A 283,107-nucleotide genomic window follows, 5' to 3' on the forward strand; every position below is an offset into this window, starting at 1 on the left:
CGATGTTGGCCATAGAAGCTGGTCTTGCACTCCTGACCTCAGGTGATCCGGCCGCCTCGGCCTCCCGACGTGCTGGGATCACAGGCGTGAGCCGCCGCAGCCGGCCTCGGCTTTCATCTTAAACATTATTTCAGTGTCATTTTCAAACTCTATCTTTGATAATACAATTTTTTTAAGGCTGTCAAGCTTAAAGTATATTTTTTAAAAGCCGACCTAGCACATAAAGCCTGCCGGTCTGTACTGCTGATGGACCCCCATCAGTAGACTCGGGGTGCGGACGGGAAGCGTCAGTTTCAACGCAGCACTTCACGGTGGGAAGTGACATCGGAAAGGGGTGCTGCTGGAGGCAGGCGGGGACCCGGGGTGGGCGCCCAGAGGAAGCCGCCGCGCAGGGAAGGGGGCGGTGGGACGCCGAGAGCAGAGGGCGAGCAGAGGGACGCGGGACCCGGCGCGGCGCGGGCGGAACCGCGGGAAGCGCGTGGGAAAGGCCGCGTTTTCCAACGAGGCGGCCGCTGGGAGGCGCGAGCCCGGCCGGGGGCGCCGCGCGCGCTGCTGGGGAGGCGCTGCCTGCAGGCTGCAGCCCGGAGGAGGCGGCCCCGCAAACGCCGGTTCCCTCCTCGCGCCCCTCGCGGCCCCCGGCCCCGCGGCGGGGGGAAGGGGCGGGATTCCCAGCCCAGAGGCGCGCGTGGCCGGCCGCCTTCCCTCCGTGGCTCGGGGGTGGCCCGAGGCGGGACGGGGGCGGGCGCGGGGTGCCTCGCTCGCGCCGCCCGGAGCCCGCGATGGGCGCAGCCCGCCCCTGCCTTGGCCGCCGCCTCCGCCCCCGGGTCTCCGGCGCCGCCCGACCCCCACGCCGAGGCCTCCTCTCCAGCCCGTCGCCGCCGCGGCCTCCTCCCGAGCATCTTCCAGCCCCGGAGCCCTGAGGATCCGTTCTGGGATGTAGCAGAGCAAGCGGGCATTATGCCACGGCCAGTCAGCCTCGGTCGCTGCGGCTGCCACACGACGTGGGTAAGTAAACGCTTCTGGGATCAGCGTGGACCGTGCGGTAATCCAAAGAGGTTTAAATACTCATTCACCGTAAAATCGTACAGATGTATTACCTTGAAACGTGATTTTCTGCAGTCATACAGCCAGAGACAGCTGAGTGCTCTAGCAAAGGGGCCAAAGGATGGAGGCAGGTCCTCCAGGGCCGAAAGAGCGAAAACGTGAGACACCACGTGGCCCCCACACTGCCCCAGGCTGGGCCTGGCTGACAGCTGGTCGGCTGGACCCACCTGGTAGCCCTCCTGTCCTGTTGTGGTCAGGGCAGGAGTGGGGCCCCTGGGGCCTCCTGCAAAGGAGTGGGCTCAGCAGGCGGGAAGAACAGCCTCAGGGGGGTTGGGGACTGACCAAGCCTGGGGGCTATGACCTGTAAGTGGGGCCCATTGTAGAAGCTGGTGATGACTTTCTTATTTTCTCCTGCCATGGTCTGATACTCTGCAGCGTAGAGATGCCATATTTAGCCATGGCCCTGCTGTCGGCATCAAGAATATGTTTAGTTTTTTGCTATTATAATGACTTTTCAACCCAAATGCCCAGCAGTGATAGACTGGATAAAGAAAATGGAATACATATACAGCAGCTATAAAAAGGAATGACATCAAGTCAGGTGGCCTGCAATCCCCGCACTTTGGGAGGGCAAGGTGGGAGGATCACTTGAGGCCAGGAGTTTGAGACCAGCCTGGCCAACATGGTGAAACCCCATCTCTGCTAAAAATATTATACAAAAATTAGCCTGGCATGGTGATGCACACCCATAATCCCAGCTACTCGGGAGGCTCAGGCATGAGAATCATTTGAACCTCAGAGGTGGAGGTTGCAGTGAGCCAAGATTGCACCAGTACACTCCAGCCTGGGCAACAGAGCAAGATCCTGTCTCCAAAAAAAATAAAGGAATGAGATCATGGCCTTTGCAGGGACATGGCTGGAGCTGGAAGCCATTATCCTCACCAAACTAACACAGGAACAGAAAACCAAACACCTCATGCTCTCACTTAAGTGCGAGCTGAACTGTGAGAACTCGTGGACACAGGGAGGGGAACAAGACACCCTGGGGCCTGTCAAGGGTTGAAGTGAGGGAATGGAGAGCATCAGGAAAAACAGCTAAGGGATGCTGGGTTTAACACCTAGGTGATGGTTGATAGGTGCAGCAAACCACCATGGAACACGTTTACCTATGTAACAAACGTGTATGTCCTGCACATGTAACCCAGAACTTAAAATCAAAATCAAAATTAAAAAAAAATTATTTTCACCAGGTATTCAATATTGTACTTTTGGTGTATTTTTACTAATAACTTTAAATTTTTGACATTCCTTAAAAATGTGTTGCACGAAATCCTTACTTTGTCCTATAGTTTTGCTTCCTACACTCGCCCTTTCCTAGGTTTTCACTGAAATTTTTTTGTGGTTGTTATGAAAACCGGTTAACGTAACAAAAAATAGAAGGAACAGTAGAATGAGTGGTGGCGTACCTGCTTCAGGACTTGAGGTTACACAAATGGCAACCTGTGCTTGAGATCATTCGTTTATTAAAAAAAAAAAAAGGTATGCATCAGGCCTTTCTTTTTTCTTTCTTTTTTTTTTTTTATTGCATTTTAGGTTTTGGACATCAGGCTTTTCTAAAAGTCACATGCAGCCCCCCGAACATGTTTTTTGTTTGTTTGAGATGGAGTCTCGCTCTGTCGCCAGACTGGAGCTCAGTGGCACAATCTTGGCTCACTGCAACCACCGCCTCCCAGATTCAAGAGATTCTCTTACCTCAGCTTCCCGAGTAGCTGGGACTACAAGTGTGTGCCACTACGCCTGGCTAATTTTTTGTAAAATTTTAGTAGAGACAGGTTTTCACCATGTTGGCCAGGATGGTCTCAATTTCCTGACCTCATGATCCGCCTGCCTCAGCCTCCCGAAGTGCTAGGATTACAGGTGTGAACCATGGCGCCTGGCCCTAAACATGTTTTTATGTTTTTTTTACCTCATACCAATGGGATAATTAATAGCATTGCTTTGCTTTTGAGTTGAACACTGTATTGAACATGCCGTTCTGTGCTTGCTCTTTTGGAGATGTGTCCTTGTTCATCTTTATCAGTTTTGTTGGTATTGTTTGAGACAGAGCCTCACTCTGTCGCCCAGGCTGGAGTGCAGTGGTGAGATGTTGGCTCACTACAGCCTCCGTTTCCTGGGTTCAAGTGATTCTCCTGCCTCAGCCTCCTGAGTAGCTGGGATGACAGGCATGCACCACCACACCCAGCTAATTTTTGTGTATTTAGTAGAGACAGGGTTTCAGCATGTTGATCAGGCCAGTCTCTAACTGCCGACCTCAAGTGATCTGCCAATCTCAGCCTCCCAATGTGCTGGGATTATAGGCATGAGGCATCTAGCCCAGCCAGTTTTTATCTTTAAAGCCAACGCAGATGACGTTGATGTTAAGCCCCGGAGGCTGACGGAATACAGGGCACCAGGAGGAAGTCAGGGCATTACTCCCGTTGAGTAAGGCCACTCATCTTGCCCTTCCAGTCTAGAATTCCCAAGTAGAAAATCGGCTTTCGCTCCGTTTTCAGTGAGTTCGTGGTAGTTAGTATGGTATAGGAAGTGACACAGACTGTCTGGATAGTGTGCCTGTTTTGGAAGGTCATTTTTATTTTGAACTTAAAAATCAGATGTTTTGGAAGAACCGGTACCCTCCTTTGAGCTACTGTCTGATTTAAAAGACTGCAGCGTGTGTCTTCCCAAAGTGGATGCATTTAGGTTTATTGACGTTGGGTTTGCTCATGGCATTTCAATATTTGGTAACAAGTGAGGAATGTCAGTTCAGTTTGCAGTGACCTCAAAATAGAGACCTGGTAGAGTTTTCTTTTACGTTGTGCTTTTCCAAAATCTACAAATGGACAGAAACCAATTGATCTTATTTCATCATAGACTTACAAAACTCATTTCGGTGGCTAAATGGGATTTGGGGTCTTTGTTTTTTTGTTGTTGTTTTTGTGAGACAGGATGTTGCTGCGTTGCCCGGGCTGGTCTGAACTGCTGCCCCAGCCTCCCAGTGTCGAGATTGTAAGCGTGAGCCACCGTAACCAGCTTTAGTGAGATGTAATGTTCCTTTTCTGCTTTCTTGAACTTTGCTCAGTCAGTACAAGCATTCTGTTCAAACTGATTAATTGAACCCAGGAACTGAATACGTTTAGGTGAAACTTGCTACTTGAGACTCGGGACGGGGTGGATTTGAATGATGCTGTATCTCATGATGTCTGCCCTCTTGCTATCCACATTCAGGGATGGAAACGATTTGGAGAGCAAGGAACGCTTCTAGAAGTTCAGCCCAGCTCTCTGCTGTAGAATGTTCTTGTATGAGCAATCAAGCAGTCAGTAAAGCAGCCCTTCCCATTGTTGAACTGCTCTCGTTCCTAGAAAGTTCTTGTTTCTATTGACTTGAAATTGGCTTCCCTGGTTTAATTTTTCCTGCTGTTCTGAATTCTTTCACGTGTCACACAGAATATGCCTGTTCACGTAGGTCATAATCTTAGTTCTCAAGGGCCTTGCACTTAGCCTTCTGCAAGCTGATGATCCCTCAGGGTTTGTCTCCTTCTGTCACCAGGCCCCCTCTTCTGAGCACCAGCCTCTGGCTCGTCCATGGGGTCTGGCCAGCACCACAGGCTCTGGGCCGGCATCGGCTGCCCCCGGGCTCTTAGCTCCTGGGAGTTGCTCTTCCATCCTTTGCCTCCCTGGGCACCCACTTTGCACCTGGTCTCAGTCCCGGCTCGGACAGCCTGACCAGCTCTGCTGGGCCTCCTCTCCCGGCAGGATGGCCAGACGTCATGCCCTCCCACTGTGCTCCAGGCCCCACCCTGCCTCTCTGGACACTGACTGGATCTGTAGTGTAATGCGAACAGGTCACATGAGAGTTTCCTTTGTATACCTTCTTATCTTCTGTAGACTATTGTTATTTAGTACATATGTGCATTTACATATGCTTAAAATGATTGGAAAATTTTGCCTTGTCTATGTTTGCAAGCGATGAAAACTAAAGGTGGTTGGTATTATATTGATTTATTTAATCTTGAACTCAACATTTTCAAAGCTGTATTTTTTGGGTAATGCTTGAAAATCATACAATACCTACCCATATAGTTTTTTTTTGTTGTTGTTTTTGTTTGTTTTTGATGGCGTCTGACTCTGTTACCCAGGCCGGAGTGCAGTGGTACAATCTCTACTCACTGTAACCTCTGCCTCCTGGGTTCAAGCAATTTTCAGCCTCTGCCTCTCAGGTAGCTGGGGTTACAGGCGCCTGCCACTATGCCCGGATAATTTTTGTAATTTTAGTAGAGACGGGGTTTTGCCATGTTGGCTACCCTGATAACCTTGAACAGCTGACCTCAAGTGATTCACCCGCCTCAGCCTCCGAAAGTGCTGGATTACAGGCATGAGCCACCAAACCTGGCCCGTTTTCTTTCTTTCTTTTTTTTTTTGTGACTTATTTGTTATTCTTTTTTGTTTAGTTTAACATAACGTTTCAGAATAATATGCCAAGTAATAGAGGAACATTTGTTAGGTTGGGCTAGGAATGGGGCCTGGGGTAAGGCTGACTGTAATTCTGAGAAGAGGTTCCAGTTTAACACCATTCCTTTCCTTTAAGAATTTTATCTTATTTTAATACAGAGCAAAAGCCACATAGCTTCTTACAGGAGTAAGTGAGTCCTTTGAGGACGTAGGTAACTGAGCTGTAAAAATGGAGCTCACACAGCCGAGGGACTGCAGTGGATGTTTTTTTTTCTCATCCTTCTGAAATAACTTTTTACTATTTAAAAATCATTTTTAAAGTTATGAAATATTTTGAAATATAGTAAATTGTTTTCACCTTTTCTTCTTTTACTCCTTGTCTTCAGTCTGCGTACTTTTTTTTGACGAAAGCCCACCTCTTTAGTAAGTGTGAAAGGAAGCGCGTGAGAACCTGGTGGTGTGATCCCCACTCGGGAGCCCCGTGTCCCTTCTGAGAAAGATGCCTCTTGTCGTAGAGGGGACACACAGTGGCTCTGCTCAGCTGCACCTGGGCACCGGTTTAGACGAAGGCCTGCAATCCGCAGAGGCGGACCCTGGGTGAGGAGGTGCTTCTGCAGCCTTCAGAAAATGCAGACAAATGGATTCACTTATTGGACTGCCTCGACAGAACAGTGACTTGCTCTGTGGATTCACAGAAGGTTATTTGAGGTCAATGACTGGAATGTGATTTTAGGAAATATCCTTTCCTTGAAATTCGTTAGTTTTATACTGTAATGTAGTTTGTTTGCTTTAAAATAAAGTTTGTGCTTTCAAGGAAGATTTTAGGATGTAATGGCCAAAAGTAGAAAAACAAAAACAATCATCTTCAATGGAATATGGCTGCTACATGAGTTTAGTCTTTCATTTTTATTATTCTAAAGTTAGGTGTGTCAGGTCACCCACAAGACTTTATACACTAGACGTTTAACACTGACTTAAACTATACTGTTAGAGCTTGAATAGATTTAAAAATATTCTTTGGGTCAAACCTGCCTATCCCAATCACCTGTGAACAATTTTTACAAATAATAGTGACTTTGGTCACACACGTGGAGGTGCAGATCTAGCTGACGTACTGTTATTTTTTGATTAGGAACGCCTCCTTGTGTTGTCTGTGCCATGCCTTTGTGTGTGCCGTGCACACAAGTGTGAGGGTGTGTTTGCACTCCTGTGTATCTGCCCCCGTGCATGAGGTGAGTGTTTGTCTGTGTACACACATCCCTTAGAGGCGTGGATCTGTGGACTTACTGTTCAGTCATTGCACGTGTGTCTATGTGTGTGTGTTTCGTGCAAGTGTGACGTGCCTGTGACTACATACATGACAGGCTCATTATTCGCAGCTTCTCATACTGCAATTGTCTTTGTTTGGTACCAAGGTGGACGCTGTGCCCGGGTTTTTTCTTGGTGTGAGCCAGGATCAAAGGGCTGTGGTGTTTTAGAGTTTGTGAGCTGAGGGCCCTTGGAAGGCAGGAACTGCACATGGGATTTAGTCTGTAAGGTTCCTGGTCCTTCTCTAGGGGCAGTCAACAACAACCAATGATCTATGCTTCACTCGCAGCCTCTGTGGGCCATGCTTGGCTCTCAGACGGCTGGACCCAGGACATATGCACTGCTGGTCCACCACACCCAGTATCAGCTTAGGAAGCCTCTTGTGAATGCAGCCATGGATGTTTGCTTTCAGGGAATGAGAGCAAAGGTTTGGGGAATTTTTCTGTTCTTACCTATTTTGGCAGATAGGCAGTGTGAGAGGTGGTTTGTGGATTGTGTTCTCCTTGACTTGTATATTCATCCATTTTCATACTGCTGTAAAGAACTGCCCGAGTCTGGGTAATTTATAAAGGAAAGAGATTTAATTGACTCACAGTTCATCATGACTGGGGAGGCCTCAGGAAACTTACAATCATGGCAGAAGGCGAAGGGGAAGCAAGGCACCCTCTTCACGAGGCTGCAGCAAGGAGAGGTGCCCAGAAAAGGAGGAAGAGCCCCTTATAAAACCATCAGATCTTGTGAGAACTCACTCCTTGTCATGAGAACAGCATGGGAAAAACTTCCCCCTATGATCCAATTACCTCCACCTGGTCTCTGCCTTGACACCTGTGGATCATGGGGATTATTTTCAAGATGAAATTTGGGTAGGGACAAAAGCCTAACCATATCATTCCATCCCTGCCCCTCCCAAATCTCATGTCCCTTTCATATTTTCAAAACCAATCATGCCTTCACAATAGTCCCCCAAAGTCTTAATTCATTCCAGCATTAACTCAAAGGTCCAAGTCCAAAGTCTCATCTGAGACAAGACAATCCACCTCTGCCTGTGTACCTACAAAATCAAAAGCAAGTTAGTTACTTCCTAGAATCAACTAACTTGATCGATTAGTTGGGGAAATACACGCATTCCAAATGGGAGAAATTGGCCAAAACCCAGGGGCTATAGGCCCCATGCAACTCCAAAATCCAGTGGGGACTTCAAATCTTAAAGCTCCAAAATGATGTCATTTGACTCCATGTCTCACATTCAGGTCACGCTGATAGAAGAGGTGGGCTCCCATGGCCTTGGTATGCTCCACCTCTGTGGCTTTGCAGGGTACAACCTCTCTCCTGACTGCTTTCACAGGCTGGTGTTGAGTGTCTGTGGCTTTTCCAGGGGCATGGTGCAAGCAGTCAGTGGCTCTACCATTTGGGGATTTGTAGGACTGTGGCCCTCTTCTCACAGCTCCAATATACAGTGCCCCAGCGGGGACTCTGTGTGGGGGCTCTGACCCCACGGTTCCCTTCTGCACTGCCCTAGCAGAGGTTCTGCATGAGGGCTCTACCCCTGCAGCAAACTACTGCCTGGACATCCAGGCCTTTCCATACATCCTCTGAAGTCCGGGTGGAGGTTTCCAAACCTCAGTTTTTGACTTCAGTGCACCCACAGGCCCAACACCATGTGGAAGCCACCGAGGCTTGGGGTTTTCACCCTCCGAAGCAATGGCCTGAGGCTTGAGCTATATACTTTTGGCCTCTTTTAACCACAGCTGGGATGCAGCACACCAAGTCCCAAGACTGCACAAAGCAGTAAGGCCCTGGACCCATCCTATAAAACCATTTTTTCCTCCTAGGCCTCAGGGCTTGTGATGGGAGTGGCTGCCTTGAAGACCTCTGGCATGCCTGGAGACATTTTCCCCATCATCTTGGTGATTAACATGTTGCTTCTCGTTATTTATGCAAATTTCTGCTGCCACCTTGAATTTCTCCTCAGCAAATGGGTTTTTCTTTTCTGTCCCATCATCAGGCTGCAAATTTTCTAAACCTTTATGCCTGCATTCCTTTTAAACATAAGTCCCAATTCCAAATCATCTCTTCGTGAATGCATAAAACTTAATGCTTTTAAGAGCATCCAAGTTACATCTTGAATGCTTTGCTGCTTAGAAATTTCTTCCACCTGATACTCTAAATCATTTCTCTCAAGTTCGAAGTTCCACAGATCTCTAGAGCAGGTGCAAAATGTCACCAGTCTTTTTGTTAAAGCACAGCAAGAATCACCTTCACTCCAGTTCCCAACAAGTTTCTCACCTCTATCTGAGACCATCTCATCCTGGACTTCATTGTCCATATCACTATCAGCATTTTGTTCAAAGTCTTTCAACAAGTCTCCAGGAAGTTCCAAGTTTCCCTCATTTTCCTGTCTTCTTCTGAGACCTCCAGACAGTTTGAGCCTCTGCCTGTTACCCAGTTCTAAAGTTGCTTCCACATTTTTGGATATCTTTATAGCCATACCCCACTCTCTTCAGTACCAATTTACTGTATCAGTCCATTTTCATACTGCTATAAAAAACTTTCCTGAGCCTGTGTAATTTATAAAGGAAAGAGGTTTAACTGACTCACAGTTCCGCATGGCTGGGAAGGCCTCAGGAAACTTACAATCCTGGTGAAAGCAAAGGAGAAGCAAGGCACTTTCTTCACAAGGTGGTGTGAAGGAGAAATGCCGAGCAAAGAGGGAAGAGCCCCTTTAGAAAACATCAGATCTTGTGAGAACTCACTCGCTATCACAAGGACGGCATGGGGAAACCATCCCCATGATCCCGTAACCTCCACCTGGTCTCTCCCTGATACATGGGGATTGCGGGAACTATGAAGATTATAATTCAAGATGAGATTTGGGTGGGGACATGAAGCATAACCATATCACCTAGTGTTCAGATGAAAAGCATGGAGAAGAGGGAAATTGGGGTCAGGAAGCTCCAGGCTTGATTTTCTTCCACATTTAAAACAAACCCAAGTGAGAGGTGGTGCAGCTGTCCAAGGCCCTGGCGGATCTGTTGTGTCTCACACAAGTTTTCTGTTTTCTCTGTGTCTTTAGAAGTGTGCCTCTTACCAACACTGCCTCAAGGCTCCTTGCATCCTCAGGCCCAGGCCTCAGCCTGACACATCATAGGTGCTCAGCACCTAAGGATTCCAAGCGGGAGTACAGCTCCTCGGGGTCCATGTCCCAAGCCCTCTTGTTTCCTGCTGGTGGTGATTCAAAGTGCTGTTGACAATTGGGCCAAGCTCAGTGCTTGTTACTGTGGGTCTTGTGCTGTGTCTGAAATAGCCCTTTTTTATTGCATTTTAGGTTTTGGGGTACATGTGAAGAACATGCAAGATTGTTGCATAGGTACACACATGGCAGTGTGGTTTTCTGTCTTCTGTCCCCTTGCCTGTATCTGTCATTTCTCCCCATGCTATCTCTTCCCACCTCCCCACCCCCCCATCCCTCCCCCATTTCCCCCCAATGGACCCCAGTGTGTAGTGCTCCCCTCCCTGTGTCCATGTGTTCTCATTGTTCAACACCCACCTATGAGTGAAAATATATGGTGTTTGATTTTCTGCTCTTGTGTCAGTTTGCTGAGAATGATGGTTTCCAGGTTCATCCATGTCCCTACAAAGGACGTGAACTCATCGTTTTTGATGGCTGCATAATATTCCATGGTGTATATGTACCACATTTTCCCTGTCCAGTCTATCATCGTTGGGCATTTGGGTTGGTTCCAGGTCTTTGCTATTGTAAACAGTGCTGCAATGAGCATTCGTGTGCACGTGTCCTTGTAGTAGAATGATTTATAATCCTTTGGATATATACCCAGTAATGGGATTGCTGGGTCAAATGGGATTTCTATTTCTAGGTCCTTGAGGAATTGCCACACTGTCTTCCACAATGGTTGAGCTAATTTACACTCCCACCAACAGTGTAAAAGTGTTCCTATTTCTCCGCATCCTCTCCAGCATCTGTTGTTTCCAGATTTTTTAATGATCGCCATTCTAACTGGTGTGAGATGGTATCTCAATGTGGTTTTGATTTGCATGAAATAGCCCTTTAAGGGCGTCATCTATGCGCTCGTTCACTTCTGTTGGCTGACATGGCCCCTGAGCTCCCTTCCTGACCTTAGACCCTGTGAGGCCAGATGCAGTGCTGAGTGTGGAGGCTTCCAGGCCCTGCCTCCATCCCAGCTTCAGGCTGGCTTCTCATCCTGCTTCAGTTTCTCCATGTGGCTTTCCATCCCCTAGCAGATTTCTTCGCTTTTGCAGGTTAGTGTGGGAATGATGACTAGCACATGCCAGCACACATTGGGACAGGTTTATTAAATTATTATTATTATTATTTTTTTCAGTTGAACGGGTGACTCTGTCTCCCAGGTTGGTGACTCTGTCACCAGTTGAAATGGCGCCTGGATTTGTGTGATTTCTTGTGCGTAGCCCCACTGCGCTGGCTGAAACAGCCGCTAGAGACTCGGCGCGCTTTTTTGCCAGGGAATCTCCTGGCCTGGCTCCCTGTTTCCCGTTTTTTTTTTTTTTTTTTTTTTGAGACGGAGTTTCGCTCTTGTTACCCAGGCTGGAGTGCAATGGCGCGATCTCGGCTCACCGCAACCTCCGCCTCCTGGGTTCAGGCAATTCTCCTGCCTCAGCCTCCTGAGTAGCTGGGATTACAGGCACGCACCACCATGCCCAGCTATTTTTTTTGTTTCCCGTTTTTATCAGTTGAATGGGCGATTCTGTCTCCCAGGCATTCCCGTCGCCTGTTGAAAAGACACCAGATCTGTGTGATTTCCCGTGTGGCGACCCACCGCGCCAGCTGAAAGAGCCTCACGGACATTCGTGGTGCTTTTTTGCCCGGGAATCTCCTGGCCTGGCTCTCTTTTTCAGTCCCCTTTTTATCAGTTGAATGGGCAACTCTGTCTCCCAGGAGCTCCAATCGGCAGCTAAAACGGTGCCCCAACCCGTGTACTTTGTGCAGAGACCTGCCCTGTGGGCCAAAACAGCCGCGCTGGCGACCCGTGGGATTCCTCTGCCTGGGACTCTCCTGGTCTGTGGGCCATAAAAATCCATCTGGGAATGAGGCGTCCACTCACCCTCTGTGCTTTCGCTGGGAGCTGCAATCCTGAGCTGCTCCTAATCGGCCATCTTGGATCGGTTCTCTATGAAATTATTTTTTAAGGGAGCACAGAATCGCAAATCACTCATCTTGTAAGATGTGTTGAAGTGTATAACCTAATTGCTGAACAACGGAAAGCAATTACCTTTTATTTAAAAGGTATTCAAAAACTCACTAGTTAGCTAAGAACCTAATGGTGGTATCAACGTACTTTAAATAGAATAATCTTCTTGCTTGGCAAAAGTAAAGGAAGCTGTTTCGTCCAGACTTGGTTCCTTTTATGCCTGCCAGGACTTCTGGTTTCATGGAAACCACAGGCCAGGAGCAGCTGTGAGCAGGGAGACTGAGTTACAGAGAATGCCCACCAAGTCGGAGACAGAGACCCTCGGGAGGTGCACGAGAGCAGAACCACTAACCACAAGTTCACTGAGAAATCTGGAAAGTTACCATCCCAGCCCCAATCCATCAAATTGAACATCATAAACTTTAAGTTTTCTTCACTGTAAAATAGCAATTTGTAATGATTTTTGAGAAGTGGGACCCATGGTGGTGTCGATGTCTGAGCCAGGTGAGGGTGAGACCCCTGGCGCCACGCGCTGGCCCCCAGGATCCCTGGGAAACGCGTTCTGTTCACAGCTGTGTGATTCTTTTCTCTCTGTGTTGGTGAAGCAGCCAGACCCGGTCCGTTTGGAATGCCTGGGATGGTGCCGCCGCACGTTCCTCCTCAGATGCTCAACATTCCGCAGAGCTCTCTGCAAGCCAAGCCCGTGGTAAGGCGTTCCCTGCGTCGGGTGGGGTGGCGGGCCTCAGACACGGTGCGTGCATTAGATTTTGACAAATGCTAAAATAAGTCCCTAACCTCTTGAATTGATATGTGAAATAGATGCCAGTGTTTGTTGACATAAAATGAGTCAGGAAACGTCAGCCTGGGCCCGAGTCGGGTCCCGCCTGCCACGTGCGCATGTGACCTGTGCCCTTCCCTTCAGGCCCCACAGGTGCCCAGCCCAGGGGGTGCCCCGGGCCAGGGTCCATACCCGTACAGCCTCTCTGAGCCAGCAGCTCTCACCTTGGACACGAGCGGGAAGAATCTGACGGAGCAGAACAGCTACAGCAACATTCCTCACGAAGGGAAACACACGCCCTTGTATGAGCGGTCCTCGCCCATCAACCCGGCCCAGAGCGGCAGCCCCAACCACGTGGATTCCGCCTACTTCCCTGGCTCTTCTACATCGTCATCTTCCGACAACGACGAGAGCAGCGGAGGGACGACAAAGTGAGTGGTGGCAGGTGGCTGGGTCCCTCCTGGCGGGTAGCGACCCGGGGAAGCTGCCTTGTGGCCTGCCGGCCCCGCAGGTGTTTCGCTCAAGGATGTAGTTTGCCGCAGGTAGGTGATGGTCAAGCTGTTGTCAGACGGGGGCTCCTTGGACAGAGAAGAAAGAGGAAGAGTAGGTGTGTTCTTTGACGTTTCCACGATTTAAAATCTGCGCCATCCCAGCCCCATGGCCTGGAGCTGCAGGAAACTTTTCTGGGGAGGAGTTTGACAAGAACTGGTTTGTGTGATGACCAAGACATGGGGGCGTTTGTCCCGTGTGGTGCCACTCACACACACCACAGCAATCCCCTGCCGCCCCCCAAAAGCATTAATCTCCTGGCTCCTGGGTCAAGGGAACTCCCAATTTCCTCTCCTTCTCCTAAACTCTGCAGCTCACAGGACGCTTTTGAAATAACACTGTTTGCCCAAGCAAAACCGTGGAAAGCTGCCTAGACCCAGGCTGGAACTGTTTCCTTAGAGGAGTATTCCAAACACTGTGTGTCCCTGAGTAAATGTCCCTGAGTAGTCACAAATACGTAGTTGGTTAAAATCTGATCAAAGAGGCTGAGTGTGGTGGCTCATGCCTGTAATCCCAGCACTCTGGGAGGCAGAGGCGGGCAGATCACTTGAGGTCAAGAGTTCAAGACCAGCTTGGCCAACATGGTGAAACCCTGTTTCTACTGAAAACATAAAAACTAGCCAGACGTGGTGGCACGTGCCTGTAGTCCCAGCTCCTCTGTAGGCTGAGGCAGGAGAATCACTTGAACCCAGGAGGCAGAGGCTGCAGTGAGCCAAGATCATGCCACTGCACTCAGGCCTGGGTGACATAGCGAACTTCCATCTCCAAAATAAAAAATAAAAATCTGATCAAGAAAATTTTAAATTTGTGCTCCTCCCCTCCCTTTAAACTGTCTTATATTTTAAAAAAAAGAAAGAAAGAGAAAGTGTCTTTCCTTTAAGTCAGTGTCTCCTTTTCCTTAGTGTGAACTCTGCTCACATGGTGGCTAACCAGGCTGGCTGATGTTACATCTGCTCTGATGTAAGAAGTCTAAGAGATGTAGCTGTCAGTTTCTGTGTCAGTTCTTACCTGGTGTGTCACCTGAAGCAGGTGATCTTTCCTCTCTGTCCCCCGTCCATCTGTAAAATGGGAATGGATGTCTGTTGACCCAGGGCAGAGGTTACCGAAGGGCTCACTGCCACCCAAGGATGCACTCCCTGTTTATGGCAGAGACATATAACATTAATAAATGTTTATTCACTGTGTATGCAGAGAAGTATAAAATTAATAAATGTTTATTTGCTGTATGTGCAATGCTAAGACTCTAAAATGAAGTAAAGAGTTGCAATTGAATATTCAAAGTTTTACATTGATTTCTAGCAAGATAGTATATTGAGTACCCATTGAATAAGACTCTGGGTTGGGGCCCCCAAATTTGCATTTCAAATAAGCATCTCAGTCAGTCTTTAGCACACTGCAGTTTGAGAACTGCTAGACGGTCTTGGCAGCCCTCACACACTGGAATTCTAAGACATGTGCATTTTGTTGTAAAATGTGACTCGTGTCAGCAAGATCGAAGTGTCTGTACGGTACCGTTTTCATGTTAGTAAGAAATGTTCTTTCTGAACTCTGAAACACATTAAGAAATAAGACAAAAAGCACAAGACGTCAGCCTTATGAGTCCAGCAGTTCAGTGCTAGTGATGGAGATGTGGAAACCAGGTCGAGGTGCTGACCTGGGGACGTGGGTGGTGACCGTGACACGTCTCATTTGAGGTGCTTGTTCCTCCGGCAGGGAGGGATTGAGAAGAATGCGAGTTGCCCATCTAATTTGGCAAGTGGTCTGTATTAGTCTCTTCTCATCCTGCTAATAAAGACATACCCGAGACTGGGTAACGTATAAGGAAGGAGGTTTAATTGACTGAGTGTGTTCCACGTGGCTGGAAAGCCCTCACAATCATGGTGCAAGGCAAAGGAGGAGCAAAGTCATGTCTTGCATGGCAGCAGGCCAGACAGCATGTGCAGGGGAACCATCAGATCTTGTGAGACTTACTCACTATCACAAGAACAGCACAGGAAAGACATTCAGTGACCTCCCACCAGATCCCTACCATGACACGTGGGAATTATGGGAGCTACAATTCAAGATGAGATTTGTGTGGGGACATAGCCAAACCATATCGTTGTCTTTGTTAGGATGAGCTGAACTCGGAGCAAGTAGGACTGCCTGAGCATGTCCTGTCTTTTCTGTGTATGAATCTCCTACCTGTCTCTAAAGGTTCTGGTCAGGTTTTCGGAGCTCTGGGCATCTGGCCTCCCTCTGACCTCTTGCAGTATCGTCTTCATCCTCGATACAGCGTCTTTACTGTTTTCTGGAGGTGCGTCTTGTTTCTGCCACTGGAATTTGACCTGCTCAGGGTCTTGTATTTTGCTGGCCTTGTGGTATGAAGTGTCATGAAGAATGCAGGGTACAGCCTATCTTCAAAAGATTGGATTCAAGCTGTGTGACTTAGCAGAAACTTCATTTCCTTGAATCTGCTTCCACTTTTATTATAATATATGTGCAGTGCATCTATAAAATGGGAACGAATGGCTTTCAGCCCAGGGTAGAGGTTACTGAAGGGCTCACTGCCACCCAGCGATGCATACCCTGTTTATGGCATGGTAGACTTGAGATGAACGAAGGCAGAGGAGACAAGGGTGCTTGTTTCTGAAAGCTTTGGGGTCAGAAACTAGCATTCGATTTGGGGTCAAACGCTTGATCACAGGAATCCTTTGCTTCTGCAGGCGCAGGAGTGTGACTTGGATTTATGTGTCCACACGCGCCAAGTAGGAACAGTGTTCATGATTTCCTGCAAGGGCTCTAGAGGGTTGAATGCATTGTATGTAGTGGAGCAGAAGCCCAAGAGTAGAAACCTCGGCAGGAACCAGTGTGGGTGCAAGGAACCCTACACTGTAATTGATAGATTGCTGGAGGCTCAACGTGGACAAATCGGAGAGTTGAAGACTTCAGGGGGCCTGGTCATGGGGGTTGCACATGCTTCTGTGCATTTTACCTGCTAGATCTGTACCAAGTTCTCACGGTAAATATTGGAGAAAAATCCCTTGTACCTCCAGCATGGGGAAGGAAAAGATAATTATTTTTAAATGTGACAGAATGCTTTTTTTTTGTTTTTTTTTTGAGACGGAGTCTTGCTCTATTACCCAGGCTGGAGTGTAGTGACGCGATCTTGGCTCATGGCAGCCTCCACCTCGTGGGTTCAAACAGTTCTCCTGCCTCAGCCTCCTGAGTAGCTGGGATTACAGGCACGCGCCACCATTCTGCCAGAACACTCTGTTCTTAACAAGGCCTCCCCTCAGGAGAAACTACCTAACCAGAGCCTAATTGATCTGGAGGAAAGGAAACACCCGACTCCAGCTGCCCGGAGCCATCCTGCCCCGGCTAAGCAGGGCCGGGGAATGAGAATCACATGTGAAGATCACAGCCCAGAGACTCATAAGACTGAGAACTAATAATTGGACTATAGAACCTGTGCCCACCGCCCCAGCCCCGAAAAAGAGAAAAAGCAAACTCACGTAAAGTGCTTAACTGAAACAAGAGGAAGAAAAACAAGAGTGGAAGACATGAGGAAAGAATGGAACGTGGTAACAGATACAGTAAGTCGCTCTTAATCCAAATATATGAATGATTAAACATCGGTGGTGTAGATATGCAAATTAAAAGAAAGAGGCGGCCGGGCACGGTGGCTCACGCCTGTAATCCCAGCACTTTGGGAGGCCGAGGCGGGCAGATCATGAGGTCAGGATATTGAGACCATCCTGGCCAACATGGTGAAACCCCGTTTCTACTAAAATACAAAAAAATGAGTTGGGCGTGGTGGTGGCGCGCACCTGTAGTCCCCGCGACTCAGGAGGCTGAGGCAGAGGAATCGCTTGAGTCTGGGAGACGGAGGTTGCGGTGAGCCGAGATCGTGCCACTGCACTCCAGCCTGGCAAAAGAGGCTATTTGTGCCTACAAGAAATGCAGCTTACATATGAAGACGCATTCTTTTTTTCTGTTAACAAATGGTAACAACTACTGTGATATGTGAGTTGCCGAGGTTTATGGTGGGGTGAACACAGGAACTTTATTTGAGCCACTGCGTGAATGGAGGAGATGTGGTGAATGGTTCCGGGTAGATGGTGTAAGTCACAGAATGTTCTAGTAGCTGGGGAAACACGCCATGGCCACTGAACATTATGCGTTTGCTTTCTCTGTTGTGCAATTGTGAAGTTCCTATTGTTGGCCGACTTTTAAATAGAATATTTCTAAATAAATAGCGAGACAAGCTATTCTAATTTTTATAGTCTTTTCCAAGTGTCAAGGCTTTTTAAAAATATAGTTGAAGGCACGGTAATTTTTCAAGGAAATGTTTTTGTAGATCTCCCAAATGGGCAGTGTGTTATAATAGAAATGTTTAAATTATGTATTTAGAACAGATTTTTTTAGTCAAGAGATTTTCTTTCAGGGATAAGCTTTTTTTCTGTGCCTCTTTCCCTCAACACCTTCTTTGTCCTTATTTCTTAATGGTTGGTGTGTTTTCCCGGCTTCGTTTGTTTTTGCTGTCATAAAGCCTCATCACTATTTGTGCAGTGGTTCTTTTAGTTGCTATGTGATTAGAATGCAGTAGTATTTTTATTTGAGCATTTTCATACCTTAGGTTGAGATTTTCTCAGTTTCTAGTACATTATCCTTTGCATTGATTGTTGTGATTATTCTCTTTGAAGTGACAGCAGAACTTTGAACACCTGTTTGTTACACTGCGTGTCTGAATTCCAGGAAGACTGCAGGAGCAGGTGAGAAGGCCTTTTCAGTTTGTCTGGTCATGTTGGTAAATACTGTCTTATATTAGTAAATCACATAGCTACTAAATTCCTTAAGATTACATCATCTGCGCCGGGCACAGTGGCTCAAGCCTGTAATCCCAGCACTTTGGGAGGCCGAGGCGGGCGGATCACGAGGTCAAGAGATTGAGACCATCTTGGCCAACATGGTGAAACCCCGTCTCTACTAAAAATACAAAAATTAGCTGGGCTTGGTGGTGAGCGCCTGTAGTCCCAGCTACTCGGGAGGCTGAGGCAGGAGAATTGCTTGAACCTGGGAGGCGAAGGTTGCAGTGAGCCGAGATCATGCCAATGCACTCCAGCCTGGCGCCTGGTGACAGAGCGAGACTCTGTCTCAAAAAAAAAAAAAAAAAAAAAAAAAGATTACATCATCTGAAGGAATGGTGTAGTGTCTAACTAGCTGTGCCTCCAAGAATAGCTGATGCACAGGTTGGCAGCATCAGAAAAAGTGGCTTTTGCTGAAAGTTATATTTTCCTACAACGTACTTTTTTTATGGTCTTTGGAATTATGAATAAAATGTGATGCTGATGGTCTCTGTGGAGTCTTGGAAGAGTACAGTTTGCCACAGTATCACTTAGTAATTGTGGGCATTCATTAAAAAGAGCCTGAGCCAATAGCAAAAAGAATGCTAATGTGCCCTTGTAAATGGGTTAGTAAGCATTTCTTTTACTGCATATGATACTGGGAGAGAATGGTATTTTTTCCACACCCATAGGTGTTAGTTATACGTATAAGCTATGTTTCATGAATGTTTATATGTTATATGTAACTATTTTAAACTAGTTTGTGACATTACCTAGCATAGAAAGTAGTTAAATAGTATAATTCTAACTCTAAAATTTGAAAGTGCAACACAAGATATTTTATATTTTCTATGAAATATGCCTTTCACAATTCACTGACCTTTAAGAAAAAGTAGTTGGCGAACAACTAACTCATGGTATCAGAATAATAAAAGTTTTCTTTTAATTCCAAAATAGCAAAATGTATTCAAGTAATAGCATAAAATTTGAAATCATGATTACTGGTAAGACAATGTCTGAGAATATGGTATTTCTGGATTTTCAGTTATTCTTTACATTGTATTTGATTCTTTTTTTTCCTTGGTGAACTAATTTCAGAACTGGAATAAACTGAATGCTGCTATTTATATTAGCTGCTGTAAAGTTTTGTTGTAGAATGTATCTATCTTATACATTATATTAGCAAAATGGATGATGAAGAAGACTGAAATTTCACTATCCTGGTGCTGAAATTAGACAGTGAAGGTAAAATAGTGGAAATTTGGGTTTTTTTTTTTTTCAGACAGAGTCTCACTCACCGAGGCTGGAATGCAGTGGTACAATCTCAGTTCACTGCAACCTCTGCCTCCAGGTTCAAGCAATTCTCCTGCCTCAGCCTCCCAAGTAGTTGGGATTACAGGCACCCACCACCACACCCAGCTACGTGTGTCTGTGTGTGTGTGTGTGTGTGTGTGTGTGTGTGTGTGTGTGTGTTTAGTAGAGACAGGGTTTCACCATGTTGGCCAGGCTGGTTTTGAACTCCTGACCTCAAGTGGTCTGCCCGCCTTGGCCTCCCAAAGTGCTGCGTTTACAGGCACAAGCCATGGTGCCTGGCCCCCGGAATATTTAATTGTTGTAGTTTGTAGTTGACCGTCATACAGTTTGTAAAATGACAGAGCTTGTCATCAGCGTCTAGCAAGTGATCTAACAAGGATGGGTGAATAAAAAGGTACCTGAGCTTCACCATCTGTGTTGTTTCCTTGTTTGGTGGGTGATGCTTACTCACATCAATACATTTAAATCGATGATTTAAAAGAATAGGTTTTAGGTTTTTGAACTAATTTAAGTATGCCAAAAATCTGTGATTAGCCATTTGAGAACCTGTTGGAAGCAGATGCTCAGTGCTGCAAAGAAAAATCAGCACTGAGACAAAGGATCTTTCAGCAGCACCGTTTTTACTTCCTGAACTGCAGGGAGCTTACGCTTGCTAGCCATCTTGCCACAAGAGTGAAATGAACATAGGAGAGCAGACATATTTATTCCTTAGCATCTGGGGTCATCCTTACTGCTGTGTCTGATCTCTGCTGGCTGGAGCCAAATCTCACAATTTAAACTAAAACTCGATTGGCTAATAACTTAAAACTTTTTTAAACAGGTAAAAGCAATGGGGATCTGGGACATGCCTGTGAACACATCCAGCACAGATATTCTGGTTAAAGTACAAGGACCTAAAATGTACTGCATGCCTGTAAGCACGGCATGTTTAACAGCTACATATGATAGGGCTTCACGAAGAGTTATTAGCACACTTATTTTTTAACAAGAAAGGAAACTTTAAACAGGAACTTTTTTACTTTCCACAGAACCTTCTGCAAGTAAGATGTTTCTAGGCCAGGTGTGGTGGCTCACATCTGTAGCAACATTTTGGGAGGCCAAGGTAGGCAGATTGCTTGAGGCAAGGCGTTTGAGACCAGCCTGGGCATCACAGCGAGGACCTTTGTCTACAGCAAGTGAAGTAAGCCCAGAGTGATGCTGTGAGCTTGTCGTCAGCTGTTCAGGAGGCTGAAGTGGGAGGATAGATTGAGCCAGGGAGGCTGAGGCTTCAGGAAGCTGTCATCTTACGAACTATACTCCAGCCTGGGCAACGGAGGGAAACCCCATCTCTGTTTAAAACAAACAAACAAAACAAAACAAAAAAACTCTAATGTCATTTAATGTCTTTGTGTTGGTTTGACTTAAGAAGATTGAACATTCCTTCATATTCCTTTCCTTAAAGACTCCCTACAAGGCTAACGAATGATTTGACCAGATCATTGAATCAGTGTTATGATAAAAAGAACCCTTTACTAAATTCTTGATAACGTTCTGAAGTTTTCCAAAAGTATAATCTAAATAGATCTTTATTTTTCAGACTATTTAAATATTTTTGAGATTTAGTTTTTAGTAACATCTAGCATCCTAGGAAAATATAAACACTGTATGACAGCTCATATGCTTTTTCTTTGTAGTTTTCATTCAAATTTCGGGGGACTTTATTTCTCCCCTTCAATTTTAATTTTAATAGCAGCCATAAACACTTTGCTTCAGAATTATGGTAAATCATGACACAAAGAGGTCTCAAGAACATTTTTTTCATTTTACTGCAACTAGCTTGTGACCACATCTACAATATCTTGTTATTGCTTGGCATAGCATATATCCTTTATAATAATACTTTTTGTAATAACTTGTTTAACTGCCAGGAACGCATACCTACTCAACCGTATTTTAAGTTGTTAGTTCATAAATTAGACATACCCTTGACATGATTTGTAACATCTGAAACACACATTATTAATTTAAAGCTTTTGATGTGCCACATAGTTTAATATTAACTTACTGAATGTAAAATGGACAAAGTTTCCTTTTGGAGTATGTTGAAATGTTATCAAGATTATAGTCATTGGTTGTAATTGTATGGTTATACATAGTTATAGTTATATTTATACATAGTTATATGTATACATATACATAGTTACATGGTTACAAATATTTGTTTCTTGAAAATTTAAAATCTTAAGGTTTAGAAACGTAACACTTCTTGGAAAATTGTTCTGCCTCCATGTGAACAAAAGAAGATCCAGTGAAATCCAATGTGTTACTCACAGGACAGAGACAAATTTTGGAAGCTTGTCTCTTGACTCTTAAGAGACTTGTCTTCCTCTTAGAGGTGGGACCATGACTGGGAGTGATATAGGGAGGATAAGAACTGTCGCTAGAATCGCTGTGAATATTGTCTATGTAGAGTGCCCTCCACTTCAGAATAGGTTGGGAATGGGAAGTACATTGATGTGCTAGAAAGGCTTTAACCAAAGGCCTGTGCTTGTCAAGCCTGAGGTGTGCACGTGGCTGAGTGTGGTGAACGTATTCCAGCCGCCTGGCTCCCAGCTCTGGGTCATGAAGGACCCCTGGGCGTTTCCCTGTGTCATGCCTGTGTCTGCCGTGTTAGTAGGAGCTCCTGCTTCTCCCTGTTAACATATTCCAGTTAGGATTGTCAAGAACAATGTCACGGAAAGATGGCTTAGCTGAGTTCAATCTCTTCCTGAACGGTGCCATGTGGAAATATATGTAAACTCATGAGCAGGGTGGACGGTGTGAGTTCAATCTTCATCTAAATGCACCCCTGGAAAGTCAGACACTTCACTATTATGCTAATTTATCAACCGTGGAAATATCACATTTTGGGTCCTGATGATTCTTCATCTTTGAGGGCAGTAGACACCACCTGGGTTTGAGAAGGTCCTGGCAGAAGCAATGATATGTGGAGTCAACACAATGTCAAGCCTGCCTGGGCAGAGTTCAGGTGCCTCCAATTTACTGAGGAACAGAAAGAGGCTGCAGTTGCCAGCCCATTCTAGTGCCAAGCTCATGGGATGCCGGGTACACGTGGATTCCAGACAAGCAACCCATGTGTTGCACTCAGAGTCAAGGCGTGGTTGTGGTGAAGTCAGACACTGAGTCTCCAGGTACGCTGTGAGGACAGGAGGTTGCTCTCCCAGGAAAGGAGCTGCTAGGAACACAGTGGGGGAGGAGGCGGTGCACAGTGCACGTCAGCCTTCAGCCGCCCTCCGCCAACCCCCTCCCCCGCACCCTCAAGGGTCTTATTCAGATGCTGCTGGGCGGGGCCCAGATGTCTGTATTCTTTGCAGGTTCCTCTCAGGATTCAGATGGAGAGCAAAGCTCGGGAACCTTCCAAGGGGCATCGCTTGAGACTTGGGAAGGGGGTGCACATTCCCCGGGTCCAGCCCACCAGCCCTTGGCCTCTCACAGCTCCTGACCCTGTGGTCCGCGGGGTGACCAGCCTATCCTTTCACGCCCGGGCTCTGTCCTTCTGCATTTGCTGTCTGTGGCTGAGCTGCGGGGTACAGCTCACAAGGGCTCCTGTCCTGCCAGCTTCCTTGGGGTCCAGTCCCCGGGGAATCCTAGAAGGAGACCAAAGGCAGGGGCAGGCTAGGGCCAGGCACTGAGCCTCCCGGCTCCTCCCCGTGAAGCCGCCTCAGTTGGCTCTGTCTCAGGCAGCAGGGGTGACTCACAGCTCTGTTCCTCAGGGCTCCTCCAGCCTAGCCCTCCTGTGGTGGCCCCAGGTTCGGAGCTGGTCATGACTGGACGGGGGATGGCTCCAGATCCCTGCCTGCATGCGTTTCCTACTGCTGCACTAAGGTCTCACCCCCAACCTGGCAGCCTCAGGCAGCCAGGAGGATTTGTTAACCTCCTGTGCTGGAAGACAAAACCGAAAATCAGTCTTGCTGGGCGAAAGTCAAGGTCTGGGCAGGGTGGGCTCCTGCTGGGGGCTCCTCCTGCCGCCTCTGACTTCCCAGGCTGCCCAAGGCCCTGGGCTGCTCCCCTCTCCACTCCTGGCCTCTACTCAGCATCTGCTCTCCCAGCTCTGCTGCTGCCGCCGTCACACCTCCTTCTCGGACCCCTCCCTCCTGCGTGGAGGGACCCTGCGATGATGGTGCACCTGCCTGGCTCATCGCGGCCTCTCCCCACCTGAAGAGCCTGTGCCAAGTCCCATCGGCGAGGGTACTGGTGCCATGTGAAGGTGACATGCACAGGACCAGGCTTTCAGATGTGGACCCCTTGAGGGGACATTACTCTGTCTACCAACACTGCCTCACGCATTGCACTTCCAGACACCTGTACTTTTGGAAACAGTCCCTTGTGTATGCACCTTCCTCAGAGTCACCCAGTTCCAGCATTGTCTGCTTCCCTGACAGGGTCTGTTGCCCTTGGCTCTTATTTCAAAGCAGTTCAGGAAGAGAAATCCACGTAGCATGACTGTCCATGCAGCCGCAGGCTCCCCCAGCTAAGCCTGAGCTCCCTCAGGGGTCGTGTCCTCGCTCTTGCTCCTCGCCCTGCCCGTGATCCGGCTGCTCCAGCATCCCCTGCCCGTCCCTCCCTCCAGCCACACACGCTCTTCCCCCTCCCCAGCCTCCACTCACTCATTCAACAGAATCGGGCCGCGTGCCCTCCCTCACAGGAACAGGAGGAAACAGGAAGTGAAACAGACAGGACTTCTGCACCCAGGTGGCCGACAGCCATGGAGAGAGTGGGGTGGGGGGACAGAAGGGAACACACACGAGGTACCCTGTGGCCTCTGCGGTGCATCGTTACACTCTTGAGAAGTGAGGCAGGAGGGCCACAGGGAAGGGCCACATTCAGATGGGAGCACAGGGGCAGCAGGCTGACCCGGCCTCGAGTTGGGGAGGCTGCCCGAGGAAGTGAAACTGGAGCAGGGACTGGGCACCTAGTGGTCATTTGTGAGGCCCTAGGAGGACAGAGCTGGGCCCCAAGGGGCTCAAGGACCCCACTTAGTGGTGGGGCTCAGAATGAGGGGAGCAGGGGCTAGGAAAAGCCTGGAGGGGGCAGAGCCCGGCAAGGAGGCCGGACGGGAGCATCCATTGTTCGACTCTGAAGAGATTATGCAGGCTGCAGCAGGGAGACCGGACGGAAGGGAGTTCTGGGACATTTCAGCTAAAACATCTACTCGGCTCTTGGCAGCCCACGTTTGGGAAATGAGAGAACAAGAATGCGTCTGAGTCCTAAATGAGAACGAACCGGATGACTGGTCATGCCAGCCTCGGAAACTAACATCTGGGAAGACCCCATGAAGCTTGGGAATGACGTTGTCTTACAACGTGGAGCATTTCAAGATGACTTTGAGAGTTTCCATGGAGATGGGGAGAGGCAGGTGGATTTACGTGTCTGGAAGCTCATACAACTTTGAGCTGGTGATCAAATTCGGAAGGCTTGGGCTCAAAAAGATCAACTGTTAGGAACTGCAGTTGCTCCGAAGCCCTCCTGCCCTGGCCCACACAGCCGCACCAGGAGGCAGAACCAGCTGGCTGCAACTCCGACCCCTGCAGCCCAGGACCCTGGTGCCTGCTGTCCACCGTAGTGAGAAATGAACGATTCTTTACAGAGTTGCATGGGACAGCGTTGCCTCCCCACCAGCCTGGACTAGGGCAGCCCAGCGTCCTCTCAGGGTGAGGAACTCTTCTCCACACCTTTATAGGACTGCAGGAACCACCACCAGCACAGCGATGCCCGTGGCACGCTCGTCTTCTGCACCCCTCTCAAGGGCAAGTCTAACGAAGGCCAGTTCACAGACCGCAACCATGAAGTGGACCGAGTGGCCACCACTGCTGACTCCCTTACCCACCTGGAAGGCAGGCGTCCTGGCTGAGGCTTAATTGCATTGTCTAATGAATGAAGACAGGATTCCGGGTGGTTTGTTTTTTGTTTTTGCTTTTTTCAGAGACAGGGTCTCACTGTGTCACCCAGGCTGGCATGCAGTGATGTGATCATGGCTCACTGCAGCCTTGACCTCCCGGCGTCAAACGGTCCTCCTGCCTCAGCCTCCCAAAAAGCTGGGATTAGAGGCACGGGTCACCACGCCTAGCCTTACCAGCCCTTTAGTAATAAGCACTTTTCAGAGAATTGAAGCTGGTCAGCCTGGAGATGAAGCGCAGATATCACCCTGGACACCGGAAGTCTGGTTGGATGCCGGGGTCAGCTAAGAACAAAATAATACTAGAGAGCAAAGGCTGTGGCTTTGCTGCCTTGACCCTGCGGGAGGAGCCTGGGCTGGCCCCAGGTGATGCTGCCCTTGCTGTACTAGGAGGGGCCTAGCAGGGTCCTTTCTAATCCAGAAATGCCGTGAGCAGAGCTAATAAGCACCCACAGGAAGCTTCCTCTGCCCAGAGGAGAGTCTGCCTCCGTCAGCACAGTGCACTGCACACCAGCTGCACTCAGTGACTGTTCTGGAAGTTGCAAGGCTATCAGAAAATTTTACGTCCCGGCTTTCAGGAAGTCAAGCATAACAAATAGCATGCACCCATGAGAACTCCCCGAGGGCTGAGGTCCCTGGGGCTCTGGTGAGCGGTCCACGCAGACTGTGATAGGACCCAGAGGAGGGGAAAGCCCAGGACGGGGAGGGTCAAGGATGAATCCCGGCCCAGCTGGCACTTTGGGAGGCTGAGGCAGGCAGATCACGAGGTCAGGAGTTCATGGTGAAACCCCGTCTCTACTAAAAAGACAAAAATTAGCTGGGTGTGGTGGCATGCATCTGTAATCCCAGCTACTCGGGAGGCTGAGGCAGGAGAATCGCTTGAACCCAGGAAGCAGATGGTGCAGTGAGCTGAGATCCCGCCACTGCATTCCAGCCTGGTGACTATGGTAGCATTACCACGGTCCACAGAAACCAGTCGCATGAGCGATCAACAGAAGAGAACACAAAATAAGACAGAGGGAAGCCATGTTCCTAGGGCTGTACTGTCCCTGTTCCCGGCTGAGGCTGGGAAGAGGCCCACCCTGCTGATCACACGGAGAAGAGTCAGGGCTCCGAGGCCACCTGCACATACCGGGATGGCATCCCTGATGCTCCCGGTGGGCAGCAATCAGTGTCACCATGCCCTGAAGACTCACGTCTGAGACCGGCAGGCAGCACCGCTCCATCAGCCAGCTGGCTGGATTCACATCTCAGGGAGGGCATTGTGTCATGGATGTAAATGACATAGCACAGCAGTATCTCTGGTGTCTGGTGAAGAAATCCAGGTGCTGTTAATGGAGGAAATGCTAAACTGCAGTTAGACATTAATGAAAAGAAAGATCCAATGTTTTTTTCATTGTGATGCATGGGACCCCAAATTCTCCCTCGACCTCTGGACCCAGCATAGGGCCCTGTGCCTGCTGGCCAGGCTAGGGTGTGGGGAACTCACCACGGCACGTTTCCTTGGTGAGGCCATGCCAACATTCCTCGTTCTTCACACTTTGGACCCCTCCCACGAGTGGGGGAATGCAGCCCTCCGAGGAGCTGATGGTCTTGGACCTGCCACCACACAGCCAGAGGTCTCTGGCTCCAGGCCACTGGTGCCTTCCCTGCTGGTATAGGTGAATTCTGGAAGGAGGGTACCAGGGGCGTGGGGGTGGTGGGTGACTTCAAGCCTCCAAAGACCAGAGGGAAGGCCTGCCTCATGGAGCTCTATAAGCAAAGGCCAGGAGGCACCCAGGACCCCAAGTCCATGCCAGCTGGCATCAGGGGGAATTGGGAGATCAGCCTCCCAGGGACTGCCACCTCCAGGGCCCTGCAGAGAACAGGGCTGCCCTGAGTGTGCCGGCATCCTGGGAATGTCCGCCCACCCCCATCACATCCTCGTCACCCGGCTGGCCAAGCATCACCAGAGAGGAAAGAGTTTGAAAAACCAGAGTCCTTTCTGCCCCAAAATATTTTTTATTTTTGCATTACATTTGTGTTTCCAATTGTGAATAAAAAACGCTTAGAAAGTGGTTACAAAACAGCGTGAACTGGACAGGAGGAGCAGCTGGCCCTGAGGGTCCGTCACTTCTCCACTCAGACGGCGTGAGCTGGGCCTGGCGTCCGGGCGGGGTCAGTCGGGCTTCTCACTCTCAGGATCTGGAAAACAAAACCGTAGAGCTCACTGTGGGCGCAGCGTGGTGCTGGCCACTTGCTGAGACCAGGCCCCGATGCCCTCTCAGGAGCTGCCGACAGCAAGGCCGGGCCAGCTCTGCCGTGACCCATGCCCTGTGTAGACGGTCTTATCCTCGGCACAGCCCTGGCGGCCTCTGTCACTTGGGCCACTCTCCTCTGTGTGACCAGTCAGGACACTAAATGGCTGCCAGAAACCCAGACAGGTGCTCAGTCCCTGCACCATCTCCAGCGTCCCCCACCCAGCACCCAAAACAGGAGGCTCTGGGATGAGCACCCCTCCTCCCTCCATGCAGAAACTCGAAGCCTGGTGCTGCAGCTCTGTGGGGAAGTGGCCTCAGAGCCAAGGCAGTCCCCCCACAGTGGACTGGGCAGGAGAGACTTGCTCACAGTGAGGCCTGCAATGCGTGTGCAGGAGGGACCGAAGTCAGCTCGAGGCTGTCTGCAGGGGGAGGGCGGGGGGCTGGCTGCCACCACGCTCTGAGCCCCACAGGGTGAGTTCCCACCCTGGATGGCCACCTTCCCTAAAGTCCCTGTGCCTACCAGGAAAGCCACTGCCCCTTGCATAATCCACAGGCAAGCCCAGCCCCGAGTCTTCCTCAGCAAGCTCAAGCCGGTCTGAGGAGCCCCCACCTCCCCTGAGCTCGGCCCACCTGGGGCAAAGAGGGTGGCCTCAGGGGCTGCAGCAAGTAAGGCAAACCGGGCCTCCTGGAGACAGGGGCTGCAGGTGTGTCTAGCTGACCAGGAGGCTGGCTCCCTCCATCGTGGGCACAGCTCGAGGCACTATTAAGCGTAACCAGGTGCAGAGTGGTGGGAAGCCCGGCCAGCTAACCTGACCAGCAGATTTGACCGCTCAGGGCCCAGACCACAGCCAGCAGGGGCAGTGTTGGGGGCCAGGCAGCCCTGCCAGATCCCCTGCTCTCGGACCCCTGCTGGGGCCAGCCCAGCCCAGCACCTGACAGCACCCGCAGCCCCTCAGCACCCTCCTCCGGAGGTGTGGATGCACCTGAGTCCAGAACTGGCCGCCAACTCCTGTGCTCCCTAGGAGGCTGGCTGGTTTGGATTTCACATGGACAGAGGGTAAGAAAAATGTTGTTTCACACTGTTTTCGAGCAAAAGTGTTTATTTTTCTCCTTCAGATATACAATCTCTTAGGGATTCCGTGCCACTGACCACCGTGTACAAGGAAGGGATTCACAGGCAAGGGGGACAGATGAGGGCAGCCCCGATTTCACTCAAGGAACAGGGCAAGGGGGCCGGTACAGAGAACAGAAATCTCTTACGACAGCATGGTGCCCTGGCAGAAGATTCTGCATAATCACCTAGAAAATCCAATTCTAACTGAATTGATGGAGTCATAGATTTGAACCAAAATAATTTACCCAGTTCTAGTAAGTACAGAAACTATACAATTCACAGCTGGGCAGTCCCGAGCAGTCTGCTTTCCAGTGGGAGGTCGAGGGGGCTGGGGCTTTCCCCTCCCACCAAGGGCTGTGTTGTGCCCGCTGGGGATAAGTCCCACTGAAATCTCCAGGAGAAGAATGACCCTGCCCTCCTGAGGGCAGCCTTAGGAGTGGATGGGAGAGCGGTCTGTGTGCCGGGGTGAGCAGAGCCACAGGCCTCCATGAAATCATGGAGAAGGGAGGGGAGTGGGCAGAAGAGAGGGCAGCCCCTCCAGCTAAAGGAGCCATGCTTGTCTCCACAGGGCGGGCGGGCAGCAGGAGTCTGTATGCCCAGCACACACCTTCTCCTCACCCACAGCAGCCCACTGGCGCCGAGGGCACGTCTGCTCCCCTAACGTGGTCTGGAGGATCATGGCCCAGCACAGAGGGTGACATTCCCCACTGAGGGAGCAGCCCCGTAGTGCGCCCTGCCCCGTGTCCCGCCGTCTCTCAGCCCCTGGCTAAGCCCAGGGGACCCACCCTCTCCTGAGGACAAAGCAGGGCTCACCTAGCACTGGAAGCTCTTCTATACTTAAGGAAGCTAATTCAGTGTTTTAAAAAGGCATTTACAACAGAAAACCAAAGTTTGAACTTCAGCTTCAGATCTGTAAACCATTCACATCTCTGCAACTTAAAACAGTAAATAAAGATGATCAATGCACAAGCCAATTGCAAATGAAACCTTTTCCAATGAAGTTTTTTAAACATCTCTTTTCATCAGGGAACGGAAAAGCTGGCATTCAAGGCACTGTACTTCTGCAGGGTGGTGACAAGGTTCTAACCATCAACTCAAGTATAGGGAGTGAGTGTGGAGGCGGCGTGTGGACCACAGGAACCTAGGAGCAAACGGGGTCGGAAGCCGCAAAGGAAGCAGTCTTGCTGCCCACCTGCCGTCCCCCTCGCGGCTGGGTGCTGTGCCCACAGCAGGAGGTGGGGGGGACTTGGAGGCCAAACCACACCTGGTTTCTCCGGGCGGTTCCGAGGGCGCCATCTGGCAAGGGACAGGGCAGAATGCTACGTGATCCGCAGCCTGGGGCCAGGCATGCTGACCACAGGTGGCCGCAAGAAGACGGGCAGCACGGGCACCTGGGGGGGGCTCCAGCTGCCCTGTGCCCCCAGCTGGCCCACCTGGCCTGCCCAGGGCCCCCAGGACGCTGGAGCTGGGGGCAGGCCTCCGTACTGACCCAGAGGCAGCGCACAGGGTGGGGCTGGGAGGCTGGAGAGGGCAGTACCTGGTGTGGGCACGGGCAGGGCCGAGGCAGCTCCGGGAATGACCGTGGTAGACAGAGGGCCGGGCGCTGAGGGCAGACGTGGCATCCCCACTCCTGCTTGAGGTGCGGTCATCTACGAAACACAGAGACGAGAAGAGGAAGGTACACGTGGCTGCAATCAGCTGGCCTCCCCTAGAGGGCGCCACGGTTTCTCCATCCTCAGGAGACAGCAGTCCTAGAACCTGCTGTGACGGGCACGCTCTCAGGGCCGACACCGGAACGATGCGGGGTCAGGAAGCATCACCCTCCCCTGTTTGCTTCCCCGAGCTTCGGCCTGACAGCCTCCAGGCCACACACCTGTGTGTTCACCAGCCAAAACGGGCCTTGGAGGAGGACTGGTGGGGCCTGGTCCCTGAGGGCACATGAGTGCCCCCACACGCCTGGCAGGAGCAGAGCCCCAGGGCCTGGGCAAAGCAAGTGTGCAGGCAGTGGCAATGCAGCCCTTCCACTCCCCCAGCCCAGGGAGAAGCCACACGTGGGGTGTGGCCCCGGGAAGGCAAGGCTGCCGGCCACGGGGAGTCACTCCTCTCCACTCCAGGGAGGGCCCCACTGGGCGCTCTCCGCGGGTGCAAGGGGAGCACTCCGCGACTTCCACGCCCCTTCCTGGAAGTCAGGGGCTGGAGGAGCCTCCTCAACTGGAAGGGCCTCTACAGAACTGACAGCTAAGCCCCGGCCCACGGCAAAATGCCCAACACCTCTCCAAGGTGCCTCCGCCCTTCCAGTCGACACTGCGGTGATCTCCAGGAGGGCAGAAAAAGGGGTCAACCACACAGACTGGACAGAGAGAAGGAGAACTGGCCTCGTGCAGATGACAAGACTGTGTGTGCCGGAAACCCACAAGAACGGACAAACCGACGTCTAGAACCCGGCAAATCTAGCGCAGTCGCCGGATATGAGGTGTGGATGTCAACCACGTTTTTATATTCTAGCAACGGGAAGCTGAAAATGAAACTTAAAGAATATCATTTGTAACAGCATTCCAAAACGTCAGCTACCCAGGGATAAATTTAATGAAAACATCTTTACACTGCAGAGAAACAAAAAAGATGCTAGTAAATGGAGACACCATGTTCACATAACACTCAGCCTGTTCAAATGTCAACTCTCACCAGCTAATCAACAGAATGAATACAGCCCCAGCCGAAATCCCAGTGGGCTGGCTTGCAGAAAGCAACAGGCTGTTCCTAAAACATACGCAAATATTAATGACCTGAAAAAAATCAAGAAATTCCTGAAGAAGATCAACACTGAAAGTCTTACCTAACCAAGATTAAACTTACTAGAAAACTTCAGTCATTAAGAGAGCGGCGTTGGCACAATGATAAGGAAATTACTCAAGGACACAGGAGAGCAAATGCAGAAATGGACCTACACACTCGATGAATGTCCGTTCAATTCAATGCAGTTCAACATGGAGAGGAAGGGCTGGAACAATTGGATATACAAGGGAAAAAACAGATTGACCTCTACACCAAAATATACACAAGAGTTCATTTGAGATGGCTTGTGGGACTGAAAGCAATAGCTAAAGCTCCAAAGCTTTTAGAAAAAACAAAATTATAAATTTTGCCATTTTATGTTCAACATTAAGAAAGTGGAAACAGCCGGGCGCGGTGGCTCACGCCTGTAATCTCAGCACTTTGGGAGGTCGAGGCGGGTGGATCACGAGGTCGAGAGATCGAGACCATCCTGGTCAACATGGTGAAACCCCGTCTCTACTAAAAATACAAAAAATTAGCTGGGCATGGTGGCGCGTGCCTGTAATCCCAGCTACTCAGGAGGCTGAGGCAGGAAAATTGCCTGAACCCAGGAGGCGGAGGTTGTGGTGAGCCGAGATGGCGCCATTGCACTCCAGCCTGGGTAACAAGATCGAAACTCCGTCTCAAAAAAAAAAAAAAAAGAAAAAAAACTGGAAACACGAGGCACAGACGGGGAGACTATATCCATTATCTATATTAACATACCTCTCTATATACAAAGGGTCTTCAAAAAGTTCATCAAAAATACATGTCATGAAAAACTATGCACGACCTTCAAAAAAAAAATCTCTGTGCCAAAATAAACTTGTACTAACTTCTTATAACATGTCTGAAGAGGATGTAGTCTGAGGCACTAAGGAGAAGACATTGGTGGGAAAAGAGCCTGTTTCACAATAACGTGCGTTCTGCCCAGCAAAAACCAACATCAAATGTATGGTGAAGCTTGGGTGGAAGAGTGGGGGGATCGCCGACGCTTTTTGGAAAGTTTACCAGGTCCATGCCCCAAAGAAAACAGCAGTTCACAAATGGCTGACTTGTGTTAAGAAGGGATGAGACCATGCTGAAGATGGAACACAGCGGCAGGCCGTCCGCATCACTTGGTGAGGAAAATGCTCCTCTGGTCTGAGCCCCAGGGGGACCGGGGGGTGACAGCGGAAACGGCCAACACCAGGAACATCTTAGTAGGTTCAGCTTACGCAATCCAGACTGAAAAATTAAAGTCAAACAGACTTCCCACTCAATGGGTGCCCAAACCGTTGTACCCAGATCCACCGCAGAGAACAGCAGAGCTGTCAGCGGAAACGTACGCACGTGGGATGGAGATCCAACACGCCCTCTGAAAAACTGTGACGACATGAAACACGGCTTTCCCAGTATGATCCCGAAGACAACGGTGCCGTCAAGGCAATGGTGCCGGGAGCTGGAAGTGGTCCCGTCAGAACAAAAGCGGGCCGGTCAACAGTAAAGAGTGTGGCAATAGCTTTCGGGACACTTAAGGCATTGTGCTTGCCGACTTTCTGGAGGGGTAACAAGGAATGGTAACATCTGCTTAGTGTGAGAGTATTTAGGGAATGTCAGCCAATGCTTCAGCAGAAACCCCCTGGCAAAGCTTCCCCACGGAGTCCATCTCCATCACAGCAATGCTCCTGCTCCTTCCTCTCATCAACTCACGGCGATGTCACAAGAGTTCCGATGGGGAATCCCCAGGCATCTACCCTACAATCCTGATTTGGCTATTTCTGACTTCTTTTTACTTCCTAATTTTAAAACGTCTGTAAAGGGCACCCGTTTTTTGTCGATTAATAATGTAAAAAAGGCTGCACGGCCATGGTTGAATTCCCGGGCCCATTAGGTCTCTAGGGAGGAACTAAATGGCGGCATTATTGCTTATGAAAGTGTCTTGAACTTCACGGAGCTTGTGTTAAGAAAAAAGTTTACATATTTATTTATTTATTTTTCCAGACAGGGCCTTGCTCTGTCACCCAGGCTGCAGTGCAGTGGCACTATCCTGGCTCAATGCAGCCTTGACCTCCTGGGCTAAAGCAATCTTCCTACCTCAGCCTCTTTAGTAGCTAGAACTACAGGTATGTACCACCATGTCCAGCTATTTTTTTTTTTTTTTTTTTTTTTTTTTTGAGATGGAGTTTGGCTCGTCACCCAGGCTGAGTGCAATGGCGCAGTCTTGGCTCACTGCAACCTCCACCTCCTGTCTTCAAGCGATTCTTCTGCCTCAGCCTCCCATGTAGCTGGGACTACAAGAGCCCACCACCATGGTGGGCTAAGTTTTTTTTTTTTTTTTTTTTTTTTGTATTTTTAGTAAAGACAGGGTTTCACCATGTTGGCCAGGCTGGTCTCGAACTCCTGACCACAGGTGATCACCTGCCTTGGCCTCCCAAAGTGCTGGGATTAGAGGTATGAGCCACTGCACCCGGCAACCCAGTTAATTTTTGTATTTTTTGTAGAGATGGGGTTTTGTCATATTGCTCAGGCTGGTCTTAAACTCCTGAACTCAAGCAATTCACCCGCCTCAGCCTCCCTAAGTGTTGGGATTACAGGTGTGAGCTACCATGGCCAATCATATATTTCTTATTTTTATCTTTTAATTCCATTTTTCCATGACCTTTTTGAAGCCCCCTTGTATAGGACAGATATAATACTAGCAGATATATGATAAACTACCACAAATCAATAATAGACAGAGAAATCAACTTTTCAGTGGTCACTCTCCTTGTAAAAGATGGCAGATAAGAATATGAAAAGGTGCTCTAAGGCAAATTAAACAATAATGAGAAACCTCCTACTAGGCCTCAAATTCTTTTTGCAAATAAACTTTTAGCTACAATGTCCTACACACAAATACTTAAAAGTCACAAGAAAAGACAAGGCAGTATAAAGAAAAAGGAGGCCTAGAGCAAACAAAAACCAAAAAATATTATATGAAGGAGATACAAGACAGAGAATTTTGGTGGAGAATTAGAAACTATCTTTTTTCTTTTAAAGATATAGCAGACTTGGTGAAAAAACAAAGAATTCAACTGAAAAATACAATAACCCAAATTAAAAACTGAATGGCTAGGTTTAACAGCAGTTTAGACACACACAAAAATTTAGTGACTTAAAATCTAAAGAAAATAAAACAGGAAGGTATGATTCATTCAAAGGAAAATACTTAACTGACAAAAACATCCCCAAGGAGGCCTCGACACTGGACTTCGTAAACAAAGGTTTTAAATCAACTGTCTTAAACGTGCTCAGAGAACTAAAGGAAGCCAAGGACAAAGAAATACAGGAAGTCAGGAAAATAACATGTGCACACAATGAGGATATCAGCAGATAGAAATTACGAAAGGGACCAAGTGGAAATAGAAGAGCCGAAAACAATAATAACTGACATTTACTAATTCACCAGACGGGTTCACCGGCGGACCTGAGCAGGCCGAATAAAGAATCAGCAAGCTTGAGACGCTTACGATGGAAATGATCATGGGAGGAGCAGAGTAAACGGTGGCAGAGGGGACAAAGCCAGAGGGGTCTGTGGTCCGCCATGAAGTGGGTGAGTAACACATTACGGGTGTCACAACGGCCCAGAGATGAACGCTAACATTTAGCTGCAGTGACTCTCCACAAGGGGACCAAGCCCATTCAAGGGGGGAACACAGTTTTCAACAGCTTCTGCTGGAGTGCAGTGGTGCGATCATAGTTCACTGCAGCCTCGAACTCCCGGGCTCCAGCGATGCTCCCACCTCAGCTTCCCAGGTAGCTGGGACTACAGGCATGTGCAATCGCGTCTGGCTAATTTTTAAAAAGTTCTGATACATACTGCAACGTGGATGCACCTTGAAAACATTATAGCAAGTGAAGTAAGCCGGTCGCCAAAGGGCAAATACCGTGTGATTCCATTTATATGAGGTACTTAGAGTAGTCGAAGTCATAGAGACAGAAAGACGGACAGAGGCTGAGAGCCTGGGAAACCTGAGGTACCAGAAATGGGGCTAGGGAAGTGGTGCTGAATGGAGACAGAGTTGCCTTGGGGAAGATGAAAAGGTTCGGTGGATGGATGGTGGTGATGGTTGCACAATGCTCTGAATGTACTCCATGCCACTGAACTGTATGCTTGAAAATGGGTAAAATGGTAAATTCTGTGAGATAGATATATATATATATATAGCTATGACAAAAATAATAGTTTTTTTTTTTTTAAAACTCTTAATACTTAAAAAAAATCCAGAACATCTGAACGACAGTTATCTCTGCTAATCCTAAACACCGATGTACCTGGCACCCGGGCAGCAGAGATGAGCCTGCCCAGGCTCCGGGTGCAGCCTCACAGAACCGTGGGGCCGTGTTCACGATTCCTGACTTTGTCCTAAAATAATGGGATTCCACTGAGAATAAATTTGAGGACTCCGATTGACGGCGGTGTACCTGTCAGGAGGACCCCGCAGTCATTCAGAACAGAAGTAACCGTGGCAGAGCTTGGGCGTGTGGATGTGGAGGGAAGGAAACAGATTCAGCTCCAGCATCCATACAACAGCAGCAAAGACTGACACCCGGGTCAAGAGCCAGTCCTGGCACTTTCCACAGCCCAAAAGCACTCAGTCTCCGCTCCTGCCACAGTACAGCCACACACAACACGCTGACAGAAGGTCATCCGAAAACGAATAACCACACTTACTGCGAACGGCAACACAAATGACAAAAGATTCTGAAACAAAGGTTAAGGAAAATGCTGCACGTGATTCTGGGATGCAGCTAAAACCGTCAGTGGGTGCTTTATATCCTTGAATGCCTACATTATAACAGAAAGGCTAGAAATCAATGAACATATTGTAAGAAACTTTCTAGAACAACAAAATTCATCCAAAGATAGGCCAAAAAAAAAAATTAATGAAACATACAATCAAGACTATCAAGCACCAAATGTGTTCTTTGACTAGGGTAATGAAATGTTCACCCCTAAGGAGACTGCATAAAGGAGAGAAAGAGAGAAGGAGAGGGAGAGAGGAGGCGGAAGTCACCAACACCAGGAATGAAGTCAGGACATCCCTGTAAATCCTGCAAATGAAAAATAAAAGCTATTATGGATAATTTTATGGCTATTAATTTAAAATTTTAGATACATTCAGAGATACCAATTTCCAGAAAGGCAGAATTTAACAAAACGAAACGGAAAATCCAAGTGGTATTAGAAGTATAGAAGAAACTGAATCCATGGTAGCAACTGTACCCTCAAGGAATGAACAGATGTGTGATCAATACAGCAACAATGTCAATTAGAATGCATGTAGTAGGTACATGGATGTTCACAGCAGAATTTTCAACTCTTCTGTGTGTTTGAAAGTTTTCAAGGTAAAAGATCATAGAGGAAAGTGTCCCACGCTAAAAAATACAGAAACAAAACTCCAGTCCAGATGGCTTCACGAATGACCTTTACTAAATATTTGAGACAGAAATAACACCAATCTTCCACAAAGCTCTCCAGAAAGCTGAAAAACAGCAGATGCTCCTCCAATTTGCACGGACATCAGAACAAGTGAGGTGTCAAAACCGAGGGGAGCAGGCCCTCACTTCCGCCCCACGTTGGCTCAGGTGTGTGTGAGCTACAGCCCGACGCTGGTGTCATTCAGGGGTGACACACCTGCCCTGGTCTCCAGCCTGGGCATAAACAGAACTCAGGCAGAGGTGGGTCTGTCTGCTGAGATCGGGCTACCAACTCTGAGTGTGGGGCCCAGGCTGCCCGGGCCTTTCCACCTGCCAGCTGTGGAGCTGTGGGTGCGTCGCTCACCTCCCAATCTGTAAAGTGGACAAGCCTAGTTCTTGGGGCTGCGGGGAGAACGAACTCGGATCATGAAAGTGAAGAGCTTAACTGGACACCCCTCGGCCACACAGGGAACTAGCAAATGCCGGAGGCACAGCTACCCCACCCCAGGAGCACCCGCCCCTCCCGCCCCGCACTCACAGCCCGCGCCTCGCCAGGGGCAGCCCGGCCTGCCTGGGCCTCCATGTCCTGCAGCTTCTGGGTCTGCTTCAGCTGGTTGAGCGTGGGCTTCAGCTGCGCGGCCCCCACCGTCTTGCTCGTCCACTCGTCCACCAGCTTGTGCAGGTCGTCCGTGAAGGTGCCCCTCTTGTTGTTGCTGTTGTTCACCTGCGCCTGGACGCGCAGGGCGGGCTGGGGGCCCGGCTCAGGGCCTGGGGCCAGGCTGCTGGTGGAGGACCCTGGGGAGTCACACACAGGCCAGGATTGGTGACGCCACACATGCGCCCAGGCCCCCAGCGGGCTGGCCGCACTCGTTCTTACGTGACAGCTGAGACAATGGTCTCACTTGGGCCAGGCAGCACCTTGCTTCAAGAGGCGGTCGGATTAAGGGGCCTGGCTGCCCAGGGTCAGACACGGTGGGACTTTTCCACGGGCTGTGCCAGGTGGCCATCACCCACCTCAGAAGCCAGGCCAGGGAACAGGACCCTGTGGCAGCTGCAGCCTCTGCTCAGCGTCCACTCTGTGCCCACCACTGCCCGTCCCCAGACTCACGTGTGAGAGAGCTCAGGAAACTCCTAGCACAGCCAGACACACTGGGCTTCAGCGTCACGGTGCCTGGAGTGAGGTTCCTCGGGCTCTCTCTGACCTGTGCGTCCATAGCCGTAACATGAGGACACAGGGGCAGCGGGAGTACCGTGTGCACGGTGCTCAGCACACGTGACTGGCTGGCCTGCAGGCGGCCCCCTGGCCCACGGGAAAATGCCTGCCAGGGCTGCCTGACTGCATTCCCATGAATTTTAATGGTCTGATTGTTTGGAATTCCAGATGTAGAAATTGTCCTGACCAGAACATTCGAGGAAGGTATTCATAAAGGGTCCCCATGCCTGGGGCTGCCTGTCGCGGCCCCGCCAGCTCCTGCCGTGGGCTGCGGCCAACGCTGTGCTGCAGGAGGGAGCTGGGAGCCGCCCTGCTGACCATTAGCACACCAGAGCACTCGGCTGGTTCATTCAAAGGGGTTCTTAACAGACCAAAATGAGACTTTAAAAGTTTTAAATCATACCCTTTCCACCCAATACGTGTAATTTCTGGTTGGCAATTTTGAATAAGCCAATTTAGAAATTTTCTGCATAGGAAAACAACCTAATGACCATCTCTTCAAACAAGCTGTCCCAAAATGTAGTGGACTTTAGTGGCTAGCAATGAAAAAGCACAGACACAGACAAGTAAAAATTAGTGATGAGGTTTGACACACATGGAGCTATTCCTACATGAAAAGTTCAGCCAGAAAAGAAAAAAAAAAATTTTTTTAAGAGAGAGAGAGAGATGAGAGAGAGAGAGGTGAGTGGCCCAGGTAGACTAATACCCACTCAGTCCTGGCATCTCTCCTCGTGGGGAGGCACTCATCTTTAGGACTTCAAGGAAATACTCATTCCTACGGTTTTGGAAAAGGAGCCAATTAATGATTGGTAATTTGCGGGTGTTCCGGGGAAGGATAAGCCCGTTAGATGTGAACTGGCGAGACCGCACAAACTCTGGGCGCCACGGAGACACACGGGGGAGCCGAGGGCAGCGATCCCACCAGGCAGAAGCGAAGCGGCGCCCAGCGGAGGGGCACGGAGCAGGCACAGGGCAGGCCCACGCCCGCCCGGCCGCGGGAACCCTGATGTGCGCTAGCCACGAGAAAGCCCATGCGATGAGAGAGGACAAAGGGGGAAAAAAACCCGGATAATTACTACTGCTGTGTTCTTTGCCTAGGCAGAGACGCTTCAGGGCAGACCCTGCAAGGGAAAAAGAAACGACACAAGACCACAGGGTTAGGCAGAACAGCACACACCGGGACACGCTACCACACTAAGCAAAAGTCGTCAGTGTGCAGGGAGGGGCAGACACAGGCAGCAGTTCAGAGAGAGGGCCGACCCGGCCGGGGGAAACGGGGCAGCCCCCGGCGTGAGGGCGCAGGCTCCCATGAGCTTCGCCGAGGGGGCGGAGGTGCCAGGGCCAGGCCCTCAAGCTTCAGGGAGAAGTATTTGTCTCTAGAAGCATATTCTAAGAAAAGTAAAAGAGAAGGAAAAAAAAAAAAAAAAGAAAAAAGAAAAGCACACCGCTTTCAGACATCAGGCTTCTGGGCGCCCCACGGGTGGAGGCAGGACACCCTGCTGAGAGTCGGCCACAGGAGCTCAGGAATGGAGCCGGGCACGGCCGGGCCTGGCCACCCAAGCCCAGCAGAGGTTTTCCAAGTGCAAAAAGATACATTGTTTTGCAGGTTGGAGGCCAAGTCTGGATCTCAGATGCTGCCTCTGATGAGGTCAGCGCAGGTGTTGAGTAGGGGACCCGAGAGTGTCTATCTAGGGGCTGACTCCAGTGTCGGGGGACACTGTGGCACATGAACAGTATCCACAAGGGACAGGGCAAGGCCTCAGCCTGGAACATTTCTGGTCTCCTTGTAATTGGGACTGCCACTAAACTGATTGGTCCCAACTGCCCAGAGACCATCTGGTTTACACTGAATGCAATGTCCTGGCAGGTCAGTGCCCAGCCTGGTGTGGACGGGGTCCCCAGGGCAGGGTGGGCTGGGAGGTGCAGCCATCCCCGCTTATCCTATGGGCAGGCAGAGCTGGGACAGGCAAGCACAGGCTCAGACTTCCCCAAGGTCACTCGGCAAAGCCACACTGGCTCTGTCTACACTCCAGCCCACGGCCTCTTGCCTAGGAGCACGCTCTCTCCCCAGCAGAACTACACTCCTCAGCGCTATTCCCAGCAGACCTACAAAAGGAGCGACTCTGATCTTCCTAGGAGTCAGGAAATCCAGCAACGTCCACCTTCCTTCTCTACAGGTGCTCATGCCTCCTGCCTCGGGGGACAGTGGACAATTTGTCACTCAGCTCCTTGGCCCAAGCTTGGCCTGAGCTGTGTGTCCTGGACTTGGAAACCTACTTCAACTGAGTATTTTCAGTGCCTTCTGTCTGTTCCTGAGCTAGTGTGGGGAAAGGTGAGGTGGCATTCTGCTGCAGACCTTACTGTTCAAATACAAAGGAGGGAGCCCGGGGGAGCGATCCAGACAGCTGGGCTCTGGGTGAGCACCTCTGAAAGGCTGTTCCCTGCCTGCTGTGTTCTGAGATGAAACCCTGCCAGGAACACAGAGCTGATATCCTGTGGATGGCTTACTGAAGTTTGCAGGGGAGATTTGGCTGGTTTTCTGTAGTGCAGAGGGGCCCCTGAAATCTGTGATGCGGCCTAGGCTGGGATCCAACCTGAGGGGGCACTGGGTGTGCACCAATTTCCCTGGCAGGCTTTGTGGGGGGCTGCAGCCATGGTCCCGTGCAGACAGCCCTAAGCCAGGTGCTTCAAAAAGCTGCTCTGTGCCTGTCTGGCAGTTCTTGGAGTGGCTGGAACTCTACATTCAGGGCTAATTCCTGGCTGTTGCCAAGCTGGGAAGAACACCAAACAGGCCGGCTGCTGGCTGGGAACCACCAGAGGGAGCCCGGACCTATGATCAAAGCTGAGACTGACTCACCGTCCTGGGAACCCAGGGTCAGGAGTGCCAGGAGGACACGGCACCCACTCAGAGCCAGGGAGCAACCCTGGCCCACAGAGGCCTCCACACCCTTCCTCAGCTTGGGCCCCAAAGACCAGTGGGCAGATGGCTCCAGACCTCTGGCAAAACAGTGGGCGCCAGCCTTTCAAGGCCATGCTGTCCGACGCCTCTTACTGCAGACAACTAAGCTGGGGCAGAGACTTCCCCACGGTCTGGACAGCCCTGCCCATCCTTGGGTGGCTCCTCAGTCTACCTCTCCACACAGCCTCAGCCTGGCCTGGGCCCTGCCCCTCACTTGCCCAACATGCAGACGGCACCCGAGGACAGCCCCCACCTGGCCCCCTGCCGCTCGCTCTGTGCCAGGACAAACACCCCCACCTCCTGTCCATAACGCAGCAACAGGAGAGCAAAGGCAACTTTCAGGAGGCAGCCTACTGACACCAGGCCCACCTCAGTCTCCCTGTGGGGCTTCCGTCCCCAGCCAGGCCCGGGAAGAGGTGGCAGTGAGGTCCTGGGTGCTGCGGCGGGGCTTGGCGGCCTCATCCCAGTGGCTGGGAGATCCGCTGTTCTTCAGAATGTAAAAGTGGCAGCACACAGGACTACAGGAGGGCTGGCTCTTGGACTTGGCATCCCCTGCTTTTGTGCAGTCAACATCGGCTGAACCCCCAAGGAACAAGCAGAGGCTCCCTCCCCACTCCAGCCCTGACTCGCTCTGGCACAGAAACAGCTCTTGGGTCAACGGCCCTGTCCTTTGGGTGGCCCGAGCACCCACCCCCTCCAGACCATCAGCCTCTGGCCAAGACACCTCAACATGAAGGATTCAATCCAAGGGTGTGTGCCTGGGCAGAGGATCTAAAAAGTGGGTCAGCCCCTGAGCAATCCCTCACACTCGCCTTCACCTCACAGAGTTCAATACTGCCCAGGTGCCCACAGACAGCCAGGGTGGCCCACCTCCCCTTATAGGTGGCCTGGCAGCTTGCCTCAGCCCCCTTCGACCTCCTGCGCTCTGAGGTGGGCCAGCCTACCCCACAGTCAGCACTGGTTCCCTTTTCTGGCACAGAAGAAAAATGGGCATCCAGGGCAAGACCCCTTTTAGGGTGTCTACGTATCGAACAACCACGTTCTTGGGCCAAAAACTGTCCAGGAAGCAAGCACTGGGAAGCAGGATCTGCCTGACTCTGCCCAGGGAGACCTGGGGCTGTTTTCATGTTGCCCTGAGCTGCACGGCCCCACCCTGCACCAGGCCTGTCACACACGGGCACGCCCCACAGGCAGCCCACGGTGGCGTGCAGCACTGACAACCTTGGCTGCAGAGGTCAGGGCCTGGTGAACGCAGTGCCGGGTGGGAGTCTTCTTCTCTGGGTGCCCTCTGCCCCGAGGCCTCCTGAACACCTGCTGCAAAGGGCCTCGCTGAGCACGCACCCTATCCCCACCGGAAGGGATGAAAGCATTCCACGGTGAGAGGAGGCCTAGGACGGTCCCTGAGCCAAACGTGCTACAGCCAACAGGCAACGTAAAGCAAACCCAAAGCCAGACCCCGTGGCTCCAGTGTGCAGAAAAGCCCACTAGGGTGCCAGCACCTGCCCAGTCAGGTGGAAGGATCCAGAAGGACCCCAGTTGCTGAGTGGCAGAACCAACAGAACCAACCAGAGGTGTCATCTCAGCATCTGCACCTGACCCTCCTCCTGGCTCCAAGGCCACCATCCCTTAGAATGCAGTGGGCCGGGCGCAGTGGCTCATGCCTATAATCACAGTACTTTGGGAGGCCGACGTTGGTGGACTGCTTGAGCCCTGGAGTTCTAGACCAGCCTAGGCAACATGGCGATACCCTGTCTCTACTAAAAATACAAAAAAAGTAGCTGGGTGTGGTGGCGCATGCCTGTGGTCCCAGCTACTTGGGAGGCTGAGGTGGGAGGATTGCTGGAGCCAAGGAGAGTGGAGGTGGCAGTGAGCTGAGATCTTACCACTGTACTCCAGTCTGGGTAACAGAGCTAGACCTTGTCTCAAAAAAAAGAGAGAGAGAGAGAGAGGAGACTGCTCTAAGGCACTGGGTCATGCCCACAGCATCTGCTGACCACAATGGGGAGGGGTCTGCGGGCTGGGTGAGAGGTCTGCACCATAGGGTCCAGTTCACAGGGATTCCAAGTGGGGGCCTTGCACTCCCTAGGGCTCTGTCCACCTGCGGCTTCCAGCCTTCACTGCTTTATTCCCTGTCCTGCACCTGGAGTCAGCTCGGGCCTCTGGAGGTGCCTACTGCACTGTGCTGCCCTGCTCTACCCCTTGGCACAGTTACCTGGGCAACCCCAGCCCACCCTCTGGTCTGGCCTCAACCTACCATGCCTGGAGTCATTTCATCTTCTCTGACCTCCACAGAGGCCTAGATCCTTCTATACTTCAAAATCTAACGTACTTTGTTTTCCTGGAACTGTCTCTTCCAGGAAGTGGGGGTGCCTCATACCAGGGCAGTGAGCTAAAAGCTCTCCCTAGGCTCTAGGGAGTGAAGCCTGGGCTGTGCCGGCTGCCCCTCCCTAGCCACACCTTGGCATCTACCCTGCTCCTCCTCTACTTGAAGCGTGACGCCCGACCCCGTGGCATCTTTCATGCACCCACCTCAGCGTCTTCCTAGCCCATGTGCTCACGCTAACCCTGCCTGCATCCCTCCCTCCTGGCCTCCAGGCCCAGTGCAATCCCATGGCCTCCGCCCAAGCCCTCAGCCTTTCAGCACTCACAGGGCTGTGCCCACCCCCGGAGTCTTTGCCCTGGAGGTGATCGGTCTCCTCACAGACCCCACAGCTCCCCCTTCCCTTTTGAGCTATCCTGTGAGTTTAGCCGGGACCGGCAGAGGCGCATGCAGGTGGATGGCTCAACAAGAAGTCCAGCCTCCACAACCTGGGGGCACAGAGACAGGAGGGCGCAGTCCCAGCCACATCCCAGTAGAGTGGCAGAGACTTCAGCCGCCCCAAGCTGATGCAGACCGGGCTTGAGAGGCGCCCAGGGCAGAGGCCCACTGAGCTCTCCCTGGCCAGCAACTCCAGAGTTGGGGGGGACACTGGAGGTGACTTTATGGCCCAAAAGACTAAGACCAAGAGGGAGGCTAAGCTGTGAAAACAAGCAATACCACAAAACACAGCACAGAGGCGGAAGTGGGACCTGGACAGGCACCACACCTGACACCACTGCCCTGCACCAAGTCTCCCAGGTGCCTTCACCCCAGTGCCAGCCCCAGCAGGAGCTGCATACACAGGACCCAGAAGAGGGGCACCAAGTGAGGCACGAGAGCAGCAGAGGCCGAGACCTGGCTGCAGGGAAGGGACCACAGCCGGATGCCACAAGAAAACCCAGAGACGCAGGGCTGTGTGTGTGTGTGTGTGTGTGTGTGTGTGTGTGTGTGTGTGCCCACCCCCCAGACTCAACTCAGCAACTCACCAGACACCAGGCCACCCGGACCCCCAGACCAACAGCCCAGACGACACAGTGGCCGAAACAGGGCAGCCTGTTAAACAGACGAACGGGAAGCCCTGGGAAGGCCCTGGCATTTCTACATGGCCCTTGTGTCCTCGACCTGCCTGCCCAGAGAACAATGACCCACGTGGACCTCTGATGGAGTGGGTGGATGGCAGTGGACTCCTCCCACAAGCATGGCCTCTGGCTCCCAACAAACACAATGTATCTTTATTGTACAAGCAAAAAGTCACGTGCCCCAAACCAGCATAACCAATCCAGTTGTTAAAAAGCTTAATTTTCCTATTAAAAAGATGAAAGCCTAAAAGCGTTACAGCTTTTGATTCATTGGCCGATTGTCCTGAGAGTTAAAAAACAAACTGCGTGCTTTGGGATGGCCCCAGGCAGGAGACGGAGTTCCTGGGCCCTAAATGTGTTCCAGAGATCTGAGCGATACTGGGACTGAGTTTTGGCTTAGTAGCGATTGGAGGAACTGCATCATTGACTTCGTCCCTGTGGTCACAGGAAAATACAGCAAGTAAAGTGCTCCCGCTGGCCGGAGAAGGAGCCGGCCAGGCAGGATGCATGCTCCAAAGAAGAGCTGCCCGGGAGGCTGTCACTCTCCTATTTTGGGTTGGAGACAGCAGTGGGTGAAGAGCAATGACAGAGGGGTCCAGACCTGCCCTTCCAGTGGGGAGGGGCTGGGGAGGCCCAAGCTGGAGCGGGTTCTCTCAGCATTCCCACATGCAGGGCAAGGGGCGGTGGGTACGCGAGGTACTGGGTGCTGGGATTTGGCCCTGGTACAGAAGCCACGCCCTCCAGTGACCTTTAGAACCATGTAGGCTCGCTATGTGTGTGTCTTCACAATCCAGACACGCGTGACACACACCGTGCGTGTCTGGAGGAGGTTGGGGTTGTCTTTTTGTTGTCGCTGGAACTGGGGACAGCAGACATGTATATTCGCCACAATTGCAACAGAAAAAAAACCACATCCAACATAAAAAAAAAAAATTAAATAAATGAGGTGACGAAAAAAATGCAAAGGGACCCTGTCCTTTCGGACGGAGGTGCCCGGGGTGGAAGGCAGGTCAGCCGCTGCACATGCTTTCTGTGCCCAGGCACCAGCCGTGAGCATGCACACGCGATGTCTGGGGCCAGGGGATAGGCGCGGGCGGCCGCCGCTCCAGGGGACCGGCTCATGGGGTTCCACTTTGGTATTAAATAGGTGACTTCGATGGGGTCGGGGAGGCATCCTATGAAATGTATGAAAGGTAATGAAGACAGGGAGGGGGTGGAGGGAGAAAACCAAGGGCCAGGAGGTGATAAAATACAAAAGAACAAATACAGACAGATGGACACAGATACGGGTCCACTGAGGAATCGAGCACGAGGTTTGCTACTAGACTTATAGGTCACTCTCTCAGACGTTGGGTGGTAAACCGTCCAGCCTGCAAATGAATATAAAGGGAAGAAAACAAAGAGACACTCATCAAGTACAGGTTGCTGCGATTCCTCCTCCACACCAACAGCCACACCAGCCTCGTCACTTAACATCCACGGCTCCATCTAGCCCAGCCCGGAGCACCAAAGCCACTGACCATGTAATGGGAAGGAGGCAGCGGGAGGAGCAGAAGAGAAGCGGCCCGGAGAAGGGCGGGCAGGGTGGGGGGGGGCGGGGCGGGGCGGCTTCATGGTCACCATGATTTCTCTGGACAGAGATGGTGAGGACAGGAGAGCACCTTATTGAGCAGCTGCTGCTGTCCACGCAGCGTTGACGAGAGAATTTCCTCCTCAAGGCCAAACTCCCAGCTCGAAAGCTGTGCCCTCGTCCCCCCAGCCGTCCCTCTGGACTTTGGAAGGACCCGGTGTTTAGCACCATCTGGCTCTGCTGTGGGGGTGGGGGTGGGGCAGCCAGTGCCTGGGAACTGGCGCTGGAGCACACAGCCGATGCCAGGTCCCCTGCCCTCCCCAGTCCTAGCCACTTCCCCGAGGTCTGCTCTAGCAAAGCATCGCCTCCCCCTGAGCTGCTTCCAGCAAGACTTGGTGGTGGTTGGGGCAATTCCATTATTTTCATCCAAAGACTATGTCTCTCTCTTTTTTTTTTTCTCCTTTATAAAAGAAGCCTCTCAGCAGCCTTTGCCGCAGCTCGCAACCCCCTACACCATACAGGCGTGCTCCTGCGGACGCCACCGAGGCCCTACGTGGCTAGCACATGCTCGGAGACAGGCAAGCTGGAAATCACCTTGGCCACGCACTCCGCCTCCATCATTGGCTAAGCCGGAGCAGATGTCCGAAGACAGGGAGGCCCGGACGGAGCAGGGCTGCTGGGTCTGCACTGCCTTCCCGCTCAGGCCCGTGCTGTCTGCAGCGAGCCCCGCACTGGCTTGGGCAGGGTCCTTAGCGGGAGGGCCTCTGCTGGAGTCAGCCAAGTGACCTGGGCGGGGGAAGAAGAGGCGACAGGCACGATGAGGCGCCGCCAGGTCGGGGCCGTGTGGGTCGAGTCTGTTCTGCCCGCTCGTTGCTGGGTGACCTTGGGAAAGCTTGCGTCTCCTGCAGACCACAGGCACATGGCCACATCTCCCACGTAGGGGTGTTGGGGAAGATCAGAGAAAGTGCCCAGTCTCTACCAGCCCCCACTGCTGTGGCTGGACTTACGCTGTGCAAATATAGCGACAGAAGACACACCCAGGCTGTCAGTGGCCTGTGCACTGCCCATCTGTTTCTTTTAGCTCTGGGAACTGGCTCTGAACTCATCTAACGGGTATAATTTATGGATGTGTGCCCCAAAGGTTGTGGGCTTATGGTGAGCTTACAGCGGCTTGCCTGGCACGCTTGGGGACTTGGGCTCACAGGGGCTCCAGCCCAGAATGCCAAGGCTCTCAGCCAGCAAGCAGGCTGCAGTGCTGCTCAGAAGGCCTCAGGAAGCCCCAAAATGCAGGGATGTGGGCTAGTGGCTGCCTGGAGCAAGGCCCGTGCCACTCAATGACTAGGTGTCACCTTTAACAAAACTGGGGACATCACCACCATCCTCCCTTCTCCCCCAGCCCCCAAAGGCAGCTGTGCGGCTGGCACACACTGGAGAAATGGGTCAAAGAAAGCAGCCACCATCCATCCACACAGTGCCCTGCAGGTGAGGGAGGGCAGCCTGAGCTTCCCTGGCACAGCTGGAGCCTAGAGACTCAGGCCCAGTTCTGCACAGTTACTCACGGGCCTTCTCTCTGCATGAGGACAGAGGACCCGGGCTGCCTTCATGCCGCAATGCCTCCTCTGCTCCAGGGAAAGCAGGTTCAGTAAGGACACAACCCCACCTGGTCTTCCAGGTCCGAGGGCGTCACACCTGCACGGAGCCTGCCTCCCAGGCTCACTCAGGGGTCCCCAGGCCCCCTCCCGTCCCAGCCCTGCACCCGGAGGCCGACCTGTGCTGGAGGCCACGACCTTGAGCTGCCGCACCAGGGGGTTCAGCAGCTTGCCCGCCTTCAACTTGCTCTTGCTGGCTTTTCTCCGGCGGCCAGTGGGAGGCGCCGTGTGGAAGAAGCCCACGTTGGGGGGCAGCGGCTTGCCCAGGCGGCGGTACAGAGCCTCGATCTCCTGCTTCTGCTGGCTCTGCAGTTCTGAGATCTCCTTCAGGTGCCTGCAGGAGGGGACAGGAGGGAGGGAGTGCCGGTGGGCTTCCTCGGTGACTCCACCACCACCAGGCCCTCCAGGAGGGAGGCGGTGTGGGAGGACAAGGGGTGCAGGGTGGGTGCCCTGCTGGTGCCTTGGCCTGGGCCACTCGAAGGGCCACACAGAGGCTGTAAGATGGTGCGGTGTTCCTATCTAAACTGGAAGGTGCCAAGGTGGGGGCCTCTGGCATCGATGCGCCCAATGGCACAGGCCAGGCTAAGGAGCCTCAAATATCCAGACTCAAAACGCATCCATTGATGCTTGCAATGAAAGGCCCAAACATGAACACAGGTGAGGGGAAATCAGCAGGTGCCAGGTACCAAAGACACCGCCGTTTATCAGGCAAATGTGTGTCATTTCCTCCACACACACAGAGTGGAAGGCAGCTGGGACCGACACAGCACTGCACGAGGAAGTCAGCGAGAAGCTCACCGCTGCCCAGGGCCATGCCATACCAACATGGGGCCACTGCAGTGGGTCCCACGTCATCCTGCAGGTGAAATGCAGGATCGCTGGCCGTGGGCAAGGGCAGAGTCTAGGACTGCCAAGGGGAGGAGGCGGAGGGGAAGATGCGGAGGGGAGAAAGGTGAGAGGGGGATGCAGAGGGGTGGAGGGGGAGGGGACGGTGCAGAGAGGAGGAGGCCAAAGGGAGGGGCCAAGGGGAGGAGGCGGAGGGGAGAAAGCGGAGGGGAGGGCGGAGAGGGGAGGGCGGAGAGGGGAGGGCGGAGAGGGAGGAGCCGTGGCTCTCTGCTGGGCCTCCCGCTGCATCACCGTCCTCTGAGCTTCTGCAAGGCTGATGTCCAGCCCAGGTGCCCTAGCTGGAGGCCTGTAACCCCTCGACTTCACCCCAAGTACCCCCTTCCTCCTTTGATGGTAAGCAAAACAAGGTGAGAAATGAGGAAGCAAATTCTGATTTTACTCTTGAATCTTCAACACCTGCCAAATAGGCCTTTTTTTTTTTTTTTTTTTTTATGACTTTCTCTAGCTACTAAAAAATAAATAGAACTCTGTTTGGAAGCCATGGCAGGCAGATCATGAGGTCAGGAGTTTGAAATCAGCCCGACCAACATGGTGAAACTCTGTCTCTACTAAAAATAAAAAGGTTAGCCAGGCGTGGTGGTAGGCACCTATAATCCCAGCTACCCAGGAGGCTGAGGTGGGAGAAGCACTTGAACCTGGGAGGTGGAGGTTGCAGTGAGCCAAGAATGCGCCACCCAGGGCTGGGTGACAGAGGGAGACTCTGTCTCTAAATAAAGAAATAACTGAGTGGCTTTCTCCCTACAAACGCCAGGGAGACACAGCACCGGATGATCTTCCGGAAGGGAGTACTATTTCCAGAGAGCACTGATGGCCCCAGGATTGGGGAGCGGCTGTGGGCAGGGAAGCATCGTACCCAGGACCTCGGGCTGGAGCTCTGCTCCGAGGACAAACCTACATGGCCCATCTCCTGCAGTCCCTGACTGCAATGTGGCTCCCACACTGGGGGTGGCCTGGCCCACTCCGAGCTGCCCCCTGGCTGCTTGCCACAGAGCTGGGAGGCCTGGCACGTCTGAAAGTGCAGGCTGGGCCCAGCACAGGGCTCCTGGAGCCCTGGGAAACTCCAGCGCTCATGGCGGAAATACTGCAGTGAGGCACAGGCACCTCGGTATTCAGGGGGTTCAAATGAAAGCAAGGCTGGGGACCCGCTGGCTACTGCCGATCAGACGTCAAGTCACCTCAATTCTCAGTTGAGGCTGAAAATCTTCCCCATCCTCTTAAATGGTCTCCCCTTCCCCCTGGACTCCATGGCCCTCCCAGGGTCCACCTTCCCTTTGTTAGGCTCCCTGAACTCTTTCCTTTGAGGTGCTCCTGGTCTTCTCCCTGCCCTTTCCCTAGGCCCTACCTGCCCCTGGCTCCCGACCACTTCTGCCATTTCAAGTCTCCGCCCTCTGCCCCCGGCTCCTGGCCCGTCACCCAGGACACAGGCTCTCAGAGCCTACGCAGCTCCTCTCCCGTGTTCTTACATCCACACCTGCCTGCCTCCTGCAAGTCTCCCTTTGTAGCAGCCGCAGCTGGGCTGTGGTCTGGCCACATCTCAGCTCCCCTTTGTGCCTGCTGACCACTGGCTCCCCGAGTGACATTCCTGCCGAGCAAACGTGCCCAGGATCTGCTGCCCTCTATCCCAAAAGGTTCTAGGTCATGCCCACCTTGGCCTTATCCACTCTCTGGCCTCCACCAAGGATCTGTCAGGCCATGTGATTCCACCCATCCCTGCCTTCCTGCCTCTCCCAGCAGCTCCAGTTCCCTCTCCTCAGTTCTGCACAAACACGCAGACACTATATCCTCCCTCAATGCATGGCAATGACCGCCCCACCAGTCTGGGCAGACACTCTCTTACCCTCTGCGTACGTGGTGCGCAGAGAGGACTGATAGGAGAGAAGGGAGATGCGCGCGGCTCTTCCCGCACAAGCCTGTGATTTCCAACAGGCCCCGACTTACAAAGTGCCTTCAGGCATGAAGGACATCTCAGTAACCCCACAGCCGCAGCAGGACATAGTAAGTATTTGCTGGATGAGGGAAAGCGGCAAGGAGAAAGAGGAAGATGGGATGGGGGAGGCAGAGACAAAGAAAGGAGAGACAGAAGAGAGGGGCAGAGACAGAGAGACCGGGCTGGGGAGTGAGACAGGGAGAGAAGAAGTGAAAGGGGAGGGGGGAGAGAGAGGAGGAGAGAGGAAGGAAGATGAGAGGCAGACATTGTGAGGAAGATGTGGCTCTGTGATGCCCTGAGACACACCCCCAAGGGCAGCAGGAGGAGGCACGCCCCCGAGAGAAGCCAGAAGCCAGGAAGACAGCAGGGTGGTTTTTGGCCCAGCCTGGAGGACTGAGTGGGAGACTCTCTACTCAAAGCCACAGGGAGGCTGGGCCTGGAGGCTCATAGCTGAAATCCCAGCCCTTTGGGAAACTGAGGCAGGTGGATCATTTGAGGTCCGGAATTTGAGACCAGGCTGGCCAACATGGCGAAACCCCGTCTCGACTGAAAATACAAAAATTAGCCCGGCTAATTAGGTGGCAAGCGCCTGTAGTCTCAGCTACTCCGGAGGCTGAGGCAGGAGAATCGCTAGAACCTGGGAGGCCGAGACGGCAGTGAGCCGAGATCGCGCCACTGCACTCCAGCCCGGGCGGCAGAGCTCGACTCTCCTCTCTCACTCTCTTTAAAAAAAAAAAAAGCCTTCATCATTGCCCTGTCGCCCTGCTTAGCAGCTCCAAGCAGGCGCTGCTTGGCCAGGACTTCAGCCCCGGCACCAGGCTTCCCTCCCAACAGGGAAGAGGTGCCGCAGCCCGGGCGGGGGGTGCTTCCCGCCCTCGGGACCTACTTCTCCCGCAGACTCTGCAGCTCCTTCTTTATGTCAGCGTCCTCCAGCTCTGAGTCGTTGTCACTGCTGATGTAGGATGACTGCGAGTGGAAGGAGGTCACGCTGATGGTGGGGACCTTCACGCCCGCCCTGCTGGGCATCTCGGGGCCGATCGAGCCGGCCCGAGAAGGCCTCTGCAGGAAGGCCGTGGCCTTCTTCACGAAGTCACCGGCCACGCTGCCACTCCCGGGCAGGGACGCCTGCTTCTGCACCGGGGGCCTTGCCCGAGGGCACTCGTCCCCAGAGTCGCTGGACACGGGCTCGCCCACGCCGACCTCGATGGAGGAGGCTGTCTGTGCCCGCCGCACCGCCAGCTTCACGTCGGGGCTGGAGGGGGCCTCGTCGAGGTAGACGTCGGGTGGGGCGGAGTACCTCAGGCTATGAGGGGAGGCCAGGGTCCACTCGTCCTGCGTGCTGACCACCGAGAAACGGCCCACAGTCTTGGCTGGGGAGCTGCCATCCTGCTGCTCCGGATGTTTCCGAGGGGACCCCGCAGCCCCAGCGCCAAGCATCTGGGGGTGGCTGGCCTGGCCACCCAGTGTGGAAATGCTCATGGCACTCTGTGGGGGCTCTGCTGAACTTTCTCCAGTGACTCCACCGTCCCTGTCTGTGGGCTCCACGAGTACAGGTCTCACAAAAGCAGGTACATCCTTGGGAAACAAGCAGAGATGAAGAGGTTTCAAGTGAACGTCAGCACAGAGTAAACCCTGCCAACCAGCCAGGGGGTCGTCAAGTTGCCCTTACCTGGGGGGCACTGGGCACCACACGGGAGTCTGAGACCAACTGCCCTCCATCTCTGTCGTAGCCCAGCATGCTCCTGGGAGACGACTCTGCTGTGGGAACGTTGGAAAGGTTACTGGGGCTGAAGGAGAAGGAAGGGGCAGAGATGGCTCACCGCTGACCCAAGGCAGCCCAACATGATCCCGCGGGAGCGAAGCCAGCCAGGCAGGACAATGGGAGTGGGCACTGGGAGGAGCCAGCTGTGTGCTCAGAGCAGTTTTGGAAACTGAAAACACATCATGATGTCTCGGCCCCATGGCATTCCATGACAGATGCCCAACAAACCTGGGCATGGGAAGAGGCATCAGCCCTGGGCACCCTTGTGCAGCCAGGCCCTCTGTGCCCCTGTGCACCTGAATATTTGCCATCTCACCCCACTGTCTGATATGAGAGGGTCTCACCACGCAGATCATTGGGGCCAGATTCCAGCCCGGCTCCCACGGTGTCTCGAAAACTTTCGCCCACTGCACCTGCGGCTGCTTCGGTGCCCTCTGTCTACGGAGCTAGTTCGCATCAGCTTTCCCAGGGTGGCCATGAAGAGCCAACCAGAGAAGTCAAGCAAGTTGACGTAGGGGCCTCACCTGAGCCGAGACCCTCACGTGGCAAAAGAAAGTCGTGGGCAGGCTGGGGCATGAGCCTCACCTATATGCCACGGGGACGGTGGCAGGGGTGGACGGAGCCTCTGGGGAGGCTGGGGCTGCCGGCACACGTACACATCTCCTTTGCACACCCCATGTGGAAACTCACAAGGGAACAATACCGAATCAGATTCCCAAGGAGATGCAGTCCAGTCCCAGTCACGTGTCCCCAACCTGTGGCAACATTTGACTCTCCTCCTCACATCCCATGCCCACCTCCAGGGATAGGAGGCTCACTGTCAAATGCACTCTCTCTACTTCTAAATGGCTCTGACTGCCAGGAATGGTCATTTTTGCCAAACTAGAATTTGTCCCCTTGGAGCGTTCCCCATGAGTTCCGCACTCTGGAAAGAGTAACTATCATTTGCAAGTTACTGAAGCTCAGTTTGCTTATCTGCCAAAGGCGTCTATGGGACACATCTCACGGCACGAGGTCAGAATCCACGGGGCGCCACAGGCAGCCCAGCATGGCCAGGACTGGCACTCCAACACCACCTCTCGCTTCCCCCTTTTACAAAGACACGCTACTGCTCCGTCCCTCATCTTCCTCGGGCTAAACATCAGCATTTCTTTGCATGGACAGCTTTCGACCCCAACGCCAGATGCCCCAACCCCTCTTAAAGTCTGGTGCAGGCGTCCCCAGACTTTTTACATAGGGGGCCAGTTCACTGTCCCTCAGACCGTTGGAGGGCCACCACATACTGTGCTCCTCTCACTGACCACCAATGAAAGAGGTGCCCCTTCCTGAAGTGCGGCGGGGGGCCGGATAAATGGCCTCAGGGGGCCGCAGTTTGGGGACGCCTGGTCTGGTGTCTAGAAATAAACGTGGCCTGGGACTCCGAGTTCCCGCCTGTGGCTGATGTGCGCTGAGGTTTCTGTTAGGAGGCTCAGGGGAATTCTGATTCATTGTGCCCATCCCCCAAGAAACCCTGAGCTGAGAAGGAAACTCAGAGCTCACAAGATCAATTTAGCTCCCTTAGAAGGGAGAGTGAGACATGCAGATAATGAAATGAGAAGCAAAGGAAAGGTGTTTCCACAGAGACGCGGTGGCGGCCAGGAGCCACACGGGCTTCAGGGCTGCCCTGGCCTCTGGCACCCCCAGTAGTCACAGCGTCCCCCCACCACACTGCCCTGCTTTAGCTGAAGTAAGCCTGGATTTCCGTGGGCATCTTGTAACCTTGCTGAAGAAGAGCGGGTGCTAGGATGGGCAGAACGTGTGCAGACCCACAGCCCCTGGAGAGTCCGGGAGCTGCGACATAGTCCCTGCAACATCCCAGCACCCCCGCCCTGGGGCCTTATCCGTCTCCAGAGAGGACTTCCTCTCCCTGGAGTGTGAGCATGTGGTTCCTTCTAGAACTCAGTAGGCTTAATTAAGTCAGGAGTGTCCAATCTTTTGGCTTCCCTGGGCCACACTGGAAGGCGAAGAATTGTTTTGGGCCACACATAAAATCACTAATGATAACTGATGAGTTTCAAAAGAAATCAGAAAAAGAAAAAGAAAAATCTCCTAAGCAGCTTACCAATTTGTGTCGGGCCCATTCAAAGCCGTCCTGGGCCACATGCAGCTCATGGGCCACACATTGGACAAGCTTGAATTAAGTCATGACGGGCTCCTGCTGTGTCTGGGCTCTACCCTAAAGGACCCTTACAGATAAAAGAGTCTTTAAGAAATGCTTTTATCACTTAAAAGATAAAAGATGAGGGTGCAGATGCAGAAAGTTCTGGGGCAAGAAAGCCGGGAAGCCCTTGCGAACGGAGGGTCAAGCAGCGAGCTGTTACCTGTCATCGCTGAGGACCTGCCCTGCTCCATCACGGCTCCTCGAGTAGGGGCCAGTTCTGACTTTTCCACCTGGAGAAAGAAACACAAAACGAGAAGAGCCATGAGACTCTCGCGTCAACATCTCAGCAGTTTTATCTGCAAATCCACTCCCCTCGTCTCAAGCTGCCCCTGGGCTGCCCCAGCCCCTCTGTGTGCACGGATGGGGCTGTGTCACCTGACGCTGCACAAGCACGACCCCAAACAGGGGCCACTTGTTGCAAAACGTGCATGGATGAGTCAGACACACGTGGGTGGGTCACCAAGAGAGGGACGGGCCCTGAGTGCGGGCGGCTTTGCATAGCTGGGATGCCTGCCACTCCCGAGTCCGGGCCCGGGCCCCGGCCCCTGACCCAGGGCAGTGTTTCTGGGACGAGGCAGCTACTCACCAAGGGCTGGGGTGGCTGGGCACGCCCTGCGACCGCCTCGTTAGGCGCTGAGGGCAGGTCCCCCCCGCACACCTCCGAGCGGGGCTGGTCCCCTCTCAGGGGCTCCAGGGTGAAGTCTCTGTCGCCCACCTCCACAGGGGTCCCAGCTGAGGCTGAGGAGGTGGGTACGTGCTCCTGGTAGAGCAGAGTCCGCAGCTTCTCATCCAGGCTCTTGATGGTGCTGTCCACAAAGCCCACCCTGGGGGGCGGCCCTTCCCCATCTGACTCCAGGGCCGAGGGCGGTTGTGGCGGGACGGTGGGCCCCAGGGGTGGGCTTGGGAGCTGGGTGGTGGCCAGACTGATGGCCCCCACTGCGGCAGGAAGCAGGGGAGCAGGTTGACCCAAGGAGGGCTGTGGGGTCCCACTGTGGGGGCTGGGCTCAGGTGCAGGAGCTGGCAGGGGCTCCCCTGGGGCACTGGTCTCCCTGGTTGAGGTGGCCTCTGGAGCTGGAGCACAAAGTCCGAGGCTCACCACGAGGGGCTGCACAGCAAGTGGGGCCTCGTGAGTCTCCGCTAGTGGCTGGGAGGTCTCGAGCTCACTGGTGGGCCCCTGAGGGGTCCCTGCACCCCCTGCCTGGATGGCAGTTCCTGACGCTGGCTCTGGCATGGTGCTGGTGGCTGGAGCTGCTCCATCTTGGGGTAGAGCAGTAACAGGAGGGGAGGAGGGGGCCAAAGGGGCTGGGCCCCCCCCAGGAGGGTTGCTGGGGCCCGCCTGGCTCAGCAGCTGTTGACTGGCTAGAAAGCCAGGTTGTTCCTTCGAGGACAGCTGGTCTTTATAGGGTGCTGGATCTAGAAGAAATGGGGAAAATGCCTTTGCACCAGGCTACACTGGTCCTATCTACCTGCCTCTTCCCTGATAGAAAGATGCCTTACACGGCCCGGCCATGGCCCCAGTGTGCCGGTTTTCTCCCTTTCCTGACATACCACGGTCCTGCCTGCCTGCAGCTCAGCCCAGCCCTGGCTGCTGCTTCCTGTAACACCTCCCACAGGTCTCTGAGCCACCAGCTTCACACGTCTACATTCCCCATGTCCCCTGCAGCTGAACAGCACCATCCTTCCTTCTGTGTCTTCTGTAGCAGGTACCATCAGCTGTGGCTGTTACCTGTCTGCCTACGCCCTCACCCTTACAGACAGCTCCAAAAAGATACGGCTGTTGTCTATTTTGCACTGGACAAGTTTTCCAGTGAAATTTAAAAATTAAAGAGTTTAAGTAGTGAGCTGTACACATTTCCATGCCCAGGAGTGAGCAGAAGCCTGGAACCTTCAGACCTCCCCATCTTTGGTAGGGTCAGAAGCACAGCCAGGGCTGGACAGTGACCCTGTGGGAGGAATCCGGAACCCCAGTGGCATGACCAAGTCTCACAGTGCCTTTTGCAGGAGCTCATGGAGCCTCCACCGGGCTCACAGGGACCGTGGGCATCTGAGAGGTGACAGGACAGTGTTTCTCAAACTTACTTGGCCTTGAGTTTTCTTTACTTGAAAATGCAACCCAGCCGCCCCCGCCCCCCCCCCACCCCCGACCAGCCCTTTTTTCTTTTTGGAGATAGGGTCTGGCTCTGACACCCACGCTGGAGTGCAGTGGTACATCTCCGCTCACTGCGACCTCTGCCTTCCAGGCTTCAGCCATCCTCTCACCATAGCCTCCCTCGTAGCTGGGACCACAGCTGGATAATTTTTGTATTTGTTGTATGAGATTGGGTTTCACCATGTTGCCCAAGCTGGTCTCGAACTCCAAGGCTCAAGCAATCTGCTGCCCTCGGTCTCCCAAAGTGTTGGGATTACAGGCGTGAGCCACCACGCCCGGCCCCCTTTGTCTTTTTTAAAAACACAAAGAAAATGCACACAAAAAAACTGTTTAAAAAGTAAAAGGTGAGAATGGGGAGGTGACTAGGACCCTCATGCCCTCCCCTCTGACCCCAGACTCCCTTGGCCCCCATCCTCTGTCCGGCCTGACAAAGGTAAACTGATTTGACAAGAATTTTCTCCTCTGCTCTTCTTTACGACCTTACCGTCTGCCTCTCTGAACACCGTGGTTCAGATTTGCATGTTCTCTCAGTGGAATGGTACTCTATTCCGTGGTGCCTGGCCTCTCTCACCCGTGTTTGTGACATGGGTCCTTGTTGTGTTTACACAACTGCACCACGATGTACGCATCCATTCTGCTGGTGCTTGCCGGGCGGTGGCCGGGTGGGACCACAGCTAACACTGAGCCACGGTGTGTGCAGGCCCCATCCCACCAGGCACAGGCCAGCGGGGAGCTGCTGGTCACTGTATCCTTCTGTAGGGGCGCTAAGCTCCTTTCCCAAGCAGGAGCCAATGCCCCCACCATCAGCAGTCTCTGAGCACCCCAGGACAGTGTGATGGCGTCTCGCTGTGGTCTGTTATTGTTTTTAATGGTGGAAAAAACATTTAAGATGAAATCTGCTGTCTTAACACATTTTTAAAAGCACGGTTCTCTATTGTTTATTACAGGCACCACGATGTGGGGCAAAGCTCTAGAGCAGGCGTCCCCAAACTTTTTACACAGGGGGCCAGTTCACTGTCCCTCAGACCGTTGGAGGGCCGCCACATACTGTGCTCCTCTCACTGACCACCAATGAAAGAGGTGCCCCTTCCTGAAGTGTGGCGGGGGGCCGGATAAATGGCCTCAGGGGGCCGCATGCGGCCCGCGGGCTGTAGTTTGGGGCCGCCTGATCTAGAGCTTACTCAGCTTATACAACTGAAACTTTGTGCCCACTCAACGGTAACTCCGTTCCCTCTCCCTCCAGCCGCTGGCAACCTCCATTCTGCCCTCTGCTTCTATGACTTTGACTGTTTTAGATACCTAGTTGTCAGAGGAATGAATCGTCGTCTTTCTGTGCCTGGCTCATTTCTTAGAGTATTACGTCCTGCAGGGTCATCCATGTTGCCGCAAAGGTAGAGTCTCCTTGTTTCTGAGGTTAAACAGTTCCCCATTATGCATATATATCACTTATCCATTCACCTTTCAACAGACACTCAGGTTGTTTCCGTATCTTGGCTATGATGAGCAATGCTGCAATGAACACAGGCGAGCAGATGCTTCTTCCAAACCTCCTTTTCAATTCTTTTGAATATATACTCAGCAGTGGGATTGCCGGATCATATGGTCGTTCTTTTTTAATGTTTTGAGGAACCTCCACAATGCTTTCCATAATGGCTGTACTAATTTACATTTGCACCAGGCTGCACAAGGGTCTCCTCTCCCCACACCCTGACCCTGGTCAACACTTGCTGTCTTGTTTTTGAGAATGGCCATCTCAACAGGTGTGGTTTTGATTTCCATTTCCCTGATAAAACCTAATTCAATCGAGTACCTTCTGTGTTCACTGGCCATCTGGGTATCTTCTTTTAGGACACACCTGTTCGAGTCTTTTGCCTGCTTTTCTACAGTGGTCATTCTTTTCTTTTTAATTTGTGGTTCTTCATGGATGCTGGGTAGAGAATTGTTTGGGGGTTATCTGTACTGCAGACATCTCTCGCTGTGTGACTTGCCTATGTGCTCAATTAGTGGTGTCTTTTGATGAACAATCGTTCTTGATTTTAATACAGTCAAATTTAACCCATCTTGAGCCAGTCTTTCCATTTGCATATTTTGTTGAACTTTAACATGTCTGTTCTAGACGGGGGCCATAATGCTGCCTCTTACTACTTCTAGGTGCTTTATTGTTTTCCCTTTTACATTGAGATTCCCAAGCCACTTGCAACTGAGTTTTGTGTATGGTATGAGGTTACAGTCAAGGATCATCTCCCTGTATGGACAGCCTACTGTCCCAACTCCTTTTGTTGAGAAGACCATCCTGTCTCCACTGTTCGGCAATCAGAACTTTCTTGTCAACCACACGTCCAAAGATGTGGGCCTGCTTCTGAGCTGTCTTGACTCCATTGCTCAACTTCTCTGTCCTTGTTCTAGGACCAGATTGTCTCTGTGACTCCACGTTTATATGAGTCACAACATCCAGGAGAATGATATCCTTCCCCTAGAGCCTGCCTTGGTTTTTACTGGTCTTTGCATTTCTATAAAGAGTATATAATCAGCTTGTTGATGATCATTTAGAAATTGCTACAAACTATGGATCTATTTGGGAATTTATAATATTGAATCTTCCAGTCCATGAATATGGTATGTATCTTCCTACTCATTTCTTTTTAAAATTTCTCAATGTTTTATAGTTTTTGATATACAGATCTTACATATTTTTTGTTAGATTCACACAGTTTGGAATTTTTGTGTTAATATAAATTAATTTTTTCAATATTCCTTATTTTCTGACTGTTGCTGGTATACAGAAAGATAACTGCAGTCTGTATCTACTTACTTCACTAACTTACGAATTCTAATTTACCTGTAAATTTAAATCTCTATGTATATAATCATGTTATCAGCAAATAGTGACAGTTATATTTCTTCCTTTCCAATCCTTATCACTTTTCAAAACAGTAACTATTTCAATACTATTAGACATTGAGGTAAAACCACAAAATTATACTGCTACCAAAAGGCCACAATAATTTCTACTTCAAAATAGAAAAAGGCTTAGCAAATGTATTCCTTGGAAATAACTGCAATTTAGCCCAATAATTTTATAGGTAGAGCTTCCGAGTCAAAGAAGAGTTATCTTGCTTTGTCTACATTTTTAATAAGAAATAGTAATGTTAAAAGAAATACTACTTTTTATGTAACATTATATGAAATTACATTGATTAGAGCAATTATTCACCTTTGAGCCAAGTGGAATGCATTATGTATTTATTTCCATTTACAAAATGGCTAATATTGGTGTAGATAATAGAAAAACACCAACCTCAAGTTGGTATCAACTCAAATAAGCAAATATTTTCTTTGGAAGACATGGGAGTCAGGGCCAGATGTATGAAACCTTTTGAAAAGGGTCTCTATTTTCTGCATGCACTGGAACCTGAAAGACTAGACACACTGAGCTAGTCCAGCCATCTTGCCACCACGAAGGGTACACATGAGGCGGCTTCTAATGACCGATTCGACTTTTTAATGTTTATAGTGCTTTTCAGATTTTCTATTTCTTCTTCAGTAAGTTGGGTTAAGTTGTAGTTCTCTAAGACATTATCCAAAGAAATTTTCAAATTCTTTTTTGTCTTAACATTTGTAGGATTGTAGCAGTGTTTCCCTCTTTTCGTCCCTAACACTGGTGACTTGTCTTCTCTCTCTCTCTCCTTTAGTCAGTCTCATCACAGGGGGCTTACTGATGCTGTGAGCCACTTCAAAGAACCATTGCTAAGCTCTGTTGATATTCTATCGTGTATTTGTTTACTATTCATTCATTTATGTTCTTACCTATTTTACTTTCTTCTTTCTTTGAGCTCCATTTTCTCTTTTGCTAACCTTTTTGCAAATACTTAAATACTTTGTATTACTATCAGACTTTTCTCCTAATATATTCGTTTAAAGGCTACTAAGTTTCTGCTCAATACGGTGTTAGCTGCCTCTCACAGATTTTGACATGTAATATTTTCATTAGCATAATGTTCACGTCCTTCAGAATGTTTTATTAGTTTGCACTATAATTCCGTCTTTACCTCATGAGGTATTTATAAATGCATTGCTGAGCTGTCAAATGTGGGTATTTTCTAGTTGTCTTCTTGTTATCGAGTTCTGGTTTACTTCCAACTTTAAACAAAAGCATGCATCAAGTGATTTTGATTCTTTGAAACTTGTTGGTATGTGTGTTTTGGGTCTGCATAAGATTAAATTTAAAAATACTCTTGTGTGCACGAAAAAACGGTGCATTCTTCAGCTGCTGAGTACTTATCCTTACTGTACTTTAGTTTCTTTAGAGCCACCTGTCAATCTTGCTGATTCTCTCCCTGGCACTGTACAAACCATGCTCCGATGTCTTAATGTTAACTAACGTATTTTTCAGTTGTACAACTTTCATTTAGCTCTTATCTAATGTCCTATATGTGTAAGATGCTAATTCTGTGGTTGAAATTTTCTCTATCCCTGATTGTCTCCCTATTCCAAAAGTTAACATCTCCCATGATGATTGTAAATTGCTCCATTTGTTTTAGTTGTGTTAATTTTTACTTTATGTACTTTGAGGCTTTATTACTACATGTATGCAAACATTAAATTACTGTATCTTCCTGGCCAGCTGAATCTTTCACCATTACGTTTTTGCCTCAAAATCAATATTGATATAGACATTAGCTTTCTCTAGGTTAGTGTTTGTGCGCTTTTTCCATTTTGTTCTGTTTGTTCTGGTTTTTTTTCCACTTTTGACAATCTTTGAGACTTAGTCCATTTGCATTTAACTACTGATCTACTTGTGTTAAAACTAGCTTCTTACTAAAGATTACTATGTGTTCTTCATGTCCAGTGTTGGTGTTTCTTTCCTTCTTTGTCATATTTAAAAAAACTCCTTCCCCATCTGCCCCTCCACAAGTATGGAGTTTCTCTGCTATTCTACGAGTCTCACAGGGGTTTCTCCATAGACTACCATTCACATTCTTAATTTGTCTCTGCCCAGGCAACATGGAATCCTGGAGCCCTTTAAGTGCATTTCCTACCCCCGATAAATATGCCCCATTTTCATGCATTTTAACATGCCAAACATTTTAAACCTCAAGATATTATTTCTTCGTCCAGTCAGAATTCACTCAGATCTACCCATCTATTTATAACTCCATCCGTGTTTGCTCCTACCTACATTCTGTCCTTTCATCTGGGGTCATTGTTCTGTCTAAAAATATTCCCTTTAGGATTTCTTTAATTGAGATGTGAAGGTGATGACTACTTTTCTCTTAATTTCATCTTCATTGAAGTCAGATCCTTTCACCAGGATCTGAGGCTGGGCTTATCTTCTTCAGCACTGCGAAGACGGCACTATTCCTTGTCCACTGGCATAGTTCGTCTGTACTGAGACAAGGGCTTCCAAATTTTTAAAGTTCCTGTTTTTTCTTCAGCATCCTTTAAATTTCCCACATGCCTTTGGTTTTCAGCATTTCACGACATATGCAAGTGCGGATTTCTTTTTTAACTTTCGGAGTTTGGAAGTTTCTTGAATTAGCGGCTCAGTGCCTTCGAATTCTCTGCATTCTCTTCAAACTTGTTTTTGCCACATTCTGTTGCGTTCTGGGACTCCCATTACATAATGTGTTTGACCATCTCACTGTAACCTCTGTATTTCTTAGCACCTCTCTTCTATTTTCTACTGTTTTCATTATCCTTATTTTACTTTGGTTTCTTTAGAGCTACTTATTAAGTTTGCTGATCCTCTCTCTGGCAGTGTACAAAGCATCCTCTGACGTCTTAACTTTAACTAATGTATTTTTCAGTTCTACAACTTTCATTTAGCTCTTTTTCTGGCATAGTTTCTCATGTTTTGACAAAAATTTCAACCTCGTCATTTGTTTCTTTTAACATAGTAGGCAAACGTAGTTCTCAGTCTGATAACTCCGCCACTGGGAACCTCTGCTGGCATGCGCTGTTACTGCTGTTTGGACCTAAATAGCTTCATTTAGTTGTAATTGTTGCAACTAGTTGCACATATCTAAGTTTTGACACAGGTACATAAGTAAAATCATCACAATCAATGATGACTATGTCATCAGCCCTCCTGGATGTTTCCTTGTGAGCCTTGTGTCTGTTCTTCCCTCTGCTTTCCTGCCACACCTTTCCCCCCATCTACTGATCTGCTTTCAGCCCCACAGACAAGTGCATTTTCTGGAACTTTATGTATGTGCAGTCACATAGCAAGCATTCTTCCTTGTGTCTTTTCATTCAGCCTAATTATTCCGAGAATCACCCACGCTGCAATGAGTATCAACGATTCATTCCTTTTCATTGCAGAGTAGTAGTACAGTGTAGGCATAAACCACAAAGCGTTTCACAAAGGCACGTGGAAAAATTCAAAGAAAGTTAGAGAAAAAACAGTTCATTAGAGCTCTGGAAGCTTCTGCCACAGTACAGACAACACATGCCAGTAGACAAGGAATAGTGCTGGCCTCACAGCACTCAAAATAAGCCGCAGCCTCAAATCCTGGGGAGAGGATCTGACTTCAGTGAAGAAAAAATTAACACATAAGCATTCATCAGCTGCACACTTCAACTGAAGGAATGTGAAGGACGGACACCTGAAACGTTTCCAGGTCTCGGCTATTATCAATAACACTGCTTTGAACATTCCTTTGTCAAGTCTTTGCCTAGGCATCTGTTTTAACTGATTTTGATTAAATACACAGAAGTAAAATGGCTGGATCACAAGGTATCTGCACATGCACTTTTTAAAGAAATTACCAAACTGTTTTCCAAAGTGGTCGTACCATTTCATAGAGTGCATAAGAGTTCCAGTTCCTCCATGGCCTCGTCAACACATGATCTGTTAAAGTTTAAGTTATTTTAAAGGTTATGTGGTGTCTCATTGTGGTATTAATTTGCATTTCTCAACTGAATAACCATCTTTTCACATACTCCTTTGGCATCCACATATCTTTGGTGAAACATCTGTACCAATATTCTCATTAGATAGTTTATTTTCTTACTACTGTCTAGTTCCTGATATTATCTGGATACAAGACCTGTATCACATATGCACTTGGAAAATATTGTCTGCTAGCGTCTGGCCTGTATTTTCATTCCTTTTGTGTCTGTCAAAGAGTAGACAGTTTAAATTTTAACGAATTCAGTTTACCAATTTTTGGTAAACTGATCGTGCTTTGATGTTATATCTCAGAAATCTCTGCTGACCCAAGGTTACACAAATTTTCTCCTAGATTTTCTACTATAAGTTTCATAGTTTCCAGTGTTACATTTAGGTCTACATTCTATGTTGAGTGGATTCTTGTATACAGTATGCAGTATGAATAAAAACTTTTTTTTTTTTTGGTATAAGGATGATCAACTGTTTCAAGACTGAAAAAGATTGTCCTCTCTTCCCCGAAAGTCATTTAAATGTTTATCAAAAACCAAGCATCAGCCAGGCATAGTGGCTCACACCTGTAATGTCAGCACTTTGGGAGGCCAAAGCAGGTGGATCATTTCAGGTCAGGAGTTCAAGACCATCCTGCCCAACATGGTGAGACCCTGTCTCTACTAAAAATACAAAAATTAGCCAGGTATAATGGCGTACACCTGTAATCCCAGCTACTTGGGAGGCTGAGAGAAGGAGAATTGCTTGAACCCGGCAAGCAGGAAGTTGCAGTGAATTGAGATCACGCCACTGCACTCAGCCTGGGTGACAGAAAAAGACTTTGTCTCAAAAAAAAAGAAAGAAAGAAAGAAAAAAAAAAAACCACCACATCTCTAGGTTGTGTGGGTTAACTTCCAGACTATTTTATTTTGTTGACCTATTTGTCTGTCTTTATATCAATACCACACTGTCTTGATTACCACAGCTGTACAATAATTATTGAAATCTGGTATTGTTAGTTCTCTGATTTAATTCTGTTTCCAAATTTCCGTATCTTTTGCATTTTCATGTGAAATTCAGAGCTGGCTTCTCAATTTCTAAAAAGACTACTGGTCTTCTGACTGCAGCTCATTGGCTCTGTAGGTCAATTTCGGGAGAATTAGCACTGTAACAATACTGTGTCTTCTGACCCATGAACAGAGCACTGGTCTGGATCCTCCTTGATTTCCGTGAGCACTGTTCTGCAGTCTTCATTCTACAGATGCTGCACATGTGCTGTCAGGTTGAACCGTCAATAATCCATATAAAAATAATTTTTTTAGCATTTCAATCTTCGATTGTCGTTAGCACACAGAAACACAATAGCTTTTCGTATGTTGATCATGTATCTTACCACTCAGCTCACTGACTGTAGTCGTGTTGGAGATTCCGTTTGCTTTTCGACACAAATATGTTTTCTGTAAATAAAGATGTTTTAGTTCTTTCTTTTCAATCTGGATGAGTTTTATGCCCTTTTCTTATGAACTGCCCAGAAGCTCCAGTAAAATGATGAACAGAGGTGGAAAAACAGACATCGTCGCCTCGTTCCCAGTCTCCGAGGGATGCTTTTCGGTAGTTCACCATTAAGTATGAATTTGCCTGTAGGATTTTGCATAATCCCTTCATCAGGCTGAGGAAGTTCCTTTCGAATACATGTCTTCTGAGGATGTTTACGACTGTTGGGTTTTGTCAAGCAGTTTTTCTGCATTTATTGAGACAACCATATGAATTGTTTTTTCTTTGTTTTCCAGTTGATCAATATGGTGAATTACACTTCTACAGCTTTTTGAACTACAGTTACTGTCTTAATGTGCTTGTCTACTAATCCTATTGTCTGTATCAGTTGTGGGCTGGTTTAGAATGCAAGGTTTCTCTTATGCTGTCCTGTCTCATAATTTAGATTGGATGCCAGATAACATAAAATTTACCATATTGGGTGATGGATGAATTTGTGTTACTATAAACATCCTTGAAGTGTGTTGTGGGATGCAGTTAAGTTACTTTGAAACAATTTAGTCTTCTCAGATCCTGCTCTTAAGATCTGACAGGTGAGATAAGAGGAACACTTAGTCTAGGGCTAATTATTCTCCAGGACTGAGGCAAGCCCCTTTTTTGTATTGTACCCAAAGCCCCTGGAATTGTAAGGCTTTTCAGCTGGCTGGCAGGAACAGACATTCCCAAGCCTGTGTGAGTTCCTGGTACCACTCCCTCCCTCTCATCCTTCGTGTTGGGTCATTCCCTGGCCTCGGTGAGTTTCCTCACACACAGTGCTCTGCTAAATCATCCAGGGGAATCACCTGCTATCTTCACACTTTCCTCTCCGCAGCTCTCTCCTCTCCAGAACTCCACCTTGGAAATTCTTGACATTCGGGTGTCCCCACACTCTCAGCTTGGTCTCCTCACCCCATGGTCTCTCAAGCTCTGCCTGGGCTCTTCCTTCCCTGCTCTGGAATGAGTCTTTTTCAAGGCAGTGGGCTGAAATAACTGTTGTGACTTTTTTTTTTTTTTTTTTTTTCAGTCTTGCAGGGTCCTTCACTGACTGATGTTCAAAGCCTTGAAAAAAACATTATTTTATAAATTTTGAATGCTTTTGAAGTGCTTCCTGAAGGAAAACAAATCTAGAGCCTATTATTCCATCTTGGCCTAAAGCAGAAGTATGAGGGTCCTTTTTATTGTTGGTGGTTTCTGCTGCTTTTCTTTTATGCTCTCTCACTTCTGTCTCATTATCTGCCTGGTTATCTTTTTCAACATATGAAAATTAAGAGAACTTTAAAACTTACCATAGAGTAAAATGAACTTTTCCTTTAGGGGTACAGTTCTATGAGTTTTGGCACACACGTATCCATTTAGTTATCACCACAATCAGGATACAAAACAATTTCATCACCCCAAAACATCTCCTTGCATGTTCCCGATATAGGAACACTCTCCTAACCTCTGGCAAGCACTGACCCTGTTCTGTATCGTTACGGTTTAGCTTTTTAAGAATGCCACTATAAACGGAATTATACGGTATGAAGCCTGTCAAGATTGGCTTCTTTCACTCAGTTTAAGGCCTCTGAGGTTCACCCATGTTGATCCATTTACCAATGATGTATTTCTTTTTCAAAGCACCATAGTTTTCATCTATTCACGCACTGCAGGAAAACAGGGTTGTTTCCAGGTTTGGCAATTAGGTAATTATGAGTAAACCGATAATGGTTGATTCACAGGTGTTTAAGTGAACATAAGCTTTCATTTCTCTAGGGTAAAAACTGAGTAAAACTGCTATGACATATAGTAAGTATGTCTTTTATAATAAACAGCTGGCTGGGTGCAGTGGCTCATGCCTGCAATCCCAGCACTTTGGGAAGCCAAGGCAGGCAAATCACAAGGTCCAGAGATCAACACTATCCTGGCCAACGTGTGAAACCCTGTCTCTACTAAAATACAAAAAAAAAAAAAAAAAAAAATTAGCCAGGCGTGGTGGTGAGCGCCTATAGTCCTAGCTACGTGGGATGCTGAGGCAGGGGAATCGCTGGAACCTGGGAGGTGGAGGTTGCAGTGAGCCGGGATGGTGCCACTGCACTCCAGCCTGGCAACAGAGAGACTCCATCTCAAAATAATAATAATAATAGTAATAAAATAAAAATTAAAGTGCCTGTTTCCCAGAATGGCTGTACCATTTTACATCCCCACCAGGAATGTATGCATTCCAGCTGTTCCACAGGCACACCCAGATTTGGTGCGGTCTATCATTTTAACAGGTATGCAGTGATGCCTCCCTGTGGCTGCTTTAATTTGCATTTCCACAATAGTCAACGATATTGAACACCTCCTCATGTACTTAATTGCCATCCTTATACCGTTTTTAGTGAAGTGTCTGGTCGAGTGAGCTGCTCATTTATTATGCTCATTTTACTGTGGAGTTTTCAGAATTCTTTATATATTCCTAGCACAGACACTATGTTGGATGTGATATGCCATTATTTGCTACCAGTCTGTAGCGTATCTTTTCATTCTCTTAACAGCAGTTTACACAGAGCAAAAAATTTTAATTTTGACACTGCCTGATTTATCCTTTTTTCTGTCTTTTTTTATTTTTATTTTTTATTTTGAGACAGAATCTTAGGCCTGTTGCCTAGGCTGGAGTGCAATGGCACAATCTTGGCTCACCACAACCTCCACCTCCTGGGTTCAAGTGATTCTCCTGCCTCAGCCTCCCAAGTACCTTGGATTATGGGTATGTTCCACCACACCTGGCTAATTTTGTATTTTTAGTAGAGATGGGGTTTCTCCATGTTGGTCAGGCTGGTCTTGAACTCCCAACCTTAGGTGATCCACCCGCCTTGCCTCCCAAAGTGCTGGGATTATAGGAGTGAGCCAGCTCACCGGGCCCATTTTCTCTTTTGTGTGTCATACTTCTGGTACCAGGTCTAAGAACTCCTGCCTGGCCCAGATCAAAAAAGATCTTCTCCAGTGTTTCCTTGAAAAGTTACACAGTTTTGCATTTTACATTTGATCCACTTTGAATTAAGTTTTGCGTAAAATGTGAGGCTTAGGGTAAAGGTGCATTTTTTTCTGCATAAGGATGACCGACTGTTCCAACATTTATTGAAAAGATTATCTCTTCTTGCATTGCTTTTGCATCTTTCTCAAAAAAATCAAATGGCCATATTTGTGTGGGTCTATTTCTGGGCTCTCTATTCTGTTCCACTGATCTGTGTACTAATCCCTTTGTCAATATCATACTGTCTAGATTACCGTAAATTTATAGTAAACTTAATATTCAGTAATGTGATCCCTCTAACTTGAGTCTCCATTTTCTGTTTTTTTGGTTTTTTTTTTTCTTTTCTTTTCTTTTTAAACGGAGTCTTGCTCTGTTGCCAGGTTAGAATGCAGTGGCACGATCTCAGCTCATTGGAGCCTCCACCTCCTGGGTTCAAGTGACTCTCTTGCCTCAGCCTCCCAAGTAGCTGGGACTACAGGCACACACCACCACACCCAGCTAATTTTTGTATTTGAGTAGAGACGTGGTTTCACCATGTTGGCCAGGATGGTCTCAATCTCTTGACCTTGTGATCCACCCGCCTCAGCCTCCCAAAGTGCTGGGATTACAGGTGTAAGCCACCGCGCCCAGCTTGATTCTCCATTTTCCAAACAATTTTAGCCATTTCTATTTCCTTTGTACTTCCGTATAAATTTTAGAATGTCCATATCTACAAAAAGTGATCTGCTTTAATTTCTGTTACTGCAATACATCTATAGATCCATTTGGGGAGAACTGACGTTCTTACTATGTTGAGTCTTCCAATCCATGAACACAGTATGTTTATTTAGTTTGGTAACCTTTGATTCATCAGTACTTTCTAATTTTCAGCATACAAATTTGCATGTTTTGTTGAATTTGTATTTATATATATCCTTTTGAGGGGAGCTACTATAAATGGTATTGCTTTCAAATTTTGGGTTTTCAATTGTTCACTGCCAGTATACAGAAATACTGGGGTATTTTTGTACGATGGCCATGTATCTAAATGGTCTTGCTAAACTCATTTATTGGTTCTAGGAGTTATTGCTGTAGAATCCATCTCATCATCTACATATGAAATCATGTCATCTGCAAATAAGATAGTTTATTTCTTCTTTTTTAATCCATATGCCTTTCATTTATTTCTTGCTTGTCTTTAAGTCTGGCTAAGACAGTTCAATGTTGAATAAGATGGGGAAAAACATATTCTTGCCTTGTTTATCTTAGGGAGAACACATTTGGTTTAAATATGCTATAAACAATGGGCTTTTATGGTGTGTGTGTGTGTGTGTGTGTGTGTGTGTGTGTGTGTGTATGTGTTAAGTTAATCAGGTTGAGGAAATACCCTTATTTTCTTAGTTTGCTGAGAACTATTATCTTTTGAGAGAGAGAGAGAGAGAGAGAGAGAGAGAGAGAGAGAGAGAGAGAGAGAGACAAGGATCTTGCTATGTTGCCCAGGCTGGAACGTAGTGGCCACTCACAGGCACAACCATAGCACACTGCAGCCTTGAACTCCTGGTTTCAAGTGATCCTCTTGCCTCAGCCTCCCAAGTAGCTAGAAATATAGGTGTGGGCAATTGTGCCTGGCTGGTTTGCCAAGGATTTTTGTCATGAACAGAAGTTGTATTTGGTCAAATGATTCTGCTGTATCAACTGTTATGATCATGTATTTCCTTCTTCTTTAGACAATTAACATGGTAGACTGATTCTTCAATATTGCTCTCCCAGCATACACCCACTTTCTCATGGCACGCTGTCCTTCTAATATATTGCTGAATGTGACTTGCTAATATTTTGAGAACATTTTCCATCTATGTTCATGAAACTTACTGGTCTATCATTCTCTTTTTTTGGTACTGTCTTTGGCTGGCCCTAAAATCAGGGCAGTGTTGGCCTTGTAAAATGATTTGGGAAGTGTTCTTTGCTCTTCTATTTTCTGGAAGAGATTTTATGGAAGAGGTATTGGTGGTGTATTTCTTTTAAGTGTCTAGCAGAGTCCACCAGTGAAACTATCTTGGCCCGGAGAATTCTTTTTGGGGAGATTTTTAACTACAAATTCATTATTAAAAGAATGAATTTAAAAATAGGTTTAGGGCTATGCAGATTATTCTATTGACTTTTAGTAGTTTGTGGCTTTTAAGGAATTAGTCTCTTTCACCTAAATTGTTCAATTTCTGTCTGTAGGCTTGTTCAGACTACTGCAGTATTATCCTTTATCTACAGTAATATACTTCTTTAATTCCTGTTATTGATATTTTACGTGTTTTCTTTAGTATTGGTATTTTGTTTTTTCCTTACAGTCTTGCTAGAGGTTTATCATTTTGTCAACTTTTTTAAAACTAAGTTCATTATTTCATTGGTTTTTGTCTATTACTTTTGTTTTAGATATCACAGCTTTCTGCTCTTGTCTTTTATTTTCTTCATCATGCTTGCTTCAGACTTAATTTGCTCTAGGTTTTCCTTGTTTCTCAAGGTAGAAGGCTGAGTTACTGACTTGACACCTCTTTTTTCATCTAAGCATTTTAGTGCTATGAATTTCCCTCTAAGTACTGCCTTAACTACATCCCACAAATTTATTATATTTTCGTTCTTATTCACTTCAAATTGTTTTCTAATTTGTCTTCCAATTTTTTCTCTTACCTGTAAATTATTTAGAAGTGTTATTTAATTTTAAATTATACTGTATCAGAGAACATACTTGACATAAATTCAATACTTTTAAATTTGTTTTTTTTGTTTTATAACTCAGAATATATTAATTGTTCTATATGTTCTTGAAAAAATACATTCTGTTTTTTTTTTTTTTTTTTTTTTGAGACGGAGTTTCGCTCTTGTTACCCAGGCTGGAGTGCAATGGCACGATCTCGGCTCACCACAACCTCCGCCTCCTGGGTTCAGGCAATTCTCCTGCCTCAGCCTCCTGAGTAGCTGGGATTACAGGCATGCACCACCACGCCCAGCTAACTTTTTTTTGTATTTTTAGTAGAGACGGGGTTTCACCATGTTGACCAGGATGGTCTCGATCTCTCGACCTCGTGATCCACCCACCTCGGCCTCCCAAAGTGCTGGGATTACAGGCTTGAGCCACCGCGCCCGGCCATACATTCTGTTTTTGAGGGGAGTGTTCTGTCAATGTCAGATAGGTCAAGTTGGTTGATAGTGTTTTCAGATCTTCTATATTCTTGCTAATTTTCTGCCTACTAGTTCTATTTATTATTGAGACTGTGGGAGTCTCCAACTATAGTTGTGGATTTGTCTGTTTCTGTTTTCAGTTCCATTAGTTTTGAAGATCTGTTTTTAGGTGTATACACATTTAGGGCTGTTAGGTCCTTTGATGAATTTACCCTTTATAAATACGTAATGTCAGCTGGGGCGGGGGGGCGGTGGCTCATGCCTGCAATCCCAGAACTTTGTGAGGCTGAGGCGGGTGGATCATGAGGTCAAGAGATCAAGATCATCCTGGCCAACATGGTGAAACCCCATCTCTATGAAAATTACAAAATTAGCTGGGTATGGTGGCACGTGCCTGTAGGCCCAGCTACTTGGAAGGCTGAGGCTGGAGAATCACCTGAACCTGGATGGGGGAGGTTGCAGTGAGCCAAGATCATGCCACTATACTACAGCCTGGCAACAGAGTGAGACTCTGTCTCAAAAAAAATAAATAAAATAAATATGTAATGTCTCTTTTTAACCCTGGTAATTCCTTTGCTCTGAAGTCTGTTTTGTCAGAAATTAAAACAGGCAATCCAGCATTCTTTTGATTTGTGTTTACATGGTCTATATTTACCATTCTTTTTCTTTTGACCTTTCAGTATCAGTATTCTTGTATTTGAAGTTACTAATAGCATATACTTAAGTTGTTAGGTTTTTAAATTTAATCCATTCTCATAATCACTTTTTTTAATAGATGTGTTAAGACTGTTACCTCGAGGTTATCAGTATGTTTAGATTAAGGTCTACCATTTTGTTGTTACTTTTCTGTCTATTTTTTTCTCTCAGTTTTTTAATTAAAAAATATTTTACTTCTCTTCTTGTTTCCTCTTCTGGGTTATGTGAATTTTTTAGTTCACCTAATCTATTATGATTTTGCCTATACATATCTTTTTGTACAATTCTTTCAGTTGTTGCTCTAGGAATTCCAAAATGTATACTTAACATTTCACAGTCTACTTAAAATTAGTAGTTTACCTTCCATTTGCCACACTGGTGGAATGGAAGGTGGCCAGGTGTGGTGGCTCATGCCTGTAATCTCAGCACTTTGGGAAGCCAAGGTGGGTGAATCACCTGAAATCAGGAGTTCGAGACTAGCCTGGCCAACATGGTAAAACCCTGTCTCTTCTAAAAATATATAAATTAGCTGGGCATGACAGCGGGTGGCTGTAATCCCAGCTACTGGGGAGGCTGAGACAGGAGAATTGCCTGAACATGGGAGGTGGAGGTTGCAGTGAACCAAGACTGCACCAATACACTCCATCCTGGGCAACAAAGAACATAACTCCATTTCAAAAACAAAAAAGAATAGTAGTTTACCACTTGAATTGGAATGTAGTAATGTATAGGTAAGCTGCCATATCATAGTTATGTTATATATCACGAAAGCCCTATCAGACATTGTTATAATCTTTTTTTTTTTTTTTTTTTTTTTTACTTCAATTGTCAGAAACGTTTTCAAGAACTCGAGGAGAAAAACAGTCTGTTATGTTTTCCATTTCTGTTGCTCTTCCTTCAGCCTGGATGTTCCAAGTTATCTTCTAGTTTCATTTCATTTCCGTCTAAAGATCTATTGCAATTCTAATTTTACAGTAGGTATGCAGCCCATGAATTCCCTTAGTTTTCTTTATTTGAAAATGGCCTTACTTCAGCTTCATTCTTGAAGGGTATTTCCCCTGGAAACAGAATTCTGGGTGGACAGTTCTTTCTTTCAACACTTTAAAAATGCCCTGATGCTTCTTTCTGGACATCACACTTTCTGGTGAGAAACTATAGTCATTCACATTTCTGTTCCAATCTAGGTAATGCATAATTTTGTCTGGCTGTCTTTACTTTTCAGCAGATTGATTTGCATTTAACCTATTTGGTGTTTGCTTAGCTTCTAGCATCTGTAGACTTATGTCTTTCACCAAACTTGGGAAATTTTTAGCAGTATTTCTTCAAATGTGTTTTCAGCACTGCACTTTCTCTTTTCCTTTTGAGATTCCAATGACACACAAGTTAGCACTTTAGTTACTGTCCCACAGTTCTTCGAAGCTCTGTTTATTTTTTTTTTATATCTTTTCCCTGTTTTCCAGTTGGACAATTTCAGGTATTTTAACTTTCAATGTTAACAATTTTATTTGTTTCTTTTTTGCAGATACTTTCTACTTTATGATTTGTTTCAAGAATGTTTGTCATTGCTTTTTGAGTTGTATTTGTAACAGCTGCTTTAAGGTTTTTGTCAAGACCATCAAAAAATCTACATCGCCTTGTCACTGGCACCATGGCTATCTTTTTCCATGCAAGTTAACATTTTCATGGCTTTTCATTTGCCAAATTATTTCCAATTCTATTCTGAACATTTTCAATGACATTAGGAAATCCTGAGACTTGTTTAAGTCCTATGACGAATACTGGTTATTTTTGCTTCAGTAGGCAGTCAACCTGGTTAGGTTCAGACTGCAAGTTGCAACCTGCCTTCTACGGGCTGTGGTTACATGTCAGTTCTGTTTTCAATGCCTTCATAGTACTAATCTCATCTGAAACAGGTGTACTGGAACCTGGGTGAGGTCTACCCATTAGCTCAGTTGCCAAAGTTTCTTATATGCTATTAGGATCAGACGTATGACTGCACAGATTGGGGGTGAGCCCAGGAGTCCATAAACAACTTTTTAAGGTTACTCTCCCAAACTCCTTTTCTGTGCTCTCTGTCATACTTTCTGGTTCCCTAGGACTCACCTTTCCAAACCTCTGGACAGAAACCACCCAATTCTGTAGCTGTGCCATGAAAGACCAGGTGGCAAGATGACAGAAGAAAAAAAAAGTAACAGGTTTTGGTTCTGTGCTTCTAGAGCCCTGGCACCCTCAACATAAAGAACGGTTCTCTGCTCCATTTTGGCTCTTGCATGCTACCTGCTGTTCCTGTTACCCGCAGAACTGTGTGGGTGCTGGTCCAAGAGAAAGCGGGTGAGCAGTGGGGAGGGGTTCTCTCTCTTCTTTGAGCTTTACGAGTTGCTTCTCCTGGTCTGGGCGCTGGAACTACAGGATTTCTCCTAGAGGCTTCCCTGCCTGCACCAAAGCATTTGCTTCTGGTCGTTGGGGTATGCTTTGTTCAGACCAAGAAATACCAGAGGAAAATACTCAACTCACCACCAGCTCAGCGGCATTTTGAATTCTGGAGTGTTTCCCCAATCTTCCCACTGCTAAAGTTTTCCCAAATGCTCAGACAGCTGTGTCACACATCTGTCCAGGACTCACAGTGCATTTCAGTGGAAAGAAAATGAGTGCATGTGCTTCTTCTGCCTTACCCAGAAACCAACTCTTTGTTCATTTTTATTATGTGCCAGATACCATACTCACAAAACTGTCCATCCAAGTCATGAGAGGTCCCAGAATAATATTCCCTCCTGCAGAAAGGACTTTCATGCCTGAGTCCACGCACTCCGAGACTGCCCTAATAAGGGGCTGAGATGCTCTGAGGTGGGCTCCTCTCTCTGCAGGCCTGTCTCCTTCCAGCTGGGCCTTCCTCCTCCAGCACAGCACTTTGGCGGGGACACCCTCAGGGTCCTCGACTCTATAAGCTCTTTTTCTCTAGCCTAGTGAGGCTGCTGACACCACATGGCCTCCCAGCCACCCCTGCAGGAACGGGAGATGCTCCCCAGGGAAAAGGAGCCAGAAGTAGGCTCACATCCTATGTCTCCACCCCCCCCCCCGCACCCCAGCCTAGTAATTCTCCACCATGATCAGATTTCAGATGCCTTCACATAGATGACTTTTATCAGTTTTGGGTCATTATCAGTGGAGGGTTAATCCAAATTAACGGTTCTGTCACCAATTCTTCCTTTTTTTTAACAGAAAAAGAAACTAACTCTAAAAAGTTTCCTGAGGTCACTCAGTGCACAAAGAGGGTTTAACTCCGTTCTACTGTCCCCTGAACTTATGCCAGTGTCCCCTGCACCCTATATCGAAGGAAAACTTAGCTCTTAGAAAGGTTTTTCTTATAATTGGGTGTGTGTGTAATAAAATCCAGAAGTAATACATGAACATATTCTTACTTAAAAATTGAATCTTGTAGGCAAGCCTGCTTCTCTCTGATTTCTCAGCCCAGGCTGGGCCCAAGCCCTTTACCTGAGATCACCTTGTTTCAGCTGGTGGCTTCATTTGGATTTATTAGGATGACCTGTCCCCCATGGGAACAAATCTCCAAAAGATAATGGAAGTCATTGGAAGCACATGATACAAAATTTCAAAAGATTTGCACATATTTTTCATGAATGTGCCATGAGGTTATGTCAAGTTATATAATCAGTAACTTTTCCCTGCCAGCTGATAGGGGATTAAACCTTAAATTTGTTCAAGTGACAATTTTTAGCCTCCCAAAAGACCATCAAGATTTAACTGACAGCCCAAAGCACAGGCCTGTTGGCATTTGTACGGGCAGGTACAGGTGCAGATCGATGCACAGGGATCAACGCCTGTGTGAACACTTTAAAATCAGAGTCTCAGGGCCAAGAGGGACTTTCCCACCCCACCCAACAAAGCAAGTAGAACCAACAGGGGCGTGTCTGCTGCAGGTGTGCGGCGCAGAGGAAAGGGATGGGAGCAAGGAGTCGCCAGGTTAACACTGCGGAGGAAGGTAGCAGAGCTCTTCAGCACACACCTGTGCGGCCACATGAGCCACCTGCTTGGTGGGGTGACAGGGCAGACTCAAGCCTGGAAGCTGCTTTGACTGAGCTGATTCAGTGGAAAACAGGGATAAGAACACAGCCCCTCAGGATGCCCTGTACTGTGGGTGACAGGGCAGGGTGAGCCCCTGTATGGCCCTGGGCACCAGGCACATACCAGCGGGGTCATGCACAGACGGAGGCCTGTGAGTGAACCAAGGAAGGGCCTGGGTGGGCACCGGCTGCTCATACCTTGGCTGGCTTCTGGCGGCAGGGAACTTAGAGGGAGTGGGGGCGACGATTCAGGGGCCTCGGGCGTGGGGTGCTCAGCCACCGGACAGATGATGAACCACCTCTTCCCAGTGTGCAGGACTGAAGGGCAGAACAGAAACAGCACGCTGAGTGACTGGGTGTTTCTCCAGGCCGATGTGACCCCCACCACCTGCACCAGACTTGGCACCAAAGGTCTAGGGAACTCCTTTAGCCTATGGGATTTTCTCCAGGAAGGGTGTGGGCAGAGAACACTATTCCCAGTCATAATCCCTATCACTTCCCTCCGTGAAGCAGGTGGTTCCTCAGGCCCCTTGGTAAAGAGGACTTAGTGACGGGTTTCTGCCTGCTCTTCCCTCATACCAGAGGACAAGGGGTGCACAGTCAACCTGGGGTGCCTTACTGGCACCCGGAAGCTCCCAAGAGGGTCCCTGGCGTAGGCTTGGCTTCTGGGATGCCCAAGGCACCATCCATGAAGGCCATGATGCTATTTGCAGGTGACAGCTCCTGGGACGGGACAGCTGTCCCCAGATGGGAGCCCCCTGGTCACCACATGCTTCCATAATCCCCCCATGTGATAGCCAAACCCCTGAGAATATGCTGAGCAGGGGCTTTTATCAAACGTCCGCTGAAAAGCAGGGAAGGAAGTTACAGACTCACCGTTCTGCTGATACACGGGGGCGTTGGCTTGGGATCGCCGGCTCTCCTGAATGAGGTGGAGGGTCAGAAACGAGTCCACTGAGCTGCCGCGCCCACCGCCCAGCTGCCACACTCTTGCCACCTCCCAACCAGGATTTCACAACCTCACCTCCCCGGTGCCCAGGCCGCAGGTGCTGAGGTGTGGCAGGCTGGTCCCTGGGTCAGAGCCACGGTCGGCATCTGTGTCCTCGCTAAGCATGTCCTCCGCCTTGTCCATGACATCTTTCATCTGCTCAATGAACGTCTCCCGCTCGGCCTGCAGGATGAAATCGTGCTCCACCTGCAAAGAGATGCGCTACTGATGAGGACCAGCTGCAGGGCCAAGACTGCCCTGGGTCTTCATCTGGATTGACGGATGTCTACCCTATACCAGGACCCAGGGGAAGACATGGGGAAGGGGTGTGGTCCCCAGACAGGGGATGGACAGCTCAGCAAGTGACATGGATGGCCCCAGGATGGGAGGAGAGCAGCTTCATCTTAAGAAGCAACTCCCCGCTCCAAGCCAGGGACCTGAGCCGTCATTGTCCTGCCCCAGCTGGAGTTGGTTACAGACCCTGAGGCTGGTGCAGCCATCTGCAGAGCAGGTGAGTACACAGGACGGAGGGGGCCAAGGATGGGGACTGGGAAGAGGGGAGGGGGTCCACCTGGGCACAGGTGCCCAAACAGTCATGACAGATAAGGAGGGTGGGATTGAAGGCAAAAGCTCCAGCCAGCAGGAGGTTGTTGGGGGGACAGAAAGCATCAGCGGGATGGGAAGGCTATAGCAGGAGGGCCCCATGTCACCTCTCGGTCTCTGCACCTCCAGCTCTCCCAGCCTCAGCCTTTGACCTTCAACTATGGCCCCGGCACACATGCAAGCATGGCCTGATGTCCAATGAGCAGCTCCTGTCATGGCTGAGGGGAGGTCCCACGCCACAGCCTGGAAATCATGAAGCCTCCAGACCAGGGGCTCAGGACACATCCACAGTCCCCAACTTTTACTGTGGACACGTGGCCCCAGGCTCACACCCGGCTCTGCCTACATCCTTGGCCACTCAGGCAGAGAGACTGCTGTGCATCTCATCAAACCATACCAATGAAAGAGGTCAGCTGGGGTCCAGACCCTGCCCCTTTCCTGCCATGGCACCTCCTCCCACCTACACACCTCTACAGTCACCAAGATGCTCTAGGCCTGGCCTGGAGCATCCATGGTCCCAGACCTCTTCTGGGATGGGCCCATCTGCCCTATTTAACCAGCTGGCTGCAAAGCAGGGCTCCTCTGCACCCCACACTCTCCTGGCATCTCAGACGCCATCCCCAGGAGTACCACCTGCATACACCCCTAGACAAAGTGCTGGCTTGTGCTGTGTTCTGTGATTGAGTTAATTTAGTGTGGCGTGTGACTGTGATGTTGTCTTATGAGGAACAGTACATTGTGGCCAAAGGTGAAGCATCCTGCCAGCTGTGACAGGAGTGCTCCATGCGAGAATTTAAACAGTGTTCCAATTCTGTGAAGCTTTCACTAAACGAAGTTGAACTGGAACCCCTTTGCAACTCGAAAATGTTTTCCTATTATGTTTCTTTTTAAGTATGTGGAGAATAAAATTAATTTGAAAACAAAACAAAAATCTAAAAATACAGGGTCCAGGTATAACCTGACTTTAGACTCCATGCCAATTAAATGAAACCTCTGCAGTTCCACCGAAGGGGCTGGCAAGGTCGTTATGGTTAGAATGACGAACCTGAGGCCTGAAGACCTCTAACCACTGACGGGACATTCAGGGACACCTGGTGCCTCACGCGCCCAGGAAGAAAGTCCACAGGTCAGGCAGGAGCTTGTCTGAACAGCACCTGTCTCTCTGGCCACACCCCCACCCTTCAACTCAGGCCCCTGGAGCCACTCTGTTCCCGGGACAGGAACAGGTTGTGACGGGGGGGGACTGCTGGGCTGTTTTTATGGACCGAATTTGTGTATCTGTAGCATGCTTACTACAGACAGGTATGCTAGGTGACTTGGTTTACTAAGATGACAGAAAAAGCAGTAAAATAAGAGGAGCATCTGAGTGCTGAGTGTAAAAACCAAGTCTGAGAAGATGCTACTTTTACAAAGCACACAGCTAAAGAATAGCCACATCACTTACTGTGCAGGATTTCCATGTGTGCTGCTCACAAAGACTCACACACAGAGACACACAAGAAGAGTGAAACCAGGGGACCGGTGGACAAGACACAGGCTGATGTGGCTGATGCTGTGTGTGTGGCTTCCTGCTCCGGCAGGCAGGTGCTGGAGGAGTCAGCTGCACAGACAGCATCAGCCTGTGGCTGAGTGATAATTTCACAGGCATTCACTTTATTATTCTTCTTTGTCATGCTTGAAACATGTGTGTATAAAGTAACACAAGACACAGGTTAAAGCCACAGTAAGATAAGAGATGTTCTCCAGTTTCAGCAACCCAGCGAGGAGCTGGCATTCCTGCTGTGCCGAGGAACCAGCTGCTGGCTGCTGACAAAGACTTCCCTGACCAAAGTGCAGCTGGCGCCTCTGACCCACCGACTAGGCCTGTCCTGTCTTCAGCCTAAGCCAGTTGTAGTGAGAATTCCCAGCCTTCCTATCTGACCATATTCCTCATCTCCCGCCTTTGAGGTTGAACAAAGCCTCTCACCTGCCCCCAGCAAGGATCCTGTTACCGGGGTTCCTCCAGAATCCCCGACTTTGATGTCTCCTCTTAGCTATTTTCCAGCCACCCATCCCCACACTGCTCCTTGGCTATGATTCCCCTGTGGTCTCTGCGGCGTGCAGTTAAACTCATTCTCTCTCCCCTATTGCCGCAGTCCTGAGTAACGTCTTTCCGACCACTGCAACAAGTGTCAGAAGAATATCTCTAATGCTGCAGGGGACTATGCCCTGGGCCTGGGCTCTGGGAGGGCTTTGTCCAAGGTGTCTCTGCAAAGCAGATACTAAGGCAGGAACTCGCTCCCTAGGAGCAGAAAGCCAGGGGCTTCCCCTGCGAAGCCCACATGGGGGTTTCATGAAGCCAGGGCAGGGGCCTCAGACTTCCAGGGTGATGCAGCCCAATGGGGTAGCCACAAGGTAGATACATGGGGCAATCTCTGTTTTTAACTTGAATGGAGTATTCTATTCCCTACTCATGCTGGCCCACTCCAGGCACTTGGTGGCCATCTGGAGTGAGAGCTACAACACTGTCCAGTGTGCTGCCAGCCCCTTTAGGACTTGGCTTCCTAAACCTCACTAATGCAGGAATAATGGTCTGGAGAGAATATTCTCCTGGAAGGCAGTCACAGATGGACCAGGAAATTTGAGGAACACACATGCATCCCTTCCATGTGTTCCTTCGTGTGTACTTTCAGCTGGAGAGCTTCTGAGGGCCCAAAAAAGATCCCCACTCCCAGCCTGGGTCAGGTGCCAGGGACCACAGGTGTGGGGCTGTGAAGGCCTACAAGGTGCTTATGGACTCAGGTTGGTCTGCACAGGCAGGGAGGGGTGCTCCAAAGGGAGGTGCAGGCAGAGTTGCATGGGGGCATGGGACGTGGGTCAGGGCTTGGAGCCCGCATCCTAGCTGGGGAGGCTGGAGGAGGCTCTAAGCAAGGACCACAGGACATTAGACTCCGGGATGCCCTCCCCATGCCTTACTCAAAGAACCTACCCACAAGCCTTCCTTTTATTTGGAGGAAAGGCTCAGGTGCTCCAGAATCCCTCAGGGAGCAGCATCTTAGAAAGTTAAGGACACATCCTTCAAGCTGTTCTTCCAAACCCAAGGGGTTTCCGCCCGTTGTGGGGAAGAGCCCGTGGAGTAAATGGTCGGTACTGCCCCTGAAAAGCCCCTGGGCCGGCTGACACCTCAACACAAGGTCAGGCTCAACATGTGACCTGTGGCGCTCTGCTTGGGCTCATACGCCCCCAAGGAACACTGGGAGCCAAGCTACCCAGACCCAACCTCACCATGTACGTCGCGATCTCGTCAGGCGCGTCCCCATCCAAGTCGAACTTGAAGGTCACCATCTTGTGGTTGTGCGTCTCCAGCTGGCACTCCACCATCTTGTCCCCAGTGTTGCACACCTGGAAAGGGTACAGTCAGCCCCCGCTGTGCGCACACACCACGTGCCATGTGCACCAGCCACGCCCCCCCACGTGCCCCGCCCACTTACGTTCAGGATGGTGAGCCGGGGCCGGCTGGCCCTCTCCTGCCGCGAGCGTGCGCGCGTGGACCTACGGTGGTGCTTCCGGGCTGCCCTGCCCTCCAGCCTGCCCCCTCCAAAGGCGCCTTCACAGCTGTCACTCAGCTCTTTTCCAGAAGTGACATCAGAACCTCCGTAGCTGGGCAAAAACCAAGAACGTTAATGGCACCAAAGGACAACCAGCAGGTCAGCTATGGTGGGGAAAGTCGGCTTCTATGGCACAGTCTGGAGTCTCCAGGGCCCCAATTTGTGACTTACGGAAGCAGTCCCTGTCCTGTGTGAATACCCCAAGCCTACTTCTGGGCCCACACTCTGCTCCCTGCTGCACTCAAGTGGCACAGGCAGAGGGAAGCACAGGCCTCCTAGCTGCTGGCTGCATGACCCTGGTCCTCTCAGTCTCCTGACCTGTGAATCGGCCCCTGTGCCTCAATTTCCCCATCTGTGCCATGGCAACAGAAACACGTCAGCCACTGTTGTGAAGCCAATCCATTTGCAGTCTTCAAAGTGCTGAACACAGGCAGTGCCCCGTACCACAGGAGAGTGGAACAAATGGTCACGGTTCACATAAGGACATGGTTCATTTCCTGAAATACCTGTGCCTGTAGCCCAGGAGACCAGAAGACCCAGGATCTGGTCTGGATTCAGCCCTGTACACAGAGGGCCACCCTCCCAGCCCCCTCTGAGCCTCTGGGCACTTCGGATTCCACCCATAGCCTCTCCCTTCAGGAACATTCTCAGTACTGCAAACCAGAGCAGGGACCCAGAGCCCAGCCAGGGGCCTCAGACTACCAAACTCCAACAACAGCTGGCAAGACCCAGCGAGGAGGCCCCTGAGGCTCCATCAGGTAAGGTTTGAAAAAGCCCTAAAGGCACCAGGACAAACTGTACTGGGTTCCATGGGAAGCAGCAGCAAGAGCCAGGCTGAGTGGCTGTACGGGCCTGCGCCCCCCGCACCGGTACTTCGAGGTTGAGGCTGGGCCACAGTACCTCTCACAGCTCTGCGGGAGGCCGGGCGGCTTGTCCTGTGAGGCCTGCTCCTGAAATAAAAACGCAGAGAAAAGAGAACGGGTCACGCCGGCTCCCGCCTCCCTGTGGGCACCGCCGCACAGTCTGCGCTCCCTCCCCACCTCCTCGGCCCAGCCTGCTCCCCTGCCTTCTCCTGCTCTCTTCTGCAGCCAGGTGGGTACGACCCAGGGGGCACCACAATGGGGGCAGGCTTGGAGGTTTTTTATCTTGTTGAAACACTTGGAGCCAAGTGGATTCATAAAAGCTGGGAGCCACTTCCTTTCCGAAAATGTAACCCACTTTGAACATCCCTCAAAGAGGACACACTGGTTCTAGGAAAGCTTTTCACAGTCTCTTGCATCCTGTCCCAGGGAAAGCATCCTCTAAACTATGTCTATAAAAATCACACCCTCTGTCTTGATGTAGCTTACAGAAAGTGTGAAATCTAGGGAGAGATGAGAACAGGCCCTGGATGGCTGTGCCAGAGCCAAGCAACCCTGACCTCTAGGGCTAAGACCCCAGGTCACTGTGCAGACTCCTGGTGGCTGCAACTACCCAGTCCTGGGACAGGTTGCAGGGAGGAGTACATACCTCTTGGGCCGGTTCCACCGTCAGCTGGACAGCTGGGCAGGGGCTGGCGATCCCGGGCCCACCAGGCAGTGGCGGGTTTGCTGGTGGCAGAAGTGTGGCAGTCTGGGTGGGCACACTCTGCGCAGAGGCGGACACCGTGGCCAGGGAGCTGGGGAACTGAGGCAGGAGCTCAGGGGCAGCAGGCAGCAGCACTTCCGGCAGAGGCGGAGAGAGGACCGCAGCCGGTGGCACAGGCACAGTGGGGACCTGAGCAGCGACGTCTACAGCATATGGAGCTGGGTGGCCAAGCAGAATCTGGGGGCACAGGGGACAAGGTGCAAGTCAGGCTTGACGCTGCCTTCACTGTGGGCGCGTGCCCAGGTGTGTCTGTGAACACCCCGGCAGAGAGTGGAACACCCCTGTCCAGTCCACACCCTCCCCAAGGGGAGCCCTGTCTCAGAGCACATTTCGCGGATGGAGTGAGCAGAAACAAACAGGAATGGGCATTCTCACACCGCTTTCTGTGTAGGAGTCTATTTGTGTAGAAAGGCCAGGAACAGGGCTCCGTCTATGAACCTGCCAAGCTCAGCTGAAGAGTCAGAGGGCAAGACGCAGCATCGGAGCCAGGCCCCCACCACCCCTTGGGGCCTAGGGCAACCTGCCCCATCTGGCCCCTGGTCAGAGCACGTACAGGGCACCTCCCACCAACACCTGCCACCTTCCAGAGGGCGACTGTGGCTCAGGCTTGGCTTCCCCACTGTTCTCTCTCTAAAAGCTCGTTGGGAGTAAAAGGTAAAACAAGTGGGGAAGGAGGGACCATGGACTGGAAAGTACCAGTACCATCTCCCTTCTGTCCCCAGTTTGGAGTTGAGAAGGCTGAAAATTTAGAGGAACTTCTCACCTCTAGGGCTGGAAGGAGCAGCCACATTCACTGAGCCTGCTGGCCCTGAGACCCTTTGTTGGCAGCCAGTGGTGGGGTCAGAGATACCCCAGCCTGGCAGGTGGCCACTTCCCTCCTGGACAGACAGATACCGCAGCTGCTGCCTTCAGGGGCCCCCCGGGGTGGCCGGCCCAGCTCATCAACAGACTTCTGGACCCTTCCCTGGACGAACAGCAAGGACAGCCACTGAGTCTGGCAGTGACCCCTCTCTAGCTACTACCTGTGGCCAGAAAGGCTCTTCAGGTAGGAAGGCCCAGACAGCAAGGTCTCCCTCCTGCTCCCCAGTGTGGGCCTTGGCTTTCTGAGAAACAGACCTGACTGCGAACCAGCAGGCTCTGAGCTGCCACTAAACCTGCCGCTGGGCAACACCACTTGCTCAGGTGGGCCCCAGAACAGATGCGATTCTTCCCACTCACTGTCTCATCAGATGCCACCCTGCTATCCATCCCGTTCCATCGCTTCCTTCTTTACGCACAAAACCCTCTGGAGACATGACAGCAAGAAGTGATGGCCAGGAGGAACGGCGCGTAGTGGGGCATCTTACTCCAGACTGGATTCAACACTAATGGAGCTGGGGGCACCTGGCACAGGGATGCTCCACCCCAGGCCCCTTCACATTAAGCTATGCCAGCCGCTTTCCTGCGGAGGCTGAGGCTCAAAAGGCCTGGTTGTGCCAAACTTACAGGGTTGATGGGGCTCAGAGCTGGGGTGAGGCCAGGTGGGTGGAGGCCAGGGGAGGAGGCCCAGGTGGGAAGATACCAAGAAGGATGGGACCCAGGTGGAGAGGCCTAGGTGCGAAAGGGCCCAGGTGGGAAGGCTCCCACACCAGCCTGTCTCCCCTCACTCAAGTTTGAACAGAATAGTCTGTAAGCCCCAAAACATGAGTGGACTGTAGGGCTGTGGATCCCTGTGGGAAGGCTTCCCATCAGTAGGGTGCATATCCTGTGTTCCAGAGCGCCCATTCACAGCCAGCCAGCATGCTGCCAAGGGGTCTCCACAAGACCTGACACCAGGACACGGTCCTGGGTCCCACCATGATCACCCTTGCAGCCAGCAGCGCCACCTGCCCCCAGCCCCCGCCTCACTATTGGCCTGGCTTCCTCACCCTCCCTAAGATGAGGCTGTCACCCTGCTTCATCCTAACAAAGTGCTCTTTGGCAGATGGAGTGAGCAGGAAGGTCTTTCTGCCCCGCAGCGGGGAACGGGGCAGCAAGGCTTGGCAAGATCACGGCTGGAGAGAAATACTGAGGTGGTGGCACAGGGGGCACGGTCGCAGTCTGTCCTTTAAAGGCCAGACCTCAGACAGATGCCCTGTGCCCCAATGCAGGCCACACCAAGGCTGCCAGATCAGCCCTGGATGAGGGAAGGTGCAAAGATGCCACAGAGCTGTGGGAAGGGAAGGACATGAAACCTGTCAGCCATGGACTCGCTCGTCTCCTAACCCATCCGAAAAACAGTCACAGATAGCCCGCGCTGGCGCCAGCCCCTGCCTCCCTCAGCCTCACACACAACTCTTCCTGAGACAGGCGGCCCCGGGCACAGCTGCCTCCTTGCCTGGCGCCCAGCTGCTGGGGTGCTCAATCAAGGTACTGAGGGATAGCACGGGCCCAGCAGGAGGACAGAGCAGCCAAAAGTCCTTTACCACTCTGGGTCCTGAGGGCCCCCCACATGCTGGGACGGTGAGCTGCTGCCCTGCAGGTGATTACCTGGCTCCCTGGTGCAGCAGCCGGAGCAGCCTGTTCAGGAAGGTGGGGCTGGAGGGGCTCAGGGCGCACAGGCAATGCTGGCTGCGGGGGCAGCACGGGTTGCGGGGGCAGCACAGGTTGTGGGGGCAGTATGGGTTGTGGGGGTAGCGTGGGTTGTGGGGGCAGTGCCGGCTGTGGAGGGGTGGCCCGAATATTCTGCACCGTGTGGTGGGGGGAAGGAGGGACGTCAGTGGGTGCCATCTGCGGGAAGGCCGCTGGGTACACAGGTTGGGCCGGGAGCTGGGCCACAGCAGGATGAATGGACAGGGCAGCCACGCCCGGTGGGGCCACGGCCAGCAGGGGGATGGCGGCCGGTGCATTTGGCACGATGGTCCGGCAGGGCATGGCCAGGGGCGCCCCAGGGGGATGGGGCAGCTTCACAGCCTGCAGAGGCAGGGCTGGGGATGCAGGGGGGAGCGGGGCAGCAAGGCTCGGCAAGATCACGGCTGGAGAGAAATACTGAGGTGGTGCCACAGGGGGCACGGTCGCGGTCGGCAGGTCTGGGAGGGCCGGAGGGAGGCCATCGATTCCCGCCAGGGGCGTGATGGGGGGCACGACAGGAATCGGGGGCATCTGAAAGAGACACAGGAGTGCGTCAGTGTGAGCCCCAACCAAGGGTCCCTGCCCACAGCGCTTGCATGCAAGGACAGCCACAGTCATTGGGGACAAGGGGACACAGGATGAGGAGAGCACGGCCCTCTTCCTCTGAGACACCTTTGTGTAGCTGCTGTTGAAGGGAACCCAGACATAAATCCAACATAAGCAGAAATCCCAATCAGGTAAAGCTCTTCAAACAGAAAAGGAAAGTTGGCAGGCTGGAAACGACCTGCTAGATCACCCCGGCCCAGCGCAGGGAGGCCTCCCTGCGTCCACACTCATGACAGCCATGCTGGGGCTCCGGGGGGTTGGACAGCTCACATACTGTGAGCAGCAGGGGCAGTGACCACGAGTCACAGAGAAGTGACTTCAGAGCCCCGGAGCATTTTCATTCGGAAGGGCTGGGACTGTCAGAGCCACCAGACTGGCCCTGAGCATCTGCAATCACCTTAGCCTGATACCGCAACATGTACAAATTCAAGTTGAAACCTAACTTCTTAGAGGGTTCTCAGTGAAAGAAAATCTTTTTGCCACCTTGGCTGGCTCAAGTGACACCCCTATCTTGTCCAGCCTTCCCACAGCCGGAACTCCAAAATCTTGTCTGCATCTTCTCAGCAATGCATGTGCCTTCCAGGGGCAGCTGACGCCAGGCTGCGTGGATTCAGCACTTCCGTCTTTGACAGCCTTCCGGTCCATGCTGGTGTGTGTGCCCTGGCCCACACCTCCATGCAATCAAGAGGCAGTAAAAATGCACATGGACTTCTGTCTGAACAAGCAAGATGACGATTGCACTAGACCTTGAAGCCACCTAACATCCTATGGCGACATCTGGGTTTGAGCGGTAGGTGAGACAACATCTAGGTGGGGCTCATGAATCGCAGGAAGACTTGCTTGTCCCATCTTCAGAGTGAAGCACACTTCCAGTCTTACCACTGATCAGTCCATCGGGGTCACTAAAGGCCTCTGTAATACCTAGAATCCTCCATGCCATTTACCTGGGCAATGGTACCCTGGCCCCAGCTACATTCTGCACCAGTTGCATGTGGTTGGGTCTGATAGTCCCCAGAGAGTCAGCAATGCCACCGGCTGGCTCTGGAACTCCAAGAGCCACATGCCGCATGACCCCAGGGAGCTCCACAGAAGAACGCTCCTCCATGACAAACCCACCCGTTTTCTGTGCCAGCCCAGCAACCACCTTGAGACTATTTTCCATGACCTTGAACTAAAAAACTTTTTCCTTCCTGGATGAGCCTGGGCACATGGGTACACAGACAGCAGATAGGCACATTGGTGGTAGGGTTCCAGCTGATGGGGTGCTGGCCTGCCCACCCTCCCTGAAGGACCCCATCTGCCACTCATAGCCCAGAAGGTGTCATGGTCTGGAAGGACCAAGAGTGGCCTGCCAGATTGGGAGAAAAGGTGAGGCTGGAAGGCAGGAGACAGCAGCCCAGCCAGCCACCAAGAGAGGCTGACACTCATGGGTCCAGCGTTGTGAGCAGGGGAAAAAGCACAAGTGGCCTGTTGTGTGGGTCCCTGGAACATTCCTGGTGCATATGACTGTGCACAAAGCCCACGCTGCCCACCCCGGACTCCCTAGCCCAGCCCCAGCTCCCTGGCCAGCCCCACCCCGGGTCACAGGTCACGTGCACAGACAAGCCCCTGTGGGTGTCCTGGTGCACCAGCTAGGGTCTGGCAAACTTGCGCCACCATTGACGGCAGCTGTCAACCTAGAAGTACCTGTGGAGGGACTTGAGCAAGCGGCTGCAGGGGTGCCTGCGGCATCTGGAGGGGCTTCAGCTGAGCGGGGGACCCCACCTGGGAGGCTGGAGCCAGGTACTGCGGCAGAAGAGGGGGCACCGGCTGGAGGGGGCCCACGGGCTGTGGGGCCAGGACCTGTGGCAGGGGTGCCGGCTGGGCCACCAGCGGAGGAGGCTGGAGGGAGAGAAAGCAGCTCCCCTTAGACCACCAATCTGCCCAGACGAGTGCACCCCACTGGTTAGACATGACAGGGTATCAACCCTCACTCTCACATGTACACGCAAATGCTCACATTCACACATGCCTGCACATACACTTGCACAGTCACATGTATACACATTCAGACACAGAGACCACCAAACTGCAGCCAGCTTGGAGCCGTGGGCACAGCAAATCTTACAGAGACATTGTGAATAAGCAGAGCCCTCCATGTGCAGGGTTGCAATGCTATGCACGCATGGAAATGTGCACGCAAACACACACACACACACACCCCACACACACGCTCACGTGAGCCACCCCCATCCCTCAGCCACACCAAAGACCTGGGGGAACCACAGAGGACGTGAGTGAAAGGGCCTGTGGGAGGCGCTCACAGACCTGGGCCCAGGGGACAGCAGAGCTTACTGTCTCCCTGGAGGGAGTGGCCACAGGAGGCGCCATACTCACCTGCTGGCCGGGGGGCACTGGCTGGCTTGGGCCCGTGGGCACGGGGGTGCTAGGCGGCGGCAGCACGGGAGCAAAGCTCATGGCAGAATCTGGGAAGTGCTGCTGGAGGGGCGGAGGGCAGGCGGGGGGCGGGACGGAGCCCACCGGCAGGCCAGGCTGCAGAGAGCAACAGGGCCACACTCAGCAGCGGCTCTAAGCCACCAGGCCCACGCTCCTGGGCAGGGGCGAAGTAGCCTCATGTCATCCCTGTGCCTGGCCCCCACCAGCATCCCTCTTCCCACGAACATGACAGCTGAAGCAGTGAGGGGGCCCCGGGCATCATTCACAACAGTGAAGGGCCAGCAATAGCACAGCTCCCAGCCCAGGGGCGCCAGGCACATCGGCCCTCGACAGAACATTGAACAACCACAAAAAAGGCCAGCACAGAGGCTTCACAGAACCATGGAGAAAGGCTCCTGAGGACATTAAAATGGGGAAGCTCGGAGGGGCGCGGTGGCTCAAGCCTGTAATCCCAGCACTTTGGGAGGCCGAAGTGGGCGGATCACGAGGCCAAGACATCGAGACCATCCTGGCCAACGTGGTGAAACCCCGTCTCTACTAAAAATACAAAAATTAGCTGAGCGTGGTGGCGTGCGCCTGTAGTCCCAGCTACTCGGGAGGCTGAGGCAGGAGAACTGCTAGAACCCGGGAGGCGGAGGTTGCGGTGAGCCGAGATCGCGCCATTGCACTCCAGCCTGGTGCCTGGCGACAGAGTGAGACTCTGTCTAAAAAAAAATGGGGAAGCTCACGGTCCATATGACTGACTGTGTAAGATGAAAATATATACATAACTCACAGACGATATGGAGAGAAACGGACCCGGGAACAGCAGCATGTGAGCACTCCAGCAGCAGAATGAACACAGACCACAAAGGAATGGGAAATCTAAGCTCTCAGAATGGGAAATTTGTCACCATTAAGGAATTGCTGCAAATTTGTTAATTTTGTTGGTGTAATAATGGGATTGGGCTTTGTGTTCTGAGTCCATATTGTGCAGAGCCAGGGGCTGAATCATTTACAGAGGCATTGTCTCGCTGTCTGGGATTTACTTCAAAACAACAGGAATGTGAGGAGCAGGCGGGCCTACAGAGAATCACGGTTCTTCCGCCCTGCCATGAACGTTCTCTCCCGTGGGATGCTCTGGATCATGTGAGTAACAGCATGCCCAGAACTGCCCTCCTCACTTGTCTTTTGCTGTGCGTACTTTATGAAAGGCAGCATGGGGTGAGTGGTTACAGCAAGTATATCCAAAATTGAGCCGGGCTTCTGGATTCACCTGAAGCCAGGGAGTGGAAGAATGGGCCTGACTGGGCCGCACCATATCTGTCTACCAGCTTTGGGCACTGTGCATAGCCCAGGAGCTCGGGCAGGGCCCAGCGACCTGGGAACAAGTGGCCTTGTGCTCCCGACAACCTCCAGGGCAGCCTGGCAACCCCATGGTGGCTGTTTCTCCTTGTCTGTTTCTCCTCCTTCACTGGGTGCCGTGGACACATCACCGTGGCAACCCTCCCAGGAAAGGCATGGAGGGGTGGGGAGAGCCCTCAGCATACCTGGGGACCCCTTCCATGCCTCATCCTTTCTGAGTAAGGTGTCTTTGCATCACTAGGTAGGAAGATGAGAGTTGAGCCCCTGGTCCAAGGTGACTGTACCTGCGATGTCCCTCAGGTCTCCTGGCTTCCATGCTGATGCTGAGATCAGCAGCATCACTGAGGCCACAGGAGAGGGAGCCCAGGCCCCGTGGGAGTCCAGGCCAGGAGTGCCTCGTGTGGCATCACACGGCATGGGAAGCCCTAACCTAGGCTGAGGAGGGATAAGAGCCAGGCAGAACATTCCAGTCCAGCTCCAGTTCAGCCCATCCTCAAAGCCAAGAGCCACCACTCCGGAGCAGCTAGTAGCCTTTTCTTTTCTTTTTAAAAATTTGTTGTAGAGACATGGACTTGCTTTTTTGCCCAGGCTTGCCTGGAACTCCTGGCTCAAGTGATCTTCCTGCCTCGGCCTCCCAAAATGCTGGGGTTACAGGCATGAGCCACCACATCCAGCTTGCCTTTTCATTTTTTTTTTAGATAAGGTCTCACTTTGTCCCCAGGCGCCAGGCTAGAGTGCAGTGGCATGATCTCAGTTCACTGCAACCTCCGCCTCCCAGGTTCAAGCAATTCTCCTGCCTCAGCCTCCCGAGTAGCAGGGACTACGGGTGCACACCACCATGCCCAGCTAACTTTTGTATTTTTAGTAGAGATGGGGTTTCACCATGTTGGCCAGGATGATCTCAATCTCTTGACCTCGGCCTCCCAAAGTGCTGGGATTACAGGTGTGAGCCACCGCGCCCGGCCCAGCCTTGCCTTTTCTTAAATGAGACCTTTCTGCTGTTTAAAATTCTACTTCACTTCATTTTATGAAATGAAGAAAACTGCAAATGAAAAATTGCAAATGAGTTCTGGGGCTACAGTCAGCAAAGGCACACTTGGCAAACAGCTTCAACTGCTTTTCCAAAGGGCCTTTCTGGACCCTTCCAACTGAGCAGGCCTGGGAAGGACGATCCCACATGCAAGGATACAGCAAGGCAGCCAGCAGGACAGAGGAGGCCAGAACAGCCCATGTGCCATGTTCAGCCGGCATCAAGAAGACGGGCCACAGCACTGAGTGTACAAGTGACAACCAGCAGAGTCAAAGCACTAGGCAAGAGCTGTCCGCTAGGGGAGGAGCTTGGCCCGGAGTACACAGTGGCTGCACCTGTGGTATCCCTGCTTAGGCTTCCCAGCTCACACAGAAGGTGAGATGGCCCATCCCATAAACCACCCTCTGAGACTGCGTGCAGTGGCTCACACCTGTAATCCCAGCATTTTGAGAGGCTGAGGAGGGAAGATCACCTGAGGTCAGGAGTTTGAGACCAGCCTGGCCAACATGGTGAAACCTCGTCCCTACTAAAAATACGGAAATTAGTCGGGCGTGGTGGTACGCACCTGTAATCCTAGTTACTCGGGAGGCCAAGGCAGGAGAATCGCTTGAACCCGGGAGGCGGAGGTTACAGTGAGCCGAGGTCACACCACTGCACTCCAGCCTGGGTGACAGAGCGAGACTCTGTCTCATATAAATAAACAAACCACCCTTCGAGGGTACTAGTCTACTACCTGGGCTCATGGGTACCCTCTCTGTGGCTGGGCACTTGGGACTGTGAAGAACAATCGTTTCGATTTCTGAAGTGTTTTTTATAAATAAAAAAAAAAAATGCCAAAAGTGACCCCCCTCATCTTAGTCTTTCCCGTGGGAATCATGCCACAGGTGTCGCCACGGCCGGTGGCTCCATCACTCCTTCCCCTCATCCCCACCCGATGTGCACAGCTCTGACTTTAACAGCTACACGGTGTCTGGGAGAGAAGTGCCAGGAGCCCCTCAGAAGGCTGGGCAGTGAGATCCAATCTCAGGTTTCCTTCGTACAGATGATGCTTTTCTGTGATCGCTGCAATGGTCTGAGATAATGTCCCAGGCCCAGGGCACCGTCAGTGGGTATGACTGTGGCCATGGCTTGTCCCCATGATCACTGTGACTGCCCCCCAGGGGTGACCACTCAGCTCTATCACAGTCTTCCAAACTCTGGGTGTCCCAGGGTCTGTTTTCCAGTAAGGTGTCTTTCCCATCTAGTAGGTGTTTACGGGACCATTGAGGCTACCCAGCCAGCAGTTCCACAGTTGGCAGGAAAGACAGGGCTTTCCTCTGGGCCTGAGTTTTGAATGTCTCCCAGGGGAAGTGCGGCTGGAAGCTGACCACAGGCCACTTTTAATGCTGACCACAGTGCAGCACAACCTGGACAGCCCATCACAGACTTGAGAGCTCTCAGACCAGGTAGTGGGGATGGGGAACTGGGTGCGCGCGGCCCTCCGACTCACCGCAGCCATAGGCTGCTGGAAGGCCCCCAGTGAGGGCAGGCTCTGCGGCAGGACGGGCCCCTCGCTCACAGGGGGGCTGCACACACACGGGGCGGGGGGCGGCGCTGCGTCGGCAAGGGAGCCGAGCACCACGCTCTGCTGGCTGCTCTGCGAGTCCGAGTACACGGTGGAGCCCTGGCCGCTGTCGAAGGTGCTGTCCGCTGGGGAGGAGAAGAGCAGGACTTAGAGTGGACATCTCCAAATGCCACATGAACAAACACTGGCTCATCTGCATATTTCCTTCTGCAAAATAAAGGCTTGATTGTTTCTCCAGATCACATAAATGACCCTTGCATATCGTTTAAACAATCAACTGCTACAGAACCGCACTGGGGAGGCTGTCACTGTGCCCCCCCCCACCCCAACACGGCCCATGTCTAGCCAGCATGATGGCAGGGTGGGTACATCTTGCCGGTCCTCCCACAAGGCAGGTACCCACAACCAGCCTGCCATGGCATGGGTAGCAAGCACACATTCCAGCTCTTAAAGGCACAAGGAACTCAGGAGGCCAAAGGAATGTCTGAGTTAAGAAAAAGCTGATGTCTTCACTGTGGAGATAAATAATCCACAGTGTTTTATAAGAGGGGAGGGTGTCTCAGGACTCTGACCACCTGCACAGACTACGGCAAAGGGCCCAAACTGGGGAGACTGAGGTCAAGGGACCAGGTCTAACTTGGTTGGAAAATGGGGCCAAGGTGCCCCGAACACCCACAGGGAAGTCTCGAGAGGGGCATGCACCCACCATTCCCCCGTGTAGTGGATGCAGTGGCAGGGGTTAGCACCAAGCGCCCATGGCCTGAGCTCCCCAGAGGCCACACATGGCTCAGGCTGGCCTGGCCCTGATCAAACCCAAACAGACCCACCTGCCCATGGGGGCACAGACGGGACCCCAGAGCCCACAGGCTTCTCGAACTACGGTGTGCCTGGGAACATCTTCGCCTGTGGGGCCAAGCCAGCAGAGGGGAAAACGAAAAGCTATCTGAAATGGTACTTTGGGTTTACTGCTTCCAGATTCCAAAAGCTACAGAAACTTCAGAATTTACCACTTACAAACACCAAGCTATTTTTCATAGGGGCTGCATTTTAGAATATTGTGTCCATTTATAATTTAAACAAAGGGGAAATCTTGTTGGCTTGGCATTAAATTAACTTTTCCCAGGAATGGACAGAACCTATGGTAACCTAAGAAGACATAAGAAATGCTGAGGTTTAATTGTGCAAAACCAATTAGACACCAGCTCTGATTTTTAATGAGCCAAGTGGTCATTTCCACTTAAAGATGAGAGGGGAGAGGACGGGGAGGAAGGGGGACATGTGTATGGACCTGACGAGTTTCAAATAGAGCAATTCTAACCATATGTGTAGCATTTTACTTTTTTTGTGGGGGTTGGGGGGGGAAGAGGGTCTCACTGTCATCTGGACTGGAGTCTAGTGGTGTGATCACGGCTCACTACAGCCTTGACCTCTCACATAGCTAGGACTACAGGCATACACCACCACACCTGGATAATTTTTTTGTCTTTTGTAGAGATGGAGTTCCACCATGTTGCCCAGACTGGTTTCAAACCCCTGGGCTCAAGTGACCCACCCACCTTTGACTCCCAAAAGGAGCCACCATGCCTGGCCCACATTTTACATATTTAAAGTGATTATGTGCTGGGCACGGTGGCTCATGACTGTAATCCCAGCACTTTGGGAGGCTGAGGCAGGTGGATCACGAAGTCAGGGGTTTGAGACTAGCCTGGCCAACACAGTGAAACCCCATCATTACTAAAAATACAAAAAAAATTGGCCAAGCGTGGTGGCATGCACCTGTAGTCCCAGCTACTTGGGAGGCTGAGGCAGGAGAATCGCTTGAACCTGGGAGGTGGAGGTTGCAGTGAGCTGAGATTGTGCCAGTGTACTCCAGTCTGGGTGACAGAGTGAGACTCCATCTCAAAGAAAAATTTAAAAATTAAAAAAAAATTAAAAATAATGTGAATATGGGCGGGGCATGGTGGCTCATGCCTGCAATCCCATCACTTTGGGAGGCTGAGGCGGGCAGATTACTTGAAGTCAGGAGTTTGTGACCAGCCAGGTCAACAGAGCGAAACCCCATTTCTACTAAAAACATAAAAATTAGATGGGCTTGGTGGCGCATGCCTGTAATCCCAGCTGGTAGGGAGGCTGATGCAGGAGAATCGCTTGAACCCGGGAGGCAGAGGTTGCAGTGAGCTGAGATTGCGCCACTGCATTCCAACCTGGGCAACAGAGCAAGACTCTGTCACACACACACACACACACACACACACACAAATGGTGAATGTGTTCATTACCTACACAATTAAACAGTTTGGAAGACATTTTTGAACCTATTGGCAAATGTGCTACTACAGTCATCAGCTGCTTAAATGGAGTCACCAAGAAACCCTTCGCTTGGTCAGGACCCTTGGTTGGCAGTTCAAGAAAACACAAGGGAAAACTGTGAAAACTGACCTACTGCTGCATCTTCCAACACACTAACGTGTGTCTGTTTGCCTATCTTGTTACGTAGACCAGGTTCTTCTTGGATTATGGGGTTCCCGCTCTTACTCGGCACCTCCCAGAGCAAGGTGCAGAAGGCTGTATGGGGTACTATCCATTCTGAGAGGGGGTGCAAGGATGTACACACACGCACATGTGTGAATGGGAGTGTGCATGTACATATTCACGTACGAGTGCCTACATGTGTGCCTGTGTGTGCATGTGCGTGTGTTCACATTTGTGTGGGGTGTTCACATGTGTGTACACACACGTCATGTGCATGCAGGGTGGGTATTTGTATACCCACATGTGGGGCATGCAGGTCTGTGTGCCCGTGTGTACACATACGTGTGTGTCCACATGTGTGTGCATGTGTGGGTGTGCCTACGTATTTGTGTGTGTTCTATGTATGCCTATGTATGTTCACGTGTGTGGTAGGCTATATGTGTCCACTATTTCTAGACGAACAGTTAAGAGATTGGTAGCGTCTGTTGCCTGTAGGGAGGACAATGAAGTGATTTGCTACCTCCTGGCCTTTTTGAATTTTATACCATGTGGCTATGTTACCTACTTTATAAAGAAACTGCAATCAACGAATAAAAGTGTTTTTGAGAAGTGTGGCCATGGCCTCTGCACAAAGCACACAGAATCCTTCTCAGCCGGCCTGGAAGTGGACCTGTCTGCAGAGAGAACCCACACTTGAATTGCAGGCATCAGATGGTCAATGGCTCCATCTGATTTTCCCATAGTGGATCAAACCTGAATTCTACTATCTGATCACAAGCTAAACATATTTCTAGATCCCCAAACTGTCTCCTCAAAGTTGAAAAAAAGGAGATTTTTTTAACTCCCATCCTAGAAATTGTTTAACCAGCAATTAACAATTTAAAAGTACGTAGTGCTGTGTCAGATGTGGAGAATTTTTTCTTACAAAAAGTCTGTGCTCTTTAATTTTTTAGATGTGTCAGAAAATGGGGCAATAATGTACCAGTTTTATTCTCCAAAGCAAAATACATAAATAGGCAAACCATCTCAACATGATGACCGCTAGTTCGAATTTAAATAACCTACTTTGAAGAAGTGGCCATTTCAATGATAAATGAAGGATGTGCATATTAAATAAATTAAACAGACTATTTCAGTCTTCGTACATGAATGATCTGAAATATTGGCCCGGACAGGTCCCTTGGCTCTGTCATTCTATCTCATGCTTATTCACAGAATGAACAAAGCCATGTTCCTCTGTCCTCAGCTCACTGCTGAATTCTTAAGATGTTGAGGGCACAGGCAGGAACTTTTCTGCCTATATGTGCGGAAGATGCTAGATTCTCCCTAAATGGTCTTAGATAAAGCTTGATCCAAAGTGATTCCTGCCAATTCATCAGTAACACCTTGCTGAAAATGTACAAAAGGTCTGAAAGGTTCTGCCTTCGGAGGGAGATATGACTGGGGATGGGAGATCCCCACGGCAACTCAGAAGCCAAGCCAGCAAACAGCATGCTCTGTCCCCAGGACAGATGCCCCACCTCACCTGGACTTCACATTCCCCCCAAGGGGCCAGAACTGTCATTCTCAGACCGGGTAAGGAACCTGCCCCAAGTCCACAGATCCATAGCAGAGTGTGGGATGGAACTGGCTCCATCAGAGCCCGCTGGCACAGGGCTCATTTGTCCCCATCTGTCCTGAGAACATGGACTTTAGTGAGCCTTAATCCCCTTCTGGTTACAGATCACTGGGAAATGCTGAGAAAGCCCCAGTCCCGTCCCTGAAATAAGGCTCACCCATACCTAGAGTCCACACCCTGTCTGGTGGGCTTTGGGCACAGGCCCCAGGCTGGTCACAGAATCGGGCCCTGCATATCACAGTGCTTAGGTCTGCTGGCCCCACCACCTTGGAAGTTGCTCTCTTGTGAAGTTCATGACATGCCCTGGCACCAAGGGTGCTGGCAGAAGGCAAGCCTGTCATGGGACACAGGCACCCGGCCAGGACTGCCGGGAACCACCTACATCTAAAAGCAATCACCCGCGCTACGTGAGGACAGCTCAGAGCTGCACCACGTCTCCTCCAAGGGGATGCTATGCTGACCCTCTTCCTCACAAAGCACTCCAATAAAGGAGAGGACTTCGTTTTTCTTTGCCCTGGTTTTTGCAGGGTAGGTGGGAGGGGCGTCCATGGCCACCCTACCCCTGAGCACTCACAGGCCAGGGAGGTGGCGCTGGTCGGCAACGTGGGTGGAAGGAGGTGCTGGTCGGCCTCCGGCTCCTCAGGCTCTGGTGGCCCAGGCTGCCCGGTCTGTGCATGGTAGGTCACCTGGACCTGCAGGGGCACCGGTGGACCCCTAGCCTTGTCTGGGCTGCCGACATCCTGCTGCTCCTTGGGCTGCAGCGCAGGCCAGATCCTCTCCCGCCGCCACTGGATCAAAGCCACGCGGTCACGGATGGACTTGGCCACGATCTTGATGTCACTCTCGTGGAAGAATCCAGACTCAATCTGCAAAGGCAGTCATGTGTCAGCATCGCTGGGATCAGACCATGGTGGCTTTCACCCCTTATCTAAAGTACTTTCCCATCACTGGCTCATCCACTCGGGCCACGTTCATCATCCCACTGTAAAATCATGGAGCCCACTCAGAGATGGCACAGCAGGGGTCTGCCAGGCAAGGCAAAGGAAGACCACCACCACGAAGACCTGACCTGCCTCCCACAGAGTCCACAGCAAGAGCAAAACAGAGCAACCCCATGGACAGATCCTGGGGCTCCCTGAGCTCCTGGCACCCCCAAGGCTGGCAGCAGACGGGAAGGGGCTCCTGATTGTCTCCGTGCTCGGAAGTGGGGACAAGGAACTGTGGGGAACATTTTCCTTGGCATTCTCGGAAACATCTGTGAGTCTGGGGCTGACCAAAGATGGGGAACCGGGCCACACCTGAGTTATAAATGGAAGAAGGACGTGCATTTTGTAATTAGGGGCCAGTTAGGTATGCACTCATGCCTGGCAAATTCTAAAACTGATTTACCAAGCAGAGCCTTTGAGAGCATTTGTAAAAGAGCCCCAAGGTCTCCAAAAACATCATGAGCTCGCTGAGAATATTCATGGAATAACCAGCTTCCTTCTTCTGATGAAAGAGATCCCTTTTGAAGGGCTGCTCGTGCTAGGCTGCAGTTGTAGTGACCACAAATACATGAAAACACAGGGGAAGGATGATTCCAAATCCACCTGCACTTCCCCTCCCTGAGCACCTCAGTCCTAACGGCGCTAAGTCAGGCTGGACCAGCCAGGCTTCCACAGTAGGGCGAGGTGCCCATGAAGGAGGGCGTTCTGGCTTCGAGCAGGGACGGGCGCAGAAGGACTCGTAGCTGTGGGGGAGGGGATGTGGTGACAGCACCACTGGAGACTGGCGACCCCACAAAAGTGACCAAACAAGAAAATATATTAGGAAGAGTGGATGCCGGGCTCCTCAGATGTGGAGAGGCAGACATTTCCAACAGGAACCTTTTCACTGGGTGGGAATTGGAGCTGTTGGTATGAAGCGCACAGCAGGCATGAATAAACCCAGATGCAGACTGCACAGGCAGGCTCGCGACACCTGCGTGGTGTAAACACACAGACACGTGTGTACTCGTGAACTGCGTTCACCAGGAGGGCCTGGGAGCAACGACACTCACAGCAAGGCACACGTGGAGCTCGGCCAGGACAGGAACACAGCACGACTCTAAGAAGTGCAGCTCAAGGCTGGGCAGGAGGACAGGATCAGCTCGACAGTGAGGACGTGCTTAGAGTGACAGGGACGTGCAAAACGGCACGGGAGCCGGTGCTGAGGGCCTCTCGCTGGCAAATCTGGGGCATTTTGAGCATCAAAATAAACAGTGACACAATGATGGTTTGAAGGACATGTCCACAGACTCTGACATGCATTTTGCATATGGGGGTGGCAGGAGGGATGAAGTGTCACTGCTGGTGTCAGGCGGGGTGGGGGGCGGGCAGCAGGTAGGTGTGGCCTCTCCACCTCCATCTCTCCCTCCGTTTCTCCTCTATGGCTCCCCCACCCTGTCTCTTTCCCTCCCGCTCTTGTGGATCATCTGCTCTAGGGAAGCCATGTGACAAATGGCCCTATGCAGAGGCCCTTCTGGCAGGGAACTGAGTTCTGAGGCAGGGTCTGAGACTGTAGTCCTGGCCAACACCCGACCCCACCTCACTGGGGCCCCTGAGCCGAGTTACCTGATCCCTGACCTCCAAGGCTGGGGCCAGGGCGTTTTGAGTGACTCACTAGGCAGCAATGGGACAACTCATCTGTGGAGTAGGACCCATTAAGTAGAACAGAAAACCGTGAGCCACAGAAAGGTACAGAAATAAGCGGAAAGCTTGGTGAAAAACAGGATATTTACAGTGTCCGAGCATTCTCCAAGAGACGTGTGCAGTTGCGAAAGGTGGGAGGAGCTCCACATGGAGAAGCCACGGGCGCCCTGCACCAAGCTCAGAGCCAGCATCTGCCTAACTGGCGGGTAAAGCCGTGCACCCCTGGGGGACAATGCAAATCAGCCCCTTCCAAGAGATTCCCGTGGAGACGCAAGACCTGGCTGTGACCCACCCACAGAGGGATGCCTGAGCCCGTCCCTAAGGAGAGGACGTGGAAGTCAGGCATGGAAAGGGCCCAGAGGACTCGTGATGGTGTCACTGGGACAACTGGGGACCTGAGCAGCCCGAGGCTAGGAGGATAGGCCCAAGGATTGACGGTTCTTCTGGATGAAGACAGTGCCCTAGTTTCAGGAAGCAGACATGAAAGTATTCAGGGCTTCAGGGGAATCAGGTCAGCCGCTTAGTCTCAAATGGTTCATGGAAAATAAATGGTTCTTTGTAGTGTCCTTGCAATTTTTCAGTGAGCTTGTGATTACTGAAAAATCTTTGTTTCAAAAGATACTTCTCTCTTCCACAGAATGACATTCCTTAACAAAAGCAGCCCCAGTCAGTCTCCCCTGACTCAGGAGAGACTTGAGTGGGGCGGGAGGGGTTGGTGAGGTGGAACAGAGGCTGACGGCTCAGTCAGTGGGACCTTCCCACACTCAGGGTCTCCTGCTGGCCCCAAACCAGCCCCAAGGCCACTCGGCAGCAGGGCAGCCCAGCTGGGAAGGGGGAAAAACCACCTGCCAGATCCTCTTCTGGCCTGAGAGTCCAGAGTGGACTTCTTCCAGAGAGCTTTGGAGAATGGACTCCAACCCTAGGGGGGCCTCACAGGGAGGGCGAGGCAGGTGTCCTTGTCACTGGCACCTGGGGGCAGGTATGTGCACCCGGCCAGACCTGCTTGGCCTGGGCCTCTGCTCCTGGTGAGCATGTGGGTGAGGCCATACCTAAGGCCCCAGGTGGCCTCAGGGTCACACCCAGGGTACAGCCCCACCCTTGGCCACGTCAGCCCAGATATGTGACCAGAGGCTGCCGAGGCCATGTCCCTCGACTGCTGTTTCTATTTCCTGCTGGCGCCGCAGCCTGCAGCCCATTTTTCTTTGAGACTCCGTCTTCACTATCACCCCCAGCCTTCCTCTGTAAGGTGTTTCTTCTACTGTTTTCCCCAAACAGGAAAACATTTAGCCATGGTGAGTGCCACACAGGTACATCCCATTATCAGGAAAGTATGAAGATGGAGGGAAGGGCTGGTCAGGAATTCCCTTGGGAGTCGACTCCCAGAGTCCCTTCCAGATCGAAGCTGGCTCCGGCCCCACAGAGCTGCTATTCCCTCTGCCTCTCCCTGGGGACCTCTATCCAGCCCCTTCTGCCCACCCAGTGGAACTTGCTGAGAGGTGACTTCAGGGGAAGGAGGAGAGCTCTGCCCCATCCACATTCTCTCCCAGCCTTGGGGTACTTCCAGAAGGAAGTCTCATCTGGATTCCGGAACATCTCTAAGACCTAACACTTGCTAATCTCAGGAATTTTTGGATGTTCAAGGCAGGGTCTCGCTCTGCCACCCAGGCTGGAAATGTGGATCATGGCTCATGGAAGTCTCTCAAGCTCAAGTGATCCTCCAACCTCAGCCTCCCAAAGTGCTGGGATGACAGGCGTAGGCCACTGCACTGCACCTGATCTCAGATTTTAGGAACAAGAGCGGCCTCGGAGCCAGGTTCCAGTTTCTCCTTAGCCTCAGCAGATACCAACATCATGCTGTTTCCCCTGCAGTCTAGGGCCCACGGCAGGGCTGGTGTCAGGACCCTCGGGAGGCCAGTGATGGACTCTGGTGTCTAAAATGAGCGGGAAGGAGGAATGTGAGGTTAGAACCTGGAAAGGCTCCATGGGGACCCAGTGTCGACCTGCCGGGGCATACAACCTGTCCCCAGGGAGTGAGCCCCAAGGTGGGAGCATGTGGCTTCCAGCTGCCATTAGGGGCTCCTGAGGCACTGCCTTCCCTGTTCTTCGCAGAGTGGGGCGGGGGCTGCTTATTGTTGTGCTTTAGCTGAGCACAGGTGGTGTTCCTTCTTCTGCTTGAATGCTCTATTTCACGGGTGGGGTGTTTCACGATGAAGAAAACGTAAAAGACACAGAAGCAGAGGGGAAAGTGCTGAGGCCAAGAGGCCTCTGCTGTGAACTGACACAGGAACACAGCCCTGGAGTTTAGCCGAATGCCAGGGACAGGGACTTGAGTGGTGACGGATGCAGGAGCTGTAGGCTGAGGGGGCAGCTGTGTCCCCAACCACCCTGCAGGAGGTGGGTGGGGGCGGGGAACAGGCAGGAGTCGGAGTCCTGGAAGGCTCCTCCCACTCACCTGTCTCAGAAGCAGCTAGACAAGGCCCAGGGCAGGTTCTGGGCACTGCCACCTTAGGACAGAACCCAAGATAGGCAAGGAGGCCACAATGGCTTGTGGAGGCAGCAACGCTGCTCTTGTAGAATCCTGGAGCTCTGTGTTACATGAGCTCTGTGCTTCCTGGAGGATCTTACACGGTTCTCCATGACCATGTAGTGCACAGAGGTACATTTTCAAATGTACTCTCGTGAAAATGAACCTCTTGTAGAATCCTGGGCCCCTCCCCCAGGCTTCACCGCCTGTGTTGGAATCAGCGCTGACCCAGCTCTGATGTCCCCTCTGCCACTCAGCGGTCACTGTAGCACTTGGCCTCCTGACACGGCTCCCCAATCCTTTGCACCCTCTTCCCCCAGCACCCAGCAAGCATAACCACATTCATGGAAGGAATAAGAGCGCCTCGTTCTCCTGCCCTTTCTGAGGCTGTCACCACATCTAAACCAGGCCACCCAAATGCCCTCCGTTGGCCCAGACTTCAGCACCAGGACAGAGTAACTCCCTGCAAGGTCAGAGCCAGCACAGCTGTCCCAGAACCTTCTTCATCCCTGTTTGTGCATGAAATTCCCATAGTTCATTCTCATCCTCCCTTGAGGCCATCTTCTGTTCTCTCAAAACCTCAGCCCTCCCACCAAGGGGCCAGCCGGGTGCCTCCAGAAAGATGTTCTCAGGTTGCGGCCGCCACCCCAGTCCCCAGCTTGCATGCTGCTTGGTATCTCACTCAGCACTGGCTGTCCGCAATGAATGTGTGAAGGGGCAGCTGTATTACATCAGCAGAGAAATGGTGCACCTGAAGTCACAGGACAGGTGTGCTGGTAATTATCCAAATGTAATTCACAGCAAACTTGTGGCAATTCAATTTGAAAATGTACCTCTGTGCACCACACAGTCATGGAGAGCCATGAATGATCCTCCAGGAAACACAGAGCTCATCGACCCCATTAGATCTGCTGACAGCAGAGGCTTCTCTGTCCAAGTCAGGGATGTGACCAGAGACAAGCCAGATGAGAGTGGGCCAGGTAGGGACACAGGTGGCCACTTCACTGCAGCTGGGGTGACGGTGCAGCCAGCTTGCAGGAACCCCACGGGGAAACCAGCCTGGGCACCACACCACAATGAGATGCTATAGCCAGCCTCACTGTGCCATCGCAGCCCCAGACATGGGCCACTGTGCAGGAGAAGGCAGAGCCCTGGCCGAGGCACTGGCAGCCTGAGGAGGCATCTCCTCCAGTCCAAGTCCCAGGGGCTGAGGCCATGCACTCAGGCCCACACCAGGAGCACCGCATCCTACAGCTGTGGAGAGACTAGGGGCAGCAGGGAGCATGCAGAGACCCCAGCGGGACGTTAGCTCATGTAGCCCAAAGCCCGCAGCCACACAGCCAGCCCCAGAAGTAGCCCTGTTCCACCTGCTTCCTTTCTGGGGGTCATGGCTGCAGGAAGGCAGCGAGACTGCTGCTCCCTGCACCGACCTCATGGCATAGTCTACACGATGTGCCCCAGTGAATCCCTCACGTGCCACACACAAGGGCCCCACGGACTAGCAGCTGCTGGGAGAAGCGGAGTCTGCAAAGCGGACAAAAACGCAGCTCACTGCACCCCAGTATTCCTGGCTCCAAGGGCCCAGGCACCTTCCATGACATTGCCCAGCCTCAGTTTCTCCACTCAAGTGAGTCCTCCGCAGGAGTCTTCCAGAGTAGCTGCCCCTCCCACCTCTGTGTGACCCGCCCCCATCCAGGTATGATCCATGCCCCCTCACTGAGACCCAGCCTGGCCTGGAGAGGTGGCGCTTGGGAGGAATCATCAGCCTGGAACTGATAACTGATGGACATTTTCAACAGACGTGATGTATTCAGTAAAAAGCTTATTTAACAGTAAGAAAAAAGCACGAGCACCTTTGTGGTCAGGACACATGAGCTGAGGGCTCTCCGGCCATCAGCACACTGGATTTGTTTCTGCTCGGGTGTTCACTGAAAACGCACAACTTTCTTAGTCTGCAGTACTGACTGCCTTCTTCCTAGCCTCTCGTTCCCACTGGCTTTCCCCTTTGTGACTTTGTTTTCACCGTTCCGGTGCAGACATTCCTGTCCTTCGTATCAAGTTGTCTGACTTAATGTCAACGTTTGTTCATGTTTTGTAACCAACGACAAAGACGTCTCTGTCTGTCTCCAGGCCCTGCACGAGGGTTCTCGGGAGGCAGTGTTGGCCCTGGAGCCCTCCCAGGCCAGGCTCCCATGACTGTGCCTCTCTGGCATCCGCTGCCCAATGCCCAGCAAACATGCCCTAGCCCTGGCAGGGCTGTGACCGAATCCTGTTTGTCCAAGAACTTCTAACCTCCCCCGGCCCAGGGCAGCAGTGCCCCACAGAAACTTCCAGGCTAGAAACGTCCCTCGTTATTCAAGAACCACTAACCACACTTGGTACTGAGCACTTGAAATGTGGCCAGTGGGACTCAGAAAGTGGATTTTAAATTTTAATTAACTTATATTTTAACAGCACATGTGGGCAGTGGCTATTTTACTGGATGGCAGACACCTGAGAATCAAGTCAGAATAATGTAGATCCGTCCCACCTGCTGCGCCTGTCCCCACATCCCACACAGTCCCCATTCCGTCACTGAGCCCCTGGCATCGTCCGCATGGCCCCTCCTCCCACCACTGCACCTGGACCACTCCCACTCCTCTCCGTCTGTGCCTGCGGCTCTGTCTCTCCTGCCTCTCATGCCAGCCGGCTCAGGGCCTCCTCCAATGAGGCCCAGATGACACCCCAGCACAAAGGGCCCTTCTGCTGCCCTCCCCAACCCACTCCTCATCCCCAGGGGTGAAGATGATGGGAGGAGCAGAAGGAAGAGAGGAGGTGGAAAGGTACCCCCCACCCACCTTTCTAGGTGAGAAAGTCCCAGGTCTCGGACACCAAATACAACAGTGCCCCCAAACACATGGAAAGGCAAAGCTCCCACACCCAAAGCCACCACACATGGACACAAAGTCAGCAAGAGTCCAGCAAAGCAAGCGAGGCCTTTCCCGCAGGTCAGAGGTGCTGGGGTCGCCCTCTGGATTCCTGTGCCACACTGGCTCAGAGCTGCTGACCCCCAGCTGCTGTGTCTGTGAGGGGATTCCCACTTAGCTACCCCTGTGCAGCAGTATCCCCCAGAATGCCCCAGGCAGATGCGGCCGGCTGCCAACCCTCAGCTGCCCATGCCCACCTGGATGGCACCACCGCCCCCGCTGGCCTCAAAGTCCCCTCCGGAGCAAGCCCCCCTGCCCACTTCTGTTCTCATCCTTGGAAACCGCAAGCTGCCGACGCCCGCGCCCGCACCCCATCTGAGTCCCGCTTACCATCTCCTGGGCCACCTCATCGGGTGTCTCCTTCTCCAGGTCGAAGGTAAACTCTATGGCTCCATTGTCCTTGGGCTTTCCCTTCAGTTTCTTGGGGTCTTCGACCCAGAGCCTCAGGGCGATGGTGGACTTCCTGCCGTGGTCCTCCTCCGCCAGCTCCACCCTCACGCCCGTGTCCTCTGCGAAGAAGGCGTGGCTCAGCAGGTCTTTGATCTCGTACCTGGAGGGAGAGTGGCTGACAGGCAGGGGCACGGGCGCCAGGGCCTCCATGCCCAGGCTCCTGTGGCCACACGCACCAGGGCAAGGACAGGCACGGCTGCAGGCGCCTGAGGCCAGGCCTCGCGTCTCAGCGCTCCCACGAGTGAGGAGGAGATTTCAGTGAATCCGGCCTTACTATTAATACACAGTGTTTTAAGACTTCCTTCTTTCCCCTCATTATTAAAAAAATGCTCATAAAAGATTCAGTGATACAAAAGAGGCCTTGGGAAAACATCAGGCCTCCTGTTATGCAAATACAGCCCCTGGGGAAGCGCTAGCCGGCTTTCACTTGTCAGAAGACACAACTGAAACATTTTAGTGTTTAGTCCCGGGCAGGTCTAAAATGGACATGGAGGTGGAGCCCCCAGACTCTCAGCTCCCTGTGCCCAGTGCCATGAAGCAGGGACCTTTTCAAGGAAGCTTTGTTCAGGACGCTGGCCAGGTGACAGAGAGCAGAGCACAGGGTGTGTTACAGGAGCGCGAAGACCTGCAGAATCCAGGGCCCCCAGCCAGACACAGCCTTGAAGGCTCTATGCAGGGATCTGGGGCGGGGGGGACCACACGGTGTGGCCAAGGTGACCACTTTGGGGCTCTGCAGGGCTTGGGCACCCAAACAAGCCTCCCTAACCACTAACCTAACCCCCTTTACCCTGTAAATGGAACCACGCAGCACCCACTCTTGGGGCCTAGCTTCCTTGGTGTGTGCTCTAGAGTCACCCGTGTGGCTTCAGGTCTCCACAATCCATCCCTGCTGACTGTTGACAGGTGTCACATCAGATGGTGGACCTACTCTAGTGTGAGGGGGAAGGAGGGCTGAGAAAGCCCCCCCAGCCCTCCCCCTGACCGGCTGGGAAGGACGGGCCCCGCTTGGAGGTGGGGAGCAGCTCCAGGCCCGCTGTTTTTGAGAAGGGTCAAACAACCAGGTCCACGAAATACACATCAGGGATCAAAAGGGAGGCCCACACCTGGAGCCCCTGGCGTGGGGATGTTCTTCAAGGCTGCAAATCACACAGAGAGAAGCAGAGGGGCTGGTGAAGCCCCAGGCGCTCAGACGCTACAGGCTGGGTCCTGCAGGAGCAGACAGCCAAGGACGAGGCTGTCCCCAACGCCAAGGAGCGGGTTCCCAGATGGCCGACAAGGACGTGGGGGCCTGGCCTGCTGTCGCTCACGTGTACCCACAACCGACGTGCCCAGCAGCCCGTTCTGACATGCTGCAGACACCCTGGCCTGAGCCTGCCTGTCTTGAAGTCCTCTCATCAAGAACACAGCTCTCAATGCCAGCCGAAATGAGTGCAGCCGGAGAGAGCCCCCAGAACCCAACCCTTCAGGGGAACTCACCTTTCCTCCTTGTTTTTGCAGATACATTCCCCAATAATCTCCTTGATTTCGGGATCGTGCACTTTCTCAAAGCTGGCCGGCTTGATACCCTGACATGGAGAGAGCAGAGTTACCTGACCTGATCGGCCACCCGCAGGCAAGGCCTCCACCACAGAGGAGGAACTCCCACTTTCAGCCATGGCAGGACATGGGCACTGAACTTAAACCTACACAAACTACTAGAAAACTGGGCAAAATATGCGAAACAGATGACAGGGCAGTGCCAATGTGGGCTCTGAGAGAAAGGGGCACAATCCCCCACGGCCCCAGCTCACTGCCCAGAGCAGTTCCCAGACAAGGCACTGTAACCCAGCAGAGCCCTGCAGCCCACTGAGTTGACGAGTAGAGCTGAGTTCAGGGAGGCTGAGGAGGCAGAATTCCAGAAGGGAGAGAATACACAGCAAAAAAAAAGAGCCCCAAGTATCTGCACCTGGGTCCCCTCCAGGCTTTGCTGAGGACCAGACCACAAGACCACATGTGCATAGTCAAAGCCACAGGGCCAAAGAACCACAGAAAGCGACAGGAAGGCTAATTCGCAGAGTTCACACAGGTCAGATGTGCACAATGTATAGCATCCAATCAAAAATTACTAGAAACGCTGAGATGCAAGAAAAGGTGACCCATGACAGTGCAGAAACAGCAGCCAACAGAAAGAGAACTACAAATGAGAGGGGCTGCAACTTGTAGACCAGGAGGTTAAAACTCTTTACAGAAATGTACAAGCAGTGAAGGCAAATCAACATACAGAAATGAGAGAGAAAAACTGAAAATAGAACTCGAGATGAAAAGCACATCTGAATTGAAAGCTTCCCTGCAGCAGACTGACAGCAGATGACACACTGCAGAAAAAAGACAAGTGACCCTGAAGGTGGGTGCCGCAGAGAAAGATGGTCACTGAGGCTCTATTCCGTTCCTTTCAGAATCTGGGATGCACACGACATCCATAAAACTGGAGTCCCAAAAGGACAGGATGGGGGGACATAAAAAAAGACTTGAAGAAATGATGGCTAAAAATTTCACAATCGAATGGAAACTCTATGCCCAGAGATGTAGCAAGATAAAGCAGAGCATGGAATAAATTGGAGAATTCTGTGAAACCATGGGGATTCCCTTCCAAGTCTCCCCTCCCCACTGCTTGAAGTCAGGAGCCTCGTCTCCTACCATTCAGAACCTTGTTGGGTCACCCCACATCTGTCAAAGCCACCATCATCCCAGCCACAACACACTGCACACCTCCGCCTAAGCTGCAGAATTTGATGCTGGGATTAACACCTCAAATGCAGCAGTCAGCCTCTGGAAAGGTGTTGATCAGAGCTTGGCTGCAGAGCCACCCGCATACAGCCACAAGGGCCCCTGTGCCAGGAGGCCAGCAAAGGCAGCGCCATGACGCAGTGGATGGGACGCCTCCCACAGAGCTGGGACTTTCTAACCACACCTGGGCTCCCTCCCCATACCTCCTCCTTGAGGGTGCAGGAGCACTATTCATGGTCACTGCTGCTAAGGATCAGGCCATGCAGCTTTGTTGGGAGGGGTGCAGGTGGCAGCCTGAGGGACGGTGGCTCCTCAGCCAGCTGATGGCTGTGCATGAAGGGAGCAGAGGGCAAGCCCTGCGACCAGACTCGAACTCATGAGCAGCAGGGCGGGGCCAGGGCCCCTTGCGATCTCCTAGGTTGTTAGAAATGGAGTAAGACTGTGTATAAGCAACTAATTTAAGAAATTTTAAACACAGTGAGAGTACTAACCATCATATTCCTCCTCCTTCAATATGGTTTAGACTTCAAAAGGTTCACCTGACTCTTCTTAACATAGAGAACATAAAGCATACATTTTCCCAAAGTCAGGAAGAAGGTGGGGGCACACCCTTCTGCCCTGACTGCCGGAGAACCCAGCCTGGGGCAGACACAGGAGTGAAGAACCCCAGGGGATCTGCCCAGTAGTGTACACCTCGAGGGTCGAGGAATACCACCAGCCCCTGGGATGGCTCCTGAACAGACCACCATCCATCCTCCACGGTGAATCCAGGGGCCTTCCCACCCCACACTAGCACCCCGAGGCCTGGCAAATGGAGCCCTTGATCTCTGGAGTACCCCCACTTCCTCCTGCTGCAGATCATCTCTGCCTCCCTGGAAGGCCACTGCCTACAGCCAGCAGGTCCCCACTTCTTCCAGCACCCATGGGAAACTGTGCACCTGTGAAGTCTGTGACCCAGGCCCACAAGTGCCACCTAGCAAGGACTCTGCCTGCCCTCCCACTTCCTCAGGGGCACACAGGAGAGGCTCAGAACAACCCAGTGACTGACGATTTACACCAACCGAGGGAGAGAAACGCAAGTCATCTGCAAGGCGGGCTCGGGATGGAGGGATGGGCCAGGGTGAGGCTGCACAGCTGCTGAGGACCACAGCCCCGGGGCACCTGCAGAAGCAGCCCTGAGGGGCAGTGCGGCCCCACCCAGTCAGGTGGCGTGCGGAGACAGCAGGGACTGCAGGGATCAGGGCAGCGTGGGACCTCAGTGTGGACGCCGCGTGTCAGGAACAGCTCTGCAAGCCCCTGGGCTTCACTACAAAGCAGGCGGACAGCGCAGAAAACAGGCACGGAAAGCCTCAGTCCAGCCATTCCATCTCCAGATGTTCTGTTTGCATTCCCTCCACCCAGCGGGAACACCACAGAGGGAGGACAAGACCAATCTGTTTATGCAGCTGAAGCCGACCGATTAAAGAAAAAAATCACAGCGACAGCAAAACAGGGATTAACGTTCCCAGCTGCCCAGTGCTGATGACTGCCTAGAGACACACTCGGTCTAGGGGTGACTGGTTTAGCTGAAAAAGAAATCAAACCATCGTTGCTAAATAAAGAAGATAGGAAAGCAGGCAGCACTGGGCAGCCCAGAGTGTGGGTGCTGGGGACGGGCGGCCTGGGCACACCTCCAGGCAGGGGGCTGTGGTGAAGCTCCAGCCTCTGGGCCTCAGTCTCCCCAACGTCCCTGCTGAGATCAACAGCCTCCGTGGCTAGGCACAGCCCACAGCGCCCCATGCACTGCCATCACTTCAGACAGGAGACCTGGGTAACCACCCCCCTACTAAGCCTCAGTTTCCCCCTCTATAAAATGGCTCATCTCCTTCCTTACACAGCTGCCAGGAGGACTTTACAGAGGCACATGGCGCCCAGCCCAGGGCACGGCCCACGGCCTCCATGTCCTTATTAATGAACCAAGGGGCCAGGCGGACTCACACAGGTGACCTTGCGGTAGATCTGGGCCGCATTCTGGCACTCCGAGTAGGGGTATTCCGAGGTGGCCATCTCCAGCATGCACATTCCAAAGGCGTAGACATCCACGGATTCATCGTAGTGCTCCTCGTACATCTCGGGCGCCATGAACTCAGGGGTACCTGTGCACGGGAGCAAGAGACGCAGCAGTCAGCTGGCCACGGGCCCAGGAACAGCTGGAGCCAGTGTCCCAGGAGTTTTGGCTGCCCAGAGCCCCATGTCCCCTCCTCATCCCATGGCACACTCAGAATGCCTAGACCCCAGAGCCAGCCCTGCCCCTCACTTAAGACACGGGTGTGCTCTACAGACAAGAGAATTCCAAAAGTTCCAGCTGGAACCGCAAGAGTCCAGGATTAGAAATCTGGTGACAGAGCCATCCCCTGCTCATGAGCTGGGATCTGATCTTGGAAGGAGAGAAAACGCTGAGCACGCCCTCACTTGTGGACACTGTGATCCTGCCACAGACTCGGCCACAGCCACACTCAGACACCCTCGAGCAGAAAGAACTTGGGTCGCCACAGAGCTACCTAAAGCCACAAAACCCCTAAATGTCCCAAGGCAGGGAAAAGCTGGGTCCACTCAGCCCACCCCCATGATGTAGCATGTACAACAATCAGCACCACTGAAGACAGCGCCCCTGAATGGGGGTCGGGCAGAAAACGGAACCCACCTGACAGAACCACCGATTGCTAAGGTGAGAACCACACGTGGCTCTTGAACATAAGATGCAAAAACAGTGTCTTCACTGAATTTTTAAGGACATGGCAAAGTTACGATTGGCTGAGCAAAACAAGCCTGAGGCTAGACGTGCTGGCTGGACTCCCCTGTGCAAAACCAAACTCCCCGGGGAAACAATGTCTGCAGGGGGCGAGGGCTTTTGTTTTGTTTTGTTTTTTTACTTACATTGGTCTGAGGTTTCTCTATTCTCTATAATAAGATTTTGCTTTGGTAATACAGCCACTGCAAAGGCCTTTTTATCAAAATACGTCCGGCTGCATGTCTGTCGCACTGAATGCAAAGAAAGGGGACTACAGCCTTCAGTACGCCATTACTTCAATTTAAAATGTGTTACTTTTTTTTTGGAGACGGAATCACGCTCTGTCACCCAGGCTGGAGTACAATGGTGCAATCTCAGTTCACTGCAACCTCTGCCTCCCAGGTTCAAGCGATTCTACTGCAACAGCCTCCCAAGTAGCTGGGACTACAGGCACACACCACCATGCCCAGCTAATTTTTGTATTTTATTAGAGACGGGGTTTCACCATGTTAGCCAGGACGGTCTCGATCTCATGACCTCGTGATCTACCCGCCTTGGCCTCCCAAAGTGGTGGGATTACAGGCGTGAGCCACCGCGCCCGGCCTGGGAACTTTTATTCTTTTGGGTTTTTTAACCACATGATTATACTGAAAATTTGCTGCACTAGCAATTTTTTTTTTTTTTTTTTTTTTTTTTTGAGACAGGATCATGCTCTGTTGCCCAGGCTTCAGCGCAGTGGCACGAACACAGCTCACTGTAGCCTCAACCTCCCAGTCTTAAGCAATCCTCCTACCTCAGCCTCCCAAGAAGCTGGGACCACAGGTGTTCACCAGGCTGGGCTAATTTCTTTTCTTTTCTTTCTGTTCTTTTCCCCTCCCTCCCTTCCTTCCTTTTTTCTTTTAGCTGTTTTTGTTGTTGTTGTTGTTTGTTTGTTTGTTTGTTTGTTTAAAGAGACAGGGGTCTCACTATGTTACCTAGGCTGGTCTGACATTCCTGAGCGTAACCTTCTGCTTCAGCCTCTTAAAGTGCTGGGATACAGGCATGAGCCACCGCGCCCGCCCCTGCAGGATCAGCAAATGTGCTGCCCTGGTTGGAGCAGGAAGCAAAAATGCCACAAAAGCCGCAGACAGGAGGCCACAGAGAGGAGTGGCCTCAGCTATGGCGGTAAGCCCGGCCTGGTCACAACGTGAACACCTGCTCCCAGGTCTCTCCTACTCTCTTGATGTGCCCAGGGTCCCCTGGCAGCCACCTGTAGGGACTCACCACCTGCTGCATGGGCCTGGACCACCACAGCCACCAAGGAGACCTTCCTGATGGCAGTGGGCACACAGGGAGATGTTGACGGCTGACTCAGGGGGGAGCCCTAAGCCACAGGAGGGAAGCACTTGCTCCCTAGGGCCATCTCAGTTGTCCGCAGTGACACCCACGCCACCCAAGCCCTGTGACTGCAGAGAGGGACTGCTGCAAAGCTCCTTCCTGCTAGGAGGGGGTGATGGGGAGCCCCACAGCCACATCCTAGGCCCTCAGCCCGGCCACATCTATACACAAGGAAGAGCTTAAAGGGAGCTCCAACCCGAGGATTGCTGGGTAGGAAGCCAGGAGCTGAGCTGGCCACTCTCTGGCACCTCCAGCGACCCCCAGTGATCCGGCTGCCAGCAAAGCACTGGGGCTCAGACAGAGGTGACAGTGTCCCTGGGCTCCAGGTCCTCTGAGACTCTCAGGAACTGAGGACGCTGCTCTGTAGGAACTACTCCAAGGCCCCAGACAACGTGGCTCTGAGGGGTGGGCCACAGGCATGAGGGGCATCTCTGAGTAGGGGCAGAGGGACCCTCATGAAGCCTACTCTTGTACACGTTCGGAGGCCGGTGCACTCAGCCTCTTTATCTTTCTTTCAAACTATAGTCACTTAAATCAGAAATCTGTGTGTGTGTGTGTGTGTGTGTGTCCGTCAGTAGACAGTCCTACCCACTGCCACCCACTCTGTGGACGGCCATCAGCTGCAGAGTCACCCAGTGGGCCCCCTGCCCACAGCCCCCTCTGCAGATTCATCTGCACCTGCGGTCCCTGCAGACAACTGTGTGAAAGTCAGCATGTCAGGGCCTGCCTATGCCAGCTGGCGGTGTGAGCCCCACGCAGGCCCCTCCCCAGGCCCCTCTGCAGCAGGCAGATGAGGGCTCTGGCAGAACGGCCCTTCTTTTTAAGGCGGAGAGGCTGTGGCTCAGCCCTCTGTGGATACTAGGCAGTCTCAGATCCTGGAGGGTGGGGTCCCTGTTTCCGGCCAGGTAAGAGGAGGGAGGGACCCACTCCAGTCTCATGCCAAAATCACCTTGTATCCCCTGAAAACCACCCTGCATTAGGGTTTGCCTGTTCCCAAATCCGTAATGAAAGACAAATGACTTCTTTTTGGGAAATCAAAAGATTTCTTAGCCCTGACTATCCTCACGATTTCTATTAAAACCAAAGCAAACCAACAGAGATGGCCCTCATCTCTCCTCTCACCAGACAGGCAGAGCCCACCTCCTTGGCTCTCAGGGGTGCAGGTGAAGCAGACAGCACCTGATGCAGGGGAATCCACATTGCCTGGAGCCCCTGATTGCTTCTTAGGGGTTGCAAAGAGGGTCTGGATAAAGTGCTGCAGCCACTCCATAGTCCAGCCGCTCCCATCCAGGGCAGCAGGTGGCTCCTTCTACAATAACCACCCTCGGTTCACGTTGGGTGGCATGAGGGAGGCTCAGGAACTCCCACTTAGGAGTGAACACTCCTCACGAAAGGAGCACAGCCCACTGTGAAGCCACCACCCTGGCAGAGTCCCTCGGCTTCCTCTGGCTGGGCGGCTGTTTGCCCTCTTAGAAACAAGGTTTCAAGTTGCTGGATCAGGTTGAGACGAAGACCAGGTGTTTCCAGCAGGCACAGTGGGGCCCTTGTGCCCTGCATGGGTACCCAACTCTGTGGGGTGTCCCTTGTCACCCCAGCTTTCGCTCAGCTGGAGTCCAGGAAGCTTCAGTTAGAGACACTGCAACCAGAAGTGTCCTCACGTTGGCCCCTCCTCAGTTCATTCACCACTGGACCTGGTTCCCTCATCATCTCCTCCAGGAAGCCGTCCCAGGTGGGCAGGGCACCTCCAAGTCCCACAGGACCCTGCTCATTCACATGGCTAGGTCTAGGGGTCATGGTCAGGGCCCTTGTGATGACAATGACATCGGGCACAGGGACCCTGCCTCCCTCAGTCTATCCATGTCCCTCCCAGAGCAGCCCTGGGAAGCCAGCCACTGACCCAGGTCCCTAGAACAGGCCACATGTGCAAGCTACCTGCTCTTCTCTCCCACCTGCAAGAGGAGATCTTGACAGCCGCAGCTGAAAGGGGCCCATAGCACCGACTGCCCCAAGGGCATTCACTGGTGAGCAGGGAGGGCCCTTCTCCTTTGGAGATAGGGCCTATGGCCTCAGGCTGTCCTTCCAACAGGACCATGGATCCCAGTAGGACACAGGCCCCAGGAGGGTGGGATCTGTTTACCACCAGGGCCAACACCATTCACAGGCCAGGGGGAGCCCTACAAATAGGCCTGGGGGGTTCCTATAAATAGACCTGGGGGCTCCCATTCATAGGACTAGGGAGACACCTGGATAACATGCCTAAGGGGAACCCCCCACCTGGCCACAGTCCTCCTGCCACCAGCTGTTGGCCCCTTGCTGAAGACTGGTCTTACTGACCAGTGCTCTTGGGTGTCACATCAACAGAGCCTCATTCTCTAGGAGCCTGGACAGCTGAGGACACTCCTAGTTGCAGCCTCTCTAACCAAAGCTTCCTGGATCCAGCTGAGCAAAAGCTGGGGTGACAAGGGACACCCCACAGAGCTGGGCATCCATGTGGGGCACAAGGAACCCACTGTGCCTGCTGGAAACACCTGGCCTTCATCTCAACCTGATCCAGCAACTTGAAACCTTGTTTCCAAGAGGGCAAACAGCCAGAGGAAGCCGAGGGGTGCTGCCAGGGTGGTGGCTTCACAGTGGGCTGTGCTTCTTCCTCCAGGAGTGTTCACTCCTAAGTGGGAGACCCTGAGTCTCCCTCAGGCCACCCAACTGTGCCCAGGGTTTGAGACCTGGATTCCTACCACTTCCAAGGCCAAATTTGCAAAAACTCCCCAGAAAGTGTGCAGAGCTCACAGCCCTGGGGCATGAGGTCTCCTTAGTCCTGGGCCTCTGCTCTCAGTCCCTCCAGGAGGGAGCAGAGACTCTCACCTCTACACCCATTTCACAGATGGGGAAACCGAATCCTGAGTCAGCCCCTATGCCCCACCACTCAGCAACCCCAGACTGCCAGACACTTTGTGTCCAAGGGGGCCACCTCCGGGCAACCACCCTGCCCCAGATGTCACATTCTGAACATACTTCTCAAACCAAAGCAGCTCCTGGAGTTTCATTTTCCCCACACCTGCCAAGTTCTGTCCCCAAACATGCAGCAGAAGTAAGAATTCACAAAGCCCCGAGATCAACTGCTCACTGTCCTGCCCTCACATCGGGGGCATGCTGGGTCTTAATTAACATGGGGGAGCCTCTCCCAATCTAATCTGATTGGGTCCCATCTGGGCTTCCTGAGCCCCGACCCACGTTGCTTCCCCTGCACATGTTGGAGCTTTCCCATCCTCCTGACCCCAGAAACAGCTGCTCCACAGCTGCTCCAGCATTCTTTTCAAAGCCCACGGAGGCCCCCACCCAGATCTAGTGGACTCTTTGCACCCACTGTGCCAGGAACACACCTGGGTCCATGCACGTGGCACAGTGCCGAACCCTGGTACTCTGCAAAGCAGCTCTGGCCCAGCTGCCCCTAGGGTCAAGGGCATCTTGCCCCAAAAGGAGACTGGGAAGGCTTCTCACAGTGGGGGCATCTACACTGAGGCCTGACATGCCCAACAAACTGAATTAATTCCTTGGGGCCCTGCTCCCATCCTGTGCACAATGCCCGCTCTGTGCCCCGCCCCACAGGTATGTGGATTCCGCAGATACTGCAAGTTCTCACTTTGTTGGGCCTCACAGCCTGGGTGGCCCGTCCCTGCCAGCTGAGACAGCTCCAGTATCACTGGCCACAAACCTCCCAAGTTCCTCTGTGGTCAGGGCAGCTTCCCTCTCCTGAGTGCCCACAGCACCCACACACACACCATGGGCATCAGCACCCAGCCCACCTCCCCTGCTAGAAAATCAGACCTGGCACCCAAGCCACAGCCACAGAGGGAACAGTCGGACAGGGCGGGGGCAACAGGGGAGGAGGGGAGGCGAGTCAGCTGTCCCAGCCCAAGGTGTCTGGGCATCCACCGGGTGGGCAGGCCCTCCAGCTGAGCTGCCAAAGGCCTGGCGATTACCAAAGACCACCTGGCCCTCACCCAGACGCTCCTCCCACCAGGTCTCCTGCACCAGGTCTTAACAAAACTGGGTGCTCGCCAGCCCTGAATGCTGCCCGGCCTCTCATGGGCTCCCAGGACCTGGGGTGGAGAAGCAGCTTTACCTATCACACTTTTGGCAAATGACGCTCTTTTGAGAGTGGCCAGGCCCAAGTCGCCAATCTTCACAGACCCAGTTGGTCCAGTGATAAAAATATTGTCGCATTTCAGGTCTCGGTGGATAATGGGCGGCGTCCTCGTGTGCAGGAACAGCAGGCCTTTCAGGATCTGCCGGCACCAGCTGCGCAGAACCTTGGGCTTCATCACCTTGAACCGCTTCAGGTACCTGCAGGGGTGCACGGGTACGGCTCATCAAGCAGCTCGCTGGCAGCGGCCCCTAGCAAAGCCCCCACCTAACGCTGCTCAGGCCTGTACTAAGACCGATTCCGTGTACACGGCACACACCTGTGACGGGGAGTGAAAGTGAGACGGCAGGGCCGGGCAGTTCTGCCCCGGGCCAGGTGGCACAGCTGGAGCCAGGCCCCTGAGCAGGCAGCCGGGAGGGCTCACGACCCTCTTGCTCCGCTCCTGCCAAGGACCTGGCGACTAAAGCTCATGCCAAGCTTCATCTTGACTTCACTGGGAGATGGTGCCAGGCTGACTTGTAAGTTGCCCAAGGCAGGACAGAGTCCCAGCCAGCAGATGCTCAGGTAAGGGTGAGGGTTACGAAAGCCCGGGGCCTGTCAGAACCACAGGGGCCAGGTGGGGCTCTTCCTGCTGCTGGCCGCCTGCCTGTGTGGCCTTCCCTGAGCTGTGCCCCACGAGAAGGTGGTGGGTGAGGCTGAGAAAAGGGCTCTCCCCTTGAGGTGCATCCACCTATGAGAGAAACTGCCTGGCTGAGGGGCACTGAGGCCCTGCCCAAGGCTACAGCTTCCAAAGATTCAGATGGACCCAGGATACAGCACTTGGAGGGTAGCCCCCACCCCCCACAGTGCAGACTGAGGCCTTATCGAGCAGCAACAGGCTGCCATGGCCACCCCACTCCCCACCCCTCAGCCCTCACTAACCACCTCCACGTCCTCAGAATCCCACAGTCCCTGCTATGCACCCCGCCCAGGCTGCTTCCTGAGCCTGAAGATGTGTGGGGCTGGCTCCCAGGAGGGAACAGAATCCCAGCCGGAAACAGGGCCCAGACACCAGACAGATCAACCATCTCCCTGGGAAGTAAACCACCTGCTGGCATCCCACGCAGGAGAGGAAAGAGGAAACAGCCTCCCACAGGCACCAGCCAGGACCACCTCGGTAGCCCAGGATCTCGCCCCCAGCTACGGTGGCCCTGCACCTATGCCGAGACCCCCGCCCAGCCCTCAGGAAGCGGAGCTTACGTCTTCAGTGTCCCCGAGGTCATCAGTTCCGTCACCAGCACAATGCAGCGCTTGCCCTTAGCGCTAGACTCCCAGAAGTCATAGAAGCGCACGATGTTGGGGTGCTGCAAGCCTTTCAGCATCTCAGCCTCTTCCTTGAACCGCTGCCGCTCCAGCTTGGTGAGCTTCCGGTCCTAGAGGGCAAAAGACATGCTGAGTGGGCAAGAGATGCGACATAGGAGGCGACACGGCGGTGGTACATCCCAGTGGCACTGGGGGCAGTAGGGCCACCCCTTCCTGTACCCACAGGCAGCTGAATGGCTACGACAGAGGAGGACACAGCCACTGGCACCACAACCGCTGAGCCCCTGGCCCCCAAAACCCTGGACACAGTCCCCACAAATGGACTTCAGCAAAAAGATACCCTAGGAAGCCAAAGAAGTCTCACAAATCCACACCGCCACACTTGTGCATTTTTCCATAAAAACACGTCTGAGGCCTTTGCTTCCTCCACAATCACTCACTTTCTGTGTGTTTCCGTAAAGAATGAACCATCAGTTTACCTCTAATGTAGACACAACTCGGAAGAAGTGCTCAGGGCCCAGTAGACCAGAGTAGACACAGACAGGTACCTGAGACAAGAGCTGAGGATGCAGGGAAGAGAAAAGCCCCGGCTGGGCCACACTGACCAGCCGACAGCCCAGAGGGCAGCCCAGGCCCCCCGGTGTGGGAGGACACCTCCACAGACCCTTGCGCCACTGTGTCCACACAGGCCAGCAGAATCAGTCGCTGACCTAACTTTAAAATAGGAAACAGCAAACAAACACCTCCATCATCACCTGTGAACCCTGGTCAGGTACCTGCCTCTTATGCCTGCTCCGCCCACTGTCCCACGAAGGGTCACCAATTCCAGGCACCACATTCAAACATGCCCCAGCAACAGCCACCCTGCCCCCACCTGCCCAGCCTCCGCCTTTTTAATTTTTTTATTTTTTGCTGAGGTCCCTTTGTGGGGGCTGCATCCAGGGTTGTGGGGGCCAAGGGGTCAGCCTCTGCCTCTCTCCTCGGCCTCCCACCACCCTGTCCGAGCTCGCCCATCCCTCACCACCCTGTCCCCCACCTCATCCCTCACCAACTGCAGTCCCCCTGGATCCCGGCCTTCCCTTTCCCCAAATCCTTCAGTGGATTCTCTCCAAAGAGGGCTCAGAATAAACCCAGGGAGTTCGCATGGCCCTGAAGGCCCCATGTGCTTCCAACTTCCCCTCACGAGGTGACAGCCACCTCCACAGGGCCAGCCAAGGCCTCTCCTCCTGCTGCATACATGCCATGCCCTTCTCACCTCCACCCAAGGTCCTGCCCCCAGGATCACCCCCTTGTCCTGGTCCAATGAGCCCACAGAGCAACACCTGCCTCCCTTCCACCAATTCCCATGGGAACATCGGAAAAGAAACATGCGCATTTTCAGAAGGAAACCAGAAACACAACTGAACATAGAACAGCCAAATTCTGGGGAATTCTAAACAGACAGAAAGCAGGTAAATCTGGACAGATGAGAGGAGAGATCAGAGTGAAAGTATATGCAAGCCAAGACCCCTGGATCCTTCCGGAAGGGCCCAAAGAACGTGAAGCCAGACTCCAACGCAGAGAGGAGAAGCAGCAGGACCTGGACAAGGGTCATCTTGGGGGAAAAATTACATCCCAAATGTGGCTGCGCCCGAGACAGTTCTTCCTCCGTCGACCCAACAGACCCCTCCCCACAGCACCAACTCTCATGGGCCCCTTCATTCCAGTGTGGGACTGCACAGTGACATCACCATAGAGCCAAGCAATACCCAGAGAAGCCATCATCATGAAAACAAGTAATTCAGAGACCAATGGCAACTCCAAGAAAAATCTAACCAATGCTCCCATAAAGACTCAAGAAGTTCACACAAGTAAGATAGACCAAGCTTCTATTTGGAAAGGAACTCTAGAGAAGGCGCTCTTCCACATTTACACAGGAATGGGGACTGCTCTTATCAACAAGCCCAGCGTTTTAGAAACAAGATATTCCATAATCCAGTGAAACATTAAGTATAAAAAAGTTCATGTTTAACCCAGACAATAAAATGGAAACATGTTTTATTCATCAAAAACGGTTATTTAGCCAGGTGTGGCTCACGCCTATAGTCCCAGTCACTCGGGAGGCTGAGGCAGAGGATGGCTGGAGCCCAGGAGCGTGAGACCAGCCTGAGTAACACAGTGGGACCCCAGCTTCCAAAAAAAGGTTATTAAGTCAAGCCGCAAACTGGGAAAAACTATTCTCAAAACAGTTATCTGACAAAGGACTCAGATCCAAAATGTACACAGAACTCCTGTAATTCAGTAATAAACACAAGAACAGATACGACACCAGAGACATAGAAATGGCCAAAAGCACACGGAAAGAGGCTGAACAGCATCAGTTGCTGGGAAAATGCCAACAAAGACCACACTGAGATGCACCCCACACCCCCGAGAAGGGCTAAATTAAAAGATGGATACTTCCAACTACTGGGGAGGCTGGGGAACAGCTAGCCCAATCTGGAACACTGCTGCCAGGAGTTCAGGTGGCGCAGCCCTCAGAGGAGGGCTTGGCAGGGTTCACACCTGCTCTGTGTCCAGCCACTCCCCCTCCCGGAGTCCATCTGGGAGGAAAGAAAACATGCCGGACACGGTGGCTCGTATCTGTAATCCCAGCAGTTTGGGAGGCTGAGGCGGGCGGATCATGAGGTCAAGAGTTGGAGACCAGCCTGGCCAACAGAGTGAAACCCTGAAACCCTGTCTCTACTAAAAATACAAAAAAATTAGCTAGGCATGGTGGTGGGTGCCTATAATCCCAGCTATTTGGGAGGCTGAGGCCAGAGAATCGCTTAAACCCAGGAGACAGAGGTTACAGTGAGCCAAGCCAAGATCATGCCACTGCACTCCAGCCCGGGCAACAGTGAGAGACTCTGTCTCACAAAAAAAAAAAAAAAAAAAAAAAAAAAAAAAAAAAAAAAAGAAGAAGAAGACGAAGAAGAAGAAGAAAAAGAAAAGAAAACGTTAAGTCCACTAAAAAATGGACTTGGATATTCAAAGCAGCTTTATTCATCACAGCCCCACATGGAAACCACTAAAACATTTGGGGCCAGGTGAGTGAACCATGCTGCACCCATGCAAATGGGACCATGGCTCAGCAGCAAAAAGGAGCCCACTCCTGCTTCTCAGCAGCACAGGGGAGGGCCAAAAGCATTGGACTGAACGAAACAAGCCAAACAAAAGAATGTGTCTGGTGGGATCCCATCTTCATGTGAAACTCTGGAAAAGACGGACTAATGCGTGGGGATGTGGGGAATGCCATCAGAATAATGGTTGCCTCTGGGGTGACAGCCAAGAGATCCTGGGGTTGGGGGGTGAGAGAGGAATGGTCCACATCATAACAGGGCACAGTGGGCTGCACCTCTGTGTGCCTTTGTCAGAGCTCAACTTACACACTAAAGTTCTGCGTGTTTCATTACATGTAAATTACACTTCAATTTCTCCTATGTAAAAACAAAAGAAGGAAAAAAATCCAAAGATCAAATGAGAGAAGCAGAAGAAAGAAAATAGAAGAGAAACATTAAGAGACATGGAAGAACTGCCTGGAAGTCAAACTATGTCAAAAGGGTTCAAAGAACAGACATCATGAAGTATAAACAGACAGTAAAATAGCATTTCCCTGAGCTGGAAGGAGAAAAATTTAGAATAAAATGGCCCACCAAGACCAGGTCAGAGTAAATGAACAGCCCACCTCCAGGCTGTTCTAGTGAAATGTCAGAACCCCAAGCAACTCCTATCTGCAAAGGAACAGCCCAAATGGGCAGCGAGTCTAATCGGCAACACTGGGTGCAGTTGGTGGGGGCAGTGTCCTCAAAGTGCTAACTGGGAATTCTATACCTTGCCAAACAGACACCAAGCCAGGCAGTCCAGACTCATTTCAGACACGCAAGAGCTCAAAGTTAACTTCTCATGCAGTCTAGGTGGAACTAGTTCCTGGAAGACATGTTTCCACAACACACAACACAACAGAAAGACATGCAGCCAGGGTGACCCTAGAGGTCCCCAGGGGTGAAAGAAGCTCCAGAGGAGATGGCGATGCTCAGCTAGGCCAGTTTGCCCAGGAAGCCTTCTCTGAGAAACAGCATGTCAGTTCACAGTTCCCACTCAGTGCGCTTAGTCCTTGATTCCAGAGGAGACTCACAGAATCATTTATAGCACAAGTTATTTTTGCCAGTATTTTAGCACCAAGAGTTACGTGTAAAACATTTCATTGTAGTTTCAGAGCAAAATGTTCACATTCTAAATGACTAAGAAGAAAACAGGAGGTAGAGGGATGGACCCTGCATGCACCACATTCTTCATTTGTCACAGCAGTTACCTACCAACACTGAAAAATTTCAGATACGAAAGTCAGAAATGGTTAACAATGGTGCCTCTTAGAGGGGGGCTCAGAAGGGAAAAGGATCTCATTTTATATTGTATGCCACACAACTATTATAATCAATGTGACACACTGCTTGGTAATTTTTTTAGTAGGTGAGACAGGGTCTCAATCTGTCACCCCGGCTGGAGTGCAATGACATGATCATAGCTGACTGCAGCCTCAATTTACTGGGCTCAGGTAATCCTCCCACCTCAGCCTCTCAAGTAGCAGGGACCACAAGCAAATGCTACCACACTGGCTATTTTGTTTGTTTGTTTGTTTGTTTGTTTGTTTGTTTTTAGAGATGGGGTCTCTCACTATGTTGCCCAGGCTGCTCTTGAACTCCTAAGCTCAAGAAGTCCTCCTGCCTTGGCCTCCGAAAGTGCTGAGATTACAGGTGTGAGCCACCATGCCTAGCCTGCTTGGTACTTTAATGGTCGGCTAGTGTGTCCCCCTCTGAGCCTTGCCCAGAGCCCAGCTACAGGGCATGCTGCCCCCACAGAACCTGTCCACATCCCCATCACTTGTTTGTTGGTCTTCGGTTGGCCTGCATGACAGGAGCAGCTCCATGAACCACCTGTGAACCGAATTTATTCACTAACCTACTAGGAAAGGCTCACAGTCAACAAGCCAGCGCAGGAAGAATGCACCTGCTCCCTAAGCGATTCCCAAATCCTGCCAGGCTCACAGGGTGCTTAAAGGTTTGGTGTTGAGTTGGGGGCAGGGGGCTACTGGCTGCTCACTCAACGTGACACTCCTCCCTCCCAGACACTGGAGGGTAAGGTCGATCAGCACCAGATACTCCTCCCTCCCAGGCACTGGAGGGTAAAGTCGATCAGGACCAGACACTCCTCCCTCCCAGGCACTGGAGGGTAAGGTCGATCAGCACCAGACACTCCTCCCTCCCAGGCACTGGAGAGTAAGGTCGATCAGCACCAATCTTCCTCCCACCAAGCCCCCAGTGCTGTGCAAATTCATGGCTCTTGTTCCCTCATAATGTGAAAATCAATCAGACACAAAAGATTTAAGGCATTCTGGGCCAATGCCAGCTCTTATCTGCTCTAGGGAAAAGGCCCTATGGCTTACTCACAGGTGGGGCAGGATAGCACCCTCCAAGCCGGGCAGCAAAGCCCCTCAGGGGCCATGCAGGTCACACAGCCAGGGTGGTCAGAAGATTCTTGGTCCCAATGGGCCTTCCCAGCGCTCCCAGGGCACCTGGGAAACACACCGGGGGTTGCCTTTGGTGTTGACTGAGAGCATCAGAGGTTCCTGCCCTGAACGTGCCAGGGTGTCTGCAGGCAGCCCCCTCCTGTGACATTTCAGGGCCAACCTGCTCTGCCACAACAGTCCCCAGTAGGCAACAGTTGGAGATGTCAGACCTAGAAGGGGCATACTTGGGATTCTGTAGCATCCTCCTTTTAGCTAGACAGAACCACAAAATCCAACCCCTTGAAGGGGCAGAACTGAGTCCCACCAGGAGATGAGGCCCACGCACACTTGGGCAGAGGGGGGTGCCCAGAACCAGCAAGGCCGAGCCTCAGGAGACAAGCCTGCTGCAGGTCCTCGCTGCAGCCCCGTGGGGCCATAAGTCGAAATCAAAGGAAGCGTGGAGCATCTCTGTCCACAACGGTCCCATGCACAGAGAACTGGCCCAGGACACAGGCCCCAAGTACAAGATGCGAGGGTACCAGGCCCCTGTTAGAGCTCAGGCCTGACCAAGGACTTAGCTCCTTGTCACTTAAGTCACGACATCCATGGGGACACACTGGGAAGACAGCATGAGACTTCCACCAAATACATGTCCCCCTCTGTCCCCTCCATTCCCTGGGGGAGGCCCGGCATCCCCACACACTCCACACCCTCCTAGTGGGAAGGGCCTCCCTGCCACTCCCAGGTCTGGAAGATCTGAACCAGTCGACCCCAGCTGGGGGCCAGCAGGCTCCTGCCCACCCTTTCACCACGAAGTGAGGAGAGAATCTGGGCCTCGTTCCAGGAAGTCAGGGTTTGTCAAGTGCACAGGAATGGCTGGCACACAGCAAGCCACACTGTCCCCCATGCTCTGTCTGGAGTCGCTCAGATAGTCACGGAGGCTCTGGGTGTGCAGAAAGGGCTGTTCACAACCCCATGGGGAAAGCGGCCAACAGATGACAAACCAGTGAATATGCAACCACACACTGTGCCAAAATTTACCAGTCAGGGCACCCCTGGCCCCGAGGAAAAGCTCCAGTTTCAGGCAGCCAGGGGAGAAGGACACCCTCAACCCCACCTAAGGCATGGGCGGGTCTGGGTCCCTGGAGGAAGAAGCCTCTGGGCAGGCATGATGTTTGGGCGGCACGTGGTTTATGTCACCACAGGGCGAGGCAACAGGGCGCTGCCTGGACAAGAGGCAGGTGCTGGGCCTGCTCTGCAGCGACTGGCCGGTGGGCTCAGTGGAGCCATCCCGACGTCAACACCAGGCACCCGCCATCAGCCAGTGAAGGGGAGACCTGACAGAGTTCTTCCACCCACTGCCTCCAACACTCACTGCCGGTCTAAAAACAAACACACTTCCCTTAAACCCAAGTTCCCTCTTTAACCTTATCTTGAGCAACAAAATACATTACTGCATTTACAGGTAAGCCAGTGTATGTGTTTTCTAATTCATGCTTTTAAAAAGAACATCATTATCAAGATGAACATTTTTCCCGACACCACTGAATAAAAGGGGCCAAGCAGTGTGAGGAGTCACAGACAGAGGCTGATGCGCCCCCAGAGTTGTTTGCAAAAAAGGGACCCTGACACCAGTGACCTGTCCCAGATCCCACCCTCCATCTGGGTGAGCAGCCAGAGAAGGAGGTGCTCAGTGGGGGTGAGCCGGCGTCACTGGGCTCTTCCCACATTCAGTCGTCTTTGTCATGGGCTCCAAGAAGTTTCTAATTCTCGGAGGCAGAAGCCTGAACCTGAATATCTGACCCCTGGATGCTTTTATAAATCACACTATTTTCTTTAAAAAGGGAGGGAAGAATTATTAGCCAGGTGTGGTGGCGCATGCCTGGGGTCCCAGTTACTTGGGAGGCTGAGATGGGAGAATGATGTGAGCCCAGAAAACAAGGACTGTAGTTGAACCAAGATCTTGCCACTGCACTCCAGCCTGGGCCACACAGCAAGACCCTGTCTCAAAAAAAAAGGGAGTGGGGAGGGGCAGAGGGATCAGGGGAGGTGCCAAGCGAGCTTTGCTCTCTTAAAGGCCACCTGGGACCCTACCACACACACAACGGTACTCACCTGGTCACCCACATACAGAAAGAACTAGGTGCCTGCCCCAGGGGTAAGCGGAGATCTCAAATGTGTCATCATAGGTTCGAACAGTTGTAGAAGATGCCATTTCCAGCATTTTATAAATACCGACTTTTAAAAAATGTTCTTTGAAATGTTTCCCATGGAAGCCAAATATCAGCAATCTGACGTCCTCCACCAGCTGTCTCTAAACACGGGAATCAGCGCACCTCCAGCGCCAGCGAGGAAGCGCACCTCCGTTACCACAGAGCTGCTGGACCCGACACGGCTCTTCCCACAAGCCTCTCACTGACTGCCCACCACGCTTTCCTGCCATCTCATCATTCCTACTGGAATCTAGCTTTTCGTAGTTTCCTGCGATCCTAAGACTGAGGACCAAAGGGTTTTCTTCAGGACTGAATCACCACCGTAAGTTAGCAGTAAATAGTTGACCAAAGCAAAGAGATAACTAATTTTGTTGAAAGTGCCTCTGTTACTGAGCCAGATGGAGCTCTTGTGCCAATTACTTGGGGTGTCCGTGAGTGACTCTAAATCATGTCTAAAAGGAGGCAGGCCCAGCATCATTCTGGTGTGTGGATTCTGAAACTGTGAAAGCCTGATCCTGTCAGCCAGTAGATGGGTGGAGGGAATCTGCCATGGCCATGCCATGAACTCTCCACGCTCCCTCAAGCATGTACAAAACTCTAGCTGTCCTTCCCTGGGACCAGCTGGCAGCTCTCCCAGGGACTCCTCTCGGTTTTACTGAACACATGCAATGGGTGTGGTGCCTGGTCCATGCAGGCCTCCAGGCCAGCACCCAGCATAAGGGCCAGCAGCAAGGGGAGGTCCAGGGGAGGTCAGGGGTCCCCACCCACCTGCCTATTAGGAAGCCCCCATGCCTAGCATGAGTGCAGCAAGTCAGCTTGGGGACAGGCCCTCTGTGCAGGGCTCTGGTCACAACACAGGCTGCAGGAGCCCTCCCCATCCCAGGCCCACCCATTACCCTCCATCGTGGGCAAAAACAGGGCCATCGTGGGAAGCTAGTGGAGCTGTCACCACGTGGCAGAGATGGGTGGGCAGCCCGGGAAGAGGGCAGGACCACAGAATGGAGCCAGGAAGACCAAGACGAAAGACGACCAAAGGGGGACACAAGCTGAGCAACCCAGACACATCAGGAACCCTGAGACAATAAGCCATGACAGGGTGCGGCTGACAGGACTGTGGGCCACCTGGGGCCAGACGCTGGGGCAGGACAGGCAGGCAGGGCCTTCCCAAGGTGCCCACTCCCTGGGCCCACTGCACCTACAAAGCCTCTCCCTGGACCTGAAGCCTCGCAGTCCACAGACAAGATAAGGTCCTTCCTTGCAACATGAACCTCACCCAGGATCGGGCAGCCCCCCGGCCCCTCCTCAGGCCACCCCACAGAGGTCTCCCCAACTAGGGCCTCAGAGACCCAACCCTCTGCCCAACAGCAGCCGAGATGCGCCATCCAGTTAGTCTCTGCCCATCTGCTCCTGGCTGGGCTGCAGGGTCATCCACTCTACCTCACTGGGCCCCATCCCCCTTCACAAAACAGGAAAGGCCAGAGGTCTCCTCAGGGTTGGTGCAAGGCTGTGCTGACAGGTGCAGCTGCCCAGAACAGCAGCTGGCACAGCCAGCCTCGCCCTCAGCCACTCCCTACCATGCCCCGCCCTACACTGGTGTTGGGCAGCTAGACAGAGCAGGAAAGGCTATTCCACCCGCAGAGACAGGGGTGGAACCCAGGCTCAGACACCGACCCTCTCAGCTCAGCTCCGCATTTGTGTAGTGGGTGGATAGCAGCACCCATCCCCTAACAGCGTCCAGCCCTCAACCAGTAAGATGCACCCTGCATACACCCTCATGGGCTCTGGGTGGTTCACCTGCCTTCAAGGGAGCCCTGACCCCTGGCGGATCAAACAGGCAGGACCCATGCTCATTCACACCCTGGGGGAACCACTTTAAACAATCAAGACTCCCTTCCCCACAACCCTGCAGCCAGAGAACCCTGTCCTGGAGGGAGGAGGATCCCCTTTGGGCCCAGGCCTCCAACGCCAGGTGATGTCCCAGCCAGGAGGAGCCGGGCACTAAGCAGGGTGGGGCCTGGATGTGCCTGCATGCTCCAGGCTTCCAGGGCAGGGCACCAAGGCCAGCGGCACCATCCGCACCTGCGCTCAGCTGGATCAGAACTGACAGAGCCCAAGCAAGGAAGCAGGTGGGCAAGCTGGTGGCAACAGGTGGAGCAGGGCACGTGGCATGTGGGCTGTCACCACCACACAGCATTTTATTTCCAAATAACAGTTTTAAAGCTTGCGGGTCTGACCTAGAGCTCCAGACAAGGAAAGAAGCCCCCACACGGCTGCTTCTGCATGGGCGGCCCCCCTCTCAGGACTGCAGGATCCCAGATGGGCTGAGCCTCGGCCCACACTGCCCCGAGCAGGCACCTGCCCAGCCCTCTGTGGATGGGGGTCTCCCCGGGAACCAGCATCCTTAAATGAAGACTGAGCTAAAGCCCATGACAAACTTGGAAAGGATCCATACTTCATCCTTAGCATTAGAAGTCTCTGAGAGGAACGTGAAAGAGCTTCCTCCCCAGGGTCGAGATCCACACTTTTGGACAGAGGAATCCCTACTACGGTCGGAAGAACTGATACGCATTTGTCCAGGTCCGCACTTTTTGAAAGAGAGGAACAGGAGGAACTTGAACTCAGTGCTACCCAGGGCCACCACAGCCCCTCTGGGACAGTGGCCAGCCCCACCCATGGCATGCTGACCAGTGCGACCGGGGCTGTTGGTGGATACAGAGCATTCACAACGGGGGAAAATGGCTGAGAGAAACCTACCTCGTCAGGGGGCCAGGCTCCCCACCCCCACCCATTCTCCCTCAGATGCAGGGGGAAGAGGGAGGGGTCCCTGGGGCAGATGGGTGAGCTGGGACAGCCAACTCAGGACAACCAAACCCCAGGAAGCCGGGGGAGCCCTGGCCCTGACGGTGACACAACCCAGACACACACCCCAACACAGACAGGCAGCAGACACCGTGCAGGGCCAGCGCCGAAGGAGGAGGCCTTTCCTGTTATCAAGGGAACACTGACGTTACTTCCTGACAGGGAAGTATCTGCTGAGACCCTCAGCCCTGGACCAGAGCAGTGGTTCACCTCAGGATTAAATGAAAACGGGGCTGGCCCAGTGGGTACACAACTCAGGAAGAGAAATCCCCACAGGGCCATCCCACCCCCAGAAACTTTCCTGAGAGCAGGCCTGGCTCCTCCCCAGGAGGACACATGGGCACTCACCCGAGGTAACTGGGAGCCCAGAGGGCACAGGCCAGGTGGCCACCCCTGCATCTGACCACCCCATGTATCTGGTTTCTAGAAAGGGCCAGCCCCACCCCATGGCCACTTCTCACAGGGACACCTAAAGATAGATTTGGATGGCGCCAGGGACACAGGTCAGCAGGATTAGCAGCTCCACCATCAAGGACAGCTCCCGTGAGGTGGGGCAGGCAGGGCAGCCCCAGGGCAGGGTCTGTGGAACCCTATGGAGTTCCATGGAATTCTGAAGAGACAGCTGCAGAGGCCAAGCTACTGGGGTCATCACTGCAGCTGCCCTGCCCCCACACAGGGTTCAAAGGCTCAGGGCACCCCAAGATGGCAGTGGGTGAGGATTTAATAGTCTGCGGAGTTTTGTGGACCCTCGCCCAGGCAGACCCTTCCCCCGACCCCCACCCCTCCAACACAGGGAGGTACCCAGACCCCCAGTTCTGGACACTGAGGAAGGGCGAGGCCTTCTGCTGCCTGCTGCTGTACAAGGCTCTGGTTCTGGCTCAGTCTTCTAAGCCTACGCCCAGAATAAAGTCACCTAGACCTCACTTCCTTCCCTCCCCAGAAACCCTAGGAGGCCTAAGCTATCACCAAGATCTAAGATGACTTTGAAGCCCAGCTACCGGGGCTCAAGGCCGGTGTTGGCCTCAGGCTGAGATGTCTGCCGAATAAACACACGCCCAGTCACACACATCTGTGGGTCCAAGCCAGGGATGGCACCAGGCTGCTTGACAGGGGAGTGAGGGCACCAACAGATGGGCCCAGCATCATGAGGTCAGGGCCACGGGAGGACCTCGGAGGTGTAACGCAGCGTGGGGGTGGGGTTAGGCCCCCCCACCCACATCTGCTCCCCAATCCCATTGACTGACTCTTGAGTACCTCCCGGAACTGGCAGCAGGAGCCTTGCGGACCACAATCAAGACAGCGGGTGCAGAGCACACACAGGCGCGAAATCAACGTCCAGCATCACTCATCCTCAGGCCACCGTCCCGACTTCCCTGGAGAAGAGGAAACCCCACACACAGCACTGCTTCTCCCAGTCAAGTTGTGCGGCCCAAAACAGTAGCTACACCTGTGGCTAATGAGCACTTCACACGAGGCCAGTCCAGGTTGAGACGTTCTAAGTGCACACATAGTACAGGGCAGCGACGTCGTATCTTCTGAAAAGATTTTTTGAATTTTATTGATAATTTTATATTGATTCACATTAAAAACATAGTATTTTAGATATACTAAATTCCACCTGTTAAAATTAATTCCACTTGTTTTTTTAGATCTTTTTGTTTGGTTGTGGGTTTTTTGGGTTTTGTTTTTTTTTTTTTTTTTTGAGACGGAGTCTCATTTTGTCACCAGGCTGGAGTGCAGTGGCACGATCTCAGCTCACTGCAACCTCCGGCTTCCTAGTTCAACCAATTCTCCTGCCTCAGCCTCCCGAGTAGCTGGGACTACAGGCGTGCACCACCACACCCAACTAATTTTTGTATTTTTTTAGTAGAGATGGGGTTTCACCATGTTGGCCAGGATGGTCTCGATCTCTTGACCTCGTGATCCACCCGCCTCAGCCTCCCAAAGTGCTGGGATTACAGGCATGGGCCACCAAGCCTGGTTTTTTTTTAAAGACAGAGTCTTGCTGTTGCCCAGCTGAAGTGCACTGTTTCAACCTTGGCTCACTCCAACCTCCACCTCCTGGGTTCAAGCAATTTTCCTGCCTCAGCCTCCAGAGCAACTGGGACCATAGGGGCCCACCACCACACCTAGCTAATTTTTGTTTCTTGTTTTTTGATGCAGGGTCTCAGTCTGTCACATAGGCTGGAAATGCAATCATGCAATGGCATGATTATGGCTCACTGCAGCCTCGACCTCCCAGGCTCAAGCAATCCTCCCACCTCAGCCTCCCCAGTAGCTGGGACTAAAGGCATGCACCACCACACCCAGCTAAAGTATTTTTTGCACACAGGGTTTCACCATGTTGCTCAGGCTAGTCTCAACCTCCTGGGCTCAAGTGTTTTCAGTCACCTCAGGCTCTCAAAGTGCTGGGACTACAGAAGTGAGCCATGACCACACCTGGCTCCCACCTGCTCCTTTTACATGTTTAAAGTGACTGCTAAGCTGAAAATTGTACATATGGCTCACATTTATGGCTCAAAGTTGCATTTCTATAGGACAGGACTCCCTTGGAGCATTTAGCACTAAGCAGTAGACTAAAAGCAGAGCAGCAGGCAGAACTTCACAGTCTAACACGGTTGGGAAGACAGCAATCAGAGCCCAGAGCCTGCCAAGGAAGAGAGACCTTGGTAGACATGCAGCCTTTCAGATTAGCCCTTCCAGAAGGGCTGTACACCAGAAGGCCGGATAAAACAAATAGACCGGCCAGCCCTCACAAAGGCTGAAACACAGCTTTGAGTCAGTTCAATTCCAGATTGGATTAAGATGATTTGCTCTTATTCTGTGCCTACTAGACGCGGTAAAAAGTAAACCTCTAGAGAAAGATAAAATCATTCAGAGCCTCAAATATGTCCATAATTTCTAAACACATCAATAAAAAATGACCAGGAAGATCAGAAGACAAGACCAATTGCAGGCTGACTTCATGATCCACCCACCTCGGCCTCCCAAAGTGCTGGAGTTACAGGCGTGAGCCATCGCGCCTGGCCAAAACAGTATTTTAAAAATAAGAGCAGTGCAGTGCAGTGGCTCACACCTATAATCCCAGCACTACGGGAGGCCGGGGTGGGCAGATCAACTGAGGTCAGGAGTTCAAGACCAGCCTGGCCAACACGCCCAGTGCAGAAGCACAACCATCCTTCCTGCTCCAGTCAACTCTGGGAAGACCGCACCTGTATTCCTTCCTAAGATCAGAAGACTATCCCAAGCACAACACAGAGCGCAGGGCACAGCCATCCCCTCCCTGGAAGTAGGCTGACACACAGAGGATGGGAAAGACCACCTCTCCTCCTCGACTGATTAGACTAGAAAAGCTCAGGTCTGGTGCCCACGGGAGCCTCTCTACTTCTACCTATGACATTTCACCTTCAAAAGATGGGAACAGTACCAAGGCTGAGTCCAAAAATCCCAAGAACCCACACGTTGGAGAGCCCAAGGTATGTGTTCGGAGAGTCTCTCTTTTTCTCACCCACATACGGAGGTGAAGAAACACCCCTTCCTCCACACCTTCCTCTCTCTCTCTCCCTTCAACAAACATCTGCCATTGGTCATGATCTACTGGGCAGCCACACACTGGGCCCATGAAGGTGACCTTGAGACAGGACGTCTGCCCTGAGAGCTCAGTCCTGTAAGCCCTGCCTGCCAATGCTGCTCCCATTTTAGAGAGGGAAGTAGAGACTCAGACAGACTCAGCAGCTTAGCAAGGGGCAGGCCGGACCTTGAACCTCGGAAGCCTGACTCTGGCTGCCTCCCTATCATGTGCTCCTGGCCACAGGCCACTCTGGGGTCCTGAGGGAGGGAGAGAAGGGCCTGGCAGAAACGACACAGTCAGGGTTTGTCCTGGAAGACTCTAGATAGGGCCTCTGAGCCGCCAGGGTGAGTAGGCATCTGTGGGCCAGATGGATGGGGCTGGGGCCAGCCTCTCTGGGATGCTGTCCTGCTGAGGGGGCCACTCACGCACTGTGACTCCACCAGGCAGGCAAGCCACACCAAGCCCAGCAAAAATCCGCTCCATGCATGACTAACCTATCCTTATCCCAATGTCTGGCTTTGCTGAAACCTAGAGTAGTCTGGGAAGAAAGGGAATGAAATCTCTCCATTTTGTAATTTCCTGCAGGGTCTGGAGACACCTCCCACAATTGAAAAGTTAGAAAAGGTGAGTGAATGAATGAATGAATGAATGAGCAAGTGAATAAACAACTGATGAGTAAGGAATGATGAGTGAGGGAACCACCGGGGATGAATGAGTAGATGAGCAACTGAATGGTGAGCAAATAAGTGAATTAGTAAATGAGTGAGTGAATGTGTGAATGAGTGAGTGAATGTGTGAATGAGTGAGTGCATGAGTGGACGAGTGACTGAGTGACTGTGTGAGTGAGTGAATGTGTGAATGAGTGACTGAGTGAGTGGATGAGCGACTGAGTGAATATGTGAGTGAATGAGTGAGTGGGTGAGTGACTGAGTGAGTGGATGAGTGACTGAGTGAATGTGTGAGTGAGTGAATGAGTGGATGAGTGACTGAGTGTGTGAGTGAGTGATGAGAGAGTACATCTGAGTGAGTGAGTGAATGAGTGACTCGGTGAGTGAGTGCATGAGTGGATTAGTGACTGAATGTGTGAGTGAATGAATGAGTGGATGAGTGAGTGAGTGTGTGAGTGAGTGATGAGAGAGTAGATCTGAGTGAGTAAATGAGCGAGTGCACGAGTGGATGAGTGAATAAGTGAATGTGTGAGTGAGTGAATGAGTGGATGAGTGACTGAGGGTGTGAGTGAGTGATGAGAGAGTAGATCTGAGTGAGTGAGTGAATGAGTGAATGAGTGAGTTGGTGAATGAGTGGATGAGTGACTGAGTGTGTGAGTGAGTGACGAGAGTAGATCTGAGTGAGTGAGTGAATGAGTGAATGAATGAGTGAGTGGATGAGTGGATGAGTGACTGAGTGAATGTGTAAGTGAATAAGTGAGTTCAAGAGTAAGTGGATGAGCAAGTGAGTGAGTGAAGGAGTGAGTGAGTGAATGAGTGGATGAATGACTGAGTGAGTGGATGAGTGGATGAGTGACTGAGTGAATGTGTAAGTGAATAAGTGAGTTCAAGAGTAAGTGGATGAGCAAGTGAGTGAGTGAAGGAGTGAGTGAGTGAATGAGTGGATGAATGAGTGAGTGAATATGTAAGTGAATAAGTGAGTTCATGAGCGAGTGAGTGGATGAGTGGATGAGTGAATGAGTGGGTGAGGGAATGTGTGAGTGTGTGGATGAGTGAATGTATGAGTGAGTGAATGAGTGAATGTGTGAGTGAGTGAATGAATGAGTCAGTGAAGAAGGGAGGGAAAGAATGAGTGAATGAGATGAGCGCATGAGGGAAGACATCCTCTGGGACATGTTCCCACAGATACCACTGAAGTCTCTGGGGTTCCCATCACAGCCCCAGCGGGACACACCTTTAAGACCCAAAGGAGGATAAGTCCGTGTCTGTGCTGGCCTCACACAGCCTGGGACACAAAAGAGGCAATGAACATCTGGAGACCAAATGACCATGATGGTGCCTTGGACCCTGAAGCAGGAGAGACTGGCCCCCAGACAGCAGGCCTGCCCACCTCGCCCTCTACTCAGAGGCCCAGAAGGGCAGAGAACCCTCACCTGCTCGGGGATGCGGCGTGGAGCCTGTGGGCTCATGAGGAAGGGGCCTGGTGTGATCTCAGCAGGCTCAGAAGGTGGACAGATCTGAGCGAGAGCACAGGTCACAAGGCTGATGCGGGGCAGGCTCAAGTGCCCCAGCACTCATGCATACAGAAAGGTGAGTTCCCCAGCACCTGGGCTCAATGGGCCCAGAGGCAGCTGCAGACAGTGGGGTCCCACCCACTACCCTGGCAGCCGCCCCTGACCCAACCCCACAGCCTGGCAGCCAGTGGTCTGCTCCAGGCTCGCACTGTGGCTGGCACCTCTAGTCACCCAGCAAGGGCCCAACAGTGAGCAATGCCCCAGTCCCCCATCCCTGTCCACCCTGCCCATCCCTTACCCCTCCATCAACACACAGCCCCAGCTCCCTCAATACCCGACTGTCCTCCCCAAATCTCAGAATCACCACAGCCACACCCCTGGGTGGGAGCATGCTTACTGCAGAGAGGCAGAGAAGTCACTCACGTGGGGACAGTGCATGAGGCCGTTGACGGATCAGCCACACCAGCCGTGGGCCCTGCTCACCCGAGTGTGTGGGGTCAGGCCGTGGGACTGCTGCCCAACCCCACCATCCTCACAGTGGGGCCCCAAAGAGGGGAACCCCCACCTCCCCGCCGCAGCATGGAAACGCATCTTCCATCTCTCCCAGGCCCAGAGACGTCACACTCTTGCTGCCCACAGGTGTGGGGCTCCTCCCTGGCCATGCTGTGGGGGTGTCCCACCGATCCCCTAGTCAGAGTAGGGTCACAGGCACCATGTGACCCTGATAGACCAGCCCCATAAGCTTCCTGCCAAATGACACGGAGAATCCCCCCGGATCCTGGGGAAAGGGCAGGCTTGGACCACCAGCAGTGGTGACTTTCAGCACTCACTCCACCCTGCCTTGAGGCACCCAGAGAGGCCACACAGCCAATGCCACCAGCAGGCCTGGCTCAGAGGCCCTGGCCCACTTCTGCCACATGCAGCCTTGTTCTTTCCACCCCGGCGCAGCCCTGGGAGCTGCCCCATTCTCCTCGGAGCTGCTCTTCCTCAGCACCACCCCAAAACGCTACAGAACCCCCTCTGAAGTGGCAGCAACAAATAAAGACCAGAAGAATCCCAGATGTTCCAAATTAAGGTTCCTGAGGCCTCAACCAGGGTCTCGGCCTCGAGGGAGAGGAGACTAAGGTCCACCTCAGGCCACAAGACCCGCCCGGTCTCAAAGGCATACAAGGGCTGAGGTGTTCCCTGGGCCACCCCAACAGAGGGCAAACAGCCCCATCCCGCAGCTGTCCTGTGCACACACATGGGCAGGGGCGGCGAGCAGGCACAGAGATCAACATGTCCCAGCCTTGAGGCACACATGACCAAGGCGCCACAAGCCTGCCCTGTGACCAAACAGCCTGGACCCCGTACCCCAGGAGATCGCCATGGACTCTGTACCAGGAGGCTGCCAGGTGCTCGCACCTACCTGGAGTGGAGCTGGCCGCACCACCCCATTTCCCTGCTCAAAGGTCTACGTCCTTTTGCTCAGCTGTTTCTCTCCAGGAAACAATCTGGAAGAAAAAAAGCTATTCCTAAGGGTCTTCAAGGCCCCAGTCACACAGGAGAGCTGCAACCTCCTGGTCTGATCATAAAGAAAAATCTCAAGGACGAGGCTGCTCTGCCAACCCAGGCACCCCTGGAGCCATGGTCACCCAGACACCATCGGGGGGCTCTGCCAACCCAGGCAGCCCCGGAGCCATAGTCGCCAAGACACCATCGGGGGGCTCCGCCAACCCAGGCACCCCCGGAGCCACGGTCACCCAGACACCATCGGGGGGCTCTGCCAACCCAAGCGCCCCCGGAGCCATGGTCGCCCAGACACCATCGGGGGGGGGCTCTGCCAACCCAGGCACCCCCGGAGCCATGGTCGCCCAGACATCATCGGGGGGCTCTGCCAACCCAGGCAGCCCCGGAGCCATAGTCGCCAAGACACCATCGGGGGGGCTCCGCCAACCCAGGCACCCCCAGAGCCACGGTCACCCAGACACCATCGGGGGGCTCTGCCAACCCAGGCACCCCCGGAGCCATGGTCACCCAGACACCATCGGGGGGCTCTGCTAACCCAGGCACCCCCGGAGCCATGGTCGCCCAGACACCATTGGGGGGGCTCTGCCAACCCAGGCACCCCCGGAGCCATGGTCACCCAGACACCATCGGGGGGCTCTGCCAACCCAGGCAGCCCCGGAGCCATAGTCGCCAAGACACCATCAGGGGGGGCTCCACCAACCCAGGCACCCCCGGAGTCATGGTCACCCAGACACCATCGGGGGGGGGGTTCTGCCAACCCAGGCACTCCCAGAGCCATGGTCACCCAGACACCATCAGGGGGGCTCTGCCAACCCAGGCACCCCCAGAGCCATGGTCGCCAAGACACCATCAGAGGGGCTCCCCTGCACACGTGGGAACGCACAAAGAGCAGCACGTTTGCAGAACCCTACACACGGAGGACACATGCACTCACAGAACACATACATGAAGATCATGCGCAGACAAAGAACACACGTGCAGAGCACACACAGTTGCAGAACATGCGCACACAGAGGACATGCACACATACTGAAGCTGCATCTGCAGAACACACAACACACACACGAGAACACAGAACACAGGCACACATACGCATGTGCAGAACACGCACAAGGACACACATACATAGAGAACATGGAGAATACACACATGTGCAAATCATGCACACACAGAACATGCGCACACAGAGGACGTGCACACACAGAACATGCGCACACAGAGGACGTGCACACATGCTGAACCTGCATCTGCAGAACACACCACACACACACGAAGAACACGCACAGAACACAGGCACACGTACGCATGTGCAGAACATGTACAAGGACACACATACATGGAGAACACGGAGAATACACACATGCACGAATCATGCACACACAGAACATGCACACACAAAACACACAGAACATGGCACACGGGGAATAACTGCACATGCAGAACACATGCACATGGAGAACACGTATACGTGGAGACAGACACACAGAAAACATGCACACAGGGCAACCAGCCAAATGACAGGACACACAAAAATGAGGCCCTCTCAGCCTGGGCGACAAGAGTGTAGGTGGTTCTCCTTTCTCTACAAAAACGTGTCACCTCTATTGTTTTCAAAATATGTCTCAGAAGCATATAAAGTGAGAGGGAGGCAGATGCCATTAACACAAAAACTCCACTTTCAGTGGAAACGTCCAGTTCCAGCAGGGTGGTGTGACAAGGGACACCCCTCTCCAAAGCCGGTGCTTTGGACCTGGGAATGTCCCCTCCAGGCCCTGCCACAATGAAACAGATGCTTGTGTGTTGGGTCTGGAAATCGTCACCGCAGCATTATTTATAACAGCAAGAAAAGCCCAACGCCGAAGGCAGGGCCTGGGGAGGAGATGAAGGTCCTCGGGGCAGGCAGGAAGCCCCTGGACCGAGGAGGACGGGAGCGGACGTCAAGGTGCCTCGTGGAAGGGGTGGGACACGAAGCTGTCCCCGTGAAGTCCACAGGCACGAGAACGGAACTGCGAACGAGAACAGTGACTGTGTTCTCTCTGAACCCACGGGAATTTTTTTTTCCCTTTCCTCTATTTCCCAAATTCTCTGCAATCTACTGAACTTCACAAAACTAAAAGCGCCTGGAGAGGGCGTGGGTGCCGGCAGCAGGCGAGCCTCTCAGTTGCAGGCACCGAGATCCTGGCCCATGACTTAGGCCAGCAGCAGGGCGCTAACAGTGAGGCTATTTTCATTTCCACAGTGAGGTTACCATGGAGTCTAATTTCCTCAAGTGCTCCCTCTGGCATCTGTTCTATAAATGGCTTTGGGGTTTGCACCAAATACACTCACTGGAGACAGAATTACCAATTCTGTAAAGCTCACAAACCCGAAATGCTTCAGCCTGAGCTTCCACCAGCCTGTTGGGCTCCTCCTGAAGAGGCCAAAAAAGGAGGGACTGGCCTGATCACCCTGGACGTGCACCGGACACCTACTGCACGCTGACTGGGAGGTTGTGAATGACCAGAGATGCGAACCCTCCTCAGGAGCTGGCGGGGAACTAGTCTGCTGCCTATACGGAAATGGTGGACAAGGGCCCCCCAGAGATCTGAGGCAGGTCAAACCCCGCAACTTAGGAGTGCTAGCCAAGCCTGAGCATTTTAGAACAAGGTAAAGGGCATACCGGAGACCCTGACAACTAACAGGGTGGTGGGGGATGTGAGGTTTCTCAGGCACCCTCTACTTTCTGGTCTGCTTGCAAGTTCCCAAGATAACGGGTTAATAATAATGCCTGGGGGTTCTGGTCTCGGCTTCCGGCACAGCTGGCCTGGCCACTCATCTGGATGCCCCAGGTATTACCCTCTGGGGGCAGCCTCTCTGCTCTCCAGGGAAGCCTGGCAGGGGTGGGCATCACAAGCAGCCCCAAGGCACCCCTGCAAACTGGGAGCTGTCCTCCTAACTCAGCAGATGAAGAGACAGGGCCAGGGGGTCCTCCACGTTCCCAGGAGTAGCAGAATCAAAACAAAACACACTGCCTCCTCTCTAGATGTCCCACCCTCCGTAACCCCAGGCTGCTGCACACCCAGCCGCTGCCACAGCGCATCCCCAGAAAAGCCTAGAAACACAGACAAGAACAGCCTGGGGCAAGCAGGTGCCGCCCTGCACCTGCATTCTGGCTGCCCTCCCCAGGAAGCCTCCTCCTGTCCCTCCCCAAAACTCAGGGCCCTGATGGCAGCAGAAGCATTGGGGACCATGGTGAACACTGACACCTCAAGGGCAGGACAAGCATGCATCTGCCCAGTCAGTGCTGGCTCCTGGGACAGCACCCCCACCAAGTCAGGCGACCACCACCCTCCACAGCATTGTCCCGTCCAAGGACACTAAATATGGCTGCCTAGAAATCCACCCCCAATCCCAGCCAGAACTCCCCGGTGCATCCAGGGCTAGGGTGGGGCAAGCCACGTGCTTCTCAGGGGCTCCTGGGTCCCCAGACAAGGACTGAAGCCAAGTCAAGTACATGCCAAATGCTGTGCCCTCAGCCACCAGGGCCAGGGCGGTGAAGGAGTGGGGCTTCCCCCAGCACCCTAGGCCCACGTGCCCACAACCCTTGGCAACTCCCTGTACCCCCCTTGGCCTGTCCACCAGCACCAGAGGGCTCAAAAGGGATAGCCCTAAACCCCAAAGAGATGGGGCTCCACATGTTAGGAAAAAGACATGGACTCCAGACAGATCACACTGTCCACATGGGCCTTGGCAGGGAGGACAGAAGACGTCAGAGATGCCCTGTGACCAGCATGCCCCTCAGGCACCACCCTCTGCAGCCTCAGTTTCCTCATCTATAAAATGGGCCGTGGGCAGGAGGATCCCATAAAATTGTGCCCCAGGCCTCCGCACGGGTCCTAGGCTACAGTCAGCACTCAACAATTGCCTCCAGGGATGTCACCATCAAACTGCTGGCTTTACCTGAGTCTCAAACCCACCCCTGGTTTCCCTCTTGCCATCCAAAGCCCCCAGCACGTCTGGAGCCTGAGAGCTGCTGGCCCAGAGGCTGCCAGAAGGCACTGGCATCTCATGGAGCCAGTGTCCCCAGCAGAAAGACACTCAGAGGACCCCCGAGATCAAGGGACCATGGAGAAAGGGCCTTAACACCGTATCCCCCAGAGAGAAGCCTCTCAAAGGCTGCCCCCAGCTCCGTCTGTGTCACTCGAAGAGCAGAAGTCAACACCAAAGATAAAATAAAATCCCTCAGCAGTGCCAAAAATACCTCCCCACGGGATGAGGCTGAGCGGGCGCCAGCTTCCACAGCAGCAACGGTTGCTATGGAGACCAGGCTCCAGACAGCCGGCCGCGGAGCTGGCCGAGGGACAGAGTGGGGGCCAGGCACAGGGTATGGGGACGGATAGGGACTGACCAGCCGGATGGGGAAGATGATAGAGGTAGGCCAGCACGGTGGGCCCCCAGGAACACGGGGCCTGCAGCAGCACTGAGCCTTAGTACCAGCCCCCACTCACGGGGGTCAACCGCCTCCCCAGACCTGGGGGGCTCAGGGGCTCCCACCTGCACATAAGCTGCCCACTTCCGGCGCAGGCTGGCACTGGCCCTCTTGCACAGTGGTCATCTGCTCACTGACACATCTGTGCTGAGACGCCCGGACCTCAGGAAGCGGGTGAGATGCTACTGAAATGCAGTCCCGGCCCGGTGCTCTGCAAGCCTCTCCAGTCACTGGTAACGCTGATCCACAAATGAAGGGGTGAGGACAGGCAGTTTTCTCAACTGGAAAATCTGTACCAGAGTGGACGGAGGGAAGCAGGACCTTCCACGGACGTTAACACAGCTCTGATCTGAACCCAACACGTCCAACATGTTCTAGAGCGCCCAACTCCAATATCCACTGGCCTCCCCTGACCTGAAGCTGGCCCCCTGCAATCTCAGTTCACTTCTTGGCCTGTGGCTTCCAGCATGACAAGCTCTCCAGGCCTGTTGGCCTCGGGCCTCCTCCGTCCTCACCCAGGGCCAGGCAGGACAAGGTCAATCCAAAGCCACCAGACACACAGCCCCAAGGCCCTGTCCAGCTTGGGGGTCCCCACACCCCCACCACATACCCATAGTCCTCCTTGGTGCCCTCAGGTGTCCCTCACTTTCTGAGCCTTCCTGAGCCCCAGTGCTGACAATTTGCTGCGACATTCACGTCAGGGCCAGGCAGGACCCTGAACGCCAGCCGGTGTCACAGAGCCTCCAAACACCCACTGCATCCCTTCCTGCTGCACACCCAGCCCGGGAGGGCTCAGAGTCAGCATCCGCCCTGCCCCTGCCCCTGCCCCTCCGAGGGAGCCAGCACTTGTTCCTGGAGCATCCCCCATGCCAGGTATCTTGGGTACCCAACGACAGTTTGCTGGGGGAAAGTGGGGCTTCCCAGCGCTTTCAGAACCCTGAATCCTCCTGGAGCCCACAGCCCGAGGGGCTGGCCCCACCTTTCTGGCCCCCACTCCAAACCTGGGCAGTTCTACCAGCAGGTGCTTGGGCCTCCCCACCTCTTGGGAGCCATGACCCTATTCCATGTGGCTGACACAGGCCATCAATTCTGCCTGCCCTCATCTGCCTACCCTGCAGAAATGCTGAGCACTCAGGCTGCCCTCCTCTCTGCTTCTCCCACTCCCAGCACCTCATAGATAGCTGTGAAGCCCACATCCCTGAATGGTTTTCATATCCTCTCCCCAAGGAACCTTGAGTGGCTCCCTAGTACCCACTGACCAGGCAGGCAGTTAAAACACCTCCTCAGTGTGGCCTTATATCAGCCCTCTCCTCTCCAGCACCTGCCAGAATACACACCCCCACCAACACCAGCCAGCTTCCCTGACACCCGTCCCCAAGGATGCCATCCCGAGGCCCCATCAATGCCTCTGGGCCCTTCTCAGGGAGCTTGGTCCAGGAAGCCCTCAGGACATCCCTTCCACAGGGTGCCTGGCTGGCCCCGGCTGCACCATGTCCACAGGGCTATGTGGGTAACCAGTGGGGACAGTGACCAGGCCGCAGCAGCCACCCCCAGCTTCAGTAACAAATCACCACAAACAGGGCTTCCAACACCTTTATTCTCTCGAAGTTCCAGGTGCCTTGTTCCCGTCCCACGGCCCCTGCCTCCTCTTCCACGGCCACACCCCCTTCTCTGTTAGGATGGCGTAGCGACGACATCTGGCCGACCCTGACGGCCCAGGACGATCTCCCAGTCTCAAGATGCTTAACTTAATCCCATCTGCAAAGTCACCTCTACCGCGTGCAGTGGCACGTCCACGGGCTGCAGGGACTAGGCCTTTACCTCCCAGCCCCCGAGCCCCTGCCCTGGACCCCGCAGCCCTATCCCACAGGCTCCCTCCCAACCTTCTCTGTGGCCAGCGTCTCCCAGTTCCCCAGTGCTGCCTGTTCTCATTTGCTTTTTCTTTCCTTCAATGAAAACCAGAAACCTCACTCGGCAGGCATCCCTCAAAGCCCCCACCCCTACCCTCTGTCATGCCTCCCCGGCACAGGTGGCTACCACCTGCCACCAGTGCCCCCCACTCAGACCACTGTCCACTCCGTCCATGGTCCTGACTGCCACACCTTTCCCTGGGCCAAGCCCCTGGTCCACCGGGCCCCAGGCTGCTTCACTGCAGCTCGAGGTCCTGAGCCAAGTTCAGCAAAGAACACTTGGGGGTTCCCCTACTGGGCTCACACCTGCAGCCCCCAGGAAGGACCATCCCAGCTCCCCTCCCAAGAAGCTCTGGGCCCCGTCCCCCCAGCAGAAGCATCACTGCCCCACCCCACAAGACCTGTGGGGCTCTGAGCATCCCATGCCCCCCCTACCCTCCAGCACCACCCACTTGGACACAGACCCCAGAAGCCCCTCTCCTTCAATGGCTGCCACGTGGATAACAGCGTGGGTGCCTCGTGAATGGCCTCAGACGTGGTCCTTGCAGGAAAAAGGCTTATGTCTACCCCAGCAGGAACCCCCACCCCTGCAAAGGCAGCATAGCCCTTCCAAGCCAGCCTTCCAGCTCCAAGTGTTCAGGAAGCACAGCCTATGTGTGCCTCAGTGTCCCTGCCCCAGGGAAAACCTCAGATTCAGAGAGGCCTCAGTGAGGGAGGAACATTTAGCCCCAGCCACTGCGGTGTCCAGAATCACACTGGAGATAAAGGCCTTTCCAACCCTCCAGATTCAGCCCCGACCGCACCACCTGCCCCAGCTCCACCCACGTGTAATGTTCCCTCCCCCAAAGAGAAAACACAGCAGAAACCTTTTGTGGAAAGGCCATCACCCGTGCAAATACCCACCCCTCCCTGAGAGCTGCGGCTCCCAGCAGTTCCTGCCCCTGCCAAGCAGAAAGCGTCCCCTCCCCTGGTAGGGCTGGGCCGACCGCCCACGGGGCAGGTGGCCCCTCAGCGAGGTCAACTCAAAGGGCTCCTCATTCCCACGGAAGCACCGGAGGGGCAGGCCTGTCCCCTGGCAAGTGAGCCAAAGATTAGACACACACACACACACACACACACACACACACACACACACATGCGCGCGTGCGCGTGCGCGCACACAGGGCCCAGCAGAGGCCCTGACAAGCACATCAGGCCTCAATGCACATCAGGCCCCCACATGCAGCAGAGCCGGGAGCTTGGGGTCAGCCACGGAGTAGGGCGTGGGTGCGAGCGGCCTGCACTGTGCTGAGCGGCCGCCCCACCGGGGCCCAGCGGCGTCTGGACACAGAGCTGTTTTGTATGGTCAGGGTCCCATGCCAAACCCTAGTCTCCCCTCACTTCCCCAAGCCAACCTAGAGGCCCGGGCCTACGAATGCGCCAGGTGGCCTCAGAGGCTGAGACACACCTTCCCTGCCCCACGCCCTGTGACCTCCAGCGCGGCCAGCAGCCCTCACCAGCCCAGCTGGGTTTCCAGGTGGAAAGTTGGCAACTCCCCCTGCTCAGCCTTGCCAGGCCCTAAGGGGCTCCGCTCTGGCCTGCAGTGAGCGGGAGTGCGGACACAAAGGGCCTGCCTGAACGCCATCCATAAACGGCTCAGGGAAGCAGCCGGCAGGACCGGAACGTTCCAATGTCACCATCTCACTCCCCTCGGGGAACAGAGCATGGCTTTGTCTTTTTATCACTGCCTTCATTAAATATTTACAGAGGCTGACAGGACATTTCAGACAGGCCAGATATGAGCCAAAAGGGCTCTTCCCAGGACACAGGGAAGGCACAGGTCCTGGGCACCTGGGAGGCACATGGTCCAGCATGCAGCCCTGGGCAGGGCAGGGAGGGGAGGGCCTCCTGCAGAGCAGGACCTACCCACAGCCCTCAGACATGTCGCACCTGGGGCTTAGGTGCTAGTTTTCTGCATTCGGTGCCCCAGGGCTAGCAACAGGCCAGGCATAGCTGAGACCCCAGCCCTGCTCCCTTGAGCTCTGCAAGCAGGAAGAATGAGCCTCGTGGCCAGGAACGTGTCCTCCATGCTCCGCCTCCCAGGCTGCCAAGAGCATGCAGTGTGCTCAAGGGGCCTCCAGCCATGAAAGCCAGGTCAGCAGCCCACCTGGACCCGTCCCCACTCCCCCTGCTCCTCCAGCCAGGTGTGAATGCTGCACAGCCTTGCTCAGAACAGTCTCAGCCCAGACAACAGTCCGGGTGTCCACAGCTGGCAACAGACAAGCAGACAGTGGAATGCACTCAGCCACACAGAGGGGATGCTGAGAGCTGGGGTGAGGGGCATTTTGAAGGGCATCCTGACTGGCACAGAAGGCCAGGCACAAAGACTCATCCCAAGCAGGACCCTAAAGCAGGCAGTGTGCAGCCACAGGACGGAAAGCATCGGTGGCACCGGGACCCTCTGCCATGAGGTGAGACCTAGTCCTCACTGGGAAGGGGCTGCACACACACTAACTGTCCCTAAAAACCCACCCCAGTAAAAGCAAGGCCCCTCGCTGTTAGCATTTTGTTTTCCTTTACATTTTTTGTTTACATTTTATCTTTAAAGAACATAAATTTTATATTTTATCTTTTATATTTATATTTTTATCTTTAATATTTCTATTTTATTATTGTTTACTTTATATTTAAAGAAAATATCTGTCCCCGGCTGGGTGTGGTGGCTCACACCTGTAATCCCAGCACTTTGGGAGGCCGAGGCAGGTGGATCATGAGGTCAGCAGATTGAGATCATCCTGGCCAACATGATGAAACCTTGTCTTTATTAAAATAAAAATAAATTACCCGGGTTGGTGGCACACACCTGTAGTGCCAGCTACTCAGGAGGCTGAGGCAGGGGAATCGATTGAACCCAGGTGGCGGAGGTTGCCGTGAGCTGAGATTGTGCCGCTGTACTACAGCCGGGGTGACAGAGCAAGACTCTGTCTTAAAAAAAAAAAAAAAGAAAGAAAAAAGAAAGAAGAAAGAAAAATATCTGTCCCTTTCTATCTTAAAATCATTTCCTTGTATTTTTCATCTGCTGCTGTTTCATTTGTTTCTAGCTGTTTTAAAGGTTTTTGCCCTTTTCCCTCAGCTGACCCTATTTCCTCTGTCTCATAAATGCTCCTAACCAAGTTGATTCGCTTTCATGCCTCCCTTTTAATCCTCTTTTTACAAATGGCACAGGTGGCTGTCTGTGCAGAGCGCACCTGCAGCCATCACACCCTGGGCCCACGTGGCTGTCTCACCTGTCAGCCCAAGAGGTAGCAAGAGCAGGAGGGCCGTGCTGTTTCCCCCAAGCTCAGCCATGGTTCACTGCATCCAACCACACCAAGCCCAGGGCACCAGACGGACTGACAGGCTGAGGAACCGGGCACCGGCAGCCCAGGGTAGCCATCAAATTGCCGAGAGGCTGAAGGGGACAATAGGCCGCCATTGTCCGGCCAGCAACTGAGCTCCCCTCCACTAGGATGCTTCCATTAACGCCGGCTCTCAAGGGAACGTGCTGAAACGTGCCTCCTCTGGGCAGGCAGCCCCGGGTCTCCCTCCTGTAAAGACCACCCAGTCACTTCCAGCTGCCCCAGGACCTGCTACAACAGTGACAGGCTGGACACCCCATCAGACAAACCTGCCCTGGACCTCTGGTTCTAGGGTCCAGAAAGCAAGGCCAGGCCTCGAGGAGGCCCCCCAGTAAACCGTCCGCGGCCCCAAGGGTGTCAGAGTCAACAATTCCACGCGATGGACCCTCTCTTGGGCTTCAGCACCTTAATCCTGCGACTCCCCCATGGCGTACGCTCCCAGGTGGGGCCGAGGGCAAGGGAGGCTGAGGCAGGCCGGGCAGCATCCCCACATTAACGCCTGCTCAGCGTGGCCTGTCACTCACCACCCTTGAGGGGACGGAGTGCCGGGCTGGGGCTGCCCTGGACACACACGTGACCTGACCACCCGCGGCCCCTCCTAGCTCTTCTCCATAGCTTTGTGTTTGCAACGCTTCTTCCAAAAAGCAAATTCACTGTGCTGCTGGAACCTCTTAATTAGAGACAAGAAATTCCAAGAGACCTGTCCGGGCAGATATCAACAGCCTTGCAGCTGGCTGACCCAGGAAGATGGCTACCTAACTTGAAGACACGGGACAGGGCCAGACGGGAGGCCCAGGGCGTCTCCCACGGCCTGACACACAAGCCCAGCCACCACCGGGTGGAGTGGGGTAGCCTAGAGTCACCAACCCAGGCAGGGCTACAGTGGGAGGTCACTGGGTCCAGAGCCTAAACAGTGGGAAAAGCCTGAAAACAAGAAAATCACGGGCAAGCATCTCAGCCCAGTCCTGGTGCTGCCAGAATGGGAGAGAGGTGTTCCACTCAGACACCAGGCATGGGTCATCTTTCTTGTGGGAGGGCCGCGTGACCCCAGCACAGCCAGGCTGAGAAGCTGCATCCCACAGAGGGCAAGGGGACTTGCCCACACGTCTCAGGCCCACACAAAGACCTTCAGCCAGAGGGGACAGCCTGGAGGCATGCAGGGTATGTGGGAGCCCAGGTCCAGCTGGAGGGAGCCAGGCTGGAGCCAGGCCTCCACCCACCCTGAACTGACCCAGCGAGAGGATGACAAGTAGGTCTGACCCAGGCCTGACTCGACCAACTGCAACAAAGCTTCCCAGCTCAGCTCCAAGTCTTGCACAGCAAGGGCAGGGGTGAAAGGGCAACAGGGCAAGAGGGCAGAGCTGGACAGCGGGGGCAGCAGGGCCAGGGCTGGGCAGGGAATGGGGGTCCAGAGGTGGCCTGGGCAATTCACCAGCACTGCACATATCAGCACGGAAGCTGTGATCATGACTTAGCAAAAACGCCCAAGAGTATAAAAAACGAGCTCAGAAGGGCATATACCGAAGCAAAAACTGCCACGTCAGAGGATGGAGGCTGTGGACAGCTCCTCCTCCATCAGGCTTCCATCTCCATCGTGTCACCTTCCCTAGGAAGCATCCCCTCCACAGTGGCCGTCCCATCCATCCCCACAAAACCCAACGCCCAGGCACCCTCCCCCAACTCAGCGGAGCCGGTCCAGGGCTGCCAGGGGGGAGCGACAAGGCAGCCCAGCCCCTACGCCCCTACCTGGGTGAGCTTTCTGTAAGGCCTGAGGAGGGGCCTACCCAAAGAAGCTGGATGGGCCACAGGTGGCTCCCCGGCAGCTTCCTCCTGCCAGCAAGCCCCGCCTGCCTGGGGAAACTTCAGGCCACTCAGCTCCCGCAAGGCTGGCAGCAAGTCCTGGTAGCATCAACCACCCAACCTAAGACGGAGGCAGGGCAGCTCCAGCTCAGATGCCTCCGGCGCCTCAAGGGAGGAGGAAGCAGGGCGACCCTGAGCCCCAGAACCACCCGAACCTGCAGTCCACCCTCCTCAGGCTGTGCAGGCTCCTGCTCGGCCCCTGGCTATCTGGGTATACAGGACAACATTCTGTATTTTCCCGTACCTCAGTTTCCTCCTTAGTAAACTGGGAAAATTCACGGAGGGAGGAATCACAGATATGCTTCCAGAGCACACAGTCGTGCCCCACCAATACGAGCATGGCCATTTCCGTGTTAGTAACAGCACTCTGACTTCCTCTAGGTCCCCCACAGGGGCAGCCTGGCCAGGTCTGACCTGCACATGCAGCACCTGAGCCAGGATACACAACCTCACATAGTCGTGCAGAACACCACACAGGGCCTGGTGCGGTGGCTCACACCTGTAATACCAGCACTTTGGGAGGCTGAGGCAGGCGGATCACCTGAGATCTCGAGTTCGAGACAAACCTAGGCAAGATGATGAAACCTCGTCTCTACTAAAAATACAAAACTTAGCTGGGCGTGGTGTCGCACACCTGTAATCCCAGCTACTTGGGAGGCCGAGGCAGGAGAATCGCTTGAACCCCAGAGGGTTGCAATGAGCCGAGATGGCGCCACTGCAACTCCAGCCTGGGCGAAAGAGCGAGACTCCCTTGCAAAAAAGAAAAAGAAAAAAGAAAAACCACACAGATCCAGGCGGGGTCTCCGTGCAAGACCACTGGCCCTAAGCCTTCAGAAGACAATGCTGAAAGATTTAATAACAATAATAATAAAAAGTGGAGGGGCTGTTCTGGATTGAAACTGACATGACAAGCAGGCAGAACACACGATCCCTGACTGGCTCCCAGATCCCTTCCCTGGAAAGCGCAGTTCACCCATCTGAGACCTCTCTGAGCACCTCAGGTCCTAACCCAGAGTGCCTGGAGGGAGGCAGGGGGTGCAGGCCACGTGGGAACATCCTCATTCCTATCAGGAGACGCAGGCTGAAGTACTCAGAGGTAAACTGCAAATCGGTCAGGAAATCACAGACACAGATATACAGGACACAGCGTCACATACTAACAACTGCTAACTCCAACTTCTCTGTTGGTTTTCCCAAAGCTTTTCAAAATAAAACGTTGGGGGTAAATGAAAACTGGACTGCTGGCAGAGAGGAGAAAGCTTTGCCAGGGTTGGAGCAGAGGCTAGGGGGCTAGGGTGGGCACACAGGAGGGAAGGAAAATCGTCAGGGCCCAAGGACACCTGGGTGTGGGAGCTGTGGGCATGGAGGAGCCTGCAGATGCAGTGGGCATGTGTGCTGTGCTGTTCTCTGCAGGCCCAGGCAGAGGAGGGCTCCAGCACACACAGACACTGACAGTCTTGGAGGGACGAGGTAACCAAGACAGAGAGACACAGCAGGCCCCTCCACCCATAGCCTGCCACCCCTCCTGACCAACAGAAACCCAGAAACTCACTATGCCCAGCCCCAGGGAACAGATCACAACCTGTTACTCCAATCAAGCCTTTCCCAGATACCCACACAGCTACAGCTGGCCACACAAACCTGTGCTAACCAGGGAGACCAGAGAATCACTGGTAAATATTTCTCTTTAAGGATTAAAATATGAACAAAGCCACTTGAGAAATGGGCCTTTTGCCTACTTGGCCCCTACCTAACCACCTGTTTGTTTCCCACCATCAAACGTGGTTGTGATGCCTGGAGCCATGGCAGCCCTACTGCAGCCATGAGGCCAAGCAAGACTAGGGACAAAATGCCAGCACTGCTGAGGACAGATGAGACAGAGATAAAGACTCATGTGCCAGCTGATGTTGCTGAGCCACCTCCAGGGCTGTCACCTGGCTATCTCCAGATTCCAGATTCTGAGTAGGATCAAAGGTTGGCATTGCTTCCCAAAGTCAGCTCACAGCTGAGAACTGTCCCAGCTCCTCCACCGGAGAGCAAGCACACACAGTGCCTGGAAAGCAGGGGTTAGGGGCGGGTGGTAGGGAGTGGATACCAGAGGGAGCCCCAGTGACCCTCCACCAACAGTCAGCCTGTTACACCCCTCCCTAGAGCCAGTACCGGCTTATAAGATAACTGTGAAATCAAAGAAAAAGCAGGAGGCCCAACACCTTCCCCCTGGCACCCCTCGAGAGTTTCACAATACAGTGGGCATTGTAAAGGCTCTGAGAAGCTCCACGAGGGCAACTCCTGCCTGAACCACCACTCCCCAGACACACCTAGTGACAGCACCCCTTCTGCGGCCATGCTCAACAAGGGGTTCCAAACAGCACCAAGACCAGGAACAAACCTCAGAACCATGGCCTCCTGCAGAACAACGGCGTTAAAGACACTCCGGAGACAGATTTTAAAACCCTGTGACTGCAGCTGTATTTTAAAATGATACATGTGTGTAAACAAAGCGTAGAAGGTACTATCCAAAAATAAAAGCAGTTGTGTCCACTTGTGTTATGGGTGATTTTTTTTTTTCCATTTCTTCAAACATCAAGTAGCTGTTGCATTTTTTAAATTAATCAACTATTTTGAGAGACATTCTAAGTTTACGGGAAAACTGAGCAAACAGTAGAGTTCCCATACACTCCCTCACACCCACACACAGTTTCCCTATTATTAACGTCTTGCATTATTGTGGTACACTTGTTATAACTGATGAACCATACTGATGCATTATTAACCAAAGCCAGCGTTTACACGTGGGTTGATTCTGGGTGCTATACACGCTATGGGTTTTGACTAATGTATAATGACAATTATTCACCAGTAAAGTATCATAAAAATAGTTTCACTACCCTAAAAATCCGCCTCTTCATCCCTCCCTTCCTGTAATCCCTGGCAGCCACTGATTTTTTTTTTTTTTTTCTGTCTTCATAGTTTTGCCATGTCCAGAATGTCATCTAGTTGGAATCATACAACATGCAGCCTTCTCGGATTGGTTTCGTTCTTAAATACTCATTTCTCGTTTATCTCTGTGTTTTCCCGTCTTTGCGGCTCATTTCTTTTTAGCACTAAGTAAGATTCCATCGTCTGGATGTGCCACAGTTTGTTTACCCATTCACCTGCTGAAGGACATCTGGGTTGCTTCCAAGTTCTGGCAATTATGAATAAAGCTGCTATAAACATCCGCGTGCGGGTTTTTGTGTGGCCCCAAGTTTTTAACTCTTTCAGTAAATACCAAGGAGCGAGGTTGCTGGACTGTGAGAGTGCCTTTAGTTTTATAAGAAACTACCAAACTATCTTCTAAAATAGCAGTACCATTTTGCATTCCTACCAGTAATGAGTAAGAGTTCCTGTCACTATTCCACATCCTCACCAGCATTCGGTCTTAGTGCTCTAGATTTTGGCCATTCTGGTAGGTATGCAGTGGGAGCTCACTGTTTTAATTTGCAATTCCCTCCTGACTTATGATGGGCAACATCTTTTCATAGGCTTATTTGCCATCTGTGTGTCTTCCTTGGTGAGGTGTCTGTTAAGCTCTTTGACCTATTTTTTTTTTTTTTAGCTGTTTTCTTATTGTTGAGTTTTAAGAGTTCTTTGTGTATTTTGGAGAAGAGTCCTTAAACAGATGGGCCTTTTGCAAATATTTTCTCCCCAGCTGTGGCCTGTCTTCTCATTCTCTTGACAATGTCTTTCATAGACTAGAAGCATTTAATTTTAATCAAGTCCAGCTTATCATTATTTTCTTTCAAGGACTGTGCCTTTGGTGTGATACCTAAAGTTACTGCCAAAGCTAGGTTTATAATTTTGGATTTTCCATTTAGGTATATGGCCAATTCCATTTTTTGGTGAGGGGTGTAAGGTCTGTGTCTGGAATCATTGATCTGCTTGTGGATGTCCAGTTGTTCCAGCGCCATTTGTTGAAAAGATGATCTTGTCTCCATTTTACTGCCTTTGCTCCTTTGAAAGATCCGTTGACTTTATTCATGAGGGTCTATTTCTGGGCTTGCTATTCTATTCCATTGATCAACTCTTCTGTTCTTTTACCAATACCGCACTGCCTTAATCACTTCTCTTTCCTTCTTTTCAAAAAATGTTAATATAATTTAATGAGAGCTAACTTAAATTAGAAGTCATAATCAAGTATTCTGGGAAATCCTTAGAATTCAATGCTGCAGGGAAGAGAATTAGATGTGAAAACTCTCAGAAGCAGGAGAACTTGAAGACAGTGTTCAGGTCGCCAACCTCCCGAGTCCCCACTCAGGCCTCTCCACCCAGCTGGGATTCCCCAAAACACAACAGTTCCCTGAATTGTCTATGGTCAGAGGCAGATCCTATCTTGCTTTTCAAAAATCCCAGCTGCTGCTCTTCACACCCTTTTTCTCACACCCTTTTTCTTATCTGCAGCTCAAGCGCTAAGGCAACAGCGGAATGGGTGCCCACAGCTCCTGGGCAGGGAGACAAGCAGCCTCAGGAACCAGCCTCCACCTGCTGGGTCGGCTTGCTCTCCACATCTCTGCTGGAGACAACTTTTTATTTTGCAGGGGAAGCAAGAGGGATGAAACAAGATTGACCTGAGACCCCTGTGTGCTCAGGTGAAACACACTTCTCTCAATAGTCCCCCCAGCCGTGAAGAGTAGCTAGCACCATCCACACTGCACAAATGGGTAAACCGAGGCTCACAAAAACAGGTGCCCTCCCATGGCCACACACTGGGAACATGGCAGAGCCCTCTTACCCCTGGATATTTTGTATGTACCAGGGGCAATGTCCTTCCCGGCTGTGAGGCTCCCAAACCCCCCTTCCCACCACGGCAGGCAGGTGCTGATGTCCCATCACGGCTGCACAGCCAGGGCGGACCACAAGGGAGACCCAGACACACGGCCCAAACCGCTGCTGGGCCAGGTCAAGCTCTTCTCCATCAGTGAGGTGACCTAAAGCTCCGTGCCATCACCTTGGGTGTCTTCCAACTGCAGCCTGAAGCCAGGCCAAGCCACAGGCCCTGAGAGACACCTACAAAATGCCTATGGGCATAGAAGGGCTGCAGGTCCAAGCTGTCCTGGAAGATGAGGGGCAAGCCCAGCCAGCCCATGACCACCAGCCAGCCCCACCCAGACTGTGGGCCAGCAGGGCCCAGGGGATGGGAAGAAGGGTGACTCCTGAGGGAAGGCACAGTTGTCCTTAGGTGCAGCACAGCTCCCAATTTTGTTTTAGCACCGACAACTCGGAATGTATCATGTCTTCAAACAGTCCTGGCATCCTGGGGCACCCTCCTGTCCCGGGCAGCCCCTCTGTGCAGGGCTGTGGGTGGGGGGCTTCTCCCTCCTGGCCCCCCAGAGGCTCAGTCCTGGCCCATCCCTGTGCACCTGGGCTCCCAACTCAGGATCAGCCTGGGAGACCTCATTCCCCACAAGGACCGCTCTTGGCCACCTACAAAGCACTCAGGTTAAGCATGTCCCAAGCCAAGGCCTGCTCTCCCCGCAAATCCTCATCTCCCTCAGAGGACAGCAGCCAGCAGCCACATCCTGCCAGGCCCAAAATTCTGCCAATGCTGCCACCATGATTCCTACCTTCTCTCTCTCTCTCCTTTTTTTATTTTATTTTTTATTTATTTATTTGAGACAGAGTCTCACGGTGTCGCCAGGTGCCAGACTGGAGTGCAGTGGCGCAATCTCAGCTCACTGCAACCTCCGCCTCCCAGGTTCAAGCAATTCTCCTGCCTCAGCCTCTCAAGTAGCTGGGACTACAGGTGTGCGCCACCACGCCCGGCTAATTTTTGTATTTTTTAGTAGAGATGGGGTTTCACCATGTTGGCCAGGATGTTCTCGATCTCTTGACCTTGTGATCTGCCCACCTCGGCCCCCCAAAGTGACCTTGTGATCTGCCCACCTTGGCCCCACAAAGTGCTGGAATTACAGGCGTGAGCCACCGCACCCAGCCTTTTTAATTTTTTTTTAAGATGGAGTCTCCCTCTGTCACCAGACTGTTGTAGTGCTGTGGCACAATCTCAGCTCACTGCAATCTCCGCCTCTCAGGTTCAAGTGACTCTTCTGCCTCAGCCTCCCAAGTAGCTGGCATGACAGGCGCCCACCACCACACCTGACTAACTTTTTGTATTTTTAGTAGACACAGGGTTTCACCATGTTAGTCAGGTTGGTTTCGAACTCTTGACCTCAAGTGATCCACCCATCTCAACCTCCCAAAGTGTTGGGATTGACAGGCATGAGCCACCACACCCGAACGATTCCCACCTTCTCTACCTTCAAACCCAATCTAAATCCTGTGCTCCCCACCCTCAAATGCACCCAGAATCCAAAGCTTCTCCCCTTCCCGCCCCCACCGCACCTAGTACCAGCCCTGTAGTCTCTCACCTAGATGGTGGCAGTCACCTCCCTGCTGATCCCCTGCCTCTACCCCCATCCCCAACTGTCCCAAGGCGGCAGAGAGATCCTGTCAAGACCTCAGTCGACTCCCGCCCCTCCTCCGGCCTCGCTCCGAACTCCCCAACCTGCCTGACACATTTCCAAGTCTCTCAGGCTGTCTCCCAGAGCCGTGACCTGTGCTGCTCACTACGGCAGTCCCAGGCCTAGAACCAGGACACACACTCAACAAATGCTCACCAAGTCAACGTACATACAAGCCTGTGCTGTGGAGACCCGGGCACAGGCCGCTAGAACCTTCCGGAACATCCGCTCCCTCCCCTTCTCTTGACGCTATCTTCTGGCTACTAGTCCACCCACAAAGCTCTTCCCCACCTCAGAGTAACCCCCCGGCCATCCCCGGGAATGACAGGGCAGGGGTGGGGGATGCATCTCAGGGCCCACCGGACCCTCCCACCGACCGGGAGGCCGTCCTGGCCTCGGTGAAGCCCGACACGATCATGGCGCTGACTCACAGCCCAAACACCCCAATCCTGTCCTCAGCGGAAGCCTCCGGCGCAAGTCCCATCTCGAGCCTCCTCGGCCCCTCCCAGCCCCGATGTGTCCCAGCCCCTCCGTCGCCTTTGCTGCGAGCGGGTCTGTAGGCTGTCCCTATCTTGGTCCGTCTGGTGTTCCGGTGACCACCTCTAGGTCACCTGGGTCTGTTTCAGCCTCTGGAAAAGCAGCCACCCAGAGGAGAGCCCAGGATCAAGCCTGGAGATGCGGGTGACCCTGGAAGCAGCCAGGGCACATGCGGCCATTTGCGCCCACGTTTAATGTGAGGAAAAATCACACTGAGGCTCAGCTGCCCCAGCCGCATCCCGGGCACTCCACAGGGCCTGCGGACACACGTGCAGAGGCAGGATGCTTCTTCCACCACAGAAGCTTTCAGTGCCGCGGGAGGGCGTGTGCAGCTGTCCTGGCAGGCCTCCTAACACGCTGACGGGGACTGAGAAAACACCAGCTTTGGCAATGGCAGCTCAGATGAGCGGCGTGTGGGGGCCGGCCCTCCACGCACCTGAGCCAGTGCTGGGGTCCCCCCCCCCCAGGGCTCAGAGAGTAGCACAGGTCCACTTGAGTCCCACAGCGGCCTGGTCCTGATTCAGCTCAGCCAGGAGCCCCCAAGGCACCGCTAAGCCACAGGAGCACCTGTGTCAGCAGAGAACAAGCCTTGGTGCCTGAGCGCCAACGTGCTCCCCACGACAGTGACCCGTGCAGGCTGCTGTCTGTCATCGCTGCTGGCACACACCTCACCGCCACCACTTGGGGGGCAGAAGCAGTGCTGCGAGCTCGGCGCCCATGTTTCTGCCCCGGCGGGAGGGAGGGAAAGCCGGTCTGCACAGGCCTTTCAGGCGGCTAGTGCCAGCCTTTTTTGCCAACTAAACCAAAACCATGGTCAGCATGGCGCAGAAAACACCTCGCCCAGCAAAACAGATTCAGTGTTGGCATCCAACTGATTTCAAATTACAACTCTCCCGATACAACGAAGCACTTCAGAGACTTTTACAAAGGGGTGACCGCCAGCCAAATCAGGTCAAGCCTTCTGATTGTCCTGCCCGAGTGAGCAAGCGCCAGGCACCTCCTCTGTGCTCGGCACTGGCTTGCCCCTCGTCGCTTCTCCCCACGACAGCCGGCTCAGGGCTGAAAGCAGGCAGGGCTGGCAGCCGGGCCTCCCAAGAGAGGCCATCAGTGCAATGCACTCAGGCTCTCCAGTGCCCCAAACCCTGGCCTGAGGCTGCGTGGCCCATGACATGAGAGGGCCTGCCTAGAAGGGTGACAAGGATCCCACCTGCAGGGGAAGGGAAACCAGCTCAGCACTGGCACTGGTGGGGCTGCCCGCGGCTGGGAGAGAGGCTGTCAGGTGGCTGGGCTGTCCTTGGAGGATGGGGGGGCGGGCACCCGCTTGGCACAGGCCATTTGCAGTGAGCCTCAACAGGCATCATCCACTTCTGGACCTGGAAGCTGGACAGGACACTGGGACACTGAGACATCAGCTGACGCACGATACATCGGTCCGCGAGCTCTGCCCGCTCCGGGCAGCACCAGGCTGCAGCAAGACCTACTCTGTGACTTTCTGGGACTAGCAGCAACGCCCCCACCCTTAGCCCTCTATAGGATTCACACTGGTCTGCAAGAGCCCAGCAAGTGCTCTGAGCCAAGGAAAGGAATACACGTCTCCGAGAGGTAGAAAGACCCCCATGCTGGGCACAGGGCACAACACCATCTCGGGAAACTCAGGGAACTCAGGTTCCAGCCCTGCAACAGCAGCTCAGAGGCAGTGGCACTGAGGTGCTAAGATCCTGTGTCCCGGAAGAAAGTCGGGAGTTGCTGACGGGGAGGCGTCAGTGTTGATAAACGGGGTGAAAACCAAGCTTACTCCAGGTCCCCGATGGAGACACAGCAGAAACAGGAAGATCCGGGAAAGGCAACGAGGCTGCCTCCCTGGGTCTGAGTTGGCTGTGTTTTCTCAATGTGGGGGCCTGTGGCCAGCTCAAAGGTGGCAGCATGTAAGAGTGGGATCCCTGAGCCACATGAAACGGTGTTGGTCCAGCAACCAGGGTAGCCACGAAGGCCGAGGAAGTCACAAAAGCTCAACACCAAAAGAAGGAGGGGACAAGGTTGTGCTGACCCATCAGAAGGTGGCAGAGCAAGGGGTGGCCATGGCACCACGCCAGGCACCCACCCCGCCCCCCACCCGTTGCTGTACTGTGACCTCGCCACCCCCCAGAGGAGGGTCTTGTAGAAAGTCAGTCCAGTGACCCAGATTGGCACCCCTAGAGTAGCGGGGCCAGCTATGGCAGGTGGTGGAGGTTCCCAGAACTGACAGGGAGCCCCAGGAGACCCTCAACCCTATCTGACAGGACAGGGGTCTGTGCGGGGACCAGGGCTGGCCAAAGATGGCCACAGGAACACAGGGCATGTGGGCAAGGAGGAGGGCGGTGGGATTCTGGTGTTTCACTTCCTTCCTCATTACCGTAACGTGTTCTGCTACCAAGAATAAAAGTTCATTCAACAGAAGAATGAAAGGCAAGTATTTTTAAATGGCTTCCCCCACAAAATACAGCACAGCTTCCAGCTTTGCACATCTGGAGAATTCAGAAGGTGAAACACCTCGCTGCCCTTAGACATAAGAGAAATAAATACTACCCTCTCTACGGAGCCCTTTCAACACTAATTTATCAAAGGAAATCTGGTGTCTTCTAAGCCAGGCTTACTAGGTCCACGTGAAGGCATTTTCCCCACCTGGCAGGGAACCCTGAAAAACACAAGTGAGCCCACCACCTCACAGTTCTCCAGGGAGGCCCCCCCACCTGCAGAGGACAGGGAGGCAGGCAGGGCCCAGGCACGTAGGCAGACTGCAGGTGCTGTGGGCACAGGGGAAGACAGGCATGGAGGCCAAGAGCAACACCAAGAGGGGCTCCTGGCTGCAGGCAGCATCCCCACAGATCTTCCCTCGGCTGCGTAAAGCGTGACTCCCAGGAACCCTCCCCATGCCAGGAATGCTGGGGGTCAAGGTGCAGGACAGCATCCCCACACAGTGGACTAAGAGAGCCCCTCCCAGGCACAAAGGCAACTCCCCTAGAGAAGGAGCACCCACCTGTGGCCCTCCCCTGGCACGGTGACCCCTCTACTCAGTGAGATATGACCCCACATCCCACCCAGAAGCACACTCCCTTGCAGAGTCCGATGCCCCTCCCACAGCCCTGATCTCCCTGTAGCCCTACACCCCACCCTCTTCTGCTCCACACAGCCACCAGCCCCTGGCCCACACCCAGGACATCATGCAGGCAGCCCCAGTGCCAGTCCCTCCAATGGCGCTGCACAAAGTCAGCCTGCACCTTTCCACACACGGGCAGGGGCCCCCTCCCCTGATCCCACAGTGTCCTGCCATCTCCTCACTGGTGACCTTAGGGGCGGTTCCACGTCCCCTCAGACCTCACAGTTTGTGATGCGGAGGCTTCCAGCACAGCCCCAACACACAGCAGGTTCTCGGCAAAGAGGGCTCTTCTAAGCAGGTCAGACTCCCTCTTGTGGAAAACCCTCTCAGATCAGAACAGGCAGAGGGAGCTAATGCCAAATGACACACATCGACCAGGGACAAACGTTGGAAGTGCTTGTTGGGGGAGATGCAGGTCAGTTTCCCCACCAGTTTGGGGCACCAGTAACATCCCGGCAAGGAACTGCAACACATAGTCCAGAAGCACCTCTAAGTTGCTGTTCCCGTCTAGAGACAGGGAGCAAGAGACCCCTGGACAGAGGCCAGGCTCCACCCCATGCCCGCAGGGGACAGACCCAGAGACAGAACCGCTTGCCTTTCCTTAAAGGGAATGGGAGCCGACAAGCTCCAAGAGTCACATGCGCCTGCAATGCCTCAGCCAGATCAGCAGGCTCCCGCTGCCGAGGTCTACCTCAAATCCAGCCTGCTGCAGCACCCCTCCCCCATCTGCCACCCTGCAGAGCTAGTTCTTGGAGGCAGCACCCAAGGGTGCTCGGCATGCCCTGCCAGGTCAGTGGGCAACAGAAGGAAGACTGCTCACCAGAATCAAGAGTCATCTCCCCTTTCAGGTCCTCTCTCCTCTCCGCTTTCCCATGCAGCAGGAATGCCCAGAACACCCCAGGATCCCCAGATCACAGCCTCCTGCCCCACCCACCGCCGCTCCTGTACCACTGGAACCTGCAGGACCATAAGGGAGGGGTGCTGTTCAGTCCCTCCTAAGGAACTCACACAATGCCACTGACCCCTGTCGTGAAAAGCCGCATCTCCGAGGCAGAACCAAGGGGTGGTAGACAGGCAGGTCTCTGGAGTTCTTTGTCTTGGGAGAAAGGCTGACGATAGGTCGACACCCACCGAATGAGCCAGGCTTGCACACACATGCAGGCCAGCCTGTAGGGGCCGGAGGATATAGCAACTGAATCCCATTTCTGAGCCAAAAATGTAAGCGTCCTGTAGTGTGGCCGGCAGCCCTAGAGCACAGCTTGCCTCAGCTAGCCCCGGCCCTGTGTCAGGACTGGACGGCCAGCTGACTTTACAGGCCAACGGAGTGCACTTACATCTCCAATTGGCACTCTTCCAGACTGGCTCACAACTGACAGCTGCCCCTCTCCAAGGAGGGAGGCCTGTCAACACCCCCTGGACAGGCACGGCCTCTGCTTCCAAGGCTGGCCCAGGACAGGTAGGGTGGCTGTTTATATAATCTTCCAGAGCCGGGGCTGACACCACGGGGATGGCAGGATTATGAAAAATGCATGCCCAGAGCCTCTGCATCCAAGAAAACCCCCATCCGCATTCTGCATGACTCGGTTTTAAGACCTCTCACACGTCCATTTTGTGAACAAATGGAGCTCTCAGAGCAGCAGAGGCACTAACCACACTTCCAGGCCTTGCCTAGCCGGCCGCAGAGCCCTACCAGACACCACCTCTGGGTCACAGACTCCTGGGTCAGAAGAAGTCTCTGCAGGTATCCCTGCTGGGGCACCCGCAGCTTGGGGGACGCAGGAAACTACTCATTTTTGGGCAGCTCGGAGCCTCCAAACCACCGTGTGAGCGCACACATCGGGCCTTGAAGCCGCCACGCTGTTTTGCAAAGACACAACAGACCAGACCACCTGGGTCATTAAAGAGGGTCATCAGGACTGAAAAAGCGGCAGCCCAAGAGCCCCAGCCTCCCAGATCCACTCTCCGGGGCCTCCCCTGCGCCCAGGACGCGCACACTTACACCAAACGCAACCAGAGGCCTGCCCTGGCCGCCAGCTGACTCACAGACCTGCGCGCGGACAAAGCCGGGCCCCACACGCGGTCCGCACACCTGGCACACATCCTGCCGGCCACCCACACAGAGGGTGACACACACGGCGCCCCGCCACCCCCAGGGCTTCTTAAGGCACAGCGCAGGAGCAAGGACGGGCCCAAGGACGCGATCGCGGACAGACCCTGCGGACAGCCCTCTGCGGGCTGGCGCACCCTCACCTGCAGCTCACACCAGGCCACCTCCACCCAGGTCTCCGTGTCCAGCCCCTTGTAGACGGTCTTGAAGGAACCGCGGCCCAGCTCGATGTCGAACTTGAGGAAGCGGCCGTCCAGAGAGGTGGCCACGGCCTTGAGATCGTCCTCATCGTCCTCCTCCTCTTCGGGCTCGTCCCGGCGTGTGCGCCCAGGCTCAGGCTTCGCCTCGGTCGCCCCCTCATCCTCCTTCCTCACTGTCGCCGCCGCCTCCTCCCTGGGGCCGCCGTCGGGGGCAGGCGCGGTTTCGGCAGCAGCTGCGGTGGGGTCCGGGCCGGGCTCCTGCGCGACCACGAGCTCGGGGCCGGCGTCCGCCGGGGCTCCAGGGGCTCCAGGCGGCGCGGCCGGCGCTGCGGGCGCGGGGGCGGCGGGGCGTCCGCGGGCGCGCTCCGCGATGAGGCGGCGCGTCTTGCAGAGCAGAAGTACCCGGCGCTGCAGGGGCTGCGGGGCCTGCGGGCCCGGCGCCTCGGCCGCCTCCAAGCCGGGCGGCTCCTCCTGGTCCGACTCTACCACGCTGCGCCGCAGGAAGCGCTGGGGCCCGGGCCGCGCCGCCTTCGCCCGCGGCTCCGCCATGCCCGCGGGCCCCGCGCCGCGCCCGGGCTCCATCAGCGCGCCGGGGGCGTCTCGGCGGCCGCCATCGCCGTCCATCTCTGTGGGCCAAGGACACACAGGCTCGCGTGAGCGCCGGCCCTGCCGCACCTGCCCAGGCCGCGGGATGAGACAGCGCCGCCCCGGGCCCGCGCCCTTCCCAGACCCGGCCGCGGAGAGAGCCTGCGGGGCTGCCTCTGGGGGCCCTGGGAAACGGGGGCTGCGGCCGGGACCAAAGGCTCGGGTTGGGGAGGAGGGGTCCGTGCCCCGCTCAGCCCCCGGCGGCTGCGGAGAGGGACCGGCCTGTGCTGGTTCTGGAACCCCGGGAAGGAGGATCTGCTAGGGTGTCCCTGAGGGCCCCGGAGGGTCTGCGGAAGGGACCTGGAGGCCGGCAGAGGGATCTCGCGCCCTGCCCAGCCCCGGCCCGGGAGGGTCCTGCTGGGCTGTCCCGGAGGCAGCTGTAAAGGGGATAAGGAGGCCCAGGAGTGGGAGGAAGGCACCGGCCGGGCGGCGGCTCCACAAAGGACGCGGGCCCGGGGCGCGGGAGGGGCGCGCGGGGAGGGGGCTGCAGCGCCGCGGCGCGCACACAAAGGCGGCGGGCGGCGGCGGAGGGGCTCGGCACTCACAGGGCGAGCGGACGCCGTCCATGCCCGCGGTCCGGCGGCCGGGGTGGGCGAGGCAGGCACGATCACGCTTCGAGGCCGGGGTCCGAGTTCCGGGCGGTCCGCGCTGTGGTGGGGGCCGCGGCGACGCTCCGGCTCCTGCGCGCTGCTCTCTCGGGCCGGGCCACTGCGGGGCCGCGCTCCCGCGTGCTCCGGCCGGCTTCGCGCGGCTCCGCTCCCGCACCGGCTCCGACCCGGCGCGCGAGGAGGGCGGGGCTCCGCTCGCCCCGCCCCGGACCAGCGCAGGGGGCTGGGCCTGGCACGCCCACCTGGCTGCGGACTGGCGGGCGGGCGCGCGCGGCCACCTGCGGGCGGGCTACCTGGGCTCCCGCCCGCGGCTCTTTGCTGGAGGCAGCGCTCCTGGCCTTTGAAGCTCTCTGGAACGCTCCTCAGGGCCGTCGACTGCAGAGGACCCCGTTTGTTCCGGAGAGGAGGCAGCAGGCTCAACACCTCGGCACGCCGCCGTCCGGCGCGCCAGACCTCAAAGCCCTGAGCCAGGACAGAAGGCAGGCTGGGAAGAAAAGGACCAGGGGTACGGCCATCCTCGGGAGCCCGGCCTGGGGCGAAGCCTGCTGGGGGTCAGCGTGACCTTTCCTGCTCTCACTTCACCATCGGGAACCATGAGGGCCTTATCATCACCCAGGGACTCACTGGTGATCATTGTGCGCATTTTACAGTAGAGCAAACTGAGGCCCCAAAGGCAGAAGTTATATGCTCTGAATCCCAGAACTTCCACGACAGACGCTGAGCTGGAATGCCCTGGATGGGATATGGAGAGGCTTTCAGAAGCCCCTTGACCCGAAGTGTTCTTCCTTCCCACCCCTTCCAGATGCCACCTCTCCTGAGAAGTCCTCTGTGATCTCTCTCTCCTCCTTCCTCCTCTAGACTCCCATGGACAAGCTGTCTCTGGGGCGTCTCTGGCCCTGCTGCGGCAGGGGGGCTGTGTCAGTAACTGTACTGCTAAGTTCTGAGACTTGCTCCAGGCAACGCCCTGAGCTAACACTCACCCTCACCCTAGCCTCCATCACCCTAGGTGGGGAAACTGAGGCACAAGGGAGCTACCAGGGTATTCTCATCTCAGACCCCCCATCAGATACACACACACTTCCAGAGATGAAAAGACGCTCCTGGGCTGTTGGCCCTGGAGCCCCTGGCACAAAGTAAGTCATGTGACAAAAGCCAACAGAGGCAATACTTCACCTTCACAATGCTGAGAAGAACATGCCAAGCCGACTGTTACCCAGAGAAGCAGGACTCCCTGGGGCCTCGCTGGGCACTGGCACTGGCTGAAACTAACCTGTGAGGAGCGACAGTGCACATCTCTTCCCAGCTCTGGGTTCGGCAATGCCACCCTATAGCCTGAAATCAGCAATGCTAGGAGTATTTACGCTATGGAAATTGGCAGACACCTCAACTCAGGACTTTTTGCCCCAGAGAGCCAGTAGTTCAACAGTGTGCTAGGCTTGGGACTACTCCAGGTAGAGGTTAGAAGTGGAGAAGGATCTTTTCTGTCTTCCCTTGGAGGCTAAAGAACCCCAGCCTTGCTCCTAACCAGCTGAGTGACCTTGGGCAAGTCCTGGCCCTCCCTGAGCCTCAGTATACTCCTCTGCAGAGCAGGCTGATCATCCTGGCTTGCCCGCCTTACAAGGCTAACTAGGCCGGGTGCGGTGGCTCAAGCCTGTAATCCTAGCACTTTGGGAGGCCGAGGCGGGTAGATCATGAGGTCAAGAGATCGAGACCATCCTGGTCAACATGGTGAAACCCCGTCTCTACTAAAAATACAAAAAAATCAGCTGGGCGTGGTGGCTCGTGCCTGTAATCCCAGCTACTCAGGAGGCTGAGGCAGAATTGCCTGAACCCAGAAGGCGGAGGTTGCGGTGAGCCGAGTTCGCGCCATTGCACTCCAGCCTGGGTAACAAGAGCGAAACTCCGTCTCAAAAAATAAAAAAGGCTAACTATTCCCTGGGGATTCAGTCAATCTTGGAAGAGCGCCAAGTCCACAGACCTGTTCATTATGGGTGTGTTCAAGCCAATCCAAGGGAAAACCAGGATGGAACGGAGCTAAGCACGCTCTGAGACCAGCACACACCTATCTGGCCTCCTCTTGCTCCCAACAGGCCATACTGGCAGTGTGTGGGTAAAATACCTGCTGGCATAGGAGAAGGTTCATCAGCACCCATGGCTGCTGCCCACCCACACTTGTAGATATGCGTGGGAAAAGATGGCTATACCCACAAATCAGCAGGGAGCAGCCCAGGCTGTGGGGAGTAGGGGGAAGCCTGTCCCTGAGAGAATACTGTGTACTCTCTGAGCCCTTAGGGGTGATTTCATGCAGCTCTGCTTACGAGGCCTCTCCATGGTGGAGAGCTCATTCTCTCTGCCAACCCATGACCATTAGAGTGCACAGCTAAGTCAGCAGTGGACAGGCCACAGTTTCCTTTGCAAGGAATCTCAGGCTGGGCTCAGGAGCAAGCTCCTGGCATCCTGGCAGATGGAGCCTGAGGGATCCGTGGACAGACCTTGGAAATGAGGCCTTTATGGCGCTGGCTGTGTGCCCTTTGGCAGGTGCCTGGATATCTCTGAGCTTCTGTCTCCCTGCTGCTAAGACAGGGTGTGTAAGTACAGTGGTCTGCTTTGCTGGGTGTCCGGAGGCTGTATGACCCAGGGTCATGATGTCAGCATTTGTCCTCTTGGGGTCTTTTCTCTTCTTTTCTTTTCAGATGGAGTTTCGCTTTGCTGCCCAGGCTGGAGTGCAGTGGTGGGATCTCAGCTTAGCTGACTGCAACCTCTGCCTCCTGGGTTCAAGCGATTCTTTTGCCTCAGCCTCCTGAGTAGCTGGAATTGCAGGCGCCCACCACCAGGCCCAGCTAACTTTGTATTTTTAGTAGAGACAAGGTTTCACCATGTTGGCCAGGCTGGTCTTGGACTCCTGACCTCAAGTGATCTGCCCACCTCGGCCTCCCAAAGTGCTGGGATTTGTCTTCGATTTTTACAACAGATGAGTACATTGAGGCCTCAGCCAGTGACTTTGCGACTTTAACTAACTTTCTGAAGGCCTCAGAGTGGAGAGAGTAGCCTCTACCCACAGCTGTCACCTCAGCTTCCGCAGTGCCAGGGAGCCCCTTTGGTGAGACAGGTTTCTCTCAAGTCCAGGTTATGCTCCGGGCTGATCCAGCCAGTGGGCACGTGTAGGCGCACACCGGCTCCATGCAGATGCAGTTCCGGGAGCTGAGCCCCAGCAAGCAACAGGACCATGGTGTCAGTTTGCTCATCTGTGAGATGGGCATAATGGTCATGCCCAACAGTCTTGGTACACAGGAGGCATTTAACAAATGCTCAGGGAGGAAGGGAGACAGGGCCAGCCCCGCTCCCTCTGCTCACCTCAGGGCCCGTCGAGGGTCACTCAGTGAAAGGAAGAGCAGCGTCTGGCCGTGCCCAGTGGGAGCTCCTCCACAGGGGCTCCCTGGGGCAGACCTGCCTCTCAGTGGGGTCAGGCAATGTATCTAGTGCTCAGGTCCAGTGTAGCCAGGACACTTGCCCGAGTGCCCCCCGGGTCACACCATGGGGAGGGTACCCTGGTGGGGGCATTGGATGGGGAGGACAGTGCTGGAAGAGCAGAGCCCAGGGAACCCTGCAGCCAGGCAAAGTGGCTCATGCCTGTAATCCCAGCACTTTCGGAGGCCAAGATGGGCAGATCATTTTAGCTCATGAGTTTGAGACCAGCCTGGCCAAGATGGTGAAATCCCGTCTGTACTAAAAATACAAAAATTAGCCAGGTGTGGTGGAGCACACCTGTAATCCCAGCTACTCAGGAGGCTGAGGCAGAAGAATCACTTGAACACAGGAGGTGGAGGTTGCCGTGAGCTGAGATGGTGCCTTTGCATTCCAGCCTGAGCAGCAGAGCAAGACTCTGTCTCAAACAAATAAAATAAAGAATCTAGTTCCTCTGTTCTTCAAGGTGCAGGGCCCAGCAGGGCATCAAGGGGTTCAAGGTTGACTGACAGGTCCGCAGAGGGAGGGGCTCCATGCTCCGAGGAGGAAATAAGCAACAGCAGTCCTGCAGCCCCTGGCGAGCAGCCACCTGAGGCACCAGGACCAGCCCCAGCCTGTCTGATGGTGCAGGACTGGGTGGTGCCAGTCCCTCAGAGACAGGGGACAGAGCCCTGAGACAAGCTAAGGGGCCTAGCTGGCCAGCAGCGGACATACCATGATTGCCGAGTTGACACTGGCCCATTCGTGGTGGAAAATCAGCAGCATCCTCTGGCACGACATATTCCCAGGGGCCACGACAAATCATCGGGCACGGCTGGCAAGAATTGGAAATGAGGCTGTGTTAGCAGGGAGTGGAGGCTGACACTTTCTCTTTTTTTTCTTTTTCTTTTTTTTTTTTTTTGAGACGGAGTTTCGCTCTTGTTACCCAGGCTGGAGTGCAATGGCGCGATCTCGGCTCACCGCAACCTCCGCCTCCTGGGTTCAGGCAATTCTCCTGACTCAGCCTCCTGAGTAGCTGGGATTACAGGCACACGCCACCATGCCCAGCTGATTTTTTGTATTTTTAGTAGAGATGGGGTTTCACCATGTTGACCAGGATGGTCTCGATCTCTTGACCTCGTGATCCACCCGCCTTGGCCTCCCAAAGTGCAGGGATTACAGGCTTGAGCCACTGCGCCCGGCTGAGGCTGACATTTTCAATGAAATATCCAAGGTTGGATTCATTGGGGACCAGAATCGGCCAGGGTGACACTTGCTTTCAGCATATGTCCAGAGCAGAGCGTGTCACATAAAGGGCAAGCCAGGGAAGTGTAAGGATTCTGCTTCTTCAGGGTGTGACCTTCCCAGGGACAATCTGGCCACATCTCCTTGATTGTCCCCAAGCCTGGACTGCCACATGTTCCCTGTTGGCCCACAGGGGAGAGTGACATCTGGGCCTAGAGAGATGGGGAAGCATGTGGGGCCATCATCGAAGGTCAGAGGGAGCTCCGGAGTGGGTGTGCTGTGGGAGGGGATGGTGAACTTGGCCTGCTTCCCTGCTGCTGCTAGGGACATCTGGTCACCAGAGCCAGAGGCAGGGGTCTGGAGGGCAGAGGGAGGGGGTGCCATGTTCTAGAACACAGTCCTTATTTCTCTGTTTTTAATAATTTTAAAAAATTATGTAACATTTTCTTTACTCCCAAATTTCAAAACACTTTGATTTTTAAATAACAGCTTTATTTAGACATAATTCCTGTACCATAAAGCTCACTCTCGTAAAGTGTGTGATTCAGAGGATTTTAGTACATTCAGTGTTGTGCAACCATCACCTCTATCTAATTCCAGAACATTTTCATCACGTCAGAAAGAATCCCTGTCCCCGCTAGCAAACTCCCCCCATTCCCACCTCCCCTCAGCCCCTAGCACCCACTGGTCCACTTTCCATCTCTGGATTTGCCTATTCTGGACACTTCACATAAATGGAATCATACAATCATACAATCACACGCCTTTTGCGCATTCATTCACTGAGCATCATGTTTTCAAGGTTCATCCATATTCGGTAGCATGTATCAGAATTTCATTTCTTTTTTAGGTCCAAGTAATATTCCGTTGTCTGGATATATGATTTTTTTTTCTTTTTTTTTGAGACGGTTTTGCTCTTGTTGCCCAGGCTGGAGTGCAATGGCACGATCTCAGCTCGCCGAAACCTCCAGGTTCAAGCAATTCTCCTGCCTCAGCCTCCCAAGTAGCTGGGATTACAGACCTGCACCACCACGTCTGGCTAATTTTGTGTTTTTGGTAGAGACAGGGTTTCTCTCTGTTGGTCAGGCTGATCTCGAACTCCCGACCTCAGATGATCCGCCTGCCTGGATTACAGGCATGCACCACCATGCCTGGCTAATTTTGTGTTTTTGGTAGAGATGGGATTTCTCCATGTTGGTCAGGCTGATTTCGAACTCCCAAGCTCAGGTGATCAACCAGCCTCAGCCTCCCAAATTGCTGAGATTATAGACGTGAGCCACCATGCCCAGTCAATTTTTTTTATTTTTTATTTATTTTATTTTTTTTTTTTTTTTTGAGACAGAGTCTCTATCTGGTCACCCAGTCTGGAGTGCAGTGGTGCAATCTCGGCTCACTGCAACCTCTGCCTCCTGGGTTCAAGTGATTCTTCTGCCCCAGCCTCTGGAGTAGCTGGGATTGCAGATGCCCACCACAAAACCCAGCTAATTTTTTTGTATTTTTAGTAAGAGGGGATTTCACTGCAGTGAGCCGAGATTGCGCCACTCCACTCCAGGCTGGGCAACAGAGTGAGACCCCGTCTCAAAATAAATAAATAAATTATAAGGCCAAGTGCAGTGGCTCACTTCTGTAATCCCAGCACTTTGTGAGGCTGAGGCAGGCGAATCACCTGAGGTCAGGAGTTTGAAACCAGCCGTGGCCAACATGGTGAAACCCTGTCTCTACTTAAAATACAAAAAAGAAAAGAAAAGAAAATAGTCAATCGTGGTAGTACACATCTGTAGTCCCAGCTACTCAGGAGGTTGAGGAAGGAGAATTGCTTGAACCCAGGAAGCGGAGATTACAAAGAACCAACATCACCCCATTGCACTCTAGCCTAGACAACAGAGTGAAACTCTGTCCCAAAAAAAAAAAAAAAAAAAAAAAAAAAAATTACAAAACAGGCCAGGCATGGTAGCTCTCGCCTGTAATCCCAGCACTTTGGGAGGCCAAGGCAGGAGGATTACCTGAGGTCAGAAGTTTGAGACCAGCGTGGCCAACATGATGAAACCTGGTCTCTAATAAAATACAAAAAATTAGCCAGTTGTAATGGCAGGTGCTTGTAATTCCAGCTATTCGGGGGGCTGAGGCAAAAGAATTGCTTGAAACTGGGAGACAGAGGTTGCAGTGAGCTGAGATCACACTACTGCACTCCAGCCTGGGCAACAAGAGTAAAACTCCATCTCAAAAAAAAAAAGTGTTTTAAGTCATGCCCACTGTCACTACCTCAACACGATCCCTGCTGCAGGCCCTGCAGCAGGCACACATCTATCTGTCTGAAGCTGTCTACACCAGAGTGCAGATCAAATAAGCGAACGTGATTGAATATTTTTCTTCTAATTACAGAGGGATTATTTAATTTTACTTGATTAGGCTCATACCAGATACAAGGTCATATTTCCTGTTTTGCTTTAGCCCCTCAAATGTCCTGGGATGGCAAGTATTTGAGATCCCTACCAGGACTCCTGCTAAAGGGGGGCCAGCCCCAGGCGTGGCATCATTGCCCCTCAGCCTCCACTGACCAGATCACTGCCAAACTGCACCAGGTAGCTCCTTGCTCCAGGAACTGAAACGAGGAATCTTGAGAAGCTGGAGGTGAGTCGTTGAGCCCAGTAAACGGTGAAACCCCAGGTAAGTCTTACAGCTGAAATAATGATAATAACAATAATAATTGCCACCATTACTGGGCACGTGGTGTGTGCTAGGTGCTGAGCTAATACTTTGCAAAAATGCTCTCATTTCACCCTCAGGACCCCCTGGATGTGGCAGCATTCGAAGATGGAAATTCAGCATGGAGAGGGAACCCATCGTGACCAAGCTCCACACGTAGCAGGTCAGACAGACCGGAGGTGAGCTCAGTGGGGCTTGTCTGTAACTCCATCCTCCAGCTTCGATCCAGCCTGTCCCTAGGCCTCTGTGGCAAGCCCTGTGTTCCCTCAAGGCTTCTCTCTTGAGACGCCTCTCTTATGGACAGACAGTTAAGTTATGACCCTCCTTTAATTCTACATTAACTCCAGGCCCAATCCTGTGTGTTCACTGCCCTCCAGCATAGCCACTCGCTGCTGAGACCCTGAATGTGGCCTTTCCCCTTGGCCCTGACAGTTCGTGCCAGCCCCAGCTCAGCCTATGACCAGTCTTATACCCACTGCCTTTAAATGGAGTCAGCTGTGTAGACTGGCACAGGCTTTCTGAAAGCAACTTGTGACCGGAGCAAGAGCCTAAAAATTGTTCTGACCCTTTAAGTCAGTACTTCTCTTTTGGAGAATTTACATTAATAAAGCGACCAGCAAAGCAGATAGCGTTGTATAAAGATGTTCACTGAAGGATTATTTATAAAAAAAATTATGAATAATATAAATAGTTAAGGAAATAGTGCTCTTCCTACATAATCAAATACGGTCGAGCTGGGCAAGGTGGTTCACACTTGTAATACCAGCACTTTGGGAGACGGAGGCGGGCAGATCACTTGAGACCAGGAGTTCAAGATCAGCCTCGCCGACATGGTGAAACTCCGTCTCTACTAAAAATACAAAAATTAGCCAAGCATGGTGGTGGGCACTGGTGATCTTAGCTACTCAAGAGGCTGAGGCAGGAGAATCACTTGAGCCCAGGAGGCGGAGTTTGCAGTGAGCCGAGATTGCACCACTGCACTCCAGCTCCAGCCTAGGCAACAGATTCCGTCTCAAAAAAAAAAAAAAAAAAAAAAAATTGCTGAGCCACTTAAATGCTCTTCTTGGAGTTGTGTAATGCTTAGAGATACTGTGAAGTGACAACAGACAGGAAGAAACGCTGGAAGGAAATACACCAAAGTGCTGTCAGTGAATGCTTCTGCCCTTGTGCATCCGTCTGCATTTCAGACAAGAGGCAGTTCCATCCACCGCCCCCCGTATTTTTAGACGGGGGATGCTGACAGACTCCCAATGAGGCTGTGAGATGAAGGAAGAGGCTCAGCAGAGAGTGTCGAATGCAGCTCAAAACTTGAGACTGGAGGCTCCTGGCTCTGATTTAAGCCTTGGTGCCGCCCACTGGCTGTGACCTTCGACCTGCTGGTTAATTTATCTGAATGTCAGTTTCCTCATTAGTCAAAGGGACAATGGAGGTGCTGAGTCCCAGGTTGTGAGAGATTCCCAGGGAAGTTCTTAGCAGCCCCAGAAGAAGGCGGATGTGTTGGCTCTTGCAGGATGCAGAGCTGGCCATCAGGTGTCCTGGGGCACCTTGGGGGCACCAGCTGCTGCTGTCCTCTTGACTCTGGGCTAACTCTTGCCTTGGCTGGGAGCCCCCAGCTCCCTTGTCCTTGCCTTGCCGGCAGTGCCTGCCCACAGAGAGAGAAACGGCCACCCGTTCCAATCTGCCTGGGTGCAGGTGGACACAGAGGTTCAGGGAACACAGCAACAGGGGTGTCAGGGCCACGGAACTGGCGGGGTTCTGTGAGAACAGAGCAGAAACCAGGAGCTGAGCAGCCACCAGTTTCTGTCCCCACACAACGGGCTTGGCGGGGTCGTCCAGGCAGGCTCTGGCCGCGGCCAAGGCCGGGTTGTCCTCCCACTAGGGGAGCTGACTCAGGCCTGGGGCTGGCAGGGGTCTCTCCTGCCCAGAGTTTCCAATTTGCGCTCAGTGGGGCCCCAGGCAGCCTGGCAATTGGAGCTGACCAAGTCCCCTTGAGAACCCCCAAAGGGGCCGCATCATTCTCCATGTGAATATAGAAGAGGGTTTTTTCCATGTATTGATGAACTTGCATGCCTGATTTCTGGTTTTTTCCAGCAGACTCTGTCCAAATTGCTTGTGCCTGTCCCTGGAAGTGCCTGGCTCATTCAAACTGAAGGTGTACCTAGGTGGACGTGAGGCCTACATCAAACACTTGTTGGCCTACTGTGCACACGGCCCAGGGCTCACCTAGGAAAATGACTGCAGCGCATGCCAGACTGCGTGGGAGGCGCCACCCACCTGGGACAGCAGGGAAGCTGCCCGTACGAGGAACACAGAGTCCAGGTTTAGGAGACGAAGAAAAGATGATAAGACAATGTCATTTCCTAGAGGATCCAAGAGGGAGGGCTTCCTAAGAATGCCACACAATCCAGGAGCTGGATCTACAGCTTATACAGTTGATCCTTGGATCCAGGGGAGTCAGGCTTTAGAGTCTCCGCAAACACTGAACTCGCGAATCCCAGACCATGTGTCCCAGGGTGACACAACAGACTTTCCAATCAGCTCCATGTACCGATTGGCAAATTTTCTCTCCTCTTTCTGGATGGACAGTGGATTCATTAACACAGAACCTCTGTCAACAGCACTGTAACTGACAGCACCATAACTCACACATGAAGGAAGCTTGTTTAACACATATTTTCTCCCCCAGGCACATCACAGCTTCTCTATGCTTAAGAGCACAGGGCAGCTCTTCAGCACAGTGCCTGCAGCCATTCGAAACAGCAAAATCACCAACAAAGCCCTAGAAAGTGCAGCACTAAATAGGACGCAGAAGACCGACAACCCATGAGAGAAAGGGACAAACGTAAGTCGAGAATTAACAGAAAAGCGATACAAATGGGATGGGTGTGGTGGCTCACACCTGTAATCCCAACAGTTTGGGAGACCGAGGCATGTGGATTGCCTGTGCTCAGGAGTTCAAGACCAGCCTGGGCAACAAGGTGAAACCCTGTTTCTACTAAAACACACACACACACACACACACACACACACACACACGTACACACGTGCCTGTAACCCCAGCTACTCCGGAGGCTGAGGCAGGAGAATTGCTTGAACCCAGGAGGCAGAGGTTGCAGTGCGTTCAGATTGCCCCACACCACTCCAGCCTGGACAATAGAGTGAGACTCTGTCTCAAAAAGAAAAAAGCCTCCTAGATATAAAAAAGTACAACTTTGCTCATGAAAAGAAAATGGCCAGTTGAAACCACAATGACAGCCCTCATGACTCCAAGTTCTACCTATTGGGCTAGCATAAACCAGGAAGTGTGAAGGTGCACTGAGAGGCTTGGCCGTGGGGAAAGACCCTCCCATGCTTTGCTGGGGGCCGCCATCCACCGTTTGCAGCAAGGAAAGTCACAAATGCGTGGGGTCTCTGAGGCGGGGTTCTGGAATGTGCAATTGAGCATTCCCGTGTACAGGCTCAAGGACAGACTATTTCATTTTGAGTGACTTGCCTTTGGTCTCTCCCTTCTGTTGCTGTAGGGCTCATCTTATCCTTTGAGTTGTGTGTGCGGGGGTTGCGTTATCGTCACATCTCATTTCAGTGGTCTGGGGTGTAAGGCCCTGGCCATTCAACGTGCAGGGTGGGTGGGCAGAACAGCCTTTCCTGGAGCCAGTACATTGGCTTCAGGCAGCCCGTGCAGGGGGTCTCTACAGGACCACTGGTCCCAGGCATAGGGCAGTGGCCCAGAGGGGACCATAGCATGGGTGCTGGGTGCTGGGTGCTGGTCAGGGTGGGTCCTAGATCCGAGCCTTCTCACTGTGAGCACATTCTGCTGAGGCCGGGCTGGGGCATGCCCCCCTTCCACCATGCCCCGCTCCCACCTCCTACTCAGTGCTGGCAGATTACAGATCCCATGTGAGGTGTGGACCACAAAGGGTCCACGTAGACCAGACACACAGGTGACTTTTGTGCCACCCAGCCTGATGGTCAAGGGCAGACCCGGATTAGTCACCCAGTCACAGGACATGCTCCTCCAACATTCCATAGTAATAACTGTCACCCTCTGGACCGGCTTGGTCCAGACCAGATGTACACATGCCGATTTAAGGTCCCACAGTGACCCTGTGAAGTAGGAACTGTGATTCTGCTCAGAAAAGCAATACAAATGGCTCCTAGGTATGAAAATGTGCAACTTTGCTTATGAAGAGAAAACTGCCAATTGAAACCACAACGACAGCCCTCACGATGCCAGGTTCTACCTCTTGGGTTGACAAAAATGAGAGCATGTGAACGTGCACTGAGAAGGGTCTCTGACAGAGGTGGGTTTGCAGATAAGGAAGCCAGGCTCTGTGACACTATCTGTGACACTAAGTCAAAGTCACCTGCCCGTGGTCACGTGCTGGTACCTGGGGAGCGTATGCACACTGAGGCAGATGGTCCTGAGCCAGTCAGGAGGCTGAGGTCCAAGAATTAAGGGTGCCCAGCAGGGAGATGCAGCGCTCCCCACACCACACCTCCTGGCATTCCCCATCGTCAGCTAGAACGAGACTGGCAGCAGAGTTGTTTTTGCTTAACTCAACTTTTTTTCTTTTTAATTTTAAGAGGTGAGCGGGTCACCATGTCATCCAGGCTGGAGTGCAGTGACTCTTCATAGGCACAATCATAGCACAATACAGCCTCGAATTCCTGAGCCCACGTGATCCTCCTGCCTCAGTCTCCCAGGTGGCTGGGACTACAGATGTGTGCCACCTTGCCCAGCTCAACTTTTATTTTGAAGAGTTTCAGACCCTCAAGAAAACTTTTGAGGTTTTGCCACATCTGCTTTTTGCTTTCTCTCCCTGCTGCCTGCAGTGACTGTCTTCAGATGCTACCGTCTCTGCCTCCGTGTGTCCCTGGCTATCTTTTGGGCTGTTCCCCTAACGAGTGACCTACACACGGCTGCAGGCCCAACTCTCTGCTCAAACACTCTTGAGCTCTAATGGAGAGACACCACTGATTCTAGTATGTGTCCTTACTCTAGTGCACATCTCAACATTTTTGGTTGCAGGTGACAAAACACTAGCTCAAACTGGCTTAAGCCAAAAAGGAAATTCATTGACTCCTAGAGTGAAAAATCAGGTGAGCAGTAAGAACTTCAGGTGTGGCTGGATCCAGGCACGCAAGTGTTTCCTTTCCCTCTTTCAGCTCCACTTCCTTCCATGGAGGGGTCATGCCTGGTCCAACTCCCTCGTGAGGGGTACCCATGACCACAGCAGCTCCTACGTGACCTTCTTGGCCTGGCCTCTGCAGCGCAGGAGAAGTCTAGAGTGGAATCTTATTGGCTGATTTAGGGATTTGCTCATCCCTAAACCAATCCCCGTGGACAGGGCTGGAGTGCTCTGATTTGGCAGACTGGGATCAGAGGGCAGGGTGCTGGAATAGAGGGAAGCTCAGCTGTCCCACCTTCCCATGACCTTGATCTTGAGGAGGCTGGCTTGGCTCACCTTGAAGGTCTCCACTAACTCCTAGGGGTTCCCAGGCATGGCTCTTATTCTCTTGTCCTCGGTTTTCTGGTCTGTTAAATAGCGCACTAAATAGGGCTATGGAGGGGGTCATGGGAGAGCCCCCAGATGACCTGGCACACAGGAGGTGCCCATCAAATGCCAGCCCTGTACTCCCAGGCTCCGTGCTTAGCACATGCCTGCAAAGGAGTCACAGTCTCTTGGGACCTTTGGAATGGAAACCTATGTTTCTCCAAAAGGTTTTATGTGAACTGCTCAAGGAAGTCACTGATCAATAAACCACAGCAGTGACCCTTTTGATGAACAAATACATATTGATCTTAGAAAAGAATTGCTGTTTTGCAAGATAATTGGTTTGGCGAGGCCGGAAGTCTTCTTTGTTTTAAATAAAGACCCGAAAAGCAGTGATGTCTGCAGGGTGGCAGCAGGCTACTCCCTAGCTGCCCGGGACCCTGGGTGTTTTCCCACATGGGTCGTCACAGGCCAGGCTGGGGCAGAGCCCTGGAGCCTGCAAGGCTGTGAGACACGGGGTGGCTTATTCTTTGCTTATGCTTTGCGGGGCTTGAAGAGTACTTTGGCTGCCCGTCTCTGATGATGTGGGATTGGAGGGGAGGGGGGAGGGACCTTGGATCCGAAGCTGAGGAATGACTGTCAGGCCAGGCCAGAGGTCAGATCAGTCCGGGGGTCAGAGAGAGAAAGCCAGTGGGTGTCCTGGCTGCAGAGGTGAGAGACAGAAAGGAGCCCCCGGCCTCTCCCCAAATGCCCGGGCTGGACATCCTGCTCTTTTGACAGGTGGAGAAACCGAAGGCCCAGAGAGGCAAAGACAGCTGCCCAAGGGCCGCCAGCGAGCAGGTCACCATAGAACCAGGTCTCCAGGCTCCCAGGTGGCCAGCCCAGAGGGAGTTAGTTATCTGTGAACGTCAGCCAGATTTGGGAAGTGTCTCTAAACACAAGAGCAATGGCGGTAGGATGGGAGAGATTTTTAAAAGGAAAAGGTACACCTGACCTACTTTAAATATATTAAGAAATGATATTAAAAGGCAACCGTCTATTCGAGAAAAAGATGTGAAACATAAGAGGGCATTTTTAATAGGCAAGAAGCTCAGGCAGATCAGTACAGTGAAGACCAAACTCCCAAAAGAAAGGAGGAGTCACGAAAGGGTCAGAAACCCGGAAGACGCAGTGTGGTCTCACCGGGAGCAATTGTGAGGCAATGAAGGCAAATAGACATCTTCACACATGAGTTTAGCTCTTCTTGATCCAATAAGGTCCAGCGTTGGCGGAGGACTGGCAAGCCGAGGGCCCGCTGTGTCACTGCAATTTGGCAAAAGTCTCCCACGTTTTCCTACTCTTTCATCTACTTCTAGGAACTTATCCCCAGGAAAACAGAGATTAAAGCATAAAGATGTTTATCTAAGAGTTATTCCAAAGGACAAAGGAGGCCGGGTGTGGTGGCTCACTTTGGGAGGCCAAGGTGGGCTGATCATGTGAGGTCAGGAGTTCTAGACCAGCTGGCCAACGTGGTGAAACCCCGTCTCTACTAAAAATACAAAAATTAGCCAGGCTTGGTGGCACATGCCTATAGTACCAGCTACTTGGGAGGCTGAGGCAGGAGAATCACCTGAACCCAGGAGGTGGGGGTTGCAGTGAGTCAAGATCGTGGTGCCATTGCACTCCAGCCTCGGCAACAGAGTGAGACTCCATTTCAAAAAAAAAAAAAAAGCAGTCACAGGTACCGACCAGAGGGCCTGGGGCTGAGAACAGGACATGTCCTATAGATGGAATCTGGAATCGCTGGCTGAGGATGGTCGTAAGGAACTTGTGAAAGGCATGGAGTCGTGCTTGTAAAACAGTACCACTTTGTTATTTGGAAGAGGCGCTACCTTTATTAGTTTTTGCTCACTGAGGAAGGTGGCAATGTTGTTGCCATTCATCTGTCCCCTCCACTGTAGGGAGATTATATATTCCTCCTCGTCATGTGTCCTCAGGCTGTTCCTGCCTGGGGCAGATGCTCCCCAACTCACCCCCTGAAAGGAACATCAAGGGGAGCCTCTCTTTGCCCAGAGTCCCCGGGGCAGGAGGCTGTGCACCAGCACGAGCAGCAGCTTCAGGTAAGATTGCAGTTTCTCTTGGTCCCTGTGCTCCTCCAGATGGTGGCTACTCCTTGCCCAGCCCAGCTCTGGGATGGGAAGGTACAGAGAGCAGAGTGTAGTGCTCACGGAGCCCACACATAAACTGTACGAAAGGTCAACCTTTGTCATCCTAAGCCACTGGGGTTCTGAGATTGTTTGTTACTGCAGCAAATGTTCACTGATATACTCGGCAGTAGGTTCCCGGCACTATGAGAGAGTTTGGTGTAACACAGAAACTCAATGAACAATTTTTTTTTTTTTGAGACAGAGTTTCGCTCTTGTTACCCAGGCTGGAGTGCAATGGCGCCATCTCGGCTCACCGCAACCTCCGCCTCCTGGGTTCAGGCAATTCTCCTGCCTCAGCCTCCTTTGTAGCTGGGATTACAGGCACGCACCACCATGCCCAGCTAATTTTTTGTGTTTTTAGTAGAGACGGAGTTTCACCATGTTGACCAGGATGGTCTCCATCTCTTGACCTCGTGATCCACCTGCCTCAGCCTCCCAAAGTGCTGGGATTACAGGCGTGAGCCACCGCGCCCAGCATGAACAATTATTAAAAGATCAAAGAAATGATCTCAGAGAAAAGTACTGCAAGAAACCATACTGAATATTATCTGTGTTATTTCTATTTGGAAAAGTTTCTTTTTTTCTTGGTGCTTTTCTGGCATTTTCAGATGGGCAGCTACAGCTATACCATGTGACTTTAGGAACTACAAACGAATAAATGTTAAAAGTTTTGGGGGTTTTTTAAAATAAGGATAACAAAAGTAACGTACTCTATTGGATGTCTGCTATAAAACTTTCCTAAGGCCAGGTGTGGTGACTCATGCCTGTAATCCCAGCACTTCAGAAGGCCAAGGCAGGCAGATCACCTGTGGTCAGAAGTTTGAGACCAGCCTGGCCAACATGGTGAAACCCCCGTCTCTAATAAAAATACAAAAGTTAGCCAATTATGGTGGCGGGTGCCTGTCATCCCAGCTACTCGAGAGGCTGAGGCATAAGAATCACTTGAACCCGGGAGGCGGAGGTTGCAGTGAGCCAAGATCATGTCACTCACTGCACTTCAGCCTGGGCGATAAAAGACTAAGACTCAATCTCAAAACAAAAAACAAAAACAACTTTCCCAAGGCACAAGAGGAGAGACTGTGAGAAATCTTTTAATTATTACTGTCATTAAATATAAGAAGGTATGCCCAGGCACAGTGGCTTACGCCTGTAATCCCAGCACTTTGGAAGGCCAAGGCAGGTGGATCACTTTGAGGCCCGAAGTTCAAAAGCACCTGGCCAACATGGCAAAACCCGTCTCTACTAAAAACGCAAAAAAAACAAACAAAGAAAAAACAGATGTGGTGGCGCATGTCTGTAATCTTAGCTACTTAGGAGGCTGAGAGAGGAGGATCACTTGGACCTGGGAGGCGGAGGCTGCAGTGAGCCAAAACGATGCCACTGCACTCCAGTCTGAGAGACAGAAATAGACTCCGTCTCAAAAAAAAAAAACAAAGTATAAAGAGGTATGAAAGAGAAAACCTCTCTCACACCCCTTACCTGATTCCCCACCACACACCCACTGATACGTAACTCCATCTCTTGTTTCTGGCATTTACACACGAACAAGAGTGCAGATGCTTAATTTTCCTCATTTGCTCACACAAGAAGAGCGTGCAGAAGCCGCTGCTCGGTCCTTCCTTTTCAGCCTAACACTATGCTTCAGAGATCTACACTGTCTACATGAGGGGTCCGTGTTCTTTTTGACAGCTGAGTAGCATTCCCCCTGGCCAGCGGGATTGTGGTTTACGTAAACAGCCTATTCTGCTTTTGCAAACAAGGCTGCAATGAGCTTGTGACTTGCGCATGTCATGCCCCTCTGTAGGATGAATTCCTAGAAACGAAGTTATTGGGTCGAAAAGTTTACGCATTTGTAATTTTGATAGCTTTTGTCAGGTTGTACTCAAGAGAGATTGTACCAATTCACACTCCCTGCAGCGGAGGCAGGGAAGCGTCCGTTCCGCAGCCTCTCCCATGGAGAGCGTTAATGGAGTTTGGGATTAGGAGAAGAGCAGTAATTTCCAGGTCCTTTGTTACAAGGGGGGCTCAGCAGTCTTCCCACAGGTCAGGGGCCATTCTTATCTCTTTTCTGCCAACTGCCCACACGAGGGCTGGGATCCTCCTGCCCCACCATAAGGGCCCAGGGCTCCAACATGAATCCTTGGTGTGGGGACGCCTGAATGAGGCATGGCTGTCAGGACAAGTCCGCCTAGCCTTTCGGTGTGTGGCCGTGGGAAGGAGAGAGCCTCAGCCGCAACATGAGCCTGCCCTCAGCTTGTGCGCAGCACGGTGTGGACCTGGCACCTGCCCATAGCCAAGACAGGCTGGGCACCCTGCCCACCAGGGCTCAAACCGGGGCTCCACCATCTCCCTATCGGAAGTCGGGAACAACACCGGCACCTCCTGCAGGGGATGTGGGGAAGAGTCAGCGTCTGGCGGTGCCCCACTGCGGAAGCTCTCCCCACGACGGCGGCTTACCGAGGGGAAAGTGAGGCTCTGTGGTGCACGGGGCTTGTCCCGGCCCTCGCTGTTCCACAGCTCCGTTAGGCCCATGTCCCCGTCCCCACTGGCCTATCACCAGCGTGCCCAGGGAAAAGCTGGATGGCAGGGAGGACACCAAGGAACCCAGGAGCCCAGCCGTGGACTCTGGGCCCATCTCCCTCCCTGCTCCCGACACCCATGTCCTCAGTACTCAATGGCAGGTTCTGCCTCCTTGGTCAGATGCCGACTGAAAACTCACCTCTGCAAAGAGAGGCTCCGGCAGGGCTCTCCGGCCACCTTCCTCTGTGCTTGCAGCCCTGCCGGAGTCACCCTTCAGTTAAAGCGTCACGGTCTCCCTCGACGACGGGGCTGAGCATGAGGGCTGGGCGGTGCTCGCCCCAGGCGCCCCGACAGTCCTCAGCAGGACCTGAGCCGCTGGAGGTGAATCATGCTGAGACCTCTGCCAGGCTCTGAAGGTGACCCCTGAGCCCAAGACAGGGGCTGGAGCTGTGGCCATTGGAAGTGGGAAGTGTGACACCGGAGGCCTGGTGGCCTCCATTCAAGTCCTACCCGAGGCCTCTCCAGGCCACACCTGCCTGAGGAAGAGATGCTCTAGTCTGGGGGCACTGTCACGACCTCACATCCTGGGCCTCAGTTTCCTGTCTGTAAATGGTGTGATGGGACTGCTGGCTCCACAAGGTCACTGAGGGGACAGAGTGGACATCTGCAGGGCTTGGAGCTGGAGGCCCAGGCTGCATGATAGGAGGATCAGCTACTGTAGTTCTATGCACCCAAGACCCCCAAACTGCTGAATCCACTCCTTTTTTTTTTTTTTTTTTGAGACGGGGACTCACCCTGTCACCAGGCTGGAGTGCAGTGGGGTGATCTCAGCTGACCGCAACCTCCGCCCCCTGAGTTCAAGCACTTCTCCTGCCTCAGCCTCTGGAGTAGCTGGGATTACAGGCCCACACCACCACTCCCAGCTGTTTTTTTTTTTTTTTTTGTAGTTTTAGGAGAGATGGGGTTTCACCATGTTGGCCAGGATGGTCTCAGTTTCTTGACCTCATGATCCACCCTGCCTCGACCTTCCAAAGTGCTGGGATTACTGGTGTGAGCCACCGCGCCCGGCCCAATCCACCCTTCTTAAACCCTGGGCACTGAGGGGTGCTGAGACCGAGTTGGCATCTTCCCACTGCCCATGAGGGGAGGCTGCTGAGATGGCCTGGCACTTAGTTTATGCCTGGGTTCCTGCCAGCCACAACCCCATCTCACAGGTCACCAGGCAACCTCCAAGGAGACCCAACTCCAGGCAGGGATCAGCAGAGACCCCCAGGCTTGTTCATGCTCCTCCTCATGGCCCTCGGGCCTGCCAGCCACCCTGAAAGGGACACAGTTTTGGGTGGTGGCTCTGCAGCAAGGCCACTTGTAACACAACATCCATTTGTTATTCTGCTGAATTCGTTAATTTACTCAGAGATGTTGTTTTTAACTTTGGAATTGTTTTTCAAATGTGCATAAGTTGTACATGACGCAAAAAGTCAGGACGGTCAGGTCCAACCTCCAGCAGACGCAGGAAGCCCTTCCCAAGTCCCTGACAGGTGTCTGCCCCGAGGTGCCTTGCATTGCATTCACATCTGTCCTGTCACTGCCCTGGGACAGTGACTAGTCCCTTCAGCTGTGCCTCCCTGGACACACTGCTGACCACCAGATAGGCCATTACATTCCAGCCCAGAGGAAGAATCACTGGGTGAATGAATGAGAACGTGAATTAGGAAGGTCCAAAGGTCCGGAAATTGGGCAGAAATGCATAACAGCTTCCTGGAGGTTGCCAAGAGGCCAGCATTGCGGGGAAATGCCCAACGATCTGCTACAAAATCCTCAAGCTGACCAACACAGTTTATCGAGATATAATTCACACATCATAAATGTCATCATTTTAAAGTAATTCGGTGTGATTTAGTATACTTACAAAGTTGTGCAATCATCACCACTAAGTCCAGAAGATTTTCATCACCCCTAAAGACCATCACCCCCTCCCCAGCCCCTGGCGTCCACGAATCTGCTGTCTGTCTATAGACTAGCTAATTCTGCCTATCTCATATAAATGGAATCATGCAGTATGTGGCCTTTAGTGCCTGGCTTCTTTCATCTGAGCTGTTTCCAAGGCTCATCTGTGTTTAGCCTGCATCAGTACTTCATTGCTTCTTGCAGCTGAAGAACATTGCGCTGAATGAATAAACCACATTTTGTTCATCCATTCACCAGCTGGTGGACATTTGAGTTGTCTCTGCTTTTTGGTGATTGTGAGCAATGCTGTAATAAACACTCATGTTCCATGTTTTTTTACATACCTAAGTGGATTACTGGGTCAAAAGGTAATTCTTTTTTGTTGTTGAGGTTGTTGAGACAGAGTCTCACTCTGTGACACTGGCTGGAGGGCAGTGGTGTGATCTCGGCCCACTGCAACCTCGACCTCCTGGGTTCAAGCCATTCTCCTGCCTCAACCTCCCGAGTAGCTGGGATTACAGGTGTGAGTCTCCACCACATCTGGCTATTTTTTGTATTATTATTTTTTTTTTGAGACAGAGTCTGGCTCTGTTGCCCAGGCTGGAGTGCAGTGGCGTGATCTCAGCTCACTGCAATCTCTGCCTTCCAGGTTCAAGCAATTCTCCTTCCTCAGCCTCCCAAGTAGCTGGGATTACAGGTGTGAGCCACCGCACCCAGCCCAATTTTTGTATTTTTAGTAGAGACGGGGTGTCACCATGATGGCCAGGCTGGTCTCGAACTCCTGACCTCCAGTGATCCACACACCTTGGCCTCCCAAAGTGCTAAGATTACTGGTGTGAGCCACCGCGCCTGGCTGTCAAAAGGAAATTCTGTGTTCAACCTTTTGAGAAATCTCCAAAATGGTTTTTCACTCTGGCGGCACCATTTTACATTCCCATCAGCAACGTGTGGGGTTCCAGCTTCTGCAGGTGCTCGCTGACACCTGCCCTCTGCCTGCTAATTTTAACGCCGGATACTGGAGGGTGTGGGCAGAATAGTGCTGTGGCTTTGATGTGCTTTTTCCAGGTGACTGAGGATGCCAAGCAGCCTCCTGTATTTGTTCTCCATTTATATCTCTTCTTGGGAGAAATGTCTATTCAGATTCTTTGCCCAGTTGGGTTGTCTGTCTTTCTATTGTTGAGTTTTAAGAGTTCTTTATGGGTTGGGCACAGTGGCTCATGCCTGTATTCCCAGGAGGTCGAGGTGAGTGGATCACCTGAGGTCAGGAGTTTGAGATCAGCTTGACCAATATGGTGAAACCTTGTCTCCACTAAAAATACAAAAAAATTAGCCAGACGTGGTGGCGCATGCCTGTCATCCCAGCTACTCGGGAGGCCGAGGCAGGAGAATCACTTGAACCGGGGAGGCGCAGGCTGCAGTGAGCCGAGATGGCGCCATTGCACTCCAGCCTGGCAACAAGAGCAAAACTCTGTCTCAAAAAAAAAAAAAAAAAAAAAAAAAAGACTTCTTTATATATTCTGGATATTGGTCACCTATCGTATTTTTTCCCATTCTGCGGGTTGTCTTTTCAAAAGTTTTTCATTTCGATGAAATCCAGTTGATCTATTTTTTTTCTTCGGCTGCTGTGCCATTGATCTTTTGGCTACATCCGCCACACCCTGGCCAAGTCCCTGCCCCTCCTCTCCGGGCCCCTGGTCACCTTCTTTCCCCTCCGACACCAGGCCTGCTCTCAGAGCCCAGGCGCGCTGCGGCCCCTGCTGGTGGCTGTGGACATCTCCAGCCCTGTCGTCCCCATTCTGGGATGTGCCTGCTGCCCTCTCTTCCTGCCCGGGCAGGCTGGTTATCAAGGCTGACTGCTTAATGACGGGCTCTGAGAGCATGGGGAGTTCTGAACGATCAACTTGACAGACCAGTGTCTGTGCTCAAGGCTCCTGTCGTTTTACCAGGAAGGGAAGGAAAGGAGAGCATGTCCCCTCCTGGGCCCAGCACTAGACCACAGCCCCTCCTCCTTTCGCCCCCCCACCACCCTGGGAGGTCAAGATGCTCGTCCCCATCCAACAGAGGAAGCCAAGGCTCAGGGAAATGAAGTCAGTTACTGAACTCTAGAACAGGGACTGACGGACTCATTCATTCATTCATTCAGCAAACATTTGTGAGGCTGTACCTCGCACAGATCCCCTGCCAAGCGGGCACAAGGCAGTAAAGAGAAACAGAGGCCATGTCCTGGGAAGCTCGTGGTCTTGGGAGAAAGACAACAAAAACAGCCGTAGGGGAAGGCCAGGTGCGGTGGCTCACACCGGCAACCCCAGCACTTTCTGAGGCCGAGATGGGTGGATCACTTAAGGTCTAGTGTTCGAGACCAGCCTGGGCAACATGGTAAACCCTATCTCTACTAAAAATACAAAAATTAGTCAGGGATGGTGGTGCATCCCTGTAATCCCAGCTACTTGGGAGGCTGAAGCAGGAGAATCGCTTGAGCCCCGGTAGGTGGAGGTTGCAGTGAGCCAAGATGGCGCCACTGTATTCTAGCCTGGGTGACAGAGTAAGACTCTATCTAAAGACTCTATCTATCTCAAAAAAAAAAAAAAAAAAAAAAAAGAGAAAGCAATAGGGGTGTCCAGGCAGGACTTCCAGGAACCAGGATCTGGAATTTAGTGTTGGGGGCCTGTGGGGGGAGTATGGGACAGGGGATGTCACTCTCCTGGAGCCCACAGCCCCATGCTGACCTCTAACTGAAGGACTGGAAGCTTCATGGTCCTGCTCCTGGTGCAAGCAGAACCTGTTGCCCAAGGTGCCCCCCGACCCTCCAGGGGCCCGCCCAGTGGTTCTGTCACCAAACAGAAGAGTCCCAGACAGAAGCAAAGTGCAGGGCTGGGACGAGTGTCCCTACCCTCATCCATCGGTGGGTAGATAGCCTGTGTTTGTGTTTGCTTCACACATCTACAAAAAGACATTCCAGAAAGAAACAAGACCTAATACATAAATAACCATGGCTCCGGGGGTGGGGTGGAGGACTGAGCAGGGAGGGACAGGCATGGCTGGGAGGCCTTTTTTTTTTTTTTTAAGATGGAGTCTCGCTCTGTTGCCAGGCTGGAGTGCAGTGGTGTGATCTCAGCTCACTGCTACCTCCGCCTCCCGGGTTCAAGCAGTCCTGCCTCAGTCTCCCGAGTAGCTGGGATTATAGACGTGCGCCACCACACCCAGCTAATTTTTGTATTTTTAGTAGAGACGGGGTTTCGCCATCCTGGCAGGATGGTCTCAATCATCTGACCTTGTGATCCCCATGCTTTGGCCTCCCAAAGTGCTGGGATTATAGGTGTGTGTCATTGCATCTGACTGGGAGGCCTTTTAAAAGTGTAAATAGTTACTTAAACATCAGAATTCAAAAATTAAAAATAAAAAGGGTCCCGGCGTGCTCGCATCTGTAATCCGGGCTCTGGGAGGCCGAGGCAGACAGATCACATGAGATCAGGAGTTTGAGACCAGCCTGACCAACATGGTGAAACCGCATCTCTACTGCAAATACAAAATTAGCAGGGCGCGGTGGCGGGCGCCCATAGTCCCAGCTACTCAGGAGGCTGAGGCACGAGAATCCCTTAAACCTGGGAGGTGGAGGTTGCAGTGAGCTGAGATTCTGCCACTGCAATGCAGCCTGGGCAACAAAGCAAAACTCCATCCCAAAAAATAAAATAAAAAGAAATAAATAGGAAGGGGAAACTCCTAATGGTGCTGAGGGTTGTTCGCTGAAGCTCTTGGGCAGAGCAATGTGAGTGGTGAGTTTCCTTTGGTGCAGATGCGGGCCAGGAGACCCGCGAAACAGAAGCGTCAGGCTGATTTCACACAGCCCAGGGGCGCTCAGACTTCAGCAGGCATCAGAGCCCCCAGCGGGCTTGCTGAAACACAGACTCCTGGCCTCACTCTCCGACCTTCTAAATCAGTGGGGTGGAGCCAGGGGCCTGGGAATCTGCATTTCCAGTACATTTCCAAGGATGCTGGCACCGTGGTCCTGGGATCCTCTGAGGGTTGCTGGCCTAGATGGCCTCTGTTAGCACTGGGCACCTTGGGGACAGGAAGGAGAGGTTAACCATACACCATTTTGAATTTCATACTGTGTGATTAGTCTATAACCAAGATATATAAATACGTTTTAAAACTTTAAATCTTACTAGAACATATAAAAATGAGGTGTGTGTTGCAGAGATGTCTAAGTGCTCTCCGACGTTCATTCTCTTTTCTTCCTCAGGCATAGAAACCCTGAACTCTAGTTGAGAACACGATTGCCTGGAGTAGAAATTGCATCTCCCAGCTTCCCTCGTAGCTAAGTATGGCCATGTGGTAAAGTTCTAGCCAAGAGACATGAGGAAAAGTGTTCAGAAAGCTCTGAGCTGTGTATTGCGGGTCGGAGCTTACCTTTCTCCCTTCCTCCTTCCTGCCAGCTGGGATGCAAGCTTGATGACTGGAACTCAGGCGGCTATCTTAGGCCATGAGGTGGAGGCTGCATGCAGAGCAGGAAGCTGGGAGGAAGCAGGAGCCTGAGAATGTGGAGCTGCCCCTCAGCTGTGTACAGCAAGCCTCTGGACATCATTTGTGTGATAAAGCAATGTCTGTCTTGTTTAAGCATCTGGTACTTTGGGGTTTGTGTCACTCATAGTGACACTTAGCCCTGAGTGACAAAGCATGCAGAGCCCCTGGCGCAGGGCCTGGCTCATGGCAGTTGCTCCGACTGAGCATCCCCCAGCCACCCCATGCCTGCAGCAGTGAGAAGAGAAGCCAGGCGGGAAGCGCAGGGACTCCAGCGAGCCTGGGAGACAAGCTGACCCAGAAAAGAACACGAAGCCCCACCAACCCCAGCCCCGACCTGCCCAGCTGTTGTTTGTGGGTCATCGGCCTTCGGAGGTCATACCGCCCATGGTTTCCAGTGGGAGTCCACTGGCAGAGGGCACTGCCTGGGGAAGATGACATGTGTCCAGCCACATGCTTTCCTGACTGCAGATTCTGCCAATTGAATTAGCTTTTCCTCTGGTTGATGTTAGTGTGAGTCTTCATTTCCTGACCATCTGCTGTTTGGGTGGCAGGAAAGCCCTCTGGGTGCCAGCCCAGAATGGAAAAGGCTCCATAGACGCGGGTGAGCAGAGAGGCTACAGTGACGTTCTGCGGAGGCCCCACGCTGGGCTGCCCGCTCTGTGCAGGCAGCGGTGCCAGGCACGGGGATGGGCACTCAAGCAGCTTCCAAGCCCAGTGCCTGTGCCTTAACTTAGTCAAGAGCCCTTCTCACACTGCACACTTGTGAGAATAGGTTTGTGGTCAACTGAAGAGGGAGGGGCGTGTGAGAGACAGTGTGGAGGGGAGGCAGGGAGGCGGCGAGCACAGTACTAATGCCTCTCGGGTCCCAGCACAGCCAGGGCAGGACAAGCACAGCCTCAGACCACGCTGCACTTGTCTGCTTGTTTGCCTTCTAGATCCTAAACAGCACGTGCAGGCTTCAGATGGCTCCACCGGCAGCCTTCCCCCGTCACCTCCCTAGGCCCCACTGCCCTGTGTTAGCACCGAGCAGAAACCGGGAAGCCATCTCCTTATTGCTGCCTGCCGCACTCACTGACACGTGGTCTTGTATCTGCACACCCAGGTTCACAGCAGCATTATCCACAGAGCCAGGATACGGAAGCAACACGAGCGTCCAGCAACAGATGAGCAGATCAACAAAACGTGGTGTCTCCATGTGATGGACTGTTATTCAGCCTCAACAAGAAAGGATACTCTGGCACATGCTACATGCAGGTGAACCTTGAAGCTGCTACGATAAATGAAACAGCTTATCACAAAAGGACACATACTGCCTGATTCCGCACACATGTGATACCCAGAGGAGTTGCATTCATAGAAACAGAAAGATGGATGGGGGCTGCCAGGGCCTGGGGGAGGGAGGGATGGGGAGTCAGTGTTGAATGCGGACTGAGTTTCAGTTTGGGATGATGAGAAAGCTCTAGGTATCTGTTTCATAACAATGTGGATATACTTACACTACTGAATTATACGCTTACCATGGTTAAGTCCAGGCGTGGTGGCTCAGGCCTGTAATCCCAGCACTTTGGGAGGCTGAGGCAGGTGAATCATCTGAGATCGGAGTTGGAGACCAGCCTGGCCAACATGGTGAAACCCTATCTCTATAAAAATACAAAAATTAGCCGGGCGTGGTGGCAGGCGCCTATAATTCAGGTTACTCGGAAGGCTGAGGCAGGAGAATCGCTTGAACTCGGAAGGTGGAGGTTGCAGTCAGTCAAGATGGTGCCACTGCACTCCAGCCGGGGTGACAGAGCAAGGCTGTGCCTCACAAAACAAAACATGGTTAAGACAGCAAAAGAAAAATTGTGTCGCATTGATCGTAGACCTAAAGCTTCCAGAGGAAGACATAGAGGAGTATCTCTGTGGCTGTCAGGAGAAGGAAGCCCTGAGAAGATGTAAGGAAAACTCAGGTGCTTGGGGGCCCCGGGAGGCACCAGGAAGGCGCATGTGGAAGGAGGACTCCACGGGGAAGATGTGTTTGAGGCGCATTAGATGGGATTTTGCGGGCTGCTAAGTCTGCAGGTGTGCCTGGGCTGGGCTGGGCTGGGCTGCAGCCACTGCTGCCAGGGTGCAGGTGCTGGGGCCCCGCTGGCCAGTCATGCAGCGAGTCGGGGTGCAGGCAGACGCCTGGAGCACGTGGAATTCCAGATCAAGAGGGCATGGAAAGGTAGTCACCAGCCAGGGTCGAAAGGAGACGCGCACTTGGGGTTCATGGCCAGCACCAGGCTCCATCACCCCACACCATGGACCCACCCTGCAGCTGTGGGAGTCTGCAGAAGAACCCCTTTCTCTTGCGGTGCTCCCAGAGCCCTCTGTTGGGAAAGGCTGGCCCTGCACCCGCTGGGAAGAAGAAATGTTATTCCAGAGCAGGAACTGAGTGGTGGCTTAGAGCTCAGAGGTCGTGAGCTGATACGGTGACTTTAGGGGAAAAAGAGACTTCATGGGCGGGATGCCAGAAGAAATAACCGTAAAATGTGGTGAACTGGACTTCAAAAATTTAAAACTTCTGCTTTAAAACTTTTTTTTTTTTCAGATGGAGTCTTGCACTGCTGCCTAGGCTGGAGTGCAGGGGCGCTATCTCTTGCCCACCGCAACCTCCACCTCCCGGGTTCAAGTGATTCTCCTGCCTCAGCCTCCTGAGTAGCTGGGACTACAGGCACCTGCCACCACACCCAGCTAATTTTTTGTATTTTTAGTAGAGACGGGATTTCAACATGTTGGCTAGGCTGGTCTTCAACTCCTAACCTTGAGATTCGCCCACCTCAGCCTCTCAAAGTTCTGGAATTACAGGCATAAGCCACCGCACCTGGCCTCAAAAGACACTATTAAGAAAATAATAGGGCCGGGCACGGTGGCTCATGCCTGTAATCCCAGCACTTTTGGGGGCCGAGGCGGGTGGATCACAAGGTCAAGAGATCGAGACCATCCTGGTCAACATGGTGAAACCCTGTCTCTACTAAAAATACAAAACATTAGCTGGGCATGGTGGCGCGTGCCTGTAATCCCAGCTACTCAGGAGGCTGAGGCAGGAGAATCGCCTGAACCCAGGAGGCGGAGGTTGCGGTGAGCCGAGATCGCGCCATTGCACTCCAGCCTGGGTAACAAGAGCGAAACTCCGTCTCAAAAAAAAAAAAAAAAGAAAAGAAAAGAAAATAATAGACAAGATATAGAACTCGAAAAAATATTTACAACTATATCTGAAAAAGAACATGTACCCAGGCCGGGCGTGGTGGCTCACACCTGTAATCCCAGCACTTTGGGAGCCCAAAGTGGACGGATCACCTGAAGTCAGGAGTTCTAAACCAGCCTGGCCCACATAGTGAAACCTCGTCTCTACTAAAAATACAAAAATTAGCCAGGCGTGGTGGTGCACACCTGTAGTCCCAGCTACTTGGGAGGCAGAGGCAGAAGAATTGCTTGAACCTGGGAGACAGAGGTTGCAGTGAGCCGAGATTGTATCTTTTCCCTCCAACCTGGGCAACAGAGCAAGACTCTGTCTCAAAAGAAAAAAAGGATGAAACATTATGGGGTGCCATGCCAGCCTTTGATTGGCTATCTCTAGGGTCTTCTCATGTGAGAGAAAACACGTCCTAATTAGCGAAGCCTCTGAATTTTCCATCTCTGTACCAGTAATGGGACTGCCTCATAACCTCTCCAAAACGTTACTATCATTGGCTTTCCAGCATATTATGATGATATAAATTATTTATAGGTGTCAAATGGGGCTTAATTCTTTTTCGATCTGCATAGTTTGAGAGACATTATTGGCAGAAGAAATAACGCAAGCAAAGTTGTACGAGCTGGGAGAGACGGGCATTTTTGGGGACACATCAGTAACGTCCCGGAGTGTTTGCCGGTCTGCTCTCACCTTACTAAGAGAAAGAAGGTGACATCATGTTATAGTGGCGACCGTTGCTGTCAGGCGAGACACAAATTCCATCCCCATCAAGGGGAACCATGGGCGCAGGATGTCCCAGTGGAGACAACCGGTGTTTCCACCCCCTCCTTCTCTCTCTCACGTCTTCTGTCCCTCCCTCCGTCTCCCTTCCTCCCACTCTCCCTGTCTCCCCTTGCCCTCCCTGCCTCTCTCCCTGCAGTTGCGGCATGAGCGTTCTCAGGGAGTGCCCTGTCCAGGACGGAGCAACTCGCTGGGGACCATGGATGGGTTGCACAGCCTGTAGAAGTAGCTGGGAAGCCGACACCCTCCAGAGCGGGCGAGCCCAGCCTGCTGGCACTCCGTGAAAGGCCATTTCTGTTTCCTGTGTTGCAGACCGAGACATGCCATCCCCGCCTGATAAATGCCCCTTTGTGCTGGAAAGTGTTCTCATCAACGCATAAAATGCTCTCAGCCAGACCCAACTGTTTGTGGCCCTGGGCTCTGCCCGGCAACAGGCTTGCTGGGGCTGGGCCCCCTGCCAGCCTAGATGCCATCAGAGCCAGAGACAGGAAGTGTGGCATTCTGGGGAGCCGCCCCGGAGGCTGTGTGGCTTCTGCACAGCACAGGCGACATCCACAGGCAGGACAGGCAGCCACGCCACAGCGAGGCCCAGGGTCACATGCTGAGGCCTGGCTCGTGGCCAGACCTGCCTTAAATGTGGAGCTGGGAACTGAGGAATCAGGCGACTCTGCGCCTTAGGATCCACTTCCTGAGCAGCAGGGGCCACAGGACGAATCCCTGTGGCAGGCCAGCCCCGCCCCCGTGCCCAGCCATGAGGACACACCTCACCTCCTACCTGTTTTTCTTTTCTTTTTTTTTTTTTTTCTTGAGACACTCCAAGTCTTGGTCTGTCACACAGGCTGGAGTGCAATGACTCCATCTTCACTCACTGCAACCTCCACCTCCTGGGTTCAAGTGATTCTCCTGCCTCAGCCTCCTGAGTAGCTGGAATTACAGGTGCCCCCACCATGCCTAGCTAATTTTTGTATTTTTAGTATAGAGGGGTTTTCACCATGTTGGCCAGGCTGGTCTCAAACTCCTGATCTCAGGTGATCTGCCCACCTCAGACTCTCAAAGTGCTGGGATTATAGGTATGAGCCACCGCGCCAGCCCCTACCTGTTCTCGATGGAACCAGGGGGTCCCAGGGGCCGTCCCCCACACAGTGCTGATTCCCTGGCAGCCCCCTGCTCCCAGAACTCCACGACCACTTCCTTGGACTACCACATTTCAGCTTCCAAATCTTTCCTATAGGCCTCAGTTAAAAGGTAGGAATGGAACCAGAGTTTTGCTGCCAAACAGGATTCCATGGAAATGTGGAAGGAGAAGCAGCTGTGGAGACCAGCGTTGTCAGACTGTGCGGCACAGATGACCTTCAGATCAGACAGACTGTGGTCGAGGCAGAGGGCAGAGAGCAAAGGGCATGGTGAAACTTCAGCTTCCCTGCCTGCTGTCTGCAGTTGCATTCTCTGCAAATAAGGTCACCTGGGACCCCTGCTTTTCAAGGTTACTGTCCCTGATGACGTATCTTTTTTTTTTTTTTTTTTTTTTTTTGAAACAAGGTCTCACTCTGTCATCCAGGCTGGAGTGCAGTGGCGAGATCTCCACCCACTCCAAACCCAGGTTTAAGCAATTCTCATGCCTCAGCCTCCCAGGTAGCTGGGATTACAGGCATGCACCACCACTGGCTCATTTTTGTATTTTTAGTAGAGATGGGGTGTTGTCATGTAGGGCAGGCTGCTCTCTAACTCCTGACCTCAAGTGATCCGCTGCCTCGGCCTCCCAAAGTGTTGGGACTGCAGGTGTGACCCACCGTGTCTGGCCCCTGATGACATATCCTTGATCGAGATGAAGGCGACACTCGCTTACTTCCTGGTCTGAATGTGCTCACCAACCCTCTACTTGACCTGGTGAGGACATCCCCAGCCTGACCACAATGATCCCCACTAGCATAAAAACATGTGGGCTGACTCTCGGGCTTGGGACAGAGTCCTCTGTAGGGCTCTTCCCTTCACGGATTGATGCAAGGAAAGTAACTAAAAATGGTGTGTTTACAGTGTGTTTGTTTCCAGCATGCCATACTGATGACTCTGGAAAAGTCAGAGCGGAGGGACACCTGCCTCATGCTGAGGGACAGTGGGAGGGTTTGTGCGACGCACTGGGCTCTGGGCTGGCAGTGGGCAGCTGCTCAGAAGTGGGCCCTCCCCGACCCGTGCCCTTGCACCAGTCCTCAGCTTGGCCCACATCCCTGCCTCATCGCTGCCAGGGACAGCCATGCCCAGTGGCTTGGAATAGGGTTCCTGGGCTGGCAGCACCAGCCCCTCTGGTCTGGGTCTAGTGAGCTGTGTTCTCCCGGGGTTCTGACGCGTGTCCAAATTCGCAAACTGCAGGCCCAACCAGAAGCAGGACCAGACGAGAGCCTCTATTCCGGGAGTGATGGTGTTCTACCGGTGTGAGTGCATGCTTAGAAGTCGCAGGCTGATCCCTGTCCCCTCCCCGCCACAGCACAGGGAGGGAGTGGGGACAGGAGGCATCCACAGCCTGAGCCTGAAGCCCCCGCCCCACTATGGGCTCTTGCGACATTCACGGAGGTCTGCCCCAAGGAAGCTAAGGGCAGCCTTGGGTCTGAGGTGGGCTGAGATTCCCTGGGCAGGACAGGAAAGGGCTTTGCCTTGGCTGCAAGGTAGCTCCTGGGATCCAGCCACAGTAGGCAGAGGGTGCAGTGTGGACTCAGGCAACCTGGGTTCGAATCTCAGCTCTCAGAGCCCCACCTGTAGAAAGGACATAACAACCCCATAACGAGATCATGTGTGCCCACCTGGGCCACAGTGCGCACAGCAGTGACTGCAATAGAAACCCACCCAGTGGTCCCATAGACAGGCTTGCTTTTCTTTTCTTTTCTTTTAAGTTGGAGTCTCCCTCTGTTGCTGAGGCTGGAATGTGATGGTGAGTTCTTGGCTCACTGTAGCCTCCGCCTCCTGGGTTCAAGCGATTCTCCTGCCTCAGCCTCCTGAGTAGCTGGGACTACAGGTGCCCATCACCACACCTGGCTAACTTTTTTTTTTTTTTTTTTTAGTAGAGACATGTTTAAAAAAAAAAAAAGATAGAAATGGACACTTCCAGTCTTAAAGCTTGAAATATGTTTTCTCTGTGTTCCTTCCTTGGGGAAGGACCCCCAGGCTTCTCAAGAAAAGTTTATATATATATATATATATATATATATATATATGTACACATTGAGACGGAGTTTCGCTCTTGTTACCCAGGCTGGAGTGCAATGGCGCGATCTCTGCTCACCGCAACCTCCGCCTCCTGGGTTCAGGCAGTTCTCCTGCCTCAACCTCCTGAGTAGCTGGGATTACAGGCACGTGCCACCATGCCCAGTTAATTTTTTGTATTTTTAGTAGAGACGGGGTTTCACCATGTTGACCAGGATGGTCTCGATCTCTTGACCTCATGACCCACCTGCCTCGGCCTCCCAAAGTGCTGGAATTACAGGCATGAGCCACCACGCCCGGCCCAATAGATATATTTTTTGAGATGGAGTCTTGCTTTGTCACCCAGGCTATAGTGCAGTGGCGCAATCTCAGCTCACTGCAACCCCCGCCTCCTGGGTTCAAGCAATTCTCCTGCCTCAGCCTCCCAAGTAGCTGGGATTACAAGTGCCCGCTACCACATCTGGCTAATTTTTGTATTTTTACTAGAGATGGGATTTCGCTATGTTAGCCAGGCTGGTCTCTGAACTCCTGACCTCAAGCGATCAGCCCACCTTGGGCTCTCAAAGTGCTCAGATTACAAGTGTGAGCCACCGTGCTCAGCACTCAAATTCTTTAGGAAAACAGCCATAAAACTCATAGCTCTGGACACCCCAATGGCCGGGGATGGGTGGGAAATGTCTTGGAGGCTATCAGGTGCTAACAGAGGAAGACAGCTCCCGTTCAGCTGTCTGAACCTCCTGGGTCATGGGGTGTCCAAAGAGGGGGCTGAGGGTGTGAAGGGGAAGCCTGTGGGCCCGAATGGACCCAGTAAGGGGGCATGTGTGTGCAGAGACGATGCCCTCAGGGGCATCTGGGGGCTTCTCGGAGGAGGCGCCCCAGACTTGGAGAAGGAAGACTTTGGTCCTGGGCAGAAGAGGTAGAAGAGACGGGACCTGTTGGCGTGGCGTGCAAACCCCACCCCCATCTGATGCAAGCTTGTGTTGGCCCGTTAGTGGCTGTGCACTGAGCCCTGGGCCAGGCACCGAGTTTGAAACCCAGCTGACTAAGGAGACGTCACCTCATTGTAGCCCCAGGGTTGGGCCTTCAGCCCAGCCCGCTCCCTGCATGGGCCAAGACCAGCAGATGAGGCTGAGCTCGGAGCTCGGCCTGGGCTCAAGGGAGAGGAAGGGGGAGGGAGGTACCAGAACGGATCTGACTCGCAGGTGGATGTCTGTTCGCCAAACCACAGACCACCTGCCCCGCCAGAGGCCCATCCTTGCTCCCACGCTCTCTGGCCCCATGGCTTTGTGGCCTGAGTCCGCGGTCGATGTCAGGACCAAGAATAAGAAGCCCGGGCGGCCCCTGTCATTAGTGGTTTGCTGGGCATGGGCTGGGCCGAGCAGGCTGGACAGAGGGACGCCTGAGCACCATGCCTGGAGGCTGGACAAGGAGGACGTGGCCAGGTCATGCCCTGGGCAACCACCTGGGTGGTGGGGAGACGGTCGGCAGCACCTGGGGGCTGCTGTTGGGGATAGATGTTGGAAATAGATGCTTGGTGCTGCGAAGAAAAATCGGCACTGAGACCAAGGATTTTTCAGCAATGCAATTTTTACTTCCTGGACCGTGGAACCTCACTGGCCATTGTGCCATGAGAGTACGATGAACAAAGGGAAACACACAAATTTAGTCCTTACGCATGTGGGGTCATCTTTACTGCTCTGTCTGATCTCCATTGGCTGGAGCCAGACCTCACGGTCTAAACTGAAACCCGATGGGCTAACAACTTAAAACTTTTCTAAACAGGTAAAAGCAGTGGGGAGCTGGGACATGCCTGTGAGCACATCCAGCACAGAATTCTTGGTTAAAGTACACAGACATAGAATGTACTATGTGCCTGTAAGCATGGCACGTTTAACAGTTACATAGGATAGGGCTTAACGAAGAGTTATTAGCACACTTATTCTTTAACAAAAAAGGAAACTTTAAAAAGGAACTTTTCTACTTCTCATAGAGGTAGATTTCCCTCCCTTCTGTAGGGCACGTTGGGAGCCAGATGTAAGGCTGATTGCCCCACAGGGTCGTGGGGTGAGCCTTATGCTGTGCTGAGGTGCAGGATCTGAGAAATAAAGACAGGACACAGAATTACAAAGAAAATGCAGCTGGGCTCGGGGGGGCCACGCCACCTATAAGCGGAGTCAGGCGAGGCTGGCTGGCGAGGTGCCTGGCAAGGCAAGGCTGACGAGAGGCTGGCAAGGCCCCGAATGTCCAGAAGCATGAGTATTTATTGTGTATAGGTTAGGGGGTAGGGCAGTGAGTGAAATCATCTTTAAGGATAGTGATAGGGTCGTGAGCAATAAAACATGGGGTCCACCCCCATTAAGTCACCTAGGCCAGGAGGTGGACAGTGCACAGCAAGGGGCCCATTCCCACGAAGGCAAGGGCCGTGTGCAGTCAGGGGTCCGCCCCCATTAGGTCACCGAGGCTTGAAGGTGGGCCGTGCGAAGTGAAGAGGGTGCAGAGTGCGATACTTCTATCTATGGGAAACGACTTCTAAGAAGATTTATAGGAGGATGCTTAAGTCACACAGCAGTGACAGAGCTGTCAAGGTTACCGCCACTTTCTGGCAGCTTCCGATGGGTTCTATGGGAAGATGGGTTTCGAGCAGCACCGTAGCAAGAGCTGATAAAGTTCCCAGTCACCAGGGTGGATTGCCGGTCTGAGGGCAGCCTTCCGCAAGAACTGGAGCAGGGTCCTACAGCTCCTTTATCAGGAGGAGCGGCTCTCGCCCCAAGCCTGCCACACAGCGGGTATCTTTACGACACTGAACGCTGCCGCCTGGGCCATGGAGTCTTGTCCTGGTGTAACTGTCTTCCCTTAAACCATGCTCTGCACTGCGTCTGCTCTAGGCATTCCTCCGATTATAAGCTGCTTATTCCTTAATTCATGCTCTGTACTGTGTCCGCTCTAGGCATTCCTCCGATTATGAACTAAGATATAACTATATATATATATATATATATATGTATGTAGGGAAATATTCTTTAGGCACTCATACTATCAACTATTTTATGATTATATAGAGAGGATTATATAAAGGGAGCCTACAAGCCCTGTTTCTATAAACTAATATATGATTATGTAAAGGATATATAACAGGAAATGGCTGAGTAGTAACACTATAAAGTGAGATATTCCTCAAGCCCTGACGGTGCCAGGGCTCTGCTCAGCTCTCATTCCTCGGTGCCTGTATGAGGGTTACCCACACCGTCCGGGCCCACTGCCACTGAGATGCTGGCCTTTTGGGGAGAAGTGAGAACAACACACAAACACGGGCACTGACCCGGGTGTAGACAGGTGGTCTGCACTCGGGTGGCGACAGGAAGGAGCCGGTCATGTGGCGATCTGGCGCAGGAAGTTCAGGCGGTGGGAACGGGGAGGACAAAGACCACGAGGTAGAAAAACGTCAACAGAACAAAAGAACGGTGTCGCCACTGTGGAGGGGGCGGGGGAGGGCGGGGGGTCGGGCAATGTGGGGGCTCAGGTATGCAGGGGCCAGGAGTGAGGGTGGTCGCGGGGAGCCTTGAGGGAGACTTAAGCTGGTCAGTGACACAATCTAACTCACTTTTCCAAAGTAGGATTGACATCAGCTGCATCAAAAAAAAAAATTAATTACAACAGCCTCCAAACAGGATAGTTGTTTTTTTTTTTTTCTTTTCTTACTCACACTGAATAAGTCTGGAGGTGGGCAGCCCGGGGAGGCCTGTACTGCAGGCATTATGGATGCGGGCTACTTCTGTCTTTGGCTCCACTGTTTGAGGCTCCCATGCCCAAGGTCTCCTCATGGTCCAACATGGCTGTTGGAGCTCCAGCCATTACATCCACTTTATAGCCAGCAGGACAGAGAAAGTGATAAAGAATGGCACACCCCTTCTGTTTAGGATCCCTTCCCTGATGTTGCACACAACACTTTCATTGCCAGAATGTAGCCATACACGTACCTTTAGCTGCAGGGGAGACAGAAATGCAGCTCTGATTCCGGGAAGCCACTGGTGCAGCCGAAAGTCAGCAGCCTGTGACTGAGGGTAGGAAAAGAACAGATAGTGGGGGATGACTGCTCTCCCTGACATTTTGCTATAGCAGCTGGGGACAAGAGCTTTGCCGGGCACAGATGTCTACAAATGCAAAGTAGTGTCAGCCCCAGCCTGGCCCTCGGGAGCCCCGGTGGAAGAGACAAATGCAGAAACAGGCAGGAACAATGTCAGGACGCAGCAGAGGAAGCAGGGGCCGGCCTCCTGCTCCTGCCTATACCCTGCCCAGTGTGGCTAGACCCCTCCACATTGGCTGGCCTGGCCTCACTCGCTCTGTAGATGATAGCATCCCAGTCCCAAAAGCGGGCGGCCACCATCCGCCGTTCCGCTCCCAAATGCGGACGGCCGCCATCCGCTTTCCCGCTCCCAAATGCCGATGGCCATTACCCACTTAGCCGCTGCCTTGTGCAGGACATCTACCTTGTTTCTGGTGTTCTGTGGCCTTCTAAGGCCAGCCGTGCCTCACTGTGCAGCCTGGGCACATTGCTCCTCTCTGGGGGACAGCATGAGAGGCTCTCATACCTGCGTGGTGCTTACCTCTCATCATCTAGCCCCTTATCATCCTTGACTTGGCTGTGCCTCCCCTCCCCCTGAGCCCTGCCTGGTGACCTTGGCGAGTCGCTCTGCTCTCGGAGCCTCCCATCCCGTCTTTGGTGTGGGGATGATGCCATGGCACCTTGCAGGCCTGGGCTGCCTTCCTCTGTCCTTCTGGAAATGGGGTGGCTACGCTACCCACCCACCTCCCTTACTTCCCTGCTCCGTGCACTGACCCTGTGGGACTTGTGGTCCCTGGGGACCACCTGATAGAAACGGAGACTCCTGAGCTCACCCTGATGCCAGGTAACAACTCCTTCAGGTGGGCGGGGAGTGAATGGGCCATGCCCAGTGCTGGCAATACCACAGGCTTCCAGGGAGTTGCCACTACCCTGGGCCAACTGCCATCCCCCTCCTCCTCCCACTCACGTTAGCAAGAGCATGTGCGGGCAGGCAGCTGGGCATGCAGAGCTGGGTTGCCTCGGGCATGCCACGTCGCCTTGCCAACCTCACTTTCTCCCTTGGTGACATGGAAATGGCATCCCTGCCTGCCACCCTCCGAGACGGAGGCTGCTTCTGAAGGCTTTCTGTGGCTGAAAACACAGTCTGTTGGACCCGCTGACCTTTCAACCGCTTGGTGCTTTCACCACGTTCCCCTAGGTTGAGTGACACATCTGAACTCCCCACAGTGGGGCGGGGGGTGGGATGCTCAGACCATGCTCAGTCCCAGCTCCTAGGATAGCATGGGGAGTGGGAGGTCCACACCTCTGGAGCACCTGTCCTCTGCCCCACTGGGGCCCCATTCTTGGTCAACAGGACGGAGCCACCTGCTTGAGGTGGCACTGTGAGGAGTGGGCTGGGGAGACATCTCCGTGGCCCTCACACTCCATCTTGCCATTTACCCACTTTACATATGAGGAAGCACATCCCAAGCTAGAAAGGACAGATCTGAACTCATCACAAGGCCAGCCCCAGAAGAATCCACTAGAGGTCTTGGATGGAGGTAAGAGATGCTCCCTGGTGCCCAGGGAGGCATCCTGAGATACCCTGTGGGCTGCTCCGCAGAGGCCTGGGGCCCCTGTGCATATACAGTGTGTGTGCGTGCACACCCACCCACACGTGGGGCAGCTCTACCGGGGGCACCTCAGAGCCTGTTCCTCCCAGCCACACCCCTCCTCTGTGTCTGTCCCAGGGACACGTCCCTCAACCCAGGGTCAGTGTCTGGGAACTGGTCTTGGATGGCTCACGCACTCATTGTCTCCGGAACTTGAAAGTAGGTGGACAGAGGGAACATGGCGGGCACTGTGCCTTTAAGGTTTGGCCGGGGTTGGATCCAGCAGAGAACAGTTGGGTAAACAGCGTTGAGCACAGTGGGGAAAACAGACACTGTATAGGCAAATGAGGATGACAGAGCAGAGCCGGGCACTCCCGAGCTGCAGCCTGTCTGAGCCCTTGCACCCACACGTCCTCCCAGCAGCCCCAGGAGCTGAGGAAACAGGCTGGGAGAGGCTCTCAGGCAGCCAGCACAGAGTAGGTTTACAAACCCTGAGGCTGATTTCCCAACAGTCACTGGCGCTGTGACCCTCCCGGCCTCTTAGAAGGTGGGAATGGGGCCGGGTGCGGTGGCTCATGCCTGTAATCCCGGCACTTTGGGAGGCTGAGGCAGGCAGATCACCTGAGGTCAGGAGTTTGAGACCAGTCTGGCCAACATGGTGAAACCTCGTCTCTGTTAAAAATACAAAAAAAAAATTAGCCAGGTGTGGTGGCATGTGCCTATAATTCCAGCTACTTGGGAGGCTGAGGCAGAAGAATTGCTTGAACAGAGTTTTCAATGAGCCAAGATCGCACCATTGCACTCCAGAGCCTGGACAGCGAGACTTCGTCTCAAAAAAAAAAAAAAGGCGGGAATGGTGAACCACACTGTCAGAGCTGCCTCCGCCATGGTGGCTGCCATAGTGTGGCCCAAAGGAAAGAACACCCTCTCAGGATGGGGTCTCCACCCGACAACCCCTCCCACCTCCGGGCCTCTCTACCTGCCCCCACCGGGGGCCCTGCCTGCCCTTGCCCTTCTGAGGTCTCAGGGCTCCCCTGCAGCTCCCACGGCCAATCTGGGTGTGAGGTATTTTCTCTGTGGTCCTCCACCGGCCTTGTGGGCTGCCACTGTCCCCTACGATAGGAATTTGTCCCATACTGTGGGGTTTTTGTGAGGATGGTGCTGATTTCAAAATCTGGATTTCCGGCTGCTGGTGAACACTCAGGTGCGCCAACATGCCCTGATTATGCCAGAACACCAGCACCCGCCCCGCTGTGGGCCGCTGCGCCAGACCCTGTCCCACAGACCCCCCTCGGAGGCAGGGCTGGAGCAGTGACAGTTTGAGCCTCAGTTTCTCTGCTGCGAAGTGGGCCAACAACAGCTCCTCCTTCATTGGGTGACCGCGCTGGGAGGAGCCATACTGCCGCTCTGCCCGTGCCCACACACTCCTGTGTCCTGTCCTGGTGGCGGCCTGGCTGGGCAGAACCTAGGGTCTGAGCTGGCCTTCCTTCCCAACGGGCTGGCTGCGCCGCCACGTGCTGACTATGCTGTGGTCAGGATGAACTCCCCTGGCCTCCCAGGGTGGCCCTCACGTGTTCTTGACCCCCAGATCACCCGGTGGGGAAAGAGTTGAGGAATGAACAGATGGAGAAACAGAGGCCAAGCAGCCACCTAGAGCATACAACAGGTGGGGCGCCCGCCTCGCAGCCGGCCAGGGCTCTGGGTACTGTGCTGCTGCCAGCGCACCCCCTGCCACAGGTGGCACAGATGTGCCCATGAGTCGGGAGCAAGGCCTAGACAGGGTGGAAGATCCCTTTTTTCCTGAAAAATCACTCATGGTGACTTGCATTTTCTGTGCCTTCACTTTCACTTACAAAACTCACCCCTTCCCCCAGCAGGGGTGAGGCAAGGGTTAGGGGGAGCATGGGCTCCACACGGGCGAGGCAGGCACTGGGTTCCAAGGCTGGCTGCGTGGCCATCTGTGCGGCCTGGGGGCCAAGCAGACGTCACCTGAAGGCACCCCCAGCGACGCGGGGCTAGGACAGGCAAGCTGCGGCCTGGGGATCAGCACAGCCTCCTCAGCAGTTCTGAGCAGGGGCTCCGGGGCTCAGGGCTCCCTCCTGGGCCTCTCCCAAGCTGTGCCTCAGTTTCCTCCCCTGTCAGGTCGTCAGGGGATGCCCACTTCCCGGGGCTGACAGTAAAACAAGACCTGAGGCCGCTGTCTCTGTGTCTTTTGTTCACTGTGGGACCGCTTGCAGGAAGCAGGCCCAGGCTGCCCTGAGGAGCTGCCTGGCGATCTCGAGCCACCTAACCTCTGTGATCTCCTTCCTCCATAGGGAGGGAGAGAGAAGGGATCATCCTCACAGACCTTGACCAAACCCCAGCCTTATGCTAATAGCACCGACAGGGAAGCTGACGCACAGAGACGTTAAGCCACCTGCCTGAGCCCACACAGCTGCCGGGTGGCAGTTCTGGGACGTAGAGTATGGGCAGAGTGGCCCCCATCTGACCTCCCCAGGGAGGTCGGGAGGATCAGGAGCCCGCTCAGTCTTTTGGAGGCTTTAACGGAGGCAGGCAGACACGGTGAGAGAACGCACGTCTTGGGCGGGCCCTGGAGGAGTGGGTAGCTACGAAGCAGTGGGATCTGGGAGAGCGATCAAGGCCTCAAGTAGAAGACAGCAGCCCAGCCTTCACCCCAAGCTCCTGCAGCCAGTGCCACAAGGGGAAGCAACGTCCTCTGCATCCCACCTGGCTTTCCAGCCTGGAAGAGGCTCACCAGGACGTCCGGGGGGGGAAAGGCCGATTGAGCCAAGGGCTGGAAGGGCCAACACACTTTACCCATACCCTGGTGACTGGCCTGGGCACAGAGTGCCGCCCTAGGGCAAGGCGGGCCCCCTCTCGCCCCCGAAAGCCGAGGCGGCTCCATCATGCGGGAGGGGCTGACACCAAGCGAGGCCCAGCGCACGTTCATTCCCTCTGTGCCTTCCCCAGCCCCTCCGGGTCAGAGTGGGAAGCCCCGTGACAGCGTGGCCCGCAGTCAGGAGACCCCCGAACTCTCTGACGCTGTCTCTAGCGGGGCGGCAGGCGCTGTGCTGGAGCGTTCTGCGGTTCTCAGGGCGAACCCTGCCCGGGAAAAACCCAAGGTGGGCGCCAGCGGCAACGCCCGCTCGCCTTCACAGTTGGCTCGGTGGCCAGGAAAAGGTGGGTTCTTGACCTCATTTTGTGGATTAAAAGTGTCGGCGACGGAGGTTCAAAGCGAGACGCCGCGCAGTGTCCCCTGGGGTCATCGGCGTCGCGCCCCCCTGCCCTGGGGAACCTCGCGGGGCGCGTCTCAGGCGGGAGAGGTCGGGGTCGCCACCGACTGCGTGTTTTCCGCGTCCGGCCTCCCTGCCCCGGGCCCGCCCCACGTGGGGGCGGAGTCTGGGCCGGGGGCGGGCCGGGGGCGGGCCGGGGGCGGGCGCACAGCTGGAACCCGCGGCAGAGGCTCGGGCGAGCCCAGGCCCGGATCCAGGCGGCCCCGGCGGCCGCACCATGGACTCGGGTGCCGACGAGTACGAGCTCAACGGCGTCCTGCCCCCGGGCACGCCCGGCTCCCCGGGCGCCTCGGTAAGACCCTCCCCCCGCCGCTGCGTGACCTTGCTCCGCCCGGTCCTCTCGGGGCCCCGCGGCTCCCCGGGCACCTGTGGGCACCGAACCGAGTGCGCGCCGTGTCCGCACTGCAGAGTGGCGGGGGACGCCCTGTCCAGGACAAGTCCCTCCCGCCCCGTCGGGGTCAGAACGATGCCCCCAGGAGCTCCAGCCACCCCTGGCAAGTGGGTGGGACGTGGGGACGCAGGGGCGCAGGGCGGGCTGGCGTCCCCAGCCGCACTAAGCAGCGCCCGCGCTTGGCTGCGCGGCGGGGGTCTGGGCGCCGCTCCTCCGGCCAAGGACTGCTGGCGCCCCGCTTTCCTGGCCTCCCCCCACTCCCGCGCCGCTCTCTCTAACTTCAGCCTCGCCATGCCGTCTCGTCCGCGCACTTTGCCCGGGGACGGGCAGAGAGGAGTCACAGCCTCCGGGCTCCAGGCCAGCAGCGTGCAGACAGTTACGTCACCACGAGGTGACCACACAATCTAATGCGTGCCTTGATGGGAGAACTTGGGGCCCTCTGTGGTCCCGATTCCACTTACTCACCCTGAGAAACAGAATCGTCACACAGCCTCTAGGGTAGCCCCTACAGGCCCTCCAGAGCTTGCCCCGCCGGGCCTGGGAAGGCTGTGGGCAGCGGGCGGGCTGGCAATGGTCCACGCTTCAGAATTCTTCATCCCAGGACTCTGCACTTACTGGGCACCTTGTGTTTGCTGCAAGGTCCTGGCACGGTCCTCTGGTGACTTGTTTACTTTGGACATTCTTTCCTTTTCAACACCTCCCCCCGCCCCTCCAGGGATCGGGGCAGGGAACGGTAGCCTGTTGGGTTTTTCCAGGCCTCTCCATGGCAGGGACCAGACTGGGGCAAAGATACCCTGCTCAGGTGCTGGCGAACAGTCCTAGGCCGGTGCTGTGGGGACAGGCCGTGTTCAGGGAGGAGGGGCCCCACAAGCCACAGGATAGGGTAGCCCTGGGGCTGCATGGATACTTGTCCCTAGGTTAGAGATGAGGAAACAGGGCTGAGAGGAGCTGTCGCACTGCAGGACTTGACTGGTGCGCGGGACCCTAGGGACCTGGCCCTGCCCCAGCGTGTGAGCACTTTGGAGCAATAGGCAGGGGGCCTTCCGACTGTGTCTCTGTGTGGACCGTGTGTCCACACCTGGCTCTCTGCGATGTGTGGAAGGGCATCTAGGCAGAAGGAGCCGCAGGAGCAAAGGCTCAGAGGCTGGACCACGGAGACGGGAAGCCAGGTAGGAGGTGCGGGGATGGGCAGCCAGGCTGCCGGGAGGGGCCTTGCCGGCCTGATCGTGGTCTGGCATCCAGGGAGCTATGGAAAGGCTATGAGCCAGTGTGAGGATGAGCTCATTTCTCCTTGAGGGGTAGAAAACCTGCAGGGCCACTGTACTCACCCAGCCTGGGGGTTCCAGGCACACCCAACACCCTTTCCTCCTCCCACCCTCAAGATCCTGCCTCTCCATTTCTTGGGTACATCATGTCAGTATTCTGTGCCTCAGTGTCTCATCTGTGAAATGGGCGTGAAGCGGTGCCTGCTGTAGTGTCAGGGTGAGGACTCAGTGGCTGATGTGCAGGAAGTACCTGGAGCCAGGCCAGCAGTCAGTGCCCACATCCTCACTCCTCTCTGCCATGGAGACCCTCTCCCAGTGGTGACCCCTGGCCTGGTTTGGAGAGGGCAGTGCTTTGCCCAGCATGGGGCCCAAGGAGATCCTCAGTTTCCTTTTCTGTTGGATGGGGGTACAACTGCTCACCTCCCAGGGTGGCCGAGGCTTAGGGAGGAGCTGCACGTGGAACTCCGGCCTGGGTGGGCTCTGTTGGGGCAGGGCCGTGGGAAGCTCTCATGTCTCTCCCGCCCCATGTGCCCTGTGCCCCGTGTCCCTTCATTTCAGGGCCCCCATCATTGTCCAGGGGTTGAGTCAGCTCACTTGCGGCTGTCAGCGCAAGGAACAGTAAACAATTTTAATGTGAAAATGGCCTGAATCTGTCATCCCCAGGGCGTCTCAAGGCAGGGAAGTGGTGAGGATGAGATTGGGACGCAGCCCTCTGGTGCCAGCCACGTCTTCCTGCCCCTCACAGCCCTCAGGTTGAAGGTTCCTGGGGTCACATTTGGCCCAAGAGGCCTGGTCCTCAGGGACACGCAATTGTGCCCTGTATACCAGCTGTCTGGGCTGCGCGTGGCCTCAGCTGCCCAGGGGAAGTTTGCTCCCTCATTTCTGCTTTCCTGGCAGGTCCCGAGGCCAGCAGGGTCTGGGCCAAGTTCTAAAAGGCAACCCTAACATGGTCGCAGGGCCACTCCTGGCCAGTGCTGAGTCGGAGGGAAGTGGGTCTGTCTGGCCCAGCTGCAGTGGGGACCCCGCCTGGCAGCACTTCCTGTTGTCTTGGGGTTCGCTGCCGGGAACACACACGTGGATCTAGGAGACCCTCTCGGGAGCTGCATCCTGGGCTGACTGCTGGGAGACGGTGCAGGGCTCCAGTGCCAGCCCCTACCTGTCTGTGTGGCATCTGGGGAATGGATGGGCACAGCAGCTCGTGCCCCCACTGGTGGGTCAGACAAGGGATGCCGGAGGCCCCAGGCGGGTCCTAGCATATGGTAGGTGGAAGGAGGGGTGCCTGATTCTCAGGCCTTCCCACCATCTGCTCATGCCTGCTGAGTCCAAGGGTTAGGGCCGGGGAGCAGGACAGGCTGCAGGCAGCCAACGTCTAGACTGGGACCCCCGGCAGTTCATCCCTGTTGCCCACCTGGGTCCCGGTTAGCACAGGAGAACCTGTGCCCCAGGCTGTCCTTTCCTGGCCGTGCCGCTATTTTTGGAGCCTGTTCAGCTGCTTTTGAGTGGGTGGAGTTGGCTGGGGGGTAGTCTTTCAAAACAGTGAGAGCTAGGCATCAAGGAAGAACACCCCAACCCTGCCACCTACTGCCATGTGCTCCACCCGCCACCGGGCCTGAGATCATCCCAGTCAGTCCACTTCACATCCTTGTATGCCCATTTTACAGATGAGGAAACTGAGGCATAGAATGGTCACCCTACTGGTCAGTGTTGTGGCAGCTTCCAGCCCGGCTCCTCGCAGGCCCTTGGAAAGGGGGCAGCTGATATGCATCCCCACATTTGTGGGGCCACAGCCCCCCACCCTGTCTCCTCCCAGCCAAGCCCTGGGTGGTCTGGAGCACCCACTACGCTATGGCCAGAGCCAGGCCTGTAGATGCAGCAAGCCTGGTTCATATCCCACCGTGGTGCCAGCCCCTCCTGCCTGAGCTGAGGATGCTCACTGAAGTGGCCCTAGGACCCACCGTGTGTCCCAGCCCCAACATGTGCAGCCTGCAGTGGCGAGGCTGACCGTCCACAGAAGGGAGCAAGAGGAGGTGGCCACAGCCCTGCACAGAGCCTGCCTCCTCACCCAGCCTCCTTCCTAGCTTTCAAAGGAAAAATACCTGGCCTGGCCCCAGGCCCCGGGTGCTGCTGAGGCTCTGGGGAAGTCCCGCTGGCCCTGGGAATATATTAACGACGGTGTTTATTCTCTGCACTGCCCAAGCCATGGGCTCAGGTTTCGGCAGGGCTGGGCTCCTGGCAGCTTCTGCTGGCTGGTCAGGATCACAGGGTTCCCTCCTCTGTGGTGGCTGGGTCCCCTGGCCATCCTAAAGCCCATCCCAAGACGGGCAAGTGCCCAGGAGTGGGGGAGAGTAGGGTCATCCTCCCTGGGACCCTTCTATGTGGTGATCAGCTCCAGAGCCCCAAGGCCCAGAGCGCTGAGGTTAGGGACCGGGAAGCAGACCAGCCCTGCTGCCTTCCCTTCCATGTGACACTCCCAAGGTGGCCTGCTGCCCGGGGTGGTTGCCAGCTACGCTGTATCCTAGGGCAGCCCTACGCTTTGGGACACAGTCGTGGGAGGCGGCTCTGGGCAAACCTCCTCCGAGCTGCAGGCTGCTGGTCTGTTGAATGGGTGAGGAACATGGCCTCTCACTCGGTGAGTGGGAGTTTCTCTGGTGCAGCCCCAGATATACGGAGGGGGAGACTGAGTCCCATGGAGGGGGAGCTTGTGCCAGGGCCACAGGCTGGGCTGTGGTGAGCCAGGGCTTGACCCTCGCGCAGAAGCTTCCCTAACTGCAGGTTGGATAGGAAGCAGATGGCCGGATGGGCTGTAAGTGCCCTTCCCTTGCAGGGATGTGTGCTCAGGGCATTTGCTGGCCACTCAGGACTTGGAGGCCACCCCGGGGCCTCTGCTCCACAGCCTCATGATACACATGGGAGACTGAGGCACAACGTGGGGCTAGTTGTCCTGAAGTTACATAGCTGGAGCCTGAGGCAGGGAGCCCCTGAAAGCTCAGCCCCTAAGGGGAGGGACAATGGTGTCAGCCACCAGGGCTTACAAGTCCTCAGGCCTGGGTTCAAATCCTGGCCCAGCACTCACTTGCTATGTGGCTTTGGGTAAGGAACCTTCTTGCCGAGCCTCAGTTTACCTACCCCAAGTGGGCATGAGGACAGCAGGGGCACAGGCTCCCTGTGGCTGGGGTGCTGAAAGCTGAAGGTTGGGGACCTGGAGGCTCTGTGCAGATGATGCATTTTAATGGGTCTGAGTGTTCCCTGTGACCGCCTGGCTATGAAATACTTAAATGGTTCTGCAGAGCTCAGAAAAAAGAGACTTCTGGCTGGGCGTGGCGGCTCACGCCCGTAATCCCAGCACTTTAGGAGGCTTAGGCAGGTGGATCACGAAGTCAGGAGTTTGAGACCAAACCCCCGTCTCTACTAAAAATACAAAAATTCGCCAGGCATGGTGGCAGGTACCTGTAATCCCAGCTACTCAGGAGGTTGAGGCAGGAGAATCACTTGAACCCGGGAGGCAGAGGTTGCAGTTTGCTGAGATTGAGCCACTGCACTCCAGCCTGGGAAACAAGAGCAAGAGTCCATCTCAAAACAAAAAGAAAAGAAAAAAGGGATTTATTCCTCGTGTCCAGAGGCCAACGTGGTTAGCCTGGGTCTGTGTGTCTGTGTATGTGCGTGGAGTTTGTGTCTGTCTGTGCAGGTGTTATATTGTGTGTAATGTGTCTTTTTGTGAGGGGATGTCTGTTTCTGTGTCTGTATGACTAGGAGCATGCACACACATGTGTAGGTGCCCCCGGAAGGTGGAAATCCTCACAGGGTCTGCACTTGAACGTTTTCTCCTGGTACCAAGTCCTGGGATGGGCACCCAAATGAGTATTAGGGTGGCCTTGATGGCAGGCACTTCGGCACTTGTTTGTGAAACTCAGGAGCACATACCCACTGTGGCCAGCAGCCCCCGGGATACTGCACCCAGCGGAACACACGTGTGATGGGGTGTGGCCCACTGGGTGGCTTCACAAGAGCAGAGCTGGAGACGACCTCAGCGCTGGGCATGGGCCCTCAGTCCGGGCCGTCCTTGCCCAGACCCTGGGTAGCCATGTCCTCGTGCGCTGGGGCCTGAGGGAATCCCCGGGAGTGCAGAGTCAGGCCCAGGGTGGGAGAGGCAAAGTAGAGACCCCAAAGTGGCTTTGGGGTGTGTGTGGAGCGACCCGAGAACCCATCAGCGCCCCAGGGACAGGGCTGCTGGCTGGCCCAGGTGAAGGCGGCTGGTCCTGTGTCCACGTGAACTTGCTACTTAGAGAGCAGCTGATGGCGAAGGCAGGTTGTTGGAATGGTTGCGGGCCCAGGTGTAGGCAGCAGAGCCTGCCGCTGTCCCCCGACGCCCACTCCCTCTTCCTCCTGGGCACATAATTTTAGATGAAACTGAAACACACGCAGCATGAAAGCAAGGCCCTTGCCCTCTGCTAGTTCTGTATTGGCTGTCTCGTGTATTTTTCATGGTGCTTGTTTCCAGCCTGCAGAAAGTCGAGGCATGGATGGATGCCCGTCTCCGCCCCTCCCTGCAGCCCTGTGGCACCCCGGCCTCCCAACCTGCATCTTTCATGAGTCTGGAAACAGGATCTCCCAGAGCGGGCCCCAGGAGGTCGGCTGCCAGCAGTGGGTTCTTACAGCTGCCTCCGAGCAGGTGACCAGTCCTGAGAGGCTGTGGTCCGGGGCCTGGAAACTGAGGGGCACCTACAGACAGAGGGCCAGGCCAGGGGGCTGGCAGGGTTGTCCTGAGAGACTGAAGAGGGCCTCCACCAGGGCAGCTTGAAAGGGGCGGACTCTTGCTTCCCGAGAAAGAGGAAGTTGAGTACTTAAGGCTGCCCTGGAATGAAAGGCCAGCCCTAGAGAGGACCTTCCTGTGGCAGGAGAAAGGGGCGTGTCCTGCCAGGGGAAGTCCTGGGAGGCTTCCTGGAAGCAGTGGCCTCTGTGTGGGGCCTTGGAGCATGAGAGTATCTGGCAACAGGGAAAGGCACTGGGGCCTTCAAGAGAACTGCAGGGGGCCCCTCCCAGATGGGCCCCTAACCTAAGGCAGAGAGGATTCCACCAGAGCTTGCAGCCCCATGTCATTACTCTGAGAATTAATCTGGAAGCTGAGCTCCACTGGATGTCATACGCTGAGGCATCCATTGAGTGCCTGCTGTGTGGAGACCAGGCTTTGGGTGCCCCACCTCAGTGAGGGCTGGACGCTAACGGCCGGATAGTTTTGCAAGCCCTGTGCTGAGGCCTGGAGGCTGAGTGGCCTGTTGGGCCCCAAGGCTGGGAGGTTGGGAGGTGGCAGGAGCCACCTCAGCCCTTAGGGGCAGCCCAAGAAGGCTGCATTCTTGCCTGGGCCAGCGCGAACAGATCCGTCCGCCCACACGTCACTTCCCTTGCTGGCACCAGGAGCGCAGACGTTGAGGGGAGGGCGAGAGGAGGTCAGGGGCACAGGCGGGTAGGGGCAGGCAGGGAGGAGCGGCCCCGCCTACAGCAGGAGGAGGAGGATCGGGCAGCGCTTTCCAGTGGAAAACCGGAGGGCGTGCGCTGAGGCTGCTGTGTCATTTCCTACCCAGAACTGTGTTCCTAGGGGACGTTCCACAAAGGCCGAGCTCATGCTCGCTGCCTCTCCTTAGAGTAGTAAGCACTTCCGTCTGGATACTTACCAGGGGCGGGGACAAGGGAAGCCCTCACCTGCAGGGCCCGGCCCACCCCCATAGCCAGACCCGGACACAGCCCCTGCCGCCTCCCCCACCCGCGCTGACCGTCCCCCTCCCCGCAGCCACCCCGCTGGGGCTGGAGGCACAGGCCCATCAACGTGAACCATTACGCCAACAAGAAGAGCGCGGCGGAGAGCATGCTGGATATCGCGCTGCTGATGGCCAACGCGTCCCAGCTGAAGGCCGTGGTGGAACAGGGCCCCAGCTTCGCCTTCTACGTGCCCCTGGTGGTCCTGATCTCCATCTCGCTGGCCCTGCAGATCGGCGTCGGGGTGCTGCTCATCTTCCTCGGTAGGTCCCTGGGTCCGGGTGGCCGGGCTGCCTGCTCACCTTGCTGGCATCTGCTCGCACCGCCTGGAAAGGGTGCCCACCACCTTGCACACTCGGCTCTCAAGGTGCTGCCGGGTCCCTGGCCCTCGCCACCCAGACACGCAGTCCAGGAAGTGGCACCTCCCCCGCCCTGCACTTTTTTGGTTTGGTTTTGTTTTGTTTTGTTTTGTTTGAAACGGGGTCCCCTGTCACCCAGGCTGGAATGCAGTGGCACAGTCTCATCGCACGTCAAACTCCATTTCCTGGGCTCAAATGATCCTCCCACCCGAGCCCCCAAAGTAACTGGGATTACACAGGCGCTCGCCACCACGCCCGGCTAATTTTTGTGTCTTTTGCAGAGGTGAGGTTACGCCTTGTTGCCCAGGCGAACTCCTGAGCTCAAGCGATCCGACAGCCTCGGTCTCCCAAGATACTGGGATTACAGGCGTGAGGCAGCACACCCAGCCTTGTTCTGTTCTGTTTGTGAGACAGGGTCTTGCTCTGTCTTTTCGCGGCTCACCGCAGCCTCAACCTCCTAGACTCAAGTGAGCCTTCTGCCTCAGCCTTGCAGGCAGCCTGCACCACAGCTCTGTGCCCCATGCCAGCTAATTTTTTCATTTTTGGTAGAGATGGGGTCTTGCTGTGCTGCCCAGGCTAGTCTCAAACTCCTGGGCTCACGTGATCCTCCCGTCTCAGCCTCCCAAAGTGCTGGAAGGACAGGTATGAACCACACAGAGGAGGGTCAGGGCCTGGCCTGTGGGCATTAGGGCAAGTGCTTCACTAGGTTCTTGTGGACCATGCCGTGAGATGGCCTCTGCCATGCCAGTCCTCACCTGGGACCAGGGTCCTCCTCCTGGCTTCGTGACCTTGGGCAAGTGACCTATTAAACAGTCACCCTAACAGAACTGCAGTTTGTGGCAGGAATCACTAGATTAAGGCACAAAGAGCTCAGTGCATTTGCCCAAGCCTGGCCTTGGATTGACATCCATAGCTTCAATTCCTAAAAAGAGCGGGGGCTACGGAAGGTGGGGTCACAGACAGTGGGGCTGCCCAAGCTGGGGGCGCTATGGTCAGCGTTTCAGCAAAACAGATGTATTTTTATTTTTCTCTGGGGGGCAAAATTCATCCTAAATGCCACTGAGGGCACTGTAGTGTCCCAGGACAGTCTGACCACCAGGGTGGGTCCCCTCCCACTGGCCCGGGCTGGACGCTCCATCTGGGCTGCCCTCTGCACTGTCCACTCCTCTCGCCCACAGTCAAATACGACCTTAACAACCCGGCCAAGCATGCCAAGCTGGACTTCCTCAACAACCTGGCCACGGGCCTGGTGTTCATCATCGTGGTGGTCAACATCTTCATCACGGCGTTCGGGGTTCAGAAGCCCTTGATGGACATGGCGCCCCAGCAGTAGGGCACCCAGGTGAGCTGGGGGGTGGGGCATGAGACCTACAGTCCTGGAGCTGCTCACTGTCAGAGGCTCTTGCAGTGTGGCAAATCCCTGGCCAGCCAAACTGGGACACCTTCTTAGGCCACGGGCACCCTCGTCCACACCTGCAAGGCCAATGCCTGGCCACTGCCCTGAGGCCAGCCCTGCTCCTGGTGCTGGCCACCTGCTTTAGACACAGTGTTGACACAGAACGTGTTTAGGAGCCACCATTTAAACATCTGGAGAACTCACTTAAACGTAAGATTTCGATGCATTCAGAATGTCTGTCAGAGAAAAAAGAAACTGAAAAAAAAAAAGAAAGAAATGAGGTATCTGGGTCAGGCACGGTGGCTCACGCCTGTAATCCCAACACTTTGGGAGGCTGAGGCGGGCAGATCACTTGAGGACAGGAGTTCGAGACCAGCCTGGCCAACAGGGTGAAACCTCGTCTCTCCTAAAAATACAGAAAGTAGCTGGGCATGGTGGTGCATCTCTGTAATCCCAGCTGCTCAGGAGGCTGAGGCAGGAGAATCGCTTGAACCCAGGAGGCAGAGGTTGCAGTGAGCCGAGATTGCACCACAGCACTCCAGCCTGGGTGACAGAATGAGACTGTCTCAAAAATACACCAAAAACCTGAAGATATCCCGCTTCGTTGATAAATCAGCGGCTCTGTACCCCTTATCACCTCCACTTAGCAAGTAAAGCTTCCTCCTTACCCTCATCTGAGAAAAAGGGGCCCTGGTATGACTGCCTGCCTGACATGCCCACCCCACTGTGCCACCCTGACCAGGACAGTGGGACTGGGGATCTTGTCATGGAGCTCCTGTGGCTCTTCAAGTCTGCCCCTTGTCGGGCCTCACAGAGTCTGTGAGCTGCCTGCCCTGGGCCGGACTCTGGCTGTGTGCAGGCTGCAGATTGAGGCTGTCCCCACGGGACGAGGCTCTCGTGTAGGAAGACCTCCCACACCACACACAGCCTCTCCCTGTGTCCTTGCTCAGAGAGGGTGAGCGTCTGCCCAGTGACACACAGCCTAGAAGCAGGAAGGCCCGGGATGCAGCTGTGGTGAGGGCCACATGGTGCACACGTGACAGTCCACGCAGCCGGGCCAGACCCACACACCACTGTCCCCACGACCTTGGGCCTAGAGGCCATCCTCGGGTTTGTCGCAGAGGTGGAGGTGAGTTGCCAAGGCAGGGGTGGGCGCTCCTGGCAGATGGCCATCTCTCCAGCAGTGAGCAGTGCTGGCCCACGGCAGAGTAGACAGGAGCAGTGTGCTTGGGGCAGAGCACCTGTGTGTCAAAGACGTCTAAAAATGTCCCCAAGAGGGCATAGTGGAGGTTGAGGTGGGGCCCTGGGGCCCGAGGGTGGGTTGGAGCGCCCTGCCTCCACTCGGCCTCACTCTCCCCACACAGAAGCAGCTAGGAGTGGCCGCTGCTCGTGATGGCCCATGGCCTCTTCAAGCTTCCCTGTCCTCACCGGTGACCATTCCCCCAGTGGGGTCACGCCGACCCCCAGTGTCCTGGCCGTGGCGCCTGAAGTCGCCCTGTGGCAGTGCCCAGTTCTGGGCAGCCCCACGTGGGCTCCAGGTCACTGTCCATCCGCTGCCTCCAGTTTGCAGTTAAGTTGTCCCCTAGATGCCAGCTGCTCCCTGGCTCGGGGCATGTGGCCAGGTCATTTATTAATCACCTGCTGTGTGTGCTGATGCAATCTCTAACTCTACCAAGCATCAGTTATCTGCCTGCCAGGAAGAGGGTGCTGGGCCTGAGAGCCACATGGGGACCCAGCGGTGCCCTCAAGGCTGTCCTCAGAGGCTCCGAGGCCAAGTCTGCTGTGTGTCCTGCCTGGAGGAGCCAGAGAGACCTTAGGCTGCGTAGGTGTCTGTGGTCACAGCTGCCAGCCCCAGCCCCCTGTGCTGGACCAGGCCTTTAAGTCTTGGCAGTAACCCAGCCATGCTATATTCATTCCCTTTTCAGAGGGGAAACTGAGGCCTGGAATGCTTTGACACCTCTCATGACAGAATCAAGTCCTTCTCCTTCCTAAGTCAGGTGTCCACATAGCCCTGACACTTGGGGCTGATCACAGGCTGGCTCAGGGCCTCACCTGCTCCTTTCAGGCCCGGAGCCTCTCCTCTCCTCTCCCTCCTTCCCAGGCCCGGAGCCCCCCTCTCCCTCCTTCCCAGGCCCGGAGCCCCCCTCTCCCTCCTTCCCAGGCCCGGAGCCCCCCTCTCCCTCCTTACAGACTCAGAGCCTCTCCTCTGTCTCCTTTCTAGGACCCTGGATGCTGCTTGCCCTGCAACTCAGCTGCCCGACCCCAGGAGCCGCCGTACCCGTGAGGTGTCCACCTTGCTGCACATGGCACTCCCCAGACTGCCAGAGCCCAGGCTGGCCTCATCTCCACCATGTCCCTGGACCAGCCCTTGCTCTGACTATGGCTGGCCACCATGGGGTAGGCCACTCGTGTCTCTTGGCTGCTGTTCCCAGGAGGCAGCTCCCTCCTGGCACATGGGGGCTGGCCACAATGGCCCAGAGGGTCAGAGCTGGCCAGCCCCAGAGACCTGTGCCCAGAGAAGGGTCTCGACCCACCCAAGGACACAGCAGTTCTGTTGGATGGGTTGGATGAGGGACCAGGGCCAGCCTCTGTCTCAGGACATTCCAGAAGGACAAGGAGATGTCTCTCCCTCTGCCGAAGCACCAGCGTCCCCATCTCCCGTGGTCCCTGTCTGGGTTGCCTGGTGACCCCAGCATCTGCCCGCTGCCTAACCCAGGGACCCTGGAGAGCCAGAGCTGCCTTTTGGCCCTGTGGTAGCCACTGGCTCTGGTCTCAATGCCTGGGCTTGGTGACCATCAAGAGGAAGCCAGCCAGACCTATGAGGGCCGTAGACCCTGCGTATACCCTGTACCAGCAGTGAACAGGCAGAGCCCAGCACCCACTTTTCTAATTATGAATGACTAATAAAGCCTACGTTTCTCATCGGGCTCCACGTGCCACCTCCTTGCTCCCAGGGCTGGGCCGGTCTTGGCCTTCCCATCCCCTCTCCAGCTGCCCTGCAGGGGCGTCGGGAGCACGTGGCTCGGGCCAGGGCCGCTCCCTCCAGAATCTTGGCTTGGGGTGAGGTTTTAGGCACAGAGGCTGAAGTCATTGGCACTGGCAGCCCCTGGTGACCTCTGACCCGAGCCGGAGCAGGGGTGCGGTGGTGTTCCGTCCCTCCTCGCACACTTCCAGTGCTGTTTCCTGCCCGGCTGCATTGTTCTCTTGAGGTTCTGCCCCTGGGTCTCGCCCCATTAAGTCCAAAGTTGCTGCTTCCCTGCAATGGTGTCCAGTGATGCCTGTGGTCAGCAGGGACATTTTCTGGGCAGAGGGGAGCTGACAGCCACGCCAGGACCAGGTCCTGGACTCTTGGGGCCCACCTGCCCCACGGGACCCCTCACCCAGTGGAAATCTGGCTCCTAGGCCTCCCGTATCTGGCGCTTCACTCTCTTTCCCTTGGTTCCCGTTCCCCAAATGCCCACTACCCACTCTCCACCACCCCTCCCAGCCCCGGCCCCTCATCCCGCTAGATTCGGAGCATCTGGTGGACTCAGGTAGGGTGGGGCCACCCTGCCCCATCCTTCCTCCTGCACTGCCTCTGCATCTGGCTGTGGGTCCCCAACGGGGCCCCTTCAGGTGAGGTGCCCGAGCAGCCCCTGCCAGCCTCTGCCGTTTCCTCTAAGCAGCCTTCCAGGCACACAGGGGAGGGGGCGAGGCCTCCAGCACTGCTGAGGCCCCACTTACTTCCTCATCACTTTTCTTCTGTCCCCATCCGGGCTGAGCCCCATGACCTGGGGTGGCTCCAGCTCTCGGTTCCTCAGATGGATGAGTGGCCCCCACCCTGCAGTCCTGTGTCCATTGTTGACACCAGGTCTGCACAGCCCCGTCCCTGAAGTGACAGAGAGCAGAGGCACTCCTGAGTGAAGGGTTCTAACCTGGGGTCTGCTCTAAAGCACCCCTGGGGGAGAGCAGTGGCATCTGGTGAACAGCATAGATGCTGAGAAGCTGGACTCATGGCACCGCTCTCTCCGCTTTTGTGTTTGTCCCACAGAGGGTTTGAAAAGTAGCTCTGAGATGTGCTAGTTGAAAAGGAAGATGGGAAGGTATATGGTTGGTGCGAAACGTGCTTCCAAGAGGAGGCGATATGGCCTTGGCCGCAGGTTGCGTGGCCAGGGCTGACTCAGATGCGTGCCGCCCAGCGCTGGGTCCCTGATGAGGCCTGTGGTGTGGGCTGGCTGGCAGCCAGGCAGGAGGGAGGGCACGCTGTGTGCCTGACCTCGCACATTGGCAGCCGGATGTTGACCAGCACGTCTTAGCTCCTCCTCCTTTGGCCAGCAGAGGAAGTTCCCTGGATCGAGCTGGAGGGTTGAACTCAGATGGCTGTGCTGGGCCCTGGGCCACCCCCAGTTGGGTGTGTGCACCCTGACGCCCTGCGGTCCCCGAGCTCAGGTGGCCTCCCCTACTCAGATACCCATGCTGGCCGCCCCCAACCTCCCTGCCTACCAACTCCCAGGCTCATTCACCAACCACTCCACCAGCTCCGACCCTGACTTCCGGGGTTCCCACCTCGGTCCTCGGCCTGTGCTGCTGCCCGCTGAAGAGCCTCCTTGCAGGCCCCCATCGGCTGGCGGGGCTTAGCTCTAAAGTTGCCCCGGAGGCCTTTCTAACCAGTCTGATGCCGCCTCTCCCTGGTCACTCTCTCAGCCCCATTGCAGTTTATGCTTTGGTGCCTCGGGTTAGAGTCACTGTCCACGTCGCCAGAGACAGGCTGGCCAGGTGGATTCTCCCTGCGGACCTGGTGTCTGGAGTCCAGCCCAAGTCCAGGGCGGGCACTTCAAGAGTGAAGGTTCTGCTTGCTAGGTCTCCTGAGGGCCAAGGGGCTCTGCTGGAGTCGGGGGCAGGGCTTGGCACCCACATTCCTGTCTGCGCGTCTCCTACTTGAGGATCCCTGATCTGACCTGGCTCTACCAGCAGATGCCACCACCTTCCTGCAGCCTGTGTCCCCAGCACTGTCCAGCACATGGTAGGTGCTCCGGAAGTATCTGGGGCAGAGCTCATTCACCTGCCTATATGTGCTGGGTTCTGTGCACCTGTCACAGCAGCCAGGGGACAGACAAAAAAACAGGCCCAGGAGCTGCTCAGAGCCAAGCTAGCTTTTGGAGGGTTTGCCAGCCCCCATGGGGTCCTAGGACCTGAGGTATGCACTCCAGCCTGTCCTGCCTGTGGACCCAGCTCTGTTCTCATGGGAGACCTGGAAAGTGAACAAGATGTACCCGCCACGTTGGGTGGGGGTGGGCATGGAGGGACACACAGGGAGCTCAGGAGGGATGGGCAGGGAGGTCGGTAGGCAACCCGGGATGATGGTGAGGGGCCATGCGGAAGTCTGGGAAGAAGATTTGAGCCTGTACATAAGCCCTATGAACTGGGCTGGTGTTGGAGAAGCAGGTATGGAGGCAGGGAGGGGACAGTCACGTAAAACTGGGGATGACCAACAGGGATAGAGTGCGACGGGAGGGTTTCCTAACCTCTTTCCTATAATAGAGAGATGATTAGGTAGATTGATAGATGGTAGATACATGGATGGATGGATGGGTGTCGGATGGATGGGTGGTCAGATAGATTAGAGGGTTTAGATGGATGGATAGATACAGAGATGATTGATAGACGCTGTTGTATTAATTTGATAGAAAAAAGTAAAAGATGAACAGATTGACGGATGGATGATAGATGAGAAATAGATGACATACGGATAGTTTGATAGATGATGGATGGAAGATAGATACATAGGCAGACGTAGCTCTCAGTGGGTGATTCCAAAGTGAGGAGGTGCCGCTGAGCCAGCCCGAAGCCCAGTCTCAGCCCCTCACTCCCTTACAGGGATCCCTTGCTCGGGTCTCTTCACGACTTAGGTGCCCTGTGCGTGTCCTTGACGCTGCTTATTCCTGCCCACGTGAAAGCACTGGAAATGTCTTCTAAGTCTTGGGAGAGGGATCTGCAGGCTCCCTCTCCCAGGGCAGTGATTTCTGCCTGGTTCATCCTTGAAGGACCTGGCCCACTCACTCCACATGCCCAGAGGAAGGACGGGGGCAGCTCATGTCGGCTGAGCGGGGAGGTGGCTGGGCCTCCGTGCAAGGTGCTGGGCCCAGGCCTGGTCGGCCCAGGCAGGGAGGAGCAGCTGATTCCAGATGTATTGAGGAGGTGGCCATCTGGGACGCGATCCATGCCACACCCCCTGCCCAGCCCTCCCTTTGATTTTCTAGGGCCTCCTCTTCCACCTGCCTGCATCAGAGTGGAGTGCGCGTTTCCTCACTGCGTTCTTCTTAAAAATCAGAGGGCTGGGCCAGGGGTGGTGGCTCACACCTACAATCCTACCACTTTGGGAGGCTGAGACGGGTGGATCACCTGAACTCAGGAGTTCATGACCAGCCTGGACAATACGGCAAAACCCCGTCTCTACTGAAAATACAAAAAAAAAAAAATTAACTGGGTGTGGTGCACATGCCTGTCATCCCAGCTACCCAGGAGTCTGAGGCACGAGAATTGCTTGAACCCAGGAGGCGCAGGTTGCAGCGAGCTGAGATCGCGCCACGGCACTCTGGCCTGGGTGACAGAGTGAGAGATTTTTGTCTCAAAAAAAAAAAAAAAAAAAAAAAAGGTCCAGATGCTTTCATATTTTTCTTGTCTTTTTCTCAAATACTTACTTTAAGGAATCACTAACTCCAGGTACTGCTGACCTGGTGTGACCAGAGGAAGCTGCGCCTCCAGCTGCTGCCCTGTGGCCCCCAGCCCAGCACCTCCTCGTCCTTCCAGCCAGGGGCGGCCGGGGCCTCCCACCAGCTGCCCCGGGCCGGGCCGTTTTAGGCAGTGTTGCTCACTCCCTCCACCTGTGGCCGCAGCCTGCTCTAAGGAGACCCGCCCCCGCCCCCAGCCCCTCTGCGAGGTTCCCTCTCCAGATCTGATCGGGATTTGGGGTCCCACTGACGCCCATCCAGCATGTGCTCAGCCAGACCCCAGCTGCGGGAGCGTGGGTGTTCCTCACCGGCCAGAGTCCCCATTCTCGTGCTAACCTTACAGCTGGGGGGAGAAGGCTCTGAGCTGTGACGTGACCCCAGCAGGCCGTGGTGACAACAGCATGCCCCCAGGCCCGAGTGCCCCCCCCCAGGTGCTGGGGACAGTGGGGAGCACGAGAGGCCGGATCCCCCCCAGATTCCGAGCCTGTCTGCATGAGGGTGGGTGTCCAGGGCCCACCCAAGGAAGGCCAGACCCTGTGGTTGCTGGCCCGGCTCATAAGGCGCTGAGCCTGCAGGACTGGAAGCAGCGGCACAACAAAGCTGCGTCAGCACCCCCGAAACCCGGCCTGTGTTTGCAGTCAACAGGGTCATCGCTCCCGGCCCCGGCCCTGGATTGTGCAAGACCCAGCCGCGCTTCCGGGTTCTGAGCTCAAGTGCTCTGTGTCCTTGCTGACCTGAGGCAATTACACTCCCGGCTTCCATACCGGGCCTCCCAACACCCCTCCCTCACCCTCTCCCTCACCCCTGCCACGCCCACTCCCTCACTCCTTCCTCACCCCCCTCACCTCCCCACCCCTGCCTCACCCCCTCCCTCGCCCCCAACTCCTTCCCTCACCCTTCCCTCACCCCCTCTCTTACTCCTTCCGCACCCCCTCCTCACCCCCTCACTCCCTCCCTCACCCCCCCACCCCTCTCTTATCCCCTCCGTCATCCCTCCCTTATCCCCCCACCCCTCACCCCTCCCTCACCTCCTCCCTCACCCCCTCCCTCCCCTTCCTTCGTCTCCCTCCCACATTCCCTTCACTCACTGCCCATCCCAGCCCTCTGCATGAGCCCTTCACCCCTCCCGCAGCTCCTCTGTCACACGGGAGGCCCCTCGACCCCAGCATCCCCTGCCATTTCTGGCGCAGTTCTGGATGTGAGAACGACGTCCCACGTCCAGGTGTGGTAGCCTGGAGGAAACTGTTCTTCTTACTGGGGTGCAAGGAGGGCTTCCTGGAGGAGATGGCATTCCGGGTGGCCCTGAAGGAGGCGTTGATGGGTGGGGCTGGTAAGGAGTCCCAAGCGGAGGGAGCAGCAGGGTCTTTGCCTGAACCCCCGCAGCACAGGTGTCGAGGCGCAGGTGTGGACGTGGGGACTCAGGACAGCCAGGAGGTCCTGACGTGCCCAAGGGTGCCTTCCCCTCTTTGGAGGACCTAGTGCCCTGCTGGTCACGGGAACTGGTTGGCCCGGTGGCTGGCAGGGCAGGGCCTGATGGGTGGCTGAGGCCAGCCGGGAGTGCCCATTTTCTGTCCTCCAGGCTCCAGCCTCAAAGGGGAGGTCCTGTGGGGCACCCACCGGGCTGGAGGCGGCAGCTGCAAGAGGAGACCTGGCTGGGGGCCGGGGACGTCACAGACTCAGCCCCAGGCTTCAGTCCAGTTCGTCAGAGATGGGGCTGCGGGTGGCTGAGTGTGGGGCGGGGTGGTGGGGCGCACAGACGGACAGGCGAGGCCGCAGTCCCAGGGCCAGGCGGCCCCTCACTGAGGGATGGCGTCCTGCCCAGGGGCCTGGGGGTCAGGGCCTCGGGTCATGTCAGGCAGCCCTGAGGAGGTGCGTGTCCTCCAGGGCCTCAGGCGGGGCCACCTAGGGCTGCCCAGCCGCACACCGGCCTGCGTCCTGCAGCCTAGGCTTCCCGCCTTCACTGACGCAGTCACAGAATGCTAGTGTCCCTGGAGACCCCTCCTTCCTGTCTACACCCTTGACCCAGACATCTGTCACCTTCACTACGTGTGCGACCGTTCTTCGCAGCTGGAACCAGGTGGTAAATTCCTAACCGGATTTCTGTGGGGGAGGGGCTGGGACGGAGCCCAGGCTGAAGGAGGCGTCCCGGGCAGGGCTCCCATTTCACAGGTGGGCAGCCAGGGCTGTCCCCCAGCTGTCCCCCCACCATGGGCACGGGGCAGCCGGCAGGTGCGAGGGCTCCAAGGCCCTGGCTTTCCTTGCCCCAGGCCCTCAGTTCCCTGAAGGGGCAGGCACTGTGATGACCCAAGCAGCGGGGCCGCTGGGTGATCGGAGGTCACAGCCCGGAGTCCAGACTCCACCAGCAGCCTGGTTCCCACGGTCCTGCGCGGTGACCCCGTGGCTGAGCAGGGCCCCTCCGGGAGCTGCCCCTTGCACCTCCAGTGTCTTCGCCCCTCTACCGCCTCCTTCTGAGGCAAAGCCTGGGTGTCTCCAGAAACCCCCTGGAAAACGCAAACTCATGATGATTCTGTGGGTTGAGAAATACTGTTGTTTCCCCACAAAAAGGCTTCCGGGAAGAGCAGACGAGGCAGAGATCAGGTCTCTGCCCAGGCTCAGCGGCCAGAGAGTGTGTGTGCGTGTGTGTGTGTGTGTGTGTGTGTGTCACAGAAGGTGGGAGGAGGGGACAGTCTGTGTGTGGGGACACCTGAGGTGGGAGGGGACAGTGTGTGCGGACATCTGAGTTGTGAGGGGACAGTGTGTGGGGACATCTGAGGTGGGAGGGGACAGTGTGTGGGGACATCTGAGGTGGGAGGAGACAGTGTGTGGGGACATCTGAGGTGGGAGGGGACAGTGTGTGGGGACATCTGAGGTGGGAGGGGACAGTGTGTGGGGACATCTGAGGTGGGAGGGGACAGTGTGTGGGGACATCTGAGGTGGGAGGAGACAGTGTGTGGGGACATCTGAGGTGGGAGGGGACAGTGTGTGGGGACATCTGAGGTGGGAGGAGACAGTGTGTGGGGACATCTGAGGTGGGAGGGGACAGTGTGTGGGGACATCTGAGGTGTGAGGGGACAGTGTGTGGGGACATCTGAGTTGTGAGGGGACAGTGTGTGGGGACATCTGAGGTGGGAGGGGACAGTGTGTGGGGACATCTGAGGTGGGAGGGGACAGTGTGTGGGGACATCTGAGGTGGTGAGCAGTACCTGGGGGCTTATCTGAGGTGGGGGCAGTGTGTGTGTGTCGGGGACATCTGAGGTATGGGGGCGGTGCCGGGGGGCTTATATCTGAGGCAGGTGAGCCCACGTGGAGGGTGTCTGCCTGACGTCTGTGCCAGCAGCCGGGGGTGCCGGGAGCACCAGGGCCCAGCCCCAGTGGGAGCAGCCATAGCTGCAGTAACCTCTGAAACCCTCCTGAGGTTGAGGAACGAGGCAGGCTGACAGCACTTGAATATTTAATCTGGGTCAGCACCTTGTAAGATGAAGATGCGTTTCTTACACAAATTGTAAATAATGAAAACTAAGCATTTAGAAAAAGCAGCAGCAGCTCTCACTGGGCTGGCTGGAGGACTCTTTGGCTGAGCGGCAGGGGAGGCCCGGGTCCGGGGCCCGTCAGAGCCCGCCCAGGTCATCTGCCAGGAAGGCCAGCAGGTAGCGGCTGACATGTCTGTCGATGATGACAGGTGAGAAGCCGAGGACGCGCCGGGTCCCTGGCAGGCCCTTGGGGTCTAGAAGACAAAAGGGGAGGCAAACGCTCGGGAGCCAGTCCCGCAGGAGAATTCTGTTTCCATCCGTCCCAAGGCGGGGGGCACTGGGGCAGGGTGCCCCTCCCGGTCATGGTCTCGGCTTGAGTTGAAAAGGCAAGAATTGGGCAGATTCCAGAGCCCCCAGCCCCCGTCCGAGTGCCCCATGGGCCTTTGGGTCCTGCTGTGTGTGTCTGTGTCTCTGCACCCAGTAGGCCTCCCAGCACAACAAACTCAGGCATCACAGAAAAGGGGAGATGGGCCAGGACAGTCCCGGTGCCAGCAGAGCAGCCTGGCAGGCTCCTTGTATCAGGTGTGGCTGGTGGAGACCCAAGGCCCTGGGGCAGGTGACCTGCTCAAGGGCCCCACATGGCTCAAGGTCAGAGGTGTGGCCAAAGTCACAGGTGTGGCAGCGCTTTCTAACACCTGGAGTCCTGGCTGCACCCTCCTCCCACTAGGGATCATCATTCTCTGGGTCCCAAGGGTGCAGGTGCAGCGGACTCTGGGGGTCTCCTCACATCCCATTTCTCACGAGCCCTGCCAAGTGTGGACACTGAGGTACAGAGAGGCCAAGGGGTCCTGAATTGGACAGGGTCCGGGGCCCTAGCTTGGTGGCAGAGCGGAAGCAAGCCCGGCCCGTGAGGGTCCGCCTGCACCCACCTGGCGGATAGCAGTACAGCAGCAGGGCCAGTCCCACGGCAAGGCCCAGGCCAGCCAGGAAGCTCACGGGTCCTGGGGAGAAAGCAGTGTGAACAGGGCCCCCCTGGGCCTCAGAGGGGCGGGGTCCTGAGACCCGGGGCTGCGCAGGGGAGTGCAGGTGCCAGGCTGAGGTGCTGCCTGAAGAGCCCCCAAGCGAGCACCGTAGGGGGTCTGTCACCAACAGAAGGCCAGGAATGGAGCCGGACTTGGGGTGGAGAAGCCCCTGAGGCGGAGATGGAGCCCTGGGGAGGGTAAAGAGAGAGGGAGAGAGAGGGAGGGGCAGCAGGGAGGCGTTACCCCTGTCACTCAGCTCGCCGCTCTGGCTGCCCGAGTCTAGCTCTGTGCAATCTGAATTCTCTGGAAACAAAACCACAGAGCACGGTTAGTCAGTCAATGGGCAGGGCCAGAGAGCAAGCCGGTCACCCCACAGGAAGCCCGAGGCCGTCACTGCCTCCCGGGGCTGCCAGGCCAGACCAGACCGCGGGACCTGAGGCCAGCCTTCCTCAGGAACTATGCACAGTCTGAGTCCTCTCCTCTGGTCCAGTTCTCGTGACTTCAAGGGCCATGGGCATCGGAGGGCCATTGTACCCTGGTGGCCACAGGCACCGAATGCAGCACGAACATCGCTGTGGACAGTGTGGCTGCTGTCAGCGTGGTGGCTGCCTCACTGGGTGCAGTTGGCCTGGAACTTTCTGCCCAGGCCTCCCTGGGAGGCTCTCTAGCCTGTGACGTGCTGGAGGCCTTTAGGCACCTGGGAGCCACAGATGATGCTCTGCCTGCAGCAGGGCCAAGGCTTGGCCCTGCCTGGTTCTGACAGCCCCCTGTGGCATACTGGTGGTTGGGGAGGGAGAGCCAGTCCCACCTTCGGGGCTGGGCCTGCCCTTGAGCTCTCCCTGCCCACCATCTGCACTGTGTCCTGTGGAGCCTGGGGAGGCCTCCAGGGGGTCAGAGACCCCAGGCCAGTAGCCTAGGACGAGCCAGCCCCATCCAGCCCCTCTGGTCTCTGTCCTATTGTCTGAGGACAGAGGGGCAGCAACCCCTCCTCCGAGGGCCCTGAACATGAAGGCGTCCGATCCAAGCTGCCATCTTTGCCTTGAGGTGTCTCCCAGGTCTTAGCAGTTCTGAGGGCCCCGGGCTACTGGCATCCACACGACTCCTGGGGCCTGACCGCACGCCGCCTGGGGACAGCAGCCTCAAAACCAAAATTCACGGGCTTGGGACCAGCCACCCGTGCCCGACAATGCCCTGTGGAAACACCCACACGTGTGCAGATTGCTGCAATGAAAGGGCCTGTCATGGGGTTGGGTAATTCCAGCTGGGGAATTACCCCCCTAGGAGCGCCCTGCAGCTGTGGGAACAAGGCTGCTACCCAGGCAGATACGAAGGGATCTCCCTGGAATGAGGCTAGAAAAGGAAGAGCAAGAGTAGATGTACAGGATGTCCCCTTCTGCGTGGGAACTGCCATGAGAGACGGAGGAGAGGGAGTGGAGACAGAGACTGCACCGCCTGAGCCTGCCACACTCTCCCCTCAGGGCCGTAGGGTGCCCTCTAGGGAGGGGCTGGGTGAGAGGGGATGCCAGGCCTGGGCTGCAGCGGACTTGGGCAGTCCGGAGGACATCCACACCATCAACAGCAGGCTGGGGTGCTCTCCCTGGCCAGCACCAAGCATGCGTGGCTGGGGGGTGAAACTTACGCAGAGCATGGCGGCTGGGCAGGCGGCCGTGCAGGGGCTGGGCGTGGATGTACAGGGCTCGGTAGAACTCCTGGCAGTCCCGCTCACCACTCCGCTGCAGGTGGCTCAGGAGGTCACAGAGCCGCACACGCAAGGACGCCTTGGGGTTCCGGAACTGAGGGTACAAGGGGGTGCCAGGGAAGATCAGGCCAGAGGGGCTGGCTGTGGGGCAGGGCAGAGTGCCAGGCTCAGGTCCCCAGCCTCAGCTTCCCCATCGGGTGTCAGGATACCTGCTGGACCCTGTGACGCCCTGCCCGCTACCCACACACCACAGTGCCTGACACTGCCTCTGTCGCAGGCATCACGGCTACTCCTCATACTCCCTGTGGGGCGGAAGGTTGGGAAACTGAGGCTGGGAGCGGTCACAAGGAAAGCACAGGGCCAGTGACATCGTTCCAAGTGTTGAGACTTAGTGTGGCTTCCTGTGTGACTTTAGCCAGCTACTCCACCCCCCTGAGACTTGGTTTCTTCATTTGTAAAAAGGGGATAATGAACCCACCCGGTAGGCTATGGCAGGGAATCAATGAAGTGATGGCATCAGTGCTGACTTCTGTTCTTTCTCAGTCTAGAGGAATGTGATTCAAGTATTTAAAAAATAAGTTGAAGCTCATTATATGGCTCATGTCTATAATCCCGGCACTTTGGGAGGCCAAGGCGGGCAGATCAGGAGTTTCAGGCTGGGAGTTTGACACCAGCCAGGCCAACATAGTGAAACCCCGTCTCTACTAAAACGATCAAAAATGAGCCAGGCATGGTGGTACATGTTTGTAATCCCAGCTACTTGGGAGGCTGAGGCCAGAGGATCACTTGAAACCAGGAGGCGGAGGTTGCTTTGAGCCGAGATCACACCTCTGCACTCCAGCCTGGGCCACAGAGACTCTCTCAAAACAAAACACAGAAAGAAAAAAAAAAAAAAAGTTGACGGAAGTGTTGGCTCTTTCGATGTGTCTGACAGAGACTGTGTGGTTCTCAAGGTCAGTGGACAGGCCACAGGGAGTCTGTGGCCTGGTGCTGCCACCTAGTGGCAACATGTCATTTACACGGCCGCAGGGAACTGGAGTTGCCATTCCGGGGCAGTGTGGAAATGAATGGCAGCCACATGGGTGACACGGGCTGCGGTGCCTGGGAGGAAGAAATCTGTGCTTTTCCTTGTATAAACATCTGAAACTTTCTAAACTTTTAAAAACTGAACATGTATTAGACTTCGATTACAATATTAAGAGATGGATTTGAGCGCCTAAACATGCAAATTGACTGTACCACCTTCCTAGCAGAAGCAGCGCCTGAGCCGGGAGCAGGGCCTGTGCTGACTCCTGTCCTGCTGTGGGCCAGCCTCACTGTTCCCGGAAATGCCCCAGCCCTCAGGACAGCCCTGCACATGGCACCATGACCCCTTGCAACGTGAGGAAATGACAGCTCCAAGAGGAGAAGGGACTCAATTGGAGTCACCCACAGGGGAAAGAGGCTGGCAGGACCCGTACCCCAAAGGCCTAGCAGTCTCTGGCACCCACAGCCCATCCCTCTGGTCTTGGTGACAGCTCTCAAGGAACAGATGGTTCAGCGGGGGCGCCAGAGCCACAGACGTGGGCAGGGCCGGCAGGGGATGCCCAACTCTCTCATCCCGTGTCCCCTCAGGGCCACTGGGCACTGGAGGGATGGGCAGAACAGACCTCCCAAGACAGAGCCCAGGAATTGCACCTTAAATGCCATCTCCAGCAGAGCCATCCTGGTGTGGCCAGCTCTGCAGCTCTGAGAGGCCAGGGCCATGTGACAGAGTGACAGCCACTGGCCCTGGGCACTTTCCCACGTAATAGGATGAACTCAGAATGTAACCTGACACTCCTGAGATGAGTGACCTGGGCAAGTGGCTGACTCTTGGGCCTTGAGACCACCTCTGTGAGATGGGGTGATGAGCGTGGCTGCCCACAGGGCTGGAGGGCCGTCGAGGGACGAGGGCCCTTGGGCAGGCATTTACTTGGCTCAGCTCAGCCAGTCCTCACCACACCTGCCAGCCCAGGGCTCAAGGCATCCACTCCGCCATGGGGAAGCTGGGGCTCCTGGGGGACCAGCCCGCTCAGCACTGCTGAGAGGGGCAGAGTGACGTGCGGCTGTGGGTCAGCGTCTGCTTGCCTAGAAGCTTGGCTGCCTACCTGCGACGTGCTGGGCTTTCCAGCCTCGTACAGTAGAAATTAGAGAAAAGGAAGCAAACGTTTGCCCACTTTGAACCTTCGGAAGATGCAGAGCGCAAAGCCCTGTGGCACTGGGGAGGGCCAGGCCCAGCCTCTGGTCCCCATCCCACTTCCGCTCTCCCTCTGCCCTCCCTCCTCAGCCCTCCCTCTCATCCCCTGTCTCATCTCCCCCACTACCACGTCTTACACTGTCGAGTGCTTCGTGTGTCATCACGTCTTATCTCCTGTAACCCTCCCAGCCACTGGAGAAGGGGAAAGCAAGCCCAATTACATATGAAGAAACCGAGGCACAGAGACCTGATGATGTTCTAGGCTCATTTGGGCTCACCCCAAAGGGCCAGTTTGTAGCTCAGGCAGCCTTAATAGTCAGGTCCAGCTGCGTCCCCTCTGAATCCTGACATACCTAGTGTGTCATCCTGTGAGAGAATGACCCAGGGCTGGTCACCAGCTTCTCCTCGCCCAGAAAGGAAGGGAAACTGAGCAGTGTCTTGGGCACCCCCCTCACCTCCTCAGCACCTTTTCCGCCTCCTTGTTGGTAAGGATCTGTGGGTAGTAGCGGTTCAGCTGGAGGATGATCCTGTCCACTTGCTGCTCACTCAGGCGCCCGTGGCCTGTCAGGAAAGGTGTGTCCTGCACCAGGCGGTCGCAGTAGGTCTGATCTAAAACAGACAGCACAGGAGCATGAGCCAGCACAGCCCAAGGGGACCAGAGATAGCAGCCTCATGCTGACACTGACCACAGGAGGCATCACCCCTGAGGAGGGTGCCCACCGAGGGTGTACACCTGCAGGGTCACAGCCCTCCCAGCCTGTGCGGCGCGCATTGCACAGCTGAGAGCTGCCCCTGCCCTGCCATCCTGCCTCCTGCCAACCTGCCTCGTCAGAAGGTCGAAGGGAGGGGTTGTGGTGGAAACCACTTTCACAGAGCTTATCACAGAAAACAAACTCAGAGGGGCTAAGAATCCACTTTTCAAGGGCTACCTGCAGGGCCATCAGGAAACAGCTGATGTCTGCGGAAGGCACAGGGGACACGGGTGGCTCAGAATGCCCAGGGCCAGGCGCGATGGCTCACGCTTGTAATCCCAGCATTTTGGGAGGCTGAGGTGGGTGGATCACTTGAGCTCCGGAGTTCAAAATTGAGAATGCCCAGACATAGGCTCTGCAGATCTTCACTGTGGCACAGATACAGGGACACAGGGCTCAGGGTGGCCCGTGCTGGCATCACCATGGGACACAATGTGTCTTCAAGGCCCTAAGAAGCTTCTACCAACAGTAAACCAGTCAGTTCTCCCAGAGTTAGAAACGCTTTTCACTTGCCTTTTTTTCCCCTAGCATCACTGTTAAGCATCATTGTACCATTCTTTCCCATTAAGAATGTTTCTTAGAACGACAGATCTTTAAGGCTGAGCGGTGGAGTGACGGCGGAGAGCATGGAGAGGATGGGGCACAGGATCCCAGCGGGGACTGAACCAGGGGACTGAACAAGTGTGTCACCTTACATACTTGTGGCCGCTTGTCCTGTTTCCCCACAGACAGAGGGGAAAACACAAAGAAAATAGCTACAGAATAGAACCCAAGAGAAAATGAGAAGGGAATCTAAATGTGTTACTATGAAAAAATCGACAAAACACAAAAGAAAGCAGTAAGAGAATAAATAAGGGTCAAAAAAGCTACAAGACATACAGGAAAAAAAATAGCAAAATGGCAGTAGTAATGCATTCCTTATTCGCAATTACTTCAAATGTAAATAGGTTAAACTTTCTTTTTTTTTTTTTTGAGATGGAGTCTTGCTCTGTTGCCCAGGCTGGAGTGCAATGGCCGGATCTTGGCTCACTGCAACCTCTTCCTCCTGAGTTCAAGCAATTCTCCCTGGGATTACAGGCACGTGCCACCATGCCTGGCTAGTTTTGCCATTTTTTTAGTAGAGACAGGGTTTCACCATGTTGGCCAGGCTGGTGTCAAACTCTTGACCTCAGGTGATCTGCCTGCCTCAGCCTTCCAAAGTGCTGGGATTACAGGCGTGAGTCACCGTGCCCAGCCAGACTTTCCTATCAAAAGGCATAGATAGGCAGAATGGATTTTTCAAACGTGATACGACTACACGCTGTCTACAAAAGACTCACTTCAGATCTAAAGACACAAAGAGGTTGAAAGTGAAAGGATGTAAAAAAAAATGCTGTACAAACAGTAACCAAAAGAGAGCTGAGGTAGCTATACTAATATCAGACAAAATAGACTACAAGTAAAAACTGTTATAAGAGATTAAAAAGTATATTATGTATTAATAAAAGGATAAATCCATCAAGAATATGTAACAGTTATAAACATATATGCACCCAATATCAGAGCTTCAAAATATATGAAGCAAACACTGGCAGAATTGAAGGGAGCAATAGATATCTCTATAATATTTGGAGACTTCAAAACACCACTTACAATAAGAGATAGAACCACCAGACAGAAGATAACTGAGGAAAGAGAGGACTCCAGCAACACCATAAGCCAATTACACCTGGTAGACATCTACAGAGCACTATATCCAATAATAGAGAATAGACGTTTTTCTCAAGTGTACATGAAACATTCCCCTAGATAGGTCACAAAATAAGTTTTATTTATTTATTTATTTTTTGAGACAGAGTCTCACACTGATGCCCAGGCTATAGTGCAGTGGTACGATCTCAGCTTACTGCAATCTCCATCTCCTGGGTTCAAGCGATTCTCCTGCCTCAGCCTCCCAAGTAGCTGGGACTACAGGGGTGTGCCACCTCGCCCAGCTAATTTTTTTGTATTTTTAGTAGAGACAGGGTTTTACCACGTTGGCCAGGTTGGTCTCGATCTCTGGACCTCATGATCCATCCACCTCGACCTCCCAAAGTGCTGGGATACAGGTGTGAGCCAACACGCCTGGCCAAAAATAAGCTTTAAAATATTTTAAAAGGTTAAAATCATACAACAATATTTTCTGATCACATAGAATGAAGCTATACAGCAATAATAGAAAACTGAAAAACTCACAAATATGATAAAATTAAATAGCCAATGAGGCCAGGAGTGGTGGCTCACACCTGTAATCCCAGTACTTTGGGAAGTTGAGGCAGTCAGATCACTTAAGGCCAGGAGTTTGAGACCAGCCTGGCCAACATGGCGAAACCCCATCTCTATTAAAAATACAAAAATTAGCCGTGCATGGTGATGCACACCAGTAATCCCAGCTACCTGGGAGACTGAGGCACAAGAATTGCTTCAATCTGGGAAGCGGAGGTTCTAGTGAGCTGAAATCGCACCACTGCACTCCAGCCTGGATGACAGAGTGAGAGTCTGTCTCAAACAACCAACCAATGGATCAAAAAAGAAATCATGAGGGAAATTAGGAAATCATATGAGAAAACCACACACACAGACACACACACACACACACACACACACACACACAGACACACAGACACACACACACACACACACCCTATACCACACCAAAACCTAAGGGATGCAGCAAAAGCAAAGCTGAGAGGGCAAATTAGAGTTGCAAATGCATATATTTAAGAAAATCTTAAATCAGTAACCTAACATTAGACCTTAAGGAATGAGAAAAGGAAAGAGCAAAGACCGGAGAGACTGAAGAACAAACTAAACCCAAAGGTCACAGAAGGCAGGAAATAATCAAGATTAGGGTGAAGACAAAGGAAATAGAGAATCAAAAAACTGTGGAGAAAAATCAAGAAAACCAAAGTTGATTCTCTGATAAGATCAATAAAAATGACGAAACTAGCTAGACCGACAAAAACAAGACTCAAATTACTATTATCAGGACCGAAAGTGAGGACATTACCACGAACTTTACAGAAATAAAAAGGAATATAAAAGTACACTATGAACCTCTGTATATCAACAAATTGGATAAATGAAATGAAAACATTCCCGAAACACAATCTACCAAAACTAAATCACAAATAAATAAAAAACCTGACCAATAACTAGTAAGAAGATTAAATCATTAATCAAAAATGTTCCAGGAAAGAAAAGCTCAGGACCAGATAGCTTTGTTGGTTCATTCTACCATACGTTTATTTATCTATTTTTTAATTTATTTTATTGCATTTTAGGTTTTGGGGTACATTTAAAGAAGAACTAATACCAATCTTCCTCAAACTTTTCCAAAAAAGCTGAAGAGGAGGGAACACTCCATAACGAATTCTCTGAGGTCAGCTTTACCCTGATTCCAAAGTCAGACAAAGATGCTTTAAGAAAAGAAAACCACTTTGGGAGACAGGCGAGAGGGTCACTTGAGGCCAGGAATTCAAGATCACTTGGGCAATACAGCAAGGCCTTGTCTCTGCAAAAAGAGAAAAATGCAAAAGAACACCACAGACCAATACTCCTTATGCATATTGATGGAAAAATCAGCAAAACACTAGCGAATCAAATTCAGCAGCATATTAAAAGAATTACAGATTGACTTATTCCTGGAATACAGGGATGGTTCAACATGTAAAAATGAAAAAATCTATCAAGGAAGTATACCGCATTAATAAGATGAAGGGAAAAAATTACACAGCCATTTCAGTTGATGCAGAAAAAGCATTTGATAAATGTCAAGATCCTTTCTTGATAGAAACATTCAATTAATTAGGTCTAGAAGATGCTATGGTTTGAATGTGTCAAAAAGCATGTATTGGAAACTTAATCCCCAAGGTAATGGTACTGAGAGATAATGCCCAACGAGAGGTGTGTAGGTCATGAGGGCTCTACCGTCATGAATGGATTAATGCCAATCACAAAAGGGCTCGAAGCTTCACGTTGGTTTCTTCCTCTCTAGCCCTTCTGCCTTCCACCATGGGATAACGCAGCAAGAAGGCCCTCACCAAACGCCACCTTGGACTTCTAAACCTCTAGAAGCATGAGCCTAAAAATTTCTGCTCATTATAAATTCCCCAGTTTCAAATGTTCTGTTCTAGCAGCACAAAATGGACTAAAACAGAAGGTAACTTCCTCAACATGATAAAGGCTATAGAGTTGGCACTCTGTCTCTGCAGGTTCCATATCCAGGGATTAAGTCAACAACAGATATAAAATATTTGGGAAAAAGCAATAAAAAATAACAATACAACAAAAAATACAAGTTTTAAAAATGCAGTACGACACTTATTTACGTAGCATTTACATTGTGTTAGCTATTATAAGTAACCTAGAGATGATTTAAAATATATGGGAGGATGTGTGTAGGTGCAAATATTATACCATTTTATATAAGGGGTTTGAATATCCTCAGTTTTTTTGTTTTTGTTTGTTTGTTTGTTTGTTTTTTGGTTTTTGGGTTTTTTTTTGAGACGGGGTCTTGCTCTGTTGCCAGGCTGGAGCGCACTGGTACAACCTTGGCTCACTGCAACCTCCGCCTCCTGGGTTCAAGTGATTCTTCCGCCTCAGCCTCCCGAGTAGCTGGGATTACAGGCATGTGCCACCATGCCCAGCTAATTTTTGCATTTTTAGTAGAGATGGGGTTTCGCCATGTTGGCCAGGATAGTCTCCATCTGTCAACCTTGTGATCCACCTGCCTCGGCCTCCCAAAGTGCTGGGATCAAAGTGCTGGGATTACAGGCAGAGCCACCTCACCCAGCCTGTTGAAGGATATTTTTATATGAAAAGCCGACAGCTCACATCATACCTTAATGGTGAAAGACTGAAAGCTTTCTCTTTAAGATCAGGAAATGAAGATGTCTACTTTCACCACTTCTGTTCAACCTAGTATTGGAAGGTCTAACCAGAGCAATTAGGCAAGGCAAGGAAAAGGGAATAAAAGGCATCCAAATTGTAAAGGAAAAAGTAAACTTTCTTCTGTTCACAGATGACGTGATTCTAAATAGAGAAAACCCTAAAATCTTTTTTTTTTTTTTCTTTTTTGAGACGGTATCACTCTGTCACCAGGCGCCAGGCTGGCGTGCAGTGGCGCGACCTCGGCTCACGGCAACCTCCGCTCCTGGATTCGAGCAATTCTCCTGCCTCAGCCTCCTGAGTAGCTGCAACTACAGTAGCATGCCGTCATGCCCAGCTAATTTTTTGTATTTTTTAGTAGAGATTTTTGAGCTTTTTACACGAATTTTGGAGGTTTCACCATGTTGGCCTGGACGGTCTCAATCTCTTGACCTCCTGATCCACCTGCTTTGGCTTCCCAAAGTGCTGGGATTACAGGCGTGAGCCACTGCACACAGCCAAAATCTTTTTCTTTAAAGTTAGAGTTAATTAAAATCATGCAGCAAGGTTGCAAGATATAAAATCAACACACCAAATTATTTCATCTCTACATACTAACAATGAACAATCCAAAAACTAGGAAAACTACTCAATTTACAATAGCATTGAAAAGAATAAAATACTTACGGAAAAATTTAATCAAGAAGATGAAAATCTTGTACACTGAAAACCACAAAACACTGCTGCAAGCACTACCCAAAGCAATTTACAGATTCAAAGCAATCCCTATCAAAACCTCAAGGGTTTTTTGCAGAAATAGAAAAACCCAACTCCTATAGAATTTCAAGATACCTGTATAGCCAACAACAAAAATCTTAAAAAAGCAAAACAAAACACCACCACCATCACCACCACCACCACCAAAACAGGGTTGGAAGACTCATATTTCCTGCTTTCCAAAATTAGTGTAAAAAGCTACAATAATGAAAACAATGTGGTACTATCGTAAAGAAAGATGTATGGGTCACTGGCATAGAATAAGAGAGTCTAGGGCAGGCATCCCCAAACTTTTTACACAGGGGGCCAGTTCACTGTCCCTCAGACTACTGGAGGGCTGCCACGTACTGTGCTCCTCTCACTGACCACCAATGAAAGAGGTGCCACTTCCTGAAGTGCAGCGGGGGGCCGGATAAATGGCCCCAAGGGGCCGCATGCAGCCCACGGGCTATAGTTTGGGGACGCCTGGTCTAGAGTTAAACTCTATTTTTAATTAAAAGAGTGGGAAAAAACAGAGTGAAAAAACAGTTCATATAAATAGGAGAAATATTTGCAAAGCATATATCTCATAAGGGATTAGTATTCATACTCCATAAAGAACTCCTATAACTGAACAGCAAAAGACACAAAGAATGAAATTCAAAAACAGGCAAATAACTTGAATAGAAATTTCTCTAAAGAAAATATACAACTGGCCAATAAGACCCTGAAAAAAATGCTCATCACACCTGTAATCCCAGCACTTTGGGAAGCTGATGCGGGTGCGTCACCTGAGGTCAGGGGTTCAAGACCAGCCTGGCCAACACGGAGAAACTCCATCTCTACTAAAAATACAAAAATTACCCGGGCATGGTGGTGTGTACCTGTAATCCCAGCTACTTGGGAGGCTGGACAGGAGAATTGCTTGAACCTGGGAGGCGGAGGTTGCAGTGAGCCGAGATCGCGCCACTGAACTCCAGCCTAGGAGACAGAGCGAGACTCCATCTCAAAAAAAAAAAAAAAAAAAGCTCATTAGTCATTAAGGAAATGCAAACTCAAACCACAATGAGATATCACTTCATACTCATTAGGATAGCTATATATTATAATATAACAAGTGTTGGTAAGGATATGAAGAAATTCAAACTCTTGGGCATTACTGGTGAAAATGTAAAACAGTGCAGTCACTGTGGAAAAAAACAGTATGGCAGTTCCTCAAAAATGTCAACATAGAATTATTGTGTGATCCAGAAATTCTACTTCCAGGTATATACCCTAGACAATAAAAGCAGGACCTCTGCCGGGTGCCATGGCCCACACCTGTCATCCCAGCACTTTGGGAGGCCGAGATGGGCAGATTGCTTAAGGTCAAGAGTTCAAGACCAGGCTGGACGACACGGCAAAGCCTGTCTCTACTAAAAATACAAAAAAATTAGCTGGGTGTGGTGGCACGTGCCTGTAGTCCCAGCTATTCAGGAGGCTGAGGCAGGAGAATTGCTTGAACCCGGGAGGCAGAGGTTGCAGTGAGCTGAGGTCGTGCCACTGCACTCCAGCCTGGCACCTGGTGATGGAGTGAGACTCTGTCTCAAAAAAAAAAAAAAAAAAAAATACAGGCCAGGCGTGGTGGCTCATGCCTGTAGTCCAGGCACTTTGGGAGGCAGAGGTGGGTGGATCATGAGGTCTGGAGTTCAAGACCAGCCTGGCCAACATGGTGAAACCCTATCTCTACTAAAAAAAATACAAAATTTAGCCGGGCATGGTGGCGAACGCCTGTACTTCCAGCTACTGGGGAGGCTGAGGCAGAAGAATCGCTTGAACCCGGGAGGTGGAGGTTGCAGTGAGCCAAGATCAGGCCACTGCACTCTAGCCTGGGTGGTAGAGCGAGACTCCGTCTAAATAAATAAATAAATAAAATAAAATAAAAATACAAAAAACTAGCCAGGTGTGGTGGCACTCGCCTGTGGTGACAGCTACTGGGGAGGCTGAGGCATGCGAATCACTTGAATCCGGGAGGCAGAGGTTACAGTGAGCCAACATCACACCACTGCACTCCAGCCTGGGCAACAAAGTGAGACTGTGTCGTAAATAAATAAATAAATGCAGGAACTCAATGAATACTTGCACACTGGTTTACATAGCAGCATTATTCAAAATAGCCAAAAGATGGAAATAGTGCAAATGCTCACCAAAAAGATGAATGAAATTATCAAAATGTAGTGTATATGTATATGTATATATATATGCGCAATGGAATATTATTCAGCCCTAAAAACAAAGGACATTCTGATACATGGATGAACCTTGAAAACATTATGCTAAGTCCAATAAACAAGTAACAAAAGGACAGATATTATATGATTCCACTTATATGAAGTACTTAGAGCAGTCAAATTCATAGAGACAGGAAATAGAACAGAGATTATCAGAAGAAGCAAGGGGAGTTATTGTTTAATGGGTACAAAATTTCTGTTTGAGATGATACAGAAGTTCTGGAAATGGACAGTGATGATGTCTGCACAACACTGAGTCAATTTAAATCACTGAAGTGTACACTGAAAAATGGATAAGAAGGTACATTTTATGTTTCTGTATATTTTCTCACAAAAAAATGTAAATGGAAAAGAAACTCTGGCTTGTCCATACAACGAATATTATTCAGTGCTAAAAAGAAATGAAGGCTGAGGCCAGACACGGTGGCTTACGCCTGTAATCCCAACACTTTGGGAGGCCAAGGCCGGTGGATCACTTGAGGTCGGGAGTTTGAGACCAGCTGGACTAACATGGAGAAATCCCATCTCTACTAAAAATACAAAATTAGCCAGGCGTGGTGGCACATGCCTGTAATCCCAGCTACTTGGAAGGCTGAAGCAGGAGAATCGCTTGAACTGGGGAGGCAGAGGTTGCAGTGAGCTAAGATCATGCCATTGCATTCTAGCCAGGGCAACAAGAGCAAAACTCCGTCTCAAAAAAGAAAAAAAAAAAAGAAAGAAAGAAAAAAGAAATGAAGGATGGGCACAGTGCCTGTAACCCCAGCACTTTGGGAGGCCGAGGCAGGAGAATCGTTTAACCCGGGAGTTGGAGGTTGCAGTGAGTTGAGAGCATGCCACTGCACTCCGGCCCAGGTGACAGAGTGAGACTGTCTCAGAACAAAAACAGTCATCGTGTTGGACACAGTGGGGCCCCTCTCGGGTTTCCTCCTTGAGGCACAGACTCAACAGACTGTTTCACTTCCTCAGGTCTCTTTCCAGTCGCCACTGCCTCCTGGCTGGTCTTTCTGTACCACAGAATGTGGTGGACCTGCCCGAAAGCAGCCATGCTCCATGGTGCCCTGTGTAGACCCCGCAGACCGAGGCCCAGGTGAGAACAGCCCGTCTTAGCACGCTTGCCCTGCACCAGGTTCAGGACCATGGTGATGGGCAGATCCGTCCACATCCTCCAAGGGCTCACAGCGTATGGGTGCGGGCTGGCATTCACCAAGCAACCCCACGAACATGTCCTTATCCCACAGATACCTGCCTTCAAGAGAGTAACAGGGGGGCCATCCTGGTACACAGTGGCTACCCCCAACGATGCCCACTTGAGGCCATCAGCCACCCCATCATCTGGCTGAAGCCACTCGCCATGGGCCGCACAGGGAGGCAGTGTCTGGGGCTGGGAAGTCTGGCTCAGCCCTCACCTGCACTGAGTCCCCCAGCAGCCTATGCAGATTCGCCAGCAGCCCCATCATGGTGAGGAAGCCAAGCACAGGGATGCCAAGTGACCTGCCAAGGCCACATGGACAGGCTCCAGTGCCTGCAGCCCTCTAGTTCAAGAACGAAAATGAATTAGCCACAGAACAATCCCGTATGTCTGGCATTCTGTGAGCCCTACATCTACCTACAACCTTCATCCTTCCAACAGCTCTGCGACATAAGGATGACCACAGCCTCCATTTTCAGACAGGGAAACTAAGACACAGTGAGAAGATAAGGCACCTGCCCGAGACTGCAGCCAGATATGAAGTGACTGATCAAGATCCGGGCCCAGGCACAGCCGTGTTGAGGACCACCTGTTGACATCCAGACATTCCGCCCCTCTGATGAACATGCGAATTCACTGTAATCAGCTACAGCAGTCTACTCCCCCTGCCAGACCAAGAGCAGGCCCAAGGCTGTCCTCTCCAGCGCTGCCCACGTGGCTGGGCACACAGCTGGTGCTCACTAAAGAGTTCTGCAATGAATGATCCAAGGCCCAAGGGCAAGGGCTGTAGGTGGACCGTGGCCAGCATCCCGTAGAGGCCTCCTCCTGCTCCACAAGCCGCTAGCCAGGCAGAGCCTCCGCGGCTGCAGAGCCATGAGTCACCGTGAGCCATGAGTCAGCTGGCATAGGCAGCATGGTCCAGGTTCTGAATCCGGGCTCTGCGGCTTGGGGGCTCTGTGCTTCCTGTGGTTGCCTGCAAGTTGTGCACACAAACTACACACAGGCAGCACTTGGAAGCCAGAAAAGGCACAAGAAAGGAAACCATCTCAGTGCCAGCTCCCCGTAAACAAGTCTCTGAACTGTTTACAGGACAAAGGAAGATGGCTCGCTCTGGCACACACCCGCCAAGCCTTCACCACACCCACATCCCACATCCCCTGCCTTCTTGCCAAGCTGGCACCAGGCCCATGGACCCACACTCTATCACCCCAACATGAACCTTACCAGCCCAGACTGATGCCCTCAGCCTGGCATTCAAGGCCCCGTAGGAGCGGGCCCCAACCACGCTCACCCAGCCCTCTAGGCCCATGAGACTTTCCTGCCTGGCAGCCCCCAATAGCACCATTCCATCTGCAACCCCCATCCTGGGCTGAGAATACCTATTCCTTGGTTTCTACCTCGTTATCTCATGCTCAGCTTGCTGTCCTACCTATAAGAGACCTTCCTGAGTTCCTCCGGCCCCAAACCAATTGGAGTCCAGGCACTTGGACATCAACCTCCCCTCCTGAATTTCTTCTAGAAGTCCCCTTTTCCCAGTGCTGAGCCCAGCTAAGACTGCTCACTGCCCGGCACAGCCCAGGAGGTAACTTGTCAAGCACCTGCTGCACACGGACACCTCCTCAGTGTTCTGCAGGCACTGGCTCACATGCGCTGCTCAGAGAGAGGGCTGGCACGAGGTAGGCCCTCAGTTGCTGCACAGAGGCAGTGAGCCTGGGATTACAGGTCTGCAGCCTCGCAGGGCTGTCCATATGACCCTCCCAGAGCTGTGCTCCATGGGCCTTGGTTCCCCATCCCCAAAACTAAGGGTTGTGAGGGAATGTCTCCAGGCCCAGGGGGTAGACGCAGGAGGTGGGAAGCCTACACAGCTCCCACTCTCTCGAAAAGGTGAAGCTGACAGTCGGAGCCTTCGGGGACCCCTGCCTGATGTGCTCTCCCAGCTCCACGGTCCCTTTGTGCAAGAAGGCTTCTCTGACGGACAGCAAGGGACAGGGTCCCTTTGTGCAGGAAGGCTCCTCAATGGACAGCAAGGCCTCCGGCTGCCTCCTTGGAGACCAACACAGCTCTGAATTGTGCCCCAGTCATTTTGATGAACTCGCTAAGGGAGCTAGGGAATCCTACCCCGGGCAGGGCACAGTTTAAGACTTTGCTTCCCCATCTGTACACAGACAAGATATTCCACGTGTCCCCATCTGATCATTTTGGACAGGAATCACCCAGCGTAAGGTCCAGTGTACAGTAAGTGCTCAGAAATGGTAGTCACAAATAAGAAGGGTTCGAAGGGAGGACAAAGGGGAACAGGTGGCAGCTGGGGTCTCTTCTGGCCTGGTGTCCTGGAAGTCATCTGTTTCCAGCCCAGGAGATCCTATTTGTGTGCAGGACCCAGGTTGAAACTCAAGTGAGCGAGCACGGAGGAGAGAGGACTAGGGAATTCTGGGGCCACCCTGACCCCCTGAGCCAATTCTGCGCCATGAAGCAGAACATTGAGAATCAAGTGTGGCTTCTGGGAACCCCCATATTCCCTGACCCGGCTGCCATGGGGTCCTTTACCAGCTTATCACCCTCCTGGGGCTTCTCCAAAAGGGGAAAGTCCACAGAGCAGGGTCACCCTGTTTGTCTGAGATCAGGAGGACGGTGGGCAGGTGCTCAGACCAGAGAGGCCCCGGCGAGGATGGCTGGGCTGGGGCCACCAGCGTGGAGCACAACAGCTTTGGAGGGTCCACTTGCTGTTCACGATTCCCTTAGGCCTAAACAGGGGCAAGGGGTTCGTGGATCCCCGAGGGAGTCTGGGAGGCTGCACAGAGACCCACAGAAAGGACACGCCTCCGAGGAACGCATCTCCAGTCCCGCGACCTCGTTTGGGTGGTGGCAAGGATGGAGCGTTGTTTCCATGGCCAGAATCACAGCAGGTCCGTTGCGAATGCTCCTTGGTGTCATTTCTACCACCGCCTACTATTTCAGACCAAACTCCCCACCGCGGGACACCTCCCAACACAGATCTGCAGCGGCCGAACCCAGACCTTGGCCGTGCAGCCCCACCCCGGAGCTGCCCTGTAGCCTCCGCCCTCTTCGGCCCCGCGCCTGGCCACCGCCCATCGTGCCGGGCACCGCCTCGGCTGGCACGGCCCCGCCGGGCAGAAGCCCCGGGACACCCACCACCTCTCGAGGGTGCACCCACGCACCACCGGCAGCTGACGGGCCAAGGTCACTGGGCCGCCGAAGCCCAGGCGCGGCCTGCAAGGCGACTCGCAAAGCAGCCGGACCCTCGGGCCGGGCCACCCATCCAGGGCGCCCGCACCCCTGCGCCCAGCCAGCCCCGCGCCCACCTGTCATGGCGATGGACACGGCGCCGCCTGCAGTCCCCAGATGTCTGCCGCGCCGTGCGTGCACCCCTCGGTCAGCCGCCCGGTCCACTCGCTCCAGTGACTGCCGCCCGCGGGCCGTGCTCTCCCGCCCCTTTTCACTAGGCCCGTCCCCCGGCTTCTGCAGTGTAGCCTCGGGGAGTCTAAGCCCCGCCCCTCACTTAGCCCCGCCCCTTTCCGGTAGACCCCGCCCCTGCCGCGCCCTCCACGGCGCCGCCAGGGCTCTAAACTCCGCCCCTCACTCGAGTTCCGCCCCCTTGCCGCCCTGGGTTAGGCCGCTGCGAGGATCCTTGATCCCCGCCCCTCACTCGAGCCGCGCGCCTCCAGGAGTCCTGAGCCCCGCCCCGTCGCGAACCCCGCCCCCTCCTCCGGCTTCCGCGCCTCCAGGAGCCCCGGGCCCCGCCCCTTCCTGCTCGACCTGGCGCTGCGGACGTGGGCGGGCGCCACCCGACTCCCGCCTCTCCCAGCGTCGGTTAAGACGCCGTGAGGGGCCCAGAGTCCCTCCCCTCGCTGGGCGCAGACCCCGCGGGCGGTGACCGGCAGCCTTAAGCCCCGCCTCTCACTCGAGCCCCGCCCGCATTCGAATCCCGCCCTCGGCGCGGCCTCAGCTGCTGCGGCTGCGCGCCTCCCGGGCCCCGCCCGCTCCTGCCGGGGGCCGCGTCCGCCTCGGGCCCGCCCTTCCGGGCCCCGGCGCGCCGAGTGGCGGAGTCGGGGCCCAGGTGGCACGGGCGGTGGCCCGCCGCGTCCGCCGCCCGCCCTCGGCCTCGCGCCCCACCCCTGGGACGAGGAAACTGCGGCTCTGAGAGGGGACGTCACGGACCCGAGGTCATGCGGGAAGCCCGGCCCTCGGTGGTGCAGGGCCGGCCTGGGGCACGAGGCCGGCGGGCGTCCAGCACCGCACGGGGACCAGCCGGAGCAGGCGGTGCACAGCGATGCTCTCCCAAGTCCAGGGGAGAAGGTGCACCCACCGGGGCGACCTCGCGGGGCGTGGGCATCGCCTTCTTGGGGGACCCCAGTCGCCCACCTTCAAAAGGAGCCGCTAGCGTGGCAGGGTGACCCTAACGAGGGAGGTCACCTAACCTGCCTGAGCCTCAGTTTCCTGGACTGTGAAATGTGTGACCTCGGGCAAAGTCGCCACCTTCCCGTCCGCTTTCCCTCTTCTCGCAGGCCTGGCCTTTCCAGCCCCGGCGCCCTGCGCAAGGATCCCCGGCCCCACGTGGTGCCAACGCGTTGGGCCCCAGCCAGGAAATGGGAGACCCGAGGCGGAAGAGCGGCGCCCTCCCGGCCGCGGCCGCCTCCCTCCCCGCCTCCCTCGCTGCCTGTGTTGGCCGTTCCTCCATAGCAGCTCTAATTTGAGATGCCGGAGCCCGAGCCGGCAGGGGGGTGCCCAACGCAGCGTTCACTTCTGGGACAGCACAGTGGTCCCTGCAGTCCGTGCGCTGCCCATCGCTGTGCCTCCGTTCTCCCCTGTGCCATGACCTGCCGTCAGGGCCCGCATACAAGGCGTCTGGAGAACGGGTGCCGTTGTCACCTGGTAACCTCAAAACTCTTGGGGCCCAGTCATGGTCACTGCACAGCAGCCACCCTTGTCCCCAAACACGGAAGGTGAGCCCCTCCCCAGGTTCCCTGGGAGGCCAGGTTGCCATCAGACCCAACCTGCCCCAGGCCCATGGACAGGACCAGCCCCGGGGCGGGAGGGCAGTGCCCAGCCTGTGGATCCTTCCGGGCCTCTCATTGGCATGTGTGCCTGGGTGAGTCCGGGTGCTCCCTGGGGGGACCCAGAGGGGGATTCCCCAGAGGGCCCCGTGTCCCAGTGGGATGCGACCTGACCCCAATTCTGCATCCATCCCACTGTTATGGTGTCCAGTACTTACCTTTCTGGGTTTATTTTGCACATACTCTTGCCACTGAGTGATTTCAGAGCCATAAGGGTGGGGACCGAGTGGAAGGGGGACACAGTGGCGACCTCAGGGGTTTCAGGCACTGCCCACCTTCAGGGAGCCCCCACCCCAGCCCCTTCTGGGGAAGCCAGCATCCCACCTTCACATCCACTCGTGCACCCTCAGGACTGCCCCTGGCCATGTGACGGACAGGGAACCTGAGGCTTGGAGCATGAAGTCCCTTACCCAAAGTCTAGCAGCCAGACGCGGCCTCCCAGGTACAGGTCACTGCTCCCTGTCCACCCTAGGGTTTGAAGACGATTTACTTCAAGGAACCCAAGTTTGCATTCAGGAACTCAAAGCCCTCTGCCCTCTGGGATACGCCCTCCAAGCCTATGGGATGGAAGGCCTCGGCCGAAGGTCGAGGGGTCCACAGCCAGGATGCCCACTGCAGGGGCTGCAGGAAGGCACAGGCACCCCCACAGTCAAAGGGCAGGTCCTGGGTGTTCCCCTGCACACGCATCCTCCCTCCTGGCCAGCCCCGGCTGCCGGGACCCCAAATAGAAAGTGAGGTCCTGGGAAGGTGGGGGCCCCTTAGAAAGTGTGAACTGAGGTGAAGTGTGAACAGGAAGCCCTGCCCTTGGATAGTCAAAAACAGAGCTGGACTGTGGTTATAGATGTAGAAACATTTTATTCAAGACTCTTGTGATAGGGGAAGAGAGATGTCAGAAGAGAACTTGGCTCCACTCCAAATACAGCAAGGACAAGTGGGACTGGAGGGGGCTCTCAGGATGGAAAACAGGAAGAGGAGACATTGGGGTGAGGGGGATCCCGGCTGACAGAATTCTTGCAAAGATAGGCTGGACTGACGAGACCTCACCCAGGGATGGGGGGGTGAGGACCCGGACTGGGTATCAGGGGGGATCAGGTATCCAGGGTGGGGAGTTCTTGCTAAACTCACTAGGAGGGTTCTTGACTGAAACTGGATTTTTACAAAAAAGTTCATGAACGGGCCAAGGAGAGAGTTGAGGGGCCTGACTAAAGTTCGGTCAAGGAGAGGATCTTTGTCAACGTCACAGATGCCCTGGCCCTGACACCCCCTCCTCTGAATGGCCCCCACCTTGCTATTGGCTTCTCTCAGATTTTCTTGCCATCACATGCTTGATCTCATGAGAAAGCAAGCACAATTTTACACGCAGACAAAGCTCGTTTCCACGGGGGTTCTTTGCACTGGGTGGGGTGGGGGCACTTCCCCCTGGTTTTCTTAGGGCCAGCCTTTCCCCACTCAGGCCCCTGCTACCTGCCCCCCCGCCCTCGTGAGCTGTCTCTTCCAGGCCCAGCCCTGCTCCCACCTCAGTGGCCACCATCCCTGTTATCTCTTGCCTGGAAGGTGGCAGCTGTCTTCTCACGTCTTACTGGTTCCCTGTCCCATCCTTTACCCCACAGCCCAGAAACCACATGGTGGCCACAGGGGCCATAACACTGAATCTGACCATCCTCCTCCCCCACCCCAGGCTCACAGCCTTCCTGTTCCTCCAGCAGCCAGCTCTGCCATTTACAAATCTTCATGTGTGCCGTGACCTCCACGCAGAATGCTCTTCCCAGCTCCCTACCTAGCATCCTTGCCCACCTTGGACTCTGGCCCTTCCAGACCACATCACTTGCCACCACACCCCACTGTGCCCAATGACGGTTTCCCTACTGACCATCCCCTGTGCTGCAGTGTTCATTTCACAAGGGCTGGCATGCAGGAGGCACTTAATAAATGCCAATGGATAGCTATGTTGACGATTAGGGTTAAGGATAGAAGGGTGAGGACAGATACTGTAAAAATGACAGGGTGGCCTCCCCGAGAGACTGAGGCCGAAGATGGGGTGTTCCTAGGTCAGGCATAGGAGGGATGCCACCCCCATGGGCTGTGGGAGAGCTGCACGGCTGAAGCTGACTATGACCAGGCCAAGAGGTGACGGTGGGTGATGAGGGGCCTGAACACTGAGGAGCGAGGACATTCTCCTCCCACATTCTCACATGGTCAGGGGCCATCATTTATCCATTCAGTCGCTCATTAATTCATCCAAAAAATGTCCCCTAAACATATGCCCAACCTAGAGCTAGATCACAGGGAAGACAGGAAGCCCTACCCACCATGGAGCTTCCCTGTTACCAGAGGACACAAACACACATTGGCATGTTGATCTGTGAAGAGCTAGGGAGGTGAGTCAGGCAAAGAAAGAGGTGGAAGATGCCTGTCAGGCTGCCAGCCTCCCAGGTGGCCGCAGCAATCCTCATCCCAGGTCATGCCCTTGTGTAGTCTCCCCCCACAGTCAATCAGGCTGGTCTGTGTGGCCAGTGAGGTGTGGCAAGAGTGGCTGGGTCACAGAGGGCATCACGGTTTCAGCCTTGCATCTTCAGATAGCTTGTTCTGGGGCAAATCAGCCACCATGTTGTAAGGATGCTCAGCCTGACCTGCAGAGAGCCCTGTGTGGGTAGGAACGAGGCTTCCAGCGAACAACCAGTACTGACTCACTGTGTGAGAGTGAATCACCTTGGAAGTGGAGCCCAAGCCCCAGTAGAGCCTTCAGATGAGACTGCAACCCTGGTTGACGTCTGACTGCAGTGGCGTAAGAAACCCTGAGTCAGAAACACCCCGAAAAACCCCAATTTTTGCCACGCCAAGTGAAAGAGAATAAATGATGATTGTTGTGTTTGAGCTCCGTGTTTGGAGGTAATCAGTTCCATGGCAATAAATAACGAACGTACTAGACATCTGAGCAGAGGCCTAGCTGCACTAAGGAAGCTGGATGAGAGCTGGGGAAGTGCTCAGGTGAAACGGGGCACACGGGAGCCCTGGGCAGAAACGAACTTGCTGTGCCTGAGGGACAGCCAATGCGATATTGTGGCTGGAGTGGAGTCAGGGGACGAATAACAGGGAGTGACTGGGCATATGAGGCAGAATCACACAGGTCAGGCAGCTGGGAACCCATGGTTTGGGGGTTGTACGCTGGCGGAAGGCCTTGCATGGTGATTTGCTCTGATTTATATATTTTAACAACCCTCCGTATACACAAAAGAACTGAAAGCAAGGTCTCAAAAGACCTATCTGTTCACTGATTCACAGCAGCCAAAAGGTGGCTACAACCCAAGTGTCTATCAAGCGATAAATGGATAGGCTGGGCGTGGTGGCTCACCTCTGTAATCCCAGTACTTTGGGAGGCAGAGAGAGTGGATCACTTGAGGTCAGGAGTTCGAGCCCAGCCTGGCCAACATGGCGAAACCTCATCTCTACTAAAAATACAAAAAGTAGCCGGGTGTCGTGGTGGGCACCTGTAGTCCCAGCTACTCAGGAAGCTGAGGCAGGAGAATCACTTGAACCCAGGAGGCAGAGATCGCAGTGAGCTGAAATTGTGCCACAGCACTCAAGCCTGGGCGATGGAGTGAGACTCCATCCCACTCCCTACCCCCCAAAAAAACAAAAAAACGAAACAGGTGAATGGATAAACAAAATGTGGCCTTATTCAGCCTTGAAAGGGAAGGAAATTCTACAAGAAGGGTGAACCTTGAAGACATGATACAAACTGAAACAATCAAGTTAGAAACACAAATACTGCAGGACTCTACCTATGTGAGGTATCTAAAGTAGTCAAATTCACAGAAGCAGAAGACTGCATGGTGGCTGCCAGGCATTGTGGGGAAGGGGGAATGGAGAATTAGCATTTCATGGGGACAGAGTTTCAGTCTGGGAAGATGAAAAAGTCCTACAGATTGACGGTGGTGACAGTCGCACAGCAACACGATGCACTTAATGCCTTGCGTCTGAACTGCCCCTGAACTGTCTACCTGTAATGATTGAAATGGTCATCACACCTGTAATCTGAGCACTGTGCAAGGCCGACGCAGGAGGATCACTTGAGGCCAGGAGTTCAAGACCAGCCTAGGCAACATAGTGTGACCCTGTCTGTACAAAAAAACGTTAAAATGTTAGCTGGGCGTGGTGGCACGTATCTGTAGTCCTAGCTACTTGGGAGGCTGAGGTGGGATCCCTTGAGCCACAGAGGTCAAGGTGGCAGTGAGCTATGATCATGCCACTGTACTCCAGCCTGAGTGACAGAGCAAGACTGTCTCAAAAAAAAATAAAATAAAAAAAAATAAAAAGGTAAACCTATGTGTAGTTTGCCGTAATTTCCAAAACCAACCTGCTGGTAGCTGTGTGTAAGTTGACTCTGGTGGGAGGCTTGACTGGAGGCAGGGAGACCGTGAGGCGGCTACTGTCATGGTCCAGGTGAGAGGCGGCCTGAACAGGGTAGTGGTGCTTTTCCGTCCCACAGCGATGAGGTGGGGAGGAGGGGTGGATTCTGAATGACTTCTGAGGATGCATCAAAGGATTGGCTGTGGGGCCTGAGAGAAAGGAAAGGGCTGTGGCCTGCGGGCAGGGAAGGAGGGAGGAAAACTGAGTTCTTGTCTGTCCATCCTGAGCTTGGGGCGTCTGGAGGCATCCAAATCTGAGGTCTGGGACCGCCTGATCAGTAGAGCATCGTGCTAGGCCCAGGCCTTAAGGAGCTGGCAGCTCCCACTTGCTGTCTCTTGGGCTGCTTACTCTTGAAACCCAGTGGGTGAATCTGGGAGATTCTGCTCTGGCCACTGTCTGACTGCAACCACACGTGAGGGGCGCAAGCCACAACCACCTCACTGAGCCCAGCAAGCTCACAGAACCAGGAGCAAGCAGGATAACACGGCGGCTGCTGCTGTAAGCCCCTGAGTTTTGGAGTGATTCACTATACAGCAAGAGAAAAATGAAACACATAGGTAACCACGTTGTTGAGGAATTAGTTCAGGAGACACGATTTTTCCCCCCAATCACTTACATTCTGCTGAGTAAGATGTCTCCTTTTGACACCTTAAGCCAATTCTCTAACTTTTCAGCCACTTCGCGTTATCAGAATGGCACCATTCCTATATTTAAGACTGACTCACGTTTCTTTGATAACTTAGCTTTCATCTCAACTGAAAACCATGGGTCTCAGCAACAGTGAATTTGAAAGGCAGCTGACCCAGGCCTCAGTGGTCCTGCGGCGACAGGAAGGATGACAGGACAGCCTGGACGTTGCTCGTGGCCGCTTCGACACTCCTTTGCAGATTGACCCCCTGGTGACTTCGTGGTATGGCTCAGTCTGATCAACACATTACGAACAGAAGTGACGTGTGCTCCCTCCAGGCCGGAGCATTTTATTGCTGGTGCAACTACCCCCTTCCTTTATACCTCTTTCCCTGCCACGAGACTGGACTCTCACACTGGAATGGGGGCTTCTCCACCAGCTGGGGTCCCTGGTGACTCTACTGAGCAGAGCCCGCCCCTGCCAATCCAGCCTGGACGCACAGTGCAAGCAGGAAATCAACTTGGTGGTTTGATCCCTGAGATTCAGGGAACTGCTCATTTCAGTAGCATAACCTCACTAGTCCTAATGGACACAGTAACAACAGAAGTTACTGTTTTGGTTTTTTTTTTTTGAGATGGAGTCTCACTCTGTTGTCCAGGCTGGAGTGCAGTGGCACAATCTTGGCTCACCGCAACCTCCGCTTCCCAGGTTCAAGAGATTCTCCTGCCTCCGCCTCCCGAGTAGCTGGGATTACAGGCACGCACCACCACGCCCAGCTATTTTTGTATTTTTAGTAGAGACAGGGTTTCACCATGTTGGCCAGGATGGTCTCGATCTCCTGACCTTGTGATCCACCCGCCTTGGCCTCCCAAAGTGCTGGGATTACAGATGTGAGCCACTGCCCCCTGCCGTTACTGGTTTTTGAGCTGAGAAGGTGAGTATGGGAATGAGCCATGTGGCCAGCAGGGGCCACGCAGTCCAGGCAGAGGGAACAGCGTGTGCTAAGGCCTTCAATGGGAGTGAGCTGGGTGTGTCCAAAAAAATCAGAGTGGTAGATGGTCCCTTTTCTTTGTTCCCCATACTCGTGAGAATTGGGGCTCTAAGGGTTTTTTTTTAGGAAATTTGGGGCCAGCTCCTTGCCTCGGGGGCAAGATGAAGGGGAAGCTGGCCCCAAATCTCCCCAGAAAAACCCTAGAGGCCCAGATAGCCGAGTCCTCCTACCGGCATTCTCGGACCACGCCTGTGGGAGGACTCGGCTCTCTGCCCCGCCGCTGTACCGTCTCTCGGTCTAGCCTAGCCGAGACTCCCAGGCCATGGTGCAGACTTGGGGGGACCCAGCATGCTGCACTGTCAGCTCGTGCCCCACAGCTCTCCTGGGCAATGGGTTTGCCCCGCCACGCCTCATGTCATTTCCTCCCCTCTGGATCCTCTGCCCACTCTGTCCAGTGCAGCCCCTCCATGGCCATTTGGACACCCATTTCTGTAACTGTCAGCCACTGGGGGCTGGAGCCCTTCACCCCGCTTCTCCCGTTCGCTGCTCCAGCAGCCCAGCATCGGCCACCTGGGTGCAAAACACTCCTCTCCCTTTGCAGGTCCTTCAGATTTCAAGGCAGGCCCCTCGCCCCCTTAGCTCCAGCCACCCGGCCTGGCCTGTTCCACATGGTGGTGATCTACAGCCTCCACCTACCTGGTCCCACCTCACAACGGGGTTAGCAGCGGAAAGGGCTGAATGGGGACTAGAACTCAGAACAGGAGAGCCCAGAGCCTTCTGTCAATGGTGCCAAACCTTGGCGCTGCGTCAGTCCCATAGGAACTAGAAGTGTCTGACCCTGATGTGACTCAATATCCCCTGGTATCCAGATCAGCAGTGGCAGGTTGGGCGTGTGGGCTGGCGTCCCACCACCAGGCCTGGACCCAGACCGACCGCTTAGCCCGCAGGTCCCCTGAGGCACGCAGCTGAGGGGCACCACTTCCCATGTCCGTAAAAGCCAAGGAGAGCTCAGGAGCCCCAGCAGAGGAGAGCTGCACCAGCCTGGTGAGGGCTGGATCTGCGCCTCCCCCGCCTCAGTGTCCCCGTGTGCCCACAGAGGCCCTGAGATGCTCCAGTGCTTGACAGGAAACCACCAGGCACACTCTGGCCTCACAACCCCACTCCAGGAATCTGCCCGAAGGAAACAGCATCCCAGTATCAAGGTGCCTAAAAATGTGAAGGCCAGAAACACGAAACCACCTAAGCGTCCCTTGGCTGGGGATGTGTCACATAAATCACGGGACACCTGTCAGATGGATGACTCTGCGTAGTGCGAATCAGGAAAGTATCTGGGCCTAAGGGACATGACAAGTGTGGCTTCAGTCCACAAGGAGCCACGTCGAATAAGGGCTTCTTCCTCCTGACCTTCAGCTCCTCCTCCTCATGGCCCCAACGTGGCTGCTGGGCTCCAGCCAGGAAGCAGGGGAAGGTCAAAGGGCAAACCCCGTGGCTTTTCTCAATGGCCAGAGACAGGTCACACCCCAAAATTATGGGAGGCTGAGGTATAGTTTTAATTGGCCCAGGACACATGTGGGGTTCAGAAGTAAGAGAGAGGGTAAGACCAAGAGCTGCAGAAAGAGCTCTGAGTTCACTTTAAGTAGAAGCAAATGAGAGACACGGCAGCAGGCAGAAACGTCTAGAACTACGCCTGCAGCAGGTGTGGCTGTGTACACGCAGGCCTGCGGTACAGACGGTCCCCTCTGGGAGTGAAGCTGGGAGGGAGAAAACTAGTCACCCTTTGTTTGTTGTTTTTTTTTTTGAAACGGAGTCTCGCTCTGTTGCCCGGGCTGGAGTGGAGTACAGTGGTATGACCTCCGCTCACTGCAACCTTCATCTCCTGTGTTCAAGCAATTCTCCTGCCTCAGTCTCCCGAGTAGCTGGGATGACAGGCACCTGCCACCACGCCCGGCTACGTTTTTGTATTTTTAGTAGAGATGGGGTTTCACCATCTTGACTAGGCTGGTTTTGAACTCCTGACCTCGTGATCCACCCACCTCGGCCTCCCAAAGTGCTGGGATTACCGGCGTGAACCACCACGCCCAGCTGAAATTAGTCACCTTCTATAAAATTGCTTTGACAAGTGATTGGGTGAAGGGTGACTATGATGGTTGTACAGTATGTCTGCCAGTTTTCTTCTCACCAGTCAGCACTCTTCCCTGCCTAGCGATGGAGTCCGACTCTCCTCCCCATGTTAGAAGGCAGCCTTGACTCCCAGTGGACCGACACAGCATGACTTCCAAGGCCAGGGCCTGGAAGGCAAAATGGCCTCCACCTGGTGCTCACATTGCAACTCTCACATTGGAAACCAGACGCCATGTTGCGAGGAAGCCCAGGCCACATGAGGCCGCCATGTGGAGGTGTTATGGCTGTGAAATAAAAATAAAATCTTAAGCCCCACTGACTGACTGAATATTCATCTTGGCCAAGGAGACCTGGCCATGACAAGACAGGTCAGTCACACCTCAGTACACCCCTTCCTCACTAACCAATACCAGATTATTTTTCTTCAGAGTTAAACAGAAACTAGCCCTGAAAATAAACAAACAAACAAACAAAAAAACGGGAAGTCTCCTCTGCTGACTCTAACATCAACCAACCACCGTCACCTTTGTATTTTTTGGTATTAGAAATAATTATTTGGTTTGACTTAACACCCCTCGTCTGCACTGTTACAGACAGCAGCTGCAGACTTCTCCACGGGTCCCCACTTGGAAGCGGCACACCCTGTGGAGGAAGAGGCTGAGGCAGCCATCTGTAGGTGCTGAAAAGAAGTTTATTGCTATTTTCTTATTTTATGATACAAAATTAGATTTGCTTAAAACATCTCCCAGTCTCTTTAAAGGAATGCTAGTTAGTGAGAGGCCACAGCCGGTATCTTACCCTCAGTAGTGGTTTCAAGTAAGCCATAAGTATAAAAATCATTATGGCCAGGCTGTGTTGGAACAGAACACGCCCCCCACCCCGGGGTCCTCAGCCTTGGATGTCAGCTTGGCCCCCTGAGGGGTCCCTACACCTGGAAGCTGATTCCACTGACGAATCTCAAGCTGGGCGCACGTGGAGTTGTGGCTGACTGGCTTGTCCTCCCGGCGTGGAGCGTGGGCACCAGCCTCACTCCTCGGTCACCCTAGTGCATATGCTGCAGGCTGTCGTTGCATTCCTGTGGTCAGACCAGAGGCAGGCAGGGGCCGCCTGGAGTTCGCCATGTGCACCATCACCTGGGCTTGGGGTGAGCTGGAGGAGCCAATGAAGCTCAGAGGTCTGGGGATCCTGGGGTCCTTGTCCACGCTGCAGGTCACACTGGCTGGCTTGCTGGTGCTCTCACCATAGTCTCTGTGGAGAGAGGAGGCATGAGCTGGCGAAAGAGTGAGGATGGTGTTTAACCCCCAGCGCCACACCTTCTCGGGTACCCAGGCCCTGGGCCTTCAGTGGGCCTGGGACAACTGCTGCCCTGAGCACTGGGGAGGCTGTTTCCTCTTGCCGGGAGCTGCCCTGCACCCTGCGGTGCACAGAGGCCGCTCCATCTCCCCGCTGGGCCCTGTTGGCAAATGGGTCCTTCATCCACACAACCAAGGCATGGCCCAGGAGCCAGACGCGTGTCCAGCTAAGGTGTGGGAAGGGACTTCCTAGGGCTCAGACTGTGCAAAAACTAGCGGGAGCCCAGCTGCCTGGGCAGGGCCTGGGACATCCCAGGCAGAGAAGGGAGGCTGGGGAGCAGGAGTGTCACGGGGCGGACAACTTCTCTCCTGCCAGGGCTGTCCTCTTTGGCGGCCCGGAGCTAGATGGACCACCTGCTCCACCCTCAGTACTCTTGTGGCTCTCCCACCCTCGCCTGGCACAAACCAAGCCATTTCCCAGGCTGACCAGATCCTGGCCCTGCCCTGTCGCTGCCCTCCACACACATTAGCCTCTGCTCCAAGTGGGCTGCCTGGTGGCTCCCATCTCTAGCCCTTTGCAGTTATTTCCTCCCCTGAAAGGCTGTCTCTCTACCCTCCCAAAGCAGGCTCTCTTAGTCCTTTCACTTCTGGCGTCACCTCTTCCAGGAAGCCTTCCTGGATCACTGTTCCTACCCACAACTGATTCTCAGAAAAACTTTAGGAAGTAGTAGGAATTAAGAAATGATCTGCTGGGCAATGAGTAAGTGAATGCATCCATCATTAGTGGAGAGGAAAGGCAGCTTCATGGAACTGGGAGCCAGACCAACTTCACCTAGCCTGACTCTTACTGGTAGTGTGGGAGTCTACACAAGTTTCTTAACCTGCCTGGTTCTTCACATGGAAAATGGGATAAAAGTAGTACCCACCTCTAGGTGAAAAGAGTTAATATTTGGAAGAGTTCAGAACAGTGTCTGGCACACTGCAAGTGCTGAGAAGTATTTATGAACTAAAAACAAGGTCAAGAGGCAAACCCCACCTTGCTAAAGGCAATTTACCACCTGTGGAGGCAGCCTGGGTCCTGCCTGGGGGGTGGGCAGTGCCAGCACAGGCATATCCCAAGGACCCTGCTGGGAACCCGGGGTCCAGGATCAGGGAACTCTGCCTCCATCAGCTGGGTAGCCCTGGGCAGGACCAGCCTTCTCTGAGTCCCCACGAAGCTGGGCTGAGTGCTTGATGTCCCCATGTATGAGAGCTCCAGGAAGGGGCTCTGCCCTAAGGGTCCCCCTCCTAATCGCCCCTCAGCCTCACCACCACTTCCTGCCTCTTGAGCTGGACTATCACAGTGGCCCCAAGATGGCTCTCTCACTCCCCGAGGGAGGGAAGCACAGCTCCCTACACAGATCTGTGGCCGCCCTTGGATGGGACACACACGTCTGACCACACACTGCAAGTCCCTGCAGTGTAAGAGCTGGTGTCTGTGGCGCTGGGGCGGGGAAGGCGTGTGGCCCCAGACAGCACCCCTGGGAGCGCCTTGGCCTCATGCTCTGGCCAGCAAAGCCCCTGCAGCAGCAGCAGCAGCAGCAGCAATGGCTGCCCTCATCCTGGACACCGTGTTGCCTTGAGAGGCAATTGTTCCTTCCCCCAATCCATGGGCACTTTTCCCAGTTATGACACAGGACGATCTGGCCCCGGTGCTGTAATGGGGAGTGGGGATCACAGGCAGGACAATGGAGGGGCTCTGAACCTGCCTTTGGATATCTCACTCCCCAGAAGGAAACGCATTAGCCACCAGGGCCCCAACAAAACTAAAATGAAAGGGAAAGGAGGCCGGGCACAGTGGCTCACGCCTGTAATCCCAGCGCTTTGGGAGGCTGAGATGGGTGGACTGCTTGAGACCAGGAGTTGGAGATCTGCCTGGCCAACATGGTGAAACCCCATCTCCACTGAAAATACAAAATTAGCCAGGCGTGGTAGCGGGTGTCTGTAATGCCAACTACTCGGGAGGCTGAGGCGGGAAAATTGCTTGAACCCAGGAAGAGGAGGTTGCAGTGAGCTGAGACTGTGCTATGGCACTCCACCTGGGGCAACATAGCAAGACTCTGTCTCAAAAATAAAAATAAAAAAAGGAAAGAGCCCTAATAAACTTGTAGCCAATCAGTAATCCAGGTGCCCTCCCGTAACACATGAGTAAAACATTAGGAGGCAATTCAGCAGAGAAAACAGAAAATGACCAATGCTAGCAACGCCACTGGCGAGCCAAGGCTGGAGAAAACATTCTTCCTGGACACTCATCAAAGAAATGCTGACGGAAACTACCCGTGCAACTTACAGCTACTGTAAGAAACATGATGAGCAAATGATCCGCATTCAGTGATGACGCAGTTCCCAGAAAACTATGGTCGAAGTCACTTATGCCAGAGCTCCCAGAGAAAGGATCCGGTCATAAAATATTCAGACCATCGGGCCTAAACAATCGATTCCCAGGATCGCCCCCAAGAGTGTGGTCTTGAAAAAGAAAAACAGCACTAAGCAAAAAGATGCTGACCACGCCTGACCGCTCAGCAGGGAGGGTCTCGCAGATGTTGGAAACTTTGGGACAACGGGTTACTATAAGGAATGACAGGCTGAAGGCCTCAGACCACCACGGTGACCCGGAACGTGCTACTAAGTGCAGAAGTCTCATGGCAGCATTTCTGCTACATCCTTGGTGATGCAATGCACACCTGAAGCGCCAGGAAAGGAGATGGAAAGGTGAATTCCCTCCCTGAAGGTGTTGGCCAGACCCAACACGATGTGTGCAACCCAGGGCCACACAGATCACCCCCTCCTGTGCCTCAGTTTCCCCATCCGCATAAGGTCATAAGTGTGGCAATGACAGTATTCACCAAGTTCTCCCCCTGGGCCTGGCGAGAGAGGCACACACCTGGACTCAGGTAGCCTCAACAACTTGAGAGTGTGAGCGCCACCGCCATCTCCCTTTACAGGGGAGGAAGCCGAAGCGCGCGCTGTTACAGGCACACAGCGAGGCCCCGAGGCATGGGACCAAGCGCACTGCAGCCTCGAAAGGCTCCAGCGGGAGGGCCCGAAGAAAGGGAAGCCAAGCTCAATGATGTCGTCTCGGTGCCCGCCCGCTCTGCAGTGGCCAACCCCAGGGCCGGGCACAGAAAGCTCAAAATGGGGCTGGAACATCTTGAGCAAGGCCGGAAGCACTCACAGACCGACGGCGAAGGACCAGAAGGACACAGGCCACGGTGTGGCGGAGCTCCCACTGCCAAGAACAACCGGAGCCCACAGAGAGTGTGCTTGAAGTGGGGTGGCCTGGCCGAGCTGGCGACCGTGAGATCGGGAGGCGGGAGCAGGAGATCCAGGACAATATTTTACTTTTGTGTATTTCTGAACTTTTTCCAAAATAAGTTTCAGGAAAGAATATTCATGAGTTCACGTGATGCTAAAAGAACAAAACAAAATTGAAAGAAAGAAAGGAAAGAAAAAACCAGCTCATCCTCATTCCTGATAGAAGGAACGTCAGAATTGCAACAGGATGAACAAAGTCACCATTCTGTAACGCCCAAGGCAGGAACGGATCTGGAGGATCACCCCTGCGTGCTGAGACCATGGGTCGCGGAGGCCGCCGACGGACACTTCAGAGCCCCTTCCTCGTGCTCTGACAGTGAAGGGACCTGGGCGGCTTTGGCTCAGCCAGGAGACCCCCTTCCATGTGGCCTGTGGGGCAGCCTGGCCCGCGGCTCTGATCTGCGCGCTCAGCCCTGCAGCACGAATGCACAGCGGGGCCTGGTGATGCAGAAACACCACGCAGATCCAGACAGGAGCTCCGTCTGCGAACACTGACCTGGAACCCTCAGAACACTCTGCCACGAAAAACTGAAGGCCCATTCCAGTTTAAGGGGCTCAGAGGCCTGGCGGCTGAGCACTGCGTGTGATTATGGACCAAAGGGTGGACTCGCTCAACGCTGCTCATCAACTGAGCGCTCTCCACTCGACAGGCCACGTGTATCAATGTTAGATTTCTGTTCAGGTTGCTGTTGGTGGTGGTGGTGGTGGTGGTTTTCTTTTTGTTTTTTTTTTTTTTGTTTTTTTTTTTTATGAGACGGAGTCTGGCTCTGTCACCCAGGCTGGAGTGCAGTGGCGCCATCTCGGCTCACTGCAACCTCCGCCTCCCGCGCTCAAGCGATTCTCCTGCCTCAGCCTCCCAGGTAGCTGGGAAGACGGGTGCTGCCACCATGCCAGGCTAATTTTTTGTTTGGGTGAAAACCCAGCGGGGTTTCACCATGTAGGCCAGGCTGGTCTCAAACTCCTGACCTCAGGTGATCCTCCCACCTCAGCCTCCCAAACTGCTGGGATTAAGGCATGAGCTATCGCACCCGGCCAATCAATATTAGATTTCTGGGCTCAGAAAAAAAAAATGTCCTTGTATCGATTCAGGGCAAAAAAAAAAAATTAAAAATGTATGTGTATATTAAGAGAGAAAGAGAAAGGAGAGGGAGAGGCGCTGGGAGGGAGAGCAAGTGATGGTGGCTCAGTGCAGAGCCCTGCTGGGTGTGTAGAAGCTTCTGCTTCCCTGGAGGATGGATCTTCCAGATGAAAACACTGCTGGGGGCAGCTCTGAGTCCTAGAATGTCACGGTCAGGAAGAGTGCTACAAAGACCACCAGCCTCTTGTTTTAGAGATAAGAGTTAAGGTTCTGGGTGGGCCAGGTGTGACCAGGCTCTCAGCATGTGGGAGCAGCAGGTGTCCCAGGGCCTGACCAAGCTGGACCCCTTGTCCCCCAGTCTGCCCCCCACCCAGACCCAGGCTCACGTGGTGAAGCTGTGGTTGTCGTGTGCCTGGCTGGGCCCGCTCGTGGGTTTGTTGAAGCGTTTGAGGCCCAGGTATGCGGCCTGCACTGTCTCCAAGTCCTCATCTCTCAGCTGGGACCACAGCTGGGCTGACCTGGAAGAGAGTTTGGGAGGAAGGACTCGGAGCATGCACACGTGACCCTGACAGCAGCGGAAATGGGCTCCATGTAGGCCCAGGGCACCCTCTGCAGTACCAGGGCAGGCTGGCAAACCTCTCAAAGAGTCGGGCAGTGGATGTTTTAGGTGCGGTGAGGCACACGATTTCTCCCACAGCTAAACTCTTCCACTGCAGCCCAAAAGCAGCCACACACTCGTAGACGATGAACGTGGCTGTGTGCCACTAACACTTGACTTACAAACATAGGTGGTGCAAAGTGCTAGGGCTGGATGGTGCGAATGGCTGCACCACATCGTGAACATACTTAATGCCATTGAACCGTAGACATTATAAAGGTAGGTTTTATGTCTTGGTATTTTACCACAATAAAAAATAAAAACAATAAATACATAAATAAATAAATTACCATGGGGAAAATCCTGACAGAAAGCCAGACTTAGCTGGTGGGCTATAGTTAACCAGCCCTCTGTCTGCAGTGACAGTGACGCCCCCTCAAGGTTTAAGGGGCGTGTGTGGCAGCCCTGCAGCCCATTAACACAGCAGAGTGCCGGGCACGGTGGCTCACATCTGTAATCCCAGCACTTTGGGAGGACAAGGCGGGCAGATCACCTGAGGTCAGGAGTTCAAGACCAGCCTGGCCAATATGGTGAGACCCCATCTTCACTAAAAATACAAAAAAAAATTGTTAGGTGTGGTGGCACATGCCTGTAATGCCAGCTTCTAGGGAGGCTGAGGCAGGAGAATTGATTGAACCCGGGAGGCGGAGGTTGTAGTGAGCTGAGATGACGCCCCTGCACTCCAGCCTCGGCAACAGAGCGAGACTCCATCTCAAACAAGTAAATAAGTAAAATAAAGAATAAAACAATCCCATGTGAACCCATGGCCTGGCCTAAAAGCAGGGCCTTCGGGGCCCACGTGTCCCCCAGCTGTGATGCTGCCCGTGACCGCTGTGTGGGCCAGGAGCGGCACTTGGTATGATGGTGAGACGCAGGCCCAGAGCAGTGGTGGCAGGAACGAGTGCCCTGAGGGCAGTGCCAGGGTTCCTACGAAACACTCTGCCCTCTCCTCCTCTGATGGTGCCAAGAGGTGCCTCCTGGAAGGACTCTGAGACCACGAGGCCACTGTACCTGTTAGAGCGCCGTTGCTCGCCCTTCTTCATGCACTTGAGGAGGCAGCAGGTGAGGAAGGCCATGGACATGAGCAAGATGATGGCGCAGCTCACGATGGAGGCGACCACGGCCACCTTGAAGCCAAAGGTCTCATGCGGAGGCACCACTGTGTGGAGACAACCGCCAGCTCCTGGGCAAGGTTGGCCCCGATCTGCCTGGCCCCAGGTTCGCCCAGATCTGGCTGGCCCCAGGTTGGCCCAGATCTGCCTGGCCCAAGGGCTGGGGGCGTCAGAGGTGGTTGGGGTAGGTCCTGGGTGTGGACAGGGCCTGGCTGACCCTCAGTGAGCTGTGAAGCATGGTAAGGGGGCAGTAAGGTGTGGAGGGCTGAGGCAAAGATCTGTGCAAACTATATCTGGAGGTGGCACTATCAGAGAAGACTCTCCCCAAGAAATAGGCTATTTGAGCAGGGTGTGCAGGAGTATGCAGAGTGGCTAATTGAAGCGGGTATTTGAGCTGGTTTTTGTAGGGTGTGTAGGAGTTTGCAGAGTGACTACATTGCAGAAGCTCTGGCAGGGAGTTCAGAGTGATGGCCTCCCCGGCTCCTGCCCACTGGAGTCCTGCTTGAGGAATGGTGGAAGGGCAAGGCACACAGAGGAGGCGACAGCAGTGCTCAGGAGGCCTTGCCCAGCCCATGTGAGTTTTCACAATGTTGCCCCGAGCTGGCAACATTCTTCAGGGGCTCACATGCCTTCTCAGGTCACTTTCCAGGAAAGCCCAAAAGACTAGGTATCTGCCGTGCGACCTCAGCTATGCTCCAAAAACGAGTTCCATCAGATTCTACAGATGTTCTGGGGGAAAAAGGCCTGGAATCCTAATTTGAGCAACACCATGTACTCCCCTGTAGGGGACATGGCCCTGGCCCCTAGTCCCCATTTCTCATGCTCCCTAGTAGACGCTGACCACCCAGAATGGAGACTACACTTCCCAGTGGTCACAGGGCCATGTTCTGGCCAATGGAGAATAAGAGTGATGTGGAGAAAGTCCCGAGCCCCTTTCCTGAGACACGTGGGCCCGGCCTTTGGCCCTGAGGCCTCTTGCCCCGTAACAGCTGCCTGGAACACAGCTGCTGCCACCTTGGATCACTGAGGCCATGCCCAGCAGAGCCATGACAGGGAAGGGGCCTGGCTCCCGCCACCTGGAGCCCACACAGGCCTGCCTGCCCACCCTGAAGGTTGGGCTCCATCACGGCTAATCCTAGGATTTTGGGTTTTCTGCCTCTCAGAATCTAATCCTAACACCTGCATTCTCAATCACCTATCACGTGAACATTTTAAAGGCTCTGAGAAGTCCTGCAGCATAAAAGCCCAGAGTCTGCCAAACTATTTTGACTCTGAGCCCTTCTTATGCATAAAACACATTAACATAACACACGGCTTCATTTTGGAAATGGCATGCTGGGCATTGAAAAGGGAATATCTTGTGGACCCTTCGACACCTGTACAACAAATGCAACCAGAAAACCAGCTCCTCCCACAGACTGGGAGCTCCAGGGCCAGGCAGGTCATGGTCTTCTAGGTGGCCAGTACTTAGGATTCCTGATACATGCAATATCCTATTAAAGTTCGCCATCTGCACATGTATGTGAATGAATGAATGAACAGTTTCCTGCTTAACAGAGAAAAAGTGCTGGCTCAGAGAGCATGAGCAGCCTCTTGGCAGTGAGGGGCTAAGTGGGTAGCAGAGCCAGGATTGGAGGCCCACTGCTAGGCTTTGGGTCCACACTGCTGATGTGGCACTCAGAGGGCTGAGGGCTGACGGCCGGCCGCTGACTTGTAAGCAAGCTGTCAGTGTTGGGAATGGGACCCTACTGGCCTAGTTGCTTGTGAGTGGACACCCACACCATCCCCACCCACACCATCCTCCTGACAGGATTTGGGACCATCCCCCACCCCCAGAGCCACCAAGCTGACAGAAGGGTCCTTACGTTTGCACACTGGGGACCCTGAAGACCACTCAGCAATGCTCCCCTTCCAGGTGCAGGTGAGGAGCCCAGATCCCACCATCTGGTGGTTGGAGGGGCAACGGAACATGAGCACGGTCCCCACGGAAGCACCATCACCACGAAGGACTTGGAAGGTGGCTTGCGGGGGCAGCCGCAGCTGAGCGCAGGTGCCTGGGGAGAGAGGTGGGTGTCAGGCATGGGGGCTGGGCATGCAGGGCAGGGTGGGACCCTGGAGGGTGAAGCTGGCACAGCACTGGGGAGCAAAGGGGCGGGGTGCAGCTCCGAAGGCCACCGGATACTCTGGAGGTCACAGGGGCCATCCAGACCCTGGGACAACGCAGCTGGATCCCTCCATGAAGTAAACTCTAGATGCTGAGGATTGGAGTGCTAAAAAAAGAAACAAGTATCAGAAGACAATAAAAGCAAATATTGAGGCATGCCCTTTGATTATGATCTAAGCACAGCTCCAAAGGCAGAAATCAGGGGGAAAAAAAAGAGAGGGAGAGAGATAACAGATGTGACTGCATACAAAACAGAAAGCTTCTGCAGCTCCCTAATAATGGAAAACAACCAACTCGGGTGAAAAATTGGGGAAAAGATATTTGGAAAACACAGGACAAAGGTTGGTTCAATAGCCTTCATTTATGAAGACGTCTTACACATGAATAAAAACGGAATATTCCATTAAAAAAAAAACCCCAACAAGTTCTCATTGTGAACAAGCAATTCGCAAGGACACCAATGGCCCACAGACATGAAAAATACAGACTCACAGCAATTAAGGAAATGCTGATTCAAGGAAGAGCTCATTTTTCCTACATCGATGAGGTGAAGGCACAAAGAAAATAGACAATAAACAAATAGGCAGGGCCTGGGAAGCCCTGTTCCTGGGTTGGCGTGCAGATCCAACCTTTCTGCAGAGCATTTGGTAAATGCAGTAAGGGCCCTATGTTGCATATGCACTTTTAGCCACAGGAAATAAGAATGAGTTGCCAAGGTTTCTCTATGGGAAGCCCACCTCAGAGCCATACAAAATAGTGAAAGGCTGAAACAACCCACGTCTCCAGCAGGAGGGAATGATTCCCCCCCCCCAAGTCCAGCCAGACAGTAAAACACTAGAGAGCAGTTACAGTGATGTTCTTAAGTAAGGACACAGAGATGCTTTGGATACAGCAGCAATCAACAATTTTAATAAAATTATAACAATGACAACAGCTGGGACTGAGAAGCTCGCTGTGGCTGGACGCTGTAGCACCGGCCTTACATGTGCTATCCTCTGTCGGCACAGCAGCCTAGCCATGGAGAACCGTCATTAACCCCATCGACAGATGAGCAAATTGGGCAGAGGGTCTTACAACACTTTCTGCAGTCACACAGCTCTTATGCTGCAGGGAAGACTCAGAACCAGACAAGGAGGCTCTGGTCTGACTTCGTACACATTCATACAGACACACACACACACACACACAATGCACAGGAGTCATCATGCTCTGCATGTGTCAGCAGCTGGTTACTTTTCACAGCAGTGAAGTGTTCCATTGACGGACGGGCCTCTGTGTGCGTCCCTGTTCCCTGCATCTGAGTTGCCTCTGGGGTCTAAGGACGTTCAGTGAAACTGCTAAGGACATCCTCGGGCAGGTCTCCTGGTGTCCAAGTGCAAGAAGCTCTTCCTTCTATGTATCTAGTATTTCCTGATTTGGGGGCATTGACAGTGGACTGCTGGTGCATCACAGGCAAAGAACAGGGAGAGCTGTTCTTTGAGAGAACAGGCCGGGCTGGTGCATGGCGTGTGCAGAGGCAGAGACTGGCTGGAGGAAGCAGCGGTGAAGGGGCACCTGAGCATCTCCGTGCCTGTCTCCCTCTGCACCGGCAGGGACCAACACCCAGAGCTTGGGGTGATGGTGGGGACAAAAGCTGAGGCATGTAGAGTCTGATGGACCCCATTATTCCACACTGACCTGCTACGACCTTCCTCTGTCCTCTGTGCACTGTATCGGGGACCATGCCCTGGGTGCTAGGCATGGAAGTCCTACTGCCCACTGAGCCTGACGATGTGACCTAGCCAAGCTTCTGAGCTCCCCCAACCTGCTGACCATGTGGCTTCTCCTATTATAACTTTAAATCAGCAGTTCCACCATCCTTCAGTTGCTTGGGCTCCAAACCTTGAAACCTACTTTCTCAATCTATAACTAATTCGCCAGCAAACTTTGTGGACTCTAATTTTACGATGTTTACCAAAGACACACCATCCCCCAGATTTATTCATGTCCGCCCAGGAGCAGTCACATGGGCTGGCTGTATGCCCATGCAAAGTCTTCATCTCTGGGATGTTATCACTCTATTACTTTTTTTTCTTTTTTGAGACGGAGTCTTGCTTTGTCACCAGGCTGGAGTGCAGTGGCATGATCTCAGCTCACTGCAACCTCCAACTCCCTGGTTCAAGCCATTCTCCTGCCTCAGCTTCCTGAGTATCTGGGATTATAGGCACGTACCACCACACCCAGCTAATTTTTGTATTTTTAGTAGATACGGGGTTTCACCATGTTGGGCAGGATGGTTTCGATCTCCTGACCTTGTGATCCACCCACCTCTGCCTCCCAAAGTGCTAGGATTACAGGCGTGAGCCACTGCATCCGGCCATCACTCCATTTCTTATCCCACATCTGAATTCACAAGCCCATCTAGGATGGAAATTGAAGGTGGTAGGGATGGAACAGGGAGCCCCACCTGATGGCCAAGCCCAGCGGGGAGAATCTGCCCCATGTCAGCTCATCCTGGGCAGCCTCAACTCTAATCCCCACCCCTGGCTGCTGTTGCCTCTAGTATCCCTTTCTCCCCACCCCAGAGTTGCAGCTGGAAATGTGATCACCAATGAAAACTATATTTCCCAACCTGCCTTGCACCTGGGAGCAGTCGTGTGACTGAACCTGGCCAATGGGGCGTGAGCACAGATGCTGTGCCACTTCTGCATTGGGGAGTGTGATGGTTAATATTGAGTGTTAACCTGATTGGACTGAAGGATGCAAAGTATTGTCCCTGGGTGTGTCTGTAAGGGTGTTGCCAAAGGAGATTAACATTTGATTCGGTGGACTGGGAGAAGCAGGCCCACCCTAAATCTGATGGGCACCATCTAATCAGCTGCCAGTGAGGCTAGAATAAAAGCAGTTAGAGAGGAACGTGGAAGGACTAGTCTAGCTGAGTCTTCCGGTCTCCATCTTTCTCCCGTGCTGGATGCTTCCTGCCCTTGAACATCGGACTCCAATTCTCCAGCTATTGGACTCTTGGACTCATGCCAGTGGTTTGCCAAGGGCTCTTGGGCCTTTAGCCACAGACTGAAGGCTGCACTGTCTTCCCTACTTTTGAGGGTTGGGGACTCGGACTGGCTTCCTTGCTCCTCAGCTTGCAGACAACCTATTGTGGGACTTCACCTTGACATCGTGTGAGTCAGTCTTCCTTAATAAACTCCCCTTTATATGTACATCCGTCCTGTTAGTCCTGTCCCTCTAGAGAAACCTGACTAACACAGGGAGCAAAGATGGTAGACGTGTGAACGGGCAGACCAGTCTCTCAGATCCTGAGAAGAGACAGAAATAAACTCTAGCTGGAATTAGGCCACTGTTTTTTTGTGGATTTGTTAAGTGGACTGGCTCAAATCTGATACAAAGCTGCAGTCAAACACATCTCAGCCCAGTGCACTATTTAGTGCTTGGGATTCTTCCCAGGGCCCGAAAGTGACAATAACCAAAGCAGGAATATCAGCAACAATAATAACGGAAGGAAGAATAACGCCCAGGCCCTACTCTGTGCTGCGCGCTGCAGTGGCTGCTGGGCAGCAGCACAGAAATGAATGCACGGGTTCCAGCCTGCGGAGCTCCCAGTCCACCTCCACCACGCACATTTGGAGACCCAGGCGAGGGAGCCTGCCCTGGCCTCAACATCAGCACAGCTATTGTGCCCACATTGGACTGGTGTGCAGAATAAACAAGGTGCAATGCCAAGGCATCTGGAAGGTGGCTGCGCCTGGTACACACAAGGACAGGAGCCGTGGTGTCCTTGGAAGAACGGCCTCCGCCCTTCTGCAGCCCCAGAAACCATGGCTCAGGGACACTGAGGTCACATAGCCAGTTTGTGGTTCCGCCAAGGTCAACCATGGCCACCCGGGTCTTCATCCCCAGGCCGCCTCCATCCTTTCTGCCCCTTCAGTATCTGGGGAATCTGGGGAAGACCGGCCTCTGGCCCGGGCAGGGCCTTTCTGACTGCTCCCTGTCTGTGGCTCCTCAGCATCCGCACAGTTACTAACAATAACAGTGCATGTCTGCATGGAACATTCTGTTCAAGAGCACCCCGTATTCCTTATCTGTATGATTACAGACAGGGCTCAGAGGAGTGGGCTCACCTGCCCAGATGTCCACTGATAGCAGGGAGGGAGCCGCCCTCCAGCTAAGATTCTTACACTTGTAACATACATGTAATAGGGGATTCATATCTTCTCTACATAAACGGCACTTACATATTAATAAGCCAATGGCGAAAACCACGACACAATGGGTAAATTAGAAAAGAAGAACAAATGGCTCAGCTAGGAGAGGTGGCTCATGCCTGCGATCCCAGCAATTTCCGAGGCCAAGGCAGGTGGATCACCGGAAGTCAGGAGTTCAAGACCAGCCTGGCCAACACGGTAAAACCCTGTCTCTACTAAAATACAAAAATTAACCAGGCGTGGGTGCCACATGTCTGTTACTCCCAGCTATGTGGGAGGCTGAGGCAGGAGAACTGCCTGATCCCAGGAAGCAGTGGTTGCAGTGAGCCAAAATCGCACTGCACTCCAGCCTGGGCGACAAAGCAAGACACCATCCTGGAAAAAAAAAAAGAAGAAGTAAAACTATCTCCATTAGATGTCATGATTTCATCTGTATGTAGAAAAGCCTAGAAATCCTACTAAAAACTATTATAAATAGAAATGAGTTCAGCAAGATTGTAGAACACGAAGTCAACATACAAAAGTCAATGGGATTTCTGTACAGTAGCAGTCAGCAAATTGAAAATTAAGAAAAAATTTTATACAATAGCATCAAAAAGAATTAGTTATAAATTTAAGAGCAGAAGTGTGAAACATATACTGTGAAAACTACAAAATGTTGTTGAAAGAAATTAAAGACCTAAATAAATGGAAAAACATCCCATGTTCAGGGATCAGAAAACTTAATACTGTTACGACGGCAATATATTCCAGCAGTCCCTCCTACCCTTGTTTTCACTTCCCATGGTTTCAGTTACTGGCGGTTCCACAATCAGAAAATAGTATGTCACAACAGTTGTACTTTGGGGCCATTATTAAGTAAAATGAGAGTTGCTTAAACACAGGCACTGTGGTATCGGCATCTGACAACCCAGAGGGCTACTAAGAGACTTACGGCAATCCCAGGAGGGGTGCAGCGGGATGGGTGAGATTTCATCACACTACTCAGAGTGGCTCACGGTGTAAATCTTACGAATTATTTCTGGCATTTCCCTTTATATCGCAAGACCTATGTTTTTCATCTCAATTCATCTCATCACATAGGCATTTTATCATCTCATGTCATCGCAGGAAGGGTAAGTACTGTTTAATAAGATATTTTGAGAGAGACCACACATATAACTCTCATTACAATATATTGTTATAATTGGTATAACATTACTAGTTATTGTTAATCTTTCACTGTGTTTAATTTATAAATTAAACTTTATCATAGGTATGTGTGTTTAGAAAAAAAAACAACATATATAAATATCTGAAGTTTCAGGCATGCACTTGAGGGGGCGATCCTGGAATGCATCCCCCTCAGATACGTTGTATCTACTATATTCATTGAATCTACTGTATTCCCCAAACTGATAGAAAGATTCGACACAATCTCTATCACAATTCAGCGGCCTTCTTTCCGGAAATCAACAAGCTAATCCTAAAATTCATATGGATATGCAAAAGACCTAGAATAGCCAAAATACTCTTGAAAAAGAACAAAGTTAGAGGGCTCACACTTGCCAATTTCAAAACTTATTACAAACCTAGAGTAACCAAAACAACGTGGTACTATTATAAGGACAGACATAAAGATCAACAGAATAGAACTGAGCGTCCAGAGGTAAACCACTGCATTTACAGATAAATGCTTTTCAACAAGGGTATCAAGACAATTCAATGGGAAAAGAATAGTTTTTTTAACAAATTGACGCTGGGACAACTGAAGCTGGACCCCTCGCTCATACCACATGCTACAATTAACTTAAAGTGAATCAAAGACGTAAGAGTAAAAGCTAAGACCATGAAACTCTTAGAAGAAAACACAGGGGAAAATCTTTGTGACCTTAAGCAATGGTTTCTTAGATAAAACACCGAAGAAAAATGCCAACAGAAAAAAGAAAAAAGCAGGACATTATCAAAATGAAAAATGTTTGTGCTCTAAAGGATACATTCAGCAAAGTGCAAAGACAACTTAGCAATAAGAGAGAAAGTACTTGGAAATCATGTATCTGATAAGAGGCATGTGTCTAGAACATATAAAGCATTATCACAATTCAATTATAATAAGACCACAAAATTTTTAAATGGTCAAAGGATCTGAACAGACATTTCTTTGAAAAAGATAAATTAGGAGCCAATAAACACAAGATTCTCAAAATTATTAACTTTCAGGGAAATACAAATCAAAACCACAAAGACGTCTGTCAAAAAGACAAGCAATACCAAGCACTGGCTGGGGGTGGTGGCTCACCCCTGTACTCCCAGCCCTTTGGGAGGCCGAGGCGGGTGGATCACCTGAGGTCAGGAGTTCAAGACTAGCCTGGCCAACATGGTAAAACCCTGTCTCTACTAAAAATACAAAAATTAGCAGGGCATGGTGGTGGGTTCCTGTAATCCCACCTACTCGAGAAGCTGAGGCAGGAGAATCACTTGAACTTGGGAGAAGGAGGTTATAGTGAGCCAAGATCATGCCACTGTATTCCAGCCTGGGTGACGGAGTGAGACTCCATCTCAAAAAAAAAAAAAAAAAAAAAAAAAAAAGACAAACAATATCAAGCATTAGGAAGAATGTGGAGAAACTGGCACCTCAGACCCCTACTGGTTCAGGAAAAAAATGGTGCAGCAGCTTTGGAAAACTGTCTGGTGGTTTCTCAAAGAGTTAAGCACAGAATTACCACATGATCCAGTAACTCCACTCCTAGGTAATCAGCCAAAAGAAATAAAAATACCAGTCTATACAAAAATGGGTACATGAATGTTCACAGCAGCATTATCCGTAATGGCCAGAAAGTTGAAATACCTAAATGTCTGTCAACCAATAAGTGAATAAACAAAACATGGTTTATCCACACCACGGAGCACTATTAAATCATCAAAAGGCATAAAGTGCTGATCCATGCTGCAACATGGATAAACCTTGAAAACACTGTCAAGTGAAAGAAGTCAGACACAAAAGGTCATATGTCACATGATGACACTCATATGAAAGGTCCAGAATAGGCAAATCCAGAGACAGAAAGCAGATTAGTGGCTGTCAGAAGCTGGCGGAAAGGGAAAACTGGGAGAGGACCACTAAGGGTTACGGGATCTTCTTTTGGGGTGATTAAAAACATTATAAAATTGACTGGAGTGGCCAGGTACAGTGGCTCACACCTGTAATCCCAGAACTTTGGGAGGCCAAGGTGGGCAGATCACGAGTTCAAGAGATCGAGACCCTCCTGGCCAACCTAGTGAAACTCCGTCTCTACTGAAATACAAGAAGTAGCTGGGTATGGTGGCACACATCTGTGATCCAGCTACTCATGAGGCTGAGGCAGGGAAATCGCTTGAGCCCAGGAGGCAGAGGTTACAGTGAGCTGAGATCATGCCACTACACTCTAAGCTGGGCAAGGGTGACTCCATCTCAAAAAAAAAAAAAAAAAAAAAAAAAAAATTGACTGGGGTGACAAGCAGCGCATACCGGTGAATGTACTAAAAGCTACTGAGTTCTACGATTTAAATAAGCAAATTGTATGGTATGTAAATTATAGCCTCTTAAAGCTGTTTTTAAAATGAGGGAAAACACGTCAATTAAAGAAATGCACATTTAAAACTGAAGACACTTGATTAGGTTCGGTGGCTCATGCCTGTCTGTAATCCCAGGACTTTTGGAGGCCAAGGTGGGCGGATCATGAGGTCAGGAGTTCGAGATCGGCCTGGCCAATATGGTGACACTCCGTCTCTACTAAAAATACAAAAAGATTAGCCAGGTATGATGGCAGGCACCTTGTAATCCCAGCTACCTGGGAGGCCGAGGCAGGAGAATCGCTTGAACCTGGGAGGTAGAAGTTGCAGTGAGCCGAGATCGTGCCACTGCACTCCAGCCTGGGCAACAGAACGAAACTGTCTCAAAAAAAACAAACAAACAGAAAAGAAGATACTCGTTTTTGCTTCTTATCTCCGTCAGGGTTAAAAAGACCAGCCCTTCAGATTGGGGAGGCTGCAGGGGAGAGGTGCACAATTTCTAGGGGCGGCACACAGAGTGGAGAGGGCCTGAGCACTTGCCCTGCCCTTCAGTGGGATGGCGGGGACGATGGCCAGGGCTGAGAGCAGCCGGAGGCAGAGCCTCCCAGGGATGCTGGGCCAATGATGGTTGACACTGAGCATACCTGTGTGTCAGGAACAGCTCTCACCCCTGGCCTGGGCTATTTCCTATAACCCTGGGGTGACTCTTGCCAGCCTTGGGTCACCTAGCTCCCAGTGGCACACCTAGGATTTGATTCTGTCTCCAGTGTTTTGGCTCTTCATCGACTACCATGCTCCATATGCGCAGACATCAGTGCAGGAATGAGCAAATGAATGAATGCATGAACAAATGAATGGAGGACTGGCAGCCTGACCTTAGAGATAAGAGTCATGGGCCGGGCGCGGTGGCTCACGCCCGTAATCCCAGCACTTTGGGAGGCCGAGGCAGGTGGATCACGAGGTCAAGAGATCGAGACCATCCTGGTCAACATGGTGAAACCCCGTCTCTACTAAAAACACAAAAAATTAGCTGGGCATGGTGGCGCGTGCCTGTAATCCCAGCTACTCAGGAGGCTGAGGCAGGAGAATTGCCTGAACCCAGGAGGCGGAGGTTGCAGTGAGCCGAGATCGCGCCATTGCACTCCAGCCTGGGTAACAAGAGCGAAACTCCGTCTCAAAAAAATGAATAAATAAAAATAAACAGTCATGACCAGCACTCCCAAAGGGCCTGGAAACGCTTTGCTTCTTCAGAATCTTGGGATCTGGATGTGCACTGTCCTTCTGGCCAAGGAGGTGGCCATGGGATTTTGGAGCCCTGGCAGACACAGCAGGGCAGCCACGGGCCGGCCACGTGCCCCCTTCCCCAGGCCTGCCAGGCGGCCAACACTTCCCAGTCCTTAATTTAGAGCTGCGACTTCTGCATTCCTCTGTGGCTTCCCAGCCCACTGTGGCCCTTGCAGAGAGGAGGCCCCAGCAGCCAGAGGTTTGGGAGCAGCTGTTGGTGGGCGGGAGGGGAGGCCGGTGAGGGTGAGTGTGTCCAGCGCCCACAGCAGCGCCTGGCTGAGTGTCTGCCCAGTGAGAGGATGAATGGATGAATGCAAATTCATTATTTAAAAATAAAACTAGAACTTCATTAGAATAATGAGATGCCTGGAGGGGTGGACCAAGGGATGGAGGCAAATGTGAGAAAGTAGGCACAGTGAAATCCGAAGGGTGGAATCGAGCTGGCTCAGCCTGCGTGTGCAGGCATAAAATGATTTCAACTCTGCTGCACGTTTGAAAGAAAAATGCTGGGGGAAGACCCTGGGCATCCCCACTGCTGACACGTGACTGACCCTCTAGGCACCTCCCCTTCCCACCCAGCAGGGTCCCAGGGAAGGGGTGGCGATCACACTCCCCATCCAAGACCCAGATACTAACCACTGCTGAGCCTTCTGGACATGGGGCTGATCCTGGGACTTATTCTACCAAGACTGTGTGTGACCACGGGAACATAGCTTCCTCTCAAACGAGACAGATGTGACTTCCAGGGCCTCCCATGCACCCAAGGCAGCCAGGCCCAGCTCTGGAGACAGAGGGCCGCGGTTTGGGGGTCATCGCAGCCCTACAGGAGACCCTGGTCACTTCACCCTGGGTCTGTCTCTCCACCTGCAAATACCACAACAGGCAGAGGGCGAGAGGACTGGATGAAATAATGATCATCCCAGCAAGGTCACCTCCACAGCTGGCTTCCTCTATGTGTGTCTTAGAAGGGGCAGCCCCTCCCCCTGCCCGCCCACGTGGTGTGCCGGGCCGGGTGGGGAGCTCACACCTAGCCCCGTCTGAGGCTGACCAGTCGGCTCTCGCCTAGCCATGTCTGAGGTCGACCGAGGTCCTGCCTTGGTTCACACTTCATCTGTCAAAAGCCACATCCTGTGTTCTCAGCCGCCAGGTTCTGCTATAGTGAGGACTCTTGTCTTCAGCAAGTGGTGGCTTATATGTCACAGTGAAAGGCATCAACGAGGGGACAAGCTCGGCCCCTCCCCCACATCCCCAGAGCCTGTCCTGTCTGCATCATTGAGTCTCACAAACGTCGGGGATAAAGGGTGAAGTCACCACCACAACCAAAGAAAGGGGACCAGCCAGCACATAACACGGACCCACAAGAAGCCCAGATGTGCCGTCAAATTAAAAACTCAAAGGTATAAAACGATTTGGACTACAAGCCTGGTAAAATTGATGCCAGCCCCCTCACTGTCTGTGAGCAGAGAAGGATGGTGCCTGGTGGGGCTGGGGGGCCTTATATGCAATCCTGGCATCAGATCTAACATTTCTTTCCTTCTTTTTTTTTGACTCTCACTCTTTCGCCAGGCCAGAGTGCAGTGGCGCGATGTGGGCTCACTGCAATCTCCGCCTCCTGGGTTCAAGTGATTCTCCTGCCTCAGCCTCCCGAGTAGCTGGGACTACAGGTGTGCACTACCATACCCGGCTAGTTTTTGTATTTTCAGTAGAGATGGGTTTTCACCGTGTTGGCCAGGATGGTCTCAATCTCTTGACCTCATGATCCACCCACCTCGGCCTCCCAAGGTGTTAGGATTACAGGTGTGAGCCACCCCGCCTGGCCCAGACCCTGCATTTTTAGCCAGCTGACCAGGAGGATCTCATGCTCAGGTCCTAACGTTAATGCGCTGCTGGAATGGCTTTCCTTGACAGGTCAAGCAGAGTGTCTGGGGAAGGTAACTGGTAGGAGGGAGAGTGGGCTGAGTCCTCGCTCAAGGCTCACAGCCCTGACCTGCCTCTTCGGAACAGCCAGGAGGTCCAACCTCCTCTAAACCCTCAGCCAAGAGGGCACAGGGAGGCAACGTCATGTTTCTCTGGCCTCTCCTGCTGCAGAGGCCACAGATAGAGAAGCCACCAACCAGGAACGTCCCCTTTCGCCCCCAGCTGAGTGGGCAGGCTTCCTGGAGGGCTCACCAGTAGGTTCCCGGGGTCTGATCCTGACAAGACCCTTCCCAGCAGCAGGTCCTGGACCGGGATTTCTCACCTGTCTCAGCCTCAACTTCTCCATCTACAAAACTGGTGACTTGCCTTCCTGGGATAATAAGCCACATCCTAAGCAGCCCAGGACGTGAGCCCTCCTGGGGACCCGGGCCTCAATCCTCAAGGCCCACGGAATCCAGGGCAACTTGAGCCCTTGGCCCCTGATCCCCAGTGTCCGCAGCATGCAGGGGACGTCCAACCCCCCGGGCCCCAGTGGGGTGTCCTGAATTCCTGCCCTGAGTCTGGGAGGCCAGGAAACACTTTCTCTGGGCTGGCTCCATTTTCCAGATGAGGAAACTGAGGCCCACAAACCTGCCCGAGACCCCTGGTTGCACAATGGCAGTTCCAAGGGTAGGAGCCTAGACTCCTGTCCCCTTGGGGTAGCCCTTTCCATAGGATTCACAGGAAACTGGCAGCTAGGAGAGGGCAGGCAGCACAGTGCCAGGAGCCATGGTCTATGAAGTCTCTATCTGCACCCACCCACCTCCCAGGGACATTCCAAGAAATCACCACGGCATGGGGATGGAGCTGGTAGATCACCCTTGCCTCTAACCACCGCAGAGCCAAATCCTGCCCACACAGACGCCCGGACTCCCAGGGGACCCAGGACCACCCCTCACTGACCTCCTGAGCGCCCCCCCATGCCTAGTGCCTGAGAGGCCGATCCCACCTGTCCCCTCCCCTGCTTCAAACACTCATAAACTCCCAGCTGCCTGCAGATGACGCTCCTGCACCTGGCCCCTGCAGGGGACCCCCCACCCCAGCTGTCCTTGAGGAGCCCGTTCCCTAAAGCTGGAGGCAGAGGCCTTACCTCCCTGGACCCGCCCTGCCCTCCAGCCCCACCCTACCTGCCTGCTATACCCCGGCCCTTGGTTTTGGTTGCCCTTGGTCTGCTGGCCCAGCACTGGGACATTTCTTACCCGGTACCCTTCAGACCTCTTTTCACTACATGCATGTAAATCTTAAAGGAGAGGGGAAAATAGCAGAAAACGGATTTGATGCAAACAAGATACAACATAAAAACAGGAGGTCCTGCCTGGCCCTCCTATGGCTCAGGAGCAGGTGGGGAGGACCAACGGGTAGCTGAGGGCCACACCTGTGGGATGCCCCGGGGGCCCTCAGCCCACGTGCCGCACCTGCTGCCACAGCTGCGCTTCCTCCCTCCCTCCCTCCCTGGCCTTATCGGAGGGTGCAGGCCTAACCAAGGTCGGTCCTCATCCTCCCAGCCCATGAGGCCAGCCGGGCGTCTGAGAATAATGGTGCTTGTTAATCTTTCATCTGGAACCTTGGACCCCAGGCTGGCCCTCCTGGCATTTGCCACACAGCCCCTATACCCTGACCTCACTTGCTGTGGGACCAGGTAACTATGTTCCCTTTTATGCTGGCCGAGGTCGTGGGAGAGAGGGTACCCGAGTGACAGAGGCATGCTGACGGACCCAGTCTCACCTGGACTTGATTCCCACCTGCCAGCGAGTCCTTGTGTGACCTCAATCTGGGTCTCAGTTCCCCCAAACATGAAATGGGAACCCTCAGGAGGAATTTCTCAGTTTAAAGGGGGTGACTTGTGCACATAGAGGTGCTTGGAGAACAGCAGGACCCCCAAGATCCTGGCAGTAGGGCAGGGCCTGGCCCCAATACTACATGTGGGTGCTCCATAGCCCTGGCTGTGTGTCTTCAGGTAAGTCACCTGCCCTCTCTGAGCCCATCTCCACAGGGAGGGTGGGCACAGGCTTCAGAGCCACTGTGGCCTTGCATCTCCAGGACGAGCAGCAGGGGGGGGCCTCTGGGTGTGGAAAGCACACTCTCCTCCAGAACAGAACTGGGCTAATTCTAAATAAGGAATGTGTACCCCCATATCCCTGGTGGAAAACCAAGGGTCCGGGAACCTATGTCTCTTACCAGCAGCTCTGTCAATGCCAATGGGCAGCAGAAGACCATAGCCAGGCATCATGGGGCGTGTCCACCTTGCTTTGATTTATACAGGTGCTCATGGGGTCTTGGTTTCTCCTCTGTAAAATGGACACAGCCCAGTCCTGGGGCAGGAGTTCAGGGGTGAAGCCAAGATGGCACCAGCAGAGCATGCCTCCTGCTGCCCCTTCTCCAGGCATTTCCAGGGATGCCAGGGGGTTACCTCCAGCCACTGGAACCCTGCGTTCCTGGTCAGTCTCTCAGATCAGGGAGTGCTGGAACTGCCCTGGGAGCAGGGCCAGGGGCTGGCCGTGCAACAAATATGATAACCCCCGCTCTCTCCCCCGTGGCCTGCTCTTCTCCCCAGGCACTCGCAGAAGAAGAGGGAAGACCCCTGCCTCTCAGGAAGACAAGTCTGTCCGCACCACTGTGCTTTTCATATCTACTCTAGGACAACCAGTGGTAATGGCGCGTTTTAAAGATGTCGGGAAAAACACACACCCCCGTATTACATTTTTGGTTTTTGTTTTGTTTTGAGACAGAATCTTGCTCTGTTGCCCAGGATGGAGTGCAGTGGGATGATCACAGCTCACTGTAGCCTTGAACTCTGGGCTGATTCAATCTTTCCACCTTTCAGACTCCGGAATAGCTGGGATTATAGGCACATGCCACCATGCTTGGCTAACTTATTTGCATTTTTTGTAGATATGGGGTTTCACTATGTAACCCGGGTTGGTTTCGAGTTCCCGGGCTCAAGTAATCCACCCACCTCAGCCTCCCAAAGTGTTGGGATTAGAGGTGTGAGCCACCGCTCCTGGCCACTGCTATTTTAGTGTCAAATCCTCTCCAAAGGGTACCAGCCCCCCAGCCTCTCACTTTATAGCACATTTCACAGAGCAAGAGCCTAAGGTTCCATGCAGGGGAGTGATGGAGTCCAGATGATGGCATTACCCCTGAAGCAGCTCCCTGGGTGCCACTGGGCCTGTCCATAAATTTGGGGGCAGGTATACAGTGGGGAAACTGAGGCACAGAGGTGCAGTGACTCACCCCAGGTCACAGAGGGGATTCTAACCCAAAACTCCAACAAGGGGCCAGTGCCTGGGCAGTGCTCATGTCTGAGAGGAGACTGAGCAGGTGGTCAGAGGAAGAGCCAGGGGCAGGCAGGGTGAACAAGAGCACAGGGTGCTGGACTAAGCTCCATTTGCAGCACAAATTCTGAGGCAAACAGCCTTTTGTCTGCAGACGAGCCTCCAGATACTCCCTGGCCTTGGGCTGACCTTGGGCAAGTCAAGGCTATCCAAAGGGCACTGGCTACCCACTGCCCCAGGCTGTTGTGCCAATAGAAGTGGCTCCTCAGGCGGCACCAGGCCCTGGGCATGCCTTCCTCAAACACAGGGGCAAAGTGCTCATCACCCCAACACCAAATTAGGGAACTCTGGACATCAGGCTGCCAGAGTGTCAAACTAAATAAACCAAACCCACCAGCACCAGGAACAAGTCTCAGCGCCCACTCTGCTGAGTTGCACACCTCTGCTTGGTGAATTAACTCCCTGGGCCGCAGTTTCCCCATCTGCGAGAGGAAGCCAGCCTCCTGCCAGTTCCCTGGGGCTGCAGGCTGACAGTGTGACTGGGGCCAGCCCACCCCACTCCGGGCCTCAGCTTCCTCCTGTGCAGAACCGAAGCCCGGCAACGCCTGAGACACCCAGGACCCTCAGGCCTAACCCTCAGAGGCAGTGGCCACGGGAAGTGAGCTTTTGGGATATCTGAGACCCAGAATTCCAGTTTGGTTCCGTTTCTAAAAGGGTTACACTTTAGAATCATTCGCGGGGCAAGGCCAGCATTCGAACCCTGGAGGCTTGGGCACGGGAGGTGAAAGCTCTTCAAGCACATTCTTGAAATCAAACACTTAAAAGTAAAATAAAAAGCAGCCTCCCTTCCTCCCGGAGGCCTCTGAGCCTCGGAGACAGCCGCCCGATCCCAAGCCTGGCTACAGGGTGACCTCGGACAGCCACTCCCCTCTCGCAGGCTCAGTTTCTCCATCTGAAAAGTGGGGCTCCGGTGGTCACCAAGGAACCGTAAAGATGACACCTCCCTCAGGCGCGGAGAGGGCGCCCGGCTCGCCCCTTCCGCCCCGCGCCGCCCGCCAGCCCGCCCGCCAGGTGAGGCCGGTCTCGACTTCCCCCGGAGGGGCGCGGAGGGGCCCGGAGCCCGCGGCGTGGAGGGCGTGGCCGGCTGCAGTATCCGCCGGCGCCCGGGACCAAACCCAGGGACCAAGGCGCGGCGGCCACTCGGGAAGGGGCGCGCGGGCGGCTGCGTGCAGCCGCCTGCTTTGGAACCGCTAGCTACCAGGCTTCGGCTCCACTAGGGCGTTCGCTGGGCGGGCGGAGGGTCGGGGAGGCTCATCCTCAGGGCGGATCGTGGCTGTGACCCCCACCCACGGCTGGGCGGCCCCGCAACCCCCTCCCCTCGGCTTTCCCATCTGTGAAATGGGCGCAGAGCCCCGCACGCGGCCACGTGGCCTCAGCCCTCACCTGTGCGGTTCCCTGGGGCAGACGTGGTGACCCCGGCCCGCCCCCGGCGCCTCGCCTTGCCACGGAGGGTGGCGGCTGCCCCGCGCATCCTGGGCGCTCCGCGGCGCTTGGCGGGGCCTCCCGGGGCAGTGAGCCCGGCTTACGGGGGCGGGGCCTGGGCCGGAGAGGGGCGGGGCACACCGGGCCCCGCCCTCACGCCCTCTCAGGGGCGGTGCCAGGCAGCTTACAGGCCACGCCCACACTTTGGACTGGGGCCGAGGTCCTGGCGGGAGCCGGGGCGGGGGCGGGGGCGCGGGCGGGAGCCGGGGCGGGGGCGCGGCGGGAGTCGGGGCGGGGGCGGGGGCGGGGGCGGGAGCCGGGGCGGGGGCGCGGCGGGAGTCGGGGCGGGGGCGGGGGCGCGGGCGGGAGCCGGGGCGGGGGCGCGGCGGGAGTCGGGGCGGGGGCGTGGGCGGGGGCGGGAGCCGGGGCGGGGGCCCAGGCCCAGGGGAGCTCCAACTCCCAGCGGCGTAGCTGTCCGAGCAGAAAGTGTCACTCCCCCGGGGCGTTGCACGCGCGGCTCCCTCTGCCCAACACGCTTCCCTCCTGCCCTGCTCGCACCCTCGCTCCTAACGTGGTTTTTCCACATGCTTCTGTGTTTTTATTTTTTGAGCAGGATTTTGCCTTCTCAGGTGCCCGATTCGGCAGGTACCAAAGGGCAAACAGCAGAACCCCTCCCCGGCCCGCCCCTCCCACGCCCCACTCACCCCCGGTGCCCTTTGCGGACCTTCTTTCCCTGTCTCTCGCTGGGCCAGGCCTGCTGAGGCACTGGGAGGTGGGTGCCCTTGCTGTCTTCGGTTCTCACTGAGGGGCCCCCCGGGGGGGAAACAGGATTCAAAGCCCTGGGGTCTGGCTGCAGGGCCCCCCACACACACACGTAGCCTCCCTCTTGGCTTCCCCTTCCTACCCAGCTCCAGCTCTTTCTCTCCCTCTGACCCCACCCAACCCAGGCTTAGCACCCTGCCCGGGCAACCACCAAAGGGCGGGGTCTATTCAGGCCTCAGACACCCTGGATCTTGGGCTGCCTGAGGGAGGCCTCCTGAGCCGTGCCCATCCCTGTGGAGCCCGCAAAGGCATTCCTGGCAGAGGGGATAGCAGGGGCAAAGGCCCTGGCTTGGCAATGTCTGACAGCAGAAGCCCAGGGCAGCTGGCTGAGGTGTGCCTCCAGAAGTGCGGAGGGTGACCCAGATCGCTGGGCTGGCTCCAGAGGGCCTGGCGAGTAACCCTGAAGAGTGTGGATGTTCAGGTGCACCATGAAGTGGGGTTCCAGTAGGGCAGCCCCCCCCACCTCTCCTGTCTGAGCCCTCCAAAGCCGAGGTTCAGTGTGAGACGTGAGGGGCCCTACCCCTTTCCCCATCAGGGTTGGCTTCACCCCGATACCTTGTTCCCACTTGGACTGGTGATTCACACGCGATGCCTTTCTTCAGTCTCCTTTATTCAAAATCAAGCATGCGTGTTCCTTCTGTCATGTCAGGATGGGCAGGACCATCAGCAGTGTCCGCTCCAGACCACACCCTGGAACCCCAGAATTCCTTGCCAGATGGCCCCTAACCCACCTCTCAGGCCTGTGTGGCCCCTACTCTGGGTTTGCCCACCATGTACCACTGGGCAGAGGGCCACTGCCTGCCTGTAGGTGCATGCACAGGGCTGGGAGGGCGGTCTGAGGCAGCCCTCCAATAGCTGGGTGGGGATGGAAAACAGCAGGCTGCCTGCAGCTCCCTAAGCCGCCTCGCTGTGACCCAGGCCTTCAGGAGTCCCCAAATGCGAAACACAGGGCCATTAAGGAAGTGTGTTTCCTAGAGCTGTGTATCATAGTACCACAGACTGGGTGCCTGGGAACAACAGAAATTTATTGTCTGAAGGTTCAGGAGGCCGGAAGTCTGAGATCAGCGTGTCGGCAGGGCTGCAGTCCCTCCGAAAACTCCAGGACAGACTCCCTTTTGTCTTCAAGCTTCTGGCAGTTCCTTGGCCAGTGGCAGCTTACCTCCTGTCTACACGTGATGCTCCCCTGTGTCTCTCTGTGTTCCAATCTGTCTTATCAGGACATCAGTCATGTACGATCAGTGCCCACTCTAATGTCCTCATCTTAAGACCTTATAAAGAGTCTGTAAAGACCTATAAAGACTTTGTCTCCAAATAAGGTCACATTTGGAGGTACTGAGGGTTAAGACTTAAACATCTAGATTTTGGGGGACACAGTTCAGCCGCTGACGAGGGGGAGTCAAGGAGGACTGAGTGTGTTTTTCTGAGCAGTCTGTCACTTGGTTAGGTTGTGGACATTCAGGCTTGTCGCACTGGGCCGCCATGTGTACTCTTAGGGGAGCTGGAGGAGGCCCAGTGACCTCGGTCGTGTTGTTCCCACAGGGCGCTGTACGCCTTGCTGTGGCTCAGAATCGCCACTTGCTACCGAAAGGCCATCTTCAGGAGCTATGGGAGGCACCTGGGTCTGATTCTGGAGGTGGGCCTGTCACCTGTTTGAACCCTGATCAGAACCAGCTTGTCCACCTTTTCCCAGGCCCTCAGAATGGTTTGCTCCTGAAAAGCCCAGCAATTCTAGCCACATGCATGGGGGAAACTAAGGCATGTGGAAGGAATGGCACTGGCCCACCAGGGACAACTGCCTGGGGTGCCCCCTTCCATGGTGGGAACCATGGCTCTCTGACAGGCTTCCCTGATCCCTGGGGCAGGGGTGGGCGCCCTTGCACTGAGTCTCGGTGTTCTCATCTGAGGGGCGGACATGGCCCTGCCACCCTCCCAAGGCAAGTGAGAGATCACGATGTGCTCAGGACGGAGCCGTGGCCTCTGAGCTGGACTGCCAAGGGCCCGTCAGCATTTGAGCTTGGCCCGCCCACCCAGCTCTCCCAGTTACCTGGTTTTCCAGACTCTCCAAGTCTAGGCCCAAACTGGGAGCAGTGCCTGGGCTTCACCTGCCTGAGTGAGAAAGGCAAACTTCCTCAGCCTCCTCCTCCAAGGAGCCCTCCCTGATGGCACTCCCTGGCAGAGCCATTCTGTGCCACCTATCCTCAAGGCCTGTTTAGCCTGTGTCATGTCTGTGAAATGAAAAGGACATGTGGCCGGGTGTGGTGGCTCATGCCTGTAATCCCAGCACTTTGGTAGACCGAGGCAAGAGGATCACTGGAGGTCAGACATGCCTGTAATCCCAGCTATTCGGGAGGCCGAGCCATGAGAATTGCTGGAGCCTAGGAGGCAGAAGTTGCAGCGAGCTGAGATTGCGCCACTGCACTCTAGCCTGGGTGACAGAAGGAGGCTCTGTCTCAAACAAAACAAAACAAAACAAAACAAAAAACCTATGGCTGTCCTGACCTGAAGGAGGCAGGGGGCGTTAGGAGGAACGGATGGGCTGCTGGCGAGGCAGGCCAGGAGAAGGAGGCAGAGTCAGGCACAGCCTGAGGACCTGGCCAAAGCTGCAGCCTCTTCCCCGCTCCATTTGCAACGGGGAGCACGCAGTGCACTGTCAGTGGACGCTTGGTAGATGACTGAACCGGCAGGGAAGGAACCCGGGAGGCGGGGGAGGCCTGCTGCCTTGGGGCTCAGTGTTAACTCTGTAACGGGGGGTCTCATGCGCTGCCAGAGGTTTCCAGGGGAAGCTGAGGGTCTGGCTTGGGGGTTTCCTCTTCCCTCAGAGCTTAGCTGAAGTATTGCCTCACCCAGGAAGCCTTCCTCAACCCCCGATGTGCCTGACCCAGGATCCATCGGCCACGGTGACCTGGGAGGTGACCCATGCGTAAGTCTGGTGATCGTGGCAGAATTCTTGGCTTGGCGAGTTTCTCTAAAACTGGATAATAATTGTGGAAATCTAAAACGTTTTTGTTTTACTTTATTCTTTTTTTTTAGACAAAGTCTCCCTCTGTCACCCAGGCTGGATTGCAGTGGCATGACCTCAGCTGACTGCAACCTCCACGTCCTGGGTTCATGGAATTCTCCTGCCTCAGCCTCCTGAGTAGCTGGGATCACAGGCATGCACCACCGTGCCTAGTTAATTTTTGTATTTTACTAGAGACAGGGTTTCACCATGTTGGTCAGGCTGGTCTCTGATTTCAGGTGAGCCACACTCCTCGGCTTCCCAAAGTGCTGGGATTCTATGTGTGAGCCACTGCGCCTGGCCTGTGTTGCTTTATTCTTGATTTTAGTTTTTACTCAATAGAAAAATGAGATTTTTGTTCTGAAAACCTCTCAGAATGGACCAAGTCTAGAAAGTTCTATTGCAAAATGGTAAGAGTCAGGAAAGCATTGGTGGCCTCGTGGGTGCTCTCTTTTTTTAAAACTGTGTGACCTTTTAAAAACTAAAAGGAATTTCAAAAAAGTAACCTGAGCTTGCAGCTATAACAGGCCAGATGTTTGGGGAGAAAATCGTTTTCCCAAAAATGTTTTCTGCTGGGCCATGTGGGGCCCTCAACGCACACCGCTCATCCTCCTAAAGCAAGGCAAGAACCCTGTCCCCACTGTGCAGAGCGACAAAGGCCCCTCCCCAGGGGTACTTCCCTGCTGGGGCCTGAGCTCTGACCATCAGACTGTCCTACCTGGCTGCATCCTGCACAAGCAGATGAGTTGGCCCGGGTGACGTGACATCGAGCTGCCACCCTCAGGTTCAGAAATGATGGCTCAGAGACACCAGGCAAGGTGCCCAGGGGATAGAAAGAATGACAGGCTCATGGAACCAAGCACCCACTGCGTGCCAGGCCAGTTGAGAAGCTGGGACACAACTGGACCGAGGAGGGACTGGGTCTGGGCGGGGGCCGCCCCCATCCTCATCCTGCACACCGAGGCCTTGACCTGGCCACCAGTCGGCTGGAGGGTAGTGGGACAACTTTTTTCCCACCTCTCGAGTCTTTTTGTACTTTCTGAATTTTCTACAATGAGCATGTATCTATTCTCTAATAAGAAACCAGGATTTTAAATGCTTTGTAAACGTAAACTGTTGCAAAATTTCCCATGACCGTTCTGATGGTCACTTGTTGGGAAAGATGTGGACTGACCTGGGTCCTCAGCGGCTGGGATTACACTGCATTCCCGTGCTCTAAGGAGTTACGATGAAGCATAGGATTTCAGGTGGGAGTTTCTGCTTTCATTGGCCCGGAGCTGTTCCCAGCTAAGCCGGCGGGTCACAGGGTGCACAGGTGGGTCAAGGGCAGCCCAAGGCTTAATGCTCAAGGGCCAGTTAAGCTTCTTTGATGCCCGGCACCTGCGCAGCGAGCAGCGCGGGCCCCCGGGTGCCTGGTCCCTGGAGAAGCGTGGGAGGCTTGCCTCCTCCTTCCGCACGGGCTTCCTGCCCGCTTCCCCCAGCCCCTGACCAGTGGCTCCTCAGCCCTCACCAGTCCCTGGTCTCAGCGTGTTTCAGTCCTGCCTCTTCACCAGCCCTCTGGTGGCCTGAGGTAAGCGCACACTCCTCCCTGGGGTCCAGCGTCTTTCCCTGCCTCCCCTTAAAAAAGGCTGACCAGGAGGGTCCTGACGGCCTGGGGTGGGCGCAGTGCATCTGGTAGCCATGCTGCTGAAGCTGAGTCTCTGCTCCAGCCATTCAGGTTCCGTGGCCTAGCATCTGCCTTATACCTTTGAAGGAGGCATTCCTGGCTGACCCCCACCAAGGGGCAGGGGTTACATTTGGATATGACCCTGGCAGGGAGCCTCTCAGTGGCCTGTAAGGCTGGCTGAGGCTCATCCGTACAGAGACATCAGAGAGATTCAGCCTTGGGAAGCTGCTTGGAAGCCTCCCGTTTTACAGATGGGGAGACCGAGGCCTGCGGTGAGGGGGAGTCTCCCTGCAAATGAGGCTTTGGAGACTGTCTGGAGTCAGGCTGTGGGACCTGGGCATGTTACTTGGGCTTTCTGTGCCTCAGTTTCCTCTCAGTCCCCACACAAACTGGGCATGCTAGGACTCCTGTCCTTGATAGATGGAGCTTTGCTGCCATCTCTGGAGGGAAGTGGAGAGGGGAAAGGGCTGCTGGTGGCTCCCTGTCTACACTCGCCTCCCTCTGCCTACACTGGCAGCTCCAGTTTTCTTTCTTTCTTTTTTTTTTTTTTTTTTTCCTGAGATGGAGTCTTGCTCTGTCACCCAGGCTGCAGTGGCACAATCTTGGTTCGCTGCAACCTCCAGGTTCAAGTGATTCTTCTGCCTCAACCTCCCTAGCAGCTGGGACTACAGGCATGTACCACCATGCCCAGCTAAGTTTTGTATTTTTAGTAGAGACAGGCTTTCACAGTGTTAGCCAGGATGGCCTTGATCTCCTGACCTCATGATCCACCCACCTCGACCTCCCAACGTGCTGGGGTTACAGGTGTGAGCCACCGTGCCCGGCCACAGCTCCAGTTTTCTAATAATCACCCAGCTACCACTGATGAGGGCTTCGCCATCCCCGTTTTACAGATGGGAAACTGAGGCTTAGGCCTGTGAGTCACATATTTGCTAAGTGGCTGCCTTAGTCAGTTGCAAGGGACAAAGACCCTTAAACTTAAACCCACTGGATGAATAAGGAGCCATGTTGTGGTTGATGGGGAAAGGTGTCTGCCGGGCTCCATCTGTCTCTCCGTCGCTCAGCATGCTTTCCTCTGTCTGTTGGCTTCATTCTACCCTACCACCGATGCTGCAGCTTCAGGGTTCTGAGCAAACACCTTGCCCCTCGCAGTCCTAGAGGCAGGGCTCTAGGATCCTAACATCGCCTCTCAGGATGGATCACCCTCATCACTGTGGCCAGACAGAGGCACTTGGATGGGAAAGGGTTCTGGTATCTCTATACCTGTCACTGGATAACCACAGAAACTTCTGAGAATGGCAATAATCCTTTCCTGTGCTCATGAACCTGCAATTTAGCCTGGGCCCAGCATCTGGTCGCTGCCCCGTGGGGAGGTTCAACTGAAGCAGCAGGTCCGTTCCCAGCTGGCTCATCACAGGCTGACACGTGGGTGCCGGCTGTTGACGGTTCTCCCCAGGGCGGCTTGACCTTTCTCACAGCATGCTGGCTGGCTTTCCAGGCACAATCATTCCAGAGGCCAGAAGGTGGAAGCTGCTAGTTTCTCAAGGCCTCAGCCCAGAAACGACACTTCTGCTCTATGATTTTCATGAAGCATAGAGCCCGGATTCAAGGATTTCAAGAAACAAAGATCTCACTTTCAATGGGAGCGTCAACAAATTGAAAGGCCATCAGAGGGGCGAAGTCCTGCGCTTTGGGCGCCAGCACCAGGCCAGGTCACTCCCGACCACGTCTTGAGTATCTGCTGTGCATCTGAGCTCCAGGAGCCTGCTCCGCATTAGAACACCAAGATCAGGTTGAGACCTGAAATGTATGCATGATCCGATGACTTTTTTTTTTCTTTTTTTTTTGAGACGGAGTCTTGCTCAGTTGCCAGGCTGGAGTGCAGTGGCGTGATCTCGGCTCACCGCAGTCTCTGCCTCCCGGTTCAAACAATTCTCCTGCCTCAGCCTCCCGAGTAGCTGGGATCACAGGCATGTGCCGTGACGCCTGGCTAACTTCTTGTATTTTAGTAGAGATGGGGTTTCACTATGTTGGCCAGGCTGGTCTCAATCTCCCAAGCTCGTGGTCTGCCCGCCTCGGCCTCCCAAAGTGCTGGGATTACAGGCTCAGCCACCGCGCCCGGCCGACTTTTCTTTTTTTCTATTGTTTTGTGATAAAACACAGGCACACGAATATACAGACGGTGGCTAGAGGGCGCTGAGTGTGACCATGCTCTTCAGGTGCAAATCAACCGACCCACATCCCACACCTCCCCTCCGGGACTCTCACTCTGGGCTGCCAACCCCCGTACTCGTCACCCTGGGGCAGGTACCAGACAATCAGCGAGAGCCTCTGTGCCCCAGAGCCCACTGAAATGATTCACACCAGCCAGTCCTCAGCCTGCTTCACCTGCCTTGCCCACGTCTTTCTCCAAAACCCCAGTAAAGGCGCTGCCCCCAGTTCCCCCATTCCCCCCGCCTCCTGACCAACCCTGGTGCTTCCCTGTGTGGCCCTGCCAGGGTGGAAGCCTCTTCCCTTGGGGAGCTGTGATACCAAGCTATCTTCTCAATGCTAGTTGTCCGCTGATCTGTTGGCCTCACCATACCTGAAAAATAATAAAGCAGGGATCATTTTCAAACAGGTCTAAAACCCCTCTGCTCATGCAGGATAGGCCAGAAGTGAGGGGGAATGAATGAATGGTCTCAAGAGTGGCCCTCAGCCAGTGTCTCTCAGGCGTTGGAGGGCAAATGTCCAGCTGGATGGTACCGGGGTGACTGTCTACACCGTGAGAAGCCAGAATTGAGCCAGGATTCACAGCTCCTGTTGAACATAAACAATCTCACAGGGCATCACTATCAGACAAGGCCACTTTAACATCTTGTGGCACAGAAAAAACAAAGTCACAGGCCAGGTGTGGTGGCTCATGCCTATAATCCCAGCACTTTGGGAGGCCAGTGCAGGTGGATCAACTTGAGCCCAGGAGTTTGAGACCAGCTTGGCCAACATGCTGAAACCCCATCTCTACTCAAAAATACAAAAATTAGGCTGGGCGCAGTGGCTCACGCCTATAATCCCAGCACTTTGGGAGGCAGAGGTGGGCAGATCGCAAGATCAGGGGATTGAGGCCAACACGGTGAAACCCTGTCTCTACTAAAAATACAAAAAAAATTAGCTGGGCATGGTGACACATGCCTGTAGTCCCAGCTACTTGGGAGGTTGAGGCAGGAGAATTGCTTGAACACAAGGGCAGAGATTGCAGTGAGCTGAGATCACACCACTGCACTCCAGCGTGGGCAACAGTGTGAGACTCCCTCACACACACACACACACAAAATACAAAAATTAGTTGGGCATGCTGGTGGGGACCTGTACTCCCAGCTACTCCAGAGGCTGAGGCAGGAGAATCATTTGAACCTGGGAGGCAGAAGTTGCAGTGAGCCAAGATTGTGCCATTGCATTCCACCTGGGCCACAGAGCGAAACTCCGTCTCAAAATAAAAAAAAAAGGAAGAAAAGGGAAGACAATAGCAATATCCTGGGTGATACAAGTGGCTGCAGTTTCATACCAATTGCAGCTTGAGCCTCATTTCATTCCTCCACTTTCTGATGAAATGTATTAAGATACCTAAGCGCAGAATTGCTCCTACTTCCTAATAGCATCCAGTGCAGACGGGCTTCCTTGAACCCCCCTCAAAACCTCTAGTGCAGCCCAAATCCTCCTCTACGTCCCTAACAGCATCCCACTGCACGCCCTGGGCTTTCCCATGGCAGATGCCCACTCATTTCTGCAAGTCTGCAAACCCAGCTTTGCTCATCTGCAGTGTTCCAGGGGTCTTCAACTGGAGGGATGGAGTAGCAGCTACCAGACTCCTCCGCAGACACGTTCCTTGCTTCCAGACCCAGT

At 53.5% G+C, this 283,107-nt stretch overlaps 5 protein-coding genes across 19 annotated transcripts; 2 read left to right on the forward strand and 3 right to left on the reverse strand.

Annotated features, from left to right (window-relative positions):
- The first annotated feature begins 549 nt into the window (after window positions 1-549).
- Window positions 550-19,306, forward strand: LOC141583799 (putative uncharacterized protein FAM120A2P). Of its 2 annotated transcripts, XR_012516695.1 has the most exons (5): window positions 550-1,005; window positions 12,632-12,732; window positions 12,949-13,235; window positions 16,480-16,928; window positions 18,039-19,306. XR_012516695.1 is itself a non-coding variant. In XM_074395577.1 (3 exons), exons 2-3 carry the CDS (start codon window positions 12,655-12,657, stop codon window positions 13,237-13,239), a joined length of 369 nt encoding a protein of 122 aa, XP_074251678.1. In that variant the 5' UTR covers window positions 556-1,005; window positions 12,632-12,654. The 2 variants fall into 2 exon arrangements, 1 of the variants encoding a protein (XP_074251678.1); XM_074395577.1 differs by lacking the exons at window positions 16,480-16,928; window positions 18,039-19,306 and having other exon boundaries at window positions 556-1,005; window positions 12,949-13,239.
- An 8,103-nt stretch (window positions 19,307-27,409) lies between these two features.
- Window positions 27,410-160,954, reverse strand: WNK2 (WNK lysine deficient protein kinase 2). Of its 10 annotated transcripts, none has more exons than XM_039474848.2 (31): window positions 160,725-160,954; window positions 159,478-160,160; window positions 117,519-117,691; window positions 116,259-116,479; window positions 109,966-110,123; window positions 106,699-106,787; window positions 105,103-105,322; window positions 97,188-97,479; window positions 92,449-92,648; window positions 88,526-88,681; window positions 87,836-88,030; window positions 85,463-86,074; window positions 82,838-83,131; window positions 82,229-82,278; window positions 81,212-81,380; window positions 81,006-81,122; window positions 77,175-77,345; window positions 77,027-77,072; window positions 76,349-76,468; window positions 55,249-56,075; window positions 54,823-54,892; window positions 52,370-52,455; window positions 51,587-52,275; window positions 47,987-48,201; window positions 46,813-47,004; window positions 45,920-46,018; window positions 39,328-39,372; window positions 37,577-37,833; window positions 30,320-30,431; window positions 29,975-30,078; window positions 27,410-27,612 (listed from the first exon to the last, which is right to left on the reverse strand). In XM_039474848.2, exons 2-31 carry the CDS (start codon window positions 160,156-160,158, stop codon window positions 27,550-27,552), a joined length of 6,723 nt encoding a protein of 2,240 aa, XP_039330782.2. In that variant the 5' UTR covers window positions 160,159-160,160; window positions 160,725-160,954; the 3' UTR covers window positions 27,410-27,549. The 10 variants fall into 10 exon arrangements, with proteins under 10 accessions (XP_039330782.2, XP_074251672.1, XP_074251673.1 ...); XM_074395571.1 differs by having other exon boundaries at window positions 52,370-52,458; XM_074395572.1 differs by lacking the exon at window positions 45,920-46,018 and having other exon boundaries at window positions 52,370-52,458.
- A 40,170-nt stretch (window positions 160,955-201,124) lies between these two features.
- On the forward strand, window positions 201,125-213,078 carry NINJ1 (ninjurin 1). Of its 3 annotated transcripts, XM_010348780.3 has the most exons (5): window positions 201,125-201,286; window positions 207,149-207,319; window positions 208,436-208,664; window positions 209,939-210,102; window positions 212,378-213,078. In XM_010348780.3, the coding sequence occupies exons 1-4, from the start codon at window positions 201,212-201,214 to the stop codon at window positions 210,091-210,093; spliced, it is 630 nt and encodes a 209-aa protein (XP_010347082.1). In that variant the 5' UTR covers window positions 201,125-201,211; the 3' UTR covers window positions 210,094-210,102; window positions 212,378-213,078. The 3 variants fall into 3 exon arrangements, with proteins under 3 accessions (XP_010347082.1, XP_003938228.1, XP_010347084.3); XM_003938179.3 differs by lacking the exon at window positions 207,149-207,319 and having other exon boundaries at window positions 201,127-201,286; XM_010348782.3 differs by lacking the exons at window positions 201,125-201,286; window positions 207,149-207,319 and adding an exon at window positions 201,349-202,554.
- Window positions 213,079-220,300: 7,222 nt separating this feature from the next.
- On the reverse strand, window positions 220,301-238,631 carry CARD19 (caspase recruitment domain family member 19). Of its 3 annotated transcripts, XM_003938178.4 has the most exons (6): window positions 238,453-238,631; window positions 225,742-225,884; window positions 222,998-223,151; window positions 221,602-221,661; window positions 221,266-221,337; window positions 220,301-220,590 (listed from the first exon to the last, which is right to left on the reverse strand). In XM_003938178.4, exons 1-6 carry the CDS (start codon window positions 238,457-238,459, stop codon window positions 220,475-220,477), a joined length of 552 nt encoding a protein of 183 aa, XP_003938227.1. In that variant the 5' UTR covers window positions 238,460-238,631; the 3' UTR covers window positions 220,301-220,474. The 3 variants fall into 3 exon arrangements, with proteins under 3 accessions (XP_003938227.1, XP_010347081.1, XP_039330876.1); XM_010348779.3 differs by lacking the exon at window positions 221,602-221,661; XM_039474942.2 differs by having other exon boundaries at window positions 221,266-221,661.
- Window positions 238,632-249,025: 10,394 nt separating this feature from the next.
- On the reverse strand, window positions 249,026-273,838 carry SUSD3 (sushi domain containing 3). The gene is made up of 5 exons (XM_039475032.2): window positions 273,701-273,838; window positions 257,714-257,902; window positions 255,748-255,895; window positions 254,465-254,596; window positions 249,026-249,602 (listed from the first exon to the last, which is right to left on the reverse strand). The coding sequence occupies exons 1-5, from the start codon at window positions 273,786-273,788 to the stop codon at window positions 249,392-249,394; spliced, it is 768 nt and encodes a 255-aa protein (XP_039330966.2). The 5' UTR covers window positions 273,789-273,838; the 3' UTR covers window positions 249,026-249,391.
- Between the last annotated feature and the right edge of the window lie 9,269 nt (window positions 273,839-283,107).

The sequence above is a fragment of the Saimiri boliviensis genome, chromosome 2, assembly GCF_048565385.1.
Source record: "Saimiri boliviensis isolate mSaiBol1 chromosome 2, mSaiBol1.pri, whole genome shotgun sequence".
Taxonomy (NCBI): domain Eukaryota; kingdom Metazoa; phylum Chordata; class Mammalia; order Primates; family Cebidae; genus Saimiri; species Saimiri boliviensis.

Excerpts from the sequence above, each read along its gene's own strand:
- SUSD3 (XM_039475032.2), bottom strand. The coding sequence starts at position 273,788 with ATGCGCGGGGCAGCCGCCACCCTCCGTGGCAAGGCGAGGCGCCGGGGG. Across the intron at positions 254,597-255,747 it reads GAGCAACGGCGCTCTAACAG|GTCAGCCCAGCTGTGGTCCC; the intron begins GTACAGTGGCCT and ends ACTCTCTTCCAG. Across the intron at positions 249,603-254,464 it reads GACAACCACAGCTTCACCAC|AGACTATGGTGAGAGCACCA; the intron begins GTGAGCCTGGGT and ends CTCTCTCCACAG.
- NINJ1 (XM_010348780.3), top strand. The coding sequence starts at position 201,212 with ATGGACTCGGGTGCCGACGAGTACGAGCTCAACGGCGTCCTGCCCCCG. Across the intron at positions 207,320-208,435 it reads TTACAGCTGCCTCCGAGCAG|CCACCCCGCTGGGGCTGGAG; the intron begins GTGACCAGTCCT and ends CCCTCCCCGCAG. Across the intron at positions 208,665-209,938 it reads GGTGCTGCTCATCTTCCTCG|TCAAATACGACCTTAACAAC; the intron begins GTAGGTCCCTGG and ends TCTCGCCCACAG.
- CARD19 (XM_039474942.2), bottom strand. Across the intron at positions 223,152-225,741 it reads CCAACAAGGAGGCGGAAAAG|TTCCGGAACCCCAAGGCGTC; the intron begins GTGCTGAGGAGG and ends TTGTACCCTCAG. Across the intron at positions 220,591-221,265 it reads GCTGTACTGCTATCCGCCAG|ACCCCAAGGGCCTGCCAGGG; the intron begins GTGGGTGCAGGC and ends TTTGTCTTCTAG.
- LOC141583799 (XM_074395577.1), top strand. The coding sequence starts at position 12,655 with ATGCCTGGGATGGTGCCGCCGCACGTTCCTCCTCAGATGCTCAACATT. Across the intron at positions 12,733-12,948 it reads CTCTGCAAGCCAAGCCCGTG|GCCCCACAGGTGCCCAGCCC; the intron begins GTAAGGCGTTCC and ends CCTTCCCTTCAG.
- WNK2 (XM_074395571.1), bottom strand. The coding sequence starts at position 160,158 with ATGGACGGCGATGGCGGCCGCCGAGACGCCCCCGGCGCGCTGATGGAG. Across the intron at positions 105,323-106,698 it reads TGCAAAAACAAGGAGGAAAG|GTACGAGATCAAAGACCTGC; the intron begins GTGAGTTCCCCT and ends CTCTCCCTCCAG. Across the intron at positions 56,076-76,348 it reads GCCGCCAGAAGCCAGCCAAG|ATCCAGCACCCTATAAAGAC; the intron begins GTATGAGCAGCC and ends CATTTCTTCTAG.